Source organism: Pristis pectinata, chromosome 9 (assembly GCF_009764475.1).
Source record: "Pristis pectinata isolate sPriPec2 chromosome 9, sPriPec2.1.pri, whole genome shotgun sequence".
Classification (NCBI taxonomy): Eukaryota; Metazoa; Chordata; class Chondrichthyes; order Rhinopristiformes; family Pristidae; genus Pristis; species Pristis pectinata.
The window spans coordinates 39771233-40059590 of record NC_067413.1 but is presented as its reverse complement, the minus strand read 5'-3'; the positions used below and the strand labels follow the sequence as shown (position 1 = coordinate 40059590).

The window sequence follows — 288358 nt, the reverse complement described above, 5'->3', positions numbered from 1 at the left end:
AACAGCATTAACACCTGGTTAGGTCCCACCTCTGGGCTCATCAGCTGTCAATTCTTTTCTTATTTAAATTGAAGGTCTTTCCCATTGACAAAGATTCCAAAGAAATCCAGTAATCATAAAAATACAGAAAGAATTAGAATTATTAAAACAAGTTTTTAAAAATTAAAACACTAAATAATTCTCACAGTCACTTAGAAAATAATCTATTTAAGCTGACTAAATTACATCAAATAAAATTGGTCATTACCCTGCAGCCATTTCTTTTTGTGGCTCTTAATGCTACTTCAGTTCTTATGCCAAGTCTAGGTTTTTCTGATGAAGTACTAGTAAAAGTTAATGAAGGGAATATAATAGAAGTCATCTGCATATATTTTCAGAAGGCATTGATAAAGTTCCACACAAGAGGTTGCTCAGCAAAATTGTGGCCCACGGAAGTGAAGAGTTTCTATTAATGTCAAATGTTGTCAATTTGATGCAGCACACAATAAAACACACTAGACAATGACTTTGCACAAATAACCATACTTCTTTATTAATCGTGATTTGTTCAAACAGCTCAAAGGTTCACTACATAGTTTCAAACAAAACTCTTCAGCTCATTAGTTACGCAACTCTTTGGTTAGTTTCACAACTTCAAGAATTCACAACTTGTATTTAGGTATTACCTGCTCCAGATGAACGTGACCAATTATACGGCTATAAGTCCAGTCCTTATTCACATGACTACTTCAACCCCTTCAAATTCTTGCTGGCGCTGTTCCATAATTACCTCAACCATCAGTTATTTAACTATAAAGGTGCCTGTTTGTGCTTTTGCAATTTATCAGACTGTCCCTTTTCAGGATGTCAGTTCCCAGAACATCCTTATCTGCTTGTTCAGTGCTCAGGGTCAGCTCACAGAGCTGCGTCGGTACAACTCTACTTTCTCACATTGATAGTGACCAGGTGTCAATCCCGTGACCTTCCTTCTTTGTGCTTCTTTGTTCTGTGGTTCCCAACATCTCTCTCTATCTCTCTAGCTAGCAGAGAGTCCTCCAGAGCCTGTGGGATACTTAACATCTCTCTGTCTGCTACACTATTGGCATAAGTTCCTACCTGAAATGCAATTTTGCATAAATTGTGGTGTCTGCACTGTAAGGTGTCAACCATAAGGGGCAAGATTGTCCTACCTGTTCTTGCCAGGATGTTCCCGGGACCTGTTATTTGTCCACCCAATCCCAGGCACCGGACTCACCTGTTTCTGCAGTAATCAAAGCCAATCACATCCTTTTGTTTTCTTTTCCAAAGGAAGTCTACTCAGTGATTACTGCATCACATCATTACAATACTACAGTATTCCACGATTCACAGTATTTACAGTCAATAGTTTCATATTATAACACGGTCATCTCTAGTCAAAGCGGACTTGAGCCCCTGTGGCATCCACCAGTCCCAGAAATCCCCCATTATACCCGTGGATACCTCATCTCCAGGGATAAATGGGCCCAGGAGCAAACCAACAAAGAGATGCCCCAACCGACCCACCTCCCCACCCTCCGCACTGGGTGACCAAAGATCAGGAGCGTGGGGCTGAAGTGCGGCCAAAACTTGAGGAGCAGCCCCTTCAGATATTCAAATAGAGGCTGCAACTTCTCACACTCCATATATCCATGATACGCCAACTGCGCCCGGCCACAGAAATGACAGGCAGCTGGGGAGTCCGTCAACCTACTTTAAGAATCTGTTACACGGTACTGCTTTGTGCAACACTTTCCACCCCAGGTCCCCCTTATAAAAGGGGAGGACTCCTGCATACTTTTCTTCAGATTTGGTCCACAACCCAGTTCATTTTGGTTGGGGCCTGAATCATGCATAGGAAAATAACTTAAAAGCAGAAGTCAGAGGGTAATGGTAAGTGATTGTTTTTCAGGCTGGAGGATGGTTGTCAATAGTACCTCTGGGCATCAGTGCTGGGACACATGCTATTTTTGATACATATTAGTGACCCAGATATGGATATGCAGGGTTAAATTCCCCAACTTGCAAGGGGGACAGTGCTTTGAAGTTGGTGAAGCCTGAGAAAGATAGTGATAGGCTGTACAAAGACATGGATAGACTGGGCAGAGAAGTGGCAGGTGAAATTTAATACATAGAGGTGTGATATGATATACTTTAGAACATAGAAGAGTACAGCACAGGAACAGGCCCTTCGATCCACAACGTCTGTACCAGACACGATGCCAAATTAAACTAAATCTCTTCTGCCTGCACATGATCCATATCCCTCTGTTCCCTGAATATTCACGTGTCTATCTAACAGCTTCTTAAATGCCACTATTGTATCTGCTTCCACCACTACCCTCAGCAGCCTGTTCCAGGCACCTACCACTCTCTGTGCAAAAAACTTGCCCCGTACAGCTCTTTTAAACTTTCACCTTAAACGCATGTTCTCTAGTCTTTGACACTTCTACTCTGGGAAAAAGATTTTGACCATCTACCCTATCTATGCCTCTCATAACTTTGGCAGAATGAATATGGAGAGACAGTATAAACTACAAGGTGCAGGCCTGAGGGGTATGCAGCACCAGAGGGTCACAGTGTCATACAGCATGAAACAGGTCCTTTAGCCCACTGAGTCCTCTCTGACCATCAAGCACCCATTTATACTCATCCTATTTTTTATTTTTCCCAAATTCCCATCAACTCCCCACAGATTCTACCTCTCACCTACACACTATGGTCAATTTATAGTGGTCAATCAAGCTATCCATGGGATATGGGAAGAAACTGGAGCACCTGGAGGAAACCCATACAGACACAGGGAGAACATGCAGAGTCCACATAGACAGCACCAGAGGTCAGGATTGAACTGTGAGGCAACATTCCTACTAGCTGTGCCACTGTGCCACCCCACAGCTATACATGTGTTATTCCTTGGAAATAGATGGGCATGTTATGAGAGTGTTTAGCAAAGCAGGTGGAATTCATAAATAGATGCACAGAGTATCTAAAGAGGGAGGTTATGTCGAGCCTGTACAAAACACTGCTCAGGACACATCTGCAGCATTGATTAAAATGATTCCAGGGATAAGGGACTGCAGTTATAAGGTTAAAATAGAATTTGGAAGCTCAGAACTCCTGAACACAGGTCGGAGTGAAGAAAGTTGGAAGAAGATTTAGTAGAGGTAGGAAAGGTCATGACTGATTTAAATGGGGAAGATAGAGAGAAGCTGTTCCCTTTAGTAGATGATCCAAGGAGCAAGGAGCTTTAATTTTTTTAACCAAAAGATAAAAGGAGTTGTGAGGAAAAACATTTTAACTCAGAAGGTACAATAAAACTCCAATAATCCTGTACATACAGGACACGTGGTGACAGGCTAGCTGATTTTCTGGACTATTGGATGTTATTTCTGTGAAAACTGCAACACTCTTTTAAATGATTTTTTTAGATGTTACATGATATTATAATAAATTTTCCCGGTGAATCAGGAAGGTTAAAGGAGCTCAGGAAACAGGGCTGCAGTCAATGGAAGGAGCACAACATTATCAGGTGAGCCAGATGCCAAACCATTGGGATTTTTGAACTGTTGGATGGTGGAGATTTATTTAGTTGGATAAATGTATTACTGGAGGTTTACTGTGGGTGGAATCTGGAATGAACTGATATTAGGGGTGGTAGAAACCTTCACAGGAGAATTGGATTGAGAGCTGAGAGAATAACTTACAGGGCTATGAGAGAAGAGTGGGGGAATGGGACTGATGAGCTTTCTCTGCTGGCATCCACATGGATTCGATGGGCTGAATTAACTCCTTTTAAGCAACTCTCTGATTCTTTGATAGGTTCAGAGGACACATTTCCCAGTCTGGCAGCTGGAAAATCTGAGGATATTTGTATCATCTTTTTGGATTCCATGAGGAATGCTCCGGTGCAGAGCAGGAGGCTGGGGCTGGCATCTACAAGGAGTAGAAGGCTGCACTTCAACCTGGGCTTCAGAAGCTTGAGCTACTTCCAGTTAAATGTTTAAAAGCTGGTAATCCATGTGGATCTTTTGACTTTTTAGCACAAGATCTGTCCCTTTATTTTCCTGAAGCCTTTACACACAAGCCTTCCTGAGCTATTTTCCACCGTTATACTCTCTTAAGAACAAAAGATTAACTAGCCAACTAATTGAGGACTTTAAGATGATTTGAGGCACATAAAAAGATTGGTAGTGAGTAGCTATTTCCTCAGATGGGGGAGAACAAAACAAGTGGACAAGACCCTAAAATTTCAGGTAGGCCAATTAGGGGTTGTCATTAACCATTTTTTTCAACTAGAGTGAAAATATAGAATTCTCTTCCCCCATAATGCTGTTGTGGCTGAGTCGGTTGAAAAATTTCAAAAGGGAGATTGATAGATTTCTGTTAGGCAAGCAGATTAAAGGTTACAAAATCAAGGCAGGGTGATGCAGTTAAGATTGCAGATCATTCACAGTCAAACTCTATGGTACAGGGGACTGAATGGCTTTGTGTTGGTCCCATGTTGCCTATTCTTGTTGCCTGTTGATGAATTGACAGTTTTATTACAATTAGATTGGCTAAAGTTACCTGTGATGTTGCATGCTGATGTTGCCTGGTGGTGTTTCCAAGAGATGTTACCTGTTGATGTTGCCTGATGGTATTCCCCTGTCATGTTGTTTGTTGGTATTGCTGATGATGTTACCTGTTGATTTTGCCTGTTGATGTTGCTTGTTGGTGTTGCCTTGTGATGTTGTTTGTTACTGCTGCCTAGTGATTTTGCCTGTTGATGCTGCGGGACGGTGTTGCCCAGTGATATCACCTGTTGATGTTGCGTGCTGGTGTTGCCTAGTGAAGTTGCTTCGTGACGTTCCCTTGTGACATTGCTGACAGTGGCTACTGATGTTGCCTAGTGACAGTGCCTTGTGACATTGCCCAGTGATGTTGCCTAGTGAGGTGACTTTGTGTTGCCTCCTAATGACATCACCTCATGATGTTGCATTCTGATGTTGGCTAGTGATGTTGCTGCTGCCATTACATGCCAATGTTCCTTAATGATGTTGCCTGATGTTGCTTGCTGATGTTACCTGCCAGTGTTGTCTGCTGATGACTGCTAGGCTGTTTCAGGCATGTGAAAGGTAAGTCATAGAAGAGCAGCACATTTTCACTTCAAGTGCTCCCTCAAATGACCTGTGACTAAAAACGTTTTCCACCCATGGGAATTAAAAAGTCTTCACAATGAATCCAACTATTTTCACCAGCAAATCCCAAGGGTCGAATACTCAAAAAATGGGAGGCAACTTGGCAAAATGCAAAACAGACTACTGATCAAGTCCCTGTAGGGCATGTTCAGATAAATTCAATTCCCACACCATCATAGCTAGATATTTTTTAAACTGTGTAGGCATTAAGGAGATTTTTAAGAAAGATTTTTCTTAACTAGTCAATGGTTGCAAGAGTCAAATGATCAACCTGCGCGAAAAGTCATTCTTCAACATACTTCATCTTTTGGGTGCTTTCTTGGAATCTCAAAAATTGTCGGAACTGGCAGCATTTAAAAATAATCCTGGTCAATGGCAATTTAAAAATAGTCCCTAGTGCAATTATTTTTAAATATGATTGTATGATGTGGCAAGGTTTCTCATCTCAAAGAAGAAGTAGTTGTGTAAGGTGAATTTCTTTGATACTTTTGCAATGCTGTTTATGTAATCCAGAATACTGCAACAATATGTGGCATCCTTCAAATGTTGGGTAACTGTGTCCATGTACAGCAGATGAGTGTTGCCCAACATCCCTCCATCCTGAAAAACAAGCTGACGGTTGCATCATCAGGCCTCTTGACTATACAATCATTGCAACAACTGGTGTATTTGTACTTAACATCTATTGATTTCATAGTCCACTCATTTCTTTTCTGTTAATTTCTAACTGCCTTTACAAGTCACATGTCCTCACACTCAATTTGCACATTCTAGGAGGAGAAAGAATAATAATTGATAGAATGAAATTAAACCTGTGCAGCATTTTCAGTCACCACACTTTGTAAGGGCTCTGGAGATGAGATTCCATAAATTTGATCATAGATCCCATAAAAATATGCCAGCTAAGGCAAGATATGATCCATTGAGGCAATGACATCAGCAAGACCTGTCAAAGAATGTCAGAGTGAAATACAAACATGATATCTGAATGGATCTTTATTATTAGTTAGCGTGGCTACTTGACATTATTGTCATTGCTCACTTAGGAGGTAGTGGTCTCACGTCAGGTCTTTCTCAGAGCTAACGGTTCAGTATAGTTCTGAAGGAATGCTGCAACATTGGAGATGCTGTTTCTCATTAACTTGCTATGGAGGCTGAATCATGTTTTCACTCTGATCTTCTGAACTGGATCTTGCTGTTTTCATTGCCTAGAGGTAAATTTATTAGAACTCAATGACTACCTCAGTACTTGGTGAGAGAATGCCTTCTCTTCAGTTGCACTTCAAAAGGATGTGCAGGTTGCAGAAGAAATGAAGTGCAGAATCATTACAACGTTACCACTGCACCATAGGTTGGATAATGAAAGTAAGGACATAAGAAGTAGGAGCAGGAGTTGGTTACTCAGCCCCTCAAATCTGCTCCACCATCTAACAAGATCATGGCTGACCATTTTCTTGCCCTACCCCTTGATTCTTCTTATTACCACACATCTATTGCCCTCTGTTTTGATTGCAATCAATGACCGAGTTTCCAAAGCCTGATTAGCTAGAACATTCCAAAGATTCACCATGCTTTGAGTGAAGAAGTTTCTCCTCATTTTAGTCCTTAATGGCCTACCTCTTATTTTAAGACTGTAAATTTTAATTCTGGAATCTAGAGTGGGGTTAATTGAGTAGAATAGAGTCCTATTCTACTCAATCTCTCCTCATATGACAGACCCACCATCCGAGGAACCAGTCTAGTGAATCTTCACTGCACTCCCTCTATCAAGCATAACCTTCATTAGGTAAGGAGACCAAAACTATGTAATACACGAGGGGATGTCTCATTAAGACCCCATATAACTATAGTAAGGCAACACTAGTCTTGTACTCAATGGTAAACATACCATTTGCTTTTCTAATTGTTTGATGCACTTGCATGTTAGTTTTCTGGTGTACAATGTTAGCCAGCTGCCTTTGATCATTAATCTTTCCCTATTTCTCACCATTGAAGAAATACTCAGCATCTCTGTTTCTCCTACCGAAGTGGATAAGCTCACATTTTTCAGCATCGCTGCAGGTTGCTCTCCACTCACTCAACTTGTCTCTATCTTCTTGACGCCTTTTTCCATCCATGCCACTGCTCACATTTTCCCTTTGCCTCGTGTCCACAGCAAACCTGGAAATGTTACATTTGTTTTCCTCATCCAAATTGCTGCTATAAATTATGAATAGTTTGGGCTCAATCACTGATCCCCACTCATCTGAGAAAGGAACATCTATTTGTTTTCTATCTATTAAACAACACTCAATCCAGGTTAACATATTGCCCCCAATTCCATCTGCTCACCAGTCTCCTGTGTCAGACAATGTCAAAAAAATTCTGAAAATCCAAACATACCAAATCCACTGGTTTCCACACCAACCCCATCTACCCGATAAGATACATCCTCAAAAATTTCTGGCAGATTTGTCAGACGTGATTTCCATTTCATAGACCATATTGACTCTGCTTATTCATGTTATTTTCGAAGTGTTTTGATATCATATCCTTTATTAGAGATTCCAGCATTTCCCTTACTATTGAAGTCAGACTAACAGGTCAGTAGTTTTCTGTTTTCTCTCTCCCTCCTTTCTTACACAGTGGGGCCATATTTACTCCTCTCAAATCTGCAGGAACCTTTCTAGAATCCATATAATCCAGATGATAACTATAGCCATCATGTTCTCCGTAGACACCTCTTTCTAAGCTCTAGGACATAGCAGGTCAGCACAATGGCACAGCTAGTAGAGGTACTACCTTATAGATTCTGTGACCATGGTTGTTGACCATGTGGAGTTCTCCCTGTGAGTGCATGTGTTTCCTTCAGGTGCTCTGTTTCCATCCACATTCCAAAGACATGTGAATTGGTGGGTTAAATGGCCACTGTAAATGGCCCCTTGTGCAGTTAGTGATAAAATTGATGTGAATGTGGAGAAATTGGGTTAGAGGGAAAAGTGGTAGGGGAATGGGATTGTCCTGTGAGCCAGCATAGACTCAATGAGCCAAATAGACTCCTTCAACGTCATAGGGAAACGTGGATCATCAGTTCCTGTCATTTAAGCTTTCAGGCTCATTAACTTCTCCAGTGACATTTTTTATAAATATGTTTTAATTTGCTCATTTATACTGGATCTTGTTTCTCCAGTCTGTCTGAGAATTTTTTGTGTCTTCTTCCATGGACAAACACGAAGTATGTATTAATTCCTCTTACCTTTCTTTGTTCCCTGTAAATTCTCATCTCTGTGAAAGACAAACAGTAGCCCTTGTTTATGTTTCCTTCTTATATTCCTGGAGAAGCTCTCACTAATTTATTAGAGTCATAGAGTAATAGAGTCATACAGCACGGAAACAGGCTCTTCGGCCCAACACGTCCACAGTGACTGTGTTGCCCAGTGAGCTAGTTCCATCTATCCATGTATGGCCCATAGCCCTCTAAACTTGTCCTATCCATGTACGTACTTATCTAGATGGCTTTCAAATTTGGCTAATGTCCCCACTTCAACCACTATTTCTGGCAGCTCATTCCAAATACGCACCACCCTTTCTGTAAAGAAGCTGCCCTGGTGTCCCTTTTCAATCTCTCACCACTGATCTTAAACCTATGCCCTTTTGTGTTTAGCATCCTCATCCTGGGAAAAAGACTATGTGCTTTCACCCTGTCTATGCTCCACATGATCTTATATACCTCTATCAGGTCACCCCTCAATCTCTCACATTCAAGGGAATAAAGTCCTGGTCTGCGCAACCTCTCCTTATAACTCAGTCTAAGCAACATCTAGGTAAATCTTTTCTGCACTCTTTCTAGTTTAATAATATCTTTCCTATAACAGAATTGTACACAGTACTCCAAGTGTGGCCTCACCAACGTCTAATATAACTGCATTATAACTTCCCAACACAATGCCCTAACTGATGAAGGCCAGTGTGCCAAACGCCTTTTTCACCACCCTATCTACATGTGACACTGCTTTCAGCGAACTATGCACTTGCATGCCTAGGTCCCTCTGTTCCGTATCATTCCCCAGGGCCCTACCATTCCCTGTACAAGTCCTACCCTGGTTTGATCTCCCAAAATGCAATACCTCACATTTCTCTGGATTGAAAACTATTTGCCAATCCTCAACCCACATACCCAGCTCATCAAGATTCCTCTGTAATTTGTCATAATCTTCTATGCTATCTACAACACCACCTATTTTATTTTCATACTATATTTTCTGATTCTTTATCAATTTGCAAAATACTAAACACTCCTAATCCTCAATATTCTGCTTTTTTCTGGTAACTTTATAAGCCTTTTTCTTAGATTTAATACTAACTTTACTATTTCTTGTAGTTCATAACTGAGCCACTTTGTCTTTAAATTGTCGTTCACTGTCATACACAGTGTTGTTTCCTAACCTACCACAACCGACCCACTCTTGCCTTCATAATTTCGTTTGTTTAGATTGAAAAATCTGATGTCAGATTGAATTAAATCTAATTACAACTAATTCTATCATGTTATGTTCACTCTTTCATAGAAGACACTTTACAGTAAGATTATTAATTATCCTTTCTTGTTATAGAACACGAGATTTAAAATAGTCCTTTCCCTCATCAGTCCCTCAAAATGCTGATCGAAAAATCCATCTCATATACATTCCATGAATTAATCCTTAACATTGACAATACATTTGCTCCCAATCTATATGTAAATTAAAGTCCCCCATGATTACTGCATTATCTATTTTACATGCATTCCTAATGCATCATTTATACCATGCCCTATATTGCAATTATTATTAAAAGACCAATAAACAAGTCCCATCAGTGTGAAGACACAAGAGACTACAGATGCTGGAATCTGGAGCAACACATAAAAAGCTGGAGGAATTCAGCAATTCAGGCAGCATCGATGGAGGGAAATAGACAGTTGATGTTTCAGATCGAGACCCCTTATGGGGACTGGAAGATAGAGGGGAGATAGCCAGTATAAAAAAGTTGGGGGAAGGGGTAGAGCAAGAGCTGGTAGCTGATAGATGGATTCAGGTCAGGGCTTGATAGGCAGATAGGGGAGGGGAGATCGGGTGTAGCACCAGAAGCTGGGAGATGATAGGTGGAAGTGACAAAGGGCTGATGTTGATGGAATCTGAGAGGTGGAGCATGGAATAAAGGGAGGGAAGTGGGGAGGGATCCTCTCCAATCAGATTCCAAATGAAGGGTCTTGACATGAAACACTGACTGTCCATTTCCCTCCATAGATGGTGCCTAACCTGCTGAGTTCCTCCAGCTTTTTGTGTATTATCCCATCAGTGTGAGTACCTTTTACAACATGATAAAATTATCACCAAAACTCCCCTGCCCAGCAAGTAAACAACTATACAAGTGACATCTTACTTTTGCAAGTGGTAAATTGTTTTAGATTTAAATATATCAATGTTTAATTTAAAAACATGCTTACTTTTCCTTTTGTTTTCTCTCTCTTTCTCCTTCTACAATCTTTATTTATGTCTTTTTATTTTTCTTTCCAAAGTCGATTTGGCATCGAATTCAGCCATTCTAAACTGCTCTCCTTTTTCATCCTCCATTCATTTTCCAATCCTTTGACCTTACTAACTAAGTTGTTTATCTATGTCCCATATTCCTTTTTGCCCTCACTGATCTTTATTGGCTCGTACATTCAACTACTTCAAGGTTAAAACATTTTTAAAATTTAAACAGAAAAACAATGAGCAGACCGCAAGATATAAAATTCAGGACAATAAATATGTGCCAGTGGTTTCAATAGAACACTACTTCATTTCAAGTTACTTGGTAATCACCATGTCTCAATGTCCCAGATCACAGAAGGTGTCAACTTTGTGTCCCAAAAATAAGCTAAGGATAAAGATGTGAAGGTAGAGGAAGAGGAGTAGGCTCTTCATAGAGCTTAGAAGAACAAACACATCTGAAGGGATTAAAACAAGTCTGACAGAAATGAAAGGCTGACATCTCATTTTTTTGTATCTTCACAAAACCAGGTCTTATAAGGAAGAAAGGAGTTTTCATTCCAAGACAATACAACAAATACTGGAAATCAAGCAAAATGTGTGGAGAGAGGACCAGAGATCATGTTTCAGATCAATGGCTTTGCATCAGAACATGAATGGCCTGAAACATTAATTCTGTTTCTCTCCCCACAGATGTTGCCTGACCTGCTGAGTATCCACATCATCTCTTGTTTTGTTTCAGATTTCCAACAACTGCAATAGTTTAGCTTTTGGAGTCTTTTATTCCAACTGCAAAAAATCCTCCCAGCCATTTTAGCACAGTTAAGGTGAGACTTCAATTAACAATATACTTATGAATATTTCACAGGAAAATCACACCGTGTCTGTCCATTCAACAATGACTGAGTACAGATAGGCAATCTAATAGACAGTCTACTTCATCGGGTACACATTGCATTTGTTAGCCAGCCATGTTCATTGCTGGAGGGACTCCCAAGTGTTGCTCTAACTAGTTTGCTGCTCTTCTTGGAAACTGCCACTGAGGTAGATCTGTCAACTGATTCTCTACATTAGAACAATAGGTACACTTCATCAAATCTATTTCAGTGGTTGGAATGTATTTTGGAATGTGAAATGTGCTATACACCATTCATATTTACATAATACTCAGGGAATATAAACCTGTTTCATAACACTAATGATAGACAAGTTTTACTAGCAGAGTCTGGAAATTCATTTGAGCCTGAAAAGGTAGGCCCAAAGAGCAGTCTAAATTGGAAATTAAGCCTCAGCTTAACAAGCTATGGATACCCACTGTGAATCAAGAAATATCTTGTGTCTTCCTGTCGTGTGGTGCTAATGTGACTGAGAACTCACTGTATGGACACCACCTAAAAGCAAGTCCATTCTCCTTTGCATCACAGCCTCGTATCTGGTTGCACCACCGCCTGGTATGGAGGCTCCAATGCACAGGATTGCAAGAGGCTGCAGAAGGTTATAGACTTAGCTAGCTCCACCACGGGCAAAACCCTCCCCACCATTGAGGACATCTTCAAGAGGCAGTGCCTCAGGAAGGCAGGCACGGTAGTGTAGCAGTTAGTGTAACGCTATTACAGCGCCACCGACTTGTGTTCAATTCCAGCCACTGTCTGTAAGGAGTTTGTACGATCTCCCCACGTCTGCATGGGTTTCCTCCAGGTGCTCCGGTTTCCTCCCACATTCCAAAGACGTACGGGTTAGGAAGTCGTAGGCCTGCTATGTTGGCATCAGAAGCATGGTGACACTTGTGGGCTACCCCCAGAACTTTCTACCCAAAGATGTATTTCTTTGTGTGTTTCGATGTATATGTGACTAAGAAAGAAATCTTATCTTATCTATCACTAAGGACCCTCACCATCCAGGATATGCCCGCTTCTCATTACTACCATTGAGGAGGTGGTACAGGAGCCTGAAGACCAACACTCAATGATTCAAAAACAGCTTCTTCCCGTCCGCTATCAGATTTCTGAATGGTCCATGAACCCATGAACACTACCTTGTTGTTCCCTTTTTTGCATTATTTATTTATTTTGTGATTTATAGTAATTTTGTATCTTTGTTGTATATAGTATCTTTGTACTGTACTGCTGCTGCAAAACAATTTCACGTCATATAATAATGATGTCATATTATAATCAGATTTATTATCACGTCACAGTGATAATAAATCTGATTCTGATTCTTTGTCACAGAGCTCTTGCTGTAGGATTAGCTATAGGTGTTCTCCTGTGTGCGATTTATTAGTCCACGCCACATAATAAGAGCAAGAGAAAAAGGAATAAGCAAAGCATAATAATTGTACATGAAAGTAGAAAGCCAACAACCCTTCCACGAGAGACCAAGCCACTCTGTCCACAATGTCTCAGTGGAAACCTGGTTAAGGAACCAATGCTTGCATAAGAAAGCAGGTAAGGTTTAACTTCATTGTTAATTGGGGTTCAAACATCCCTCTGACATAAACCACAAACGACTTGCTTTGTACAATAGTTATTTTCACTTTGCACATGCACACTTAAAACAGGTACTTCTTCCCACTTTGCTTTTCCTTCCAGCTAGTGCACAGCCAAAGAGGAAGATCAGAATTCCAGTGAAACTGAGTGCACAGATGGTAGGTTAGTTGGCCACTGATGCTGTGAGCCCTTTGCAAGCAAGAGATTCATAGGGTTTCTGAGATTCTGGGGACTCTTTAGTAGGTGCGTGGGAAGCCCAGTCCTTAATGCTAACAACACTGGTATAGATTCAAACTGGGCAGCCCTGTAGTGGGGACATCACAAAGGAGATGGACTCTGAATGCACAGGGTTTTGGATCTGTGTGTCCACTGATCACTGGGACAGCAGGTCTCATGAAGGAAAATGGAAGGGGGAGAGGTTCTGAAAGGAACACTCTGAGATCCAGTAAGCTGAATGTTCTTCTTCTATGTTGTAAGAAAATACGAGAAAGATCACATACTTTAATAATATATAGTTTGTTATTGCCCTTCTTAATATGGTACAGTTTACTGTCATAGAGTTTAGTGTAAAATTTAACATCATAAAGTTTAACATCATGTAGTTTAATTTTGGATAATTTATTAAAATAACATTTAACATTGCACGTTCTATGATTGCACAATTTAATATAATTTAATATTATACTGTTTAAAAGTGTATAGTTCAATAGTTCACAGTTTTAAACTGTACAGTACAATGTTGTACAATGTAATGTTGAACAATTCAATATTACACATTTAAACCAGGCCTATAACACAATGTAGACATATTGCACAGATTTCACTTATGGTGCAACATGTACAAGATTGCACAGTTGAAACAGCAGCTAAATTGCGCACTGTATTGCAGCTTAAACTGACACAAGACAAACAACCTCCTACAACAGCAGCAGCTAAAAGGCAACAGCCGATCATTTTCCATTCACTTGACCTGATCACCATCCTCCTGGCATGGTTTGTTTGGCAGTGTTATGCACCCGCAATATTGTATCATGGCAACAATGGTTTCCAAGGGCAAAATACATGTGGCACCTACTTTTATAATTTTATAAACATAGGTTGTCTCCTCTGCCCTTGAGGTTTCAGAACAGGAGAGGGATGAACAACAAGTTAATGACACACTGATTAACCAGAAGAAAATACTATTTCAGAAGCAGCAATTTTATACAAGTTATGTTATTTTTGTCAATCTTTTATAGAAAATGAAATTAAATCTGGGTACCTCCTTTTCACTCTGTCATTTGTTCAATAATTACACATCAATGTGCCAAAGTGTTCATACTTGTATGTTGTTTACTGCTCTTGCATTTGAGTGCATTTGAGTTTGGAACAAATCAATGGGCTGCCCTGTAAAAAGAATGGATCAATGAATCCCCGGAAAGGCTTGCTAAGTTCTTTTACGCTGCAACCTCCACCACAAGTAGCTGCCTTAGCACCCCCTGAAATCGGTCCTCACTTATATCACTCAAGCAAGCTGCTGTAGTCAGTCTCTCCTCCAAGGTAGCTCTCCATTTCAATGTCCGCCAAGTTACATAGGCTGATTTACGGCTTGAAGCCATGAGTTGAGGAATTGGGTGGATCGTAGTCTGGCAGCAGCTCCCTTGTGGCATTGAGTAGCCAAGCAGTACATTCCTGCTTCTTCCAGCTCCACTTTAGGGCAACTTCAAAAGAAAGAATTAACTTTCTTGTTGCAGCTACTCTAGGGCCAAGTTATAGCCACAATAATATTACACAATACATTCCAATAAATCAAAGCACCTCGAAGAAGGGGTCAAATGCAACCCCACTATTTAAGAAAAGAGGGAGAAAATAGTGATCTACAGACTAGTTAGCTTGATATCCATAGGGAAGGGAAAATGCTGGAATCTATTACTAAGGAAGAGGTAGCAGAGCACTTGAAAAAGAATAATGGAATTGTGCGGAGTCAGCAGGGATTTATGGAAATTGTCTTTGATAAATCTGTTTTTTTGCAGTGGTAACCAGCAGAAAAGAGAAGGGCAAACCAGCTGATGTGAAGTATTCAGACTTTCAGAAGGCCTTTGATAAAGTTCCACACAAAAAATTATTAAGCAAAAAAGCACAGTATGAAGACTAATATATAGAGTGCATTGATTTCATTTTTATTATATTTTTAGATTTCCTTTTTTAGGAGGCCATTCAACCCATTCGGGTCTATGCTGGCTCTTAGAGTATTCCCATCAGTCCCAATCCAAAACTTATCATCCCCACATGTCCATCAACTCCCTCCCAATTCTCCACCCTCCCCCTATCCTCGGGGCAATTTTATATAAGCCAATTAATGTACAAGCGCAGCTTTGGGATGCGAGAGGAAACAGAGAACCTGGAAAAACCCATGTGGTCACACGAACAACATGCAAACTCCACACAGAGAGCACCCGAGGTCAGGATCGAACATGGGATACTAGAGTTGTGGAGCAGCAGCAGCACTAATTGCTGTGCCACCCGGGAATGGTGCTGTGGTCCCAGTTTTATCAATGACTTGGAAGAGGATAGAGATATTTCTTCACACAGAGGTTAATCAGTCTTTGGAATTCTTAAAACAAGATTACTGTAGAGGCTCAGTTGCTGCGTATATTCTCAGGCAGAGGTTGATAGATTTTTAAGTGTTAAGGGGATCAAGAAATTTTGGGTTAGTTCAAGAAAGTGGTGCTGAGGTAAAATATCAGCCATGAACTGTTTGAATGGCAGAGCAAGTACAGGGGACTAGATGACCTACTGCTGCTTCTATTTCTTATGTTTTCCATTTGGTCTGCATTTGTATAAGTAAAGCCAATTTTTGGATTGCAAGGAATGTGAAGCCTGTCGGTACAGGAAAGTACCCAGTGCAGAAACCTAACAGCAGTGGATGTTAACAAAGCATTTCAGCCTAGATATTGCTCTCCTTAGTCACCACAGAGAGGAAAAGGGATTCAAGTACGGTTCTGTTAGATGTTGTGCCACATCTTCCCACAACCCTTCCATTGCCCTGGTTTCCTGATGTGAACCTAAACCGGGTAAGGAGGTAGTGCTGCGGAGATAAAAAGATGGGAAGAATGTGTTCCTCTGCTTTATTTTGTAGTTACCCAGATAACTCCTTTAGTTTGGAGTTGCCAGTGGGTTGCAGATGGGAGCTGCTCAGCTGGAGGAATGGTGTTGGAGGAGGAAGGGAGAACAGCAAGGTGATTTCTTCAGTTTATGGTCACTGGTGGTTCTCCAGGCCAAGGCTCTTCCATGTGTGATTCTCCAGCAGTACCTAGTGAGCCCAAAGGGTGCCAACAACAGAGCCCCAAAGACATTACCTGGTAAGCTCCAAGGATGTCATCAAGAGAGCCCGAAAGACATCACAAAGAGACCCCTAAGAACATCCCAAAATACATCACCAAGAGAACCCAAAGGACATCACCTTAGTGAACCCCAAGGATGTCACCAAGAGATCTTCAAGGATGTCACCAAGAAAGCTCCAAGGACGTCACCAAGAGATCCCCAAGAACGTCATGGAGACCACTTCTGTTTCCAAGCATGTTCTTATTGGGATGGACCATGGCCTTTCTATGCCATTGACCTGATCAACTAATTTGAACCCTCTAAGGCCTGACAAGGTTGCTTGGACTTAAGTGCACTCCCCTGTCCAAAACTAAGTCAATGAAAGCAAAGATCTGCATTTATATACCACCTTCCATGTTTGTTGCAGGATAACAAACAATGGTTTGCAGCCACCGAAATACTTTTTAAATGTGGTCACTGCTATAATCTATGCACAACAAGCTTCCACATTAGCACTGTGATAATTACCAGATAATCTGTTTTAAGTGATCTTGAGGCAAGGGGATAGTTCCTTGGGGATCTTTTACATCAGCCTGCGGACAGATGAGGCTCTGGTTAAATATTTCATCTGGGAGACTGCACAGACTTTCTTCAGCACAAAATGCCCAGCTAGATTTTTGTGCTCAGATCTCTGGAGAAGTTCTGGAACCCACAGAGGAAAAAATGCCACCATTTGAGCCACAGACAACACTGTAAACCAAGGACTAAGTCTTGAAATGCATACTTAAATTACTTAACCCTTTCTGGGCAACATTCATTCCTTTGTGACTTGCTGTCAAGGAGGATAGAAGGTGAAAGAGCCAGGTGACTATAAAATCTCATAGTTTTAAAGGTTTTGGCTTTACAAGTTGCCATTTGATTTGGCCTAACGTGCAGCAGCTCAGATTCCTGGTCTCAGGAAAGAAGTCTCCAGGAACTGAGGGCTACCCTCACTACAAGCAAAGCTGGGGAAGAATTCATCGGGGCAGTGAAAAAAACTTGTTGGTTAGTTGTAGAAACACTGGTGATGGAAAAAATGCAGTTTGACAAAGCATTGACAAAGTTTAAAAGCACCTTCCAAATCACCACAGAAAGTTGGTGCAGTATGAAAATAGCCATGTCAAGTGACCAACGAAAGGAATGTAGTTAGTTGGAGGCGGATGAAACCTGCAGGAGTACATCAGCCCAAAGCAGCAACCCAACACAGTTATAGTTACTGGAATAGAAATTTGACCGTGGTCCCCAGCACTGGCTTGGAATTTGAGCTTTGGCTTTGCTGTGCATGTCCCTTAACCTCAGTAGAGCCAAAGGTTAAACAAGGAGTGCTTTGTGAGGCAAATTCTGTTTCTCATTGAGCAGCAGTGAGCAATGTTGAAGTCTGACTCTACTGAAGCAAATTTAACAGACTTTAGAACTACTTCATCAAAGTGAGATATCATAAATATGAAATAAAAACAGGAAGTGCTGAAAATACACAGAGGTCAGGTGGCATCAATGAAGAGAGCAAAAGAGGTAATATTTCAAATAATTAACCCTTCTTCATTAGAAAAGTCATAGAGCTGAAGCATTAACTCTGATTGTCTCTCCACAGATGCTGGCTGACCTCTTGAGTATCTGTTTTTATTTTCCAGCATCTGTTTCTGCTTTTCAATCTCATAACTATGTTTAGTTATAAAATATCACTTTCTTTCCGAGATCACCATTAATGATTCAGGACCAAGGAAGATCCTGGGTTTGCCTCATTTTTTCCTTTTGATCCTAAAAGCCAAATTGAGATTTGGTGAAAAATTGTGTAAGTTTCCTCATTTGACAGAATTGACGTCAGACTTCACGTAGGACGTGGACTCAAAATGGAGAGATGAACATAATGAGACTAGGCTATTTCCTGGAATGAGAGGATTATCCTATCACAAGCGGCTAAAAAAAATTAAATTTGTATTCTTTGAAGTTTAGAAGGTGAATCCTTGTTGAAAAAATCAGATTCTTAGGGACATGACTGGGTAGATGTCTAAATATTTACACAATGGGAGAATCTCAAATGAGGGCACATAGTGGTGTTCAATTAAAAGTAGGTGCATATGAACTTCTTGTAGACGATAGTGAATCTCTGAAATTCCCTGACCTGGAGGGTCATGGAGGGTAGATTGAAGAATCATAGAGTCATAGAGTTCTACAGCACGGAAACAGACCCTTCGGCCCAACTCGTCCATGCTGACCAAGTAGCCTATCTGTTAGTTGCATTTGCCTGTGTTTGATTCACACCTCTTTAAACCTCTCCTATCCACATACATGTCTAAACGTCTTTTAAACATTGTAACTGTACCCAGCTCTACCACTTCCTTTGGCAGTTTGTTCCATATACCCACCACCATCTGTGTGTAAAAGTTTCTCCTCAGGTCCCCTTTAAATCTTTCCCCTCTCACCTTAAACCTATGCCCTCTAGTTTTGGACTCTCCAAATCTGGGAAAAAGACTGTGACCATTCACTTTATCTCTGCCCCTCATTATTTTATATTCATCTATAGATCATCCCTCAGCCTCCTACGCTCCAGGGGAATAAAGCCCCTGCTTAGCCAGTCTCTCCTTATAACTCAATCCAAGGAGACTGTACCCACAGGCCCTCCAGTCCCGGCAATATCCTTGTGAATCTTTTCTGCACCCTTTCCAGCTTAATGACATACTTCCTATAGCTATGCAACCAGAACTGCCCATAATACTCCATCATCTTGTACAGCTGTAACATTACACCCCAACTCTTGTATTCAGTTCCCTGGCCAATGAAGGTAAGCGTGCCAAATACCTTCTTCACCACCCTAGCTACCTGTGTCACCACTTTCAGGGAACAACGTACTTGTGCCCCTTGGCCTCTCTGTTCCACAACATTCTCCAGGGCCCTGCCATTTACTGTGCAAGTCCTGCCCTGATTTAACATCCCAAAATGCAACACTTTGTGCTTGTCTGAGGTAAATTCCATCTGCCATTCCTTGTCCCGCTTTCCCATTTGATCAAGATCCTCTTGTAATCTTAGATAACCATCTTCACTGTCCAGTATATTTCCAATTTTGGTGTCATCCACAAGCTTACTAACCATGCCAACCACATTTTCATCCCAATCATTAACAAGGATAATTATAATATTTCATTGAGGGTATTTTAAGAGGAAGTCAATAAATTTTTGAAAGATCATAGAATTGAGGGCTGTGGGGAACTGACACAGGAGTTGAGGACTGAGGCAGATCAGCCATGGTCATTTTGAATGGCAGGGTAGGCTTGAGGGGCCAGATGGCCTACTCCTGCTCCTATTTTCTTATATTCTTATGTTCTTATGAGACTGATAATTGATAATACTTGGCCCTCAAGCTTTTTATTTGCACGGTGCATTTTAAACATGATTTCCAGCATTTTGTGATGTTATTTATACGTGATACATGAGTGTCACTGGTAAGACTAGCACTAACTGCTCCTCCTTAATAAAGATTATTATTGGTTTAAGGCCCAAATAATATCACCTGCCCACAACTTCTGAATATTTACATCCTCACATGCTTCTGTTGCCAGTTAAATGCCAGATATGATAAAACATACAAGACAATGGCTTTGCCTGACAACTATACTTCTTTATTAATCACGAATAATTTAAACAACTCAGAGATTCACTACATAGTATCAAACAAGACTTTATTAACTCTTTAGTTTCACAACTCTTTTAGTTACACAACTCTTTAAGTTACTTTCACAATTTCCAAAACTCACTACATATATTCAGATATTACCTACATTGACGAACCTGGCCGGGGTTCGATCTTAGTGAGTTCTTTTCTGAGTGCCTCACTCAAGGTCTTCTTCTTCAGTGGTTTGTCTCCAGAGTCACTGCTGCTGGTCATCTCATAAGGCACCTTTTTATACATTTCTTCGCATACCTTCCAAACTTGGCTTAGTCCTTTATTGCCATTTACACAGCTGTAATTTCAATCCTTGTCCATACGAGTACGTGTTTCTTTAACTTCTTCGAATTCCTGCTGGTGCCATCCCACCGTTACTTCAGCAATTTGGTTCCTTAATTATCTGAATATTTGTTTGTACTTCTTGTAACTTATCAAATTGCGTTTTTCGACAATTACTTCAATCATTTGCTTGTTCTGTCCTCCGAATAGCTTACAGTGAGATGTTTACAATAGGATAGTTCACAGGGCTGTAAAGCTGCCTCAGCTATACTGACCAAGTGTCGATTATGTGACCTTCCCTCACTGTGTTTCTTTGCTCTGTGGTTCCCAGTGTTTCTTCCTAGCTGTCACAGTGTCCTTCTAGAGGCTGATGGGATACTTGACATTGTTCTGGCTGCTAAACATCCCCCCAAAACCCTGGGAGGGAGTCACAAGAGGGGAGTTGCCCCTACTTTAATTCCCATTCATGTTATCTGCTGAATGGCTAAAATTAGGATGAACAATAATGGTGAAGCAACTCCTTAATTCCTTTGTGAGAAAACATATTGCAACAGAAGGATGATCCAGCCCCTAAGCTAGGAACAGTCTCAGAGAATTCTGTCAGAGATTATCTTGAAAAATATTCAAGGCACCTGCACCTTGATAAATTATCTATTTTGCAATTTGTATGTGGACAGGAAGATTGCATGTGTGCATTACTCATGCTATCAAGTGTTGAAACCAATTCTGTTCCAATACAAACTGCCTTAGTTGCAGCTGCCAGATCCCTACCATTCAACTAATTACCAGCTATAGCCTGCCTGCTGTTGGAAGTACCCACTTAGGTCATAAACTGCAAATATTGCTGGTTTTATGGGTCTAATCATTTGTGTTGATCACTACATTTAATAAGGCCCCATGGCCTGGAGGTTTCAGTGAAAGCGAGGGCAAGGCTTTCATTGTTCATGGTTATTGGGAGTAAATCAGACTGTGCTCCATCTTTCTTTCATTTCTTTCCTTAGAGGTTCGAATCACACCACAAGCCAAATGTCCTCCTATATTTCCAGTATCCACAAATGTGTAGTCAAAATATAGAAACAGAAGGGTGCTCTTCAAGCTGCCCTGCTCCTTCACCAGCTTCACTATCTCACTACTTCTTCAAAGACTTGGCACAAAGGACAGGTAATTATGTTTCACACTCAATAAACATGCCAGAAAAATAATAAAAAAAGAGATTTTCTTCTGGGCTATCATTCTTCTGCAGGTTATACTTTTGCTGAGATCTCCAGGCATATCAGTGTTGAGAAAATGGTGACATAAGAGGCTGCAGATGCTGGAATCTGGAGCAACATACAAGATGCTGGAGAAACTCAGCAGGTCAGGCAGCATCAGTGGAGGGAAATATTAAAGATATTATTAAACTGGAAAGAGTGCAGAAAAGATTTACAAAGATGTTGCCAGGACTTGAGGGACTGAGTTAAAGGGAGAGATTGGACAGGCTCGGATGTTTTTCCCTTGGAGTGTAGGTGATGATATAGAGGTGTATAAAATTATGAGGGACATAGATAGGATGAATGCACTATCTTTTTCCCAGGGTTGGGGAATCATAACTAGAGGGCATAGGTTTAAGGTGAGAGGGGAAAGATTTAATAGGAACTTGAGGGACAACTTCTTTACACAGAGGGTGGTACGTATATGGAATGAGCTGCCAGAGGAAGTAGTTGAGGCAGGTACAATAACAACTTCTAAGACAGCTGTACAGATACATGGATAGGAAAGCTTTAGAAGGTTATAGACCAAATGCAGGCAAATGGGACCAGCTTGGATGGGCATCTTGGTTGGCATGGACCAGATGGGCCAAAGGGCCTGTTTCCATGCTCTAGGACTCTACGACTCTATGAAATGGACAATCGACATTTCAGGTCGAACTCCTTCATCTCGACCTAAAGCATCGACTGTCTATTTCCCTCCACAGATGCTGCCTAACCCACTGAGTTCCTCCCGCATCTTGTTTGTTGAGAAAATAGTATATTGGCAAGACTATGGAGATATATGGTTCTGATACTTATCTCATAAGAGTTGAGTAATTCAGAAAGGTTCAGAGAGGGAATGTCTGTGGTGACCAAATTCCTCCACTCTATCCCCTCCATTCTCTCCAAGCCTCATCCCTCTGTAACTTAACACTTTTGTTTTTCTCACTTTTCAATTCCGACAAAGAGCCAGAATTGCAATTTGTATGTGGACAGGAAGATTGCATGTGTGCATTACTCATGCTATCAAGTGTTGAAACCAACCTAAAACATCAGCTTTGTTTCTCTTTCCACTAATGCTGCCTGACCTGCTGAGTGCTTCCAGCATTTTCTATTTTTATTTTTAATTTCCAATAACTGCAGGTTTTTTGCTCCAATTAAAGACAAATGAATCACTTAAACATAAAATTTTAGATGCTGTTGAACTAGTTTCACTGTCCTTTTGTTTTAAAGGGAGAAGCAGTGTTGTGTATCTCAGTAAGTGTGACGACAAGAGTGACGTATTAGATCATGTATGCTTTGCTTTTCACAAATATGCAAACCAAAAAGAACCTTGAATCAACCAGACACACCTTTAAGAGCACTCTGTGGTCCCATTATTCTGTTTCCCACATATTACTCTGCACACTTTTCAACTTACTACACTCAAAGCCCATACTTTACCAAATCCAGCAGCAATTATTACAAGGAGACATGGTTAGCGGTATCAAGTTTTATGTTGGGATTACCCAGTATGAGGGGGGACTTGGGGAGTGGAAGATGTATATTTATACTTGCCCTGCGAGGTTTGGAGGAACTGGAGTGATCCTTAAGAGAAGCTAAGGGTTCCAATCTCAATAACTCCCCAGTAAAACTTAGGATGGTAAAGCAAGAAGTTTTCCCACTTACTGGCATGGAACATTGGAGGAATGGGTGTCTTCGGAGTAATGACAGGAAGGAGGACCAGGTAGATGGAGGTATGAGGTCGTGTGACATAACCACATATCAATGCATCTCACCAGAGGTGACAACTCCACTGGCCACACCAAGCCAACAGGCAAGGAACTGGGCTGTAGCTGGGTAGAGGAAGTACACTATTACATTAACAATCAGAACTGCTGTGACCCTTGATCACAGTACAACTGGTAATATGCTATAGGGCAACATCTTCCCCAACCAGTTATTGATGTTGAACTTTGACTTCACTATTGGGTCATGTGTGAAGGAGCCCAGGGGAAGATGGCATAACCAATATACGGCTGGGGAGGCAATGGTACCTGTACAAGGACAAGAGCAAACTACCTCCATCATCATGCATGCACCACATGATCCACAGACCTTCGTTAGATGTCATACTTGAGCAAAATTCACTCACAGACTGGGTCAAGGCTCAGGCCTTAGCTTAGTGCCACTTAGATCACAAATGCCAGCAGGCTTCTTTCAGACTTGCTGCTGGCTGCATAACATCCCTCGCAACAACAAAATAGGTTTCTACCAAAATGATATCTCCAATGTAACTTGTCCATTGACATTTATAGCACACCTCAGCAGAGCAGCTTGTCAGAGCACCAACATACAGAGCAAGAGACTACTCTGTCATAATGCCACTTAAGTCAGTCAGTAGCTGTGTAACGAAAGGTGAATAGAATCTGCCTTTTGCACTCATGCTTGTGTTATTATGTGTTGTTATGTAGTTATAATAAAGAACTACAGTTCCCAGCAGGAAATGCAAGGGGTCACATGGGGGAAACAGGGTGTGACTGGAAAGAGCGGGAAAAGCCAGCCAGCCTGTCTGTTGTAAGTCTGTGCAGTCTGTTGTTGTTGTTTTAATAAATGTTCAGATGTTCAACCCACGCCAAGTTTGTCTTGTGATGAAGAACAAACATAACATGGTGTCAGAAGTTGGTGTGAGATCTGAACAAGGAAAGTAAGTGAATACTGTGTGCAATTGAGAAAGAGACTCAGTGAGTACGAAAGAAAAACTATAAAAAGACGGAGAAAAAGCCGGCCGACGTGATGAAGGAGCACATTGTTCCTGAAGTTCAGCAGTCACTGGATTTGCCAAGAGAGATTCAGGTGAGAGGCCGAGAGTTCCCATTATGGATAAGCTAAGTCTTCCCAAGCCTATGCAGTTTACTGGCAATCTAGCCGATAATTGGAAACGCTTCAAACAGCGATTCAACATATATGCTAGTGGAGTGGGAAGGAATGATGAAAAATTGAAAGCGTCTGTTTTTCTGCTCGTGATTGGCGAAGATGCTTTGGACATCTATAACAGCTTTCAAATTGATGAGACAGCTTTTGAGTTGGGCACCTTGATGGAAAAATTTGAGGAGTATTTTACCCCAAGTAAAAACATCACACTTGAGAGAGAGAAATTCTTTTCTTGTGACCAGAAACAAGGTGTTAGCTTTGACCAATCCTTAGCTGAGCTTCACACACTGAGTAAGTCTTGTGAAATTGGAGATTTGAGAAACTCACCAGTTAAAGACAGAATAGTTTGTGGAATTCCAGATAATGGACTCAGAGAAAGACTGTTGCGTGAAAAAGATTTGACCCTGGAAAAGGCGGTGAATATGTGTAGATCAGCAGAAACCACACAAGCACAAGCTAAGGAGCTGTACAGAGCAGACACAACAGTACATGCTGTAAAAACAGAGAAGCAGCTCCCAAGGCGTTTCCGAAAGCAACAGCAAATCAAAGAGGAAGGCTCAAACAGCAAATGCAGCAGATATGGAGGTTCCATCAGTACATCAATGGGCAAGCTATTGAAGTGGAGACAGACCATAAACCATTGGTCTCAATTATGTCCAAACCACTGAATGACTGTCCCATGAGGATACAGCGCATGTTGATAAGGCTGCAGAAGTATGATGTGAAGATGATGTACATACTGGGAAAATATATGTTTGCTGCTGATGCGCTGTCTCGAGCAGTCGACAAGACAGAAAAAAGTGACCAACAGGTTAATGCAGATATACAGGCCTATGTTGACATGATTGTCACCTCTCTTCCAGTATCTCTGGATAGAACAGAGCAGATTAGGAAAGCAGCAGAGGCAGATGAAACAATGAAAGTACTCAAGGATACAATATGGGAAGGATGGCCAGCAGCAAAGGATGACTGTCCAATGTGTATTCGGGATTATTGGGCATGCAGAGCTGAACTGTCAGTAGTGAAAGATATGGTCTTCAAAGGGAACAGGTTTGTGATTCCAGTGTCACTACGCAAGGAGATGCTCCAGAAGATACACAAAGGGCATCTTGGGGAGGAAAAATGTAAACGTAGAGCACATGAAGTGATGTACTGGCCAAGAATGAACCAAGACATCCGCCGAGCTACTGCTTCATGTGAAATATGCCTTACCTACAGATCAAAGCAGCAAGCAGAACCACTTACACCACACCCTGTACCAGACAGGCCGTATTTCAAAGTTGGAGTGGATTTGTTTGACTGTAATAGGAAGAGCCATATTGTTGTAACAGACTACTTTTCCAATTACTCAGAGGTTGGCACACTGCAATCAACATCCAGCAAAGCAGTTATCACGTTCCTGAAAGCTGTGTTTGCAAGGCATGGGGTTCCATGCGAAGTAGTATCAGACAATGGTCCACAATTTTCGAGCAGTGAATTTGAATCCTTTGCCAATGTTTGGGGGTTTCGACATATAACCTCAAGCCCACATCACCCAAAATCTAATGGCCTAGCAGAGAGTTCAGTTAAGGTGGTGAAGGGCCTCATGAAGAAAGCACAAGATGGACGAGAGGATTTCCATAGAAGTCTAATGATCTACAGAAGTGCGCCACTGCAGAACAGCCTTTCACCAGCCCAAATGCTGATGAGTTGACACATACGCACTAACCTTCCAATACATGAAAACCTGTTGACACCTGAAGGAGCACACAAGGTCAAACAGGCTAAAGAGGAAGGGAAAGAAAAACAGAAATGGAATCACAACAAGACAGCGAAAAGCCTACCAGTCTTGAAACCTGGGGATCAAATGCGAATCTGAGATCATGATTCTGGCACATGGTCCATGCAAGGAGTTGTGCAAGAGGAAGTAAATCCACATTCATACCAGATCCAGACAGAGCGAGGGACACCTGTGAGGAGGAACCGCGTGGATCTACGACCACAAGCTCCAACCCATGGCTGTGACCCGTCTCCTGTCAGTACACCAAAGGGACCAGCATATGGAAAAAATGAACATGTGGACCAGAGTTCCCAGGAAAACACCAATGCAGCAAATGAAAGCAACACACCTGCAGAAAAAAGTACCAGACCAAAAAGGACCATAAAACCACCTCAGAGACTGATTGAAAGCTGCTGAGTGGACAAGGGTTCTTGGCAGGTTTATAAAGACAAAGTATTGTGTTTGTTTTTTTTAAAGGGGGAAGATGTGTTATTATGTGTTGTTATGTAGTTATAATAAAGAACTACAGTTCCCAGCAGGCAATGCAAGGGGTCACATGGGGGAAACAGGGTGTGGCTGGAAAGAGCAGGAAAAGCAAGCCAGCCTGTCTGTTGTAAGTCTGTGCAGTCTGTTGTTGTTGTTTTAATAAATGTTCAGGTGTTAAACCCACACCAAGTTTGTCTCGTGATGAAGAACAAACATAACAGTGCTACTTCAAGCTCAGAAGTAACTATTAAAACTTGAACTCCACATTTTTCCTTTCACCGATCAGAGGGGCCTTCCTGTTGTTGGTCTGGGAGTAGTGTGAGAAAGAACTCATTTCCTGATGGGGTTAAGGGGGCCAAGAATTTCTGGAATGGCTTCTTGTGGTTTCTACCACATGAGGAATTAGTTTCCCTGTATCTTGCACTAATTCCTTTATTATTTTAAGCAACTTGAAGCTCAACAATCTTTGATCTGGAAGATAAAATCATTCAATGTTTGACAACTGTGCAAGTATTTTAACCTAATGACGTCAAGCTCACACACCTTCAACATTTTTTTCAGATGTTTTCTATCTAATGGTAAACAGGTTTGTTGAATTCTAATAATGAGAGGTTCAGCAGTCACATCCCAGAGCATCTTAGTTCCCCAAATGAAGGGAGAGAAAAGAAGATAGAGATACACACTGAACTTTGAAGTTCATAGAAAAATTATGACAAACATTTCCCAAGATTACATGAACAGGGCGAACTAATGGCCGGATAGGTCAGAAGTGGTCAAGGAAGATACAGAACTCCTTGACAAACATCTCTTATTCAGCCTCTACTTTCAGACATCCTTAGAAGACTCAGGCATGGAGAGAAACTCACAAATTAAAAGATGATGTATAGAGTCAGCTCGCTCCTAAGGCCAAGGGTTGTATTTATTACAACTGGTTTGTTTACCTCCTTTTCACCTGATTGATAAAGTGGTGACTCACTGAGGGTTATTCACACATACTCCTCCCAAGCAACACTCGTGGACAGCAACAACCTTTGTGTTGACTTTCATTCCTATTGTAACTAATAGAATTGACCTCCACCATAAACCTTATCGGTCCATAAAAACATAAGATTATATGACTAAATTATTCCTGTCTGTGAAATTAAGAATGCAACTAGAACAGTACTGAAATAAAAGCAGATTTAATCAAGTTTATTGTGTAAACAGAAGATACTGGAAATATTCAGCAGATCAGGCAGCATCAGTGGAGAGATAAAACATTAAGTCGATGCCCTGTTATCAAAACAGGACCTAAAATGTAAACCCAATTTCTCTATCACACCCTTATCTGCTGACTATTTTTATAAACCAAAGAGTCACAGAAATTTCTGACACAAAAGGAGACCATTGAGCCCATCATGTCCCTGCTGACCGCAAGTGCTATTGATACTAGTCCCACTTTCCAGCCTTCAGCTCCAACAATGTCAAGCTTTATTTCAGATTTCCAGCAGTACTACCTTTTGTTTTAGCCAACGTTTGCTTTGTGCTGCGCTAATACAGAACGGCTCAGACCCTTGTTATGAATGCACAGCTCCGCTGCCTATTGAAAGTTCAAGTGTTTATGCAAAGATAAATGTGAGGCAAACCTTTTCTTGTCTGTTTCCAAGCAACTGGGAGAATGATGTAAATTATACAGAAATGCATCATCACTTCACGCATACAAGTTCCATTGTAGCAAAACGTGAGCCTTCTTCCATGCAGAACAGGTTTTTTTGAGACTCCTTTTTGTTAAGACATGAAAGGCATTTTCTTTCTAGTAAAGGCATAGAGAGAGTTTAAATCATGGGCCAGGCTAATGAGATCACAATTTTCAACTGAGAATTAATGTTCTCCTTGCTAAAAATAGGAATCCCAATGAGTTTTAGACTGATTCTAAAATAGTTAAGGACTTGGAGTTAGCATTTTCATAGTGCAAATGTCAAAGGAAGTACATCCATTTTGGAAATATATTATGCATTTTTAATAATGATGGGATGTAAACCACTGGAACTTTCATTCTACATACATTGATGCTGAAAGGATGGCCTAATGCTACAATTTAATGATGCTGCTGTTATTAATTTGAACACATTTCAAGATGAACTAGTTGTCATTAGGGCATTGCAGCATTGAAGTGATGCAGTTCGAAAGATTAGCAGCTGGACAGAATCTAAAATGACGAAAGTGCAGAAGGAACAAGGACTTATCCTGATAGGAGCTGATATAGAAAATAAGAAAACTGCAGATGCTGGAAATCTGAAATAAGAACAGAAAATGTTGGAAACACCCAGAATAGAACACAGAACAGTATAGCACAGGAACAACCCTGCGGCCCACAATATCTGTGCCAACTATGATGGCATTTAAACTAATCCCATTTGTCTACACATGGTCTATACCCCTCCATTCCCTGCCTGTTCATGTGCCTGTCTAAATGCTTCTTAAACATTACTATCTTATCTGCTTCCACCACCTCGCCTGGGAGTCCGTTCCAGGCACCTACACTCTGTGTAAAAATACTTGCCTCGTAAATCTCTTTTAAACTTTCTCCCTCTCGCCTTAAAGCTATGCCCCCTAGTATTTGACATTTCCACCCTGGGAAAAAGACTCTGACTATCTACCCTATCTATGGGTCTCAAAATTTTATACACTTCTATCAGGTCACCTCTCAGCCTCAAATGCTTCAGAGAAAACTATCCAAGTTTGCCCAACCTCTCCTTATAGCTAATGCCATAACTAATAGATAAAGCAGATCAGGCATCATCTGTAGAAAGAGAAAGAGTTAACATTTCAGATCCGAGACCCTTCATCAGAAGTGTTCCAAATATAGAAGTGTTGTCGGAACAAATCAGAGAAGCAAAAGTTGCCAAAGTAATTTTTGCTGCATGTGACCACTAATCCACGTGAATACACGTGAATGGGACGTGAAAAACCCTGAAGAGCTCTTTGCAGTATCACAATACCTTTTCATCTGACTGTGACAATGGATGTTATTATTCCAAAGACACTATTTCCCAAGATCTATCTGTCAAAGGAGAATTACTTTCACAGAAGGGCATGAGATTACTTGCGGGAACCTTTCATCGTACTTTGATTCTTACTGCAACTATTACAAATATTCACAGTTACACTGAGGAAGCCTTTCATTATACTTCATTACCTTTGAAAAGCACTCCGCTTTAAGATATTGACTGAGCTCAAAACCAAGGCTTTCCAATGGGAATCCCACCTCTTCTGATCATATGGACACAATGCATCCAACAACTTTGCTTCTGGAACAAGAGATTATGATGCTGTCTTATCCTCCAAAGCTGAGTACTTGGTTGCAGTGATAGGGAAAAGCCATGTCCTTTGGTGTTCTGCCCTACCATCCATTTGAGAATGTCTTATCTTTGTAAACCTGGTGAGATTATTCAACTTGTTCTTACACTGCAGTGAGTTTTTCATGTTTTTTGAATCCCATTCATGGTCCTTGCAACCTCCATCCTTATGGCTTGTGAGACTACATGCACCAACCTTTGCAGTGAAAGCTTTCTATACTCTAATTTGTGCCAATGATATTTCGATATTAGCCTCTGCAGGAACCATTCCTTGTTCCTTCGGCCAAATGCATGGAATAAGGAAATTGTGCTCTTAGCTTCATGCATTTTGCCAATGAGCCTAGAATATACCAACAGGAATATTTTTCTTCACCCATTCGGAGGACATGATAAGGCCAGAATTTATCGCCCATCCCAAATTGTCCCCTAGGTAGAGTGGCTTACTGGGCCCATGAGGTGAGAGTCAACCACATTGTATTGCAGTATATCTGGAGTCACATAAATGCCACATTGCATAAGGATAGCAGGATTCATTGTCTGAAGCACCACTGCAATTTTATAGTTTCAATGATATTTGCCTGTAGAGTATTAGAGTTGTTGGCCTGAAGAAATTAAAAGCCTGCAAAACAACTAGCTGGAACAAGTCAAGGACAGTGGACAAGTAGACAAAATAAATGTCCTTGTTTTTGCCACTTGGGGAACAAGTGGGGGCTGTCATTTTGTGAGACTGTTCTTGTGACCACCATTTTGTGAACTGGTTTTCTGAACTAACTCTTGCTGGATTAAGGTAATCGAAAGTGGACAGGACGAAGGCCCTACTGATAACCTGCTTAATCCGAGATCATTTCCAAACAAGAAGTTATTTGTGGGATGCTCTTTGATAAGGTAGAAGAATCAATGCAGGCTTATAAGAAAAATAGTCCGGGTCTGTGAACTGAAATAACCTGAGCCCAGTGTCTGACTTGAACTGGATGTAACTGGTTTGAAATGGCCTGATTCAGAAAATAAACAAAGGAATGACATCAGAAGCATATCCTTATTTGGGAGAAGAGCAATGAGGTAATGCTACCTGTAGTCTTGGGCCAGAGCCGGTGGAAAGTGGACGCAGGCTGGCCCAATAAATCAGAACCAACAGAATCCTAGTATAATGGTGCAAAGCTGATAAGGAAAAAGAATAATAATGAAAGATTTCAGATTTGTAGGGAGCGAGAACTCAGGAGACTTACGAGCGAGAACTATCACAAGGAAGACACCCGTGCCTGGAGCAGGGAGAAGAATGATCAATTGTTTGGCCAATGGCAGATCTCCTGTTTCGGTGTTACAAGTTGGAGAAGTTGGAGTGAGGGTCTGGATGAGTATTGGTACAGAAGGAACAATAGCATTCAGGAACCTCAGTCATTGACCTGGGGTCAACATAACTTATGTGGATATTTGACTGGTGCAATAAAGTTGACATGATAAAGTTGCGAGTTTGAATTAATTAGGATTTGGGTGGTCATATACCTAACCTTAGTTAGTTGACCGAGGTAAGAGTCAACAAAGACATACAGCACAGAAGCAGACCCTACAGCCTGCCATGTCATGCTGACCTTCAAGTACCCACTTATACTAATCCCATTTAACAATATTTGGTCTGTAGCCTTCTATGCCTGCACCTAAATGCTTCCTAAATGCTGTGAGTATCTCTGCCTCCACCACCCTCCAAGGCAATGCATTCCAAACTTAAACCACCCTCTGGGTAAAAAAATTCTTTTTTATATCCCCTCTAAATGTTATACTCTTTACTTTAAATCTACACTCTCTGGCTATAAACGGCTCTGCTATGCGGAACAGTTTGCTACTTACCCTATTCATGCCCCTACACCTCTCTCAGTCTTCTCTACTCCAAGGAAAACAAACCCAGCCTATCTAGTCTCTGAGTCACTGAGACACTTCATCCCAGACAATGTCCTGGTGAATCTCCCCTGCATCCTCTCCAGACCAATCACATCCTTTCTACACTGTGGTAACCAAAAGTGCACACAGTGTTCCAGATATGGTCTCACCAATGTTTTATAAAGTTGTACCATACCTTCCCTGGTCTTATATTCTATGCCCTAGGTAAAGAAGGCAAGCATCCTGTATGTCTTCTTTAAACACCACCCCCCCCCATCTACCTGTTCTATACTCCATATCAATTTGATTGTTTGAACTTAAAATTCCACAGTGCAGTGGTACAATTCAGACTCATACCTCACTAGGTTTTTGGAACCTACCCTAGTCACTTAACAACTCTGCCACTGCTGGTCATGACTCTTACTCTACCACCATTGGGTTCTGACCCCAGGAATTTTCAGGATGCTGTCTATTTCTAAGACTTTAATATAAAAATAATATGCCCAGCATTTCCATTGCAATTTCTTTTTGCCTTCATTACTCACAACAGAATCCATGATATCAGTTATAATATCATCGCCCCCTCCCCTTCAACAGATTACGGAAACTGGCATACAATTCAAGCATTAAAAACTAAGCATTTCCATGAGCGCAATCAATGTAAAAATAGCAAGGAAAACATTCTATAGTATTTTTGCCATAAAATACAGATAAGGGAATAAATATTAATCTCCACAGGAAGGGAACAATGCCTAGTGGGAGGTTTTATACAGAAAACATTCTGGCACGTGATAGAGACCTGTATTATATCATTTAAAATGCATCTGGGTGCTTTTCAAACCACACTATATGATCCACAATATTTCTTCCTGTTCACTTCTCTTGAGTTGAATGTTACAGACGGCAGAAGTAGAAGTGGGAATGCTTCACTAGAAGCTGAGCATCGCTTCCCTGTGCTAATGTCAGATGGAAAACTTGAGTTTGGTGAGTTGCCCAATCAGCTGCCATTTGAAGATCTCTGGCCAGAACTCTTCACTGGATTCAAGTCAAGCAATGGCTTGATTGTAAAATTCCCATCCTTTTTATTCAAACCTCTCAATGGTCCCATATTTCTCTGTCTTTGCAATCTTCTCCAGTTCTATAATCCTCTTGAGACATCCACGCTTCTCAAATTCTGCCCACTTATTCACCCAGGACTGAATCAGTCATTCTGTTCCTTTCCAAAACCTCTCTACTTCTTTATTTCTCCTCCTCTACAATTCTGCTTGAAACTTACTTTGTTGACCAAAACTATTGTCCATCTGCCCTAGGTAAACCAGTTTTTCACTGATAAAGCTTTTTTGCAACTGCATTGGTCTGGAGTCACTAATCCCGTGACTGATAAATAGATTTCTTGGGAGTTTTTAATCAGAGGCGGCCCATTATATGTGCAGAAAGGGTTAGGATAAGGGCCCACCTTTTGTTACGATACAGCAGTCTTAAAATTTTGGCCTGCCAACCTTAATTATAGGGCCCTGAAGGACAAAGGAAGTGGGGATATTGGAAGGGGGTGGGGTAATGTTCACCCATCTGCATGTCCCTCACTGGCAGGCAAAAACTTTGCAAAAACTTGGCATGTGTCAGCAACTCCCAACCTAAGCATGCTCAAAACATAACACATTGTTACCATGTCAGTAAGAACATCATCCTTTTAAATGTGCTTCTCCTGATCTCTGTGCTTAATTATTCACCTGTGTCCAAATACCCATACAAAACCAGGCACACTTGCTCTGGGGAGTGCTTGTCAAGAGTCCAAAAAACACATTTCATTTGAGGATCGCATGTAATGCAAACTAATGAGGAACAATATGCAATGGGATGCTGTGAATAATTTGCTCTCACAAATGGGTTCCCACTGTCAGTCGAGATGATGGAAACATGGGAACTGGCATTGGAACACTCAGGGGAATAATAATTGTGGGATATTCAAGGAGGTGGCTCATTTAAGTTTCATTATCATCACTGAAGCTTGAACTGAATGACCAAAAGCACTAAAATTAACTTCCAATGAATGTCTTATTTTGGTTTTTATGTATCCCCATTTTTGTTGTTTTTTTTTAAAAATAACTTTGTTTTAAAAATAACTCAATTTAAAATATTGTCTTCCTTGTCCAAGATGCACACCAGCCCCAGAAGACATCCAGTGAACCATGAATGGTGATTCCCGATTGTTATTCTAATAGGCCATCTGTGCCTAGAAAAAGGATTTCACCTATGTTTTGGTGCACTAAATCATTGCTGGAGCTCATTTTGGCTCCACCACAAAGAAACGTGAAGTTGGTCAAAAGGATGCATAAGTGGCATCAGGGTGACTTGTACATAGAAAGAGGCAGTAAAATGGGACCTGTGCAGTTGTCAATGGGACTGCGCTCAATCCAGTTCAGCTCTTGATAGTGACTCAGCCCAATACATCATGGGCACATCCCTCCCCAGTATTGGTAGTATCTACAAGAGGCATTGACTCAAGAAGGCAATATCTATCATCAAAGATTCCACCCGCCCCCTCCCCCCCCCCCACCCCTGATCTGGGCCATGCTATCTTCTCGCAGCTACCATCAGGCAAGAAGTACAGAAGCCTGAAGTTTCACACCACCAGGTTTAAGAACAGCTACTTCCCTTCAACCATTTGCTTCTTGAACCAGCCTGCACAACCCTAATGACTACCTCAGTATAGCAACACCATGACCACTTTGACCACTTTGTACTACAATGGAATTTGGTTTTTTTTGTCCTAATTGTGTTCTTTCTTGTAAAAATTGTGTATAATTTATGTTTAATTTCCATTTTTCTTGTGAATGTTGTGTACCTAATGCTATGTGCCTGTGTTGCGGCTACAAGTAGGTTTTCATTGCACCTGTGCATTCATGTACTTGTGCATACGACAATAAACTTGACTTTGACTTTGATATGTTGCTGCACAGCAATTGCAGAAGGGCATCAGCCCTTGAAGGCACACCCCTCATAGTGGTATGGCAGGGAGATCCTGTGTACCCAGGCAGGTGAAGGGAAGAGAATGGGGCCAGGTCACCATCAGAAGAGACTGCCAAGACATGGTTATAGCTGTCTCCTTTAGAGATGGGAATCATAGAGCAATGTGGAATGAAATTTCATGATCTTGCAAGTATGTCAAGGTGAGGTGCTCACTAAAACAAAACCGTGCTCTTCTATGCACACACTTGCACCTCAAATTCACGCAAAACTGCTGCACCACCCACACCTCCCAAACACCTCCATCCTTGCTACGGCACTCCCTGATATTCTACCCCCTCCAGCCCCTCTCATAAACCAAGCATCCAAATTTAGGATAAGAACATCATTCAATGCCATTGACCTCCTCCATTAAGGCTAAGACACAAAGGACAGGAGGGAGTCACAGAGTCATTCAGCACAGAAACAGACCCCTTGGCCCAACATATCTATAGCAACTGTAAAGGAAGATTTGTGGCTTTCCATAAAGGACATTTGTAAATGACACCAACATTGGACAGTGAAGAAGGTTGTCCAAGGTTATAACAGGATATCAATCAACTAGGAAAGTGGGCAAAAGAACAGCAGATGGAATTTAACTCAGACCAGTTAATGGCAGGCCCCTGGGAGTGTTGTTGATCAGAGAGAGCTAGGGGTACAAGTACATAGTTCCCTGAAAGTGGCAACACAGGTAGACAGGATGATGAAGAAGGTGATGGCATTCATTGGCCAAGACACTGAGTACAAGAGTTGGGAAGCCATGTTACAGATGTACAAAACATTGGTTAGACCATACTTGGAGTATTGTGTACAGTTCTGGCACTATACAATAGGAAGGATGTGATTAAATTGGAGAGGGTACAGAAAAGGTTCACAAGGATGTTGCCAGGATGGAGGGCTTGAGTTAGGGAGAAATTGGATAGGCTGGGACTGTTTTCCCTGGAGCAAAGGAGGCTGAGGAGTGACCTTATGGAGGTTTATAAAATTATGAGAGGCATAGATAGGGTGGATCATCATAACCTTTTCCTCAGGAAAGGGGAGGGTAAAACTAGAGGGCATAGGTTTAAGGTGAGAGGGGAAAGATTTAGAAGGTATCTGAGGGGCAAGTTTTTCACACAGAAGGTGGCGGGTAGATGGAACAAGTTGCAAGAAGTGGTGGAGGCAGATTCAATTACATGTTTACAAGACATTTGCACAGGTACATGGATAGGAAAGGTGTAGAGGGACGGGTCAAACGCAGGCAAATGGGATTAGCTTGGATAGGCATCTTGGTTGACAGGGACCTGTTCTATGCTGTACAGCTCTATGAATGTAGGAGTCTATGGGTGGAAGAGCAGTCTCCATGAGTTCAGTGCTTCAGAAAGATGGGGAGGCCATACTGCTCCTTATGGGCAGAAAGGCAACAGAGGCACACACCACTACCCAAGCTAAGGAATAAAACAGGGATCCTCATGAGAATTGTTTTCACTGTGACTACTACAAGCCCTTTGATTTGATGACCCTCATCGCTGCCTTTTTTTCCTATGTCACCATGGAAGTGTCTTAGGCACAACTGACAAATGCATATCTATGAGGAGAGGCCCGCTGAACCCTTTCCTCTTGATGGTGCCTGGGGAGCACATCCGACCCTTCTCAAGGAGTCCACACTGACACCCATTTCAGTGCCTTGCGGTGACTGGATGGATGAATTTTGGGGAACTAGGGCTTTCTACTTTTATGCTGTCTTTCCCAGGCCCAGTTAAAGATCTGCTCTCTGTCTGGGAGCAATTTGAAACTGCAACAACAATGGCATGTCACCAGGGAGAGCTTGATATCCTCATTGAGTGAAGAGATACCATTTGTGACAAGAAATTTGCTCTTAATGGACACAAGTGTGCAGCCCATAAGCTACAAAGAGTTCTTAATGAAGAGAGAGATGTGAGTAGATGCTCTCCCACATGAGATGCCAGATGCGTGCAGATCACTCTCCTGCAGAAACAAAAGTTTGGAACCTGGGGGCAGTCTCTCTTCTGCAGATGAAGTAACATATCCCTTCCACTCATGCACTTCTTCATAGTGAGCAGAGTTCTGCTCCACTTGCACAGAGCTGACTCTGAGGAAATGAGTGCAGACATCTATGATTCAGGGATTCTTTTGTTGCGGCAACTCCAGATCTGGAAATTGAATCACAGAAACCCACGCCCCAAGGGCACTTAACCCAGACTGCTCCTTCAATTGACTTGTCAGCAGCCTGAAGCTGGTCCTTTTTGAGCAGGTGCTTCTCATGAGTTACCAAGGACATGTATGAAGTCTTAAAGTGAAAGGGGGACAGCCTTCCATATACGGACTGCAGCCACATAGAGGACACTTCAGGTTCACACCAGGCCATTGATATCCACTGACAAGGTTGTCAAAAGGGAAAAATGACTAGGGTGTGAAACTTTAGATACAAATACAGGTCATCCCCAGATTAAGAACACCCAATTTATGGGCACTCATACATATGAATGGGCTCCCCTAATATTAAATTCAAAGTCTGACTTACTTATGTTAATTCCTGCAAATGACAGAACTAGTAGTATCTGAAGGGGCTGCTCCTCAAGTGTTGGCTGCACTTCAGCCCCATGCTCCTGATCTTCGGTCACCCATTGTGGGGGGTGGGTCAGTCGGGGGATCTCCTGGTTGGTTTGCTTCTGGGCCTGACCAAGGTGGCCATTCATAGGTCTAGGCAGCGGGCAGTCAAGGGTTCTGCCTGAGCCGATTGCCTGCCCCTCTTCCCAGGTTACATCTGTGCCTCTGCGTCCCTGGAGAAGGAGCACACGGTGTTCATGGGTATAATGGGGGATTTCTGGGACCAGTGGCCACCACAAGGGGCTCAAGTGTGTTCTGGATAGTGATGACTGTGTTATAATTTGAAACTGTAAATAGTTGTATCATGAAGTACTGTAATATTGTATGAATGTGAACCTGTAATCACTGAATAAACCACCTTAGGAAAAGGAAAAAAATGACAGACCTAGTAGTATCTGAAGGGGTTGCTCCTCAAGTGTTGGCTGCACTTCAGCCCCACGCTCCTAATCTTTGGTCACCTGGTACAGAGGGGGTGGGTCAGTCGGGGATCTCCTGGCTGGTTTGCTCCTAAGCCTGGCTAAGGTGGCCATTCTCGGGTCCAGGCGGTGAGCGGTCAAGGGTTCTTCCCGATCCGATTGCCTGCCCCTCTTCTGGAGTTATGCCCATCCCCGAGTGTTCCCGGAGAAGGAGCATGCGGTATCCACAGGTATATTAGGGGCCCTCTGGGATCAGTGTGTGCCTCAGGGGGTCAAGTGCGTTCTGGAGAGGGATGACTGTTTTGTAATTTAAAGCTTTTAACTGTAAATAGTGTGATTAATGGAATATTGTAGTATTGTAATAATGTGATGCTGTAATCACTGAATAAACATCCTTTGAAAAAGGACAAAAAAACAACAGAGCTAGTTCCCCTCTCTCTCCACATCAGTCTTATGTGCTTTTGATTCCATTCATTACAATACTGTGAGGGTATAGTTACCATAATGAGTGATTTCTGCGTTTTTTCCGACCTATGGACAAAATCATCTTAAGGACTTCTGTGAAAACAGAACCCATTTGTTACCCGGAGATGGCCTGAATCATGGTTTTTAATACAGGTCCTCACACCTTACGAATGCTCAACTTATGTACGGCCCATGCATATGAACAAGTATTTGGGAGACCGGCGGGATGGATTTGCCGACTACAGCAGGGCTGAGGGCATCCTCTGCTGCCTGCGAACTCAGTTTGTGTCCACATTTCTGACTTGTGAACTGTTTGGCTTACAAACAGTTCACCAGAATAAATCCCTGCCGTAACCTGGGGAATATCTGTAATTTATTTTTGCTGTCACTTTATTATAAAAGGTTCTCAAGACACTGTAGAAGTGCAACAACATTTGGGGTTAATAACATCAATCACATAGGTGTGACAGTTGTTGGCATTAGTACATACCCTGCCATACCTCACTAGAAAGGTTGCATGAATTTCATTTCAACCTGCTTAACTAATACCTTCATTGCCTTTGGATACTGAGTGATTCTTTACCCTTAAAAAATAACAGGCTCAATGCAGCAGCAACATGATTGTGAAATAGTTTGACTGATGTTATAGCTGTCACGTTAGTCTGTCCCTGATTGCATATGACCTCCAGTGCAAAGTTCATTACTATCTCACAGTTCTTATTCCCTTGCTCTACTCTCCTAGTACATGGCATGGGCATCTCTAAGGGATAGACCCCCACATGAAGCAGGGAAATATGAGGGAGGCTATGCACTGAAGTGAGACATATGCTCTATGATTTGCCTTCTCTGGAGACTCCTTTCTTATATAGGGCATTGAAAGCAACAAAGGAAGTTGAGAGAGAGTTAGTTAAAAGTGATTGCTTGTGCAGGAAACGTGACAACACAATTATCAGTTCCAATTGTCAAAGTGGCATAACCAGCAGAGCTATTGCCTCACAGCTCCAGTGACCAGGGTTCAAACCTGATCTCGGGCACTGTCCGCATGGAGTTTGCACATTCTCCCTGTACCACATGGACTTCCCCCGGGTGCTCCAATTTCCTTCCACATCCCAAAGATGTGCGGAAATTGGTAGGTAAATTGGCCACTGTAAATTGTCCTTTACGTGGAGGTGAGTTTGGGGAAGTTGATGGGAATGTGGGGAAAAATAAAAGGATTGGTGTAAGTGGGTTCTTGATGAGTGGCATAGATGCAGTGGAGTAATGGACCTGTTTGCATGCTATATAACTCTGAGTGAAACAAGCTGCTTCTGCTACTGATCATTAGTTGTTCTTCAGTATATACTTTGAAATAGTCACTTTGGTGCAATGCCTTAAAAATTAACATCATTAGAATTGCATCAGAGATTTCTTATTGCTGAACGACTGTGGACTTCATTGCTTTGACATGTTCGCCCCTCAATGAATCTCCCTATCCACCAATCTATACAAGATGTTATGTATATTTCTCTCAGCTACTGAAACTACAATACTGATCAGCCAGTATTGATGCTGAGCTGCAGTTCAAGGGGTTTAGGATTCTGAGCTGTATTCAGCGTAGCTGTACTAAAGACAGTGAGTCTTATGCAGGAGTTAGAAGTCTTTGAATTGGGTGCCAGTCATCAGGAAACACAAAGGTTTTGGACTGAAGTTCTAAGATCACGTTTATTTATGTGTTAGATTCAGTGCAGGTGAGAAGGAAGTTTATAGAATCATAGCATGGTTACAGCACAGAAGGAGGACATTCAGTCGATGATGTATATGCTGCCCCCATACCTCCAACTCACCAGGTTCACCAGTTCCCCAGTTGCTGGTAACAATTGGAGTGTGGAAGGGTGCCTGAGCAACCTGAAGTGAGTTCAGGTCTCCTGACATCAACAAAGTGTACTTTTAAATAATGAGAAAAACATTGGTCACATCTAGAACCTGGGACTACAGTTTTAGAATAAGAAGGTCACACATTTCAGAAGGGATGAGGAGGAATTATTTTTTCTCTCAGAGAATCGCAAATCTCTGGAGAACTGTGAAGGCAGAGACATTGAATATATTTTAGGTGAAGGTTGACAGATATTCAAACTACAACTGAATTAAAGGGTAAGGACAAAGAGGGGGAAAGTGGTGCTGAGGCCAAGATTGGATGTCTTGCTGAGTCGCAGAACAGAGTCCATTGGCCAACGTCTGTTCCTGGACTTATTTCTAATGTTCTTATGTTCTAAACTAGCATAATGTGCTGCTAGTTCTACTGAGTCTGTTCCACTACAGTCATGGTGTGGAGCTTTGAGCGCAAAGGAAATGGCCATTAAACATATGTTGACATCATTAGGTGTGCATCTGGCACCATGAAAATATTGGGCACACAAACATGTATCACACAGGTAAACACCTGGTCCAATTTCACAAGTGGAGCAAATTCACCCTGAAATAATCTCTAATGTGACCCACTCTGGGAAAATGAAATTTTGTGCAAGTAGTAGCTAAAATATCAGTGCTGCACATTCCAGTTTCTAGTCTTTGGTCTCTTTATCCAGTTCTAGTTACTTGTCAGATTTTATTGCCTACACACCCTAAGCACTTTGAAACAATGCCATTGGAACTAAAATTCAGTGGGATCATGCCAGCTTTTCATGTAGTTAACACTCAATACAGGTAGATTAATAACTGGTGTATTGGTTGAGGGGAAAGAGAGGCATCCACAACCACACCAGGAATTTGCATCTGCAGAAATGAGGCTATTGCCTGTTGACTATACTCTTGAGTGAATTTGTGTTGCCCCAAATCTAACTAGTTCCTGGTTCCACAAAAAACTGCTGTTCATTTTCAATTTCTAGTTATAAACCTGCCAACGTCACAACACACCCAACTGTAGTGACTGTGACTAGAGCTGTAGATGTGAAAGGTCTTTATTCAGCATAACAAGCAGACATTCTGGGAGAGACCTGGTGGAAGACTCTTTGCTGGAAGAAACTCGGTGAAAACTCTCCAAACTCAAAGTACTTCACATCTTTATATTCTTGAGAACAAAAATAGCAGCAAATGTTTGAATACAATTTTAATTGCTACAATGACATGGTTTACTTCAATATTTTGGGTGAAAACAAATGGTTCCATTGAATTACATATTTACAATGACAGCACATCTGAACTGACAGGATACCTCAGAACATTCAAACACCTCTGCTGGGACCAAGTAATCCACATGGATGGTCTGAAAGCTACCGAGACTCCAGACACCTAAATTTAATGGTGTGAGGGCTGACTCTCTGCGAACAGAAATATCCCAATTATTCATAGACAGAACATATGTCTGTGACCATGTTTGATGTGCTATGTGATAAAATAAGTCCGGTCTGGTACTTTCCTTGATCTCTGTCACAATGATGTAAATTAACTTAGCTGATGATGTCTGATGCCTGGTTTGATGTAGGATAATTAATATACCCTCATTGGCTGATGCATCAAGAATATCTCATGGGCAAGTTAGTTTACAAACCATATCTCTTGAGTGTTCTCCTGCCATGGGCCGGTATCCTGGTTTGCAAAGCTGTCCTTTTCATTTCTAATCCGATTACTGCTTGTAGCTTACATTTGAACAACGAACAATCTTCTGGAGGAACTCAGCAGGTCGAGCCGTATCTGTGGGGGGAAAGGAATTATTGACGTTTCGGGTCAAAACCCTGTGTCAGGACTGAGACTGAGAGGCCAGATGGCCAGTATATAGAGGAGAAGGAGAGTGGTTATACGAGTCTGATGTGATTGTAAGATGACAGGAAGGTTGTCACAGGTAGGGGAGGGGGCAAGGGTGGAGTAAGGGAGGAATTCCTATCCTCCCACAGATGCTACTTGACCTGCTGAGTTTCTCCAGCAGATTGTTTGTTGCTCCAGATTCCAGCATCTGCAGTCTCTTGTGTCTACATTTGAACAAGTTTTTTGTTGATGACTGGTTCTCACTTGCATTAGTGCCTGCTATCCACCTACTTCCTAAAGGATGGGCTATGTCTAACAATCCCCAACATCAATCAGCTTTCCTGACCTAACTGGCTCCAACCAATTAGGAGCCAACAAATTTCAGCCAATCCCACTCCAATGTGTTCATTTGCTTGCTGCAGTCAAGTGAGGCCTAAACTTGAAACCCACCCAGTCTCCTTGACATAGTATTGGGTGGATGGGGAGCACTCTATCAAAGAGTTTGGGGTAAGTCTGAAATTCTTCCCCCTTTGTTGTTGTGCCTTCTCCATCCAGGTTCTCCTCCATTGTGTATCAGCAAGATTTATGAATGTGGTTAAAAACCTGACACCAATGAAGGTGCAACGTATCAGATTTTATTTTTATGTATAAGATAATGGTAGTCAAATGGACGTGTTGTTTGAACGTTCTTTTCCAAAAATAATTAGAGATTTCTTTTTCCATTACATTCCAGCAAACTGGAATTGAATGTAGGTTTTGTAAAAGGAATTCAATAAGATGAATGAGGGACAGTGTTCCATTGGCTGTCACAGATAGGATATACAAGGGTGAGTCAGAGACAGTGCCCCGAAGATGAAGAGGAGGTCATGGGAATCTTTCCATGTGCAGAAAACAGATGTTTCACCACAGGATTTAACTGTGAGTGTCTGAAAACTGATTAGAGCATACAACATAGAGCATAGAACAACTACAGCACAATTCAGGCCCTTCGGCCCACAAAGCTGTGCCGAACATGCCCCTACCCTAGAAATGACTAGGCTTACCCATAGCCCTCTATTTTACCCAGCTCCATGTACCTATCTAACAGTCTCTTGAAAGACCCTATCGTATCCACCTCCACCACCGTTTCCGGCAGCCCATTCCACGCACTCACCACTCTCTGAGTAAAAAAGTTACCCCTGACATCTCCTCTACTCCCCAGCACCTTAAACCTATGTCCTCTTGTGGCCACCATTTCAGCCCTGGGGAAAAGCCTCTGACTATCTACCCTATCAATACCTCTCATCATCTTATACACCTCTATCAGGTCCCCCCTCATCCTCCGTCTCTCCAAGGAGAAAAGGCCGAGTTCCCTCAACCTGCTTTCATAAGGCATGCTCCGCATCCCAGGCAGCATCCTTGTAGATCTCCTCTGCACCATCTCTATGGCTTCCACATCTTTCCTGTAGTGAGGCAACCAGAACTGAGCACAGTTCTCCAAGTGGGGTCTGACCAGGGACCTATATAGCTGCAACAATACCAAATTTCAAATTAGCGAGTAAATCTAAGTGAGGAGCATAAACTAGAATCACCACGTCCTGATCTCACACATCTGGGGTGTTTACTGAGTTTCACAGAGAGGATTCAACTCTTTCTGTACATTTAGAAATAGATCCAACGCGTTCCTCTGCATTTCCATTATAAATAGTGTCCAGGCAGACTCCCAGCTGTGGAGGGATTTAGTAAAATGTTCCATGAAACTTGTATCTCAGAGAGAACGATCCAGATATAGCCCAAAAAATACAACCAATTTAGACAGTGAAGATCAGAAGTTAGTCAAAGGAGTCATTGTACCTGGGGATTGTACTAGTTGGAGGAAGGGATGGGAACATTGAATAAAAACAATGGACTGGAAATTCCAAATCTCCCATCATTGTTCTGACAGGAAATCAGGAAAGTATCTGGAATTTTAGGACCAATGAAAATCACCATCCAACAAGTGAGTGTGTGATTCTTGGTCAGGGCCACACATTTCAAGGTATTTAGGCAAATGCAAGGCAAACTCCACATGAGCTGTTGAATTAGCAACGTGTATTTGGGGCAGCACAGTAACGTAGCAGTTAGCGCAATGCTATTACAGCACCAGCGATTGGGGTTCGATTCCCATCGCTGTCTGTAAGGAGTTTGTACATTCTCCCATGTCTGCGTGAGTTTCCTCCAGGTGCTCCAGTTTCCTCCCACATTGAAAAGACGTATGGGTAGGTTAATTTGGGTTTAAAGTGGGCGGCACGGACTCGTTGGGCCAGAAGGGCATGTTACCACGCTGTAAATAAAATTTAAATTAAAAAAAAATTTAAATATTTATTTACATAGCACCTTTAATACAAAGACCCAAGGGTTCTGCAGGAATATTATCAAACAAAATTAGATACCAGAGCACATTAGGAGTTATTACAGCAAATAATCAAAAGCATGAACAGAAGCAGCTTTTAATGAGCTTATTTAAAGAGGAATGAGAGGTCAAGAGGTGGAGGGATTTAGGAAGGAACTCTAGTGGATTGTATCATTGAGGTAACATTGTTGGGATCATCAAATTTGGAAATAAGAAAGAGGCCAGAATTAGAGGAGCTCCGATATCACAGGAGGACACAGGGCCAGAAGAAGATTGCAGGAACAGAGAAGGTCCAGAGATGGATTTGAAAAGAAGGTTGAGAATTTGAGAATTTTAGAATTAAGGTATTGCATAACAGCAGGTCAGTGTAATAACCAAGCACAGCTGTGGTGGATGAAAACCTTTGAGTGGGAGTTGACATACGAGCAGCAGAGTTTTAAATGATCCCAGGCTTATGGAGGATCAAACATTGGAGCAGCCCAGAAAAGCCTTGGAATAGTTAGGTCCTTCCAAAATTAACAAGATCTGAAGAGGAATTCTGCATGAGATGAGCTGAATCAGGATTGGAACGGGCAATGCTATAGAGGCAGGAAAAGGTACTCTTAGAGATCATTCAAAGATGGATTTTGTGTTTCCAATAACTGGAAGAAATCAATTGTCATCCAGTGGGAGACATTGGACAATCAATCTCATAAATTAGAGACAGCTGAAAGGTTAAAGATACTGGTGAGATCGAACTAAGTGTCATTGGCATACATGTGAAAAGTAATGTTGTACCTTCGGGTATTATAGGGGGGACCATGAGAGGATAAGGTATAAGAAGCCCCAGGGGTGAAGAGAGGTCACGTGGTTCAGGAGTAAATACCAGACAGACCCATCACAATGGCAGGTCTAGGAGTCAGAATCTGTCAAATTACAGGGTGGAAGGTGATCACTTACCCTAACCCCTCCATGCCAGTGCAAACATCTGAGCCAAACATGAGTCAGAGGAAGATTTTCACTGGCCAGAGCAAGCCCACTTTGATTCCATCCCATTTTCCTGCCTCAGATTCATTACCATGAACTAGAGCAGACTCTTGTAGAGGCTTAGTTTGGCCACTGAAGCAAAAGGAGGTGGCAGTCATTTGGCACAGAAGATGGGTGGGGGGGGGGGGGGTGAGGGTGAAGCCAATGAATATAGTCGAAGCAAGTAACCTTGTCAGCCTGTGACAGTCCTACAATTCCCCACAGAGGATTCCACTGTTGAGCAGCACAGTGTGAAATAACCTCAGGTTAAGGTAAGAAGAGGTTCACATGACCATGTTTTGTAATAATACAAGTTACTTTAACCCAGACAGGAATCCCACGGAATGAGATGGAACACAATTTGCCCATTACACTCAATGTTACTCTGCACTGATTTCCAGGAAAAACATAATCTAGCAGGGTATAAAACCAGTTGACTCAAATTTCCTGATATGTAAGTTAGGTTAAAATTACCCCAATTCAGCAAAAGAAGCAAATTTCAAGTCCATTGCCACCTTCCCCCATGCATCTTATGCTACAGGCTAGGCTACAATTCACCAGAAATGCACTCAAGGTATTGAAGGAACCATTGCCTCACCCCACACACAATTTACACCTTATAAATGTGTCTTCACTTAGCTGTCATGAAGTCAAACCTTCACTAGCCATGCATATGCTTATATCCTGCACAAGTAATCAACTATATGTACTTATATCTGGGTTACCATCCACAGAGCAAATCTGTACAACATTTATTTTTAGTGGCATCTTCATCTCCTAAAGAGGTGGCTCTAGAACCTAATTGGGCAAGCAATTTGGACGGGAAGTGTGAGCTGTAATGTAACCTTAAGATTCATCTTCATCTGTCCGTCTAGCTCCATGCAGAACAGGTTTGAGGGGATAAATGTCCTCCTATCAATTCTCGTCAGAATGCACTCCTACTGAGCACTTTCACGCCCAACCCTCCTCCAATCTAAACTTCCCCTAAACCCTACCTCACTTATGTGAACTTCCTTGTGTAAAGGGAGTGTGGTTATCTCATTGACAGGATCTTCATGGTGCCCAGGACTATGATCATGGCTCTGGTGTCCTTTGGCACTTGAACAGATCAAGGCAACAAGAGGCCGGCAGTTCAACCCATACCTAACTATGACATGGAGAATTCAGAAGCTCCCCATATTAGAATTCTCCACCCTTGTCAATAACCGTAAGCAATAAAAAATCCCCACTTTCAAGCATGTTCATGTCGCAAAACTATTTTCCCACCTTTCCACTCTCACCTGCGTTACAATGGAAACTCCCACAATAGGCAGTGGATTTATTTTTAGCTTTGTTAGAAATTGTTTAATCAGTGAATCACATAGGCTAAAAAACAGGTAGGCATAACAGCAATCGGTGGGAGTTTCAGTTTATGTAATCAGTTTATGCAATGCCACTGTGTCAACGAGGCTGAATAGCAGGTATTTTCTGAAGGAACTTCCTATCACTTTTACTTGATTTAGTCAATTTCCGTGGGTTAGAGCAAGGTAAAAATTTCAGGCATGAGAAAACAGGTTTCAGGATATTAACTTATAATCTTAGGTGGGGGAGGATGTTTGCTGAAATTTACCCTAGTCTAAATCTGGTCACATTAAGCAATCTTGGCTTTTTGCATGCAACGTTCTTTGGCAAGCACCCAACATTGTCTGTAATGCTCCACTGGCAGTGTTTCTCCTTAATCTTTTATTGATCCAATGATTTCGCAAGACACATATCAGAGTCAACACCAAACACAACAAAAGCTCAATTAAAGAATACTGCTGAACTCAACATCAGCCAATCTGTTTTAACCTGTTATTTTTATTGTGTTTCCAAATGTTAACATTGTTTATTATCTTCAGAATTGGAAAAGGATGCAACGCTGGCCTCCAAAGTTCATGAGTTGTGGTCATGGAGACAAGGGGTCAGAGGAAGACAACCTAAATGACACAGGGTTGTTCACTGAAGGCACGACTCATGTTCCTTCCTGTTCCCATCTACAGGAAATCCAGGTCGCTGTTTCCACTTCCAGGGAAGGAACTAGCTGCTCAAACCCACAAGCCCACCATCCCTGCAACATTCAAGATCAGTCTTATCTGGCCCAATTTTTAAAGATGCTCATTAAACAGATCCAGCAAATAATTACTCTCTCTTTTACATGGTTTCTTTGGCCTGGATGCCTCATTTGCTTCCCTGCTTGAATCAGGCAGTGCACCCCTTCTCACTTGATGTACAGCTCCCAAAATCACACAGGCACTGAAGATACAAGAGCTCCCGGCATGGGCGTCCTCTCCATAAGATGGAGATAGGCTGGAAGGTCAAGCCAGGACCTGGCATGTTCATACCCCGAATTATTTACCTGCTTTTCCACCATCCTTCTGCCTGGGTTGTGGTCACAATGCACAAGGAGGCCAAGTGAACGCAACCCAGTCCATCACACAAACCAACCTCCCCTCCATTGACTCCATCCACACTTCCCACTGTCTTGGGAAAGAGACAACGTAATCAAGGACCCATCCCACCCACTCATTCTCTCTTCTCCCACCTCCTGTCAGGCAGGAGATACAAAAGCTTGAGAGCACGTACCACCAGACTCAAGGACAGCTTCTTTCCCACTATTATCAGACTCTTGAATAGACCTCTCATACACTAAAAGATGAACTCTTGAACTCATAATCTCCCAATCTACCTCATCATGGCCTTTGCACTTTATCTGTCTACCTGCACTGCACTTTCTCTGTAACTGCAATACTATATTCTGCATTCTGTTTTCTTTTTACTCCCTCGATATAATTATGTATGACATGTTCTGTCTGGATGGCATGCAAAACAAAAGCTTTTCACTGTATCTCAGTACATGTGGCAACAATAATAAACCAATACTATTGTGAATTGCCAAATTTTACAACTTCTCCAACCCTCTCATCCTCTCTCTTTCTGCAAGTATTACTCTTAACAGGCCATTGCTTCACAGTGTGCAAAATCATTTAACTGTCTACTTCTCAGACACTGAATGTTGGCAGGACCATGGAAGGCATTGCAAATGAACCAAGCAATGATGAACATTTTCTAGCAGAAGTCATTTGAATATGATCCCTTTTTTATACCTCTCGCTGTAGCATGAGTGCTTTGTTTTATTTAACTTTTTGAGATTTTAGAGTTGTAAACAGGCCAGAAATGCTAAAATGACCCTTAAGAAAGTGGTAATGTGTCAGCCCCTCAAACTTCTAAAGAGCTTCTTTGGAAGATACTCCCACAACACTATTGAACAATGAAATTCAGGATTTAGACCTGTCGATAATGAAGGAACAGTAATATATTTCCAAGCCAGGATGATATCCCACTAGAAAGAGAAGCTGCAGCTAATGGAGACACAAGAGATTGCAGGTGCGGAATCTGGAGCAACACACAAAACACCAGAGGAACTCAGCAGCTCAGGCAACATCTATGGAGGGAAATGGACAGTCAACATTTTGGGTCAAGACCCTTCATTTGGACTGATAAAAGGTTTTGACCCAAAACGTCAACTGTCCATTCCCCTCCATACATGCTGCCTGACATGCTGAGTTCCTCCAGCATTTTGTGTGAAGCTGCAGGTGATGGTACTCCATGGCAACTGAAACCCTTGCCCTTCTGGTTGAAAGATTTGGGGGATGCAGTCAGACTAGCCTAGCTGAGGAACAGCAGTACATTTTAAATTGGTAAGTTGGTTTATTATTGTCACATGTACTGAGGTACATTGAAAAACTCGTCTTCCATACCATTCATTCAAATCAATTCATTACACAGTGCATTGAGGTAGTACAGGGTAAAACAATACAGAATGCAGAATAAAATGTTACAGTTTCAGAGAAAGTGCAGCGTAAGTAGACAATAAGGTGCAGGGTAATAACGAGGTAAATTGTGAGGTCAGGAGTCCATCTTATCGTACTAGGGAACATTCAGTGGGATAGAAGCTGTCCTTGAACCTGGTGGTACATGCTTTCAGGCCTTTGTATCTTCTGTCTGATGGGAGAGGGGAGAAGTGAGAATGTCTGGGTTGGGTCGGGTCTTTGATTACATTGGCTGCTTTACCGAGGCAATGAGAAGTGTAGACAGAGTCCATGGAGGGGAGGCTGGGTTCTGTGATATGCTGGGCTGTGCCCACAACTCTCTATAGTTTCTTGCGATCACAGGCAAAGTAGTTGCCGTACCAAGCTGTGATGCATCTGGATAGGATGCTTTCTATGGTGCATCAATAAAAATGGTGAGGGTCAAAGGGGAGATGCCAAATTTCTTTAGTCTCCTGAGGAATTAGAGGCACTGGTGAGCTTTCTTGGCCATGGCATCTACATGGTTGGACCAGGACAGGCTATTGGTGATGTTCACTCCTAGGAACTTGAAGCTCTCAACCCTCTCGACCTCAGCACTGTTGATGTAAACAGGAGCATGTGCACTGCCCCCCTTCCTGAAATCAAGGACCAGCTCTTTTGTTTTGCTGACATTGAGGGAAAGGTTGTTGTCATGACACCATGTCACTAAGCTCTCTATCTCCTTCCTGTACTCCAACTCATCATTATTTGAGATATGGCCACTACGGTGGTATCATCTGCGAACCTGTAGATGGAGTTAGAGCAGATTCTGGCCACACAGTCATGAATGTATAGGGAGTTGAGTAGGGGGCTGAGGACATAGCCTTGTGGGGCACCAGTGTTGAGAATAATCATGCTGGAGGTGCTGCTGCCTATCCTCACTGATCGTGGTATGTTGGTCAGGAAGTCAAGGATCCAGTTGCAAAGGGAGGTTTTGAGTCCCAGGTCTCGGAATTTGGAGATGAGTTTACTTGGAATTATAGTATTGAAGGTGGTGCTGTAGTCAATAAACAATGGTCTAACATCGGTGTCTTTACTGTCCAGATGCTCCAGAGATGAGTGTAGGGCCAGGGAGATGGCATCCACTGTAGATCTGTTTCGGCGGTAGGCAAATTGCAGTGGGTCGAGGTTGTCTGGGAGACTGGAGTTAATACATGCCATGGTCAGCCTCTCAAAGCACTTCATGAGGGTGGATGTCAGAGCCACCGGGCGGTAGTCATTAAGGCATATTACCTTGCTTTTCTTAGCTACTGATGATAGTGGCCTTCTTAAAGCAGCTGGAAATCTCGTATTGTAAAAGGGAGAGGCTAAAAATGTCTGCAAATTTTGAAGAGTATAATAACATAAAAAGTAGAAGCAGGATTAAACCATTTGGCTCCTCTCCTATTCAGTAAGATTATGGCTGATCTTTTTTCTCATTACCATTTTCCTCAACTAACCCCACATCCTTGTTTTCCCTCATACCTAGAAATCTATCACCCTCAATCTTGAACATACCGAGAGACAGAGCCACCACAGCCCACTTGAGTAAAGAATTCCGAAGATTCACCACTCTCTGGGCAAAGATATTTCTTGTCATCTCAATCCTGAATGGCCAAGCCCTCACTTTGGTTTTGGATATCCCAGGCAGGGGAAACATTAACTCTGTCAAGCCCCATAACAGTTTTGCTTGGTTCAATGAGATCACTTCTCATTCTTCTAAACTCAAGAGACTACAGGACCAAAATGCATAATCACCCCTCATGCAACAACCTGCCATTGAAGGAATCAAGCTAGTGAGCCTTCACTACACTCCCTCTATCACATTTATCCTCCTTTATGCAGGGAGACTACATCTATTTATATTACTCCAGGTGCTGTCTCACTAGAACTCTCCTTGATTGGAGCAATACTTCTCTACTCTTGTACTCAAATCCTCTTTCAGTAAAGGCCAACATTCTCTTGGAATTCCCAATTACTTGCTGGACCTGTACATTAACTTGCAGTGATTTTTGAACAAAGACCATTTAGTAAATACCTCATATTTTAATTTTTTTCTACTAAAGTGAATGACTTCACATTTTGACCTCTCTAGATCCCCTGAAGATGTTCTGAATCCTCTTCACAGCACACACACTGTTGCATCAGCAGCAAACTTGAACAAATTGCATAATCCCCTTATTCAAATTATCAATATGAGTTGTGAATAGCTGGGTCCCAGCACCAACCCCTACTTCAATGGTCACAACCACTCCACTACCATATGACCCATATTTTCCCCAAACTTTCCTGCCCTCTCAACCATGCTAGTATATTACCCTCAATTCCATATGCTCTTTTTTTTAACAATTACATGTGTGGCACCCTATCAAAGGCTTTCTGCAAGTCCAAATACATTGTATCCACTGGTTCATCTTTATTTTTTTCTGCTAGTCCCAACCTCAAAAAAATCCTGCATATTTACCAAACATGATTCCTCTTTCACAAATGCATGTTGACCCTCCCCAATCCTCTATTTATTTTCTAAGTGTCCTGTTATCAGTTTTTCAGCAATAGATTCCAGTTATGCTGATATCCTCCTGATGTCAGGTTAACTTCTCTCTCCTTCCTTTCTGAACTAGAGAGGTTATATTTGCTACTTTCCAATCTGTGGAAACCATTCCAGAAATTTTGAAGATCAGATCCTGGAAATTTATCAAGTTTCTGTCCCTTTAATTATTCTAATACAATTTTTAACATGCTGATTTCTTTGACCTCCTTATTAACATAGGCCTATAGTTCTCCATCAGCTTTGGGACGTTTTCTGTTTCTTCCATTAAGACAGAAATAAAAATATTTAATATCTTTGCCTTTCCCTTATTCCCCAATATAATCTTTCCTGTCTTACTCTTCAAGGAACCTACATTAACGTTAGCTAACATTTTCCTTTATGCATCTCTATAGAAAGTTTACAGTCTGTTCTCATGTTCGTCATGAGGAACCTTTCTCATATTCTACTATCCCTTTCCTTATCAATGCCTTGATTCTCCGTTGCTGAATTCTGAAAATTTTGGAATCCTCAGGCTTAGAGCTATTTTTGGCAATATTATATGGCTTTTTCTTTTGATCTAATACTAACAATTTATCTTTAATAGTCATGCCAGGTGCACTTTTCCTGTTTTCATTTTGCCTTGAAGAGATACATTGTACTTGCAAACTATGTATTAATTCTTCAGATTTTAGCCATTGCCTTTTTACTGCCATACTTTTTTACATACTTTCCAAATCTACAAAGCTAACTCAATGCTCACACCTTCATTGTTTCAAGATCCTGGATTTGGATTGGTCAGCACAGTGGTGCAGTTAGTAGAGCTGCTTCATCACAGCTCTAGAGAACCAGGATCAATTCTGGCCATTGATGCTGTCTGTGTGGAGTTTGCATGTTCTCGCCGTGACTGTGTGGGTTTCCATGCAGGTTGGTCGATTCATTAGCCACAGTAATTTGCCCACAATGTGTAAATGAATGTTAGAATCTGGTGAGAGTTGAGGGGAGAATAAAGTGGGATTGGTGTAAATGGTACTTAGTCAATGCGGACTTGGTGGGCCAAAGGGCCTGTTTGTGTGCTGTATAACTCGATGACTAAATCAGTTTTTAAATTAAATTCTATCATGTTATGATCACTGTTCCCAAAAGGACCTTTATCTACCATCATCAATTAACACCTAATCATTCCAAAATGCAATCATTTGAAATAGCCTAATCATTTAAAATAGCCTGTTCCCTCATTGGTTACTCAACTGATACAGAAAGCCATTGCTGATACACTTCGTGATTTGTGCTCCACACTATTACAGGTAATTTGGTTTGTCTAGTTTATATGGAGGCAGAAGCTCCCATAACTATTGTATTACCTTTGTAAAATGCACCTCTCATTTCTTGATTTATACAGTACCATGTATATATTGCAGGTGTGGTGAGTGGGTGGTTGGGAGAAACCCTGGTGAATCCCAAACTATGAGCATGATATTAGAGTGCAAATGTTGTTTAGTAACATAGAATCATAGAGCCACACAGCACAGAAACAGGACCTTCGGCCCAACTGGTCCATGCCTACCAAGACACTCCATCCAAGCTATTTGCCATTGTTTGGCCCTAACCTTCTAAATCTTTCCAATCCATATACCTGTCCAACTGTCTTTTAAAAGTTGTTATTGCATCTGCTTCACACCATTTCTCCTGCAGCTGATTCCACATACCTACCACCCTTTGTGTAAAAAAGTTGCCCCTCAAGTTCCTCTTAAATATGTCCCCTCTCACCTTAAACCCATGCCCTCTAGTTATTCATACCCCAGCTCTGGGGAAAAGACTGAGTGCATTCACCCTATCTATGCCCTCATGATTTTACATGCCTCTATAAGATCACTTGTCAGTTTCCTACGGTCTAAGGAACAAAGTCCTGGCCTGTCCAACCTTTCCCTATAACTCTGTCCCTCAAGTCCTGGCAGCATCCTTGTAAATCTTTTCTGCTCTCCTTCCAGTTTAGTAACATCATTCCTATAGCAGGGTGAACATAACTGAGCACAATACTCCAACTGCGGCCTCACTAGCATCCTGTACAACCACACCATGACCTCCCAACTTTTATACTCAATGTCCTGACCTATGAAGGCCAGCGTGCCAAAAGCCTTCTTCACCAGCCTGTCTACCCGTGATTCCACTTTCAGTGAACCATGTACTTGTACTCCTGGGTCCCTCTGTTCTACAACACTCCCCAAGGCCCTACCATTCACTGTGAAAGTCCTACCTGGATTTGACTTTCCAAAATGCAACACCTCACACTTATCCCAATTAAACTCCATTTGCCATTCCTGAGCCCACTTACTCAGCTGATGAAGATCCCCCTGTAATTTTTGATAACCTTCTTCATTGTCCACTATACCACCTATTTTAGTGTCATCTGCAAACTTACTAACCATGCCTTGTACATTCTTATCCAAATCATTGATATAGATGACAAACAACAATGCATCCACCCCTCAGGCACATGGGCCTCCAGTCTAAGAAACAACCTTCCACCATCACCCTCTGCCTTCTACCGTCAAGCCAATTGTGCATCCAATTAGGCAGCTCTCCCTGGATTCCATGCGATCCAACCTTCCAGAGCAGCCTACCATGTGAAAACCTTATCAAAGGTCTTACTGGAGTCCATATAAGCCATGTCTACTGTCCTGCCCTCATCATCTTTCTTTGTCACCTCATCAAGAAACTCAATCAAGTTTTTAAGACATGATCTCCCATGCACAAAGCCATGCTAATTATCTCTAACCAACCCCTGTCTTTCCAGATGTACATATATATTATCCCTCAGCGTGCTCTCCAGTAACTTATCAATCACAGATGTTAGACTTACTAGCCTATAGTTCCCAAGTTTTTCTTTGATGCCCTTCTTAAATAAAGGCACAACATTTGCTACCCTCCAATCTACTGTCACCTCACCTCTGGCTAACGATGATGCAAATATCTCAGCCAGAGCTCCCGCAATTTCTTCTCTAGCTTCCCACAGTGTTCTTGGATAAACCTGGTATGGCCCTGGAAATTTGTCTACCTTCATACCTTTTAAGACATCCAGCACCTCCTCTACTGTAATGCAGACCATCCCCAAGACCTCGCTATTTACTTTTCCTAGTTCTGAAGTCTTCATATCTTTCTCCACAGTGCAAACAGAGGTGAAATATTCATTAAGGACCTTGCCCATCTCCTGTGGCTCCATACAAAGGTGTCCCCTTACTAGAACTATGGTCAATGGTTCCAAAGTGCTCCCCCACTGTCACAATGTCACGCAGTCAGTTGCCCCATCCTATTACCCAAGAGTAGGTCGAGCTTTGCCATCTCCCTATTAGGTCAACAACCTTTTCTATCACTGAAAGTCTATAATTGTAAACCTTCAACCTCAGATCAACAATCAAACCAGAGTCTTTCTGGGCTGGTGCTCCAACTGATCATGACTTTAGCCAACAGACCATTGGCAAACTAATAAACATTATTTTCTTATCAGTGAGGAACATTGCTGCAGTGAGAGCTAATTGAGCTGGCCCGTATGGTTACCGTTACTGTGCAATTGTAATCAATTACAGTATGTCACCACTGATCCAACACCAGTGATAATTATAGTGGTTCTGCATTCTCCACATAAACTTAAACGCAGGTCTAATAGAATAGACAATTATAAGCAATTATTGGAGGGTGGACCCTGTATAAAGGAGCCAACAATTTATTGGTTTATTTTTATGGGAAGAACATAAAACTTTCTTGTCTAAGGTAAATTAAGAATACTGTTTAATACCACTTAATGCTTTGCATGGAGTTCTGCTCTGCAAATATCCATTTGTAAAGAGACAGACAATGACGATTCTCTTTATTCTTACTGCTAACACAACATCTGATGCAAGGCGATTATTGGAATCAAATAAGGATTAGTGAGAGATTGTGATATAGATTTAAAAGGACACTAACTTACTTGTATGATATTACTTTACACGCCATGTAACATTCTATCATAAGGTTCTACACAGCAGTCCCAAGCAAAAGAATTCAATGGAGGTAAGGAGGGAAGTGTTTGATGGAGTAGAGGGCAAGAGGGGACAAGTGGTGATCAAGGAAGGCTGCAGCAGAGAAAGGGAAGATGTGCAGAGAAGGAATGGGAGAAGACGTACTAGGGAGGGCAAGAGAGGCTGGAGAGGGGAAGAAGCAGAGGGGAGGGTTGTCAAGGAGGTAGAAGGATACACATATTGATCTGGTGGTTTGAAGAGAGAAAGTTTCCTTTGTTCTCTGAACAACTTCTCCTCACTTTCTCTACCTCTCATGACCCCTATTCTTCTCCTTCCACTGTTCCCTACTCTCTTCTCCTCTCTTCATCCTCACCTTGCAATCTATATTAAAGTGTGTACATAGCTTAAAGAACTATGTGGTATGACTTTGAATGCATTGCTGTATCAGGCACAGCTGCACGTTTGGTGATGTTCAACATCAATGAAGGTTGTTTGGCTGGAAGCTTGAGACTGTTCCCTTGTAACACTAAACAGCCATACCAAGAGGAACACTGCATTCAAATATAGAACATAGAACACTACAGCACAGTACAGGCCCTTCAGCCCACAATGTTGTGCCGACATTTTATCCTGCTCTAAGATCTAACTAACCCTTCCCTCCCACATAGACCCCTATTTTTCTATCATTCATGTGTCTATCTAAGAGTCTCTTAAATGTCCCTAATGTATCTGCCTCCACAACCTCTGCCAGCAGTGCATTCCAAGCACCCACCACTCTCTGTGTTAAAAATTTACCCCTGACATCCCCCTTATACCTTCCTCCAATCACCTTAAAATTATGACCCATTGTGTTAGCCATTGTCACCCCAGGAAAAAGTCTCTGACTGTCCACTTGATCTATGCCTCTTATCATCTTATACACCTCTATCAAGTCACCTCTCATCCTCCTTCTCTCCAAAGAGAAAAGCCCTAGCTCGCTCAACCTATCCTCATAAGACATGGTCTCCAATCCAGGCAACATCCTGGTAATCTCCTCTGCGCCCTCTCTAAAGCTTCCACATCCTTTCTATAATGAGGTGACCAGAATAGAACACAATACTCCAAGTGTGGTCTGACCAGTGTTATATAGAGCTGCAACATCACCTCGCAGCTCTTGAACTCAATAGCCCGACTAATGAAGGCCAATACTCCATACACCTTCTTAACAACCCTATCGACCTGCGTGGCAACCTTGAGGGATCTATGGACGTGGACCCCAAGATACCTCTGTTCCTCCACACTACTAAGAGTCTTGCCATTAACCTTGAATTCTGCCTTCGAATTCAATCTTCCGAAGGGTATCACTTCACACTTATCCAGGTTGAACTCCATCTGCCACTTCTCAGCCCAGCTCTGCATTCTATCAATATCCTGTTGTAATCCACAGCAACCTTCTACACTATCCACAACACCACCAACCTTTGTATCATCAGCAAACTTACTAACCCACCCTTCCACATCCTCATCCAAGTCATTTATAAAAATCACAAAGAGCAGGGGTCCCAGAACGGATCCCTGCGGAACACCACTGGTCACCGACCTCCAGGCAGAATACGCTCCATCTACCACCACCCTCTGTCTTCTATGGGAGAACCAATTCTGAATCCACACCCAAGTTTCTTCCCATTCCTTCCCTCCCTTCTCCTCACTTCCCTTCCACTCACCATTCTCTTGCTTCATTTTGTCCCTTTCTCTCCCTCTTTCTCTCCCTCACTCTCCCATGCCCTTCCTGTCCTCTTCCCTCCATCCTGGGATGAGTGTATGAAGCTGTTTGGGTCACAGGAGCTAGAGTTGGAGGAGGGGGATGACGTGGCATGAACAAATCTACTTTTCAACTTGCAGTGCCTAGCTCTCAGTTGCAAAGTCTGAAGGATCACTGGCTTGGTAGAGCAGGTGCCTGGGTTGTTCAGGTGGTTCTGTACTCCTTATAAGTCTGTCTATATACACAAAGTCAGAGTGTGTAACACAACTCACTGACTGAGGTTGGAATGAGCTTGGTTCTGGGATGGACACAACAGAGGATGAACAATCTCTCATGCACCCTGTAGTTTAGTGTAGCATGGTTCAGGATTAGTATAGATAGATAATTGATGGTCAGCATGGACATGGATTCTGTACTGTATGACTGTGCTGCACTCCATCTACAAGGTCCTTGGAAGTAGGGAACAATATTACAGCAACAAAGATTAAGAAAAGGGCTGGAACAATGACAAAACATTGCTAGACCCCCTGTGGGCACAGGGATCAGGTCAGTAGTGAACCCATTGGTTGGAATCACACATCATGTAGCAGGAATGGAATGGAGGTGAAGTTCCGAGGACGGTCAAACTTGAGACGATCCATTTCAGTGGATGGAGTCAAAGGCTTTTGTGAGGTTAAAAAAGACCATGTATAATGATTGATGCTGCTCCCTGCGCTTTTCCTGAAATTGCCATGTGGTATTGATTCTGTCTATTGTGTCTCTTGATGGACAGCTCTTCACCCACGGGGAGGCGATGGTTGAGGCGGACTTGAGATGACTGTCATTGTAACAGAAAACCAGGGAGACTCCTCTGTAATCATGCCAATTGGATTTGTGTCATTTCTTGAAGTGGTTATGGTTACAGCATTTCTCTGGTCTCCTGATGAGAGAATTTAGGCTGTGTGTTTGTAACTGAAGAACCTCACCACCACATTTGGAATTGGAATTGATTTAGTATTACCATGTACTAAGATACAGTGAAAAGCTTTTGTTTGCGTGCCATCCAGACAGATCACTCCGTACATAAGTGCATCAAGGTACTAAAAAGGAAAAACAAAATGCAGGATATAGTGTTACAGTTACGGAGAAAGTGCAGTGCAAGTAGACAAATAAAGTGCAAGGGCTACAATGAGAGACTGGGAGATCAAAAGTTCATCTAATTTTTAGAACTTTATGAAGCCTTGATAGTTTTTAGTTGCCAATGGTCTTTTCAACCTCTAGTCAGTCCAGGGCACTGGCAAGGTTACTCTGCATGTGGGATGGCTTGAAGGACACTCATGTCAAAGACACAGTATCGTTTAAGGAATCCTTTGAAGTATTTCTTCCAGCAGGTGTGACTGCCTCTCTTTCCTTGATAAGCTCACCTCCATTCTTGGCTCTCAGCAGATTACCAGCCTCAACTATTCAGGAATTTATCTCTATTTTATGATGATGCTCTTGTAGGAAATCTGAATTTTAAGCCAAGCCACCTTTTGTTAAATCCAATTTTTACATTAACATGGTTGAAGAGGTTCCCAACTCTTTTCATGACTAAAGAGACAAAAAGACTTGCACTTATAGAAAGTATTTTATGATCTCAAAACATCCCAAATAATTTTATGGCTAGTTAGATTTCTTCCAAAGTGTAGCCATTACTATAGGAAACATGGTAATCTTATTGAGGGAGAAATAAATGTTGATCCAAAAACATTGAGGACAACTCCCTCAGCTTTCTTGAAAGAGTGTCACAGGACTTTTTTTTGTGTCTACCTGAGATAGCAGACCGGTCCCTCAATTTAACATCTCATTCAAGACAATGAAGTAGAGTGCCTCCCTCAGACAATAACAATAGGTAAAATAAAAAAAGAAATTATAAGGTACAATCGACTGAACAGGATCAGGCTTGAGGGGCTGAATGACATTCTTGTGCTTTCTGTGTTGGTATTTCTGTGCCCTGATGAGGGTATGCAACACTTAAGCATTCAAATTCAAGTTTATTGTCATAAACATACATACCCAGGTATAAATCCATGAAAATTAGCTTTTTACAGCAGCAGTACAAACATAACTAACATACATTACAAACAGTGTTAGGCTTTCTCAGGCCAGTTCAAGAACCTGATGGCAGTGGGGAAGAAGCTGTTGAACCTTGAGGTATGGGTCTTCAGGCTCCTGTACCTCTTGCCTGATGGCAGCAACGAGAAGAGGGCATGGCCTGGATGGTGGGGTTGGTGGTGATGGATGGTAGTTGACTAAACATTGAATCATGTTTATCTGAGATATGGCTGCAGCAAAGCTTTTCATACTTAACATGGCTCTGCTATTAAATGAACCCATTCTTAAAATGGAGTTGTTTAAATTATCAATGCACGATGGTATATCCGAGAATGAATCAAGACACAGAGGCTTTGTTTGGAAACTATTTAATTATTCAAAGTCACTGCATTCTTATGTGTGTAAGAGCTTGGTGATGTGTGAGAACTTGTTCAGGACTATGATATGAAGCATTCCCTGCTACTGTATCATTAACCTAGATCGATTGACATTATGAGGGAAGATACTGCAGAATGAGTCAGAGGAATGGTTTAATAGGTTTCAGTTCTCATTGTAGGTCTGATGGATAAAGTCATAGAGGACAGCACAGAAACAGGCCCTTCAGCCATCGAGTCCACTCCAACCCATCAACATTACTCCTAACATTAATCTCTTTTTATTATTTTCTCCACATTTCTATCAAACTACCCCCCCCCCCCCCAACATACACACACAGTTTCTACCACTCACCTACACACTGGGGCCAAGTTACAGTGGCAGTACAACAAACATCCCAATCCATGTGTCTATGGGATGTGGAAGGAAACTGGAGCACCCAGAGAAAATCCACGTGGTCACAGGGAGAACGTGCAAACTCCACACAGAGAGCACCCAGGGTCAGGACTGAACCCACGTCTCTGGCACTGTGAGGCAATAGCTCTGCTAGCTGCAGCACTGTGCCTCATAAAATGCCTGAAAGCCAGGACTGAACCAGGGACCCTCAGATCTTCAATCTGATGTTCTCCCAACTGAGCTACTTCAACCCTGATACATTACACATCCACCTCATTAAATCTTTGTTATCAACTGTGACTCAATGTGTGACACTGATCTCTGAGTCATACTTTACTCCCGAGACTTCAGCATGGCAATCTGAGCTGCACACTAGTGCAGTGCAGAGGGTGTGCTGCAGCTTTTAAGGTGCTGTCTTTCAGATGCAATGTTAAACTGAGATTCCATCTACCCCCTTAGATAGATATGAAAGCACCAATGGTATTTAGTGAGCAATGAAAAGGTTAATCATTCCCAATATCTTGGCCAACATCTGACCCAACTCAATGTCAATAAAACAGTGATTAGCTGACTATTATCAGAGAGCTGCCTGTGGGATCTCACTGTGCACAAATTGAGTAGTGTGCTTCCTACATTATATCAATATAGATTTCAATGGGCTTCATTAGTTGTACAGGATTCTGGGACATCCTGAAGTTGTGGAAGGTGTTGAATTCACCCACATCTATGAAAACACATCCAGTCAGAATTATTTGGCCCATCATACCAGAAAGAGATGTCAAATCCATCCATGTACAAGTCATCATTCCTCTTTATTGTATTGTATTATGCTGAGATGCCAGGTGTAGCACTGAGGGAGCAATAGGGCAGACAACATTACACATCCTCTGCCTCCAAATCACAAGCCCAGAATATTGAGCAATTCCCAAACTGTACAGGATTAGGCCAATGGACTGGACATTCTCAAAGTGCCTCCCATAAATTATTGTAGGTATAGATCAAAGATTCTTGATCTGAAGTTTCTGAAAATTCAACAATGAAGTTGGTTTTGAATTGGAATCAAATGCACCTGATGGGAGTAGCCGCAAGTACTGTATAATGCTTCTGTCGTGACTATGGTTTGGGGAGCTGGAGGGGTGGGGAACAGAAAGTTGTGGCTCCTTTTCTGGCTCTGTCTGAAAAACCTGTTCATTTCCCAATATCAGCAACTTCTCATTCCAACACTTCACTTTCCCACAGAATTTAGTCCATAACACTTCTGACTCATTGCCTTCAAAATTCAAGACAATGAGTGTATTAGTTAATGTAATGATGCATCTCCAATGGCATCTGCAGCTCCATTGAATTTTGTTGACATTGCATGTTTCATAGAACTACTCTATAAAGCCTGTGGCTCTCTGTGGAAGACCTACTATGGATTTCTGAAAGTGTTATGATTTTAATCTTGCTAAGGGCAATTTATCAACCGTAATAAAAACTAAAACATTGCAGATGCTGGAAACCTGAAATAAAAATAGAAACAGCTGAGAACACTCAGCAGGTGAGGCAGCATCTGTGGAAAGAGAAACAGAGTTTACAGTCTTGGGTTTGTAATTGTCAGGTCATAACACTGTATTCCTGCTATAAAATCCAACATGTTGGTACATTCAGCCCTTAGGTCAGTGCTGCCCCTGTGCTTTTGAGAATAGTGAATCAGAGCTCCTGGTGCTTCCAAAACTAAATTAACAATACTTATCAAAGGGTTTCTTTCTCAGTTGTTTCGGAGGATCCATGAACATCAGCATTTTCATTTAAGAGTAAAGCTCATAAAGGGAAGATTGTTCTAAAAAGAGTTGAGTTTAGTTCGACCGTCTTGGTGACGCTGTTGAGATTAGCCACCTAGGTTCGAAAGGTGCTTGCCAGGAGTCTGACCAATCAAACTTGGCACAACCACATCAGGGGATACTAGATTGGATGAGCAAGAGTTTTAGAGAGGGAATTCCAGAGATTAAGACCTTGCTTCCAAGGACAGCATTGCTATTGGAGGAGCAATTAAAATCAAAGTTGCTCCAAAGGCTGGAATTAGAGGGGTTTCGCGTGCTCAGAGGTTTTGGGGCTGGAAAAGGACTAAGGAGATTTAAAAACCTGAGAAGTTTAAAATCAAGGTATGGCTTAATGGAGAGACCATATACAGTATGTCAGTGAGCACAGGGGAAACAGTACATGTTAGGACACAGGCCAGTGTAGTTTCAGTAACGTTGGTGAAAGAGAACCGAGACAGCTGTGACCACATTAGTTTCAGTGAAACCCTTGGACTACCCTTATTCTTCACAGCCCCAGAAAAAGAGCCATTTCTGCCTTGCCATCAGGTACAATTGGACGGTCTGGGTTATTACATTGGTATCCCATACTTCTTGTTGCTCGTCACTTGTTCTCAAGTAAGACCACAGCATCTAGTCTATAGTGGTGCGATGTGTACGGAGAAAGCTGATTGGACCAATCTGGGCTTGAAAGTTCCTTTCACACAGGTGACAGAGGTGTAGGGATGCTGGGGCATCAATGGTTCTTGATTTTCGAGATTCTCTTTTCCTCTTTGCTTCCTCCATTCCAGCTTCCTCATATAAGCAAGCACCACTTTTTATAAAGGTACATCAACCAGGATGATCCAGTGCTTGTTGTGGCCAGTGGTGTGTGTCATTGTTGAAGCTCTTCAGGGATGCTCCAATAGAGTCTTTGAATCTATTCAAAGACTCTACTGGATCTCTTTTGCAGCCCCCCACATGCTCGTTTGCCCTCAGCCCGTTCTCCTTAAGTACTCTGTCATCAGACATTCTTCTGACACGTCCTGCTCACCGGATCTGTGATTCTTTCAGCAATGTGTCGATGCTGGGGAGGTTTGTTTGGGACAGAATCTGTGTGTCTGGAATCTTTGCCTTGCCACTTGATGTTGAAGTATTCTGCAGACAGATCATGTGGAAGTGGAGAAGCAAAGAGAAACAAAGGTAAGTTACCTTCCCTGGACCTATTCATAGCCAACTGTCAGCACAATATCAGCTGTCTTGACTTTTCAGTCCCCCTTATCTACTCCAACCTTACCCCTTCTGAATGCTCTGCTCTCCACACCCTCCTCACCAACCCTGATATTGTCATCAAACTAGCCGATAAAGGTGGTGCCGTGTTAGTCTGGTGGACTGACCTCTTGCAGAGGCCAGACGCCAACTCTCGGACACTTCCTCCTACCTACCCCTGAACCATGACCCCACCAAGGACCACCAGGACATTATCCCCTGCACCATGTCTGACCTCATCGGCTCAGGAGATCTCCCCCACCCCGCCCACAGCTACCAACATGATAGTCCCGCAACCTAGGACTGCCCGCTTCTATCTCCTCCCCAAAATCCACAAGATAGACTGTCCCGGCAGACCTATTGTCTCCCCATGCTCTTGCCCCACAGAGTTTCTATCCTCATACCTGAACACTATCCTGCTCTCCCTGGTCCAATCCCTTCCCACCCATGTCCATGACACATCACACGTTCTCCAACTCTTCCATAGCTTTAAGTTCTCCAGCATGTACAACCTCATCTTCACCATGGACGTCCAGTCCCTATATACCTCCATTCCCCATCATGACGGCCTCACTGCCCTCTGCTTCTTTCTTGACCAGAGACAGAACCAGTCCCCTTCCCCTGACACTCTTCCCTGCCTGGCTGAACTTGTCCTCACCCTAAACAACTTCACTTTCATTTCCTCTCACTTTTTACAAACCAAGGGTGTAGCCATGGGCACTCACATAGTCCCCAGTTATGCCTGCCTCTTCTTTGGCTACGTTAAACAGTATCTGTTCCAAGCCTACTCTGGCCCCATTCCTCAACTCTTTCTCCGCTATGTCAATAACTGCTTGGTGCCACCTCCTGTACCCATGCGGACTCAATAGTTTCATAAATTTCACCACAAATTTTCACCCTGTCCTCTAATTCACTTGGACTATCTCTGACACTTCTCTCTCCCTCCTCGATCTTTCCATCTCCATCTCAGGAGATACCTTATCCACCAACATCTTCTACAAACCCACTGGCGCCCACAGCTACTTCGATTACAGCTCCTCCATCCCATCTCTTGCAAGGACACTATCCCTTTTTCTCAATTTGTCTGCCTCCACTGCGTCTGCTCCCATGATGAGGCTTTCCATTCCAGGACATCTGAGATGTCCAACTTCTTTACTTACTGTGGCTTCCCTCCTGTGGTCGAGAGAGCTTGCACCCGCATCTCTGCCATTTCCCACACCTCTGCTCTCACCCCCACCCCACCCAGACCCAACAGGGATAAGGTCCCCTTTGTCCTTGCATTTCATCCCACCAGCCTACGTATCCAACACATCATTCTCCGCCACTTCTGCCATCTCCAAAGGGACCCCACTACCAAGCATATCTTCCCCTCCCCACCCCTTTCTGCCTTTTGCAGGGACCGCGCTCTCCACAACTCCCTAGTTCACTTCCCCCCACCCACCCATCCCACTCCTACCCTGGGAACTTTCCACTGCCCCCGCCATAGGTGCAACACCTGCCCCTACACCACATCCATCACCTCCATCCAGACACCCAAACAGTCCTTTCAGGTGAGACAGAGATTCACCTGCACCTCCCCTATCATCATCTACTGCATTCGGTGCTCGAAGTGTGGCCTCCTCTACATTGGTGAAACCAAACACAGACTAGGTGACCATTTCGCAGAACACCTGAACTCCATCCGTAACCACGATCCACATCTCCCCGTTGCCAGTCACTTCAACTCCCCCCCCCCCACCACACCATCAGTCCTTGGCCTCCCCCACTGCCAGGAGAATTCCAAGCACAAACTGAAGGAACAGCACCTCATTTTCCATCTTGGAACCTTGCAGCCTAGTGGCATGAACATTGAATTCTCCCGCTTTAAGTAATCCCCACACCCCTTCCCCACAATGCCCCCCCTCACCAACCATGCTTCTTCTTTTCTTGCCTTTCCTAGCCTATCTCTCTTTTTTCTACTGCTCGTTTTTTTCTCTCCTTACCCTTGACCCATCCCCCCAGTGGATCTGCTCTCCCCTCCTCCTCCGCACCTGCCTATCACTACCTCTTACCTGCATCTACCTATCACCACCTTGTGCCCACCCCGTCTCCCCTCTTTTGTCCACCTATCACTGCTCTGCTTTTCCTTCTTATATATTGGGCTTCCCCTTTTCCTATCCTCAGTCCTGAAGCAGGGTCCTGACCTGAAACATTGACCGCCTGCTTTTCTCCACGGATTCTGCCTGGCCTGCTGAGATCCTCCAGCATCATTGTGTTTTTCATCATGTGGAAGTGGCTCAGCTGTCTGGCACGTCAGCTGTACACTGTCCACGTCTCACAAGTATAAAGTGGCTATGACAACAGCACGATACATCTTCAACTTGGTCTTTAGGCTGATTCCTCTTTGTTCCCACACTTAGTTTTCCAAAAGCTGAGCTGGTTTTTGCTATCCTGCTGTTGACTTCGTCATCAATGTTGACTGATCTTGAGAGAGTCCTGTCAAGGTATGTGAAATTGTCCACTATTGAAAGCCTCTGACAATTCACAAGAATGTTTGGTTCTGTGTATGGGGTGTTTGGAACAGGTTGGTGCATAATTTCTGCTTCCTTTGTGCTAACTTGGAGGCCAAAATTGCCACAGGGACCGGCAAATTTGTCCAAATTTTCCTGCACATCAGCTTCTGAGCTTGCATTGAGTGCACACTCATCAGCAAAGAGGAGGTCCCATAAGGTGGTTTCTCGTACTTTGGTTTTGACTGAGAGTCTCCTTAGGTTAAAAAGAGCACCATCAGTCCTGTAGCTAAGGCTGATTCCATCTTCTTTATCAGGGTAGGCATCAAATATTATTTCAGAGAACATCATACCAAACAGTGTGGGGGCAAGCACACAGCCTTGTTTCATACCATTGGTTACTGGGAATTAATCTGAAGACCCTCCATCATCCATTTCTCTGGCCATCATGTTGCCGTGGAGCTGTCAGGCAATTGTGATGAACTTTGCAGGGCAACCAAACTTTGCCATGGCCTCCCATTGGCCCTCACAGTGTTGAAAGCTTTAGTGTGATTGACAAAGATGGTGAACAAGCTGGATTTTTGTTCTTGGCACTTCTCCCGGAGTTGTCTTGCTGCAAAGACCATATCTACTGTTCTACACCCTTCACAGAAACCACATTGGCTTTCTGGATGTAGGCCTCCCTCAAGGTCTGACGTCTGTTTAACAGGACTTGAATGAGCATTTTGCCAGCAGTCAAGAGTAAAGAGATACCTCTGTGATTATCACAGACTTGACATTTCCCCTTACGCTTGTATAGAGGTGTAACTGAGGCATCCTTGAAGTCCTCGGGTGCGTTTTCCTTGTTCTGTAGCACCTGAAGTAGCTCTGTCAGTTTCATAATCAACAGTGGGCCCCCTTCTTTGAAGACTTCTGCTGGTCTACCATCTCCTCCTGGAGTTTTTCCACATAATAATTGTGCACCTGACATTTGAATTTCTGCCAGGTCTGGGGGTTCAGCAAGAGCAAGGTTTATTAGAGGTTGTGGTATGCGATCTATTGCTTCATCACTAATTGTAGGTGGTCTATTTAGGACGGAGTTGAAATGTCTCTAAGATCTGTTCCTTTTGATGTATCAGTCCACCTACACTTAGTAGAGGTGAACCACCAAATGGCTGAGGACCATATACAGATTTTAGAGCAGTATTTTAGAGTCTTTTCGATCAGCATCACTCTGTATTTCATCTGCCTTATTACTGAGTCACAGATCCTCCATCTTACGCAACAGTTTTTGAACACTTCTGTGAATGTTGGGAAAAGCATCCATTTTAGAATTCGATGTGGGATCACTCAGTGAAGTTTGTGTTTCTTGTCAAACAGAGACTTGATTTCCTCTTCACTTTCATCAAATCAGTCTGGTTGTTTCCATGTCTTTGGTCCAAGCTTTCCACAGGCAGTTCTGTATACAGTGTCTCTGAGTACAGTCCAATCATCCTCTGCATCATCTGGTTTCCCCTTTGGTTCAGACAGGGAGCTGAAAATCCCAGTAAAGGTAATAGGCTGTTAAACAATGTGCAGTAATTTTAATAACAACAGCGTCACCAAAGTGCTTGAACTAAGCTCAACCATTTTATAATGGTCTTCCATTTGAATAAATGACTTGTAAGCTTTATTCTTTTAATTTAATTTTCTGGAGATTACACCTCTATTACTGCATCAAGTTGCCCCTTTTGCTATTACGTTTTCATCCTGTGTTTTTTTTTCAATTAAACCAGTGGTGCTAAAATAACAAATGGACAAAAAATATATTTACAGACATCACATATTCTATTTAACTGGATTATAACAACTCCTAAATTAATTAAGGACTATGCTTAACTTAACAATAAATTTACAAGATTTAAAGTTGTATTATAGAAAAATAATGATTCGCAGCATTAAATGAATTTATTTTGAATTTATGTTGGAATTCTAAAAAATCAGCATCATATTCTTAGCTTGCATTTCTATCCTCCATTCTGCAGTGGTCTCATACAATTTCTATTAAGCAGAGAGTCTTGAATTGTGAAGTTCACGTTTTCAAAAAATTGATCTTATTGACAAGGCAGATCAAGGGAACACATCGCAACAGTCATTAACACTCAATGTCAGGCTCAAGGTAACACAGTTAAAAATAACTTATCTCCTTTGTACACATCAGTTTGGAGTTTGAGGAAATAACTTCAAGGTGACCCCTGATTATGTTGAAAGTAACAACTGCAATAAAATAACAGCAACAACAATGAAAAAAGGAATTAAAAAGAATGAAAAATAAAACATGGAATTAATGTAGGATTGATGTAAATAGTTAGTTGATGGTTGGCATGGACTCAATGGGCTGAAGGGCCTGTTTCTGTGCTGTATCTCTATGACTTGTATTTTATATAGCACCTTTAACATAGTAAAATATCCCAAGGTGCTTTACAGGAGTATTAAGAAATGAAATTTGTTGCATAAGATATTAGGGTTGATGATCCTAAGCTTGGTCAAAGGGATGGGTTTTATGAATCATCATAAAGTGAGGAGAGAGTCAGAGAGATTTAGGGAGGGAAATGCTGAACTTACAGTTTTGGCTCAGCTGCTGATAGTGAAGATTGCAGCAAGCATTTATAACTGGAGGAGAAAAGACATCTTGGAGGGGTACAGCATAGAGACAGGGAAGAACAAGTCTTACATGGGTTACTTACTTACTTATTATGACTGAGATGGAGGCTAATCAGATCATCAGATCCATGCTGGTTCCCAGCAAATCAATCCCACCAGTTCCATTTCTCCCTTAGCCTTGTAAATTATTCTTCCCTTCATTCCCCCTTGGTTCTTTTGTCAATTATCTGGACCAAGGGGTAACTTACAGTGGCCAATTAAGCTACCAACACATCTTTGGGATGTGGGAGGAAACCGGAGCATCCAGTGGAAACCAACAAGGAAAATGTGCAAACTCCACACAAGACCTGAGGTCAAGATTGAACCCAGGTCACTGGAACTCTGAGACAGCAGCACTAACTGCTGCATCCCAGTCCCGCCACCATAGCATTCCCTTTGTCCTCTCCACCCTTTCCTCTCTCTGCAGCTCAGAACATGATCATTTTCTTACATTTCTGGGACTGATGAAGAGTCATTGACTTGAAGAGTTTACTCTGTTTCTCTCTCCACAGCCACTGCCTGACCTGTTGAGTATCCCCTGTGTTTTCTGTTTTTATTACAGATTTACAGTATTTGCAATTTGTGGCTTCTCATTTAGGGCTGGTTAAGGCATGGGTGAGAACTTCAGCAACAGAGGACATTCCAGATGAACAAATATTATACACCTACAAGCAGAAATTTGTGCTCATTCATTTGTACTAAATGCTCTTAGATAGCAGCAGCTGCATGTTACACTCTGCTACTGAAATGGAGCCAAAGTTCAGACCGCAGAGTGGTGGAGCTCCTGTCTCACCTTTCTAGTGACTTAGGTTCAGTCCTGACCTCTGGTTCAGTCTGTATGGAGTTTGCATGTTCTCCTGTGACTTCCACATTCCAAAAGCTTGCTGGTTGGCTTCTCCTAATTTCTCCAAGTGTGTAAGTGAGTGGTTGACCTGGCAAAGTTACAACACAGGGCAACATGAGCACCAAGAAACAAAGGCACATGCAATAGACTGCTAAGTGATCTCACAAAAATAAAAAGACACAAGCAGATGCTGGAAGCTGGAACAAAAAATAAACCACTGGAAGAACTCAGTAGGGCAAGCAGCGTCTGTGGAGGCAAAGGGATGGTGGACATTTCCGGTACAGAGCCTGCATTAGGTCAAATGCTGCTTGATCAGCAGTTATAAATATAAAAATATATTTTTATAAATATATTTTATAAATATAAAAATGAGGAAGAATTTATCTTTTGATTTGGGTTGACCGAGGCTAAAATCCACAAACATTGTTCAAATCCTATAATGGGACTTGGGATTTTACTGAATTAAATAAACTCATTTTTGATGACAAGATCACAAGACAAGGGAGCAGAAGTAGGCCATTCGGCCCATCAAGTCTGCTCCAAAGAAAAGGGAAAAAAGAAAAAGAAATGAGAAATTGGGGGGGGCAAAAAAACTATTCTAACCCCAATTTCCACCCTTATCCCCATATCCCTTGATACCCCGACTAATTAGGTATCTATCCATCTCTTCCTTAAATGCCTCCAATGATCTGGCCTCCACTGCTGTACGTGGCAAGGAATTCCACAAATTCACCACCCTCTGGCTAAAGAAATTTCTCCTCATCTCTGTTTTAAACCTGTACCTTCCAATTCTAAGGTTGTGCCCTCTGGTCCTGGACTCACCCACCAGGGGAAACATCTTGGCCACATCTACTCTGTCCAGTCCTTTCAACATTTTAAATGTTTCTATGAGGTCCCCTCTCATTCTTCTGTACTCCAGTGAGTACAGTCCAAGAGCTGACAAATGCTCATCATATGTAAGCCCTTTCATTCTGGGAATCATCCTCGTAAATCTCCTCTGAACCCTGACCATGAAACTAACAAATTTTGGTAAAAATTCAGGTGGTTGACTGACGTCCTTAAGAGAAGGAAACCTGCTGTCCTTCCCCTGTCTGGTATTCATGTGTTTGCAGACCCACAGCAATGTTGTTAATTATTAATTGCTCTCTCAAATGGCTTACCACATCATTCAGAGAGTCATAGAGTCATACAGCATGGAAACAGGCCCTTCAGCCCACCGAGTCAGTACTGATCTTCAAGCAGCCTTTCACACTATTCCCACACTCTTTACTCCCATCAGCTCCCCTCTGATTTTAGCACTCACATACACACTGGAGGTAGGTTAAGTTGCCCAATTAACCTACCAACCTGCTTACCCTGGGGATGTAGGAAAAAAACGGAGCTCCCAGAGAAATCCCATTGATCGTGGAGAGAACATACAAACTCCACTTGGATCGGACCTGAGGTCAGGATTGAACCTGGGTTACTGGAGCTGTGAGGTAGTCACTCTACTAATTGCACCAGAGTGCAATCCCAAAGTGTGGGGCTTTGATACATTTACTTGCATCACTGTCACAAAGTAGAAACACGGTAAGAATTAAACCAGATAGACCACTTGACATTGACCTAGGTCCAAAATTCAGTCATTGCAAAATTGCTCCCAGCTCAGTTGCCCTTGCAAAGTCCATTTCACTGAGTACTCCCTACAGTCTATTAGCTTTATGATCACTATTACTGGGAAGTGGTATCTAAATTAGGAGAGTTGTCCTACAGACTAAGTTGTCTCTAAGTCATCCTCACAGAATCAGACCTTATGGACAACGTACGTTTTGCACACAGAGGGTGGTGGATATCTGGAATGAGATGCCAGAGGAGGTGGTGGAGGCAGACACAATTACAATGCGTGAAAGGCACTTGGACCAGTACTTGGATAGAAAAACTGCAGAGGGATATGGGTTTGATGCAGGCATATGGGATTAGCATAGATAGGCATCACGGTTAACATGGACAAAGTGAGCCTGCAGGGCCTGTTTCTGTGCGATACAATTCTATGATTCTATGAATGTGTCCCACTCTTCCATTACAAGCCTTTAGTATATCCTGGTCCATCAATATCTGAGGCCCACTGAAGGAGGCTACCAAGTGACATAAAGACTGCGAGTAGCTCTGGGTGTCTTCAAAACTGACTTCAGATCCCATCAGGTCAAACATGAATCAGAAACATCCTCCTGATTACCATCTACCATCCCACCCCAACTGACGACCTCCAAGCTGAACAGCACTTGGAAGAAATACTGAGAATAGCAAGGGTATAAAATGGGTGAGAGTACAGAGTGGCTTGGTAGTAACACAAAAGACAGCTGGCTGAGTCCTGAGGAACAAAGATGTTAGACTGGGTCTGCATTAAGAAGTGAGTGAACAAACATAAGAGATAAACTTACTTGACCTTGTCCTCACCAGCTTACCTGTCGTAGATGCATCTGTCCATTATAGCATTTATAGGAATGACCTCTGCACAGTCCTTGTGGAGACAAAGTTCAGTCCTTATACAGAGACCACCATCCATCATGTTGTGCGGTACCACAATCATGTTAAGTGTGATAGAACTGAGCTGGCAGCTCAGAACTGGGCACTCATGAGGATGTGTGGACCAACAGCATCTGGGGAAATGTCCACCACCAAAATCAGTAAACTAACAGCTAGGCAAATCCCTCACTCCACCATGACAATCAAACCAATGGATCGACCCTGATTCAAAGAGGAGTGCAGAAGAACGTGCCAGGATATCTAAAAAAATAAGTGCAACCTGGTAAAGTTACAACACAGGGCAACATGAGCAACAAGCAACAAAGCAGCATGCAATAGACTGCTAAGTGATCTCACAACAAACAGATCAGATCAAAGCTCTGAAATCCTTCTACATTTAGTTGCAAAAGGTAGAGGAGAGTTAAATAGCTACCAGGAGGAAGGAGGTCCTAGAACATCTCCATTTTCAAGGATGCCCTGGTAAGTTTGTGAGTGTCAGAGAATTGGCTGATACATCTTCAGCCATGTTCACCCAGAAATGTTGAGTGGATGGCCCATCTTACCTTCCTCCTATGGTCCCTGCCATCACAAGAGATAATCTTCAACCAATTATTTTTCATAAACAGTTGGAGACACAAAATCTATGAGACCATACAACATTCTACCTGTGCTCCAAAATGAATTGTGCCTCTAGCCAACCTGCTCCAGTACAGATACAGCACTGGCATCTGCCCTACAACATGGAAACTAGTGCACGTATGTGCTGCCCACAAAATTCAGAACAAATTCAGTCCAGCTAATAACTGTCCACCTATCCACACACAACCATCGGCAAGCTGATGGAGAGTACTGTCAAGCATCACTCCTCCCCAATAATGTGCTCAATGATGCTCTCTGTGAGATTCACCAGGACCACTTGTCTCCAGACTTCTTCACAGCCTTGGTCCAAACCTGGACCTCAGTTACAGAGTGGCTGTTCTTGATATCAGTCTAGCAATTGTGTGGCATCAAGACGACTTAGTAAAACTGGAGTCAAAGAGCATCAATACAAAACACTAAAGCAATATCTCAGCTCAAACGAGTAAAAACTAAAAATGCTGGGAACACTCAGCAGGTCAGGCAGCATCTGCAGAAAGAGAAGCAGAGTTAATATTTCAGATGAAAAACTCTGTTTCTCTTTCCACAGATTCTGAGTGTTTCCAGCATTTTCTGATTTGGTTCCAGATTCTCTGGTTTTCACTTGCACAAAGGAAGATAGTTGTGGTTGTTGGAGATTAATCATCCCAGGCCATCTCTGTGGGAGTTCCTCAGGGCAGTGTCCCCAGCCCAGCCACCTTCACCAGTTTCATCAATGAACTTCCTTCTATCACGAGGTTAGAAGCAGAATGATCACCAACCAGATCTGTTCTGTCACATTTAGCATTACCAATTCCACTCATACACTTTGGAAAATGTGGCAATCATGAAGAAGGCCTAGACAACATTCAGACTTGAACTGATAAATGGCAAGTAATATTCATGTCACACAAATGTTGGACAATGACCATTTCCAACCACTGGGAATCTAACCAGTCACCCTTGACATACCATGGGATTACCATTGCTCCGACCCTACCCACGGGGTTATCACTGACCACAAATTCAACTGAGCCAGAACTAAATGCCAGCCTTACCAGCAATCACCACATTTTTTCAAAGATTTGCCTCAGGGGAATGCAACCTAATTGAATAGGCAAGAAATCTTCTCTCACTATGTACCTTTTTGCCCCTGGTGATTTTTTTTCTGGGAACGCAGCAGAAAACAAGTGCTGACAGAGTTGGAAATCAAAAGATTGAGATTTGATATATCCTGATTGCCAGACATAATTTACTAGGTGGGAAACACAATTTCCTTTCAGGATAAACATTATTGTTGATCACTCATGCCTTATATTTAGTGTGTGGTTGTACACTGTGCCACACCAAAATATTACTCAAAGTACATATTGTGTGGCTCCGACCTCAACTCCACCAATGTCCTTTGATGTTGCCAGACAACAAGCCTAACTTCCTCCCCCATTGCTCATCCGTTCCTGAGAAAGTGTGCTTGATCTCAGGAATATTTATCACCCTTTTCTTGCTGAAATCCTACCCTATGTCCAAACTACCTCAAGACTGGAACTCTGCAAAGTGCTCCATGCTATCCATACCACTCTTGGGTAAAAAATCCTGTCTTGAATTTTTTTGTTGTTGGATTTATTAGACATTACCTTCAGGGCCAGATGTGGTATACTTGCACTTGAATCAGTACCTTGAGTTTGGTTCCATGTTGCAGCCCCGTAGTCAGAGGTGCTATGTTTTGGCTGAGGTGTTACATTGAGGTCCCTCAGAGATAGAAATAAAATATCCCTTTGTACTGTTATGAAGGGCACCAGCAATATTATCTCTATTGTCCAGGCAAATATTCATCACTCAGTCTACAGAACAATTGTAAGATGTCAGCACATTGCAGTGCCTGGAATCATGCTGCACTTATAATGACTATTGCATTTCCTACTTTACAACAGTAACTACATTTTATTTGCTGTAAAGCATTTTGAGATATCCAAAGGATGTACATGATGTTACATAAATGCAGGTTTTTGTTTTATTTAACCCCTTAATCTTTGATATTTATTCCATCAGTCTGAGCCAGGTTCAAACCCAATAGGAAAAGGAGTGTTGCTGAATTACTGCTTGACCCAGTACTTTAGCACTTCATTGCCCTTTCACCCCAAGATCTAAAAATTATTGCTGGAAATAACCAAAATCTAAATTATTGTTTTTAGTTCAATACTTTAAGCTCTTATGATTAATGAGAGGATACAGGAAGCAAAAAATAAATCACAGAGATATAGTCAGCTGTTTGCTAATGATTCAAAGTCAATGTTCCCACAAAGATTCTGTGCGACTGTCTAATCACTATGACTCTCAATGTACAAGAAAAAGCAGTCTTACACAAGAAGCCACATATGATCCTTTCCAGTACTTTGCCAGTTTGCGTTTGGCTGTTTTCTTTGGAAGAGGAAATATAACCACTCTCGTTTAAAGCTGAGAGAGTTCTTGCTGGAATTCAGCAGAATGTTGGGATTGAACTGATGGCTAGATTTTTTAGATGTTAAGCAAATCAAGGGATATGTGGTTAGTGCAGGAAAGTGGTGCTGAGGTAAAAGATCAGCCGTCATCTTATAGAACGGCAGAAAAGGTCCCAGGAATTGAATGGCTTCTTCCTGCTTCTATTTATTACATTCCTTTAAATTGTGACAAACTTTAATTGTAAATTGTCTGAGGTGCTGACCATTACCTCAGGCTTTCTAAGTCAAATCAGAGTGATGAACTGGTTTAAAGAACTCATGGTGTTAAGATTTAGTTGATTGGCTATGGAAGGTCCATTTGCACTGGGTTTCAAGAATTGTGTCTCTACTCCAATCATCACACCGACCTTGATCGTAACCAACTGCAAGCCGGAGAAACCAACTGATCCAATGAAAATCTCTGCTGGACATCTCGGAGTTAATTTCACAAAATGTAATGAAGTGTATGGAAACTCATCAATAAATGGTATCGTCCTCTTTCACAGGATGTGAGTATTGCTGGCAAGGGCAGCAAACCCTGTGGGAGGGAATGGTTAGGTAGATCTTAGAGCAGGATAAAATTGTCCGCACAACATTGTGGGCTAAAGGGCCTGTACTGTGCTGTAATGCTCTATGTTCTATGTACTATATCCTATTTCCTAAAGGGCTGCAGATATCATGTAGTCATAATCATGGAGTCAAACAGCACAGAAACAAGCCCTTTGGTCCACCAAGTTTGTGCTGACATAAAGGGCAACTTACAGTGGCCAATTAATCACCAATCCGCACATCTTTGCAATGGCCAATTATTCCCACCAATCAACATATCTATCGGATGTGCAAGGATGGCAGAGTACAGAGGAAACCCATGCAGTCGCAAGAAGAACATGCAAGCTCCACACAGACAGCACCGGAAGTCAGGACTGAGCCCAAGTCGCTGGAACTGTGGGGCAGCAGCTCTACTGCTGGGCCATTTTGACACCTTCAGTCACTTTGACTACTTTCAAAGCTGAGATATAGAGGTCAACAGGGAAGGTATGACTGAGGTGTAGGATCAGCTATGACCTTGTAGAGCAGGATGAAAAGTGCTGACTCCAGTTTCTTTTATGCTGAAGACAGACTATAATGTTCTTCTGGGCCTTCTGCATAGATTATTGTACTGAAATAGGCTTTAAGGGCAAATATATTGAGACAACATATTAGTTGACTTCATTAGGGCTTTCTGTTGTTCTTGCATGTGAACAGTTATAAGAGAGGGATTATAAACTTGCTGGATAGGCATTCTGTTACCAGAACCCGGAATTTCAATACAAAGGTCACCTTTCATGTGTAAATGATGACTGAACAGTATCAACAAACACATCTACATCAGCTTGTGTCATGCTTGGATCTGCAAGTGAAGCATTGTTGAAGTTCCAATAGAAATTGCCACAAGCTTCGAAGTGTATGCTGTATCACAGTACATGGTTTTACACTGACAGTTGCAAAACCTGCCCTAACAATAAGTTAAAAAGTGGCATCACTCAAATTGTTATGACCCATGTTGGAAAAAAACACCATACTCTTGGAATTTTGCCAAAACCCTTGGAAAATGCTATCTTGACCTGGTGAGGTCAAGAAACAAACAGAAAAAGTTTCATGTGCTCTGGCCTCCTTCAGGTCAACATCAATCAACAAACCAAATGTGCACTAAATGTACGGCAGTTTGCCCTTCCAACAGCTCAGTGAATTTTTCCAGAGAACAGTGAAGTCATAAGGAGCACAGAGGGTTTCATAGTTGATCCTTGGACTGTGTCAGGGGGTCAGGATCAAAATTGTATAATTAGCCTTAGTGCCCTGGGTTAGAAAGTGAAAACGAGTCAAGGTTTCCGCTACTCAAGTCTATCCAGTGAGTCCCTTAACTGCATCAGCAACAATATAAATTAAAATATGTGTTTTTGTAGTCAAGTGGTCTGTCTACACAAATGAATTTAGCAGGGAACGGGAGAATGAAAAGCCCTTAGAACCACACCAGAGAACATAAATAAGTGAAGAATATTATTTTGAAATAAAATGTGCACCAACTCCCACATTTACAATATACGTATTTAACACAATACAGTATATTTAACACTATCTTAGCACTTTGCAGGAAACAGAAAGAACCATGAAGGGGTTTCTGATCCTCTGGAGTTCAGCATCATAACAAGAAGTGTTAGTTTCAGGAGCTGAGAGTTGGTGTTGAAGTGACGCAGACCAGAACGCCAGTGCATTGTGTGAATGTCTCTGGCACCCCTTCGCTGAAGTCTGTTCAGAAAACAAGAATGTTTGCTCCCTCTTTTGACAGGTTAATCATCAGGTAAAAGCAACACTTCACTTACCACAGTGATTCAGAGCATAATTGCAAGCACATAAACTCAAAGATGGTGCTCTCTCGTTTGTTATTGTGAATGTAAACAGGGCATAATTTACCAAACTTATCCCAATACCTCCGCACCAAGTAAACAGTGAGAATGTCGGACAAGCAATTGACTGCAGGAAAGCTTGATATACCATTCTTATTTCACTCAACTCCCCAACAGGCTTGAGGGGCTGCAGACACAAGAGACTGTGTATGCTGGAATCTGGAGCAAAAAAGCAAACTTCTGGAGGAACTCAGCAGGTCAAGCAGTATCTGTGGAGGCAGAAGGATGGTTGACATTCTGGGTCAAGACCCTGTATCAGGACTGGGACTGTGGAGGGAAGATAGCCGGTATAAAGAGGTGGGAGGGAGGGGTAAGACAGTTTGGTAGGTGATAGGCAGAACTAGGTGAGGTGGGAGATGATGGGCAAATGGAGCCAGGAGGGGTACTGAGGGGATGAGTGGCTTGTTCCTGTTTAACCCTCACTTCATCTCTGAAAGCTTCACATCAAACAGCACCAGCTTGACACCATCAATGAAATTCAAGTCTGAATCGTTGATAAGCAGTTATTTCTTTCCCAATACAGACAATTGGAAGACTGCATTGAATACTATGCAGGTATGGGACCGAACCCAACATGTCTGTATTCATTACCATAGGAAGACAAAAGAGCTGAATGTTAAAAGGCACAATCTACCATCTATACTCTCATTGGACTCCCATTAACATAGCACACAAGAAAGACTAAGATTTATTCAGGTATTTTTGACTTTATTGACAGTTCATTGACAGTTGTACATATTTACATATTTACATTTCTAAAATAGTGTTTAGTATTCTTCAGCAGGACACTGCTGCCAGTATTGTTTCATATTCGCCAGTAGCATTATTTTTAAAAGCTGTATCACAGATACCATAAGCTGAGCAACCATGAGAACATCAGAGCAACAGAAATATTTCAATGTCCGTTAAACCCCTAACCTCATGATTATTATCTGACGAGTATTGCTTGCAAGGATTCACATTGATACTGTTCTTTTACACAACATCAGCACAATATTTTCTGACAATACAGAACAGGAATGACAAGACATAGATTACATGGACACTGTACATGAGGTATAAACAGAATATACACAGCAGTTAATGAAAAATGCAAAATCCAACTCTAGCATGATTTTCCCACTGTTATCTTTGGTTTCACCCCTGCAGTTGGTGACCTCATTTCAAGAGCTAATCAATGAGCTCTTTAACGGATGCATGTCTAAGAAAAAAAAATTCTTCATAATTACTCTACAAACACAACAAAAGGGACAAAGCAAAAATTGATAATGGTCATCTTTCAACTGCCGATCAAGTGTGAGAGTGTATGTGTATCTGTGTAACATTTTAAAGTTCAACACAAGTATCTTTGGTGATGTTTCACAATGATAAAAACTAAAAGTTGAGATATGTTTACAGTTTGTCTAAGGTCTCGAGAGGCTGTCAAGTAATGAGTGCAGAAATAACATCAGTGCTTTTTAATGTAAATGTTCTAATATATATGGTTTTGTAAATGTATTAACATATGTACCTTTCCACAAACTTGCTTTTAAAGGTGCACTTTGAAGTTCTGCAGGGAAAATAGGGTTAAGGTAAAATCTGGGAAAAACTTTACAATTTTATATATATTCTCATGGCTACTGAATCACGTTTTGAAAAGGTCATTATCAAAGGGCCTAATGACAATGAAGTATTTTGACTGTTTTCAAAAATATTTGCTTCATTCACTTTAAAATTAACATTTACACTTGATGAATGGTACAGACCCCTTTCACTCATACTTTTTTAAGACTGGCTGTATCTTAAAATGGCACCATTATATAACTCAAAGGCTGAAAGCAGGTCATGTAATCAAAAAGGGCCAGTACAGTTGAAGATTTTTCCTATCTACCTCTTGCAAGTTTTCACATTCTGGAGCAATCCTACTTTTAACAAGAAAATAACTGAAAACTTGGAGTGTGTTACATGGTTATGCCACACTTGTTCAAGAACTCCAAGCCCTTTGGTATGTTATTCACTTGAGTACATCACCTTGAAAGTTTGAACACATTTTACATGTACACAGCTGCAATCATTTATTCCCATTGGTAAATATTACCATCTGAGATTTACCAGTTGTCAATTATTCCAAAATCATCTTGAGCAGCAAGATTGTTTGTGGTACATGATGGGAAGGAGGGCTTATAGGATTATGCCATTATCCTGAGCTGATAAGGAAGAGTTCTCTACTAAAAATAGAGACCGTTCTTTCACTGGGTTATAACAATCTTATACATAACATGATGGTTAACTGAGAAGTTGTAGAATAACGAGAGCCATATGACTACATAAAACCAGAAAGGAAAGCACAAGTACTGTGAGATTCTATCAACAGTTCTTGGCTCAATTTGCCTCAGACCACCACACATGTTCAGCCAAAGGCAGAAGCCCACAACAAGCAGGAGGTCAGACACCAGCACATCTGACCTCACACTTCCTATTAGAGACACCGTTGAGCTCAGTGGCTGACGTGCTGGAGAGAGATTCTAGATGTGTTTTGCAGTAAAGTATTAATGTTCATAATTACTTATTAGTATTTTAAGATGTTTTTAATTAAATATGTTTAGTAATTTTTAGTTTTGTGAATTTATTTCTATCACTTTTAAATGCCTGCCAGACGCCAGTGGTACAATACCAGCAGACTACTTGATGCTTGGAGCCCTTTCCAACTCACGGGCATTTCCCAGGAAGGTCAACTCATCCAGTCCTCGGCATCCGGAACAGCTAAGCCAGTGTTCGAAAATTTCTTGCTTCATGGGAGGCCAATCAGCTCATGGCCTCTATGCCAGTTCCCCCATCAATCCCTTATCTCCCCGTAATCTATTCTCTCTCATATGCTCATCAGCTCCTGATTTTCCTACCACCCATATACACCAGAGGTAATTTACAGTCACCGATTAACCTGCTAATCAATCTGAGCAGCTGTCCCAGTTCAGCACGACCTACCCAAAAATAATCAGCTGATCCCCGTTTTTTTAGGACATCGAAGTCACTTACTTCCATTTATTAGAAGGTCCACACAATATCAAATTGGTCACTGGACAGTGCATAGCCTAAGAGCACCCTGCAGGTACCACTTCACATTGCCAAGCTTTAATACCCTCAGTGGCTTGACACATGAGGTGTTTCCAGATGGTCCAGGGTCTGAACAGTAAGGTGAGCATTACATTCTGGTTTGCTGCTCCACCTGTTTTAGCACTCTCACTGGGAAAGTCCTGTCACTAGGACAGAATGGCCCATGAAGGTTAGAAAATGGCACAGCTCTGAATTGTTATGAAATCCCCTCAACAGCCTGACCACATAGGAAGGCTCTTAGAAAACAGCCACAAATGAATCTGCTCGCCTTCTCAAACAGAAGGCCTGCCTGCAAAGAGGAAACGACATTTCCAAAAAAAAATTATATAGAAATTAGCAAAATTCACAGCCTTTTCAATGTTACACAGGTAATAAGTTAAAATGGCTGCACTGGTTGCCTTTTAAATAAAGCTTTAAATGAATAAATAGTTTCAGCATTGACGTGAGGATATGATGAACTTCAAGTGCACCACAAACCAAGGATTCCAAGAGCTCTATCAAAAGTCATCGAGTTGAAAGGGTAACTCGGTTTCTTTCTCTACAGATGCTGCCTGGTCTGCTGAGTGTTTTCTGATTTGACTCTAATCTACACTGGCCTTAAATTGGGATTCAACCGAATAACTGGAGTTGTGGAAAATTCTACTATATGGTTGCACGCTGAGGGAGTTAAATGCCCATTTCAGATCATGTGTGCTCTACGTGTTAAGTGTATGCAAGGATATTTAATAATAAAGGATTGGGATGGGCAACTTTGATTCCTGTCTCTCTTCCTGTCAATAGCCTGTTACAAAAGTTCCTCACTTCGGTGTCAACAGATAAGGAAATTGCCTTCCTGCTGGTCGTTCTCAGGCTCAGGGACGGTCTGGTCAGAGGTGGGACTGTCTTGATCAGCAGGGGCCTGCTGAGAGGCAGCCTGGAACCAGGGATGTAGAAGGATCTCACTGGCTGTCAGTCGCTCCGGGGGATCGCGCCTCAGCAGGCTACGGATCAGACACTTGGCTTTAGGCGAGACGCTGTCCGGGATGCAGAAATGCCCGCGCCGGATCTTACTGAAGAGGGCACTGGGGTCGGAATCGTGGAAAGGATAGCGTCCCACTAGGAGGGTGTAAAGCATGACGCCTAGACTCCAGATGTCCGCTGCTTTCCCAGAATAACATCCACTCGTGTTCAGTATCTCTGGGCTCACGTAAGCCGGACATCCATGCTTATCAGACAGGGAGTCATCCTTTCCTTTCAGGATATGAGCATCCTCCAAGCTTTCCAGCCTCAGCCTGCTCCTGTGGGAATGGCAGATAAATAATCAGGCACTGTGAGTGACTACAATGCTGAAATGGAAGTGGAGAACTGCTGCTCCTTAGTAAATTAAAGCTGCCCCCTTCCCCATACACACACTGCTGCTTATTGAATGACCAAAATAATTCATACCCTTGCATTCACTCAGTGAATGCTCAGGGCAGAATCTCTTGTGGTCACTTTTCTGAGTTCTGCACTCAGTTATTTTTCTTTTTAAACTGAAAAGCAGCTGAAAGCGTTTACACTGTTTGATTAATATTAATGATAATCCAACTAAAGCAGCCTTTTAAGTTTGAATGTTTGAAGCACTTAAATGCAGCATTTCACACGCTGTTTAGTGCAATGAAAGATATGTATTTTTAATTGAGTGAAAGCTTACTTTGGAGCTAAAAGCCATATATTTATAATAAGTACAATTAGCTTGATCCTATGTTTAGCATTTGGAGCTATTCAGTGTTGTGCTTTGAAGAGACCAGATCAATTCAGTGATTGGAGGGATGTGTCCTACAACTGAACCCTGCATCTGTGTAAAGGGCAGAACCTTCAGCTCTTCTGTTTTGTAAATGGAAAACATGACTCATGCAGCCTGCTGCGTGTGTGTATTATGGTCCCTTACGACACTGAATCAATCAACACCTGCTTTGACAACGAGAGTACCTTACATTGCAACACCGCCCTGTGTTGCCAAATCTGTGGCACATGATGAAGGGGAAAAAAAATAGCATGTACAATACCGACTGCAGAAATTGGCACTAGCAAGCACCACTCAAATTCACATCTTTCTAACTAATGTGCTATATAAATACTGTTACTGCCTCAACACCTGTTGGACATGGATTCTCATTTGTGAATTAAATAGAACCAACAGCACTGAAACAGTCCAAGCAGGCATTGCTGGGAGAGTCACGAATAAGGGGTCATAGCTACAAAATAAGGGGCCAGTCATTTAAAACTGTGATGCGCAGAAATTTCTTCTCGTAGTGAATCTCTGGAATCCTCTGTTTCTGAGGGTGGTGGAGGAAAGCTCATTAGAAAAATTTAAGGTGGAGATAGATAAATATTTGAAGGAGGGTTACAGGGAACTGGCACAGAAGAGGAGTTGAGGCCGGCATAGATTGGCCATGATCATATTGAATGGACGGGCAGGCTTAAGGGGCCTGGTGACCTAATCCTGCTCCTGTTTCCTTCTGTTGTCTTCTTATGCTCCACATGAGCCTTCTCCTGCCCTACTTCATCAAAATCTACCACTAAACCCTCATGTCCTTATTCAGCTTCCTCTAAAATGCACTGTGCAATTCACCTCAACTCCTCCATGCGGTGCCATGTTACATATTCTAACCATGACTGTGAAATAAACACACTAAAATAGAATTGGAACTCACTTATCTCATTCTGCAATAATTATATCTCAGGCCAAATCGCTTTGTTAGTCACATAAGGAAGGGTATTTTTGCTTCAGAAAATACTGCAGTTTATATCTGAGCTGAACAAGACCTTTACTGCAGTTCAAGTAACAATGCTTTTATTCTTAAATGCTGAGGGAAGGTGAAAGACCATAAGAACTGAAATGGAAACTAGCAATCAAAGCCTTAATCATCATAGCTACTGGAAATGGTCCTCTTAAGAATTTTGCTGCAATCCTATGCTTAAACAGCTATCAAAACTGCATGCGTCATTAGCCAAAATTTTAAAAGTTTATTATTTCTATTAATAATTTACTCATTTAAAAAGACTGTAGATAATAGCATTTCAGTAAACCTGCACTTGCCCAACTCTAGTCTATAAATGTTTGATAACCTTGTGCAATATGTTTTATTCATCTGTAATAAACAATAGTTTTGAAACATTTACAGACCCATTACTTGAATGACATTTTGCCTCTATTGTTGCAAGTATGTAGAGTGCAATTATCATTCACTAAAAAGCATTTTTAAATGAATAAATCTATAGGAAAATCATTGCAAGATGATACTATTTTATGGCTTACTGTCTGAGGACACCAGAGTAACATTAGGGAAGTAAAAATCTATCCTCATGTTCTCTTTTGAATATTTAGGTGAGTTGCACTATTTAACTTTACCCTAACAGGGACACAAACACATTGTCTAAACAACTGGAGATTCACTGAAGCGTTTGCAGATTTACTTAATGGCTGCTAATTACTATTCTGGAATCGCATTTCTTTTATTGAACAGGTGATTCATTCCATAATCATCTTCTGACTGTGCTTATTAACTAACTCTCATATATTACCGTGCTGTATAAATAAAGTTTTAAAGTTTTATTTGAAAATATTCTTAAATAGTCAATTATTTTGTCAGTCAAGTCTAAAATTTATACAAACGTGCCATTAAAATTATAAAAGGGAGTCACTCACCTACTCCATGTAAACATTTGGGTTGCGATACGGATATAGCACAGTGATTAAAAGAAACCACATTCAGCTTACTTAAGCATTCACTATAAATGCAATCTGAGAATCAATTCATGTTTTTTCATTGTATGTATAAGATTACCTTTGCTTGCAAGGGATTTTAAATTAATTTATTCACAGAATGTGTATGACTCTGGGAACACCAGCATGTATTGCCCATCCCTCATTGCCCTTGGTTTGCTAGACCACTTCAGAGGGCAGTTAATCACATATAGACCAGATCAGAGAAGGATAACAGACTTCCTGCTCTGAAGGATTTTGGATTTTTTGGTACAATCTGGTACTTTCATGGCATCATTACCGATAGCTTTTTTTTAAAGGGTCCAGTTTTTTTTTTACTTTAATACTCGATATTTAATATTATTTAATAATAAGTGAACTTTAATACTCAGGAGAATATAAACAAATCTTGTTGGATTACTACTCCAGCAATACAAGCAGTCCTGCACAAAGGGATTAAGGTGAATGCAATCACTTTTTCTGTGTTGGATGGAAAGTTTACTGCACCCGTTTTCAACGCACCTCTGCTCATCAGCAAAGACGAATTTCCTGAGTTTGAGGTCCCGCAGGACGATGCCCGATTCATGACAATGAGCCACTGCCGAGACAATCTGGTGAAAGAGCCGCGCCGCTTCCTCCTCTCCCAGGCGCTTGCGGTTCCGCATGTATAAGTGCATGTCGCCGTGGCCCTTCTCCAGGAACACATAGCACCTCCGCTCTCCGAGGATTATCTCCTCGATAGCGGTGATGTTGTCGTGGAGTGGGATCCGCAGATATGGTCCGATCTCATCCCGGTAATGCTTGATGTCAAAAACCTGTGGGTGCGAAACAAAGTCTTATTTTCAAATACACTCCACACTTCTGTTATTTATGAACACTGAGAGTTTTTTTGTATTTTAACCAGTAAATTGCCGAATCCCGAGTTTAGGCAGATTAATACCGAAACACAAAAGCAAAATAGTGCAGATTCTGCTAATCTGAAATAAGAACTGAAAAATGTAGATGGCATCTGTGCAGAATTTTGATCCGATCCGAAAAGTCACCTCTGTGTCAGCGTCCACACAGATGTTGCCTATCTGCTGAATATTTCCAGCATTTTGTGTTATTCATTCAGAACAGGCGGCGAAAATGAAGAGGGGAACTGCTTTGACTGAAGTAGCAACATTTGCAAAGGGAAACTGAGCAGTGGTGCAACACAAAATACGCTGGCAACGTTTAAGGGGCATTTAGACAGGCACATGAACTGGCGCGGGATGGAGGGATGTAGACCATGTGCAGGCAGGTGGGATTAGTTTAGATTGGCATCATGGTTGGCATGGGCATAGTGGGCCGAGGGACCGGTTCCTGTGCTGTACCGTTCGGTGTAAAATGCCTTCTAATATCCCGAACGCGCTAGTTATTTGGGAAATCTCATTCATGCTAACATTGCTGCCCTCCAGATGGCAGTACCAACTTGCACTGCTTAACTCGACCAGGAATAAACTGAACTGCATCCGTCAGATATTAAAACGCCGCAAATTGGATGCAAACTCCCAGCTAATTTTACGCGGCGCCCGGGGAGTCAAACACACACGGCAGGCGTACGAGGAGAAGTTATTGAAACTGTGCTTTGAAAAGTGCATCCTCTCCCCACTTAAATATAAAATAGTTGTGATTTGCAGCAATGCTTTTTTTTTGGTATGTGTTTTTTCCGTACCTTGCACACGAATTCTTTCCCGGTGTGGCACCCGATTGCCTTGAAGACGTTGTCCCTCTCCAGGTTTTGTAGCAGGAGGTAGTTCCCTATCCGAGCCCACGCCTGGGCGCTGCACGGGCTGCTAGGAGTCGGGTTGGGGGATCCCGGGGCGGAGAAGTAAGCGGTGTCCGGGGGAGAGTCGCTCAGCCGCGGGCACTTAGGAGCCGGCTCGTCGGCCTCCAGTCGCTTCGGTCTCCATCTGCCGTTGCGGAGGATCGGGATGGGGCTCGCCCTGTGCACGTTTAAACTCATCAAAGGCAGCTCGGGGTCCAAAGCAAGGCAGCTAAAGGGTTCTCCTCCAAAGCCGGGGAGAGCGGATGGAAGTTTTATTTTCCTGGAGTTCGGGGCAAGATTGTACTCCGTGATGTGCAGGGAGGGCGGTGGGCGCAACTTGCAGTGATGCCTCTTTCATTCCTCGGTGGCGAACCCTTCCTCTTGGGTGGGGGTGGCAGCAAGGAGTGATCCCAAGAGTCCGATCCTTCAAACAGTTTGCACGCCGCTTCTGCAAACAAAAATTTAAAAATGCACGAAATGCACCCTTCCCGGTATGAAATGTCTCGTTCGTTTCTCCTGCAGCAGCGGTGCTAGTTTCCAAAGCAAGGTTGCGGGTGCTTCGAGCAACAACAAAAACCCCAACTTGTGTGCAGGTGGTTCACGGGCGTATTGCTTCAAGGTAACCGATCAGGGCGAAGGGGAGCATTGCAAACTTTAACTGGTCTCCGTGCTTGCAGTCGGCTGTAGGGTGCAACTTGAATCACAGCTGCCCTGTTCAGCAAAAGTTACAGTAATTGGGAGTGGGGGGGGGGGAGAGAGAGAGAGCGAGTATGTCTCAGTGGAATGCAGGCTGGCTCACAGTGTGTCTGAATATAACAGTCTGCGAGATTGCAACATCGCCTCCTGGATAAGAGTCACCCTGCAAGAGAGCGGCAAGAACACAGTAGTTTCGATGCTTTTACCTGTTTTACGCAGTCTGGCACCGCCCTCGGCAGATTCCTTGTGAAAGCAGATTGTTCCAGCGACGTATCGATTTCTTTGTTACGCGTCCCTCCACACACGAAAAACAAATTTCGAAATAAAACAAAAAGAGTTGCAGTATTTTCTGTTACCTAAACTGAAAAGAAAACTTTTCTGTTAATTTCACGATCCAACATGTTTATTGTTGAGTTGACTGTACAAAATACAGGATTTATTCTGAGGTCATGAGTCGTATGAAACAAAGTGATTTGTAAGTTTGCACTTTATTAATTCTGAGAGCAAACTTAACCTTACATATATTACGGTAAATTAATTCGATCCTTTCCCAACACAATTCATGACCATCACATGGGCTGTCTTGAATGACGCAAGGTTCCAGTCTAGGCAACTCTCCTGACGTAGAGAGGCACGTTAAATGACAGTCCATCAGCACCTACACCAGGTCATTTCAGCGGGCAAATGTATTTTCTTGAGACGTTGAGCAATTGCATTTCAAGGCAACCAGGTCATATTTTACCCAGGAGAAAACAAAGTAGGCTAGTGCAAAACCTGACGTTTGAATTCACATTTGAAGTAATTTAAACCCCTTAAATTTTGCGCAGCTATTTTAATCACCATGCATTGATCATCAAACAAAATGTGACACCGAACCAGATAAGGAGATATCAGGATAGGTGATCAAAAGCACAGCCAAAGATAATTTAGGGAGCATCTAAAAGGAGTAGCGAGGTTTAGAGATTACAGGTCAGGACGTATGAAACACATGCTGTTTATAGTTTTTTTTAAAAAATCACAGCATTTCTGAGCAGTGTGTACAAAAACTTTTAAATAGGATTCTAAGTAAAATTAAATGCAGACATTCAAGCTCAAATTATTTAAAAATCACTTGAAATTTTAAATAAATGCAAAGTTTGAAGTTAATTTGTAAAACAGGACATCTGAATAATTATCTCTTAATGTTATCGCCCAGATTGCATCATTAAACAAGACAGTCACTGAAAGAAGTTTCTGAGAGAGAACCCCAGTTTATGTCAGCCCTTCCTAGAGGACGTGAACATTTTGGAGAAGATGTTTAATTTTTTGGCTATTACAGTATTTAGTTTGCAGGATGTATTGCAGATGCCCTTCCCGTCGGTTGGGTATGATTTAATACATCCCACAATTACCTCAGCAAGTTATTTCTTGACGAGTTATTCCTGCTCTTGTAAGACAGATGTCTAGGTATAACCATGTTCTTTGTTCTGTCAAGTGATTCAAATCTTTAAAAACATTTATGAAGCAGAACCAATGCTCCATTTATCTTGTGAAAGGCACGTAGTAACAGGATGCTGTGCTTCTGAGCTATGTGGAACGTAAGTATATTTGGTGAGAATGCACATTAGGTCATAAACACTACTGACAGCTGAATGATAGCTAAGGCTACTGATTAGAGCTTTCCACCAGGCAAGGGGAAGGCCAAATCCCTCACGTCCCAAAATATAATAGCTTGTAATTTTCATGGGATCTTGAACCTCTGTAGAAATAGAACAAATAAGGGAAAATGTCGCTAACAAGTTTTCACTCCTACTGCTCCAAGAATGGTCTGATAATGTTGTGTCATGGCAGGGGTATGAGCAGTAATGTAAATTAGGCTGTTTTTGGAAGAGGAGTTTATATGGGTGCATACACACCGTGTGCTTAATGATGACGAGGTCGGGGGAGACAATCATGCCCTGCTGCCCACTCCCTGCGCACATTCCAGTGCTTTCCAATTCACCATCACCTGCACCCCACAAGGTTCAATCTTTGGCTCTCTATATCCAACATGTTGTCCCAAGTGACACTAGCCCCGAGCAGCAGATCAGCCTCAGAAGATAGGCTGACAATATCGAGTTTTACTTTTCCATCTTCCTCTGACCTTATAGCACCATTTTGTTGTGCGACCGTATGTCAAGCCGTGGATGAGTCAACATTAGCTCTAACCTAACACCAACGTGAACAAAACCATACCTTCTGGTCTTGTCACCTTCATACCTCTCACCATCCACGCTTTCCCCCACCCCCATGTTCCATCTCCTTTTCAGTTTGTCATTCAGACTGAATATAACGCTACACAAATCTTGGTGTTTCGTTTGATCAGTTCTATACACACAATCTCACATTATCCATCAGTGGATCAGTTAATTTCGACCCTGCCTTTCCGTCATTCTCCATGTGTTTGAAATCTCATGCACTTATTGATTACTCACAATCAAATTCTCCAATGTTTTTCTCACCAGCAATACTTTACCAAAGTTCCAACCATTGAAATTCCAAGGACCATCTGAATTTCCACCATCTGAAAGCTCACTTGCTTCAAGTTCTTTGTGCCTATGATCTCCTTCTTGCTAAAGAGCAGGATGCCTGAAAAAAAGGCAGAATACTAAAAAACAGAGAGAAAAGGAAGTAAATAAAAAGGAGAGAGCCCAAATAATGGAGAAAGACATTAGGAGAAAGTAAGTTTTCAGGCAGTGTGAGTTAAAGGACATGAAGTTTCCTCTGACCTTGGTATATGAGATATATGAGATATACCAAGGGAGCTCTCAAAGTTGTAAATAATTTAACTAGAAAACAAATAAATGAATCGAACTATGGGCATAAACTGTCAGTGTCTTGCAATATACACTGCATAAAGAGAAGCAGTCCTTATGACTGGAGGAGCTTTTTTAATCATAATATTATGTGGGTGGCTGTTGAGGTCAAAATTCTGTGCTCATTTTCTTGCTGTGTTTATAGGGGAATAAAACAGAATCAATACAAAACTGTGGTAGTCAGTGTGAACAGCGTCTATCATTTCAAACTAATATGATTTTCATGAGAAAAACACATAATCTCTGGCTCAGCATCATCTCAGGGAAAAATGATTAACATTAAATACAGAATATTCTGATGATAAGGTGCTTAACACAGGGACTATCATGGGTCATTAAAAATCCACAATAAAGACGTATCTGAAAATACATGATCACACAAAAAGTGGAATGAATTTACTTTTCAAGCATAATACATACAGCTATGTAACTACATATTATGTCATTCATGTCACACATTACAAATTTACAAACAGCATGCTATTTCTGGGATTTCTGACTAAAATCAAATGTTACTTGAAACAACTGAGCAGTAGAGGGGTCTACAACTGATGCGGCTCCTAGACAAATGAAGATGAAATGAATTGCAGTCCATTAAGCCTTACTCAAATTTACACGTGCACAGTTGTGGCATGAGATCAGCATTGGGTGCAATACCATTTGTGAGAAAATATCTCACAGTGCAGGCTCATGTGTGCAGAATGGTACTTGGGTGAGATACCAGCATAAGGCAGTAAGAGAAAGGGTCAAAGTGTGGAAGCAGGGTAAAGATAGGGACAATAATGATATGGAACACAGTCATGCATGACTTAACTATAATATGAAATTCAGAACACTGCTTAAAATTTCTTAATAAACAGTGTTCAATCAACATGAGGGAAAAGATGTGATACTCAGGAGTTATATACGATGCAGAAATGGACCGACATCAAAAGAGACAAGAGAAATAATCCCTTGTATGTTTATTTTTAGGAACATGTCCCAGTCTCTGTTCACTCCACTGGTATGTGGAAGACTTCAGAATGAAGAATTATCCTAAATACTGGTTGATCTACATTCATAACGCAGAAGAGGTTTACTCTTAATGCAAAGCTTTGATGATTAACAGGTTTGTCTCAAATAGTTCCAATGATGAGTCATTCTGACTGTAGCGTCACCTTTCCCACTGCACTCTAATCCAGTTAATAATTTTGCTTGGGGTTTACTAGAAATTATATAACAAAGATATTAAAGATCCATTTATTTAAAGAGGTACTATTTAATTTTCCCTATAGGTCCATGGGCAAATGTACTATCAAATGTGGCATTAAGTCACAGAAAGAATTGAGGTTGCATTCCCAATCCGTGTTGGATTACCCTATTTAAGGCTCAGGTGTTCCAGATTACTATCCTCAGCACCCCAGGGTTTGGAGGGTTGAAAGAAGAATCTGGTCAGTATCCTGCAGAAAGGTTTTTGCAATGTATAGAAGGTAAGGAAAGGTGAAAATTACTATTTGCTTTAAAACCTTTATTACTATTTGCTTTAAAACCTTCATCACCATATTGCTGGTATTCAAAGAGGTCATACTTCAAGTACATCATTAACATTTAATGTCCTTAAATTTATAGATCACCAAAATTAATCCCTTCAAGGGAAACAAAATTAGGGCAAAGGAAAAATTAAGGTATAATTTCATTATCAGCTGTCCCGTGAAAGAATGTTGAAAGCCAGATTTTTAGCACCATGTAATGCTAATAATGTGCATCTTTCAGGTGAGATATTTGAATAAGTCTCCATCAGCAATCTTATGTGAATTCAGCATGACATTATTTCAAGGAAGGGCAGGGGTAATTACCCTACACCTGCCAAGGCCACAATTTATCCCTAAATAACCATCACTGGAAAATCCAAATTACCTAGTTATTATAGATTAAGGCACAGAGGAGCAGGGAGTGTAAAGAACTATTTATGCCACATTGCAGGAAAGATGTGATAGCACTAGAGAGGATTAGAGAAGAGATTTATAATGATGCTGCCAGCAAGAACTTTAATTACAAGGAAAGATAGATTTGGGTAGAATTGTTCATCTAGAATGGAATTGAGTGGTACAGGAATATGAGATGCTTAGATAAGGCAAACATAAAGGAAATATTTCCTTTATCAGAGAGCTTGATTCGCAGGAGCAAAGATTTAAGGTATTTGAAAGAAGAATTAGTTGAAGAAAAATTTCTTCACCCAAAGAGCAGAAGTTTGGTAGTCATTGCTGATAGGATGGTGGAAGAGTAAAACCTCATCATATTGGAAAAAAATGTCTGGATGTGCAGAGGTAGGAAGTAGGATCAATCTCAAAACATCTTTTGCCTACTATGGAGACAATGAGATAAATGGCCGGCAAATGCGCTGGTAATTCCCAATTCTATTTTTTGTGATCATATTAATATTTGTGGGACTTGCTGTGCACAATCTGTCTGTTGTGTTTCCCACAAGACAACCAAGAATACACCTGGAAAAGTACTTCATTAGCTGGGTTGGTGAAAGAGGTACAAAATAAAGGCTTTATTTTCAGATGAACAAAATCTATTTTAGAAGTATCTTAATGCTGAATTAAATATTGCAATTCTAATGACTTATGTTGTAGTATGCCTGAAATGAATTTTTCATCACTATATCTACAAACTGTACACTTAATTGAATTAAAGCTCTATTATCCAAAAATGGTGATTTATAACGGAAAGACAGCTTTTGCCATAATTTAGAAGAAACACAACCCTATAGAAGTAGCTATAACAGTTCAAGACCACATTGCCAACTTTGTAATCTTGATTTATAGCAGCTGTCCTAATTAGCAGAAATCAAATAAATTTCCATATTTTGATTTGTTAGGTTATTTTCTTTTTCTTATGATGCAAGTTAAAGCCACCCACATACGTGTTGCTTAGAAACTCAATGAATAGTTGGAAGTATGACCTAACGAATTAAGGATTTTAAAAATAATTTTTTTTTTTACAAATTATTTTCCACCTGACTAAATGTACAGATCTGAATTATATGGTGAGAATGGAAAGGGTGATATGAAAGTAAGCCTTTTGATTGTGATATTGAGAAATGTCAACAAATAGTTCCTTGTTTGGGGTAGTTTGCAATGATTATTACATTATGAACATTGCTTGTCCTTCTGACAATTTTCAGAATACATTCCAAACTGAAGAGAAATATGTGCATTGCGAGTTGAGAAGACAAAGCTTCCCTCGTCACTTCATCAGTGAAATGGTATTGCAAAACATAGCAGTATGACTGGAAGAGCAGGTTGCCAATTGTTTGGAAATGATTCACAAAGACTGGAATATGATGACAGGATTGAACTGTGAATAGGTAGGCATGCACTTCAAATTGATTAGCCTGCCACTCACATCATTGGGTGTGAAAACACAAGTTACACAAGGTACAGTTAAAGACGGAAGAGGATGAGGGAATTTAATATAGGCATTGGAAAAAAGTATTTTACACTTATCACCATAAGAATATTGTATCTTTCAAAAAAAAACCTACGGACTGACAAAAGTAGCTAGCAGCTTAGCTGAAGATCTGCCAGTAAATTGGATCAAAACTTAACATTGGAGGAAAGGCAAGAATATGTAAAAGCCCAAAAGGGATTATAATAATGGATGAGTCAAGTTTTCAACGGAATCCTGTGGAAACTGCTAATACTTGGTTCAATCCACTTCCAGCATTTTGAAATATTGAGCAATCATGAATATTGGATGGCTTTTAATCTAAACAAGGAAAATTCTATGACTTTTGTGTTAGAAGGCTGGAGCTGGTGCAGGCTGCACATGTGCACATCCTCCCCCAGGGAACAAAGCATTCTGGCCTTCATGGGGAGTGCAAAGCTTTGGCCATGGCTATTGGCAATGCTGGAGGAGAGCTTCTTTGTACCATGTTCACTTATTTCCTGCTGTCTCAGACTGTACTCCTCACATGATAAACTGCAGATGAAACCAGCCAGGTTCTCTCATCCCAAAGACGTCTGTAAATTGCCCCTAGTTTGTAGGTCAGTGGTAGAATTTGGACAGAGTTGAAGAGGAATGTGGGGGAATAACAAAATGGGATTAATATAAGACTCGAGTAAATGGGTGATTGATGGAGAACTGAAGAGCCCGGTTTCTGTGCTGTATCTCTCTATGACTCTCCTTTTAGAGTAAAAACCAACCCCAATTCCACCCTTCCATTTCCAGTGCTGAAAATATGGGTATACCTCTGCCATTTTGTGAAACAGCTAGCCTTCCTGAAAGTAATCCCAGTAACCACTAGTTTATATAAATGCACCAAATGAATTTCACAGGGGAGGCTTGAGAATTGGTTTTCATGTGATGCATCACCAAAGCACAAAAATGCAGCAGCTAGAGCTGAACTATTGGTTGCCACAGGTGACAGGAGGAGAGTTTGCATATCAGCTCTACTACAGATGAAAATGAGGGCCCAGGTGAACCAATAAGGGTTGGTTGACATATACCTGGAAACACATAATGCTTTGGACAAGCTGTCAGGGAGCTATTGTACAATGTCACAGAGCATAGAGCTACCAAGTTTCAACTTTGCTCAAGGAATCTTGACAGCACAGAAACAAAATCAACAAATGGGATGGAGACATAGCTGACCGCTTTGTAGATGGCCATCGTCCTGGTTTGGCGGGGGGGGGGGGGGGGGGGTAGGTTCAATGCTGACAAGTGTCATTTCATTGCAGTGTGTTCTTGTGCAAAGCTTTATGGGTCGGGATTTTCCTAAGAGTGTGACCTTGGTTTCATAAGAGAGGCACTTGCTTTTCCCCTTCCTCAAACCATATTTACATAATAAGTGACTCAGCCAGCTGAGTATCGTGGGCAAGAATTCCATGGGTCAAAATCACCCAAGGCGACAAGACTTAGAAAGAGTGGCGCTGAGAGGGGTCCTGCAATTGTAGGGATTGCATGGGATCTTCAAAATTATTCACATTAAATGTAGATGCTGACCCCTGCTCAATGTCCTCCTTGTATCAGGTATAAGCCCTAGTTAGACCATATTTGGATGACGACTCAGTTCTAGATCCACATCTCAGAAACCCACATTAGATGGAGTAGACCTTTACTAAAATAATACTCAAGTTCCAAGATAATTTATGAAGAGAGGTTGGACAAACTGGGGGTATATTTCCTAGAACTTAGATGCTAAAGACATAATACTATCAGCTTTCAGGATGTTGAGGGCAAGCAGAACCTATTTTCACTGGCTGGTGCATCCAGGACTAGGGACATAGCATAGACAAAAATTAGAGCTATGTCCTTCAGAAACAAAGTTATGAAACACATTTGCTTATAAAGGCTGCTCAATGTTTGAAACTCTTTTTCATAAAAGGCAGTTAACCTTGGGTCAATTCTTCATTTCAAGCCTGACGTCATAGATTTCTGTTTACTAAAGGTATTAAGGGATAACAGGAAAAGTCTAACTTATGGAGCTCATTCACAGATCACTCACGATATCACTAGATGTCAGCAGAACAGACTCAAGGGGCTTGATGGCCTATTCTTGTTGCTAGGGCTGTTTCTAAGATACGTAAAAATATCAGAGCGACTGCTTTCCTGTGAGAAGTGCTTGCCCTTTTGTTAACTGTCTAAGTTAGTAGGAAGATTGAAATGGGAAATATACTGTCTAGGATTGGCGACCAGCAATGCCCCCTACACCAGAGCTGGATTTATAGTATATCTTCCCTTTGAATTAGGCTTCCTTTCAGCTAATAAAGATTCATTCAGATTTCTAAAGTTAAATCAAATTATTCCCCGTTCCCCCCAAAATAAGAATTTCAGAATTAAAAAGCAGAAAAAGAGCTAGGAGTATCACTCAGCCATTTTACAGTTCTGGTGTGACAGAGGCAGCTGTTTTCCTGTTTGGCACAGAGAGAATTTAATCTTTTCTCTTGCCCTGCGGGTGATGCGGACATAGTGCACCTTCAGTGGCCTGCATTATGTAGAGACAGCTGAACAAAGTTGTGGGGAGAGATGATATGGCAGCTGATTATTTACATCAGCACCTTTTTATATTATTTTGAAAGGAGCTGTAGTTATTTATTGCTTATCTGATGTGTTTGAAAACTGTCATGCTTAGAATGACTGAATATTAGCTCCAATTTTCAGTTTAACTTAATTATACCTGCAAATCTTTTGACTGCTAATATATTTTGCATCATTTTTGTTTTTGATATTATCATATTTACTATGTGTTTGCAGCTGATTTGAAATTCCTATGATCTTAATTCAGGAAAATGTAAAATCTGAAAATCAAAATGCCCAGGACTTAGCCATGCACTCCTACTGTAGTGGATAAAAAGATATGGAATCACTAGTTTTACTTAATATTGGCTTAACTTACATTTAAGACTGAAAAAGGGAGTATTGCTTAATGTTGCTGAGCTGATTAATTTCTTTGCAATAAAATTGTGTGCAAAGATCCTATAGGTAAATTCTTATAATCCAATATAATCTTAGAGCTTCAAATTCAAAATATGTAATATATCCACATTAATTAGATAGGGTGTTGTTTAAAGACATTGCTAAGATTAAAAAAGCTGACATGCAGAATATATAAATATCTGGAACTAAATTACAATGGCAATAATCCAAGACTCAAAATGACTCTTGCAAACCACAAGAGTGATGTCATTTGAACTACTAAGGTTGGATTACTGTTGTGTAAATAGATTTATTCATTATCTTCTTTGATTTTCTTTATTGCAAGTCCTACCACCCAAATATTTCTGTAATACACTTGTAACATGATCTCACGCCTGCATGTCACAATGTACTTCATTATGCCCATCTTGGATTCACCTTATGAACGGCAAGAGTCATACAGTTTTACTAATGTACATACTTTGATGCTCAACTTCCAAACTAAAGGTATGTACATTCAAATATTTTAAACAACCAACTGCAATTTGCTAGGAGTTTAAATTTTGGTGTGTGTATGTTGTGTTTGATTTTCTGTTTGTTAAATCTAAAGCATGCATTCCCTCTTCAGCCCTTATGAACTAATGCAACTTAAAACACAAAACTGGGCTGAAAATTACAAGAGCATTAGAAGTCACATTCAGAAAAACCACAATGTTAATGAGCATGAAAAAAAATACTACTTGAGGGAAGAAAATCTTTTGCATTCATAGAACTAGTGAGGATAACATAGAAGTTTCTGAACTACTGTCAATTCAAGACCTAGAAATATTTCATAGGATCATTAACTATCAGATTGAGTGTGAAGAAACAGCATCCTCCATTGAAACAGGAATCTGCACAGTAATAAATAATACTTATTCACAGTTTAATTTCAGGATTAATGCACACATGTAATTTAAATTGCTCCATGCATGATAATCAGTACTTTTCTGACCCAACAAGGGATGTGATTCTGACGAATGATGTGGGCCAAGTTACCGTATCAGTAGAATTCTTAGAAAGCATTGTTCATCAAATTGTAAGTTTTAGATTGATAATGGAAAGCTACAAACAGGACTTCTAGACTGGATGTGGACTAATATAGTGAGAAGGAACTTGGCCGGGATAATGTGGAACCAAATATTGGAAAGTAAATCTGAATAGAACAATGGGTGATCTTCAAGGATTAAGCTACATTTCACAAAGTCAGAACTCCCTGGAATGAAAGGAAAAAGGAAGATGTATGGCACTTGCTGAATGAATAATACCAATGAGAACCAATGTGGCTGAATACAGTAAATTGAGAAGGGGAAGTAACAAAAAAATAGGAAGAGTAAAGAGCAAGCATACATTGAGAATAATAGTCAACAGAAAAGGGAATCTTCTTTAGTGATGCAAATAGTAGATAGGTAGCAAATGGAGCCAATAAAAGGCAGAAGGCATGCTTGGAATATTAAATGAGTTCTTTACACTGGCTTTTACTGAGGATAGGGAATGCTGCTAAAATTCAATAGACGAGGAGATGGTAGAGGTAAAGAATGAAGTGAAAATTGATGAGGAGATACTAGAAAGGTTAGCTATACTTCATATAAACTAGCCATCTGGTCCAGGTGGAGTGACAGGGAGGTAGGATTGGAGGCTGCGGGATGGATTCCATAATTTTCTGATCATTGCTGGACGTAGGGGAGGTACCACAAGATTGGTATATGACAAATGCAGCAACCCTGTTCAAGAAGGAGTGCAAGAGCATGCTAGACAACTGCAGATCAGCCATTTTAATTACAGTTGTAGGGCAACTTTTACAAATAATAATCTGATAAAACATCAATAGGCATTTGTAAAAGTTTGAGTCGATAAAGCAGAGTCAGCAGGAATTTGTGAAAGCAAATCACTTATGACTGAATATTTTTCATGAGGTAATAGAGGTTAGTGAAGAGAATGCAGTAATTGTTATCTATGTGGATTTTCAAAAAGCTTTTGATAAAATCCAATACAAAAGACTGGTTTGAAGAAGTGGGGCCCATGAAATTAAAGAGTCACTTGGAGCATGAAAATTGGCGTAAAGGCAGAAAGCAAAGAGCAGTGGTAAATGGTTGTTAAGGATGGTAGGACAATGGCATTCCTCAGGGGACACTGCTTTTTTGAGATTGATTTAAACATGGGCATGCAGGGAAAATTTTCCAAATTTGCAGATTAACACAGTGTTTGGAACTACAGTGAACAATCAGGAGAATAGTGATTGACTACAAGAGGATAGATAGGCTGAGTCAATTGGCAGAAGAGTGGTAAAATATGAGGCATTCGAAGTACAAGTGCATAAATCCTTAGGAGTAAAAAGGAAAGTTGAGAGAATAATTAATAAAGCATATATGACCCAAGGATCCTTTAATGGAATTCAAAAGCAGGTAAGTAATGTTGAACACATACAAAATACTGGTTAGACCACAACTGGAATATTGCATCCAATTCTGGTCAACACACTTTAGAAGAATGTGAAGGCCCTAGAGAGAGAGCAGAGTAGATTTACTAGCATGACTTCAGAGATGAGGGATTTCAGCAACAAGAATAGTTGATGGTTGAGGGGGTGTTCTCCTTGAGACAAAGAAGGTTGAGAAGGGATCTAATAAAGGTGTACAAAATCATAAAAGATTTAGATAGACTAAATAGAGGGAAACTATTCCCATTAGTAGACGGTTCATGGACCACAGGTCACAGGTTATCACTTTTAGGCAATAGATTGAAGGAGCAAGTGAGGTAAAACTTCATTTTTACTCAAAATAGTTAGTATTTGGAATTCACTGGCTGCAAGGGCCATGGAAACAGAATCCATCAATGTCTTCAAAAATGAACTGGAAAGGTACCACAGAGAGGTTGTTAATTTGCAGGGAAATGGAACTGATGGATTTGCTGCACAGTGACTGTCGTTGATGATGGGCTGAATGGCCTCCTTCTGTGCTTTGACGATTCTGTGATTCTCTAATCATAGACAATTTGATGTTTTATGCAGCTAAGAAAAGTCATTTATAATACAGCTAAATTTATTTGTAGAGCGTAAACATTATTATATTTATTCAAAATGGTAAAAATAATCATCACATTTCTGATAGCCCTGGGGCTGGGTATACGAGGAATAATCTCAAGAACTGTGCAGATAACACAAACTTGGAAATTTAGTAAACAATACAGATGAAAGCAAAGGACTTCAGGAGGATATGACTGAATGAAGTTGGGCAATGCATGGCATATGGTCTAATGCAGAGGAATGTGAAGCGATGCATTTTGAAAGCAAGAACGAGTGGCGGAAATATAAACTAAATGCACAGTTTTGAAGAGGGTGCGTTAACAGATCCATTGGTTCATATACACAGAACTGTAAGGGCAATGGTATAATGCTGTTAAAAGAAACATAAAGGAGCATGAGCTTTATATATAAAATCCTTTGAAGACAAAAGTTATGTTAAGCCATTATAAATCTTTGGTAAGGCCCCAGCTAAAGCATGTGTTTAATTTTGGCCACCAGAAAAAATTATCAAGGCCTTGGAGAGGGTGTAAAGGACATATAGTGGCATGCAAAAGTTTGGGCACCCCGGTCAAAATTTCTGTTACTGTGAATAGCTAAGCGAGTAAAAGATGACCTGATTTCCAAAAGGCATAAGGTTAAAGATGACACATTTCTTTAATATTTTAAGCAAGATTACTTTTTTATTTCCATCTTTTAAGGTTTCAAAATAACAAAATAGGAAAAGGGCCCGAAGCAAAAGTTTGGGCACCCTGCATGGTCAGACTTAGTAACACCCTCTTTGGCAAGTATCACAGCTTGTAAATGCTTTCTGTAGCCAGCTGAGTCTTTCAAATCCTGTTTGGGGGATTTTTGCCCATTCTTCCTTGCAAAAGGCTTCTAGTTCTGTGAGATTCTTGGGCTGTCTTGCATGCACTGCTCTTTTGAGGTTTATCCACAGATTTTCGATGATGTTTGGGTCAGGGGACTGTGAGGGCCGTGGCAAAACCTTCAGCTTATGCCTCTTGAGGTAGTCCATTGTGGATTTTGAGGTGTTTTTAGGATTGTTATCCTGTTGTAGAAGCGATCCTCTTTTCATCTTCGGCTTTTGTAATGTTTGCTTCCAGAATTTGCTGGTATTTAATTGAATTCATTCTTCCCTCTACCAGTGAAATGCTCCCCCTGCCACTGGCTGCAACACAAGCCCAAAGCATGATTGATCTACCCCCGTGCTTAACACTTGGAGAGGTGTTCTTTTCATGAAACTCTGCACCCTTTTTTCTCCAAACATACCTTTGCTCATTGCGGCCAAAAAGTTCTATTTTAACTTCATCAGCCCACAGGACTTGTTTCCAAAATGCATCAGGCTTGTTTAGATGTTCCTTTGCAAACTTCTGACGCTGAATTTTGTGGTGAGGACACAGGAAAGTTTGGAGGAAAAAGGGTGCAGAATTTCATGAAAAGAACACCTCTCCAACTGTTAAGCACAGGGGTGGATCGATCATGCTTTGGGCTTGTGTTGCAGCCAGTGGCACGGGGAACATTTCACTGGTAGAGGGAAGAATGAGTTCAATTAAATACCAGCAAATTCTGGAAGCAAACATCACACTGTCTGTAAAAAAGCCGAAGATGAAAAGAGGATCACTTCTACAACAGGATAATGATCCTAAACGCACCTCAAAATCCACAATGGACTAACTCAATGAGGCACAGGCTGAAGGTTTTGCCCTGACCTAAACATCATCGAAGATCTGTGGATAGACCTCAAAAGAGCAATGCATGCAAGGCAGCCGAAGAATCTCACAGAACTAGAAGCCTTTTGCAAGGAAGAATGGGCGAAAATCCCCCAAACAAGAATTGAAAGACTCTTAGCTGGCTACAGAAAGCATTTACAAGCTGGGATACTTGCCAAAGGAGATGTTACTAAGTACTGACCATGCAGGGTGCCCAAACTTTTGCTTCTTGCCCTTTTCCTTATTTGTTGTTTTGAAACTGTAAAAGATGGAAATAAAAAAATTATCTTACTAAAAATATTAAAGAAATGTGTCACCTTTAACTTTATGCCTTTTGGAAATCAGGTCATCTTTTACTCGCTTAGCTATTCACAGTAAAAGAAATTTTGACTGGGGTGCCCAAAACTTTTGCATGCCACTGTATACTGGAACAGTATCAAGGAATACACACTGCAGTTGTATGGAGAGATGAGAGAAGCTGGGATTAATTTTGCAAAGGCATTTGAAATGAAGGGTTCAGATAAAATAGGTAAGGAGAAATTATTTTCATTGGCAAAAGTTGATAGCTAGAAGATACTAATTTACAAAAACTGGCTCAAGAAGTAGGCGTAATGTGGAGAGATGTTTCTGTCGCAACAATGCACTTAATTCAAAGACCAAATGCACGCAGATTTAGAAGTAATCTTGAAAGAAAATTTAATTGGGTGTTTGTTGAGGCAGAAACATATTGCAGATTTATAGGTAAAGAGCAGATGAGGGGGACGAATTGGATAATTCTTTCAAAGAGTCAGCACTGAAATTATGAAATGCAAAGTCTCTTTTATGTTGGATGATTCTATGACTTCATTCAAAACAGGAAGCACAGAAAGCTTGGTAATAAATTAACACATTTTGTTTCTTTATCCTTTAACCACAGGACTTCAATTCACTAAGCAACCCACATCTACTATGAAAAAAATCAGGTAGATACAAAGTAGATGCACGTCATTTTTGGCAGAAGCTTAGCTTTAAATTCTTCTTGAATATTTACATTATTTACCATGGTGACAAACCTAAATAGAAATGACATTTAAAACAATTACAGTATTACTGTATCTTGTAAAGCTAATACAAACGGATATAAAGTATTATTCTTCCTGCTGAAAGCATGGCTGAACAAATGCAACAACCCAGAACCTATTTGCTTTATGCAATTAAAACACTCGTGGGCAGAAATATTAGAAATGCATGAAAAAATTTCATGCTTCTTTCAAAAATATTTGCATTTCTCTCCCACAGTTAACAGTGTAAACATAAAACATATAGATCAGAAAAGTCCCCAAATTCTTGTATATTGCCAACTTCAGCCAAAATGGTTGGTGTTCTGTAACAGACTAGTAACCAGTTCTGCAACTTAATATGCAAAAGGTAGACTGAAGAGGACCAGAATCAGCTGTGACACATAGCATTGGAATAGCCAGCAAACTATTCACACATGTCCAGACATATGGTTGAAGAGTGGGGAAGGGTTTGAAAAAAGCTGGAACCATGACAAGTGAGTGTACTCAAAATATTTTCAGACTACTGGGAAATGAAAGGATAGTGGAACTAATTAGCCAGAGAAGGAAAAATGGAGTGAATGGCTGTTTTCTATGTCAGATCATACGATGTTTCTAAGTGAAAAGTAAAAAAACTTATTTCCAACATTCGATTTCACATCTCCAGTGACTGCTCTGCATCTCTCAGTTCCTGCATTGTTATTTTTTTCTTCTAACTGCTCTCTTCTATTTACATTTCTCCAGACAGATCCCTCCTTTAGATGGCATCTAAAGCAAATGTGTCATCTGAACACCCTATCACAGACATTGCCTTTGTTCTGTCCACCTCTCCCCCTCTGAACAACTTAAAACATGATTGTTTTCTCACTGTTCCAGTTCTGATGAAGGGTCATTGACCTCAACTGACAATTCAGTTTCTGTCTCCACAGATGCTGCCTAACCTGGGGATATTTTCAGCAGTTCATTTTGATTTATGGTTTTAAATTACCACTTTATGAAGAGTGTAGAGCAGTGGACTGACACAAATTTGTGAGGAATGGATTTTTAAAATGGATTTAATTTCAGAAAATTAACAGCTGCCAGCTCCTTATGGACACATTGCTAGTTTGGAGTTAGTTGTCTCTGTAGGTACCATTTTCATCTCCAATTCAAAAAACTGAAACTCACACCCTCACTCCATTTGCTGAAATATGCAACTGAAACTGAGATTTCAATGTCAATCCCTTCCTATCTGATCTAGTGTTCAGAGAGTCATTAAATATCCATGAGATTTTTCTCAAGCAATTCAAGTAACCAAAAATTATGTGGAATATGTTTACGAGATTAATGCAAATCTTCTTCCCACCCAGTTACTGATGTCCTGCTCGCTCTTCTTCACTGTCCAACATTCAGCATTTTCGACATTATGTGTTGTGATAGTAACTACTTCCATTTTTGCTCATTTGTACCATGTTATGATATTTTCTGACGGCAGCCTATCAATTATTGCATGTAATTTAACCAGTAAAAAGCCAACTTTATTCCAGATACATAAAACATAAAAAATAATCAATGGCAAATCCCAAAACAGCAGTGTTGATAAATGGTATTGCAATCTATTCAGAGAACATTGTGCGGCACAAAAAATAACATTGAGACATTTTCCAGGCATCAGAGGGAACTACAAGGAAATTATAAATTTTAAACGTTCTAAATTTTGGAAAGAAATTACTTGTTAAACAGAAGTGCTTGCAGTTCAATGCCTTTACCTTACAAGGATATACAGTTAATTCAGAAAATACTATCCTCAATTTCCCTAGCTCTCTATCTTTGCTGCAAACATATATTTAAGTCTGCAAAAGCTACATTTTATAAACACTGCTGTGGCCTGGATTTTTGTTTGCACCTGAAGTCTAGTTTTCTACTTAAATCGCTTTATATCTGTGCACTGTGCTTTAAATGAAACACATATAAATCAAGTAGAATGTGGCATAAATTTTGGTCAAATTGTCTGTGCTTGATCAGAATTTTTTTCATCCCACAGCGTAACCTTCTAAGTAGATCTGACAGAATCTCCTTCATTACAATTGCCTGCTGTATCTGTCACAGGTAATCATCGTTTTTGATGCCTTCTGTGAATTTCAATAGCTCTCCTCAGGGTAGTGTCCATTGAAAGGTCAGACTGGTTCACATCTCCATTATCACATCCAACAACTGGGCATCTATTCCAGAAACAAAGTGCATCAAATCAAAAAAAAAATGAATTCAATGCAGATTTGCAATTCTTGAGAAAATATTTCTCCACTAATAAACTACAGTACACAAATAATCAGTGGCATTTTTAAAGCACTTAGTAAATCCGAGTCTAAGATAATTTTCATGCCTGTTGAAAACAATTTTACACTTTATTCTTAAACAACATACTGCAGATGCTGGAAATCTGAAATAATGAAACAGAAAATACTTGAAATATTCAGCAGGTCAAGCAGCACATGAAAGAGAAACAGAGTTAACATTTCAAGTTAGTGATCTTTCATTAGAACTTACAGAAGTTAAAAATAAACCAAGCTTTAAGTTGAAGATCCCATCTGGTCTCCATCCCAAAAAAGATATTCCCTTTAATTCTCTCTGTACCTCCCAGCTTCCTCTGCAAATTAAAACTTCATTCATTTCTAACTTTTCCCAGTTCTGATGAAAATTCAACAACCTGTGAAACATTACAGATGCTGCCTGACTTGCAGAGTATTTCTAGCACTTTCTTTTAATTATTTACATTTTCTGCCTTCCTTTGATAAAATGCACGTTACACTTCCTTTTAATGGCTATGCCTGTATTTGTTATTATTACACTTTAGGTAAACTTCCTTATGACATTGTAGCCTACATACTCGATCATAAAATGCTGCTTCTTTCAGCATTGGGCAACTGAAAATTAACTTTACCCTGACTAAACCCCAAAATAACTATGAGTGGATCATTTTATCCGACTCCAGAAATCTGACTGGGTATTTCCTGGGTCGATTTAGTCTTCTGTGCGTCAGCCACAATTGTGATGATATCACTGCTTGTGCAATGGTTGTTTTGGAGCATATGAGAGAACGTAGACCATGTTGTTCAGAGAGAAGCCTGTTGATGGTCACTCCTGGGACAACAAGGATATAGCATTTGTAGTGGAGACACAAGAGACTGCAGATGCTGGAATCTGGAGCGACAAACAATCTGCTGGAGGAACTCAGCGGATCGAGGAGCATTTGTGGGAGGATAGGAATTGTTGATGTTTCAGGTCGAAACCCTGCATCAGGACTGAGAGTGGAGAGGCGAGATGGCCAGTATAGAGAGGGGAAGGGGAGTGGTAAGACAGGAGTCCGGGGTGATTGGTGGACTGAGGAGGGGTGTAAGATGACAGGCAGGTTGTGCCAGGTAGGGGAGGGGAGCAGTGGTAGAGTTGGGAGACAGTGGCAGGTGAATGACAGATGGAGGCAGACAGAGAGAGGGAAAAAAATTAGCTCCAGCAGCTGTCTCTAATCTTCACACTCCCCTCTCCCCACCTTGCTCCATCTGCCTCTCCATTTATTTTTTCCCCTCTCTGTCTGCCTCCATCTATCATTCACCTGTCACTGTCTCCCAACTCCACCCTGCTCCCCTCCACTACCTGACACAATCTACCTGTCATCTTACACCCCTCCTCAGTCCACCAATCACCTCAGACTCCAGTCTTACCACTCCTCTTTATACTGGCCATCTTGCCTCTCCATTCTCAGTCCTGATGCGAAACATCGACAATTCTGATACCCGAACCATCGACAATTCCTCCCCCCCCCCCCCCCCCCCACAACAAACGCTGCTCGACCTGCTGAGTTCATCCAGCAGATTGTTCAATGCTCTATTACATTGTAGTGCTGGATTAACACTTCTGTAAAGTAAGTTCCATACTTACTTCTATTCCTTTAGGCCCACCCTACCCGGCATTTAACCCTCACCAGCCTGCCCTCCCCCATGGCAGAAGCTCCAACCCTACAGCTCCTTGATGTTTCCAATCCTCCAACGCCCACACCCCTAAGCCGAGGCTCCAATCATATACCACTTACTTGGCTACTGCCCCTGATCACACTACTCTACCAGGCCTGATGGTTAGAAATCCCTTCCCTTCCATACCCAATCCTACCCCAATCTTTGAACCAGACTTCATCCATCAATGGCACCCACCCCAACCCTGCTCCCACCACAGCCTTAGGTGTCAAGTGATACTGAAATTTGTGGGCCCACAACTAAAATCATTGCTAGTACAGCAGTCCCACGACCATCCAGCATATCTGTTTGGGTTTGCTATTTCTGGGCAAGCACTGTAATCATTAAGATACGTTCCTTTACCCGATCATTCAAATAATACATAACTTTACTATTTCTTACAGACTTTTGACGCTCTATGATTGCTTAGAATCAGGAATTACATGTAAAGAGACTGATAATGAAAGTCAGTGAAGCACTATTCCATTAAATGGTGTGGTCAATCCAGTTGCTAGAAATGTTAAACATGTTGAAAGTCAGACTGTTTTGGTTGAAATGAACATTCTGATGTATTTGTCATAAGGATAAAGAGCTTAACCTTGTTTCCAATTTCAACAATTCATTAATTTAGTGGTGGGAAGAGAAAGATCACCCAATTTAAAAAAAAACTTTTTCCATCTGCTAACATCATTTTATGTGGGATTTTTAGCATACTAATCAAATGTTGTTTTACATCTGACCTTTATAATATTTTATTGGCACATCAAGGAAAACTCCATTAAATGGCAAAAAAATTAGTTTAAAAATGCTGGTAATGCTAAAACTATAATGATCTAACATCCATTTTTCCATAGAGTCAAAGAGAGATACAGCACAAGAAAACAGCCCCTTTGGCCCACCAATTCCACGCTGACCATCATTTTTATACTAATCTTACTCTAATCGATTTTATTCCCACATTCCCAACAACTCCTCCCAATGTTCTACTGCTTATCTACACACTACGGCAGTTTACAGTAGGCAATTAGCCAACCGATCTGCCTGTGGGACGAAACCCAAGCAGTCACAGGGAGAATGTGTAACTTCCACTCAGAGAGCACCCGAGGTCAGGATTGAACCTGGTATGCTGGAGCTGTAAGGCAGCAGCTCCATCAGCTGCACCACCTGGTTGAATTAATCCTGAAAATCATTTATGTGCAAGTGCTAATTTATTGTTACTAACTATTATTAATAGGCAGGAATATGAAGATGGCAGTGTTCACTTAAACCTGGAGATGGTGTTTCAGTGAAATGTGATGGTACTTGTGATATCTCTAATAAGGATGCAGTTGAGACATATTCCACTCCTAACTCACCGAGCCTTCTTCCTTTGTTTGTGCTTGGTTTGGATTATTTTTATTATGGCTTCTTCTTCATAGCTATGACCACAAACTTTATTCTTCACAGGACATTCCATTTCTCTCTGCAAAGACACAAATTTAAAAACTAATAAATAACTCCTTCTTTCCTTTACATAACAGATTGGCAGGATTTTGTACAACATTTTATACCGATGTAGATTACCAGGCCAACAAAGATTAAGTGCTTTTCTTAAAGAGTATAGAATAAAATTACAATTCGAGTTCCATATTCAGCACCTGCATTTTTATACCTCGAATACATCAATATACTTCTCCCTGTGGGCATTGTGTCTATAACTGTTTGCCAAGATATGTGGATCTGGGTTTTTCTTCTTCAGAATGCAGTACCTCTGTCTAATTATCTGTAGGCACATTTGACTGACCAGTTTTCCTGGGGTGCTAATCACTGTAAATCCACGGTAAGCTCCTGGTTTCCTGCCATCAAGTGAAAGCCTGCCATTGCTGGCCAGGAAACACGTCCAGTGAAACGGCAGACAAAGATCTACCAAGATTTTTAATGGTACAGAATGGATTGAAGCCTGCAATGAAGTCTCCGATTGAGAATGATACCTTTAGTGGGTAGGAACCTTTGGATTCAGTAAGAACCTCTACCACAGCTTCTGGAATGACCAGCACCTTGTACTTGCACTGTTCCTTTAATATTGCAAATGTGCCAAGACATTTTCTAGGAGGTTATCAAACAAAAATAAAAAACACAAAATACTGGAAATACCAGAAGAGAATCATAGTTAATGTTTCAGGTCAAAGACAAAGGATTCTGATGAAGGGTTTCTGACCTGAAACATTAACTGTTTCTCTTTCCATCTATGCTGCCTGACCTGCTGAGTGTTTCCAGCATTTTCTATTTTTATTTCAGATTTCAGTATCAGCAGTTTGATTTTATTTTCATTTATCAAACAAAATTTGAACAGATCCATTTTAGAAAATTTTAGAGCAGATGATCCATAGCTTGTTTAGAGGTAAATGGCATTAGGTCACAGACTTAACTCGATCGTACTAAATGGTGGAATGTGCTCCATAGGCCAAACAACCTCTTCCTGGTTCTATTCTACATTGTTGAACTGTTCAAGATTTTAAGGGGTGTCTTAAAAGAAGAAAGTAATAGACATGTTCAGGGAGGGAATTCCAGAATTTAAGGCCTTGGCAAATGAAACCATAACCACCAACTGTGGGGACTGGTTAAACAGAAGGTTGTGGAGAGGGCAGTCCTCGAGGTCTGAAATGGAAGAGCGCAGCTATCCCAGAATACTATAGGTTATAAAGATAGAAAGGGGCAAAACCTGGAGGTATTTGAAAACGAGAATTTTAAAATTAAAGCACCACTTAACTAGGAGCTAGGTAGGTCAGAAAGGGCAACAGTGATGAACAAATGGGCTGTGGTAAGATTTTGGACATTAAAACTCAATTATAGAGCCAGTAGCATGTTGAAATAGGATTGAAGCAAAGGCATATATTAGAATTTGAAAGAGAGGTTGAAGAAGGAGAGAAATCAAGTGATGTTACAGCAGCAGTGGTATTCTGTCCTTCCTTCATTTATTCCATTATTATTTATTCATTTATCCCTCATCTTGGAATCCAATATGAAACCAGGATTCCAAACAGTCTGACATATCCCAATGAGAGGAACGGTGTCAGTGGCCAGGGCACAGTTTCTGAAAGAAACCAAAGACAATAGCTTTGGCCTTCACAATATTCATGGAGGAAATCAAATACACTGGAAGGGGTAGTAGTGTGACATTGTGGTTGAAGCCTGGATGAGGGACCCACAGACCCCTTTTGTTACTTGGGAAGCTATAATTAGCATGTCAAGGAACTGGAAAATACATCAAAGTTACATGCCTTGTCTCCATTTATACATGTAGGGCTGGGAGGACCAAGGAGTGGTGGCCACACGGAAGGAGGAGAAAAAATACACTTGTAAACATTACTACAGGGAAGGCACTATATTTGACATGGATTTCAGGCAAAAATAAAGCTGAAAATTGCCTTCTGTCACTCTAAAAGCTGGCAGAAATTTTAGTTGCTTTAACATAAAGAATGCAAATACTGCCTTACCCCTTCTTAAAATATTTGGAAACAACCCACATCTGGATTATTTTCAAAGTGAACCGAAATAACAGCATTATTAAAATAAAATGTTGTCTGATATTTTAATTCTGCACTTACTAGTGTATCTAAAATGTTAATGACAAGCCAGTTTCAGTTTACTTTCCTCATCAGTCACTCTCATGAAAGCTATCTATTTTTGCAGAAGCAAGGTATCTCAAATAGGATGAAGAACCACATAAGTTGTTTGGCTGTAGATTTTAAGATGTATCCTATAAGTGGCCTATAGAAAAATTCTACAACAGAAGTTCTACAGATGGAATAAAGATTATGTTTAAGACAAAAGCACATAACTAAGATCTGTATTCATTCCTTTACTTTTACATCTAAAGAATGTAAGAACAATGACATCAAGCCACAATGAAAACTGGTGGTTGGAATCTGGAATGGACTGCCCTAGGGCATGGTGAGAGCAGGTACTCTCATAATATTTAAAATGTACCTGAACAAGCATTTGAATTGCCAAAACATAGAAGGCCATGGACCAAGTGCTGGGGTGGGGGGGGGGGGGGGGGGGGGGGGAGTACAGATGGGCCCACTTCTGTGCCATTTGACTCTGACACTAGGCAATAGCTGGAAAGCTCTTCAGTAGAATAGCGAAAAAAAGAACCAAAAATTGGTAAATTATCAGCATTATTGGACTAAATTTAAAAAGGAATGCTGTGGCAGCTTTGCTCCAGTGATTCCACACTCACTGACATTCTAATCATCCATGTCATCATAAAGTTATGGCAGATAGAGACACTTTTCTCATCCACAAAGAGAGCTGGAAAAAATAGATGATAATCACTCTCCGCCTTACGGATCCTTTTGTTTATAAGCAAAGAGCAGGACCACAAGATAATTTCTCTATAGTGCTATAATCTTGTGACATTTCAAAACTCAGTCCTCAGTTTGCAGCATCAATTCAGTTTCAAATTAAAGGCACAGCTTGCAAGTTAATTTAAATGCACAGAAGCAATTCAAAATACATTCAATTGCTAACAATGATGGTTAACTGCAAAGAAAAATGTACTAGGACACTCAGTTCTCAGGATATGCTGTTCTGTACCTGTGTAATGGGGCAAATGAAATTCCTTTGGCTCTGGGTCACTGCAATGTCTTCATCAATCTCATTGGCTGAAGTGTTCTCATTCTGTGACTCTGCACCAACTGGAAATCCAAGAGGAACAGTTTAATAAGCCATATTTCCCAATTATACACACCTTAGTTCAAATATTTGTTTCTTGATCAAAGAGTTCTCATTCCAACAATAAAACAACATACTGTGGCTACGGTCAGTTCCACTATTATGAATGCAAATGTTATGAATAATCTATTTATCTACAAGGCTCTGCTTGACCAAAACTAAAAAAAACTGCAGATACTTAATTCATCTAGCCAACAATCATCTCGAATTTGAGTAAAGCATAATGGTGTATAACAAATCAAAGCATGTGAATTTTTTAAAATATGAAACAACTGTGGGTTTTAATTCAGCTACAGAGTGCAAGATTTTTAATGGGATATTTCAAGCATATGCAAAAGAAAACAAAGGTAAGAAAAATCACATTCAATAGTTGGCTTAATTATCATCAGATGAATTTAATTTATTAAAATGGTAATTTTTTAAAAAATTAGTATTAAGCCAAAAGATATAATCTGGGAAGGTGGGGAAAAGGAAACAAAGCAAAATGTGTGGAAGTAGAAAATAGTATATTTTCAGATTTTAAAGTCAGAACAGCAAAATAAAAGATAAAAGCCTAGTGTAAACCAAACTTCACATTTCACAAATAGACTATCATCTCAAGAGCATTGTTCACCTAAGTTTTTACTATTCTTCATCCATTGCTGAATGACTCATATTGGTTACATATCACTGAACTTTTGCAAAAGCAATACATCTTTTTACTACAGAAGAATGAATTTGATTTTAATAGCACCACATGATGCACTTTGAAAAATGGTCATGTTTCACATACAATAGACCATTTTGAAATAGCTATTTTGCAGACAATGAAAACAACATAAAGCTAATAAACAATAAGATGAACAACCCATATATAGTAAGCCTGATGTAACAATTATGTGCAGCACTAAAAACTCAGGTAGATACATGATGATAGCAACACATCCATGTCCCAGTTGGAACCTATGTTGCCTTGTTGATGAGCCCATTGTTTACTTTGAGTTATAGATGAAGGTAACAGGTTGCATGTTATGTATTACACTAATTTCTGTCAGTATGACACAAGAAAAATATCAGCTGCAATAAGGTGAACTGCGCCAGGGAGTGCCCAACCCAAAATTCCCAATGGGTGGGATTTCCACTAAAAAATAGGGACTATCATGTTAAAACATGTACTAAATGACTTTTATGAAGATTTGCTTAAAAAAAAGGTAAAAATGAATCCAATTCCTACGCTAATGTACCATTGTCAGAATGACAGCCAGTTAGGCTATTCATTGTTGTTGCTGACATAGTAGTCTGACTGGATAAGCAGTGCTCTGGAAAAGACAAGAAATGATCTCAGCAAAAGAAACTAAATTTGCAAGGATGGTTTGTAAGGTTTAGTTTTTGGGGGAGGAGGGTTGGTGGGAGAGAATTGTATTTTGAAATAACACTCTATAGGTGAAAATCAGAGATTTTTTTTGCAATTCAGTGGACAAAATGCAAAAAACCGTTGAGGCAAGGTCATAAGTAATAGCAAACGATTTTTAATATAGGTTTTAAAATGGGTGGAACCAACACAGTTAAGTCGATTAGCCATGATCCAATTGAATGATCTACACCTGTGCTATTTCCCAATGCCTCAGGTGAACATTTTGGGAGATTAGTGTGAAAGCCGTATGGGCCACTTTGCACATGAGAATGGGGAATTGATTCATACCCACCACTTTCTGTCTTTTCACTTTTGTCAGGGAGTCTGAAAACCGTCACCCCCAAATCACATTACCTCTACCCTTCCTCATTCTACCCAGATTTTTGTAAGACTAGAATATACATTTGGTTCATTTTGTTTTACATAGATATTGTGCAGAATTAATTGCACTTCCAAGTGTACATGGTATAAGGCTTGATTAGAGGAATGGTCAATAAAAATATCTAGTTTATGAACCCAAAAAAAGGGCCAATTTTAATGACATATTTATGAAACAACCAATCATATAAATTATGCATCCCACACCATGACAGAAAACCTGATTATTTTTTGTTCTTGTAATGTAGGAGACTATATAAAATCACTTTTTTCTTTTTCCATCCCTAATTGCCCTAAGACATTGAGGCAAGCTCTTTGCTTGGATATTGAAAATAACCCTGTGATGGTAATATGGAAGTCCAGATGTTTCACCCAGCAGCTTCAGTAGAACACCAGTCAATTGGAAAATAGTGGCACTTCATGATACTGTCCTTCTCTGCAAGTCACAGAGCGAGGAAATGGTATCAAAGTAGATTGGTGGGTTATCGCAATGTATTCTGTATCTATTGCTTAATGCAGATACAGTGCAAAACTGATCAAAGTATAGTGGCAAGAGTCACAATCAAAGTAAGTGCCTTGGACTGTGCCAACTTAGATGTTGTAGCTTTTGCTTTTTAGACAAATAGTAGATATTTTATCAGACCTCTGAGTTTAAGGTCTGTTGGAAATAGTTTGGCTTTTCCATGTTTAACATTACCTGACAGCTAGCTAGCATAAAAGTGCAACTAGTCATATAGCTTGGGATATTTTTGCTACTCTCAAGGGGCTCTGTAAATGGATCCACATTTGGCTTTAATAGAATTAAAATGGAGGAACTCTCAGTTTAATCCCCAAAAGACCAGTAAACCATATAAAAAGAAAATGGAATTTTGCTTATTACCAGCACCTCCTGAAATGATAGAGAAAATAAACCTCTGTGTGCCAGAGTCCTTCCAAGCCAGAGCAGGAGATATTTGCAACATTCCACAGTTTACTAGATAGTGATATGGATGATTCATATGGTTTTCAAAGCAAAAAGATCTAGCATCTCATTTTCTCTTGTCAGACCAGCAGGTGAAGATGGCAAACATTTTGGTCAGGAAATGCTGACTTCACTAGCATGGTATCAACTGCATGCATACTGCTTTGCTAATTAATCACTCTTTTACATTCTTCTGTGTTCAAGTGCTCCTATGCAATAAGCCCCTTTACAACATTCTGAGCTTCCACAGCACCCAGAGGTACCCACTTATAATTTCTCTCGCTTGTAAATAGGAAGAAAGCAGAGAGGTGCAGAGGGAAAGGAAAGGTGAAGGGGCAAAAGAGAGATGAAAGGGAGCACAGTGAATAAGGGGTAATAGGCTGATAGAGGGTAAGTCAAGGGGAGGGAAGTGAGATTGAAGGGTAGAGGAAATCGAGGGAGAGCCACTGTGGGAGGATATTAGGGGAGGTGGAACTCTGGGGAAGAGGTTTAGGTGCAGGCTGAACAGAAAGGGTTACTGGAAGGGGGAGCCCGAAGGATTGAGAAGATTAGTGAAGAGATAGTGAGGGATGTGGGCAACAGTATGCATGTGTCCATGGGGGTGTGCATGTGTATGGTCAGAGTATATATGCTTAGAGTGTGTGTTGGCATCTCTGTGTGAGCACATGCACAGGTGGATTCAAATACATCCAGAAGAGCCTGGTCTCCAATTAGTTTGGACCTGCATCATCAAACCCATGTGTTGCTCCATCACGAACATGTGACAATTCTTGTGCAACTGCCAGTCCATGTTAAAAGAAATCATACACGCTTCTTTCGTTACTCAGAACCAGGGTGGAAGTCAATCAGCTTAGGCCCCAGGGGATTGCCTAAGAAGAGGACTGAAATAAGCAAGTAGCAGTAAATTGGCTTAATGCCTGTAATCCTATCAACAAACATAGGCTAATCTTACATTACAATCCCCTTGCGCATTTTTAAGGCCTATCAAAATTAGCCCACACAAATCTTTGGAGCTCAGTTGAACACAAATTTTCTTCTTTGAAGAATGCAGGATATCAGTCTGATCAAAGTAAAATCAAATGCTTGTGGGTTTAAGGATGGAAATAAAATGAAAAACTATCCAAATACATACCGTATATATTTGTGTTTAACTTTGTAAATTATATTTTGTAACAACAAAGACAATAAAATAACAATGTTATCTTAATATTAGAGCATACACATTCAAAATATACCCAAGCATTTACCAAGTTTTATTCCTTTGAGTAATTAAGCTCAGAAAGAGTCTGCCACATTATACAGTCTCTTAAATAAACTGAAACTATATCTGTGATCTAACCATTCTCATTTTCTAATGCTGAAAAATTGTTAGTGGAGTGATATCCACCCTATTTTCTGCCTTTAATTATTTGAATAAAGAGTTTTGATAATACTGCTACGGAAAGTCCCCAAATAACCATATTCCACACCCAACCAGAAACCTGGTATGCTTCTGTATTAAACATGGATTATTTGATAGAAATTGAAGGCTATCTTCAATAGTATGAATGTGCCGAGACCTGTTCCTCTGCCCATTTAGCAATCTTTATGAAATTTCAAAACAGCAAATGAATGTAGATTGTCATTTGAAAGGAATGTTGTGTTACAAATTCTATTCACTGGTACTTCATAATATTTTTGTTTTTATACTGCAAGTGGTTACGGAGCAAATTCAATGAGAAAGGACAGTTATTTGAAAAGAACATTGACTCCTCAATATAGATTTCTTTGATCCATGGATGATTATTGGGAATATCATTCACAACTGCAGCCATATTAAATGGTCAGTTACCATAATGAGCCAAAACTATTACAACAGTCTTGCATCTTTAATTATGTTATTCATTTTATCCACTTAAAAGCTCTCTGTATACTCATAATTCTGGCCAGATGACAACCCATGGGAAACAAGTGAAACATGATGTTACTTCATGGCTGCCCTGACCAGTATATGTCCAGCTCTCACATACATTAGTGGATTTTTTTGTTGAAGGATTTTGAACAAAACTCTCCATATCCATTGACCTGAAAAAGAAATTGAGGAATACAAAAACAAAAAGAGGGGAAAGGCTCTTGTTATATTGTTCATGCAACAATCATACAAAATGCACAACGTACAGTGAAAGCACATTGTTGACTTGCAGTTTCCATCTTGTGTTAGAAGTATAAGGAAATGTGATAAAATGTAATAATCAGAAAATTGAACGAGAATTCATCCCATAAAACTCTGACCTCATGAAGGCTAAGATCTCTTACAAACAAAATTTCTCACATGCATTTAGCAATTCACCCATCTGAAAAGTGCACAATTTTGTAAAGAACTTTGAAAGAAACCATTTTTCTAAAAAAAAGGTCTAGGATCAAAACACTGGAGATGCTGCAAACCTGAAATAAAACAAAAAATTTTGGAAATTCTCAGCAGATCTTTGGAGAGCAAAACAGAGTTATCATTCTAGATTGGTGGTCTTTCATGACTTTAATATATCAGGTCTGATGCGTTAACTGTTTCTCTCACCGGAGAGGCTGCCTGACCTGCTGGTTATTTACAGATTTTGAAAGCAACTGTTTGTTATTTAAGTATCACCTAGGTTCCATTTTCAGAACTTGTTTTTGAATTGTTTGTTAATGGGTTTGTGCCACAGTCTAGACAATTTTGTGCAGAAATGAAAGAGTTACTATCTTTCAGCTGAGTCCTTAAACTGACACATTATTCTCTGCCCCCTAATTTTAGTATTTTGAACATCCTCCACTCATTTTATCCCACCATGAATTTAGCAGTTTTGTTCTCAAACCCTGGAATTTCCTGTCTGAATTCCTTCAGCTTCCTCTCCTCCATTGAGACACCCTTAAAATTCACCTCTTTAAGCATCCTGATACCTTTTAACTCAATATCAATTTTTGAACGCAGTTGTGTAAACTACTTTGGTATCTTTTTGACATCAATACAGGTTGTAACTCTCTGGTCTGGCAACTCCCATGGTCCAGCATGTTTTGAACATGGAGTACAAATTTGTACTAATTAATTCTAAGATCTAATATTAACTAAGATCTGTACTAATCTGTAGCTAATTAACCTACAGCACAATATTTGCAATCTCAGACGGCAGCGTTTCCAACTTAGGGAAACCTCAGGTTACGGACAGTTCCTGGAACCCTTACATAACCCAGGACATGTCTAAAAGAACAGTTTTAAAAATAACAGTTCTCCTGCTCATATGAAGATGATCATGGGGCAGTTTCTGTGGTCCAGCACTGGTCAAGTCCCAAGGATGCCAGACTAGAGATTTTCAACCTACATAAACAGAAGGTAATGATGTCACTTAAATGGATATACAAGATCCAGGTCACAATTTTCTTCAACCATCTTTAGCAAACCTGATTATATCTTTTTGTTCTTTCATTTGATGTTGTGAAATCCTGCTTTGTGCAAATTGGATGTCATATGAGCACATGAATTAGGAACAGGAGTGGACCCTTTGGTTTCTCATTTGTGCTCCATTATTCAATTAGATCATGGCTAATCTTACTGTAACCTCAAGTCCACATTCCCATCTGTCCACAGTAACTTTTCAAAAAGTACCTACATATCTCTGCCTTACAAATAATCAGATTCTGCTTCCACTGCCCTTTAACATAGTGTACCAAAAAGAAATGTGGTCTTTTAAGAGAAATAATTTTGCCTCACCACCATATTAAGTGGGCATCCTCTTATTTTTAAACAGTGACCCAACAGAGAGTATACTTCAATAGTAATAAACTGACTGAAAAATAATTCTGGAATGTGTAAGATACTGCATAAAAGAAATGTGCTTCTCTTAAAGGTAAGTTATATAAAATGTGAGACAAAGATGCATCATTGTTTATCTACATCAAAGCGTTGTTCGACAGAATGAAAACACAAAATCATTAAATATTTTGTGTGATTCACTGTATTTCAAAATAGATGTAATAACTTCCTTTCAAAGACAAAATTATAGGTAGCTTTCTTTCATGTCTTTTGAGAACATTTGACTACTCCAAAATTAGCTGAAATTAAATTAAAGAATGACTCATATTCTTAACAGCCACTAAGCAGGCTAATAAGGCACAGAGAATATATTACTGCATCCTGCTACAAAAATGAACCATAGCCTTTGTTGGCCTGCTGTAGTAATTACCAAAATGATTCTACACACTCTCAAAATAGAAAACATTAGAGAAAATTTAATTTTCCAAGCTTGTATAGGTAATCTTTTCAGATTTCATGTTAACCATGCTATTGTATCTGACTAAAAGCCCAACTAATACTTCTGCTTCTCAAGAGATAGCAAACCAATCTCACTTCCTCCATGCCCCGTAAACTGAGAATATGAATCATTCTATTCTCTCCAAAATTTACTCTTTTGACCTTTCTGCCTCACTTACTGCCTGAAGTCTTTGATCCTCCAAAGCCGTTCTGAGCTGGCTGTTGGAAATGTGAAAACAACCTGGGCATGACACTTATTATTATTTTTCTTATAATTTTTTTATTCTGCCCTAATTCTTTGTGTAATAAAAGAGAATAATACAAGAGAATATTGCACCATCTAGGACGTGTGGCGTAAAGTGATGCATTTGCTTTTGTTTTCATAAACGAGGACTTCAAGATGATGGAACTATGTACAAAAAGAAATGAAGAATAGTAATAATATGCAGAAAGTTGCTCAGAGCTATTATACAGAGCCATGCAATCATGTGAGACCATATCATATTGACCATGAGTAATTAATCATCCCTGCACATGGTACTACTATGTGCAAGGACCATGATTTCCTTCAGCTTCTTTTACTGATGACTGTTTATTGAGCAATTAACTTGATGTTACTGCCAACCTTTTAATTGGTATGTGAAGCAGAATCACTTCAATCCAATTGCTAAATAATTCTTATTGCTATTTTGTTCTTCACTTTAGTTCATACATTTAAATTTCAGTGAGCAAATGCTTTATCTTTCAATTAGTCTTACTATTCCTTTATAAAAGTCAAGACACAGTCCAACTTTTCAGAAGTCTACAATGGTACAGATGGGTTACTATTACAGTGATTATGTTCTGAAGGTAGTGCTCTTTAAAGTTGAGATGTGGTTTTGATAGCTTTGATGCAGTTGGCTACAGAAATATGAGAGTCCATGGTTGCATGGACTACAAATCATAAACAGCTAGGTCATTGTCCAGGATGGAGACCACTGTTTGCTTATTCCTTTTCTGAAACAATTTATGGCGGGCAGCAGTGTGACTTTGTGGTGTGCTTCTATTCACAGTTATTGTCCAAGGAAACAGAACTTACATAAACTGTTGTACTGTGCATGTAGGTATTGATGACCAAGCCTATTCTAAGGAGCTTTTGTTATACCTCCTTAATTTGGGAAGATCACATCACCAATCTCTCTACCAGCTCAAAACATCATACTTAACATGAAGATGGTGAGAGCATACAGATTGGTCAAGTAGCGGATTTAGTATTCTCAGGCAGGAAGGGGATCAACTAGAATTTTTGTTAAATGAAAGTGTTGGATTCTAAAGTTCATATCATATTTATTGTTCAGAAAAGGCCATTCAGCCCTTCCAGGTTCATCTAGTCAGAATGTCAAAATCTCCCATCTGCATTATACATACCTTTTATTGATCTATTCAAGAGCTCATGGATCATCTTACGTTCAACACTTGATGAGAAATTTGAACTTGATATAAGTACTAAATATGCCTCTTGCTAGCTTAAGTATCCTGGATGTATATTTCAGGTTAATAAGTAATTACCTGGAATTATTTTGTTTTTCATAATTTAAATTAAAATATTTCTCTTCCTTTGAAGTATGAAGAATGTGTGTTCCAGGAGCCTTTTGTCATTCATTTAGTTCTGAGAGACAACCTCTTAGTACTGTTCCCAAACCTTGAAAGTCTATTTCCTGGTGTGATAACCAGACATGCTATTCAAAGTGAGGTTTTGTCAAACCATTGAGAGAGGAGAATATTATTCACTGTTCTATTTCTAGATAGCTATTCAGCAGTACCTTTTGGAAAGAGGATTTGGTTTGGCTATGACGTCTATGACTCTGACTACTGATACTTGTGGGCAAGATAAGCAAGAAACACATAGCATGTAGCAAGAATAAAATTACACCCTACAGGAGAAGTGAAGGAGGTGGGGGATGGAAGGAAACAAATCGGCAAAAGAGTTTAAACAGAAAAAAAACTCATCCCTAATTACATTTGTAAAGCCCTTATAAAAAAAAACAGGGAAACATCCTTGTCATCCTGATCATTTATTTCCAAATAGGTTTATGACAAAAACTTTGCTAAATTTTGTCAGTAGTAACGTTTTAGTGTTATCAACATTTAGGAGGAGTTAAAATCATATCTAAGCACTTAATATTTGAAGCATTATACATGTAATTCTATATGTGAAAACAATTACATCAGTGTTACTTATATTTAATGCTGAGAATTAGTAATTCAAAAGTAAAATAATGTAGATAATAGAAGCCCATAAAAATATTAAAATTATGTATATATTCAACAAGTCAAACAGCATCTTTGGTGAGGGAAACAGAATTAACATTGACCTGAAACATAAGCTCTGTCCCCCTCTGAGTAAAGAAGCTACCTGTATTGAGTATTTCCAACACTTTCTGCTTTTATTACTGAAAGCTCAGTAATTTGTGGGGTGGAATTAACATGAATTTCTGATCTAATTTTGTTAAAACTGATTGTTGGGATTTACTTATTAATATATGCAGCACCCAGTGTAATAAGGTTTTTGCCAAATGAACACAAATCATTTGTTGAATCAGTATAGTTTTTAGGGGATGGGGAGGAAAGTAGAAATCAACCTTAGCAGCAGACTAACAGTTATCACCCAATAGGCATCTTCTCTGCCTGATTTTTCTTTCCCTTTGAAGTCAATGGAAAGGAAAATAATGCAAAGTGGATAATGGACAAACAATTCACTACCACTGGTTAGGTGCCTCTGTTTTGTATAGAATTACCTTCTGTCTCTAAATCTAAAAATATACATTTTTAGAAAAGTATTTTTAGAAAACATACATTTTTAGTGGAATATGCAGGTATCCACATTCACTGCTCCTGTGGCATAGACAAGTAATCATACATCAGCAGATGTTCTTTATTTGCTTATGATAGCTCAAATCTTGCAGGCATTTGATAGTTGAAGTGAGTATTCAGGGATTTGTTTCCCATAACACTAACTGAATCTCTCATGGGCTCCAATTATGTATTAAAATAATGGCAAAATGGCAGGTTTCATAAAATGATGGAAATTATGGCAACTACCAGAGCACACACTTGCAATTAAATACAAAAATGCAGAAGTTGTTGACAATGGTTTCCTGCTTTGCCATAGCATTTGCTGCTTTTCAACCTTCTCCAATGATTTGACAAGAAATGCAGGCATTTCTGGACTATGTTCATTATGAAATCCCTTGAAAATCTTAGACTTTGTTGTACCCATTACGAGATTTTAAATGTCATGGACTCATAATTGCACTCTATTTTTTTTTGTGGATTTTCACTCCCTCGGGTAATTATTTCAAAATTGTGTGTTTTAAGATAATTTAATTTTTGTTCTATTTAAAATATATTTGCCATATTTCATGATCTACTTTAATTCTACGTAGGTTCCAATCTGTGATGCACTGGTGGGAGCTTTCAAGGAGAACATCAAGAGGTTCTTCACTGTCAAAGGTGTTCAGAAAGTTCCTTCTTCAATCAATAAGGGCAGATAGTGAAGAGGAGCTCCAAGCAGGAATGAGCTAGCACACGTCACTCTTTTCCTCCAAGATCCCCAAATCATTTTTGATCCAGAGTCCATTCAGTGAAGCAGAATAATTTGCACTTCTTCCAAAAGGTTCTCAGAGAGAGCTCTGGGATTAGCAGCCTTAAAAAAGAGGTTGATTCAGAAAAATATTCGCAGCCGAACTAGTTATGATATGAAGACCACAGACAGCATAGACTTCCAGGAATTCTTGTCCTCTCTCCTTGGATGAGCTGGCAAGACCTTTCCATTCCTTTGAAGTAAAACACCTGGAAGCAGGCCTTGCCAGTTGAGTTGTACCCAAGCCAATGGGACAGATTGGCCGGAACTGTGTGAGAGTGCAGCACAATGATTCCAGCATGTCAGAATCCATAAAGGACACAATCACCTCCACTTACAAGCAAAATAGATCAGAAAATGGCAACCCATGTCACTGCTTAATGTGTACTACATGATGTAAAATGTAAACAAAAATTAAAAATGAAAGAAACAATTAAACTCAATTAATTTAAAAAATATGAATTAACCAATACTTCCTCTTCTCGGACACAGCTGTTCTTTGAAATGAATGAGCTTGCTGTTCCTGCACCAGTTCCAACTTGGCACAGGTTCAACAGGCAAATTTCCCAGTTTAACTGCTGAAGAACTGTAGCAAGATCACATCCTGCTGCTGAACTACATAAGACTCATGCTGACTCAGTGCAGAGCAGCCTGTGAATCTGGACCTTTAACATTCGTGCAGGAATCCTGAAAAGTCAGTGTTAACAGGGGAGGGGGAGGGAAGGGAAAGAAAGTATTGCTTATTATGTTTCAAAAACAGAACTGATAGAAGTATATAAAATTGTGACAGGCATAGATAGGGTGGATAGTCAAAGAGTTTTTCCAAGGGTGGAAATGTGAAATACTGGGTGGTATAGGTTTAAGGTAAGAGAGGGAAAATTTAAAGGAGATATATGAGGCAAGTTTTTTTTAAAACACAGAGTGTTAGGTGCCTGGAATGTGCTGTCGGGAAAGTGGTGAAAGCAGATACAATAGCAACATTTAAGAAACATTTAGACATATATAAACAGGCGGGGAATGGAGGGACATAGACTGTGCAGGCAGATGTGCAGTTTAAACTGGTATCATGGTCAGCACAGACATCATAGGCTGACGGGCCTGTTTCTATGCTGTACTGTTCTATGTTCCATGATTTATGATCATTTTGGTTCTAATAACCAAATGGAAAGTAATGGATTCAAGTCCTGCTCCATTATTTCTTCTTAGTCTAGGTTGTTCAATGCTGTATTATTTGGGCAGTCTATAAATTTGAGATTGTGCCTGTTTTTTCAGGTTCATTTAAAGTATCTTAAGGCATTTCTGCTTGGATATTTTGATGCAACATTGTTTATTGAGCAAATGTGTGGCAATGCTGGACAGCAGGTAGAAGCCTTCCTTACTTTTATTGGTCATTGTCATTATCAGACACCTTTAGGATGGGTGTTACAGACACAGCAGTCAGGCAAAAGATCTGAGGAGTATACATATGAGTGTTCAAAACACAGTTCATCACCATTTTCTTGACTAAAAACAGAAAATATTGATAGCACTTGGTAGGTCATGTAGCACCTTGGGAGGGAGAAAACAGTTCATGAACTTGTATTAGACTGGCAAAGTGATAGAGATACAAAAATGAACAAAATGCACTGAAGAATAAATGACAAAATAACTTTGCACAGAATGGAGGATGGTGATGTGTCAGAATACCTCACTCTGAAAACCTGAAATACCATTATCAAATAATCGTGTGTTTTTAAAAAAAATGCTTCAACACAGCTACCAGCATGAAATAGGGAAACCAGTCAAGTCAGATAGTCATCATGAAAAAGCAGCTGTTGCTTCGTAATTTGAGGTATTTAATCTGGTAACCAAAACAAAAGAACTCTTTTAAAGATATGCATAACATAATGCCAATTATCAACCTGCTGCATTTTATTCATTTTAAGGTATCACAAACTCTGTTTCGATCAAACTTATTATATCGTGAAAAATGTGGAAAAAAAACTCAACGTTCAAAAGCTCCATACAATAAATGATTAAACTACCCATTGTCTGAAAGTAATGCAACAGCAAGGGACCAACAGTTTACGCATCTCAAAATCACATCTTCCCTCCCACAAGTTAACAAATGTACAACTAATGCCGTGGGAATGTCATTGGTGGACATCTGCTCAATGTATCCACAGGATTCAACATGTAGGTAATCGTTCTGATATGACTTTAGAATAGTTACACAATTCATCCACTAACCTGTGTAGTCTTAGAAGCATTATGTGATAAGTTCTAATTTGGGGATACTTTGTCAAGATCCGCCGTTTTTGCAGAGGTGTGGCTTATTACACCTGAACAACTGTTTTCAGTGGTCTCGATAAAGGTCCCACAGGCAATCAATTGGGTCAGTAGGCAATGATAAATATTACCCCAGCCTGGGTGTTCCCCTCCCTGTCAAATTCTTCATGTATAATTGGAGTCTCTGTGATGCCATACACTACCCTCTGGGCAGCTGTACTGGAGAGAATCTTCTATCTACTTCTGGAACTTGCACTTGCCAAGGAAGACTGGAAAGAAATGCAATGGTTTATGTTCAGATCCATCCTGAACAGCTGTGTAACACAAGGCTCAGTGCTCTACAGGTTACTCTCAGTAACACCCAACAACGAACACTGACTACTGCTGGAAGATTATCAGATCAGGGAAAGACACCCACTGCTCTGCCTAAATTTTGCTGGTCTTGGTGCAAGGAGCTGTCCACAACAGAATATTGCAGACTGGCTCATTCCATGGCTCAGGACTACATGCTGAAGGACACCTTGGGCTTGTGCAGCCAGCCAGTTTAAGGCCTTCTCACTATGGCAGACCGAAGGGATGGAAGGTGTGTTAAAAATAACTCTTGGTCTGTTTGCTGAAGGAATGTAGGTAATGGGAAACTGATGTAATGTAAATGGAATGATATGGCTTGAAGTGAAAATGCTAACATGTGAATGTACTACATTACATCCTGGCAAATTTTATGAATAAAATAATATTTTTGAAATAAAATAAGGAGTCTTTTATCCTCTATTCTCTGAAATTTGATGAACCTGTATTCAATACTAAAATTAGTTGGATTACTCACTTGTTGAGTTGCAAGTAAAAAAAAATTTGCATATCCCAGATCTCAGAACTACAACTTTACAGATTCAAACCTTAGACACGGGTTAATCCATCTTCTCCTTCTTCAGCAGTCCTTTGGGACCAAGGATGATCTGCTTCCACTCTGGCTTTCTAGGTTCTAGATGGCTGATGAAACCAATGTGGAACTGCAGTCTCTTTCACAGAGGGGGCAAGAGGTGCTTGATGGGGCAGACAGTGGACAGTTTGTGAGGTGGTGCACCACCTACACAAGGCTTCAGTGTGTTCCCAATGTACATACTCTAGGTTCTCAATACAATCCCAATGTTCCTTTTACACTCATGGGCTAGAGATTCCATGAGTCGGTGGGTTGTTGTATTTCAAGGAGGTTTTCAGCAGATCCTTGAACTTTTTGTCTTCCGTCTGTCTGGCAATCTCTTCTCCTGACAGTGCTTACAAGGCATTTAATGCGCAAAGTGTGAATAATCAATATTCTCTCAAAGCTTCCTGTTATGTGAACAACACAAAAGCTAAGATTCAATACAATTTATATTTCTATCTCTCTAAACACAGCTAACAGAATAAGTAACAGCAACATGTTTTTTTTAAAAGAAAACTGTGCACTTTAACTTCTTTGCAAAATTACTTCTGTTTAAGCATGGGTTATACAAGAGTAAACAATTAAAGCAACACCTTTTAAAATAATTATGAACATCAAGTAATCCAGTGATTATGGCCTCTTGAGCTTGTGCATTGATGTGTTCAGTACTCATTAACAAAACAAAAAATATAAATAAAATTCAGGTTTGCTTTCTCAAGCATTCCAATGATAAAATTCGTAAGTTTTCAGTCGCAAATCTTTTTATGGGGAAGTTTACCTTTCATTATTTTCCTACACCAAAGAAAGTATGACCAGCAATCTGATTACATTGTCTCTCTTTTGTAAATTACATTGGAATTATAAAGAATTTACAGTAGAGAAAAAAGCTGTAGTGATATTAATGTTCTGCATGAGCTTCCTCTTGCCCTATTTACTTCACCTCAGTCTTTCACATTAATCAACTACCCCTTTATCCCTTCCACTATTTAACTTTCTCTTGACACAAATGCATGCTGATTAAAATATTTTTTTGGATTATGGTTTAACTGCTTAGTAATGAAAATGGGTTAAACAAAAAGTTGAATGCCTTTTTCTTTAAACTATCAGCTGACAAACTTTAGGAGTCATGCGGAAGTCTGCCTGCAGCAAATGACCCAAAAATGTACAGGAAATTAGTTACATTTAAGGGATCTGAACAAAATGCCGCATATGTATAGGTTTACACTCAATTAATCTCACTTTAATTCATTGTGCATTTTAGGACGCAAATTCAAAATCACTATTAATTACAAATTTTCAAGGATGCAAACTCAGTTCTACATTAAAAAACTCAGTTCCAATATCCTTCTGTTTCTTACAGAATAAAAAGTGCATTTTGGTAGGAAGAATGAGGAGGGGCAATATAGAATATAAGATGTACAGAAGCAGAGGGACCTGGGAGTAAGTCAAGAATGCACAAATCATTGAAAGTGGCAGGGCAGGTTGAGAAAGCAATTAATAAGGCATATGCAATTAATAAGGCATACACAATTCTAGGTTTTATCAACAGAAACATGGAGTATAAAGACAGGGAATGTTGAACCTTAATAAAGCACTGGTCCAGTCTCATTTGGAGTATTGTGTTCACTTCTGGCCACTGCATTCCAATGATATATTTTTTGTTTTGTTAATGAGTACTGAACACATCAATGCAAAGGATGTGAAGGCTTTAGAGAGGGTTTGGAAAAGGTTTATTAGAATGGTTCCTGGGATGAGGGACCAATGACGCAAAGACAAATTAGAAAGGTGGGATTGATTTCTTTAAAGAAGGCTGAGGGTAGATTTGATAGTGGTGTATAAAATGATGAGGGTTCTGGATAGTGAAGAGTGGGAGACTATTCCTTTTGGTGGAGAGGTCAAGATCCAGAGACCACAAGTATAAAAGGGAAGAGAATTAAGAATACACGAGGAAAAACTTTTTTTCAAATGCAGCATGTGGTTGGAATCTGGAATGCACTGCCTGCAGATGTGGTGGAGATAGTTCCACTGTGGCCTTCAAAAGAGAACTGGATAAATATATAGTGAAGAAAAATTGTCAGGCTACAAAGGGCAAGTGATGGAACTATTGAGTGGCTCTGGTAGAGAACTGGTGCAGACACGATGGGTTAAAAGGCTTCCTTCTGTGCTGCAACCATTGTGTCATGCTATGAAAACAAGAAAAAAATTCAAAATGTAAAATGATTTTGATATTGAAAGGCATTCAAAGATGCATCACAGAGACAAAAGGAGAAAGATTCATATCACATCAATGAAAGGGTTAGTAAAATAGAAACTGGAGATAGATGGGCTGAGGAAGGGGATTCCAGAACAAATAGTAGGAAAGGCAGGGGTTTGTACCAGGATGCCAGCACAGCAGTGAAAAGCAAAGCAATGGGAAGGATGGGTTAAGTCATGTTCCTAGCACAGTAGTGAAGAGGGCTGGGGTCTGCACCGCTTCCTATCAAAGCAGCATGCATTAGCTGGAATGGAAGGAGTTCCCACCAGGTTCCTAGCCCAGCAGTGCTGTTAGCAATGCATCCCTCTATATATGACGCTGTAATTGATCTTTTCTAGCATTGATTCCTTTAGTGCTCTTGTTCCTAGGAATGCATCCTGAGAGCTATGTTAGGTACCAGCATATTTGATATCCCTATGGAGTAGCCGACAGATGAGGAAGGCATCCAGGGAAAGAACTGTAGAGGATTCCCAAGTTGGCAGAGTTGCATAGCAAGTTATATTTAAATAATCTGATAAATAACAGTGAGTTGTACTATTTTCAAAGTACACGGCAACAGGAACAACACTGAATGATGTAACCTAATGTCAGAAACACCGCTAATATCATTAACTTGTTAGCCAGCTCAAGGTGCAATCCTTCAGCAACTGCAGCATAGTAGACTCTAATATATTGATACCCAACCCAATTCATGTTTGCGTACTATGCAGCATCAGCAGCCTGCCATACGAAATACCCCTTCTTTTAATTAACATGAATAGCAGATGACCGTGAGAAATCTGAAATAATGCAAGCCAATATTCATTTTAGCTTTTGTTAACAGCGTAAATTATCAGTATCTACAGTACATCGTTAGTACCTGGACCATTATCTACATTTGTGTATCCATTATTTTCCATTAAAAAGAACGTATATCCAACTTTAATCCTTACTTCTGATTTTTTTCTCTCTGATTACACAACAATCTTTCCCTGTTTGCCATTTTTCATCTTTCAGTGTACAATTTATCCAACCATGGGCTAATACTTCCAAGCTCCCTTAACATTTATTCATACGTTCGGCATTAAGTATAAAACCAAAGGAGAATTTGATCATATATGGCTTGATAAATATTTTCCTATTATTCTTTTGCCAATTAGTCCACTATCTGGAAATTATTACTCAGTGATTTAAAGTGTTGGTTTGTGGATCTCCACTGATAACTTGCATAGATACTGCATATCTTTGGCAGAGAGGACACAGAGAAAAAAAAATCTAGCTCATTATCGTGTGCATATCGCACTTCTAAAGATTATTTATTGGTTATCTTTGTAAAGCTCACTACTTTACACTTAGGAAGATAAACAATGCATGGAGAGATGATTGGAAGTGGAGCATCACAGTTAGGCCCATTCCTATTCTCACCTCAGTAAAATACTATAAGATTACGGGAGCACAATCCTCAGTAGTTGAGACCTAAGCCCTTTGCAGTACTTCAAACGATTTCAACAAAATCAGAACATTCTAGCCATGAATCTGTATGTCAATGTACCAATAGCACATAAGCACATACTGTGGAGGACATGGAAGCTCATGAATTCAGGGGAAGGAACAGAGATATCCTGGAGCACATCAACATTACAAAGGAGGTGGTGTTGAAGGTCTTGAAACAAAGGTGGATAAATCCTGGATCCTGACCAGGTGTATTCGAGGATGTTATGGGAAGCAATAGAAGAGACCGCTGGTGTCGCAGCAGAGATTTTTGTATCTTTATTAGCCACATGTGATGTACCAGAATATTGAAAGAGTCATAGGGACAAAGAGTTAGACAGCGTCAACACAGGCCTTTCGTCCCAACTTGCCCATGCCGACCAAGTTGTGTACTTGAGCTGGTACCATTTCCCTACATTTGGCCCATATCCCTCTAAACCTTTCCTATCCGTGTCTAAATGTCTATATAAATGTTGTAATTGTACCTGCTTCTACCATTTCCTCTGGCATCTCGTTCCATATACCCTTCACCCTTTGTGTGAAAAAAATTGTTGTTCATATCCCTTTTAAATCTTCCCCCTCTCACCTTAAAGCTGTGCCCCCTATTTTTAGACTCCTCTACCCTGGGAAAAGGACTGTGACCATTCACCTTATCTATGCCCCTCATGATTTTATATCACCCCTCAGCCTCCTACGCTCCAGGGAAATAAGTCCCAGCCTATCCAGTCTCTCCTTATAGCTCAAGCCCTCCAGTCCTTGTAACATCCTGGTAGAATGCACCCTTTCCAGCTTAATGATATCCTTCCTTTACCCAGGTGACCAGAACTGTACATAGTATTCGAAGTGCAGTCTCAACAATGTCTTGTACAGCTGTAACATGATGCCCTAACTCCATACTCAATGCCCTGACTGATGAAGGGAAACATGCCAAATGCCTTCTTCACCACCTTGTTTACTCATGTCTCCAGTTTCAGGGAACATTGTACCTGCACCCCTAGGTCCTTCTGTTCTACAACACTTTCCAGATCTCTACCATTTACTAGGCAAGCCCTGCCCTGATTTAACTTACCAAAGTGCAAAACCTCGCACTTGTCTGAGTTAAATTGCATTTGACATTCTCTGGCCCACTTCTCAAGTTTGTCTAGATCCCCTTGTAAACTTAGATAACCCTCTTCCCTGTCCACTAAACCACTAATTTTGGTGTCGTCCACAAACTCACTAACCATGTCAACAACATTGTCATCCAAATTGTTCGTATAAATAACAAACAACAGTGGACTTAGAACCAATCCCCGCAGCACACTGGTTACAGGCCTCCAATCTGAACAAAACCCTCCACTACCACCCTCTGCCTCCTTTCAACACGCCAATTTTGCATCCAATTGGCTAGTTCACCTTGGATTCCATGTGATCCAACCTTCCAGACCAGCCTGCCATGCCGGACCTCATCAAAGCCTTGGTAAAGTCCATGTACACCACATCTACTGCCCTGCCCCCATCAATCCTCTTGGTCACCTCTTCAAAAAATCAATTGTACCAAGAAAAATACAATTAGTTTATCTTTTCACAGAAAGTCTGCATTGTGAAAAAGACAGAATGCAAATTCAAGAAAGGCGTAAGTTTCGCAAAAATTTCAGTTCTTAAAAATATAACAACAGGAGTAAACCAATCGGTTTGAGCCTGCTTTGCCATTTAATAAGATCAAGGCTGGTCCAAGCTCAGCCTCAAAACCACTTTCCTACTCTTTCCACATATCCATCAACTCCATTGTAGTTTAAAGATCTGTCAATCTCTGTCTTGAATATATTCAATGACTCTGCTTTCACAGCTCTCTAGGGTATTGAATTCCAAGATTCATGACCTCTGAAATGAGCAATCCCTTTTTCTGAAAATATGTCCACTTGTTCTAGATACACCTACCAGAAGAAACATCTTCTCAGCATCAACCCTATCAGAATCTTATGTTTTAATATGATTATCTCTCATTCTTGCAAGCTCCATTGAGTATAGGCTTAACCTGCAAAACTTCTCTTCATATGCCAACCATCTCAGGAATCAGTCTAATGAACTTAATTAACCTAATGCACTCCCCCTAATGCAAGTATACCTTTCCATAAATGTAGGGCCCTAGATTTGGTTCCGACTAGCAATCTGTAAAGTTGATCTAAATTATCCAGTTTTATACTCCACAACCGTTGCAATAAATAACAATATTCCATTAGCCTTCCTAATCACTTGCTGTGTTTGCATGCCAGCCCTTTGTGTTTCATTACTAGCAACTACAGATCCTTGGATACCACATTTGTAGCCTTATTCTATTTAAATAATAATTTGCTATATCATTCTCACTTCCAAAGTGGATAACCTCACATTTTTTGTGCATTACACTTCATCTGCCAACATTTTGCCTACTCACTTAACCTAAAATGCCTTTGCAGGCTCCTTGTGTCCTCACAGTTTGTTAACTGATCTAGCTTTGTATTATCAGCAAGTCTGGCCACAGTACAACCTTTAGAATGGTCACTGAAAAGGGAAATGCTATTTTACAAGTCAAACAGATAGATATATGACACACAGTACCTAGTAATAAGATCTATAAACATAACTGATAAGCAAAGTGCACTCCAGGAATTTCACTTGAGCAAAATGAATCTCACATGTCAAATTTGGCACTGTAAACACGTCGTAAATACCCTTAAGTTCTAGAATCAGCAACGTTTCATGATGGAGCATTTTCAGGACAGAGTTGCTTCATCACAAATCCTAAAATAAACTCTTCCATGAACAAACTTGAAAATTCACCATGAATGTTTTCTCTTTGCCCTCTATAAATTCTATGTTGCTTGTCTATCAACTTCTGTAATGTTATTGTTGGTTTAGGTTCCAATCATTCCTAAAAGCATTTTGGTCAAAATAATTGAAGATGCACCTTCAACAACCCCTTTAGCTAATACATCAACAATGGTTTTGTGAGATATTCTTCGAAAGTTCTCCTTACATGTAATTGTGTTTGCTCTCATGAATCAATTTTTCCCCAATTGTATTCTTCTGCTGAAATTCGAGTTCCATTGTCTTTATTTTCATCAACTACTCCACTGCTTTAAGAATTATCAACTTCAAAACAATCTTTGTATGACACAGGTATGTACAAAATCTACATATCCATCCATAACAAGACAATAAGTGCTCTGGGAATTTCCATACAGTCAAACAATCCCAGGATTTCTCTGCAGTTATGCAAATGTGCCACATGATGATGTAACCGATTCATAGAATTTGCTGCCAGTGATGAGACAGGTAAACCCAAATGTCATTCAAAGCAGAATGCAGAATCTTCTAACTTTGGTGCATTTAAACCAAATACAGACACCAACAGCTCTCAAATCTTACTAATAGCTGTCTATAGAAGTTATTCCCTCTCTGATACTTCGGTTTAGGTTAAAATTGTACCAAACGTGCTGGAAAATTAAAAAATGGCATTGATATTCAAACTGGCCAGAAGTCAGACTTCAAGTTAGACTGAATTGCCATAGCCTATTGGTCTATTTAAACCTCTCTGCCATTTTCCATGCAGAAAAAGCAGCCATTGTTAAGAACTTGCTGCAGCTGTAAATTAAACTGGAATTAAGACCCCTACAGAATAATACAGCTGATACTAAACAATGTAAGTACCCGACTAACAACATGATAAAGGGTTATACGATGCAAATCAACCTTTCCAGCCCAGAAAACTTTTTTTTAACTGTTCAGACTCAGTCCAGCAAGTAACAAAATTCTTAAAGATTTAAAATATAAAATTATCTTTACTTTTGCTGCCTTTACTTTCACTCTTTCTTAAGCTAGTATTTCCTTTCCCTCCATTTATTTCAGCATTTGATATGATTCTCATTCACGATTTTTCTCAAAAGTTCCTGTTTCTTTTTCATTCTGGAATCTCATTGGTTCAGGAGGCAGCATTGTAGTTCATTGAGGTTGCTGTTGCACCATTTGGATACTTAACAACTCACATTTCTAGAAATTTACAGGGAAGTGATCTTCACGCTGAAGGAAGCAGACACAAAAACTAATGTGTCACATATTATCATATATATTTCCTCAGCAACATTCAGGCCATTATAACAATGGTCTTTTTGTAAACCAGGGCACAATTATTGTTGAAATGTAGTGATGTTAAGCAAGTGCTCTCCCTGGACCAGGAATTTCATGTATCTAGGTCAGCAAAAAATTTTTGAAAAGGAACAAGTTGGTTTATGGAAGCTTGTAGTAAATGGCAAATATGTAGTAAATGGCTTAAACAGCCACTGGATCTTTGCATCCTTGAACAATGCAATATACCTATTGATTCTTGGGAATCAATGGCCCATTGCCGTTCATATGGAGTAATAGTTTTTTGCAAATCTCCATGCATCCTGAGGACTCAGACACCCTACATAAACTGCAGAAGGAGCATACCACCTCACAAGCCACCCAGCCACCTGCTCCATCAGGTGCCCTCTGTCCTGTTTGTGGAAGAGACTGCAGTTCCCACCTAGCCATCTTAGCACCCACAAGTGAAAGCAAGTCATCCTTGATCCGGAGGGACTGTTTAAGAAAGAAGAAAGCAAACATCCAAGAGCATTAATCACTTTGTTAAGAGTAAGGTGAAGAGCAGAGTCAGAGTAAGCAGGGATACGATAATCATCACTCAATCAACCACTCAGAATTCTGAGCTATACTGAATACAAAATTCACATCATCAACTATCTCAGTTCAATCCCAAAACCAACAGCCAAACTGAAAATAGGGGGGCAAGGTGGTCTACATCAATGGTGCTGAGTCGTGAGGTTAAGAGCTTCAAGTTCCTGGGAGTGAACATCACCAATAGCCCATCCTGGTCCAACCACGTAGATGCCACAACCAAGAAAGCTCAACAGCACCTCTACTTCCTCAGGAGGCTAAAGAAATTTGGCACATCCCCTTTGACCCTCACTAATTTTTATCTATGCACCATAGAAAGCATCCTATCCAGATGCATTACGGCTTGGTATGGCAACTGCTCTGTCCGTGACCGCAAGAAACTGCAGAGAGTTGTGGACACAGCTCAGCACATCATGGAAACCACCCTCCCCTCCATGGACTCTGTCTATACTTCTCACTGCCTTGGTAAAGCAGACAACATAATCAAAGATCCCACCCATCCTGGACATTCTCTCTTCTCCCCTCTCCCATCCGGCAGAAGATACAAAAGCCTGAAAGCACATACCACCAGGCTCAAGGATAACTTCTATCCCGCTGCTATAAGACCATTGAATGGTTCCCTAGTACTATAAGATGGACTCTTGACCTCACAATCTACCTTGTTATGGCCTTGCACCTTATTGTCTACCTGCACTGCACTTTCTCTGTAACACTTTTTTCTGCATTCTGTTTTGTTTTACCTTGTACTACCTCAATGCACTGTTGTAATGAATTGAATGGTATGCAAGACAAATTTTTCACTGTACCTCAGTACACGTGACAATAATAAACCAATTGACCAAGCATAGCAACTCTTGACTTTTATGCTATTCCCTTATCCCTTAAGCCTATATTACAATCAATGTTTGATTATAAATGGAAGAATATTAGTCATTCATACTTCACAATTTCTAACTAAAACATCTTTATCGAAGGTAAGCAGCTGGCCCACATATGTGGTAAACAGCTGCAACGGGAGAGAAAGGATTTCATGAAATACTTCAAACGTGGGGTCATGATACAGAGCTACATCCAAATGGTAGCTTTTCTTTTGTCTTTACAAATATTGCCTCATCTAATATGTATTTGAGGATTTATTTTGGCAAAAAAAAATTAGATCCTGGAAGGAAGAGAAATAAATCTGGTTAATAGTGAGCAAACGTTACCACCCTGATGTCACCTGTAAGCCAGAGAGGCCAGTCTGTGTTACTCAACATTGAGCTTCAGTCCTGCTTAGCTCAATCAAGCAGCTGAACCGTGAAAGGAGAGACAGGTAGTGTGCTTCAGTAACTATTTCTTTTGAATGATCAACCTAAAATTACTGCTGAAAGTCAAGATCCCTGGTGGATAGATCCATTTTTTTGCCTGGTGAAATATAATTTTCAAGTATCTGGACAAATATGTTACTTAGACTTCATGAACACTCAATTTCGGTAGCAGTTTGTCATGCACATAGATCATTATCACCATCCTTGGTCTTTTTTTTACATTTACATACAGATGCAACCCCATTGTTAGGAGACCAGCATAACTTGTTGTGACCTAACAGAAGAAATTAACTATAAGAAACAGGAGGCTGAGAAGTGAACTTATGCAGAGGTAAAAAATCATGAGGAGCATAAATAAGGTGGATGGTCACAGCTTTTTCTTCAAGGTAGGGGAATCTAGAACTAGAAGACATAGATTTAAGGTGAGAGGGGAAAAATTTAAAAGGAACTTGAGGGGGCGACATTTTCACACAGAGGTTGGTGGATATATGGAACGAGCTTCCAGAGTAAGCTGTAGAGCCGGTACAATTACAATATTTAAAAGACATTTGGACAGGTACATTGATAGAAAAGGTTTAGAGAGATACGGGCCAAATGCAGGAAAATAGATGTAGCTCAGATAGACATCTTGGTTGGCATGGACAAGTTGGGCTGAAGGGCCTGTTTCCGTGCTATATAACTCTATGAATCTAATGGAGCAAAAAGGAATGTGATAGTGCTGGAGAGGATGCAAAGAATGTTGCTTGGGATGGAATGGTTCAGTTATGAGCAGAGAGTGGAGAGACTAGGGTTGTTTTCCCTAGAGCGGAGGAGATTAGGAGGGGACATGATTGGGGTATATAAAATTATGAGGGTTATAGATAGGGTAGCCTGCAGGAAATATTTCTCCACATCAGATGTAGATAAAACTGTGCAAGTATTTAGAGGTCTGAGGTGGGCCTTTTTCACGCAGAGTGGTGAGCACCTGGAACACACCACCTGAGAGAGTGGTGAAAGCACAGTCACTGACAGCACTTAAATGTCTAGATGAGCATGGAAGGCTATGGGATGAGTGCTGGAAGACGAGATTAATATGGATGGGTGCCCACTGGTTAGTGGAGACATGGTGAGCCAAGTGGCCTATTTCCATGCTGTGTGACTCTATGACTTTACATTAAAGCCATTATACAAATATATTTTTGTTGTTGTCAGAATGGCTATCACACACAGAGTAAAGTTAATTAGTGGAGAACCTGACTGAAAAATTGTGGGAAGTGAATATCCCATTCATTTCACTAGAGTGGTGGTTGAGACCAACAGCAGAGGTATTCAACAAGACTTGAGTTGTTGTATTCAAGACCATAATTCTCAACAGCATATGAATTTCAGCCAAGGTAAAATAGTTAAAGATGCAATGCATAAAATTCTGGCTTCAGCTAACAATACAAAGACAAGCTGAACCTGAGCTCCCAATCACCAGTCACTAATTCTCCATCTCACTCCACCTCTGACCTCTCCAACTTCAGCCTACTCTATCATTCCAACAATATCCAATGTACGCTCAAGGAACAGAAACTCATCTTCTACTTAGACACTTTGCAACCTTCAGGAGTGAATGGTGAATCTAACGTTTTCAGGTAACCACTCATGTCATACCTTTTATTTTCAATTTGGTTTTTCTTCTCTTCTGTTTCTAATTCCAGGTTTTTAAATTAAATTGTTAGTTACCTTGACACTTTTGGTCTGTGCCGTCACAGATATTCCCTTCATTTTTTCCATCCTTCCTTCTCTCTGCAATAAGCACACCTGTTTTCTCATTTTTCCTCAGTTCTAATGAACGGTCCCTGACCTGAAACAGCAATGAGTTTCTCTGGCCACAGACAATGCTTGACTTGCTGAGTGCTTCCAGCACATTATGCTTTTGTTTCTGACTTCCAGCACTTGCAGCTTGTTGCTCCAATTATAAAGTTTTGGCTTCTAATGACACTTGACAAACTGCTAGCCTGAAAGCCACCAACCTCTCAGCTTAGGTTATCAAGGCAACCTTAATTCCAACAATGCTAACAGTGCTGCCAATTATTTGTATACTAATGTTAAATTGCCTGGCTACCTGTACGTCAGTTATCAAAGGTATCATTTCCATAAATCTCTCCACACATGCTCCAAGGACTTGTAGGACATGATATTTAAGGTGTATTATTAGTTTACCACTCCAGTACATTATGCACATTAATGCTGCTATAACAATACTGTAGCAACATCTCAGAACATAATTTGACAACTATTAACCATGACTGGAATGAAGATCCTAGATGGTGGGCCCTTAAGGGAAGCAGGTTTCTTGCCTTAGGTTGATATTTTTATAAATTATTGAGTAAAAAAGAATTAATGTGTCCAGATTTTTCCAATTACTTTTCGTGAGTTTTAGGGCATTTTTTTCTTTAGTGGGAAAGCACCAGGAGCAGTAACAGATGCTGAGCGTCCCCTGCATGAAGGCTGCATTAAAATTAAATGTTATTGACAAATATTGTTCATTCAAGTTATCCACCATCAGTAATTCTGAACAATACTAATGATCAGAAATGGTGTTGCATGCCCAGCATTGACCACCACCCAAAAGGGAATAAATGGCTAAAGGGATGTTATAGCCAAATGAACTCAGAGGCACAAAGAAAACCAAGGCAATGTAATAATAATTTAAAACTTTAAACTGCAATCATTCCAAACTCCACAGTAATTTCACCTCTCTTATTCAGTGCAACACAATATACTGGCAGAACACTAACTTAGCAACAGTAATTTGCCTGGCTCCAGGCATCATCCATGAGATTCACTGATTGTTGAGGCCATAGGAGCTTGAAAGAGCAAAAGCATTCTGGAGTTAAAGAAAAACATAAGAAACAATAATAGGAATAGGCCATATGGCCCTTATGAGCCTGCTGTACCACTTAACCTTTCTGATCACTGGTCTCAGCTCCACTTTCTTGCCTGATTTCTCCAACACTCAATTCCTCGATTGTCCAAAAATCTCTCGCAGCCTTGAAGGTACTTAATGACCTATCAGCCACATCTCTCTGAGGTAGAGAATTCCAAAGATTCACAACCACCTGAAAGAAAAAAAATCCTTCTCATCTCAGTTTAAATGGCAACTCTTTAAGCTGAGATCATGCCTCCTGGTTACAGATGCCCCACCAGAGGAAACTCCTAGCTTAATCCGCTTTGCAAAAGCCCTCTCAGAATCTTTTATCTTTCAATTAGATCACCTCTTATAATTACAGATAGTATACGTCTAATCGACGTTCTTTTCTCATAAGATGATTTCTTTCTGCAAGAAATCAACCAAGCGAACTTATTGCTATTGCACTCTCCCCAAGGCAACTTTATACACTCTAAATACAGAGACCAAAACTGTGCACAGTACCCCAGGTGTGGTCTCAATAAAACCTGTACATTTGCCCATTAAAAGTTCTCTAATTCTATTTGTCTTCCTAATTTTGCTGTACCTACATGCTAACACATCCTGTGCTTCTTGTACAAGAACACCCAGATGGCTCTGATTACCAGTAGATTTGCACCATTCTAATAATACTACCTATTCCTGTTACCAAAGTAGTTCACTTCACACTTCCCTACATTATACTGCACCTGCCATCTTTTTGCCCACTCACATCTCGTCCTCACCTTATTGCAGACTTTTTATGTTCCACTCAGAACTTAGTTTCCCGTCCATCTTTGCATCGTCAGCAAATTTGGATACGAGCAAATCTATTATATAAATTGTAACCAGCTGAGGTCCCAGCAATGACCCCACAGCATGTAACCAGTCACAGCCAACATAACTTTTCCTCCCTGTTCCACGTCAATATATTACCCATCCACACTAATATATACTTACATGAAACTTTACTTCTGGAGTAACATTTTATGTGGCACCTTATTGAATGCCTGTTAGAAATTCAAGTACATTATACCCACAGATTCTACCTCATCCGCCCTGCTAGTTATATCCTTAAAAAGACTTCAATAATAATGATTTCCCTTTCATACAACTATACCAACTACCCTCCAGACACTACTTACTTAATAATAGATTCAGTATCCTTTGGAAGACAGATGTTAAGGCCAACAGTTCACTGCTTTCTCTCTTTGAATGAAGGCATTACATTTGCAGTTTTCCAATCTGCTGAGACCTTTCCAGAATCTAAATTAGCTGCTATCATGGAGGTACAGACCATTTAAAATTATACTTGAGGTTAAGTCAGTGTTGTTGTACTATGGTGTGCAATTGCTTGCACAAAATGGAAGGTGTTTGATAGGGTGAATATGTATGCAAGAGTCACTAACCTCCTGTAGTTGAAATCAAGATTTCTGAGTAAGACACAATTACAAACACGCTCTCATTTGGTCAGCTGACTTGGAAGGGTGTGGTTTTAGACCAACATGCAAGCACAGCAAATTCACAAAGGCAGCAAAAGTCCTGGTCAGATCCGTCCTACACAGCCAGAGTCGCAATCTCTTATGCACGCTGCCCTTGAGGTGGCTACAGTGCCGATGCAATGGTCATCTTCCTCCTTGTGGACTGTGTGTTTGCCAAGAAGTCTCGAAAGGGATGTATAGTAACCGTCTTTGTAAAGGTTTGTTCAGAACTGAGTAAGATATGACTCTCTGCTCTACAGGCTGTTCCCAGGGATCCATTTTGAGACAAATGCTGCTGGAAGATCATTGACTCAGTGAAAGATTCATTTTAATCTGTCCAAAACCTGTTTGGTCTTCCAGTGCAAGGGGATGTCAACAACTGATGGACAATGACTGGCAGATTCCAGGGCATAGGGACACACTGAAGCTTGGTGCAGCTGCTGCCAAGGCTGTGTGGGGAAGGACTAGTCTTGGGTCCTGCTGCCATTGGACACCAAGGGGCAGATGCTTACATAGGAAATATAGGAACTAGGAGCAGGAGTAGGCCAACTGGCCCGTCGAGCCGGCTCTGCCATTCATTAAGATCATGGTTGATCTGGCCATGAACTCAGCACCATCTACCTGCCTTTGTCTCATAACCCTTAATACCCCCACTATGCAAAAATCTATCTGTGTCTTAAATATATTTAATGAGGTAGCCTCCACTGCTTCCCTGGGCAGAGAATTCCACAGATTCACTACTCTTTGGGAAAAGTAGTTCCTCTTCACCTCCATCTTAAATCTATTCCCCTGAATCTTGAGGCTATGTCCCCTAGCTCTAGTCTCACCTACCAGTGGAAACAACTTTCCTGCCTCTATCTTATCTATCCCTTTCATAATTTTATATGTTTCTATAAGATCCTCTCTCATTCTTCTGAATTCCAGCGAGTATAGTCCCAGGTGACCCAATCTCTCCTCATCAGCTACCTTCCTCATCCCTGAAATCCACCCGGTGAACCTCCTCTGCACCGCCTCCAAAGCCAGAATATCATTTCTCAAGTAAGGAGACCAGAACAGCATGCAGTACTCCAGTTGTGGTCTCACCAGTACCCTGTACAGTTGCAGTATAACCTCCCTGCTCTTAATGGATGTAGTGTTTAAAGATGAAACATAAGTGACATTGACATATTGTGAATGAATGTATTGATTTGCTTGGCCCAGTGAATAAATAAAATGACACATCCCAATTGTATTTCTGTATATATTATGAATAAAGTTTATTTTAGGAAAAAATAGATCCAAAGCTGATAGTCCAGTGCAGTAATGAAGAGATACTTCACTGCCAGAAGTGCTGGCTGAGATCTAATTTGCTCCATCAGGTGGAGGTGGAGGGGGAGGGGGAGGGGGAGGGGGAGGGAGGAGGGGGGGGGGGAGGGGGGGGGGAGGAGGGGGGGGGGGAGGGGGGGGGGAGGGGGGGGGGGAGGAGGGGGGGGGGAGGGGGGGGGAGGGGGGGGGGGGAGAGAGAGAGAGAGAGAGAGAGAGAGAGAGAGAGAGAGAGAGATATGAAGTGGCACTATTTTGAAGTGGAGCAGCTAAGTAATCCCCAGCACCTTGACTAATAGTTATTCTTCAGTCAATATCTCTAACAAGAAATTTGGTCCATTATCAACATGATTTTTGGGAGAGCTGCTGTGCACACTTCAGGAGTGCTTAACTGAAGTACTTTGGGACTCTAGGTCAAGAAAGACAATATATTACTGCGAGTATTTCTGCATTACTATATCACCAATGTACATTTTAGGAAGATGCAATATATCTTTACAGTTGTATGAATTGCATTTTTAATTAATACAGATATTAATGGCAATAAGCCAGTCAGAGTTTCAAAGCATGGTACAAAATGGAGAAATAACTTGCAGTAATAATGTGACTCACAACAAATTCCACATAGCACACTTCAGAATGGTTCATGAGTCATGTAGACCTCCCTGTTTCTGTCATCAGTCTGATCTATGTTGGCAACGCAGATGTTGGATCATTTTAGTACAGTTCTAATTAACGGTTTGTAGATCACATCCTTGATTTAAAGGAATGCATCTGCTCAAACTTGTTACACATAAGCTAGGCTCAAATTGGGAAAAAGCAACTTATGCAAGAGCTACAAAACACATCACCGCATAGTCAGCTATTTCTGTTTGACTTAATAATGAAGCATTAACCCATGTTGGAAATATGTGTTTCAGGCTTACATTAAACCTCACACTGAAGAAATTACCTTGCACTAAATATACTTTCCGTTGCCTCAGGGATAACACATAATCCTGTGTCTGCTATCAATAATTGTTTTACTTCTTCAATGAATTCATTTATAAAATAACAAATAAAGCAGGAAGATCATCAAACTTAAACATAAACTGTGTTTCTCTCACCATAGATGCTGCTGACTTGCAGGGTATTTCCAACATTTTGTGCATTTATTGCAGATTTACAGTATCTACAGTTTTTTTTGCTTTTCAACATATTTTGGTAGATATTGTTATTTTACATCTCTGCTGCAAGACTTCAACATCTCTTTCTAAAGGCATTAAAAATGAGATAATGAACAATTTCCTTCCGTAGTATTATATAGTTAACCTTATTTAGTGATTTGGTTCAAAGTCATTAAAAACAAAATCATGTTTTATATTTACTCCTGATAAATGTAATACATTCAATTAGAAATAAAATTGGGATAGCAAGGATTTAAGGCACAGATTCCAAACAGGTGCTATTTTTTCACTGAAGCAGAGTCAAAAACTGAATCCCCTTACCCAACAGCACTGTATCTTCAATGTACTGATTGCAACAAAAGGCAGCTCACTACCACCTTCTCAAGAACAACTAGAGTTGGGCAATAAATCCTGGGCATGCAAATCCAAATCCTGAAGAATATAAATAAACACTATAGCATCTGGATAGTAAAATCTGTTATTTTGAAAAAAAAATTCTAATTTTAAGAATACTTGCACTTCTTAAAACATGGCATACAAGCCAGGTAACCTGGATTCATGAATTGAGTGTCACTTTAATCTCAGAGTCAGAGGATACTACCACACACATTTACACAAAAGGGTAACTACATCATTGAAGAATCTCCTATTACCTACCCCACATTGCTACTTAAGGCAACACCACCAAAGGTACATTGCATTAACTAGTTATTCATCTCTAATGCTACTTGTGGTCTATTGGTACATTGGCTGACAGTCTATGCAAAAATGAGAAGAATTCAGAAATAACAGAATTCAAAGTAAAGGTTGACAAATATGAGACCTAAATTTCTGTTTCAACTGACTAATTATTCTGATGTGTAGTCACTTTGGTTAAGAATTAATGTAGCATTTAGAGATATTGGTTCAGAGGAGTGTTGGCTAAACAGAGCATATTGGCTATTGGTGCCAGGGAACTTCATGCACCTCTTCAAAATCTTGCATGTGCTCATTAACATCCAGAGGTACATGGGTTTCATATTTCTTCTGCAAAATCTCGGCATTCTTTACTTCCACCTGGAGAGGTCAACATTTTGTATACATAATTTCTGGATTATACTTAATTTCTTGAACCTGCAAACTTCATCATCAGGGTTAGAGCTGAGCAAATTATTACCTGAGCCAATCTGACAACCATTTGTGTAAAAAAAGCTATTTTGACTGGGTTTGACAAATTTGAGAGAGAACCCTGATTCTTATAAATTAATTAACCTCCAGGTTTAAATCACAAAGGGGCAAATGAGATACTTAGGAACAAGAGGCAAACTTAATGTATGTAATATGACTGAGAGCTAAGAAAGAATAAATTAAAACAGTAAATATAAAGAGCAGTCTTTAGAGATCCTGGAAAGAGAGGCTATGCTATTGCACTAATTCAGTTGACAGGATAAATGTAATTAACATGATATCCTCAAATTTTCGCAAAGCAATTTTTAAAGTTTTAAAGATTAATGAATTACTGAAAGCAAAGAGTTCCCAAACAGGAGGTAACATGTGGCATGAGGCAAAACTGGTTTGTAAATTAGAATCTTTCAGGCCAGGAAGTGGTTATGAGCAACACAACCTTGAGTCAGTCTTAAGATTATTTGTAAGTGCAATATAAATACATACAGTAAAACAGAGATAAGGCTATATAAGCACAATAGTCATATTTGCAGATGATGTACTGTGAGCCAAGAAAAATAATGGAGGGTATTGCAAACAGATTTAAAAGAATTTAGATCTTCCATGCAACTGAAACCTATGGATGCAATTTAAATTTAGAGAAATACGACATATTTAATAAGGGATCAAAATAAGTATTTAACAAGGGAACAAAAATAAGGATTGTCAAGTGAAGTGATGACATACACAAGTTGAAGTTGTACTGTTGCTATAAAGTTTCTGTCAGATCCTATCTATAATAAGATATGATGTTCTGGACAGTAATTATAGGAACATCATTAATCCTCTCGAGAAGATAGATGCAATATGAATGATGAATATCAGTTATTTAATAAAGTGAGGTTAGGAAAACTGCTTTACTGGAGGGAGGGATGATCTCAAAAAGAGAGAAGGACTTAAATATACTGATTTTGTTTGTAACAAAATATATTTAAATATTTGAAGTACAGTTATATAGGCTTAATTTAGGCTAAATTGCAAGCAAGATGTGGGGTGGCGAGGGAGAAATCAACCATCTTAAAAGACACACAGTTTGCCAAACCCTGAAGCAAATCTTTCCATTATTGGATTGAGTGACACCTGGCACACAGAACATCCCTCAGTTTAACAGTCCCACCTGTTCAACTGAGAAAACGGAAACATATAAAAATTAATTGCCTTCTCTGTGACAAACCCCAGAAAAATATCACACCTGGCTTCATATGATATCAGTTCCATTTTTGGTGAAACTGCTGGTTCTCCTTCTCGGCTAGAATCTGTTCCTCTCTGTACCGAGTTTACAATTTTGCTGGTATGGCTCATGAAGGGTGCCAAATGTAATGTTAAAGAAAACATTAGAAAAAGGACAAAGATCCCGTGTAAATTATTACTGATAGGTGTGGAAGGGGATCTGCTAATATCCATGTAGAAAGCCATGCATCATTTATCTAAGTTTTATATTTACACCTTCGGAGAATATTCCTAAAAAATCCCCATAAACTTTGGCAGCATTATAATCTGTAGGAAAACTTTCATTCAGCCACAAAGAAATGCTTTGACTTCTTTCAACTAAAATGCTTTATGAGTATGCCAGGAACTAAAGAACATCTGGTGCAGCTTACAGTAGCCTTTTGCTTCCAAATCACCACAGCAGTTCATTTTTGACTTTACAATTAAAGCCATTTACTCTCTGAACCACAATGCAGTAGAAAACATTTTTTTTAATTCTAGAGACTTAAATTCTTGCATGTTCTCTGTTGCACCAAAGAAAAATCACCAAAATCCATAGTAATAAAACAAATGCGACTCTGGTGGAATTATACACCACTAGGCCATGAGTTTCAATCCCCCAAATTGGCATGCTGAAGTCTTCTGCTGTTGAAATTCATCCAGCAAGGCAGATAAAATGAAACAACACATGTCAGTCCTTTATTCTACTCCCTCAACTGAGATCAGTGCTAAATCACATTAATAACATATTCTTAGCTGTAATGAGACATCTTGTAACAACAGCTGTGGAATGGGCTGTGTTAAAGATAGCCCAATCAGAGATTACTTTCACTCATCAGTGTAGCCAAATTAATGGAATCTTTGGAAAAAGAGCAGGGAAATTAATTAAGATGACTTCAATTTAACAACCATGACTAGGAAGGTACAATAAATTAAATGTCCATTCTCTGCACTTGAATTTCAGTAACACTGGCCTCAGCCTACAACACTGCAAGGGAACAAAAGAATTTCTGGCCTCTCAGGATGGAATGCTTCAATGAGTATTTCAGACCTGGAATTCCCCAAGTTTTAAGTGAGGTAACTAATTACACTAGCATTATAATTAGTTAACACGAGGATAAAAATTGATCTGTGTTCATTCTTCAAAGAATCATAGTCCAACTGGAAATGCACATGTGAAATTTAAAAGAAAGGAGTTGATCAAGTTTCATGCCACTGCTGTTAAACAATAAACTAACATTTAAAGAATCAGCAAGGTACCAGAAGTACCCAGCATCTGGAAAACCAGACACCAGGAAAGATAAATATCTTCGGGTGGGGGGGGGGGGGGGGGGGGGGGAGGAAAAGAATGGAAGAGGGGAAAAAAAACATTTAATCTAGCAAATTTATGGGGGTGAATCTTGCTGGGCTGAGGTCACCAGTTTGCAGTGGAGAAGTGAAGTCCACCTTACTGAGATTTCCCGACATTACCCAAGGGAAAAACAAACAATTTGCTGGAGGAACTCAGCAGGTCGAACACCATTTATGGGGGGAAAGGAACTGTCAACGATTCTAGTCAAAACCCTGCATCAAGACCCAAGGGAATCTCCTCTTCAGCCTCACACCAGATTGGATCTGGCATAGATTAGAGACCTTATTCATTTCAATGAAAATTCCAGGCCTGAGAATTGGGAGGTAAAGGGGAAGGTAAACATATAAATATATATATTTTTTAATTATTCTATATTATTTTAATGTTTTAATAATTTGTACATTTCTGTGTGTCTTAATTAAACATTTTACCAAAAAATAGAATTTTTAAAAAATTCCTTTACTTCAATTGCAAGTTTTAAAAATCCATAATTATCCTCAAATTGATAAATTGAACCATTTTCTTGCATCACTGCAGTCCTTTTGTTGAAGTTACTCACACAATATTGTTGGGTAAGAAATTCCAGGCAGAAATTTGTGATAATTAAAGAGTGCAGCACTGTTAGAGATGTGCCTTATTTCATTACTCTTAGTGAAACTCACTGTGCACCAACTGGATGCTGCATTTCATACTACCGAATATTTTAACGCCTCGATGGCGTGGACGTGGAGAGGATGTTTCCAGTACTGGGAGAGTCTAGTACCAGAGGCCACAGCCTCAGAATAAAAGGATGTCGCTTTAGAACTAAGATGAGGAGGAATTTCTTTAGCCAGAGGGTGGTGAATCTGAGGAATTTATTGATACGGATGGCTGTGGAAGCCAAGTCATTGGGTATATTTAAAGTAAAGGTTGATAGGTTCCTGATTAGTAAGGGCATCAAAGTTTATGGGGAGAAGACAGGAGAATGGGGTTGAGAGGGAATAACAAATCAGCCATGATCGAATGGCAGAGCAGATTTGACAGGCTGAATGGCCTAATTCTGCTCTTATGTCTTATACCTTACAAGAGGCTCTACACTTCAAAGTTTCTTCACTGAACGAGAATGCTTGAGTAAGAAGAATGAAGAAGTTCGGTAGGGTAGTTGTTGCCTTAAAGGTTATAATTATTAGAAGTGTGAAGTCAAAAGTAATTTAAGATAAAAGATTATAAATTAGAGGCATTAGGCAGTCAACAAAAATGGTTTTGACAAGCAATGAAGGATACGATATAGCTATTATTTAATATTCATCTCTCTCTTCTAAACCTCATTCAGGGCTGCTGTTCAAAGATGGGAGACAAATATCACAAGTGACTAGTGTGCAATTACAGTCTCAATTGTGAGGAGGTTTGCTAAGCATCCACTTTACACTTTCTCAGTTACAATATTTAAATGAGGAAGTTGCATTCCAGACAATCATAGGTGAAACTCATGCCCAATCAACCCACAGTATCGCATATTGGAGCATTAATTCAATAATTCTTTCCTGACTTATAAGAAAGAAAATCTCTATTTCAAGTTTGTGGTATTGTACCTCAAGGGTACTTAAGACCAGAAGAATGGAAAGAGGCCCTAGAGCCTCTAAAGGTGTTCAATACACAGGTGGCTGAACCTCTATCTCAACTCCGCTTTCCTGCCAACCCAAATCATTTGATTTCCTTACAACTCAAAGATCTATTAATCTCAGTCTCAAATCTTCCCATTGACTTACTCTCTTTGGTCACTGGGTTAAAGATTTCCAAACGTTGACAACTCTTAAAGTGAAAAAATGTCCCCTCATTTCAGTGTTAAATGGCTGACTCTTTATTTGAGTCTAATCACAACCAAGTTCTAGCTTCCTTGACCAAGAAAAACAAGTTCTCAATAGCTACACTGTAAAATCTTTTTTTGAATTGTAATACACAAAAAGGACCCACATAATGTAAAGCAAAACAGTGGTTGCTGATGGTAATACCCTAAATCTCCCCTGACGGAAATCAGCATTACCAGGAACTGAACCTGTTCTGCTTCACTCTCTACACTCAACCGTGTTTTTGTCCATTAAGCAATCAGAAAAGCCATTTCCTTTGGTTCCAATAAATTAGAAGGGTAATAAACACTTTTAAATTGGGTAAGACTGACTGGTTAAATTTTAATCCAGATTTGAATTAGTCAATATTTTCAAAGAAAACTACCGTGCAGTTGGAGGTTGATTGAAGTTCATGTTCATTGGCGATACAGGGGTTGCACAATTTCTGTTTGTGGAATCAAATTAGCTTGGTCTGCTGTTTTTTTAAGCCAGCAATGCGGAGCTTGAATTGGATTTTGCAACATATTTAAAAACTCATTTAGCCACAATATGAAAATCAGCTTAAACAACCAAATCTGGCAAGAGAACATAAATCATAGCTCTCTTGATTTTACAAAGGAAAAGGAAGGCTTATGTTGCAACATGTACTCACTAAAGCATGTGTTGGCAAATGTCTGAATTGAATTCCAACAGTGCTCCTTTCATTTCTCCAAGGGACTTTCTGACAAAACCTAATTACACAAGAGTTCAGTTGTTCAAAGAATACTTCATCTGAAACTGTGAACTCGCTTAAGTAATATTTAACTTTCAACTGTTGTTTTTGAGAACTAACCATTAGCAAAGAAAATGTTACTTCCAAAATTAACTGCAAAAGCACTTAGAACAGCTACTTCATCTAGTTTTAATAAATGAGCAACTCTCCCAAACAATACATATCTAGAACACCCAACTGTATTCCAGACAGTTACAAGATTCAAATCCTTTATGGGAAACCAAGGAGTTTTATTGAGCTTCCCCTTTTCCTATCTTCAGTCCTGAAGAAGGGTCCCGACCCAAAACGTTGACCACCTTCTTTTCTCCATGGATGCTGCCTGGCCTGCTGAGTTCCTCCAGCATCAGAGTGTTTTTCAGACAGATATTAAAATGGTTACCTTGTAAGAATCTAGTTTGTCTGCTGCCCTGCAGTGGACAGAGAATCAAGAATAATGAGCTGGATCACATTGGCAGATCCTGTACCTCACCATCACCACCAGCAATAGCCACATGCAGCTCACAACACTGCCAAAGCTGTCCAGCTCATGCTGTCAGATGATCAGAGAATTTGGAAACAGTCGAATAAGATAACAAAAAAATGCAAAAATAACAGATAATTTAAAAGCACATGAAGCATATTAAAAACATAAATATACATGTTTTAAAAATTCTCTCTTAAATGAGAGTTGGTGACATCGATCCAATGAATGGTGCTGTGCCAGATGCGCCAGCAGTGGCTGGCATAAAGTTGAGGTGACAAATATAAAGTTTTATCAGCTCCTCAGCGAAGCGACTTACAGAAAAGACCCTGGACTAAATGGCGAGTCCAGCAGCAGAGCAAGAGGTTAGATTATTCTTCAACTGACCTCCAGTTGGATTCTGACTTATGCACCACAGTTTTCAGTTGTGCAAATCTGGAACGAGCGTCCATGCAGACTGCAACTAGCCAACAGTTCACAATGGACCACCAGCTGCTCAGCAGCACCTTATGGCTCACTGTAGTCTTTAAGTAATGCAAAGCTGGGGAGAGGGAGACAAGTGCAGGGCATAATTGGGTCAAAATATGAATTACTCCAGTCACTGTTTTAAAGTCATGCCTATGGATTGCACAGTTTGTGAAACAGAAAGTTGGTTGGAACATTGGAGGTGGGGAGGTGGGAGGTTGAGGGAGAGGTGGAGATGCAGGAAGTTAAGGGAGGGGTAGGGAGGTGGGAGATAGAAGTCGAAAGCAGGAGAGTAAAGATAGGAGGCGGAATATTGAGGGAGGAAATAATCTCAAAATTTAATATCCTCTCAAGTTGCAAATCCCCATAACTGATCCGTATTAGTTCTACACTCTCTAAGAATCATTCAATTACTGCTTCGTCTCATGTGCATTGTAGCTGATGTATCATGCAAAATAAAGTGAGAATAATTTGCAAAATAAAACTGAAGTTGTAAATTGCATCCTTTGCAAATCAATTTCATGAGATGGAAAAGCAGCATTTTATTTCTTTCTAATGCAGAAAGTGATATTAATCTTTGATAAAATTATGAATACAATTTCCACCTTTCCAATTCCAACTGGATCACAGTCATTTCATCAGGGTAGGGGAGTCTAACACTAGAGGACACAGATTTTAGGTGAGAAAGGAAAGATTTAAAAAGGGACCCAAGAGGAATTTTTTTTTGACACAGAGGGTGGTGGGTACATTGAACGAGCTGCTGGAGGAAACTATAGAGGTGGGTACAATTACAGTGTTTAAATGACAGGTACATAGAGAGAAAAGGTTTTGAGAGATATGGGCCAAATACAGGCAATTGGGACTAGCTTGGATAGTCATCTTGGTTGGCATGGACGAGTTGGGCTGAAGGGCCTGTTTCCATGCTGTACAACTCTATGGGTGTTTTCCTAACAAACTCTGTTTCGTGGACAGTTGTATAATAGTCTAAACTTTATCTAACCATAAACACTGAAAAGTTCAGCCCTTTTTCCACAGAAGTGGTGACTGAAGGCTTTCTTTCCACTGCAAGACACACAGGGTGAGAGATTTGTTTACACAACTCCAAATGCAAACGGTGCTGTGCTGTTGAAAATCTGGGAAACCCAAAACAGAGCAATTTGGTGCACATTTCTGGGTATCTTGGTTCCTATCTGTAATTTTGTCTCCTCATCGTTTGGCAAGATTATCTTTCCCCTTAGCACTTTCATCTAGCATAATACACCTTAAAATGACATCAACAATAATGCAAAAGGCAAAATTCATCTCGAGTGCAATTGTTAATTTCACTGCTCTGAAAAACAGTAAATCTTGTTTATTCCCAGCACAACCAGCTTTATTAATCCTATTGTAGCTGCCATTAAAGAGGGTAACAGTCATCTCTGATCTCTATGACCACACATATGCCTCAAGCATCTTGCCCGGTGAAGTCAGAGTCACAGTTACTCTCAGTTTCAGGACCATTCTGAGCTTCTGCTGCTTATCTGTGCCACATCTCAGTTTGCTGCTCATTGCTAATTAGGGAGGTCATCAAAACCTCCTACACAAAGAAAGAAGACTTCAACTATATTTCCTTCAGCCAGGGGCACAAGGAAACCAGGCAAGAGCATTTTTCTCCACTACAGGCTTTTTCAAAGTGCAGGCATTCACAGATATGCCCTTATAGAGTCCTCCCTGTGGCACTGGTGAAATTCCATGGCCCCCAGGCACAAAGAACGTGCTTCTACGAGCACTGTTCTTCAGCAGCCTGCCCATGTCCATCTGACTTCCTTGAAGCAGTCATCCAGACCCCTCCTACCACACTAAAATCCATTCGTTCATTAGCAATATTCTCCTGGAGCTGGAAGACTACAGTTTGTACAGTGGTATGCCCCTTTAAGAGCTGGCTGCAAAGAGCGCACCTGTTGTGGTAAATTTTACAACTGTGAGAACTTTGCAACACGTCAATAGGGAACACTGAGGCTGAAACCGATAATAGCGGAAAGATCAGACAACTCTATTCTGCGAACCTCATATTTGAAGTTTACTCTGTGTACAACTTGCACAAAAATTAGGACGAGGACAATGCTGTATTAACACAAAAAAATCATACAGGGCAATCTCTATGTCTTGGTCTTAGCATTACCACTTATTTGTTGTTTGAAAAGTTATACTTCACGTAAAAGGAAATGATCCAACACAAATACTAGTACAGAGAACAATGAAAAACTCATTTCTGGAAAAGAAATATCAGAGTTTCCTCTTGGGCATTGCAGTACAGGGCAGAGAAGATCCCCATTTTTATGTATTTGCCTATTGAATGGAAGTAAGCTAACTTAGTGCTCCTAATCATGATGTTTGCAATACACCAAAACTAAAATTTCAGCCAGGAATGAATGCAAATATAAATTATGGTTTGACTGGAAATTGTTGCCTGGTTGAATCACTTTGCTAAGATGGATGTAACAAAAGAAGAAAAAACCTTACAAAGGTTTGTGGAGATGGCTCACACTGAAGCAAGGAAAAGTGTACTTTTAGCTAGGACTAGACGAAGACACAGCACAAAAGGATCCAGGATAGGTCAACTTGTGCACATATGTAAATGCACAATAGCCATTAAAAATGGTTGGAGAGTTGCAGGCAAAATTAGCCAAGTAGGATTATGGTGTTGTGGCAATAGTGTGGCACTGTTGAAAGTATCCTGAGTGTTTGCATCACAGCCCAGTATAGCGATTCCAACACACAGGAACGCAAGAGGCTACAGAGAGTTGTCGACACAGCCCAGTCCATCACAGGCACAGCCCTCCCCACCACTGACAGCATCTAAAGGAAGTGCTGCCTCAAGGTAGCAGCATCTATGATCAAGGATCCTCACCATCCAGATCATGACCTCTTCTTGCTGCTACCATCAGGCAGGAACTGCGGAAGCCTGAAGTCCCACACCACCAGTTTCAGGAACAGCTACTTTCCTACAACCTTAGGATAGATAAGTTCCCGGGGCCAGATGCGATATACCCCAGGTTACTATGGGAAGTGAAAGAAGAGATTGCTGGGGCATTGATGATGATCTTTGCATCCTCCCTGACCGCAGGAGTGGTACAGAGGATTGGAGGATGGCAAATGTTGTTCCATCGTTCAAGAAAGATAATAGGGATAATCCTGGGAATTATAAACCAGTGAGTCTTATGTCAGTGGTGGGTAAACTATTGCAGAGGATTCTTAGGGACAGGACTTACGAGCATTTGGAGAAGCATAGTCTTATTAGGGATAGTCAAAATAGCTTTGTGAGGGGCAGGTCGTGCCTCATGAGCCTAATTGAGATTTTTAAGGAGGTGACAAAACAAATTGATGAAGATAGAGCTGTGGACGTGGTGTATATGGATTTTAGTAAGGCCTTTGACAAGGCTCCCCATGGTAGGCTCATCCAGAAACTCATGAGGCATGGGATTCATGGAGACTTGGGTTGTGTGGATTCGGAATTGGCTTGCCCACAGAAGGCAGTAGTAGATGGAGAGTATTCTGCCCGGAGGTCGGTGACTAGCGATGTTCCACAGGGATCTGTTCTGGGACCCCTGCTCTTTGTGCGTTTTATAAACGACTTGGATGAGGGAGAAGTAGGTTAGTAAGTTGCAGATGACACAAAGGTTGGAGGTGTTGTGGATAGTGTAGAAAGTTGTCATAGGTTACAACAGGATACAGACAGGATGCAGAGTTGGACAGTGAAGTGGCAGATGAAGTTCAATCTGGAAAAGTATGAAGTGATACACTTTGACGATTGAACTTGAAAGCAGAGTACAAGGTTAATGGCAGTGTGGAGGAACAGAGAGATCTTGGGGTCCAAGTCCATAGATCCCTCAAAGTTGCTGCGCAAGATGATAGGGTGGTTAAGAAGACACATGGTGTGATGCCCTTCATTAGTCGGGGGATTGAGTTCAAGAGCCACAAGGTAATGTTGCAGCTCTATAAAACTCTGGTTAGAGCACACTTGGAGTATTGTGTTCCGTTCTGGTCACCTCATTAGAGAAAGGATGTGGAAGCTTTAGAGAGGGTGCAGAGGAGATTTACCAGGATGCTGCCTGAATTAGAGAACATGCCTTAAGAGAAATGGTTGAGCAAGCTAGGGCTTTCCTCTTTGGACGGAAGATGAGAGGCAACTTGATAGAGGTGTATAAGAGTATGAGAGGCATAGATAGAGTGGACACCTTTTCCCAGGGTGGCAATGGCCAATACCAGAAGACATCCATTTAAGGTGAACAGAGGAAAGTTTAGGGGAGATGTCAGTGGTAGATTTTATTTTTACACAGAGTGTGGTGGGTGCCTGGAATGCACTGCGGGGGATGGTGGTAGAGGCTGATACAATAAGAACATTTAAAAGGCTCTTAGATAGGCACATGGATCTAAGAAAAATGGAAGGTTATGGGCTGTATGGGGGGGGGAGGGTTAGACTGATCATGGAGTAGGTTTATATAGGTCAGCACAACATCGTGGGCTGAAGGGCCTGTACTGTGCTGTACTGTTCTATGTTCTAACTATCAGGTTCTTGAACCTACCTGCACAACCATAACCCTACCTCAACAATGGAACACTATGGACCACCTCTTGCACTACCATGGACTTTTCTTCAATTGTGTCTTTGTTTTTGTTTTGCACTAAGGTCTTGCTTTTGCACAGTTTTTTCCACTGTATGATATGATTTTCTGAGTAATTAATATTCTATGTGACTGTGATACTGCTGCAAGCGAGTTTTTCAAGGTACGGTACCTTACAACAAACTTGACTTGACTTGAGATGTGGCTAAAAAAAGGGACAAGTCAGGATCCTAAATATTCTTGGACACAAGGAGAGATTTTATGTCTTGGAGCAGCCAAGGACAGAATCTATTTCATCAGAGTTTAGTAAGTACAGAGGGGCCATTACACTAATGGGAGCATTTTACAGGGTGTCAATTAGTGAGAGAGAGATTGAGTTCTAAATCTGCAGGAAAATTACAGTGATGTGCAAAAGCCATAGATAATGGGAGACTTCAACTATCCCAATGTAGACTGGAATGGATAACAATTTAAGCGGTAAAGAAGGAGGAGGATTTTTTTGATTAAGAGAACTTTCTTAACCAGGAGGCAATGCTGGACTTGGTTCTGGGAAAGAGACAACCAACTTGAACAAGGATCAGTGGGGGGCAATTTAGGAAGAAGTGATCATACCATCATATGGTTTAGAAAAGCTAGGGAAAAGGATAGGAACTATTAAGGTAAAACAAAACAGACCATTAGACAAACGCCGATTTCAAAGGGATAAGAACAGATCTGGGCTGATTTAAACGGAATCAAAAACTGTTCAGTTAGCTTTTCCGTTAACTGTTCAGTTGTCTGTCAATAGGAGACCTTTCACATATACTGTAGACTGGATGTGAAAGGAAACAGAGACAGTAGTAAAATATTGTTTCTCAGCAGAAAGGGAAATTTACAATGGTACTCCCCAGGGGTTGGTAATACGACTGCTTGTCTTAATATATATATTAATTATTTGAACTCAATGGACACAAATCTGCAGATGACTCAAAACAGAAAAGTTCAATGGACTGTGAGGTTGACGGTTAAAGATTCTGAGAGGGTACAGACGAGCTGGTGGAATGGGTGAAAACATGTCAGGTGAAATCTAATGTTATGAAATATGAAATGTTACAATTTATTATGAAGAACACAAGACAATATAAACTAATGGCCACAATTCTAAAAGAGGTACAAGAACAGAAGAGTTTGGGGCATAAATGTACAAATTGTTCAAAGTGACATCTCAGGTTGATAAAGCAAGTATTCTAGGCTTTATACAAAGAGAAAGAGAGCAGAAGTGAGAAAATCATGATAAACCAAAATGCCAGTTTCACCACAACTAGAGCACTGTGGCCAGTTCCGAATACTACATTTTAAGAAAGGTATGAAGACCATAGAAAAGATTTACTAGAATGACTTTAGTTACATGGATAGACTGGAGAAGCTGTGGTTATTCTCTTTGCAATGGAGAAATTAGGAGGGGACCTGATAAAGGCCATTAAACCCATGAAGGGTCTAAATAAAGTGGACAGAGGAAAACTGTTCCTACTGGTGGAAGAAACAAGACAAGAGGACAAGAAGGAGATTTGCAAAGAACCAAAGGTAATGAGGAATCCAGCACTGATAAGATTCTGGCAAGCACAAGGAGGGATCATAGTCAAAGCTGGTTCAATCATGGTGATTAAACAGGAAATGGGTAGTACTCAAAAGGAAAAATATTTGCAAGACCATTGGGAGAGGGCCTACCTTGGTTGCTCTTGCATAGAGCCACCAAAACCGATGGGCTCCTTGCATGGTGTGACCTACTTTTGATTTTTAAAGAATATATTGAGATATTCTAAAAAAGTTACCTTGAAATGCAGCAGTTGAGGGGAGAAATCATGAAATTTCACATAAAGGGAATTTTATTTAACTAGTAAAGAAAACATTATGACACATCAAGCAATACAATGGTTATCAGGCCCAACTGTTCTGGTAACCATAGTTACTATACTGTGTTGTTCATAACAAAAATTTTATCATCTCAATAAATCCCGGTGATGCAACTCAGAGCCTGCTGGTGCATGGCAATAATCTATTTTTGCAGATACTTGAGAGTTCTGGTAATCAATGCCTTTGATAATTAGTGTTCAAGCTCTTCAACTGGGATTGGTAACCAATTGAAAAGAGTGATTATATTTATGGTATTACTCATGAAACTCCCATGACACTGCACACAGTGAGAAACTGTGCCCACTCTAGCAGTTCCTCCTGATTTGAAGTTTCCTCTCTTTTCTCTCTTGGTTCTCCACTCTAATTTTTTTTTGCTTCTCTCTCTATCCTCTATGATGGATAAACAATTAGAGAAAGTCACAGGGCCAAAGGCAAACAGATCGCCGGGACCTGATGGCTTGCACAAAAGAATTTTAAAGGACGTGGCTACAAAGGTACTGGACCTGTTGGCTGAATTTTTTTCATAACTCTCTAAAGTCAGGGAAGGTACCAGAAGATTGGAAAACAGCCAATGTGAATCCCTTGTTCAAAAAGGGAAAGACAGAAGGCAGGGAACTATAAGCCAGTTAGCTTAATATCTATTTTTAGCAAGATGCTAAGTCAATAAACAAAGAGGAAATAACTAATCATTTAGGAAAGCTGAATACAATCAAACCTAGTCAACATGGTTTATGAAAGGCAAATCACATTTGACAAATTTACTAAAATTCTTTGAAGATACGGCACCGAGAGGGGAACATGTTGATGTAGTGTATTTAGATATCCAAAAGGCATTTGACAAAGTGCCACTTAAGAGGCTGGTGTATAAATTAAAAGCCCAAATTATTGGAGGAAGTATGTTAGCATGGACCAAAAACTGGCTGTCACATTCACAAGTGGAGTACCCCAGGGATCCTTCTTGGCCCTCAGTTGTTTATATTTACATTTATGACCTGGAAGGATGAATGAAATGTAAAATTTTCAAGTTTGCCGACGATACAAAAATAGGTAGAAGGGCATATTGTGATGAAGGCGTTGTGACTCTGTAATGGGAAATCGAAAGATTGAGTAATTAGGCAAAAACCTGGGAAATGGAGTTTAATGTGGGAAAGTGTGACATCAGGTACTTCAGTAAGAGGAATCAAATGGTAAGTTATTATCTAAATGGAGAAAAACTACAAATGAGTGAAGTTCAGAGGGATGTAAGTGTTCCATTTCATGAATCACAAAATGTTAGCAGGCAGTTCCAACAAGAAGTTAAGAAGGCAAATGGTATATTGGCATTTATTGCAAAGGGGTTGGAGTTTAAGAACAGGGAAGTTTTGTTACTGTTGTATAGGGTGTTGGTGAGGCCACACCTGGAATACTGCAGAGTTTTGGTCCCCGTACCTTAATAAAAAGGACATAGTAGCATTGGAGGCAATTCAAAGGAGATTCATTATGCTAATTCCTGGGATAAGACGGTTGTCTTATCAAGAGAAGCTAGACAGTTTGGGTTTGAAGAATGAGCAGTGACCTGATTCAAACATATAATATCCTAAGGGTGCTTGACAGCCCTGGCTGTTGAGATGTTTTCACTACTGGGAGAGTTACAAACAAGGGGACATGGCTACAAAATAAGGGGACGATCATATAAAACTCAGGTACAAAAACATGTCTTCTCCGGGAGGGTAGTGAATCTCTGGAATTCTCTGTCCTTGGAGGTGGTAGAGGCTAGATCATTAGACATATTTAAGGTGGAGATGGACAAATATTTGAAAAATTGAGGAACTGTGGCTTATGGGGAACTGGCAGAGGAGTTGATGTCAGTGTAGATCAGCCATGATCATATTGAATGGTGGGGCAGGCTTGAGGGGCCAAATAGCCTACTTCTGCTTCTGTTTTTTTTGTTTACTTATGTCCTTAACTTTTTTTCTTTGCTTTCACTTTGGAGATTACAGATGGTGTGCCATAGGAATGGAACTACTGTGGTTGAGGTAGAGGTTGAAAAGAAACATGGCCAGCAGCATTTCCATTTCCAGTTTTTTTTTTATCCATTCTCACTCTTATCATAAGCCTCATCTCCTCATTTTTTGCTGCTCATTCCTTTTGCTTCCACATTAAACCTCACTAAAATTGAAACAAACAGGGAGCCAGTGCAAGAGAGTGACCACATGAATGATGGGTGAACAGGATTTGTCTGTTAGGCAGCAACATTTTTGAGGATCTCAACTGAAGGATGGAACATGGAAAACAGGCCAGGAGACCATTAGACTGGTTAAGTCTGGAGATAACTATAGGAATTGATCATAAGATATCTTTATTAATCACATGTACATTGAAACACACAGTGAAATGCATCTTTTTGCATAGAGTTTTCTGGGGGCAGCCCGCAAGTGTCACCACGCTTCTGGCACCAACATAGCATGCCCACAACTTCCCATACATCTTTGGAATGTGGGAGGAAACCGGAGCACCCGGAGGAAACCTATGCAGACACGGGGAGAATGTACAAACTCCTTACAGACAGTGGCCGGAATTGAACCCAGGTCACTGGTGCTGTAAAGCGTTACGCTAACCACTACACTACCATGCAGTACTGAAATCTTAATAGACAGTAAAGAAATTATTCTTGCATAATATACAACTTATTCTAACCAAAGCATTGCATTAACAGCTGTTGGCATCACATTACTGTGCATCATACAAATTTTGCAACACACCCTTTTTTGCTATTGTCATTGAAGTCATTAAGAAGCACATTCATTTCAATCATATGTAACAGGCTACTTTTTAAACAAGTCATTCAGAACACCAATCCAACTTACTGTAATGTTTTACTCATTGGGTGTGCCAACCCAACAGCAAGAATGATCTTCAAATCATTTCAAGTAATTTTCAATGTAGTTTGCAGCATTATAAAAAATTGCACATTATATAAAAATCTGTGCATGGAAAAACAAGTAAATCTAACCCTACTTTACATAAATGTCATTGCACGGGGCTCTTCGTTCTACACTTTGGAATCACTTGGTTAATCTCCAGTAATGATTAATTTCCTTTACATTACTAAACACATTTCTGAAGTTATGAATTTTAAATTAACCCCTGGATATAAAGGAGTTTCGAACATTCTGATGACAGGAGATGATCTTTAAAGATCAGTAATGCAAACATCTATTTCTCATGAGTACATAAGGAAAGGCAAGTCAGTCTGCCAAATGCAAGGGCAAAATCATTAAAACTAACTCTAAATATGACAAATTCGAGCTTCTTAGCTTCAATATCTTTGGCAATTTCCTGTGGGCACCCACCTCAGCCTCCATTCCAGAAGGGTAATGCTGCAGTGTAAAGGGGGATTTGTGTGAAAACATAACAACACAATGTCCAGTTTAAAATATCCATTCTCATGGTGTGAGCATTGCCACATGCTGCTCTGTACAGGTAATTTAATCTTTGTGCAAGCATATAATAATAATGTTAGTCCAACAAAAACAGGCGGCATGTGCACCGAGAGAAGCAGCCTTTCAAGTTGCTGACATGTCACAAAAGATTGGCTCCTCCAATTTTTACTTTGGACTTCCAGCATCTGCTGTATTTTGATTTTACGTTAATTCAGCTAATTGATCTGTGTGTAAATTAATGGGTACTTGACGCAGAGATCTATTACCATGTTAATGAAAGTGTTATAACAGCATTGCCCTCATATAAGCTGCATCCTAAACGTTTAAAGATTAGGCTCATCTCATTACGAATCAATAACCTGAGTACTAAATTGTAACAGGACATCCTGTGGGATAATGTACACTTTTTTTTCTGTTTAAACAGAGGGTAGTAATAACAATGTTATAAGACTTGATATGGCTGGAAATCAATCACCATGAGCCTGTTTCCAAAATATTTTTACACAACCAGCAAATACTGCCCCCTGCTGAAACAACTGGATGAGCCACTGTGTTGGGAACAGAGACAGATGTTGGCTTGGATATTGGATCCCTTCATGTTGTTTCTTTCAGGTCCCCCTGGATCAAATATGGATCGGAGAGACAAAATAACTGCTGCAAATTTTTTGTTACACCTTTCCGCTAATCATGTGATCACCTTATTTTTGACGACATAATTTTAGGTGCAATACTCTTTTTTAAATTTGCCATAAAATTGACCATTGGTCAACAGTCAGTGAATATTTCCAGACCAATCACATTTTATTAATACCAGGCTGGAAGGATTGAAAGGTAAGCATCACTACTTACATTTTTACTGGGCACATAGTTGCACTGAACCAGCCAACCATCTCCATTCCCGTTACCTACTCCCAAACACTTCCCAATCATGAATCTCCAAACACCCATCCTCGGAGAGTTAAAAGCCCTCCCAATCCCAATCAAGATATCTTTATTAATCATATGTACATCGAAACACACAGTGAAATACACCTTTTGCATAGAGTGTTCTGGGGGCAGCCCGCAAGTGTCGCCATGCTTCCAGTGCCAACATAACATGCCCACAACTTGCTAACCCATACATCATTGGAATGTGGGAGGAAATCGGAGCAGACACTAGGAGAACATACAAACGCCTTACAGACAGTGATCGGAATTATACACAGGTCGCTGGCACTATAATAGTGTTACGCTAACCGCTACACTACCATGCCCTACTATCTCCCCTCACCCCCAATCACAGTCCTTGGATTCCAAAGACTAATCATTCAACCCAACCCCACTAGCACTCACTTATTGCAATAATCCATCCCCACCTCTCTTCTGGGCCTTTCATCAACCTTCCTAACCCAAGCCAGCTGCCATTTACCTTGATACCAATGCCAAATGGACCCAGTACACCAGCATTTCCCTACAGATCGTAGGAGGCAGCAACTTTTCAAATGCAAAAAGGTGCAATACCTCCTGGGTCATGCCGAAGTCCTGAGGCCTTTCGCGTCGCTCAATATTACAACATGTCTATGGTCTACAATCATAGGTTTATAGCGATACTGTTTGTACTCCAATATCTAAGCCATTGCTTTCCATGTTCAGTATGTGCCTGCTCCATGTATGCAGTCCCTCCTTTAAAACAATAATACAATCAGAAAAATGGAGCGAATACATGTGCCTCTTCTTTGGCTTTACAGGTTTGTAAACATAAATTACATTTGAATGAGAAGAAAATTTTAATTTTATATCAACTGGAAATGCTGCTCCATTGAAAAAAATGAAGTGAGATGGACTGGTACATGACAACAAAAGCAATCTATAACATAACATGAAGCAGTTGCGATGGAACACCTGGTAAGAACAGACTTCTACACAGCTACATCCCTGCCCCTCATTTCTCAGAACAACTGCCTCCTAGTTTTGCTTATGTTTACTTTCTCATTCTAAGGGCTGTTTTAATGTCCTGGATACAGGATATACAAAAATAGAATCAAATCTTGTGGGCTTCATGGATCAATGCCCAGTCAAAAGTACCGTGGGAAAGTTGTTACTCTGAGAAAAACTTTAATTAAAAAACAAGGCTCAGTACACCTTTTCCACATGATTTTCTTTCTTGTTTTGGGAATAATTTCCTCAACATAGTATGTTCTCTTTTTTTCCATTGTTCTCCTTCAAAACGTTGATATTGCTGCTTAATGTTCTTGCAACAAACATTTTCGATCATTCCTTGTTGCATGCCAACACCAAACTGCGTTTCTAAAGCATCTTCAACAAAGTAAAACATTGCTGCTAAGTGCTTCACAGAAACAAAATTTGACACCGAGCAGCATAGGGTACTGGAACAGGCAAGAAAGGAAATTAAGGAGCATCTTACAGATGTGTGGATTGTTAAGATAATTAGCCACTGTAAATGGTCCCTTGTATACAGATGAGTAGTAAAATCTGGGGGAAGTTGATGGGAACATTGGGAAAATAAAATCGGTTAAAATAGGATTGGTACAAATGGGTGCTTGGTGGTCAGCACAGAATCAGTGGGCCGAAGGGCTGCTTTCTGAGCTATATTTCTCTATGACTCTATAGGAGGAAAGAGTGGTGGAAAGGCAAAGTTCTGGAAATTCTAGAACTTTATATTCTTGAATGCTGAAACCATAGCTACCACAAGTGCAGCGATTACAACTGGTGACTGAAGAGATAAGAATTGGAGGAATACCGATACCTCAGAAGATTATAGAGAGCTGGATGTGATGAGATTGAGGATGACTGATGTTATGAAATTAACTGAAAACTAAAATAAGAAATTTTAAAAAGAAGTGTTGCCTATCCAGGTACCAAAACAGGTACAAATGATAACCTGGAGTTGGTGAGAGTTAGGAGAACAGCAGTTGAGTTGGGAGAACAGCAGAGATTTGGATGTTATCATGTTCCTGGGGTGTAGAACAAGGGAGTGGATTGCAATAAAAATTCTGCAGATGACCAAAATTTTGGATGAGGGTTTCAGCCAGGAGCATGATCAGGCACTGTTACAAAAGTGGAAATAAACAGATTTAGTGATGGCACAGAAATGTGGTCTGAAACTCAACTTGGGATCAAGTACAAGTTGGAATCAGTGGATAAGAAACTAAATATCTGAAACAACCAAGAACAAAGACTTTGGTTTCCTCTACAATTAGTTGGAGAAAAATTCTGCTTATTCACTACTGCATGTTAGGCAATCAATTTAACAACATCAAGACAGAGGAAAAGTCAAGTAGGCTAATGAAATGGTGGAACCAAGCACCATCTGAATACAAGGAAACTGATGGTATGTTTACAGATAGTGCAGCCGAGGGCCAGCACAAAGATTAGAAATAGGAAGGGGTCAAGAATAAATCCTTGGAAACATCAGAGATAATGTTACAGAAGCAGAATTAGAAGCCAATTTGGTAATTCTATGGCTACAGGTACAACTGGAATCCCATCTCTCTGGACAACAATGGAGAGGTGTTTGAGAATGTTGGAACAGGTAACGAAGTCAAAGGATCCAGATAGGTTTACAAGGACATGGTTGATTAGTTTACCACTAATACTGCCATAGAGCATGTAAACTCTGACTTTGAAATGAGCTGGTTATTACTATGACTTGGGCAGAAATCTGATTAGAGGGATTTATACCTGAAATTCCAGAAAAAGCAATATAGATTTGTATAGAGGACATAAAAGGACTTTAAACAGGAAGTTGGAGATGGAACGTTAGTTTGTAAGGATGGAGGAGGCAATGATTCCTTTGGGGAAAAAAAAGGTTTCAAAAATAAGGGAGAAAAAGTACCTGATGGGTGTGTGTGTGATATGTATAAAATATATGAGTGAGAGAGAGAAAGCAAAGTACAGTGCACCCTTGTGTTACAGAGGGGATGCATTTCAAGAAAACCATCTGTATTGTGATTTTCTATGACACAAACCCTTCTTTGTCCCCCCTCTGAATCCCATGTTATAAGCAGAGATGCGTTCCAGGGGAAGTTTTTCTCTTAACAGTCATGCCCCTCTGCAGATGCGCAGTCTATAGGGAATTCTGATTGCAAGCAGAAGAGAAAGTGTTGTTGTTTTAATTAACTAGAATTGGATGTTGCATTGTTTGAAAAAGTATCATTGAACAAGTATCAATAGAAGAGATGACCTCGTCAGTTTCCAAAGCAGATCTCTTAAGTGGCCTCCCATTGTGAACCAGCAACATGCAATCATTATCCTTGGTAAAGTACTTCAATTCTCTGTATATATTTTGTCTTTATTTTTTTCACGTAAATCCCATGAGCGAATTTTATTCTGTACCTTAAATTTTTTCGTAGTGATTTGGGAGGGTATGATTGAAGACATCAGCAACTACAGAAATGTTGAGGAATCGAGGGCCAAAAAAAAAGTACAGTTATAAGTGAAATGGGGGAGATTTAGTTTCCACCCCCGGCACCCACCCCACCCACAACCAGGTTGACACTCTAAAATATAATTCGGAAGGGATAAGAGAGTATGGCTAGACAGAAATACAAGTGAATGATCAGAAATGGCCTCATCTGTAATCAAGGACAATGGTGCAGTACAGACACAAAAGATGTCAAGGTCAAGGGTTGTCTGTGACTATGGGGTGATGATTTATTATCAAGGGAGAAGTTAAGCACTGTAACAAATATATTGGGTTCTACCTTTAGGTTGCTGCAAATTTTGAACCACATGAATTATGCACTTGCCACTGTCAATTGCTTTGCTCAAACTCCACGTATTTGACATCCATGTTTGATCAGGTATCTTTATTAGTCACATGTACATCAAAACACACAGTAAAATGCAGCTTTGCACAGACTGTTCTGGGGGCAGCCCACAAGTGTCGCCACACTTCCGGTACCAACACAGCATGCCCACAACTTCCTAACCCATATGTCATCGGAATATGAGAGGAAACCGGAGCACTCGGAGGAAACCCATGCAGTCAGAGGTAGAACATACAAACTCCTTACAGACAGCAGCCAGAATTGAACCCGGGTCACTGGCGCTGTAATAGCGTTACGCTAACCGCTGCTACTGTGCCTGCCCAAGAGGAAGAGGAAGAGAAACAGAAAATTGACAGAATGGTCAGACAGTGCAGAAGACAGATGGTAACTGACTACCAGAATCTAAAATTCTTTCCACTTGTACAAATACCTCACGTGGAGAAAGAGACAAGGAAATCAAACTTTGTAAGGGAACCACAACTGTTTTTCAAAAACAAACCTTTTTCATCAAATATATGTATATATATATATATATATATATATACAGGAAATACAATATACAGGAAATACAATACAATCAGTACTTGTCTTTAGTTACATTCATTATGTCATCAAGTTAATATATATTTACAAGGCACCAATGCCACTCATGTGGCTTCTTTGAACAATACACCCAGTGTTTAAGAGGCTGTTACATTGGATTCAGCCCAGTGCAACAGATTGCAGTCCTTCCCCACAATGCAGATAAGCTGGCCACATACTCTAATTTCACCTGCAAAACCACTGCTAATGCATGCATTGCAATACCTTGCCTGTCAGACGCACTTTTACACCCAATGTGCACCGAGGAGCTGAGTTTCATCCTTTTTTTTGGAATAACAATAAATTACCTGGAAGCTCATTTGTGACTTTCTGCAACATAATGTTAATATCTCTATGAAGTGAGTAACAGTATTAGTTACCCCCAAACAGTAAGAAATTCAGGCTAATTCTTAGAAGATCAAGGTTACTTTGCACAGCCTTGGTTAATGGCATCAGCTTCGGACGCCAAAAGAATACTATTTCAACAAGGTTGATTCTGCCACCCCAAGGGTTCTCAGCAAGTCTACTGAAGTTATCACTGAGGAATCTGAATTAGTCTGGAAGGATTCTTGGCTTAATACACAGTTCAAGGCACCATAACTTTGCTTTGCAAAGAGACCTCCTCGTAAAGGACAGCGAAAGAGACAAAGTAGAAAAGGCATTCAGCAACTGCAGTAGTAAAAGGCCAAAACAATACCAGCTATCAAGGACAGTCAGAAATTCTTCTAATGTAGAAGACAGTTTTATAAACAGATCAGTTCAATGCTTTGACAGCTCTGTCTCAATTTTCTCAATTCTCATTCCAAAAAATTCATCAAGCCCTGAATCCTCAGTACACACAACACCACTCCTATTCACACTACAAACTTAAAAAAGACATCGTCAACAGCAAGAACTTTGTTTAATCTTGAAATGGACCATAATTGAGTTTCAATTTCACATGAGAGTTTTATTTAACTTTTCAAGTATGCTATTAACTTCTGCCAGTGTTACCCATGATACAGCAGCGCTAGAGGTATCTGGATGATTTCTTTAGCCTATTTATAGAGGGCTCAGGATGATGGAAAAACTACATTCCTGACATTTGAGGCAAATTTTCTCCTTGAACAGGAACTTAATTCCATTGTCCTCACAATGTGCCGATCCTATCAACAAATTATTGTGTCTCCTAATTTAATACTGACTAAAAATTTGACATTCAAAGCAGTACAATAATTAGTGATGTAGAGGAGGCAGGGAAGAGACATTGAAAGGGCTGTTAGTAAAGCAGTTAACTGCATGGTTGGTAACAGAAAGATTAATGAGGAAAAAAGGGGTGTAGTGGGTAGGGTTTATTCTTTTTTTTTAAATTTTATTTACAGTGTGGTAACAGGCCCTTCCGGCCCAACGAGTCTGCGCCGCCCATTTTAAACCCTCAAATTAACCTACCCGTACGTCTTTAGAATGTGGGAGGAAACCGGAGCACCCGGAGGAAACCCACGCAGACACGGGAGAATGCACAAACTCCTTACAGACAGTGATGGGAATCGAACCCCGATCGCTGGCACTGTAATAGCATTGCGCTAAATAGTTGAGAATAATCTTGTTGAAGAATGGGTGCTAATTCTATGCTTCCTTTCTTCTGAATACAAACTTGTTCTATTACATTTTTTGGTATCAATATTGGAAGAGGGCACAGCAAAGTAAATTGCATGCAAAAGTGCAGCAGAGGCCAGTGCGCTAGCTCTTAATATCACTGTAACTATGCAGGACATGTTACTTCCAGGAAAAAAACTGTAAATACCAAATGCAGATTAGAAATACTACATGTTTGATAACAGATTAAAAATAGAATAAACTGGAAATATTCAGATTGTGTAACAAGTGTAGCAAGAGAAAAATTGTTCACCAGGTGAAAGAACATCATCCCAAAATAATAGGCCAGAACCTGTTGAGAAATCCCTCCAGTTCTGCACGTAGCTCCTGTATTTACCCGTGTTAACTTCCTGTAAATTTAGGACACCTGTAAAAATGCAGAACTCTAGAATTTACTAGTCAAGTTCCACTGATGATTTCCCAGTGATACTGCTGCTGGAGTTTACATGGAGGCCACCAACATGACAGCAATAATGACGCAAGGCTCCACCACTGCACAAGGCCTTGTTGCTTTGGATTTGGACTTAACTTTCTGCAAGTTCAGCTCTCCAAATATATATTAAACAAGTATGTACCTAACGTATACTTCAACGGCAGGTTTGGGTACATTCTCTCAGGTGTAGATTCTCAGTTTCTCTCATCACAGATTGACGTGCTGAGTATTTCTCTGTTTTTATTAATTGTGACTGCAGAACTGCCATTGGGGTCCCATGTGTCCACCACTACTGCCAAGAGCTCTCCACGATATCAGAAGACAGATTTGGCTCAAACAGCAGTTTGATTTCAACCTCACAGAACAAAAATATACCTTATTGCTTCTGAAAGTGTTGCAGAATTGTGTGAGTATTTTGCACTTGGTGACAGAAGCATCTGAACCTTATTGTGTGCAGAATGACTCATGTTTACCTATATACCAACAATGATGAATTTAGACGTAAATTATTAATTGTAAAGTGATTTGGGACATCTGGAGGATGTGAGAGGATTTATATAAACACCAGTTCTTTAAGAATGTGACATAACCAATTTCTTTTAAACATTTTTTACAACATATTAAAAAAATCCAAGCAAATTGTCACATTGAACTATAATGTTGATGCAAAGCATTAGAAAAAGAATGGAAGTTTCAGTGAAAATGTGAAATGCAAAATGTTTAGTCTGTGTGAATGCTCTGTAACAATTAACCCAAGATGTTTCTCAACTACAATCCATTGAAAGATAACGTAACCAATTGCTGTTTTAATAATTTTAAAATTTAGGAAGCTTTGAACAGTTCAACACCATAATACCTAAAAAGCTCACCTGTAAACTCTTGGACCTTGGCCCTGGGGGGTTCCATCTGCAACTGGCTTCTAGACTTTCTGACTGACAGACGTCACTTGGTTAGAATTGATTATAACAACTCATCTGCCCTGACTTTTAACACTGGTGCTCCCCAGGGTTGCATGCTCAATCCCCCTCTCTACTCCCTGTAATACTCATGACTGCATGATCAGATACAGCACCAACTCGATCTTTAAGTTCACCAATGACACCACTGTTAAAGGCCAGATCAACAATGATGATGATGAGACGGAGTACAGGAAAGGGATCACGAACCTTGTGTCATGGATGTCAGAACAACAACCCAGCCCTTAATGTCAGCAAGGCGAAAGACCTGATTGTTGACCAAAGGAAAAGGGGGTTGGGGGGGTGGGGGGGGGGGGGGTGAACACAGCCCTGTCCTCATCAACAAAGCTGCTGTATAGAGATGGTCAACAGCTTCAAGTTCCTAGGCATCCATATCATGAGCAACCTCTCCTGATCCCTCCATACTGATGCGGTGATCAAGAAAGCACATCAGCGTATGTACTTTCTCAGGCATCTGAAAAGATCTGATTGCCCAGGAGGATTCTCTGAAACTTCTTCAGATGTGCCATGAAAAGTAACCTGACGGGCTGCACCTTAGCCTGGTATGGCAACTTCTCGGCTCTGGACCGAAGGAACCTTCAGAGAGTGGTAAACACTGCCCAGTCCATCACAGGCTCATCACTTTCTTCCATTCAGTCCACCTTCACGCTGCATTGCTTCAGGAAGGCTAATAGTATTGTCAAGGATGCCTGCCACCCTGGCCATTCCTTCTGGGAGAAGATACAGGAGCTTGAAAGCCTAGATGACCAGACTCAAGAACAGCTTCTTCCTCAATGCTATCAGACTTCTGAACCAATCACCACTTTCACATCACCTTCCCAGTGGTGCTGCCACGTTCTTGGGCTCTTCTACCTCTCTCGGTTATTCTGTTATTGTCACTTTAGTATCTTTTCTTGCACTACTATCTTTGCATCATTCTGTTGCTTTGAGCCCATCACTGTATTTATTGTTGTACTTATTATTACCATGTATACTGGTTACTCCGTGAGCTTCACATGAGCAACAAATTTCATTCCACCCTGAGTATGTGTGAGTAAACTAAATTAACAATTCTCATAAATGTTGCTGATACTCAGAGAAGGTCATTAACCAAATTAATTAGATTTCTTAATTGTACATTTAAGAACTATTACTTTGCACTGGTAACTTTGACAACTGTCAAAGCTGATGTCGGGGGTTCCTCACTGCACAGCTAGATGCCCATCATTGTCAAATCATGGCAGAAGAGTCTAGACTGAAGCCTAGACCTTCAAACATCAGACCGTGTACGGACAGTTATGGGGAGACAGCAGGCAGCGATTCCAACCCTGAGATCCTAACCAGCAAGACCTGGCTCATTGGTATTATTCAGTGCCGGTAAAAAAAAGAATTCAGTTTAAATGGTACAAGGGAGGATATTCCAACTTGTGCATTTACATCAGTGCCAGGCTTTACCCACAGACTGAACTCTTGCCTCTGAGCCAGAGAGTTGTGCCTTGGAGTTCCACTCAAGAGATTTAAGCACATAAACTTGGCTAATACCCAGGAAGTACTACATCTCTGGAGGTACAGTCTTTTGGATGGCTGTTAATGCAGTCTGTTCCTTCGGGTGTCTATCTGAACTGAAGCAGGGGACTTCCGCCCAATGTCCTAACTAATATCTATTCCTTAACCAACATTGATGAAACAGAATATCTGGCTATTATTTCAATACCACTTAATGGATTCTTGCAGTGAACAAAATGGCATATTTTCTATATTATGAGTGTGATTACACTTCAAAATACTTAGTTGGGTGGAAAGTATTCTGAGACATTGCAAGGTCCAGGCACTATTCAATTAGAAATCTTAAAATGAGAAAATATCCCAATAATAGTTATCATCAATAATGAATTCCCGTTTTTCTGTCCTTTTAATTCCACTATTCATACAACTCGTGAGCAGACATGATCCAAATAGGCACATTTGGAAGGTTATAGGCTGATTTTTGAGCAAATTTAGCACCGATTTGCAAATATTTTAGTTGTCCTTGAGCAGATCCAGATTACTGCATGCACAAAAGTCAGCTGGAAGTAGATGTCTTTCTTTCCCTTTCTTGTACTCTTTCAAAGTTTAAAATATGGTTCTCATGAGCAGCTAATGTGGACTAATTTAAGACCTCTTTACATAAACAAGTGACTCGAATAGTATTGTTAATGATTAAAATAAAACATCTTAAAAGGGAGGAACAAAATATACTGAGAATTCTACTTTTGCAATAAAATAGAAATAAAGAAATAAAGCACTGGAAGCAAGAATAATACCAAGTGATTGTGCATGTCTCAGAATCAGCAATGCATGATGATACTTGAATAGAAGAGAGAGCCTTCTGTCTTAGTTCTCAGGACACAGCCCTTGCTAGCATGGCCTTTGTTTATTATCCAGTCCTTGTAAGCTCTAAACGTGAAACTTCTGCAATTCACCAAGTGAAGGAATTTATGGAGTATAGTTGGGAAGAGAATCGAGTACAGGATTTTGCACTGGAGACAATAAAGGGGACGTGTCCCCATCAGGCCGAAGGGTGGCTTGGAAGGAAACATGGAGATGCTGCACTTGGTGACAGAGAATGTAGGCCTTGGACAGTTGTAATACTCTTGAGAAAAGCTGCCAGCACAAGACAAGTTCCTGAAGACCAATCAACAAATTCGTTGGTTAAAAAAGTGTCTTAAGCTCACAGTTATTTTATATAATTATCATTATAATTTTAATTTCTTCTGTTTATGTAATGTGCCCCTTTGACCACCTCCAATAAATTTCATTCAATGATTGTGCTATCTACAGAATTTAGTTAGCAACAATGTTTAAATGCAATGTTACCTACGATACAGAAAGCTGATAGAAATCCATGACTTCTGTTTTGATACCACAGCACAAAAAAACTGGCATAATTTATTTTGTCTATAATGTTAAGCTATGCACTGACAGCTGCTAGGCGTTTTGCAGAGTCATGCATGAAAAATTGCAAGTCAATGGATTCAATAGAACTTCACGTTTAGTCTGTAATAGCCATATTGAATTCCGTTCAATATAATGAAAACGACCTGTTCAATTTCTGCCAGGTTCGTTCCAAACTTATTAAACACTACCCGTTATGATTGGCAGTGGCGACGCCAGTAGTGTTGCTGCCTCACTGTTCCAGTGACCCAACTTCAATCGTGACTTCCAGTGCTGCCTCTGTAGAGTATGCATGTTCTGCCTGTGACTATCTGGTTTATTCCAGATGCTTCAGTTTCCTCCCACATCCCAAACACACCTGGGTTGTTAGGTTAAATGGCCACTCTAAATTCCACCAAATGTGCAGGTGAGTGGTAGAATCTTGGGGAAGTCTTTGGGAGTGTGGGGAGAACAGGTTGCAGGAAAAGTTAATGGGGCAATGGGATTGCTTGTTGAACCAGCATCAAGTAGATGGACTGAAATGGCCCCCTTCTAAGGAAACGGAGGAATATGAAGAACCTAAGAGTATGTGCAAATACAACTTTATTTTTGTTTTAGGTATTAAATTAAAATCTTATTTTGCTCAATATTTTCCATGAATTCAATTCCATAATGATTTGGCTTAATAGAGATTAAAGTGCTTTTTTTTGTTTTTAATTTCCAATTTCACAGTTTACTCCTAACTTTCAATCACTGCTGCTCCTCATTAGCCTCATTTTCTTTCTGCAATTCATTTTTTTTTACTGCTGTTATGTAATGAAGGAAGAACAATCCAGGAGCATCCAGAAGTTACTGCAGTTAAGGCTGCATCATTATTCATATATTTTGGAGTATTTCTGTCCTGAACAGACACACTTTATGTGCCATTTTGCTACAGCAGTTACAGGGCAGCCTGACTCTTAGAGATAGCGAGCAGGCAGCAGCTGGAGATTGGGGAGCAAAGGAAGAGGAGTAAAATCTGTGAGAATCAAGTGGGGAAGGAAGAGGGAATGGGCTAAGCAAGAACTGAGAGAGACAGGGACCAAGGGACTGGGAACACTGAGGAAGGCAGTTGGGGAAAAGGACTCAAAAAGCAGATCAAGCTGTGGGCAGGGTGGGGGAGGGAGATTGAGGAAAACTGTGTTCAAAATTATGTGTCTGCATTCCTGATGAGTTAATGGTTCAGACTTGTGCATAACTGTATGCGCTTAGGGTATCTACTTGTGTCCATGTGGCAAGTTTGTGTAGCAGAGCCTGGTCTTCAATTGTCTTGGACCTCCTTGCCACTGGATCAAGATCTTGTTCTATCAAGACCATGTGGTAGCTGTTCTGCAAAACTTATTCCAGGTTAAAAAAGAAACCACACAAAGGCACCTTCCCCTCCTTAGTGGAAGCAAGTCACTCTCAATCCAGAGGGACTGCCTCAGAAGCAGCAGCAAAAATCAGATACTGTAATCATTGAAGGAGCAGAACTAGGAGCAGCATCAGACAATCCTTCAACCAGGTGATGCACTGCATTTCAGAAATGTAATGTATTTCTTCAGTAGCTATAAGACTAGAAAGTGATTTAAAGATGCAGACTGACTTTGCAGCAGATTAACTCTATTTTGATACTATAGAAACAGCAGTAACAAAATATATGCAAAACCAAAGCATTAAACATTATGCCAGCACCACATTGAAAATTCCCTCAAGCACCCCAATTAATAACAAACACCATGAATATTATGCCAATATTTCAGAATAAGTAGGGGGAATCTTAAAGATCTTTGAACAACATCCATTTACATCATATACTTCTGATATGTACAATAACTCAATGTGCAAAATATTCCTTCTTCCTTATAAATTAATGGGATTAAACCAGTTTGTACATAGCTGCTGTGAAAATTTCCCTGACCCTTTCATCCCTTAGCTTTATTACAAAACAGCAAAGCCCCTTAGAGGTCACTGGAGTTACACCAGTCCTCAAACAGTAAAGCTTTACATTTTCAGTCATAATCTATCACATTACAGCTTTAATTCCAAATTTATAATGTGATTTCCCATCCAAAAGCAGTTTACGATCAGGTTTACAAATTTGCTTGTGACATCTATAATGGCAAACAAGAACCACTGATGTGGTGACTCATCTCCCATTTTCTGCCACAATACTTTCATTCCTAATTCAATTGCAAAGAAGTCATTTACAAAATCACAATCCTCCTGGACTTGGAAATTAGTTTGAAATCACTGAAGGAAATGCAACTTCAGATAATTAATAAAATACAGATAACTGAAGAGCTTTGCTGTGAAGGGTTTAGAAAGCTGGTTAAGATAGGCTTTCAGCTCTGATAATCCTATAGTCAACTAATTCTCAGTCCTATTCTTACAAGGACTCCTTCATATTTGGCCTCCTGCACTATTCTAATGAAGTTCCAAAGCTTGAGAAAGAGTGCCTTGCATTTTGAATAGATATTTGACTGGTTATTTTAATTACACTTTCCTCTGGACCCATGTTTTCTTTATTTCTCTTGTTATCATCTCCTTTTGCGTTTTCATTTTCATCTCCAATGTCATTTAATCTAGCCTTCTTTCCAATATACCCCCTTGTCTTTTTATTTGCACCTTGAAACTTGTTTTATCTTTCACTTCTTCCAGTTCTTACCACAGAACTTCAAACTGAAACACCAGCTCTGCTCCCCTTTCCACAGATGCTGCCTGAACGGCTGACTATTTCCAGCATTTCGAATTTCTAGTTACTATGGTACTTTGCTTTTGCAGTAATCACATCCGTTTGGTGGATGAAACAAATTCTTGTTTGAAAAATCAGTTTCCTCAAACAATAATATGCTGAGTGACGTGAAGAAGGTATGAATGGATAAATCATTCTTAAACAGTTGACTGTAAAAAAAACTGCAAAATGTTAATGGTAATAAAATAAATTAAAGGATTCTACCATCAACACAAAGAGCAAAACAACACTAAGTTAAACAATAAAAGCCAAGTAAAGGTCTTATCCCACCAGTCTCAAGGACAGCTTCTATCCTGCTGTCATCAGACTCTTGAACAGACCTCTCGTACACTAAAAGATGAACTCTTGATCTTCCAATCTACCTCGTCATGGACCTTGCACTTTATTTGTCTCCCTGCACTGCACTTTCACTGCAAATGTAACACTATTCTGCATTCCATTTTCTTTTTTCCTACCTTGATGTACTTATGTATGGAATGATCTGTCTGGATGGCACTCAAACAAAGGCTTTTAACTGCATCTCAGTACAAGTGATAATAATAAATCAATTACCAATACCAGATGCCCTGGACATTTCCCTTCACTCAGCTGTGCTGGCTCCTCTTTGCCCAAATACAATGATCTATTAACCTGCACTCTATCTTGTCCTACATGCCAGATTTTGCAGATTTAACACTCTCTTCCATTCCAGATGTGACCCTCTCTCCTGTTCTCTCTGCCAAATCTTCGCCAAATGTGCCATGATAGAAGTGAGATAACAGACTGCTATAACAGTCAAGCAATTAATAAAACAACACCTTCTACATTTTCCCATGATGCAAATTTCAAAATGAAATGCTGCTGAGATATTGAAAGGCCAAATGCCTATCTATTGTGAACCGTGTGATTCACTTTCAATCTGGAGCTTAAGCAATGAATTAAACTGCTTTCCACATAACTTCCCCCCCCTCCCCTCCCCATACTCCAGAAGCCATGGTAAAACACCATAGCCTCAATAGTGTAAACAAGCATTGGGTTTGAACAAAGAAGCAGGAGGTTTATAAAGTTTGTTCAGGACAAGTAAAACACTAAGTAATTTAATATTGGTAGTATTTTAAGAGTACTCTATATTACTAGAGGTGTGACAGGGCACCTCAGACCCATGCAACACATATTCTACACCATGCCTCCTGTGTCCTGAGCTAGCAGTTGCAGGAAGTTACATCAATTTGAGCTCTGGGTTCTGCAGTTTGAGCAATGTCTGGCATCACTTCAATCAATCTATGAGGAAGAATGTTCATGGATAGCATGCTTCAGGAAATGGTCACTCCACAACTCATGAGAGCGCAGGCAGAGAGGAGATGAGTGAGCAGCAGGTCAAAAAAAAATTTTTAAAACCCTCAAGGCATCTTGTGCTGTAAGGAGTATTCAACTGCCAGTACTGAGATTTCCCCTTGGAACACCATAGCACCATGGGTGGCTCAACCGTACTGGAAAAGAGGGGAAAAGCCAAATAGCAAGAGTTATAGGGAAATCTACAGTAAAGAGAACAGAGAAGCATTTCTGTGTCACAGATGCAATTCCAGGATGGCAAGTTGCCTCCCTGGTACCCAGATTAAAGATATCACAGAGTAGCTGCAGAAAATGATGGAGCAGGAGGTTACATTTTCAGAGCTTGTGTCTTTATGGTATCAATGGCAAAGGTAGAAAAAGGGCTTGGGGTCCTGCAGACAAATTTTAAGGAATTAGGAAAGAGGTTAAAAAACAGGATAAAGCAATAATTTCCACCTTACTCCTGGTGCCGAGCACCAGTCAGTATAGAAATAAAAGAATACCACATATAATCAGTGGCTGAGGAGATGGTGATGAGGGAGGACTTTTGACTCCTGGGACACTGAGATCAGCACTGAGGGAAATGGGATGTGTACAGGCTGGACAGATTGCATTAAACAAAGGTGGGACCAAATCCTTGTTTGGAAGGTTGGCTAGTATTGTGGGGGGACGTTTAAACTGATTTTGCAATGGTATAATACAGGAAGGCAGCATTAAAAAAGTGAAAAAGGGTACAAAAAGGAGTGCAGAAAGGTAAGTAGCACCAGAACGAGATTGTTTTGTAGACTAAATGAAAATCCAATATGCTTTTATATACATGCATTGTGAATCTAGGAAGCAAATTAAGCAAGGTTTGCACGCTGTAGATGCACATCGCCATACCAGTAATAGACACCAGATTAAGAAAAAAGAAAAGCAAGAATGGGTTCTAAATGTTCTGAATACAAGGTGGTCAGGGAATACAAGGTGGTCAGGAAATGCAGGACACGGAAAAAAATAGAGGAGGGAGCTGTGTTGATTAAAGTGAATGCTGCAATGTTGGAGAGGGAGGATGCCCTGGAATGACCACAGACCAAACCTGAATTGAGTTAAGAAACATCAGAGGAGTGAATCCACCATTAGGACTATTCTCTAGTCTGACAGCTAATAAGAAGAAAACTGAAGAGCAAGTTCCGATGAACTTCAACTATCCACAAAAAGACAGCAATAACATATGGGGCAAAGAGAGAGCATAGTAACTTGTGTGTGTTCAGGGCAACTTTCATGATCAGTCTGTTTCTGGCCCAAAGAAGAAGATGGCATTGCTAGACTTCTTGGAAATGAGCCAAGCCAAATTGAGCAAAATCAGTGAAGGGACACCTAGGAAACAGTGATCATAATATCACATGATTTAGTGTATAGATCACTCAAAGGTAAAATTAATCATTTGGAGAAGGGTGAACTTCAACAGGATAAAGAACAAATCTGGCCAGGTAAATAAGAAACAAAACTTGCCAGGCAAAACAGTACTTGAACAATGCGAGGCCTTTAAGCTTGAGGTGTTTCAGCTGCAGACTAGGAATATTCTCATAAGGGGAAAAGGTAGGAAAATTAAAGCCAGAGCTCCAAGGGTGACTGAAAAGACAGAGAGAGAAAAATAAAGAGCATTTGGCAGATGCCAAATTGTTAGCAGAAGGGAGAACCAGACTAATTACAGAGTTCATAGGGGAACTAAAAAAAGAGAAAAAGAGACAGGGTTGGTAGTACTTCCTTGATTGCTCTGACAGGGTTGATATGGACTCGATATGCCAAAATATTTTCTTCCATTCTGTGATTCAGTGCCAACATGATAAATTAAAAATAAAACAATTTGCAACTTGAGCCTCAGAAAAAGTGTGAAAATTATTTATGAGAATGATAAGAGAATCAACAGTTAACAAATACTGAAATGACAGGTGAGAAAAAAGAGACATAGAAAGGTGATGAAAGAAACAGGACAAGAGGAGAGACAGATGCAGAGAGGGCAAAGAGATAGAGAAGTGGGGGCAAGGTACCAAGAAAGGGCACAAAGGGGCTGGAGGTGGGGCAGGGGTGGGGAAGGGAGGCTGAGATGGCACAGGGACAAAAGAGGGAAGGGGTGTAAGAGGGGCTCAATACAGTGCACAAGAAGGTAAACTGTTGCTGCAATTGCTGGCTTCCATTTTTGCGTTAAATTAAAAAGAAATACCAAGCTGGACTTCTGAATGATTCAATACATCTATTATTGAAACTTATTTACTCCAGTTTTCATATGGTTCCAAGTATTGCACACATCCAAGGGTGACAGCAACTGCACATTGATCAATCCCTTAATGTCCAACTAAATTATCATTTGTACTTCCTTGAAGCTGATGATCACTTACTGATTTGTAAATAGTCTTACATTACCTTTAGTCACTGATAAAAATTCAGTAGGAATAAACAAGGAGCTGCAAGTTTTATTCATCAAAGTGCAGAACTGACTCTGAAGTACCTAGCCTTATTTCAGTCAATCACTTGGGGTCAAGGATGGCTTGCTTCAGGAGAGTAGAAGGTACCCGAAAGCGAAGTATTTTTACAGAGGGGTGACCATTACACACAAGATACCACATGGCCTTGGCAGAACGAGGTCTTGGTCCAAGGAGGTCCAAGATGACTGGACACTGTGTTCTACTTCGTGGACTTAACAATCTCACACACAATCACATTCTCTCTCGCTCACACCCTCTTTCTTCCACAGTCCCTTCCCTGCCCATCTCCCATCATTTTGACCCTCTTCAATACCCTTCCACCAACTTCCTCCCACCACTCCCACCTCCTCCTAGTTCCCTCCACCCCCTCCCCCTCTTTTGCTGTTCTCTTTTTACTTACTGATCTCCCCTTCCCTGGCCAATCAATGTGCCAACATAACTTCTCCATGAAAATTACTGGATGCAAGCGTGTGATAGCTATTACTAAGCAATCTACTGCTGTATTCTGTGCCAGTTTTAAATATGATTCAACGTGTAATCAAAAACTGAATGCACAGCTTCATTTTTAACTAATTTTGTTACAATGGAGGATTTAGAACTAAATGTAGTCATAAGTTCCTAGAAAAATATCTACAGCACAGTAAACAGAATGCCTGCCAAATTAGTCAACGTGTACAACTTCAGAATAACTTGAAACAAGTGACTCATAGTGAGTCATATTGCTTTTTTTTGGCATTTATATCACTTCCAGGGATCCAAGTTAATATTCAACTCACTGTAAATTCGGCAATTTGTGAAAACACTGGTTTCCATGACACATTCTAAAGTTTAAGCAGACTGTTTACATTAAACACCTGCAGCTATAAGCCAGTTTTACTTAGTGCAACATTCTTATTCAGCAGTGGACAGATGCCAGAGCAGCTCAAGGTTAATGGCTTTCAAAACTATCATATTGCCAACACATCATGGAAAAATATACCAAACCTTGCCAAGGTACACAAAGACACTAATAACTGAAGTTCATTACTATTTCATCTTCCCGTGTCACCCAGAACACAGTAGGTCAGCATGAGGGTTGCAACGAGAACATGGCTGTTGGCACAGCACACAAAAAAAAATGCAGAACAAATAGATTTGGACAACCTCAATAGAATGAGGTAATTTTAATTAAAGAATAAGCATCATCAATGCATACTGACATAGTGGTGCCAGAACTAATGCTCCTCATGCAATGATTCCATGTATCAGGAGGAGCCAATGAAGAGCTGCCAGCATAAAATAATCCATCCAGGAACCTTATTGTTTTAAACATTCAGTGGCTCTGACATGAGTCTATATATAATAGGAAGCAAGGTCAACACACATGTGCAACTCTAAGGGAACCACATGACAGACGAAAGAGTTGCTGGTCAATAAAAACAAAGGCACGAGGCACAACAAACTGTGACTGCTGTAGAAGTAAGTCTTATTGGAAATACATTGCAGGAATGATAATCACAGAATTCTCATTTGTTCTCTGTAAGTTGATCCATTACATGCAGTACTTATGTTGGTATTGTGGAAACTTCCCTTTGTATGGAAAATGACATCATAAAAGTGGAAGCTTAAAAAGTGGTGAGAATTACTTCTCTGATTTGGGTTGCAATGGTTTGGGAGCAGCCAGGTGGAGGCCTAAGACCTTTCCACAGGAAGGTGGGGATAGAAGAAATGAAGTAATGTGAATCAGAGATCCTCCTTCATGGGAAGGAACCTAGGGCCAGATCACCCAATAAATAGTGATTGTTATGGAGAGATAGACAAGGGAATGTGAAGAGAACACCACTGAAATCAGTCAAAAATCTCAAAATAGAAACATCACTATTCCATAAACTGGACTGCTTTTGACTTTAAAAAATGAATATACTGTTTCAGCTGCCAATCTTGATAACATTTTATTGCAAACTACAGTATTGCTCACTATATACAAATTCAGTTATTACTTGAAAAACAAAGGATAATTGCCCATACTGTGCACCCAGTTTGGACATTTGCATCTCCTCGCAGTTCACTGAAGAATGAAATAGAATTAAACTTGGAGAATAATACTTTAGATATGTTTGCTACGAGAAGACACAAAAAATATGAAAAAAAGCACAAAGTGACCAAAATAGAGGGCCTATATCTTGATTACTATAATAGATTCCAGTATAGCACCATATGATCCAATAATATATTTTTTCTATTTTCTTTTCACTGTCTCAAACTAAATTTAGTTGGATCAACATTACATGACTACACCACAAATCCTGCTGTCAGTGGAAGTGATAAATTACACAATCACGCCTTTTTTTCCACAGAACTTTGGTTCATGTAATATCTGCAGTTTCCCAGTGACTGGTAAATTATCTCAATGGCCAGCTGTCTAAACACACTCTTACCAGGAGTGGACCCACAGGTACAAACGTCCCCAGGTAAGCCAAATCTGGGAGCTGCTCAGCAAAACCCTGGCAATGCAGCTAGCATCATGTGGGAAAGAGGGATGATAAAAACCTGTGCAACAAATTGCACTGACAACCAGTTAAGCCATGTCCCAAGACTTATCAAAGGTAAAAACTGGCAGAGATTGAACTTTTTTTTGAAATCTCCAACATAAAACAATTAAATAAATTTAATTAATTCAAACAAAAAAACATTTAAGTACCTCTTACTCAATCTCTTCCGTGTAGCAGCCATTTATTCCCATTCAAATCAATGGGCTTATTGCTTTTTTACTAATTGAGTGCTGGGAAATCTGCTGAACTTCACTGACCCCCACTGGAACGTTTAAGGAATGCAAAGGCAAGGAACAGTGGTCCTGTCAGCAGTAATAAGCTGAATGGAAGATCTGACTTGCACCTTCACCTGGAAATTCAACCGACTGCAAAATATATAGGTTAACAATTGACAGGTCCATGTGAATTGGTTGATTCTTCTATACTTGGATGCATATCTTTGAAAGATTCACAAATCTAAATTGTTGAAACCACTGAATATCAAGGAATTTCCTTTTTTTAAATAGTCAAACATTTTTGCTATTCTCGAAAGGAAATCAGGACCAAGTTTAATTTTCAGATAAGGACAAATTGAAAGTCAAAGGATAAACTGGGCCAAGCAATGAAGACAAAGTTCAGTTCCCAGTTTAAATTCATATATTCTACAGTTGTTTGTATTATAATGTTCTGTTTTATATGATACTGTTTTGGACTATTCATCTCTAAAATGGCAATTTGGGATGGAAAAAATAGAGTTGCTTGGTGCAATAGAGTTTTACTTTGCAGTGACAACACAACGTAACATTTTGCAAACAAGAACTATGCCCTGATTCATGATTTTTAATTTTAATATGTTTCTGATACTTTCGACATTTTAGGCCATCTACTGGCAGGAAAAGCAACATTTCTGACTTTCATGACTGAATAAAATTTTTGGTTGAACACTTTTATGTAATACATTTTAAATTATATTGTTAATTAACAGATCAGTTGCAAATGGTCTTGTACCACGATCTTCACCCCAGTGTCAATTAAAAACTGCAATATAGCTGAGGAATGAAGTGTCAAATTGATGGTACATTGCATTTTAGCAAGCAATATGATGAGGTAGTCTCCCACCACTTTACTTTTGTCATATTTCCAGGATCTCGACAACTGATTTCATACAAACTTTCACAAATTAAATTTTAAATGCTTCATTGTTAATAAAAAAATTATCATGCCAGTTAGACTTTTGCTAAGATTCAAGAGTTATTCACATTTGCATGCTGTTTGACTGGGTTCTGCATTAGTACAATGGCAATGTGCAACACTGAATGAAGCATGTGCAGTAATGCATCAGTCTACAACATCTCCCGTCTCAAATTGGCACCTGCTGAAATATGGAACAGAAAACAAGCTGCTGGAAGAACTCAGTGGGTCATGCAGTACTTGCAGAGGGAAATGGTTGACGTCTTGGGTCGAGACCCTTGATCTGTCCGTTTCCCTCCACAGATGCTACCTGAACAGCTGAGTTCCTCCAGTAGCTCTCTTTTTTTGATCTAGATTCCAGCATCTGCAGTCTTGTATCTCTAGCCTGCTGTAATAGGACAACTCAATAGCAGAAAATTACAACTGAAACCCTGAACCATTTTCAAATTAACTACTGCTATAATCATGTTTATTCATTATGCAAATCCAAACTGCAGATCAAATTGCTATTTGGAACAAAACCATGAAACTTGCATTTAAGTAGTAGCTTTGATCTCTAAAAATGTTTTGCAGAGTGGGGCGTGGTTGTCTACAAATCAATGACTCTGCATGACAGGGCACCCAGCTGTAATCTTTGGACTTTCTTTGATCACCTCATCCCTGCCATCTATTAATGATGGGGAGGTAATTTCCCAAATCTCTGGAACTTTTATGGAACCCAATTTGCTTCTGCATCCATTGACTCCCTCTCCTCATCCCTTAAGCTTTACTCTTCAGTACCCTCCTCTTCTTGCTGACAGAAGAGACTGCAGATGCTGGAATCTAGAGCAACAGTCTGCTGGAGGAACTCAGCAAGTCAGGCGGCATCTGTGGGGCTGGGGGGGGGGGGGGGGGAAGGAATTGTTAATATTTCAGGCTGAAACACCGCATCAGTCCTCTCTTCTTCTTGCTGCCTGACCTCACTACCTTTCAGCATCTCTCACATTTCATGTCTCGTGGCAATTTTGGAATTTTCTTTCTCCAAATCATGCCACCTTCTCTTCCAAAAAGATCCCCCTCAGAATATGTTCTTTAAGCAAGCTCTCATTTTCAGCTCATTTCACTTCTGTGAAAAGCTCTGGAATGTTTTCCACATTTACTATGTTGCATAAATGGAAGTTGTAGAAGATACTAAGCTATTGGAAAAGTAGTAAGGAATCTAACCAGAGGCCAGATTAAAGAGATAGGCATTTGTGAAGTGAAGAGTAAGGCAGTTTTGGAAGAGTTCCAATTTGTGATCTCCACCATCAATGGCATCGTGAAGTAAGGAGAGTTTGTACAACACACTGCGGCCAAGGGAATGGTGCAGCTAGTAGAGCCGCCGCCTCACAATGCCTGAGAGATCCAGGTTGAATTCTGACCTCAGGTTCTGTCCACATGGAGTTTGCACATTCTGTGACCGTGTGGATTTCTTCCAGGTTTCCTCCTCTATCCCAAAGATATGTAGGTTGGTAGGTTAATTGGCCACTGTAAATTGCCCTCAGTGTGTAGGTGAGTAGTAGAATCTCGGGGAGCTGATGAGAGGGTGGGGAGAATAAAACAAAATGGAGATTGGTGTGTAGGATTAGTGTAATGGATCTTTGATGTCAGTGTGGACTCAATGGGCCAAAGAGCTTGTTTCCACACTGCATCTGTATGACATGTTTCAATCATAACTACACAGTTCCATATTTTATATGTGTCCTCAGTTCTTTGCCTTATTTCTTCTTGCATTGAAGTACTTATTGTTAGCATTGCCAAGCTTTTGTTGTCTCTATCTTCCAAATTTACTAAAACCCTGGCTAGAGAAACAAGGACTACAGATGCTGGAATCTAGATGAAAAACACTCTGATGCTGGAGGAACTCAGCAGGCCAGGCAGCATCCGTGGAGAAAAGGAGGTGGTCAAAGTTTCAGGTCAGGACCCTTCTTCAGGACTGAAAATAGGAAAAGGGGGAAGCCCAGTATATATGAGGGAAAAGCAGAGCAGTGATAGGTGGACAAAAGAGGGGAGGCAGAGTGGGCACAGGGTGGTGATAGGTAGATGCAGGTAACAGATAGTGATAGGCAGGTGTGGGGGAGGAGAGTAGAGCAGACCCACTGGGGGATGGGTAAAAGGTAAGAGGAGAGAGGAAAAAAGGGCTAGGAAAGGTATGAGAAGAAGATGGTTGGTGGGGGTTTGGGGAATTACTTAAAAGTGGGAGAATTCAATATTCATGCTGTTAGGCTGCAAGGTTCCAAGACGGAAAATGAAACCCTGGCTTCCATATTCAGTGTTGACTCTCTGCCTTCTAAAACTCAAATTCTCAACCTCGATCAAAATTCAAATGCAGTAGCAGACTTCACCTTGAGAAAACTGGTTATGCTCCTTATTGAAATTATATTTATATTTGTAAAATATTAGGAGCCAAAGGTGTAACAATGGCATCCTCCCGTGACATGAACCAGACTTTTTTTAAATCACTTTCACACAAGTCTTCTTTAATCTCTCAGTCTAAAGCAAACAGCTGGACAGAAAGAGCTTGGTATGAAACGTTATGGTGACTTATTTCTCACACAGTGCAACCTTACTTTTTGGCCATCTCTTTCAACCCTTTGTAAACTTCATGGCAAAATTATCTTCTCTGCTCTGAAGCACTGTGGGGCATTTTAAGGCACTATGCAAAAACAGAGATACAAGAGACTGCAAGTGCTGGAATATGGAGTTCAAAAACAAATTGCTGGAGGAACTCAGCAGGTCAGGCAGCATCAGTAGAGGGAAAAGAACAGTTGACATTTTGGGTGTTTTGTTCCAGTCCAGATGAAGGTAACAAGCAATGGATAAGGATTTCACTAGGAAAGGGAGCCAAGCAAAAGAAGTGAACAAAACTTCAGAAGATAGATATCCTTGGTTTTAGAATGGTTGTGCAATTTAATCCACAACTTCCACATTAAAACACAAAGTCTGCACATCTACAGGTTCAACCTGAACAAGTGCCGCAAAGGATTTGAGGGAGAGGGTTAAGTGTGTGGTGCAATGCTTTTTTTGGAATAGGAGGACATCTGAAAATTTACGGTAGGGAATGGCGCACAGAATTAAGAACGGTGGAAAGAAGTAGAGTGGGCCAGTTTTCCCTTGGGAGAAGACGTCATTCCTAAATATATCTTTGTGAAGAGGAAGCATGTAGCATAACATGGTACAGCATCTAGAGTAAAGTAAGCTATCCATGGTCATATATTTTATTAACTCATTAAGATAGTAAAGAACCACTCTTTAACTTGTCATTATAATGTACATTCCGAAAGAGATCCAAAGACAATGTTATGGAAAGTTCTTTTTGAATAATGATCACCATTGCATATCTTGTTATGTTTCATTACAATTGTAATTTCCTTAGGTAAAAGAGGACCCCAAGGAACATTTTGCTAAGATGTCTAAACAATTCTGCTTGCCCCATAATATGGACTTTAAGAAACTACCAAAAACAAAGCAGTACCAAAAACTCATTACTTCAAAGTGGCATTCAGAGATTACAATATGTCCTTGAAAACTTCAGAGGAAGAGAAAAAATATAAATAAAAAAAAATTGAGATTTTGTTCTACTATGCTTTGAAACTGTAAACTGAAAAATTAGAATATTCCATGAGAAATTAAACTGTAAGCAAATCTTCTGCTTTTTGGACAGTTTTGATCATCTTCCCTTTGAAATCATGAACTAAAAACCACCATACCATTTTCTCTTATCAAATAGCAGTCATTGATCTTAACTCCAGAAAAACATTCTAAGTACAAAAAAAGTTATTTAAAATTAAAGTTTTACTGTTTTAAACTGATAACTTGCAATATCTACAATTTGCATCAACTAGACTCGCTCACTGAAATTCTAACAGCACCATTAATAAACAGTGCTTGCAATAAACATTTCTAACCATACAATGTTGCATTTGTTCACAAAGTCAGTGCTAGCTAATTTTGCGTTTCCTCAGCACTTAGTTATTTGTTCTTCCCAAATGTCTATTTTCAAATTGTTTTATTTGCACATTTACCAAAATCTCTCCACCAAATTCCCTTAAATACGACTATGACAGTTCATATATGCTTAAAAATAAAAGCACATTGGAGAAAAGAAATTGCACAATTTCCCATCCATCAACCGTCATTAAAAATTCCCCTTTACCAGCAACATATTAACCTCTTCCAGGAGACTCTGAAAACTATAGAATTCATCTGCTCAACAGTTTGAAAATCTGGTTCTGACAAAATCAGTCAGAATAGATGAAGACACATTGCCAAAGCATGCAATCCCCAAATGTGGCCATATCCTTAGCTTTTGCAGGTCTGGAATTTGTACTCTATCCCTCTGGCTATACAGCTTTCCTTACTAGTGCTATGCATTGTATTGCCTATTTCTAGCACCTTTCCACCAAAAGCACCAGATTCTTCTACTGAGAGCCATTTTGCATATTCCCTCTGCATGCCTTTCACATCCTTCATTACGGAGAAAATGCAAGGTAGTTTTCCACATCATCCCACCCTCCCAATTTAACCACGTTACTTTATATTTGAATTGCCCCATTTTTCAAAATAGACCCCTTCCTCATCTGACATCTTTGATTCCATCTCCAGCCCAAGTCATTTATACACCTCCCCTCCCTTGGTCTCTATCTTCTTAGCTGCCTTGAATACCAGCGTGAATTCAAATCTGCAATCACGGCAAAATCTAACCGATAGAAGATGGTCTTGACAATCTTTAAAAGCTCACCTGTAACTCGTAAGGAGAGAAAGATTTCATAATGTCAATGTTATTTCTCTATTTAACATCACAGGCTAAAATTCCTATAAAGTATATTTTGTTATCAAATAGTCACTTCAAGCAATCCTGCTGCACACAATGTAAAAGGTTTTTATGATAACAAATTAATCAAAACAAGTTGTCCAGTAACATTTCAGGTGCTATGTGCTACAAAGACCACTTGAAGGATCTTTAATAAAATCAACAGCTAGTCTGCTTTTTACTCATTGATAAATCATTTTTTTAGATCTCATTTTCAACTGAACTTTCATTAAGAAGAAAAGATGCTATTCTTCCTACTCCATTAAAATAAAAACTCAGTGGAAATTCTGTCTAGTGACAATAAAAATATGACATACTCCATCCACCTTCTCACCCAATTTGCTATTTTTCTTAAATTATGATGACCCACGAGTTAATGCAATTAAAGACCAAAATTGGACTTTTTATATGACTTCAACAAAATAATTATCTCCTGTATTTCATGAATATGGGAGTTATAGTGACTTTTTTTTGTAAACTGCAGTCTTTCAGAGAAGTGAATGGAATTGGAAATCATTAACTGATGCACTCAAAAGGAGCCCAAGACAAATAAAAGGAATGAAACAGTGGGTGCAAGTCCAGTGAGTGAAGTATAAGTCTAGCTTTAGGGAACAATGTGCCGGTCAGAATATCCAAAATATTTAGTAATTCATGGAAGTAAAATGGAAAAACAAGGCACAATGTTGCTGCAAGCGACTATATCTTCTCCTCAAGGCTATCTACATTATGGATTAGCAAGCATCAATAGCCATGTTAGAGAGTCACAGTCATACAATATTATGGACAACAAGATCGTTGAAACAAGCTCCACCAGAATAATAGAAAACCATTTAGATGGATCACAGTTTTTTTTTATTTGACAATTATTATGTTCCTATATTTCCTGAATTGCTATGTACAGGCATCCCTGGGTAATGAACAGGTTCCATTTTTACATACATCCACAAGTCAATTTTGTCCGCAAGTCGGAGAATACACAAAAATCACTCGATATGGTAACCATACCTCCACAGTATTGCAATGAATGGCATCGAAAGCACATCAGACTGATAAGAAAGAACAATTACTAAAAGTGGAGAGAGAGAGAGAGAGAGAGGAAACTAGCTCTGCTGTCCATAGGAACGAATGTATGTACATCGGACTTTTGAATTCAATAACATTACGGGAGCTCATTCATTTGTAGGAGTGTCCATAAGTCAGGTGTTTGTAACCCAGGGATGGCCTGAATTAATTTTCATTATGATAATGCAGTGCCTTCAAAAGCTATTAGGCAATGTCAATTTCCACCATGGAGTTAGTTATAAACACTATACAATGATACAGATATTTGAAATAACCATAGCACTTACCTTGCTTTTTCATCTCATTCAGCTGACTTTTAAAATGCAAATATTTATCAGTTTTGAGTAAATCTTCATCTTTGTTCAGATTTTTCAGTTCATTAAACCTTTTATCCACTAATGATTTCAAATCAGGCAATTGTTCTGGTCGTTCTTGCTTTACCTGGAAAAGGATTTAATCATTAATAATAAATGCGATAGGTTCTTAAAATGTAGTCATGGGAATTAATGCAGCTTATAATTAACACCAACACCTAACTATAGGCAGTTGCACATGTTGCAGCCTCTCAGTGTCTCAAAAGGTAGGAAGAGTTTTCTAACCAAGGCAGGGATCGACCATAATTTGCAAATAAAATGTTGCATTGAGAATATCATTTATATGTTGCACAAAGCCTACATATATAAATGTGGTGTGTGGAAAAGGAACTATCAAGAAAGAATGTCATTCTTTGGAATTCAGGAGTCTTAAGTGGCAGATTTTGTAAATTTGAAAAACATCTACATTCAACTAAAAGAAATGGTCAAAGTCTGCTGATCTTTTGGTTTATGTCTCATTGCAGCTAATTGCTCCTAGCACAAATTATTTGCTTTGTGAAATGTTTCTCATCATGAATGCTTTGATCCATTTGACTGAAGACCGCAAGAAGCTGCAGAGAGTTGTGGACACAGCCCAGCGCATGATGGACACCAGCCTCCCCTCCTTGGACTCTCATTGTCTTGGTGTAGCGGCCAGCATAATCAAAGACCCCACCCACCCAGGACATTCTCTCTTCTCTCCTCTTCCATCGGTTAGAAGATACAGGAGCCTAAGGGCACGTACCACCAGACTTAAGGACAGCTTCTACCCCACTGTGATAAGACTATTGAACGGTTCCCTTATACAATGAGATGGACTATGACCTTGTACCTTATTGCACTGCACTTTCTCTGTAGCTGTGACACTTTACTCTGTACTGTTATTGTTTTTACCTGTACTACATCAATGCACTCTGTACTAACTCAATGTAACTGCTCTGTGTAATGAATTGACCTGTAGGATCGGTTTATAAGACAAGCTTTTCACTGTACCTCGGTACAAGTGACAATAATAAACCAATACCAATACCAATGATATAGAAAGTACCCAGTCACAACATTTTGTTTTGTCCTTTAACTCCAGGGCTACCCAAGTTTGTTTTTAAGTTTCACACCCCCACTTTAATGTCATATATGAGAGCTTGAAAGAAAAACGTGAATCTGTAATGGTGAAAATATCTTTAGCAGAGAAGATTTATTTTTAATTTGAGATAAGCTCTAGATTTTCTTTACAATTTATAATGGAGCACAAGAAATGTCAGACTGTGGATATTTTTAAATGCCTGCTCTCCACTGTCCTCAACCCACCTTTCACTTTACAGAGATTACAGCTGGCTCCTGGAACAGCTGGTCATACATTTAGCTCTCTGACCATTTAATATTAGAATCTGGATTATATTACCAGGGAACAGAATGTGTTCCAAATATACGACCAAATGTTAGTGTAACCAGCTGGAAAATCCATTCACCGTTAAGTAGGTTGAGAGAAAGAAAATGTTATGTTTACCATGAGAATTCAACTTCCATAGTATAGCATAATACTTCAGTTATCAAATAATTTAAGTTCTGACAGTTTAAGAAACATCAAAGAGATTTGAAAAATGTTTTAAAGAAGTTGAATTGAGCCAGCATCCACCTCTCACACTTTATAGCAGACATTTTATTTTAAAAGTTCAAGAAATCTAGGTATTGGCCCGATACCTAAAACTTACAAGCAGTAACAACTGCGTTGCACAGCTACCATTACCAAATTTAGCAATTTTGTGAAATGATCTCAAGAGGTTCAGGCTAGGTTAGCAGCTAAACATCAGAAATGTGCTGCGGACTAGAGCATATCTATAAATAGGAAAAATTAAACATGCGTAATACAGCTGCAAAATATCACTGAAATGCTAGTGGATGTAATAATTAACAAATAGTGTATGCTTTCAAAATCAGAAGCCAGTAAACAGCTACAACATTTTGTTCCCTATTAAACTGAATGTTTGTAATACTTTTTCAAAAACAAACTTTAATAGTTAAGTACATTTATATAACAGAATTATCCAGAATGCTTCCAACATATTCTGCTGATGGACCACATGCTCCAGGTCCAACATTTAAATCTACAACTCACTTTTACCTTTTTTCATATAATTGATTGTGATATTGGATTTTGCCAAAGCTTGATGTTTGGGAGACTCGCCCATCTGTCCCACATACATCTGAAGAACGAAATTACTACTGGGTGAACCACTCACCCTCCTGATGTAATCAATTCAAGAAAAATAAGGCTAGTTGACCTCCTTTGACACTGCACATGGAAGTCAAAACAAGTACAGTGTCCAGGTTGAACTTGTATTGCAGACTGGTAAGTCTCCACTAATCACTCTCATACTATTCAGAAATCCCAATGGTTTGGCAGCTGACTGACCAAGTGATCTTTGCCATGTTTCTTATCAACTCACTGGATCACCATCCCCACGTTGCTTTTCAACTGACCATGGCTCTGTCCTCACTCCCCGTCAACTCACCGGGCCCCTTGTTCCCATGCTCTCTTTGCTCTGGCTCCTGCACTCACTTTAAACTTACTTGGTTCACTGTAAAATTTATTACAATGCTGTGTATCATCTTAAAACAAAAGGTGAATTAAAAGCATGTTAGGGTATTAATAGGAATATCATCCAATTGTCTGGAAAATCTGCCAATCTGGCACTAAAGTCCTTAATGTTTTACTGCAATTGCACCAGAGGCAAGCACTTGCTGATTCATCTAATACTAGTATTTAGAGGAATGAAAAGTCAAAGTCGAGTTTATTATCATATGCACAAGTACATGTACATACAGGTGAAATGAAAAATTTACTTGCAGCATCACAGGCACATAGCATTAGAGACACAACATTCACAAGAAAAACATAAATAAAATTATACAAGAAAGAACACAATCAGAACAAAAAAAATCAGTATGCAAAGTGGTCATACTACTGCTATACTGAGGTAGTGATTAGGGTTGTGCAGATTGATTCAAGAACTGAATGGTTGAAAGGAAGTACTTGTTCTTGAACCTGGTGGTGTGGGACTTCTGGCTTCTGTATCTCCTGACATACAGTATCTATCAAAGGTCAACGGCACAAAATGTTACGTACATATGAAAAAATACAGAGACACACACACACAGCTGGTCAGAATTCAGGACCAAAATGTTCTTGTGAGGAAGAAAGACAAGGATGGCACGATTCAGAAACCTTGCATGACAAGAAATGTTGCAAATTTAGTCAAAAAAAGGAAGCACGTGCAAAGTTTATGAAGCTGAAATTGGACAGGGCTCTTGAAGAATATAAAGGAAGTAGAAAAGAATTCGAACAGGGCATTAGGAGGACTAAAAGGGACCATGCAATGTACTTGGCAAGTAGGATAAAGGAAAATCCCAAGGCATTTTTTTAAACATACATTAAAAACAAGAAGGTAGCTAGGGAGAGGGTAAGACCACTCAAGGACAAAGAAGAGAACCTATGCCTGGAGTCAAGAGGAAGCAGGCGAGGTACTGAGTACTTCACACCAAGGATAGCAGGATGGCGAGATCAGGGAGGAGCATGCGATATTCTAGGGTATACTGATATCAAGAAGGAAAAAGCATTGGTTCTCTTGAAGAACATTAAGGTGAACAAGTCCCCAGGACTTGATGGGATCTATCTCAAGTTATTGAGAGAGGCAAGAGAAGACATTGCTGGGGCCTTGACAGAGATCTTTTATCCTCTTTAGCCACAGGCAAGTTCCCAGAAGATTGGAAAATAGCCAATGTTGTTCCTTTGTTTAAGGGGAATAGGGATAATCCAGAAAATTATAAACCAGTGAGGTTTACATCAGTAGTAGGGAAATTATTGGAGAAGATTCTTAAAGATAGGATTTACTCACATCTCGAAAAGCATGGTCTAATTATGGATGGCTTTGTGCGGGGGAGGTCACGTCTTATAAACATGATTGAGTTTTTTTGAGGAAGCGACAAAGATGATTGATGGTGGTACTGCGGTGGATGTCGTATACATGGACTTTAGCAAAGTATTCGGCAAAGCCCCTCATGGTAGACTGTTCCCCAATTCCCTTTGCAAAGATAAACTATTCTTCTACTGACACTCTGTAGAATTTTCCCTCACAGCAGTATAACCTCTGTAAAAAATGGCACAGAAGATTTACTGCAGTGATCCTTAACATATTTTGCCATAATGAGCCACTCTTGAAGTTCTCATTGGCCCAAATTTCACCAGCATAGCACATCACCCACAACTGCTGCTGTCCTAAACCCACCTAATCTGGCTGCAGGTATTAGTACGGGTAACGATAAACAGGCTGTAAGAGAAGAGATAGGCAGTACAAGTCTAAGACCGACTCTACAGGGAAGGCAAGAAGTTACAAAAATATTATACGGTCAAAACTAAAGGCTCTGTATCTGGTATTCGAAACAAAACAGATGAATTGAAAGCATAAATAGAAACAATTAAGTATGATCTGATGGCCAAGACAGGGACTTGGCTGCCAGTTGACACAGTTTGGGACCCAAATACTAAAGGGTATTTGACATCTAGGGAAGACTGGAAGCTAAGAAACAGTAACATTGTAATTCTGTTCCTTCATGATGGTCTTAGAAGAGAGAGGAATGACCCAAATCAGGAAACCAAGATGTAGAAGTGGCTTGGGTGGAGACAAGAAATAATAAAGGCAAGAAGTTACATGTGGGAGTGATATTCAGGTCCCCTAACAGAAAGGTGGACAGAGTATAAAGAAAGAAATAATGGGAGTTTCTCAGAAAGATAGGTGATAATCATGGGTGATTGGTATATTATTGTCACTTGTACCGAGGTACAGTGAAAAACTTGTCTTGCAAACTGATCGTACAGGTCAATTCATTACACAGTGCAGTTACATTGAGTTAGTACAGAGTGCATAGATGTAGTACAGGTAAAAACAGTTACAGTCCAGAGTAAAGTGTAAATAATTTAAATATAGAATGAAAAATCAGATGGGCCAAGGAAGTCTAATTGAGGAGTTCATAGTGTTTTTGGGTCAGTTTCATAGAACAGCACCTTCTGAAGCCAACCAGAGAGTAAGATCAGGAAATGTGCAACAAGACAGGATTAGTTAATGATCCCACAGTGAAGCCACCCATAGATAGCAGTAATCATAATATAATTGAATTTTACATTCAATTTGAGGCAGAGAAGAATGGTATTTTGAACTTAAATAAGGGCCATTACGAGGGCATGAAAAGAAAGTTAGCTAAAGTGAAATGGCAAGATAAATTGAGGGATAAGTTAACTGACATACTGCAGCAGACATTTAAGGGGATCTTTTAAAATACAAAATAGATACATTCCATCAAGAAATACACATTTCATGTGTAAGACACACCATTTGTGGTTAACTTAAAAAAAATCTAAAAGAAAAAGTAAATAATTGCACAAAAATGGCTGACAGGTCTTAAGACTGGAAAGAATATAAAAAGACCAAAGAATGACTAAAAGGTGAATAAGAAAGATAAAATTAGAATAAAAGATAAATCCAATCAGAAATGTAAAACCTGATAGTATGAGTTTCTATAGACATTTTAAAAAGGTGGTACATTGGTCCTCTAGATAGCGAGTCGGGGAATCAATAATGCAGAATAGGGAAACTGTGAATAAATTAAACAGATAGTTTGCAGAAGCCTTCACTACACAGAACACAAGTAACACCCCAGAAATAGCTATAAATCATGAGTTGGAGGGGAGGGAGGAATTCAGAAAAATTACAATCATCAGGATAGCGTTATTGGAGCTGCAGGCTGACGAGTTTCCAGATCCTAATGGTCTTCATCCTGGGGTCTTAAAAGTAGTGGGTGGTAATAGCTTATAAGGTAAAAGGTAGCATATTGGTGTGGACAGAATATTTTCTGGTTAAAAGGAAACAGAGTAGACAAAACTAGGTCTTATTTCTGTTTAGTAAGATGTAATGAATGGTGGGTCAGGGCATCAGACCTTTGATGTAGGAATGTACAATTTGTCAACAGTTTAGGATTGCTATTGCTATAAGCAGCACAAGCAACAGTTTGAATACCTTTTCTACTGCAAATTTCTGTTTTTATTTAATCCGGATTATAAGGGTTAGTGATCAGAAACAAAATTGCAATTGACAATGATATTTGCACCCTCTCTGGCCACAGCAGTGGTACCAGAGGATTGGAGGATGGGAAATGTTGTTCAAGAAATGTAATAGGGATAATCCTGTGAATTACAGACCAGTGAGTCTCACGTCAGTGGTGGGCAAGCTATTGGACAGGATTCATAGGGACAGAATTTACAAGCATTTAGAGAAGCACCGTCTTATTAGGGATAGTCAGCATGGCTTTGTGAGGGGCAGATCATGCTTCACAAGCCTAATTGAGTTTAACGAGGAGGTGACAAAACAAATAGATGAAGGTAGAGCGGTAGATGTGGTGTATATGGACTTTAGTAAGGCATTTGACCATGTTCCTCATAGTAGGCTCATCCAGAAGATCATGAGGCATGGGATCCATGGAGACTTGGCTGCGTGGATTCAGAATTGGCTTGCCCACAGAAGGCAGAGGGTGATTGTAGAGGGCGAGTATTCTGCCTGGATGTCAGTGACCAGTGGTGTTCCACAGGGATCTGTTCTGAGACCCCTGTTCTTTGTGATTTTTAAAAATGACTTGGATGAAGAAGTAGAGGATGGGTTAGTAAGTTTGCAGATAACACAAAAGTTGGAGGTGTTGTGGATAGTGTAGAAGGCTTTTGTAGGTTACAACAGGACATAGAGCTGGGTGGAGAAGTGACAAATAGAGTTCAATACGGCAAAGTGTGAAGTGATACACTTTGGAAGAACAAACTTGAAGGTGGAGTGCAAGGTTAATGGCAGGATTCTTAGCAATGTGGAGGAACAGAGGGATCTTGGGGTCCAAGTCCATGGGTCCCTCAAAGCTGCCGTGTAAGTTGATAGGGTAGTTATGAAGGCGCATGAGGTGCTGGCCTTCATTAGTCGGGAAACTGAGTTCAAGAGCCACAAGGTAATGTTGCAGCTCTGTAAAATTCTGGTTAGACCACACATGGAGTATTGTATTCAGTTCTGGTCACCTCATTATAAGGAGGATGTGGAAGCTTCAGAGGGGTGCAGAGGAGATTTACCAGGATGCTACCTGGGTTAGAGAACATGTCTTATGAGGAAAGGTTAAAGCAAGCTAGGGCTTTTCTCTTCAGAATGACGCAAAATGAGAAGCGACTTGGTAGAGGTGTATAAGATTATGAGGGGCATAGATAGAGTGCGCAGCCAGCACCTTTTCCCCAGGGCAGCAATGGCCAGTACCAGAGGACATCAGTTTAAGGTCAGAGGAGGAAAGTTTAGGGGAGATACCTTTAGGGGAGATATCAGAGGTAGGTGTTTTTTTTTTACACAGAGAGTGGTGGGGGCCTGGAATGCACTGTCAGGGGTGGTGGTAGAGGCTGATACAAAAGGGACATTTAAAAGAATCCTAGGTAGGTAGATGGAAGTAAGTAAAATGGAGGGTTGTGAGCTGTGTAGGAGGGAAGGGTTAGATTGATCGTGGAGAGGGTGTTTATATAGGTCGGCTCAACATCATGTGCCAAAGGGCCCATACTGTGCTGTACTGTTCTATGTTCCGATTAAATATGCAAATGCATAGCATAGAAACCAACATGTTTTTGCACCACAGCAATTAAAAGCTGTATTTGACCTACTTGGTCAATATAAACCTATGGCCCTATTATCTAAAATATGTAAGTACCACAAAGAACAGTGATGTATTATCATTTTCTCACTCGCCTTTGATCACCACATATAGCAAGAAATACCTTCACCGTAGTTGCCATTTTATTATGCTGAATTTTTCCGATGATACAAAGCTTAAATTCAAACGAGAAGTGGCAAACATCAGTAAAACATGCCATCTTTCATTGAACTTTCTTCTACAAAAGTGACTTAAATAAAGCTGTCAGTGTTGAACACAGAATAGCTTGAGATAACATATCACTTAGAAATCTTTTACAATCACAAATTTTAGTGCCATTGTCTAGATATTAACCAGAGTGGACTATTCAATTATAAATGTTCCTGGTAATGTTGAATGAAGATTTTAGACATGTCTAATTTTAAGTACATTAATTGCTCACATTGAGCAACAGTCCCAGCATAAAGGCAAGACTCAATGTAACAAACGCATCTTACCGATGTTCAAAAGTATATGCCATCAACAGTCATTGAAGTAGGATTTCAATTAATGCATAGAGTAGCTTTCTTCATTGTAAAGTAATCAAAATCAATGATTATCAGGATTGGCACAGCAGTTACTTCAAGGGAAAAACAACTTGTTAAAAAGCACATTAACAGAAAAATTCTACACTTGCAGCTGATGTGTGTGCATGTGCACACATAACTCTTTCTCTTTCCAAAGGTGCTGCCTGACCTGCTGAGCATTTCCAGCATTTTCTGTTGAGGTTGAGGTCAAGGTCATGGTCGTAATGACTCACAACATCCTAGCTTCAAGATCAGTACCTACAAAAATGAATTGGATAGGCATGAGGGAAAAAAATGGGGAAAGAGCAAGGGTCTAACAGAGTTGCTCAGCTCAGAGCCAGCAATAGATACAATGAGCTGAACAGCCTTCATCTAAAGCAATAACAATTTTATACTTCTAGAATCGTTACTGGTTGCAGCTGCTATCCTCTGTTCTGTATTAGGGAGATGATCCAAACTCCACACATAAGGAGCAGACACACACGTGACTGCATTACAGGCTTTCCTATCGTACAGGCATTCACAGACCACCCACATGTCCTCATAGAGATCTCCCTGACAACCTCTTGCCAGGAAGGGTTCTGTGCACCCCATTCCATACACAAAGAACATGCCACCTGCAGGCACTGTTCTTCACTAGCCTGTCCAGGTCCTTCTGACCCCCTTGGGTGCACTCTCCCACCCTCGTTTCAACCACTGTAACATCGATTCATTCATCAGCTGAAAGTGTGCCGCTTGAATTGCGTTATGTCCCTTTAACAGCTGTCTGTAGACATCACACCTGCTGGGATAAATGCTGGCAACTGCAGGAGCTGGCAGAGCCAAAAGTGAAAGAGTGGCATTCCACAGATAAACCCAACAATCATGTTCTGTTAACCTTACCACTGAAGATCCCGAACTACATATTGTCCCTAGGTAACAAACAGGTTCCATTTTTACTGACCAGTTTTGTCTGTAAGTCAGAAAATACATACAAATCATTTGACATGGTAACCATACCTCCACAGTATTATAACAATTACTAGAATGGGAGAGAGAACAAATGTATGCATGCATGTTGGCCTTTTGAATTTAATAGTATTCATTCATATGCAAGAGTGCTCATTCATATGCAAGCATGTCCATAAGTCAGGTGTTCGCAACCTGGGGACAGCCTGTATATGACTTTTGCAATGTTATGATGATTTACAAGGGTACTTTAATACCACAGAAGGTAGCAAGTTCTAGGGGAGGGAGTGGCAAAGCTGTGGAAGAATTTCACGAGGAGATGAAGATTTTTCATGCTAAAGGATGATCGAAATTGTAATTCTCCAGGATATGATGAGGTACAGAGCTGTTAGTGGTTTTAACTTTACATGGGGCAGAGGGTGAGATTTGAAAAAGGATAGCACAAGAAGTCAGAAGGTGACAAAAATTTGGATGATAGTGACTAATTACTGCACCTTCCTCTCAAATTTCCCTTCCTACCTAAAGGATGCTGACCACAATGCTGCAGTTATAGTTAAACTGTGGTTTCATGAAGTATGAACATAAAATTTCTGTTCTACATTCTACGCCTCTATTTACTAAGTCTAGGATCCCATATGCTTTACCAACAGCTTTCACATGCCCTGCCACTTTCAAAGATTTGCATACAAACACAGAAAGCTCTGTGTGCCTGCACACCCTTTTGAACTGTGACATTTAATCTACATTATTTCTCCTCAATCTCTCAGCCAAAACATATCACTTTACATTTTTCTCACCTGCCACTTTTTTGCACTCTGCCAACTCATTGTCTTCTTGCAATCAGCTTTCTCCTTGCCACTCTTCTAGTTTCATATCATATACAAATGTAAACTTTTTCCCTGTACATCCATCTCCAAGTCAGCTACATACATCAAAAATAAACAGAGGTCTTAGCCTTGACCTCTACCGAACATCACTATCTACCACATTCCAGTTTGAAAAATTATAATTTATTGTGACTCTCTGCTTCCTATCTTTAAGCCAATAACTTTATCTAATGATCCTGTTATTCCATGGATTTCAATTTACTAAGCTGCTTTTTATCCAAAACGTTGTTAAATGTCTTCTGAAAATCCATTTAGATGATGTTTACTCATTCATCAAGCTCACCTCATTAAGAAATTCAAGCAGTTCAGCCAAACACCTTCAATACATCTGTGTTGGCTCTCCAAATGCTTATTAACTTTTTTTTCACTAATTATGGTTTATAAAAAATTTTCCATCACCAAAGTTGAACAGACTCAGCCTACAGATGACGTGCATGCCCTTACATTCTTGTTTTGAATATATTTGCTATTTTCTAGTCTCCTGACAGCTGCTCCATATCTAGAGAGAATTTGAAGATTATGGCAAACCACCTTGCTGTCTCCACCCACTTTCCTTGGCAACCTAGGATGTATTTAGATGAGATGACTTTAAGCAGATTTTCTCATACTTTCTCATCAGTTTTCACCCCATTCATTAACTCTACTATATCCCTTTCTACACAGATATTGATATTGATTGATATTTATTAGTCACATGTACATCAAAACACAGTGAAATGCGTCTTTTTGCGTTACTAAGAACGTGCTGGGGGCAGCCCGTAAGTGTCGCCACTCTTCTGGCACCAACATAGCATGCCCACAACTCCTAACCTGTACATCTTTGGAATGTGGGAGGAAACCCACGCAGACATGGGGAGAACATACAACTGAATGTTGTTGGTAATACACTCATTGAGGCAAGTTGAAGCTATTCCATGACACTCCTGACTTGCATTCTAAATGGTGGAAAGGCTTGTACAGAGTAAGGAAGTGAGTCAGTACATAGGGGAGCAGCTTGGCAAGAGGAGTTGCTTATTCTGGAGCTCATCTTCAGCACCAAAGTTGGGATTCCTCATGCCCCATAGCCTTATAGAATACAGAACACTCCACTCAGCCCACAATGTTGTGCCAACATTTTATCCCGCTCTAAGATCTATCTAACCCTTCTCTTCCACAAAGACCCCTACTTTTCTATCATTCAGGTGTCCATCTAAGAGTCTCTTAAATTTCCCTAAATGCATCTGCCCTTACAACCTCTGACGGCAGTGCGTTCCACGCACCCACCGTTCTCTGTGTAAAAAAACTTAACCCTGACATCCCCCTTATACCTTCCTCCAATCACCTTAAAATTATGTCACCTCGTGTTAGCCATTGTCACCCTGGGAAAAAGTCTCTGACTGTCCACTTGATCTATGCCTCCTATCATCTTGCACACCTCTATCAAGTCACCTCTCATCCTCATCCTCTCCAAAGAGAAGAGCCCTAGCTCACTCAACCTACCCTCATAAGACATGCTCTCCAATCCAGGCAACATCCTGGTAAATCTCCTCTGCACCCTCTCTAAAGCTTCCACATCCTTCCTATAATGAGGCGACCAGAACGGAACACAATACTCCAAGTGTGGTCTAACCAGAGTTCTATAGAGCTACAACATCACCTCGCAGCTCTAATTCAGCAAACTTTAAGTTTAAATAGGAGTTAGATGATTAGTACTTAAAGAGCATTTTCTTCAAACAAATGTTCAATAAAAAATTGTACCAGTGACTGGGATTATTTCTGGATTACTCAAAAAAGTGTGTTCACAATGTCAACCTTATATACATAAATTGGCTTAATAAATCATCAGTTGGAAAGGCACTCGGACAGCACAGAAATGACACCTAATCTTGGATTTTGTCTATAAGTTCACTGTAATAAAATAATAAAATTAAAAGCTTGAATCTAAATTTGAATATTAAATGGAAAGCTTTTTGATGCATGAATTATAATTTGGGCCAACAACATTGTGAAATGAATACCATGCAAACTGTGAGGGTCTGTAAGGATCTGTAATAGAAAAATGTAATAGAAAAATGGCAGAGACAACATTCTTGAATAAAACACAAGGATTGCAATGTGTGAAGAAACATAGCTGATGAAACTCTGAAGCTTTGCAGGGATTGTGCCATCCAGATCTTGCCCAAACCTTCCCACACGTTAGGTCTCAAATTTAGAATCAATTGTTGCTAACATTAGCAATTTTTAACATGTGCAGGTGGCATTCCTCTATCTGTTATTTTAGTGAAAGCTTAGTCCAGTTTTGCTTAATCTCTCATTTGGCGAGTCAGGAATGGGAATCTGTTGGTATGAGTTACTAGTAAAAGTTTTGCACCTCTAATTCTATAGTCCATTATAGCAAGGTAAAACTGAAAGCAAAGCAAGTAATCAGGACCTCAATAATATAGAAAATATGTAAATATTTAAAGGTACAACTCAAATTAAAGAACACCTTGTCACATCCCCTAACCACTTCACATTTATTCATTTTTGAAAGGTACCCTTATCTTGCAGGCAACATGGCAGGCAATTTACATAACAAAGGATTCTATAAACTACAATGAGATGAATAACCATTTATTTGGTGTGCGTGATAGCTCCTTGGGTGACTCCAAAGGGTAACGGTGTTGGAGCAAGCATAGCCACTGCTAGTGATTTTCTGGCTAAGTTGGATAAATAAGGATGGAATCAGAAAAAGATCTTCCCACCTAGCTGGACAAATGAAAATAGGATAGATTCTACAACACCCAGGAATCCATGTAGCAAAGCCACTTGCAAAGGTAGAGCAATGCAATAGTATCATCGAAGCAGTCTTAATAATTCTACCTGATTTGTGACATCTTCTACAGCTTGTATAAATTGCTCAAGTTCTCGGTCCATAGATACATAGTCCAGCATCAAGTTTTCCATTTTGCTTACTTCTTCCTCACTGCCTAGAAAACAAAATACAACAACAAATTATGATTCCACTGGCTCCTAGTCAACACACCAAGCAACATGCCAGAAATGCGAGAGAGTCAGGGAGTGTGGTCCCTATTACTAAGGAGAAGGTGCTTGGGAAGCTGAAAGGTCTGAAGGTAGATAAGTCACCTGGACCGGATGGACTACACCTCAGGATTCTGAAAGAGGTAGCAGAAGAGATTGTGGAGGCATTAGTAGTGATCTTTGAAGAATCACTAGATTCAGGAATTGTTCTGGAGAACTGGAAAATCACAAATGTCATTCCACTCTTTAAGAAGGGAGGGAGGCAAAAGACAGGAAGACAGGAGGCAAAAGTTAGGCCAGTCAGCCTGACTTCAGTGGTTGGTAAGATATTGGAGTTCATTATTAAGGATGAGGTTTCAGGGTACTTGGAAGCACATGGTAAAATAGACTGAAGTCAGCATGGCTTCCTTAAGGGGAAACCTTGCCTGACAAATCTATTGGAATTCTTTGAGGAAGTAACAGACAGGATAGATAAAGGAGAGTCAGTGGATATTGTTTACTTGGATTTTCAGAAGGCCTTTGCCAAGGTGTCACACGAGGCTCCTAAACAAGATAGAAGCCCATGGTATTACAGGAAAGGTACTAGCATAGATAGAAGATTGGTTGACTGGCAGAAGGCAGAGAGTGGGAATAAAGGGGGCCTTTTCTGGTTGGCTGCCGGTGACTGGTGGTGTTCCGCATGGGTCGGTGTCGAGTCCGCTACTTTTCATGTTATATGTTAATGATCTGGATGATGGAATTGATGGTTTTGTGGCCAAGTCTGCGGATGATACAAAGATAGGTGGTGACAGGTAATGTTGAGGAAGCAGGGAGTCTGCAGAAGGACTTGGACAGGTTAGGAGAATGGGCAAAGGAGTGGCAGATGGAATACAATGTAAGGAAGTGTACAGTCATGTACTTTGGTGGAAGGAATAAAGGCATAGACGATTTTCTAAACGGGGACCGAATTCAGAAATCGGAGATGCAAAGGGACTTGGGAGTCCTGCTGCAGGGTTCCCTGAAGGTTAACTTGCAGGTTGAGTCAGTAGTAAGGAAGACAACTGCAATGTTAACATTCATTTTGAGAGGACTAGAATATAAAAGCAAGGATGTAATGTTGAGGCTTTATAAGGCATTGGTCAGATCACATTTGGAGTATTGAGAGATGTTTTGGGCCCCATATCTAAGGAAGGATGTGCTGGCATTGGAGGGGGTCCAGAGGTTTACAAGAATGATCCCAGGAATGAAAGGGTTACCATATGAGGATCATTTGATGGCTCTGGGCCTGCACTCGCTGGAGTTTAGATGGATGAGGGGGGACCTTATTGAAACCTACCAAATATTGAAAGGCCTGGATAGAGTGGATGTGAAGAGGATGTTTCCAGTACTGAGAGAGTCTAGGACCAGAGGGCACAGCCTCAGAATAGAAGGACATCCCTTTAGAACAGAGATGAGGAGGAATTTCTTTAGCCAGAGGGTGGTGAATCTGTAGAATTCATTGCCACAGAGGGCTGTGGAGGCCAAGTCATTGGGTATATTTAAAGCAGAGGTTAATAGGTTCTTGATTAGTAAGGGTGTTAAAGGTTATGGGGAGAAGGCAGAAGAAAGGGGTTGAGGGGGAAAAAATAAAATCAGCCATGATCAAATGGCAGAACAGACTCAATGGCCCAATTCTGCTCTTATCTCTTATGGTCTTAATCCAACCGTTCTGACTATTGAGCTTCAATTGCACTGAAGTTGATAATTTAAAAGGCAGCAAAGCCAATTTTGCCAACTGTCAAAACCATCAAGACTTTTCCATGCCTCCTTCACATTCAGAAGCTATTAAAAATGAAATAAACAATTAGAAAATATTAAAATTACTGGAAAAAAAACAATAACCACTTTTCCCAGATCACAGCCAAGAAATCAGCCACAGAGCTCAGCCTACAAGATCAGGAATTTAATATTCACACTGGAGTCCTTAACATGCCAGCAGTTACAAGAGTAAAATCAAGAAGTTCCATGTGGAACTGCCGAGTTTCCTATTGTCCCAGCTCATATTTATCCTATATTTTTTGGGAGGAGGGGGGCATAAAATTCTGATTTCAGAAACTGTCAAGATTATTATATAAAAATAACTTTTTCATGGTCTGAGCATTCTTTATATATAAAAAATAATTAATGCTTCCCTTAACCAATGCACCTTGGGACACATATCTAACAATTGCCCTGAAATTTAAATGTGAAATTTAAAAAGAAAGGTGAAGAGTGACAGTGTGCATTTGTAACTTTGCATTCATTTCTGCAATGAGTAAATAGTTCTTGTGAAATTTTAACTTGAACATTTCTGACTGCTTTGTCCAGCTTGAATTCACATTGATTGAAAAGTAAATGAAAACACATCTATACAGAAAAGAAATGATTTAATTTTTCCCAATGAGAAAATGATGAAAGGTTCTGCAACATACAAATTAGGAGCAGGCGTAGGCCATTCTGTAAGTCAAGCTTGTGCTATCCAATAATAAGATCATGGCTGATGCAACTGTAACCTCAACTCAATATTCCCATCTATCCATTGTAATCTTTCATCCCCTTGCTTATCACAAACCTAACTCTGCCTTAAAAATATTCAAAGCTCTATTTTCACCACCTTTTAAAGAGAGTTTTAAAGACTCATGATCTTCAGAGAAGAAAAAAAATCATCTCATTAATACTAAATGGGCAGCTCCTTATTCTTAAACAGTAAATCCCAGTTCTACATTCTCCCACAATAAGAAATATCCTTTCCACATCCACCCTGATAAAACCCCTGAGAATCTTATGTTTCAAATGAATACAACCAATATTAAATCACCATATATCAATGATTGCAATGGTATTTTGCACATTGTATAGCGGTATATTGCACATTATATAGTCACAAAATTCACATGCACTTCAATGAACAATGCCTCAGGTGATCTAGTTTAGATACTTCCCGTGCTTCACATTTTCACTTAAAATTTTCTTTGTGACACGAAACATTTATAAGAACAAAGCCAATTATCTGCAATCTACAGAAAAATTCAAGAGCAACATTATGTACTAGAAAGTGAAAACAAAACTGGATTCTGATCATCATTCGAAATTATAATTAGTCTTTGAACTAATTTAGAAGGGTGATCAAATTCTTATTTGCTTTGTTAGTTTACTCAACAATTTAAAAATTGTTAACAGGGTTAATGTACAATATGTCATGAGTAATGTCACAGAGATTTGCTAGTAGACATAAAAAATGGAACCCATCGAACTTCAATATGTCTGTTCCTTCCAGCATTTAAATAAGTATTAAAATAAAAATCTTATTTACAGCTTTTTAAGTACTTTCCAGAAATTGGAAAGTGCTTCATTCACAGAAGCAGAAAGTCTAATCATTTGACATTAACCACACTTAAAAAGGCCAAGAAAGCCAATCTCATTGCTATACCCTTCTGTTTCAAAGCTAGAAACTTAAATCGCTTTTCCTGATTAGCACTATTGGCTCATATAAAAATTAATGTGATTTGTCTTATAACTAATTATTTTATTTTATAGTTTTAGAAGGACACAACTCCACCCTTGCACCAGAATGAATTACAAAAAGATAATTGCATAGAAAGTATAACAATGAAACTGGCTGCCAGCCCAACTTGTCCATATTATCGTTTAACCCTCATGTAAACACAATCCTAATCCCATATCCTGGCCCAGTTCCCACATCTTTTCATTCCATTTTCCTTCAACTACCTGTGTAAATTTTAATTGAACTATCTCATTGCTTCAATCATTAACACCTGCAGTATAATATTCACCCTCAAAGCAACCACCACCACTGACAATTTACTTCCCACCTCACCCTGCCACAACCATGTAAAGTTTCTTCAGCTAAATCCAAACCTCTCACATTTAACCACATACCTTTGTGACAAAGGAGTCATTGTATACACAGCAAGATGATGGAAAAAAATTAAAAAGTCACACATGAATTTGGATTGCGTGCATAAAGTACAGCTCAAAAGGAGAAAAACAGTTTCAATTGACAGATAAACACAACAAAAATAATCACTTTTCACAAGATCACAAGATAAGGGAGCAGAAGCAGGCCATTCGGCCCATCGAGTCTGCTCCAAGGAAAAGGGAAAAAGAAATGGGGTGGGAAAAAAAGAGAGAGAAAAAAAAACTATTCTAATCCCATTTGCCAGCCTTATCCCCATATCCCTTGATACCCTGACTATTTAGATATCTGTCTATCTCCTCCTTGAATACCCCCACTGATCTGGCCTCCACTGCTGTGCGTGGCAAGGAGTTCCACAATTTCACCACCCTCTGGGTAAAGAAACTTCTCCTCATCTCTGTCTTGAAACTGTACCCTCTAATTCTAAGATTGTGCCCTCTGGTCCTGGACACGCCCACCAAGGGAAACAGCCTAGCCACATCTACTCTATCCTTACCTGTCAACATTTTAAATGTCGCTACGAGGTCCCCTCTCATCCTTCTGTACTCCAGCGAGTACAGTCCAAGAGCCGACAAACGCTCATCATACTTAAGCCCTTTCATTCCTGGAATCATTCTCGTAAATCTCCTCTGAACCCTCTCCAACGTCAGCACATCCTTCCTAAGATGCGGGGCCCAAAACTGCGCACAGTATTCCAAATGAGGCCTCACTAGCGCCCCGTAGAGCCTCATCAACACTTCCTTACTTTTATACACTATACCTCTCGAGATGAATGCCAACATAGCATTCGCTTTCTTAACCACCGATCCAACCTGGTGGTTAACTTTTAAGGTATCTTGTATAAGTACCCCCAAGTCCCTTTGTACTACCGCACTATCAATCTTCTCTCCTTCTAGATAATAATCTACCCGCTTATTTCTACTTCCAAAGTGTACAACTGCACATTTCTCAACATTGAATCTCATCTGCCATTTCCTTGCCCATTCTCCTAAACTGTCTAGGTCCCTCTGCATTCTTTCTATTTCCTCTATGCTCCCTACTCCTCCACTTATCTTGGTGTCATCCGCAAACTTAGCCACACAACCATTTATTCCATCATCCAAATCATTGATGTACAAGGTAAAAAGGAGAGGCCCCAACACCGACCCTTGCGGCACACCACTAGTAACCGGTAACCAACCAGAACGAGATCCTTTTATTTCCACCCTTTGCTTCCTGCCAACCAGCCAATTCTCCACCCATTTTGCTACCCTGCCCATAATTCCATGACCTCTCATCTTATTAATCAGTCTCTTGTGAGGCACCTTATCGAAGGCCTTTTGAAAGTCTAAATACACAACATCTACCGCCTCTCCCTTATCCACCCTACCTGTGATTTCTTCAAAAAACTCCAATAGGTTGGTCAGACAGGACCTCCCCTTCACAAAACCATGTTGACTAGGTCCTATCTTGCCTTGCGCCTCTAGGTATTCGGTAACCTCCTCCTTGAGGATAGACTCCAATAATTTTCCCACCACTGACGTCAGACTAATAGGTCTGTAATTGCCTTTTTGCTGCCTCCCACCTTTCTTATACAACGGAACTACATTCGCTACCCTCCAGTCCTCCGGAACCATGCCAGAATCTATCGATTCCTGAAAAATAATCGCCAACGCCTCCGCTATCTCCACAGCCACCTCCTTCAGAACCCGGGGATGCACCTCATCCGGTCCGGGAGACTTATCAGCCTTAAGCCCCTTTAGTTTTCCAAGCACCTTCTCCCTATTAATCTCAATTGAACTCAGCTCCAATTCGTGAGACTCCTGACTAATGGGCACATTGCTTATGTCCTCCACGGTGAAGACCGATGCAAAATATTCATTCAATTCCCTTGCCATCTCACTATCATCCATTATAATACCTCCTGCACCGTTATCAATTGGTCCTATGTCAACCCGTGTCTCTCTTTTATTCCTTATGTATTTAAAAAAACTCTTAGAATCCTTCCGAATGTTGTCCGCCAGCTTCCTTTCGTAACTCATCTTTGCTTTCCTAATGACCTTCTTAGTTTCTCTCTGCAGATTTTTAAAATCGTTCCAATCTTCTGTTTTCCCACTAATTTTTGCTACTTTGTACACCGCCCCTTTTGCTTTTATTTTATCCTTCACCTCCCTCGTTATCCACATCTGTGCCTTTTTTCCATTCAAAACCTTCTTTTTTCTTGGAATATATCTGTCCTGCATTGTCCTTATTTCCTGTAGAAATTTCTTCCATTTTTCCTCTGCCGTCCCTCCAGCTAACTTACTCCTCCAATCAATTTGGGCCAACTCATCTCTCATACCTTTGTAATTTCCCTTATTCCACTGAAATATCGATACACCAGTTATCAGCTTCTCCTTCTCAAACTTGAAACTAAACTCAATCATATTGTGATCACTTGTTCCCAGTGGTTCCTTTACCTTTAGTTCCCTAATCACCTCGGGTTCACTACACAGCACCCAATCCAAAACAGCCGATCCCCTGGTGGGCTCCTCAATAAGTTGCTCCAGAAAAACATCCCTTAGACATTCCACAAACTCACTCTCCTGAGTACTACCGCCTTGCTGCATTTCCCAGTCCACCTTCATGTTAAAATCCCCCATAATTATCTTCACATTGTCACTCTGACATGCTTTTTCTATCTCAATCTGCAACTTATGGTCCACTTCCTGACTGCTGTTCGGGGGCCTATATATGACTGCTATTATTGTTATTTTACCCTTGCTATTTCTCAGCTCCACCCATAAGGATTCCACCTCCTCTGACCCAATGTCCTTCCTTTCTATTGATTTTATATCGCTACTAACCATCATGGCCACACCTCCCCCTCTGCCTACCCTCCTATCCTTCCTATATACTGTATACCCCTTGACATTCAGTTCCCAATCACATCCATCATGAAGCCACGACTCAGTGATTGCAACGATGTCATATTTATTAACCTGTAGTTGTGCCACTAGGTCATCTACTTTATTAACCTGTAGTTGTGCCACTAGGTCATCTACTTTATTCCTGATGCTACGTGCATTTAAATATAGTATGTTTAGACTGGTATCTGCTATTGATTTTATTGTACCTCTATTGATCAGCAGATTATCCTGACTTTCTACCTGTCCATCCTTCTTACTATCTTCGCTACCTACTATCTTAGACATGTTTAACAGTCTTTAACATGTTTAACAATATCTTTAACAGTGGATATTGCAGTACTAGGTTTGCTTAACAGGAGTGCCCTCTCATGGAATTTAGCACGTTAGTCTTTGATATCCAACCCATGAAGGGATTCCATTTTCACTTGACACAGCAACTGAACCACTCAAGTGTGCATATTATTTGCTTTTTGCTAAGAGTGGGAACTTCAAAGCATATGGATGAATGACCAAATAAGTATACATATTTTATTAATGGACTGTTTTATTTTAAAATACAGTCCATTGATGATCAACTGCAACAGTGATCAAGACACAAGGGAAAATGTAATTGGGTCACTGGTATTAATTCCATGATATTTCCTCCATTTACATAGAAACCTATTCTGAACACCAAAACACTCTATTCATTTATTTTGTACAAAAAAGTCTTTCTTTAATATCTTCAGAAAATAAGGAAAAGTGATAACATAAAAATCTCACATCTCAGAAAAAATATAATCTTAAAAATTAAATTACACTAAATGCTACAATTAAATAGCACACATTTAAAATAATTGATTTTAAATATGCTTCCTTCCTGTCAAAAATCATCTGCTGAGTAGACACAGTTGATCTGAAATTAAAAATAACAAGTAATGAATCCAGAACAAGACGATATTGGGGATAGTATCTATAAGATCCCACCTTCTGAGACAGTTCGTGATAAATTAAATATTGTGCCCGATACACAAGACAATCAGCACACTGCAACTCAAAAATGCCAGCTCCAAGCTAAAAATTGAGTGCCTTGTGAGTCAAAAGGTACAAACTTCTGGCACCTAGCAAAAGAGGGATGTCAGAACATTTATGACTTCAAACTGTCATGGCAGCTTTTCAAAGCCCATTACATCTTAATGCTTCAATACTGCCAACCATGATGCATAGATATGGACTTTATTCCAAATACTACAACAATTTTTATGAAGTTTCTCTAAATGGTGAAGAGAGTAAAGGCTTGGATTAAATTTAAACACCAGTTCAATGTGACTGGCAACTTTTAATAAAAGGCTAAGTACAGTGAGTGACTCAATTACTACATTTTCCCTCATCTCTCATTTGGACACATTTTATAAAAGGTCTGAGTGGGAACAGAAATGTGGGATTCAGTTGGCTTTTTCAACTTGAAAATCTAAAACTGCACTTGTCGGGAATCTGAAATAAAACAGAAAATGCTGGAAATACTCAGCAGGTCAGCATCTGTGGAAAGAGATACAGAGTTAGTGCTTCAGAAGGGCCTATTTTGACAGTCCATAGCTTTTTGACTTTCTATTTTTCTACACATTGATAATGGAAATATGACCAGAAATAGAGACAGAATGAAATTCCATGTAAAACCATAATAACCTGCTTCAGAGACACATTTCTTTCTTAATTAAGGAAGGTTGCTATTTTAGTATGGATTGTTTCAATTTGTGTGGAAAGGAAAGGCAAATAACTTCAGCCACAGTGGTATCACAAAGATTTTACAACAATGAAGTTAATATGGAGGAAGACCTTAGCAAGTCAGAATCCCAATAAAAGTATATAGACAGAAAAGAATTTGTTTTTCTTGGACATTCTTTTTTCTCAAACCTGTTCACTTGAAGCTTGAGATTGTCAGTCCATACTGAACTGTATGTTTTCCAGTGTTTTTTTAAATTGACAGCGATGTAATTGAAAATGTCCAATTTTAACAAACAGTTTTTCAATGAACAGATGAATTCCATTTGAGTCTTAATGCCGATTCTGCTAGTTTTCCTGCTGCTACTGTTTGCTTAAATAAATACAGCTACTCTATATTTCTTTATTTTCTACTCTATTGTTTCTAAATAATGTCTTTAGTACTTAACTTTCAGCTTTGAATTTTTTTCTGTAGCCATGTCTCAACAACTCCAAATGCAGCTGGTTCATTGTATCATTACTTCTAGTGCATCAATATATGGGCATCAATATATACAATCTCTAAACCAAACTCCTGCTTAATAGCAGTTCCCTTCATTTTATTTTGAACCATATTTTTATACTCCGATTCTACAATTCCATATATTCCCTAAGACTATTTCCATCCTCCATTAGTTTACTCTATAATATTTCTACATTATAAGTTTCCTATTGTTAATAATGAAACCAGTTGGTTGAAAGCTTAAGCAAAGTATCTGTTCTCACAGGTGGACCTGAAGTCTGTTCTCCCAGGTGCACCTGGCTGCTCAGTTAGGAACTTTCAGAGGTTTTCTCAGCAGGTCTGCCCAATATTTATCCCTCAATCAATACCATTGTACAAATTGCTTACTGCATATTCTGCAACACAATATGATACAAAAGTAATTCATTGTATGAAAAATACTGAGACAACCAGATAACATTGAATGCACTATTTAATCTTGTCTTATTTTTCCCATGAGGAAGCTGTCCATTCTGGTTTGGGTGGGGCTGGTTCCATCATTAAGACCTGGACAGAAAGTAGTCTTACTGCCAATGCTTCATGAAAGGGAACACCATTTGTCCATAATATTTCTTTATCCATGTGGAATCAAGGGAGTGATTGAAGGGGGCAAGGGGTGGGAAGGTGATCACAAACATGATAGTGAAGTCTGAAGTCCAAGCTAACGATATGGCAGATCCCCAATACACAGTCCACAAGACTCATTAAGCATAGACCACAGGTTAAAAACTATTGACAGTAGTCATCAAAACACCTGCTTTTCATCTGTACTTTCATAATGTGATATTTCAGCATCCCCCACTTCTAATAAGATCACCAGCTTTGTTGGTCTACATATCAAGCATACCATTCATGAGAACATGTCCTATCAATTTATTGTGCCTCAAGAAAACAGGAGACTATTTTACAGTGCTATTGGAGTGGAAAAGTGGAGAACACAATCCCATTTAATACAAGTTGTTTTACTATTGCCTTGTGAAAGTTTGGAGGCTGTAACAGTCCACACTGAATAAAACATCACAAGTGAGCAATCTTCAAAAACAATTTAAAAGAAATAGAAGCACATTTATTCTTTGCTTTTTCTTTGACCTGGCAAGAGTGCCTGAATACTAAGAAGACAACCAAGTTGCAGGGTGGTGCAGTTGGAAAAAACTGCTGACTCACAACCAAGGATCAATCCTGACTTATGATGCTGTCTGTATGGAGTTTTCACATTCTCCGTGACCATTTGGGCTTCCGTCAGAAGTTCCAGTTTCCTCCCACAGACCTGCTAGTTGGAAGATTAACTGACCACTGTAAACTAGTCCTAGTGGGTAAGTGAGTAGCAGAATGAGGGAAGTCGATGGGAATTTGAGAATAAAGTCGGATGAAAGTGAATGGGTGCTGGATGATCAGTGCAGACTTGGTGGACCGAAGGGCCTGTATCAGGGCTTAATAACTCTATGACTATATTTAAGCAACCAATCTGGCAGAATCTCCAGCAATAGAAATAATCTCCAATTATCCCCAGAAGCTGGTGGAACATTTATCTCAAACAAGGAAAAATTAAGTATTTTTAAGCAAACATGACAACTACGTAAACCTCAGGGTGCCAACAAGTCACACCATAAGATACTATATAAAAGCCCAACATTAACAGAAACAAGCTGATGGCCCCGCTATTATGTTACACATAGCAATGAGATAATAAACATTACAGGCCATCCCCGGGTTAAGAACGCTTGACTTACAGACATCCCCTACATATGAATGAGCTCCCATAATATTATTAAATTCAAAAGTCCAACATACACAGGTTCATTCCTACGAATGGCAGAACTAGTTTCCTCTCTCCCTCTCTCTATTTTTAGTAATTACCATAGAACCATAAAACAATATAGCACAATACAGGCCCGTCAGCCCACCATGTTGTGCCGACCTTTAAACCATGCCTAAGACTATCTAACCCCTTTCTCCCACATATCCCCCACTTTAAATTCCTCCATATGCTTATCTAACAATTTCTTGAACTTGACCAACGTATCAGCCTCCACCACCACCCCAGGCAATGCATTCCGTGCACCAACCACTCTCTGGGTGTAAAACCTCCCTCTGATATCTCCCTTGAACTTCCCACCCATTACCTTAAAGCCATGCTCTCTTGTATTGAGCATCAGTGCCCTGGGAAGGAGGCGCTGGCTGTCCACTCTATCTATTCCTTTTAATATTTTGTATACCTCTATCATGTCTCCCCAACGAGTAGAGCCCCAGCTCACTTAGTCTCTCCTCATAATCCATACTCTCCAATCCAGGCAGCATCCTGGTAAATCTCCTCTGCACCCTCTCCAACACTTCCACATCCTTCGTATAATGAGGTGACCAGAACTGGACACAGTACTCTAAGTGTGGCCTAACCTGTTATCTGCTTTTTATGCCATTAATTACAATACTGAAGAGGTATGGTTACCAAATCATGTAATTTTCGTATATCTTCCTATTAATGGGCAGAATTGACTTATGGATGTCTGTAGAAGTAGAACCTGTTCATTACCGAGGGAGGGTCTGTAATTGAAGTAAACCGGACAACAGCTTCTGGAATACACACATGCACAGTTAAATGAAGAAACCCAAAGTTGCTGTGTTATTTGCCACATTGCTTCTTAATCTGTTCACTGACAGTGCCCCACCAATACACAAACAAGTATCTAAAATTGTCTATCTTACCCATTAAACATGCCAGGAATCCTAGGCCTTCTTCAAAATTATTATCAATTAAGAATTCTGTTTTGAAATGTTTTCAGTTGAAGAGGACATATTCATCTTTAACACAAGGTACCTCAGATAAAGCATAGTGAGACGCACATTGTTTGATCAGCACCCTTAACTGAAACAGGCCAAAACTTGGGAATCAAGTATGAAGCTTAACTATGTTTTCCATTAATCTGCATACATCTCAAGCTGCTAATTGCAACCCATAAAATCTCATAGCACAGGAAGAGGTTATTTAGCCCATCATAGATCTTTAAAGGACCTGTTCCAATTGGCCATCTCCCCTGTTCCTTTCCTATTGGCTTGCAATATTCATGCTTTCAATCATATATCCAACTCTCTGAAATATTACTATTTAATCTCCTTCCACAACAGCTCAGAGCATAAAAGGAAATCTCCTCACTTCTGACTCTTCAGTCATTAGCTTACACATCACCCGCCAGCTGCCAATCCTCCCACCAATGGAAAGCATTTTCCTTTATTTACTCCATCAAAACACTTCATAATTTGTACCCTTCCATTAAATACCCTTTTATCCTTCCTGCTTTAAAATGAACACTTTTCATCAGAAACAACTAGTTCAGAAAGGCAGGTTATCTGAAACTGTCAAATTCAATGTTAAAATCTGAGGGCTGTAATGTGCAAATATAAGCACATACAAATCCAAGGATCTTCAGCTTCAATTTGTCACTGCTCAAGAGCTGTATGTGGCCCACAGGCTACAGTTTAGAAATCCTCACTAATGCACCACTATAGGCTGCAGTTTAGAAAGCCTCAGTAATGGACCAAAGTACATTTTTCACATTATATCAATTCCCACTATCCTTATTCACTTTCAGGAGCCTGAGGGTGCTTTCATTCCATTAGTGAATGTCTCATTCTCTTCCCTCATCCACTCCAACTACTCAGTTTAAGAAACAGGTCCAGCTCCTTATATTGTGATAAAAGAACTGGTAATAGATTCTACTTGTATAAAATGGATTCTATTTAAATTTGGTTTCATTTTATATTATGCATACAAAAACTCATACAATTTTCTAATGGGTTCAGGTTCTTTCAGTTTGTTTGGATGGGAGTGATGGCTGCAGGGTGGATGAGGTAACTGACCATTATGCCATGATAAAGGAAGACACAAATTCAATAGTAACTTCTGAAATGGGAGTTTGAATGTAGTTGAAGGGTGTGGGGGGTGAAAAGGGAGTGTGAAAAACTTTCAAACCTAACAAAAGACACATGGTACTGAATTACCTCTGTCTTGCACAATCTCAATGCAACATCCCCACTGTTGCATTTTCTCAAAGTGGCTTTGAGCACATCCTCATATATTTTCCTCTGTCCACTTTGTACCTCTCCTCATGACTGAGCTCAGAACAGAGGGTCTATTTCAGAAGTTAAGAGTCTGGTAATGCAAATACTCTGGCCTGCTGAGTGTAACTAGGGCTTCAGAGGATTTCAGTCTGGGAAAGGACATTGACGTTAGTTTCCTACAGTGAATTTGAAGGATTTTGTTTGGACAGTATTGGTATTTTTCCAGTGCCTAGAGGTGCCTGCTGTGGGTAGTCCAAGTCTCAGAAGCAGATAGGAGGGCAGGGATCAAGGCTGCCTAGTAGACCATGAATTCTATGCCAGGTCTGAGGTCTAGATCTTCAAACACTCTTTTCCTCAAGTGACCAAAGACTGCCCTGGAGCAATGAAGGTGTTGGTGAATTTATAAGATATCTTTATTAGTCACATGTACATAGAAACACACAGTGAAATGCATCTTTGCATAGTGTGTTCTGGGGGGCAGCCCACAAGTGTCGCCACGCTTCTGGCACCAACATAGCATGCCCACAACTTCCCAACCCATACATCTTTGGAATGTGGGAGGAAACCAGAGCACCCGGAGGAAAGCCACGCAGTCACGGGGAGAATCTCACCATTGAATTCTGCCTTCACCAAGAGATGGTTCTGGGGTACAGTAAGTGATCCACATATTCCAAGGTCTCGCTGTTAGGGATTCAGGAGTTATGGAATTATGTTAATATAGAAGATATTAATTCAAACAAGAATCAGTCTTCAGTTCTTAAGGTAAATTGCAAGCAGTAAACAGGTTGAATTTAAAAGGACAGCTTTGCAAACAAACAGTACTGTCTACAGAGCACAGGCTGCTGGCCCACAGCAGGGGGCTGGCCGCTCAAGAGATGTGGCTTGTAAAATGAAGTGATCATGAGACACTCTTGTATGCATCAGCCAAACGTAAAACAATGGAGTTATGTTAATTGGCCTACATCAAACCAGGCAACTATGGCTAAGTTATTTTGCACTACTGTGTCGGAGCTCAAGGAAGCTTGCGGATCAGACGGATACTGTCACTTAGCACATCAAACATGGTCACAGGCATATTTGGTCTATCAATAGTTGGGATATTTGTGTACTCAGTGAGTCAGCCCTCCAGCATCAATTTTGGGTGTCTGGGTTCTCTGTCCTGAGAAGTTTTAGACCATCCATGTGAATTACTTTGTCCAACCAAAGGTGTTTGAACCTTCAGAGGTGTCTTGTCAGTTACAATATGCTCCCATTGTAAATATATACTTCAATGGAACCACTTGTCATACACAAAATATTGAAGTAAACGATTATTGAAATTGTATTGAATCACCTGCTGTTATCTTAAGGGTATAAAAATGTGATGTACTTGGAGTTTGGAAGACCCTTCCAAGAGGGTCTCCAGGTGAATGTCTGCTTGTCGTGATGAATAAAGACTTCTATAATCACCAGCTTCATTGTCACTCTGGTGACTCAGATCACAGTCACAACATCGCCATGAACCTTAGTCGGAGGCAAGTGTGGTACAGCGAGGAAAGGTTGCTTGAGGACCTTAGTTGAGTGCAAGGCCCATCCTCTTATATGCTTCTGTCAATGATGGTTAGGGGTTTGGCCTTGAGTGTGTACAAACATAAGCTTCGTCTTCATACTGCAGCTCAACTGCTGAGTACCGGTGTGAGCTGGTTTCTGGAGAGCAGTGCGGTTGAACAGTTTTTCCCATTAGATTTAAAGATTAGCTCCCCTCCTGCATGATGTTTGTTGGAGGTGAAGTGCAATACTACAATGAGAAAGACTGAGAAAAGTGTGGGGCAATGAATGAGCCTTATTTGACTTCACTGAGATTGGCTTTCTTGTACATCTATTGGTTACTATTGTGAGTTGCGTGCTGTCATAAAGCAAACACAAGATGGCGATGATTTTCTGTGGGCAGCCAAACGATGAGTGTTTCATAGTTTCTCCTGGCTGATAAGAGTCAAGAGGTTAAGTGAGATTAAAAAAAGAACACTTACAAAGGTTGGTGCTCCTCCCTGCACTTTTCTGGGAGCTGTTGCACATCATGTCTACTCTGGCTCTAAATGGATAAAATCCACAATGCAATCGAGGAAGTGGCACTTCAGCTAAAGGGAGGAGGCAGTTCAGAAGAAGCTTAGTGATGATGTTCACATGACAGCAGGAAAGAAGGTCACTGAAGAAGAAGGAGCTGAAGATGGTCAGGCCTAGAACACTGCCCCGAGGAACCCCTGCAGTGATGTTCATGTGGCCAGGATGAATGACCTCCAGCAACCACAATAATTTTCCTTTGTGCAAATTATGACTCCAGCCACTGTAGTGTTTTCTGTGCTGCTCATTGACTTCAATGTCAGGGTGCCTTGGTGCCACACTCACGCAAATGTCACCTTGATATCAAGGGCAGCGACTCTCACCTCACCTCTGGAAATCAGCTCTTTGGTCCAGGCTCAGACCAAAGCTGTGATGAGGTCTGGTGCTAAATGGTCCTGGTGAAACTCAAACTTGGCCTCGGTGAGTTGGTTACCAGTAAGTAACTGCTGCTTGAAAACACTGTCAAAGAAAGCTTCCATCAATTTACTGATGATTGGGAGTAAACTGATTGGGCAGTAATCAGCCAGATGGATAGGCCCTGCTTTCTGTAAACAGGGCAAACCCATGTAATTTTGAGGTACATTGTCAGATAATGTGATATCTGTACTGGAACAGCTTGGCTAGAGGTACAGCTAGTTCTGGACAGTCGGCCTTCAGTATTAGAGCTGGAATGTAGTCTGGCCCCACAACCTTTGCAATGTAAAGCACTCTCAGCCATTTTTTGATATCCTGTGGACTTAAATGAATTGGTTGCAGGGTGCCATCTTAGATGGTGGGGATCTCCAAAGAGAGCAAAATAGATAATCTATTTAGCACTGATGGCTAAAATGGGATTCAGGATGAAAAAGCAAAAAAAAATCAAATTGTTTATCTGTTGGCCACACTGTTATCTGTATCAGGGAAGTGTTTACGTTTTTCAATTCTGTACAGGAGGTCAACACTAGTATTCCAGAGAAATTGAACTCTTTCCACTGTGAGGCACTTTAGGACTTGTGCAAAGAAATGCTGGCGAGTCTGACTAGTAGCACTGGCTTCTAGATCAATAAACATTACTGCCAGAAATTAAGGTTGCTTTTTTAAAAAAATTCATTGTAACATTAGAATTAAGTTTTGTGAATGCAAAACATTTATGGTACTTACATCATTGTCAATACTGCCCTCTGCTGAAAGATGCTGAAAATACATCTCAGAGTCAGAGAGATACAGCAGGGAAACAGGCCCTTCAGCCCACTGAGTCCACACCTATCATCAACCATCTATTAACACTAATCTACGTTAATCCCCTTTTTATTTTATTCTCCCCACATTCTCATCAGCTCCCTCAGATTCTACCATTTACCTACACACTTGAGGCAATTTACAGCAGCCAATTAACCTACCAACCTGCACATCTTTGGGATGTGGAGAAAATCAGAGCACCCGGAGGAAACCTGCACAGTTCACAGGGTGAACATACAAACTCTGTACAGACAGCACCCCAGGTCAGGATTGAACCTGGATCTCTGGCGCTGTGAGGCAGTGGCTGAACTAGTACAGTCCAAGTTAAAATATAACAGATTCACTTAATGTTACTGGCTAGTTCATTCAGGCTTAACATACAATTTTCAAAAGAGAACTCACAATCAAAACTACTATATTTATTAGTTCTTCAGACTGCCTTGTAAAAATGCACAAAATTTGTTCCATTTACTAAACACAAAAGGTTTATGCCACCAATGAAATAAGCCATAAACTCACTGGTGAGAAATCCCAACTACCTGAAAGTCCAAAGAAAGAAAATTCTGGAAATTGTATCTTAAAAGGTAACCATCTTGACATTTCTATCATTTCAGATCTGTGATGTACAACAAGCATACTGTGCACACTGGTATTGGTGATACCTAATTATTTACAAAGTTCCTAGGTGAGTAAATTGAGCTCAGTACAATTTGGGAATATAACAGTAGAACATGCAGAGAACCCAAAATACCTTTGCTACGTAAGTAATTAAGCACGTGAGAAGACAAAAGAATGGGGCTGATTAGGGATCAACAATATAATCAATACACATACAACGGATGAGGCAAAAAAAATAAGGTGCAGATATAAAAAAGGCTGGCTATACTGAAAGAAAATAAGTCATTATGTATGGATAGGATTTATTGTTGGCTGTTGAAATTATTTCAACATTTCCAATGTAAGGATGATGCAAATAGTAAAACCAACAGAATAATGTTTTATTTACATGTGAGCTAAACATTAACTGCTTCCACAAGAGCATTAACTAGAATAGGAGAAAGCCACATGCCTGCTAATCAGTAAGATCATGGCTGAGACTGTGCCTCCTGCACCTTCTGTATATTCTCAATTCACTAGTGTCCATAAAAATATCTACCTCAGCCTTGAATACACTTAACGATTAAAAACTCTTCTGAAGTACAGAATTCCAAATTTTTTACAACCTTTTGCATAAAGAAATTTCTCTTTAATCTTTAATTCTCATCTATTATCCCAAGATTATGCCCTCTGGTCTGGACTCACCTGTTGGAGGAAGCAGTTTCACAGCATCTACCCATTCAATCCCTTTCAGAATCTTGTATCTAAATGACATCACCTCTCATTCTTCTAAGCTCTGGTGAACATAAGCCAAACTTGTTCAATCTCTTCTCTTCCCAGGCATCCAGCTAATGAATCTATGCTGCACAGATTCCAGGACGAAAATAGAGTCATACAGCACAGAAACGTGCCCTTCAGCGTAGTTCTTTCATGCCAAACAAATTGCCTACCTGAGCTAATCCTATTTGCGTGTGTTTGACCCATATCCTTCTAAACCTTTCCTATCCATTGTACCCGTCCAAATGTCTTTTAAGCATTGTAATTGCAACCACCTCTACCACTTCCTCTGGCAGCTCATCCCACATACCCACCATCTGGCCCTCGGGTCCCCTTTAAATCCTTCCCCTTTCACCTTAAATCTATGCCCTCCAGTTTTAGATTCCCCTACCCTAGGAAGGTGACCAATCACCTTATCTATGCCCCTATGTCTTTCTTTAGGCACTAAGACAAAAAAAACTGCACAGAGTTCTTCAAATAAAATCTCACAACAGCCATATATAGCCTGAGCACAACTTGTTTACATACACCAACCTCCTATAAAATGGGCAACATACAATTTGCTTTCCTAATTGATCCCTGTATCCGCATTCTGTGTTATGAACCAGCGTACCAGGATCCCCATTAGCACCACTATTTACTCGTTTCTCACCATTTAAAAACAATTGTTTTTCTATTTTTCCTACTGAAGTGCATAACTGCACATTTTCCCACATTCCATGCCATCTCACATCTATCTTCTTGTCCACTTACTTAACCTGTCTAAGTTCCTCTGCATCACCTCAGCTTAGTTTTGAAACATCAGCAAACTTGCGTGTTACATGCCAACTTTTCAATCATCAATGCAAGTTAATAGCAGACACCCCAGAGCTGATCTCCAAGACACCACAGTTCATTTATAACAAAATCTGTCTCCTTCACACTTGCCTTCATGTTCTGTAAGGGCTAGCGCGACATCAGTTGTAACCTCAATTCCAGTATTGATTGACACGTGACAAGTTTTCAGTGAAGACAATGCTGAATCCACAGAGCTTAAGGAAATCACAGGCATGATGGTCGACCGTCCAGGCATCTTATTATAGCGTCAACCTGTGCACAGCAATAGTAGACAATTAAGCAGTGGATTTAGCTGAAATCTACAATTCACGTTGTTCTCTTTAATGCAAAGACTCTCTTCCACAGTTGCTATCAGAAGATACATCCAAAGAAGTACATGCAGAAGAATGCCCAAAGTTCCCCTTTACGTTGCATACCTTTCTGACTTGGACAGAAGCCATTGTTTCAATATCAAAGGAACTCCCTGCTCACCAAGCACCATGGAAGTACCTGCACTGGTTCAAGGCAGCAGCTCACCACCACTTCTCAAGAACAACTAAGGTTGGGCAATAAATGCTAGCCTTACCAATGTCACCCACATCCCATTAATGAATAAAGATAAATAATTTTCTTGACGCTATGTATTACAGTCACTGTTAAAAATTCTAAGCTCTAACAAGCAAAGTAAATGTGCTCAGTCTCAGTGGTTCCCTTAGAATAACTTCCTAGATGACTGATCGTGCGAATTTCAGTTTCGGTTTATTATTGTCACATGTACCGAGATAGTGAAAAGATTTAGTTTGTGTATCATCCAGACACATCATTCCATACATAAGTACATCAAGGAAATAAAAAGAAAAACAGAATTCAGAATATAGTGTTACAGTTACAGAGAAGGTGCTGTGCAGATAAACAAATAAAGTGCAAGGGCCACGATGAGTTAGACTGGGAGATCAACAGTTCATTATTTAGCATACTAGAGGTCCGTTCAAGAATCTGATAACAGCAGGATAGAAGCTGTTCTGGTGGTACGTGCTCTCAAGCTTTTGTATCTTCTACCCGAAGGAAGAGGAGAAAAGAGAGAATGACCAGGGTAGGAGGGGTCTTTAATTATGTTGGTTGCTTTCCCAAGGCAGTGGAAAGTGTAGACAGAGTCAGTGGTGGGGAAGCTGGTTTGCATGATGGTCTGGGCTGTGTTCACAACTCTGCAATTTCTTGTGGTCTTGGGCAGAGCAGTTGGCATACCAAGCTGTGATGCATCCGGATAGGATGCTTTCTATGGTGCATCTGTGCAAATTGATAAGAGTCATCAGTGGCATGCTGAATTTCCTTACAAACTTGCAGCACTCGGTTTGTGGACAGTACCTTGCTCCAGAATATCAGCAAATTGCAATTAGTCCAGAGGGAACCTTTCACCACCTTGGTGGCTTTCTGCCTACAGTTGATATTTGTTTTAGTGTGCGTGTCTGGGAACAGCTCATACAGGACAGGGTTCTGTATTATACAGCAGTTTAGCATGGCCCTCGACAATCACCTGGGCTTCTCTTCCCAAACCGCCAAGGTAAAGACACTGAGCTGGGCAATGATCTCACTTTTGTTTGCAGCTGTAACAAGGCTGCATGTGATGCAACCAATATGCCAAACAGGTCAGCTCACTCATGGCACACTTACACAGCACCTGGTAACTTCAGTGCCATCCGTGAGTATTTAATACCTGATCCAGGTATTTAATACCTGATCCAGGAATTTAATACCGTGATTAACTTGTCAACATTTCAGGTCGAGACCTGCATCAGGATGCAGGGTCTCAACCCAAAATGTCATCAAGTCCTTCCCCACACCCCCCCTCCCACCCACCCACAGATGCTGCTCGACCTGCTAAATTCTTCCAGCAGATTGTTTGTTGATCAAAAGTGACCCATTTCCGTGCTGTAATACAATAACCAGACACAATACAAAATATTTCTGTCCTACATTGCTTCTTCAATGTGGTTATTGGAGCAGTTAAAAGTTACATGCCAAGGTTTTAAACCCACATAATGGCTTTATTTGTGGCGTGTCGAATGATGCAATGCTGCAGCGAAAAGAATTTATCGGACAGAAATTCATGGAATGACCTAAAGACATTAGCAAGGATGAAAGTCACAGCTAGGGACTTGTACACAAGTGGAAGTGTGAAAATACGTACATTCTCCTCTTCTCAAATAGTCCAAGGTGAACCAGACTTTCCAAAGAAGGTTTTCAAAATACTTAATTTTTAAAATAGTTAGGTCCAGTAACAAAGCACATTTTGTGACATCAGCAGTTGAGCCATTGAGTAGATGGCTCATCTTATTTACAAAGAATACTGATACTGTTCCAGAGATTTCAGCCTTTTGTTTCAAACATCTAAGATGTTCTGTTATTGGAAGTGGCATACTTGACTCAGTTGATTGTACTCCAAGTAAAATGCGTTCTCAACAGACATCAGAAAGTCCATGATATGAGAATGTGAGTCATAATAACTGGGTTGATTGCAGCATTCCCAACATTATTTACTAGACTGTCCTGACCTGAACATTTATTGCCTATCTCCAACCACGTACATTCTTACTTGGAACTAGAGCTTCCAAGACTAGGGCATCAGTGCACACAAAGAGAACTGGACTTAGTGGATGGGGCATCATTGTTATTGAAGAGGGATGGTTTCTGAACAGAATCCTCCATGCAGCCAACTAAATATTTCTGCAACACAAACATAAATCTGTCAATTGCTGATCTTTGAGTTGGTCAGCTGTAATGTATTCTTGGAACAGTTGGGAATGCTGATCTGATCCTCAAGCTACTAGGTTTAGAACCTGCCAAGTTATCTCTGGGCAATCACTTCCTAGCAGCTAAGTGCCAGCACAGAGCCCATCACTACTCCTCCATTAGTTAAATCAAAGAAACATCACTTGTGAAAAAAAGCAGTGGTTCAGGATGCTGCCTGGATTAGAGCGTATGGAATATGAGGAGAGGCTTAAGGTGCTAGGGCTTTATTCACTGGAAAGGAGGAGGATGAGAGGAGACATGATAGAGGTATATAAAATATTGAGAGGAATAGATAGAGTAGACAGTCAGCGCCTCCTTCCCAGGGCACCAATGCTCAAGACAAGAGGGCATGGCTTTAAGGTTACGGGTGGGAGGTTCAGGGGAGATGTCAGGGGGAGGTTTTTCACCCAGAGAGTGGTTGGTGCATGGAATGCACTGCCTGGGGTGGTGGTGGAGGCAGATACATTGGACAGGTTCAAGAGTTTGTTGGATAGGCATATGGAGGAATGTGAGATAAAGGGATATGCGGGAGTAAAGGGTTAGATAGTGTGAGGGTTGTTTGATGGAAGGCACAACATGGTGGGCCGAAGGACCTGTTTTGTGCTGTATGGTTCTATGGTAAACTAAGAACATCCCTGAAGGCTGACCAACATCAGACTACCTATGGCTCAGTTTAAATAATACACGGAATATGGGCCACATCGAGTCAACAACTAAACCCAGGAGATTTATCGGGTTGGTGGCAAATAATTTGAATTCCTGCAGAACCTCAGCGCTCAAGGGAAAAGATTAACATAACTATTCACAAGCACCCATAAAACTGGCATTATCCCAAACTCATTCAAGAATGTAGTGTCACGGAATTTAGAGAGCCACTTAGCAAGTTCCCAAAGAACAATCCTTTGAAAATACAATCCCTGTGAAACTATCATGTGTTGATAAACCAGCTGATCAATTAAAAACAAACAAACCTTGCACTAAACCAGGGTCACTATTGTTTGTTTCCTTCCCCCAGTGCCTGCTGCTGCCTTCATCTCAGTCAACAGCCTGCGTGCGTGTTTGTAAACTACGACCCAGGCCCTCACTAAAACCCTTCCACACAACAAGCCCCACTTTTCATTGAGATTAGCACATGAAATCACGCAAACCTCACTCACCCCACACCTTAGGGTCCCAAACAAAAACTCGGCCTCACTCTTTCGCCGCCTCACTGTTCAAATGGCCGCCGGACTCTCTAGCCGCCGAGCATCCTGGGACTTGTAGTTTAGTTCCTTCCGCTTCCCTGTTCTTTACTTCCGGAACTCCCTTAGCCAAACTACAAATCCCAAGAAGCAGTGCGTTTCAGTTTCCCGAAGGGCAGGCGGTTCCCTGTAATCAGGTGTAAGGTGTTATGATTGACCAAGGGAAGGAATTGCATTTATATAGCACCTCTCATGGTTTTAGGACATCTCAAAGACTTTTCTAGTTAAAAAAAACTGCTTTTGAAGTGTGGGCGCTATTGTAGATGAAGAAAGATCAGAACTAATATGCACATCGTACAAAACCTTGGAAGCATGTAGCACCAGACTCAAGAACAGTTTTTATCCCGCTGTTATCAGACACTTGAACGGACCTCTTGTATGCTAAAGATGAATTCTTGATCTCCTTATCTACCTCGTCACAGCCCTTGCACTTTATTTGCCTAACTGCATTGCACTTTCGCTATAGCTGCAACATTATATTCTGCATTCTGTTTTCTTTTTACTACCCCAATGTACTTATGCATGGCATGATATGCCTGGATGCATACAAACAAAGTTTTTCACGATATTTCGGTACACTGAATAATAAATCAATACCAGAAACCCATACCATACCTGGCAGGCAACAATTTGATTTTGAAAATGGAAAGAACTGCAGATGCTGGGAATTCTGAAATAAAACAGAAAATGCTGGAAACACCCCTTTGGGTCAAGCAGATCTGTGGAAGAGAAGATGGTGTTGATGTTTCAGGTCCAAGACACCGTGTTAGAACTGAATGGCAAGTGGGAGGCTTTTAAGAGTGAGATATAAAGAGCCCAGGGGCAGCATGTTCCTGTCAGGGTGAAAGGTAAACCTGACAAATTTAGGAAACCCTGGCTGATGAGAGATATTGAAGCTCTAGTCAAGAAAAAGAAGGAAGCATACATTTGGTTTAGGAGGTCAGGGAGGAGTGAATCCCTTCATGACTATAAAAAGATTAAGAATACACTTAAGAGAGAAATCAGGAGCGCAAAGAGAGGGTATGAGATGGAACAGCATAATCAAAGACCCCACCCACCCGGGTCATTCTCTCTTCTCTCCTCTCCCATCAGGCAGATGATACAGGAGCCTGAGGGCACATACCACCAGGCTCAAGGACATCTTCTATCCCACTGTGATAAGACTATACGATCAGATGGACTCTTGACTTCACAATCTACCTTGTTATGACATTGCACCTTATTGGCTACCTGCAATGCACTTCGCTGTAGCTGTGACACTTTACTCTGTACTCTGTTATTGTTTTTACCTGTACTACCTCAATGCACTCTGTACTAACTCAATGTATCTGCACTGTGTAATGAATTGATCTGTACAAACAGTATGCAGACAAGTTGTTCACTGTACCTCAGTACAAGTGACAATAATAAACCAATACCAATACCAACTAGCAGGTAAGGTTAAGGAAAAGCCCAAGAGGTTCTATAGATATATTAAGAGTAAAAGGGTGGTTAGGGAGAGAGTAGGTGCCCTTAGAGATCAGCAGGACCACCTATGTCTCCAGCCACAGAAGATGGGTGGGATTTTTAACAAATATTTCTCTTCGGTGTTTACTGAGGAGAAAATCATGGTTGCTCAGGAGATAAGGGAAACTAGTGGGGATATTTTGGAGAACATTTATATTACCAGGGAGGAGTTATTTGCAGCCTTTCAGTGCATTAAGGTGGATAAATCCCCAGGGCCTGACTGAGTGCATCCTCAGACTTTGTGGGATGCTAGGGAAGAAATTGCAAAGACACTTGTGGGGATATTTCCTTCATCATTAACCACTGGTGAAGTTCCAGAAGACTGGAAAGTGGATAATGTCATTCCATTGTTTAAGAAGGTAGCAAGGAAAAGCCAGGAAACTACAGGCCAGTCAGCCTGACATCAGGTTGGGGAAGTTACTGGTGGGAATTCTGAGGGACAGGATCTACCAGCATTTTGATAGACTGAATTTGATTAGGAGGAGTCAGCATAGCTTTGTGCATGGAAAATTGTGTTTGACAAATCTTTAAGAGTTCTTTGAAGAGGTAACCAAAAGGGTAGATGAGGGTAGGGCAGTGGATGTTGTCTATTTGGACTTTAGCAGGGCCTTTGGCAAGGTCCTACATGGCAGGCTGGTCTGGAAGGTCAGGTCCCATGGAATCCAGGGAGAGCTAATGTTGCAGGTATTCATCCTCAACAACAATTGATTAGGCACAGATAGAATCTATATTAACTGGCAAATACCTTTATTGGTTCAGTTAACAACAAACATGCAAGAGACATAAATAGCTGTGCACACACCCACTAGGTTTCTCTGACTCTCCCTGAACAGTCAAAGAATAGAAAAAGTAATACCCGGGAATAGGAGCTTACACTGGCTGGGTGTTCCTCTTGATTCTGACGTAATCTCCACATTTCTGATGTGGGGTCATCCACTTTCCCGAAGGTTGGTCTCCAGAGTTTACGCTGCTTCTACACCCAAAACCCTCCATTCTTATCTGGTCGAACTGTTGTTTTTCACTGTTGGCTCAGGCTCATCTGACTAGCCTGTGTCAGCTTCCCATTGGATCTGGCCCAAGGCTACAAGCAGTATTACTTTATTGCTCTTTCACCAGATAAGTGTCTCATGTGTCCCCCTACCCTTTTATTCTGTCTTCTGCCCTCTTCCTTTCCAGTCCTGATGAAGGGTTTCAACCGAAATCTCAACTGTTCATTTCCCTCCATAGGTGCTGCCTGACCTCCTCAGTTCCTCCAGCATTTTGTGTTCATTGTGCCTCATGTAACTTTCTTTATTATTTCTGAATCAGACTAGTTCAATCCAGTTTAGTCAGGTCAGCCAAACACTGAGCTCAGGTTACTTCAGGCCACAGGCTGTCCTTTCCACAATCCTGCCATTTCTACTTAACCAAATAAACAGCTTCTTATTTGGAAATGATCTCAAGTTTAGCAGATCATCAGCAGGGACCTCAATGCGTCCACTTTCAATTGCTCTGATCAAGCCATCCCTGAGCAAGAACCAATTCACAAAGCAGTTCACTAAATGATGGCCACAAGAACAGAGTCACAAAATGGCAGCCTCCATTCCTTTGACCTCATGGCAGGAATAAAGACATTTGGTTTGTCTGCTTCCACTGTCCTTGGTTCATTCCACTTAGATGTTTTGCAGATTTTAATTCTTACTTACCAACACTAGTTAGATGGATTCAAAACTAGCATGGAGGTAGGAAGCAGAGGGTGGTGGCTGAAAGTTATTTCTCAGAATGGAGATTGGTGACTAGTGGTGTGCTGGAGGGGGTCAGTGTTGGGACCCTTGTTATTCATTATTTATATAAATGATTTGGATGTGAATGCACAAGGCTTGATCAGCAAGTTTGCAGATGACACAAAATTAGGAAGTGTTGTGGATAGTGAAGAAGGTCATCATAGATTACAGTGGTATCTTGATCAGTTGGGGAAGTGGGCCGAGGAGTGGCAAGTGGATTTAAATACAGATAAGTGTGAGGTGATGCATTTTAGAAAGTCAAGCCAGTGTAGGACTTATACTATGAATGGTAGGGTACTAGTGAGTGTAATGGAACAGAGGGACCTTGAGTAGAAGTGAGTAGTTCGTTGAAATTATTGAGGCCACCAAAAATTCAAATTACACAATGTAGATCATCTCTAAATGGGTAGAATTAAAAAACAGGAGTTATGTTAACACTGCTCTAGATCTTGTTTTAACCACAGTTGGAGTAATGTTCACAGCTTTTATTTGAAAAAAAAACTACTGGTGAGGATGTAAACATTTCAAATCCAGAAATGAGAGGATACATTATAAAAGCCTGATAAAAGTTGTGTTTACTTGAGCAAAAAATTGCTTAGGAGTGATTTGATGGAAAATTCTATGATTATAAAATAATTTGATGGGTCAGAAGTGAATCCAAGCCAGAAACCTTGAATACAAGATAGAGATTTGTAAATCCAATAGAATGATAAAAATGTGGAATATGCTGCTGACATTAATATAATTTAGTTCACATATTTTCTAAAGATCTTTGCATTTTAATCTTATTAAAAGGTCACCCTCACTTGCTGAATAATTCAAGTTCCTGCTACTCTTAACTGGTTCAAAATGTTGCATATTGCAATTCATTTGGCCAATTATGTGTCCATTCTGTAATGTTATGAATATCTTTATGCATCTTGTCATATCCTTCCATGACATTATTCCCATCCCCGATTGAGAATCATCTGCAAATTTTGGACAGAAAGTGGAAGCACGATTCCAAGTTACTGATGTAAATTGTGAACAACAGTGACCTCCACACCGACACTGCGGAACCCCAATTTTTATCTCCCCCCCCCCCCCCCCCCCCCCCCCATCTGAGTATTTATCTTTTTCTCTTTTGGAGCCAATATCCTCCCCCCTTCTGTTTGCCCAACTTAATTTCAGGAACTGGTTTAATATGCAGAGATCTATTCAAAAACTTTTGCAAATCCGTATCAGTGAATCTTTACTGCTCTGGTCTTTTTTTTAATGTAATCAAAAGCACGTTCACTTTTGAAATCCATGACAACTATTATTTTCAGCATTTGGGAATTTTTCTAATTATATTTTCAAATAAATATTCAATACAGGTAAAAATACTATGATGCTGGAGGAAATCAGCAGGCCAGGCAGCATCCGTGGAGAAAAGCAGGCAGTCAATGTTTCGGGTCAGGATTACAGATTCCAGCTTCTGCAGTCCTTTGTTTCTTCAATATAGGTAATTCTGCGATAATTATGTTCCTAAGAAATGCCACTTTATAGAAGGTCACGTTGCAGCAGAACATGCTGTGGCTGCCTTCAAAGCACAGATTTAAAACATTTTCCCAATTCCGCTACAACCAATGTAGCCTGCATAATGCAAATAGTGTTCCCTAATCCATCAATCACATCATAACCAATTTGCCTCATAGAAATGCATGTTAAAGCACAACTACCTGCATCTTATCTACCGCCTACAGTAACTAGTCTATTGTTTTACTCCTTTTCAAATGGAGAAATCACATCAGCTATGTTAATCTTCATTCATCATTTAATTTACAATGAGTTTTTACATTTTCCTTAACTTTTAACATGCACAGATCCAATCCAAATATATTTTCCCTTTGTTATTTAAATTTAAATTTTACTTACAGCATGGTAACAGGCCCTTCCGGCCCAACGAGTCCGCGCCGCCCATTTAACCTACCCGTACGTCTTTGCAATGTGGGAGGAAACCGGAGCACCCGGAGGAAACCCACGCAGACACGGGAGAATGTACAAACTCCTTACAGACAGCGACGGGAATCGAACCCCGATCGCTGGCGCTGTAATAGCATCACGCTAACCACTACGCTACCGTGCCGCCCAACTGCCATCATCCTCTCCATCCCGGCTTTTTAATTTAAATATTGTTGGATCATTTCTGATCTCCTCTTATCTCATGCTCATCATATTATTCACACTGGTAATTACAGAGATACAATAGCTAATCAATAATTTTACTATTATATCCAGTTAGAAAATCTGGTAGATGCACAAGATAAACTTCGATCAGTGGTTTCTGCAGAATACAATTTTTTAATACATTATTTCAGTTGCTCTTTTAATTCTCAAACTAATTTTTTGACTTTTCTTTCTATCATCCTCTCCTTTAATGCTTTTTTCTTTAGTTTTAGTGCTGACTTCGCTCTTTTATCCATCCACCATGTTTCCTTGCTACACTAGTACAGACTCAGGGGTGAGGAGATGGGGAAAAAATAAAGCCAAACAGATGAAAAATCAACAGTTCTTGACTACAAAGACCAACTTCAACCTCAGTCCAGTGGTTGATCTACAAAAGGCCTTTATTCGCAGCAAATAAACATGTTTAAAGTCCCATCGTTAATACTTTGAACTCATTGCATCTTTTGTGAAGTTTCCACCAGCAAGTCTCTACCCAGGATTCAATCTGATATTTGAAATACAATTTTTGCTCCTACAATAACTGAACAGCTTTTTCCCACTTTTCAAATGCATAGAGTGTCCTCTGCACTAATGTTTTTTTTGCACATTATGCTAACTTGTTGTTAATGATATCCCTTTGTAACCTACACTAACAAATGTTAATGCAGGAGCAAAACAACTTTCTGAATAGCAACAGATCAGTCATGGATTAAACTTAAAAGTCATGTTCAGTTCTATTTGACCCTCGTTTAAATTCAAGGCCTTTGTCTAAATTACAAGTGAACATATCAAATCAAAAAGAAAAAGAAATCTCTTCAAGCAAAATTCCCTTTAGAAGAGTTTTGTTTGTGGGACAGTTCATTAACTTATGCCACAAAAATTCTTGGAAAACCACTGAATGTTTCAACACCATAGCATAATCAGAAAGAACAGAGAAAGTGGTAGCTGATGCCAGAGGTACAGGCAAGTGGTTCTAGCTCGGGTAGGCATTACTTTATGACTAACATCTAATGACTAATATGTACTGTCAAAAATCACCTACATTCCTAGTGCAAAATTGTTTTGTGTAAAAGTGAGGTCAACTTTTTCCCTTTTTCAACAAGGTAATCTCATTCAAATTTGTTGAAGTTCCAGTCTTTAATTGAATACAAATAGTAATATTTCAAACAAATTTTGATAATTTACAATTCACTAGAATGCAATACATTAACAGCATTACATTTTTGTTAATACTTCAAGTAAACTTTTTTTTACATGTTATTAGAAACAAAACTTAGGTTATGCAAGTTTTATAGCTGCACCTTTCTACCTAGAGGATTCAGCAGATAATGTTACCTAGTCATTACATGTACAAAAATGAATTTTATATTCACAAACTTTTTTTTAATTAAAATTCTCTATGGGAAGAATTTCACTCTTATAGTGCTTTAGTACTGGCCAAGGCAGGATTATTAGCAAAAGTTTCCAGCATTTCATATATGTTAGTATATACTCTGCTTCACTTCCTTGCAGAGCAATATCTTCATCTCAGACAACATTATAGAATCGTCCTGAACTCATCAAAGATGAAACTAGGGACATGTGCTTCCACAACCTAGCAAGGAAAAAGTAACAATGTTAGTCAATTCATTTTCTTAAATTCATTACATCAGCACCAGAGTAATAAAGCAAAGACAATTTGTCAGCATGTTTAAATATTTTGCTGCATCCAAAACACAGGTTTGATCACCGCTGATGTGTGGTCCTGTTCTGGGAATCATACTTTAGGAAAGATGTGAAGACCTCAGGAGGAGTGCAGAAAAGTTTTACTAGAATGTTTCCAGAGATCAATTTTTGGCTTGCAGGCAGAGTGGAGAAATTGGGGTTGTATTCCTTGGAGCAGAGGAGGAGAGAGAGGATCTCAGGAGGTATTTAAGAATTATCCAGAGAGTGCTTGGTGATAAAGTTTCTGGACTGCCTGCTAGTGGGAACAGAGGACACTCAATGATGGTAATTGGTAAAACAAGCGAATGTGACACAAGGAAAAACTTTACGTGTGGTTAAAATCTGAAATGTATTTGGAAGGCTAACAGTGGGCTGATTCATTCATGGCATTCAAAAGGGAACTGGATAAATACTTGAAAGGAAACAAGATTTCAGTGTCCTGGGGGAAGGATCAAGCTGAATGGCTTTTGTACGGGGCTGCTTGGGCCAAGTGGCCTCTTTCTGTGCTATAACCCATTATTCTGTGATCTCTCAAAATTTGTGTTGGTACTGAAAATTATAACTTATTCTGCATTAAATCACCAGAACCCAGACAGAATAAGAAAGGCAATAGCAGTCTTTAAAGTCCATAATTCAAGGCTTATTATCTTAATTGTAAGGTAATTATTTCCTGCTGCATTGCACCATTAATGCAAATGAGTGTTTCACTACCTTTCTGGGTAGTTTAGTATAATAAACATAATTCTCCAAGAACATCAAGGCAGCTACGGCATCTGCAGGCATTTCAGGGATCTTCTGACTAAATGAACAAAAGAGAAAGATGGATAGATTAAGGACATACAATTTAGTTACAGAGACTATATATATCATACATACAGTATATTGTAAACACCACATCTATTAAAGAGCACAAATGCCAGCCTCAGTTCTACAAATTCTTTTTGTTTATGGTATTTGAATGCAGCAATTCTAATAGGGGATAAAAACCCACAAATGTGTTTTATTAAGCCATTCAGGAAGTCAAGTGTTTTCAGAACGTCTCTTCCACAACGCCAAAGATATTACAATGATTCTTACCTTGTGGTACACTGTTCCACTATAGAACGAACAAACTGGCCTATCAAGGCCAGAAAATGCTCAGTGTAACGCGAATGGAACTGCTTCAGAAGAGTGACAAGTCCAACGACCAGTGGAGGCCAGTCTATCGGATCTGTGGATTTCTTACACACCATTCCTGCAAAGAGAACAGAAAGATCGGATTAACCTAAAGCACCACATACTTCAAAACTGGAAAAAACTGTTTTCTTCTCGCACACAAGAAATTATTTTCTGCAATATTCTAACAATAATTGCAGACAATGTATTTTGTTCACAACTTTGGCTCAATACCTGCTGAATGAGCATTACTTAATTAATATTATACCTACATCATGTTCAACAGCCTTTAAGTTCATCACATGTATTTCTCAGCCTGATATTGATATATTAACATACTAGGACAGAAGATAAGAGATGAACAGCAGGATGTGGCTATTCAGCCCTTCAGGCCTGCTCTGCCATTGAATAAGATGCCAGATTCTCTACCTTGACTCCACCATCGTGTATTATCTCAAATCCCTTAATGACCAATAATTTGTTGAATGCCAGCTTGAACACACTCAACAACTGAGCATCTATTCCTGTCCAATTCCAAAGATTCAAAGCCCTTTGAGTTAAGTAGTGTCCCCTCATATAGCATAAGCACTCCATCCCTCATCTTGAAGTAGAGACTCTTGATTCCAAATTCCCAAGCCAGGTGAATTTTAGTATCTATAATATCAAGCACTTTTCGAATGTTATGCTTCAATGAAATCACCACTTTTTTCCTGAACTCTAGGAAGTAAGTCTTCGTCTACTCAATCTCACCCCATCTTGTCTGAAATCAGTCTATTAAACTTGCATTACACTCTAAGGCAAGCATATTTCTATATGTGAGGGGAAACCGTACATAGTACACTTGATGTAGTCTCATCAAGATCCTACACAATTACAGTAAGATTTTAGTCCTAGTCCCACACACACACACAAACACAGGCATTTACTTTTCTAACTTATTTGTGACCTGCAGGTTTACTCTGGGTCCCTCCATATGTCAGTATTTCCCTCTCTTATTTTTTATTAAATATCTGTTTGCTGACCAAATTGGATAAGGCACTTCTGCACACTGTACTCAGTCATGCTCTTGTTCATATCACTTAGCAGCCTGCAAATCCACCTCACAGCTTTGTTTCCTACTTGAATTGTATGATCAGCTAACTTCGACAGATTGTATTAGGACCTCTCTTCGAGTCCATTGACATGGATTATAAATACTTGAGTGGGAATAACAGAGTATTTAAATATCATCCCCTTATCCAACACAGTCGATTATGTGCACCGGGAAATAGTGCTTTACTAGGAATAAGATTCCCACTACCTGCATGACAAGTTAATCCTATTGTTTATCTGCACAAGCAAAAACATGGATAAATGCAGAAAAAAGACACTCTTTTCACTTTTGTGCAGCTTTATGTTGGTTCATTTCTCAAGTTCCAAACTCAGATGTCAGTTCAACAGAAGAGTTAAAAGTGAAACAAGGTTCAAGCTGTCATTGTCTTAAAAAGTTAGTGAAACTGTACTGAAAGGGAAATAAGAATCTCGGTTCAAACAGGAGCATGCAAAATTGCTTCTACAACAATTTATCTGCAGATAAGACCTTGTCTTGTTCAAGGACTCAGGTCTGCTGAGATTTCATTAGAACTTTTAGATCCATGGGCATAAATCTTTTTTAGCATCATTGCCACATATAATAAAGTGCTAACATTATTGCAAAGCTAATTAAATATTTACATTTGGAGGAATAAAGGCAGGTCTTTTTCTCTCTAAGTGAGACCATTCATCAAAATAAGAGTTTAACATTAACTCAGTTACTATCTTTCCACATATGCTGCCCGAGTAATATTCCTGACATTTTTTTTAAATTCCTAGCTTCCAGTTGGGTTTTGTCAAATTGTGAGAGTCAAGTCTTCTGCTTTCATGCTCATTTCAACTCTAAACTGAGAAGTTTTGTTTTAAAAAGAGCACTCATTTCATGCATTGTATTTTACTGCAACTATTCAACTAGGTCACCCAGCAGTTGGCAAAATCTGGGGATGGACAGGGTGCACTCTATTTAACATTTCAAAAGGTAACACCTGAGAGAGAGAGAATGGTTCTCTATTTCTTGGATATTATTTTAATTTTAAATTCCTGCCCTGTTTGGTTTTCCTATTGTTACAGGGGAATTTGCAGCTACTATGCAAAATTGTTTCTGTTTTGGAACCAAAAAGTTAGGGAGGGACTTGCCAAAGGTTGATTCTTGCCTCCAGTTTTGCTCTCAGTGGGCATCTAATTTCACTTCACAATTTCTTTTAAGCACAACTGGAAGCTCATATGTTTTCCTTAGAAGCAAAGCACTGAAGAACAAGGGCATCAAGCAGAAGAACTAACACTGGATAGCACGTGTGAGTTGAAACAGTGGCACAGATTTAATGCAGCAGACTACCACTTTCTGTGGTTGACATTCTGATTCGATGAAATTACCCCCAAATTCTGTCTGCTAGCTGTACTCACACAAGAAAGCCAAGAATTCTCAGCAAGCCAATGGGTGGAATACTGGAGATCATCCTCAGATAATTAAAACTTGAACACAAAAGGCTTATCTAGAAAATGCACAGCACTAACATGATGGAATAAATTAGAAAAAGTAAATTAGAAAGAAGAGAATTGACCAACAGTTAAAATTCTGTAATCATAAGCATCCAGTTCTGGTTTCTCCTCAGAGCTCAAATCCCAGGTTTCTTTAAAAGGAGTTCAAAACCTAGATTACAAATGTACTTTGTGCATTATATGCAACATGCAGTAACTTCACACAGTGTATTACCTTGGTTCTTAACATACTGCACTTTTGGTAACTGAGAAATTAGAAACAGGAGGTTCACCACTGGGAAATATGGCAGTCTCTTTGTGGTAATGTAAATCTGGAAGCAAAAGAATACAGTTCAAGTTAAACATGAGAGTCAGATCTGTGTGACAGCTTACTTCACTGAAGGCACGATGGCACAGACTGGTGGAGTCACAATCTAATTTCAAGTGGGTGTGGACCTGCAGCTGGAAACTGTTTCCAATCTGTCAAAAAGAGTCAGCCCCAGTTTGATCACCTGAAGAAGTTACAAGGACAACTGATGTGGTAACAAAATATATTACACAGAAGACTTACAGATGCATTTGGTACCTTAAGCTTGAACAAAGTGAGAGTTGTTCTACTTCTAACCTGTGCTGGACCAGATCATATGTTCCTTGATGCAGAAATTAAATGGGGGGAGGGAGGGAGGGAGCAGCGAAGTAAGGTAACAGAACTGCAAGAGGTGTAAACATTTTACTGCAATAGACCACATACGGTAAAATCAATTGCTGGCAACTTTGTAACAAAACCAGAAGTTTTTAAACAGTTACATATGATTGAGCTTACCCCAGAAACAAAATATACAGTATAATGCGGAACTGGGTGACCCAATTTGAACTGACCCAATTTAAAGAGCCAAATGTTGAGGCTATTTACTGACTCAATAAATTATTTCTCCTCCAAAACATACCTTACTAAGAGGGTTGTGAATGCCTGCAGCCTCCATGTAAGCTGTGATTTCATACAACAGTGTGTTATCATCTTTAGGATATGGTAATGTTGGGTCCTGATAGTGTGCTTCAACATCAGCCAACAGCGCTCTATACAGAAAACAAACTCCATGTCACAGAAAGATTTTAATAATATGCTATTTGACATACCTGTTTAATGTTTTTTCCCCTCCTGAAAGAAGTTTGAATCAAAGCCCTTTCTACATGATCATTTGGATGTAAATAATTCAATGGCACCATTCAAACCAACTCAGGAAATTTTCTCAATAACCTACTCAACATTCATCCCTCAAGCAAGCCACCAAAATGGATTAGTTGGTTATCTATTGCATTTTTGTTTGCAGAACTCTGTGAGCACCCAAGTTGCAACTGCCTTTCAAAATGGCAGCAAATACACTTCAAGAGCAGTATGCCGAATCCAAAGTGTCCAGAGACATGATTCTAGGACTTATTGAAGATAACAAACTAAACATTCAATTACTGATTTTAATGCCTGCAAATAACTCAGTGGTAACATGACAATTACCATTATCAATAATATATTTTTATATATCCCAGAGCTACTGATGGCTTTCATATACCAATAACACATTGTTTGTTGAGGACTGAAGTCTGGTGATCCATAAACTTTTTTTTAACATCCAAGATGATAAGTGCTCTTACTGGTTGAGATTTTCCAGTGCTGCTGCAAGGTGCTTAGAGTCAAACTTGCATGAGTAACTCAGTTCATTTGCGATCTGTTGTCTCAATATCTGCATCTGGCCCACCTACACATCAAAATAGGGCAAAATTACTTAGATCAATCCCATAAATTTACAACGCAACAGATTAAAGCAGCATTTGTCTAATGAACAAGTATTCACGGGTGTGAATTAGATTAACTTATCAGAAAAGGCACACAAATTCATCAAAACAAGTGATAGCCAAGAATTTCCATCGTCTTGAATCAGAATTCCATTGTTTTACTTTATTGTCAATTCCATTAGTAAATTGGTCATCTTATACATAAAACAGACTATGATATTTTACACTTTATGTACAAGCTGCATATACTAAGTTGGATACACACATACATCAAGACATTGGGGTGAATTTTGTGCTGCAGTGATACACCATGGATTGCCAGAGTCACATTGTATAACTGGACACTAAAAATTCAAGTCATTTTAACTCCATTTTTATTTACTTCCCTTTAGATAAATTGGACTGAAAGTCTGCAGCCTGGTACATCTGGCATATACCCTAACAATCTCAGGAATGAAGTGCAGTTACTCACGGGTGATGCTGGAAATACCCAGCAAATCAGATTGCAACTGCACAGTGACCTTCTTGAAACCAACTTGAAACAGTAAACGTTTTTCTTGCCACAGGCACTGCCTTACATGCTGTTTCCAGAATTTTCCAGTTTTCTTTCGACCTTCCAATCTAGAATATTTTGCATTTGATTCAAAAATATTGATCCTGCCACAGAGCATCTTGAGACATTCAAAGGTTGTGAAAATGTGTTGGAAACTGATGGTCTGTGTGGCAATTCGCTCAGCGTTCCACCAAACTAGCTTCAACTATACCCTCTCTCATCCCTTCCTGTGTGAGTTCTGCAGTGGAGCTCCACTGCAGAACACACACAGGAAGGGATTTTCTGAAAGTAATCCTTAATTTCAAACACCCTGCAAGTGGTAGAAAATGTCTACAGTGATGCTTCATTCCATTCATTCTCTCCTCAGGAGTCTATAGTAAACTCAAATCATCAATGGTAATGAATGCATTAGCACATCAGTAAAACCTATTAGCTTTCTATGCCATTTGAGGAATGGCTATTCTCATAAATTATTAAGATGATTTCCAAGACTGCAAAGATTTCTTGGTCAGAATCCTTCCTTACAAACAAAATGGTCAAATGACCTGTATTGTGATCTCTACATGGACATTTTGGATGTCTAACAAGTACAATGAGCAGCTGGACAACACGACTGCTATTTTCATCTGCTCCTGGTGAGAAGTATTTTGTCTTCATTTGCTTTCTTCAAGTCAGAATAACGGGAGGTCACTTTGTAGGGAACTGCTACATCATTGAGTCAATGGGTCTAAGCACAACGTTGCTGAGAATCTCAATGTGTCTGACAAAACAAGGACACAGTCCTGCAGTATTTACTGTAAAGCAAGATCTGGAAAATAAAAGTGAAGTAGAAATCCCAATATAATAATAATCATGCAAATACAAACCTTCAGTATGGAATCCAAATAAGATGCCCAAATCTTCTGGGTTTTTGCCACAGCAGCAGAGTACACTTTGCTGGAATTTGCTAAAAGTTGATGGAATGAAAAAATAGCCCATGGTAAGGCATCTATAAACAAAAGGTTTATAACCTTACCCCCACACCGCCCCCAACCCTATTCCTTTTCCTGCATATTCAGTATCTTTAATTTTTTTCCTGACCAGATTGAATCTTTTGTTTTCTCTGAAGCAGCAAGTAAACTGACTCACAAGACCAGATTATGCTGGCATGGGTCAGCGGGCCAAGTCAGAATGTTACACATTCAGAAAGGCAAAAAAGATTAAAAATAAAATAATGTTAGAGATTAAAATGATTTACAAGTTAATTATAATAGCAAAAAATTTCTTAAAAGCACATAATTAAAATATTAAACAAATTTCTTTATTTAAAAAAAAAGTGCCCTATCATTCCCTTCTTCCCTACAGCCTCACAATCCCTATTGGAATCAATAGGGTCACGAATCCTGCAGCAGATCCAACCTGCCAGTGTCAATGAGCTGATTTCCCAGCGTAAATGAAGGGAATCTCAGCAATACTGAAGAGTGCAGTGGCATTGCATAACAAAACATACCTCACTCAGATCTGTTCAGTAAGTTTGGGACTTCCATGCTTCACTGAGCAGGCATCATGAGAACACAAGACAATAGGAGCAGGAGTAAGCCATCAGGCCTCTCAAGCCTTCCCCACCATTCAATACAATCATAGCCGGTCCAGTCTCAATTCTTCTGTGCCAGATCCCTATAACCCTCAATTGCTCAATCTTTCAAATATTTATCTATCTCCACCTTAAATATATCTAATGATCTGGTGTCCACTACCCTCTAGGGCAAAGAATTCCAGTGATTCACTACCATCCATGAAGAAATTTCTTTGCACCTCAGATTTAAATGATCAGCCCCTTATTTTGTAACTACGTTGCCTTGCTCGTGGCTCTCCCACGAGTGCAAACATCTCAATATCCTGTCCTGGACTTGCTGGCAATTAAATGGCTAAGTACTGACAGTTCCAGTCATAATCTCTGGTGTTCACCATCTAAATCAGGATCCTCCCTGGAGGAACACTGCTGATTCCTTCAGGTAACCTGCCAAGAAGCAGGATTGTACGTTCTGCTTACTCACTTTCCTAGATGGAAGTGCTTTATTCCTTCAAAGTTTCGACATAAAGATCCAGCAAAGCACCAGAAGTTTTATTCATTCATAGGATGACAGTGAGGACATTTACCATCAATCCCTAAACGCCCTGGAACTGGAGGGGATAGTCAAGAGTCAACTCAATTGATAGGTCTGGAGTCACATGCAGGCAAGACCAGGAACGTGGCAAGTATCCTTCAATGAAGAATATGAATGAACTAATGGTTTTTTAAACAACAATCCTGTAGTTTCATGGTTATTGTTAATGAGATCAAATGCCCAGACATACTTAATTTAATCCCCTGGCTGTCGTGGTGGGATTTGAACTCGTGTTTCTGAATCAATGATCCAGAACTCTGGCTACTTAGACCAGTAACGTAATCAGCAGGCTACTGCAAAATACATAAAAGGCCAGGCAGTATTACAATTTAGTGCTCTCTCAAAACTCTGTACTTAAGCTCACAGTAAGAGGCAGCTTCCATAAACAGTCCCATATTTAATTATCCAAAATTTATAGCGTAATGAAATAGAATGTGGCAAATTGGGCATCTAATCTACCTTTTAGCAATGGTATGGCATGCCCTATAAGAAATACAAGCAGAATCCATCACAGCTTTTAAATAGGGAAGTGGATAACTAATGGCTTCTTTCAATGTATCTGGCTTTCTTCAGTCACAAGATTTACACCACAGAGACACAGTAGATCTCTGCCTGTAGCTATGCACCACCCATGCCTCCTTCTACCTTATTCTCTCCCATCATTTCAACAAATTCTTCTATTCCTTAGAATCAAGGAATTACAAAACACAAGGATGCCATTCAACTCATTGTGTCCGTGCCACCCAAAAACGATCAGGATAATTACATTCCCTGCATTGGATTGTAAATCTGCAGGTTATTGTGCAAGTCCAGATACTTTTTAAAATGTACCGAGGGCTTCTTCTACAAGTTTCAGATCCTCACTATTGCTGAGCGAAATTATTTTTTCTCTCATAACTTCTTCCAATTAACTTAAGTTGCTGTAGCTTGGTAACTGACCTCTCAACCGAAGGAAATCGAATCTTTTGTGTACCTTATCTAGATCTCCCAATTTTATACACCTCAACTAAATCTCTTCTGGCCCAAAGAAACAACCCAGCCTAATGAGTTTTGAAGCAGCTGTAATATTCCACCCGGCCAAAATCCTCGTAAATCTCCTATGTACCCTCACTTGCAGTATCACATCCTGTGGCAACTAAAATGCAGCTCTCCGGCTGTGACCTAACAACTGATTATAGACTTTTAACATGACATCCCTTCTCTTGTATCCTGACCCTCAGCCAACATCAAGCATCTCTTTTTCCCTCATCCAGCTTTCTTCTAAATGCAAGTTACTTCATGTGGTGGCGAGTTCCACATGTTCACCATTCACTGAATGGAAAACAGCACTAATACAACACAGAAACAGGCCCTTCAACTCACTGAGTCTGTTCTGGCCAACAAACACCCATTTATACGATTCCATTTTATTCTCCCCATATTCCCATCCACTCCCCCCAGATTCTTCACTCACCTACACATCAAGGGCAAATTACAAAGGCCAATTAACCTACTATCCCACATATTTTTGGGATGGGAGAGAGAACTGGAAAACCCAGGGGAAACCCATGAGGTCACAGGGAGAACATGCAAACTCTACAAAGGCAGCACTGGAGGTCAGGACTGAACCAGGATCGTTGGAACTGTGAGGCAGAAGTTCTACTAACAAAGGCACTGAACCACCCTCAGCTTCTCTTACATTTATGGCCTTGATTTTGAACTCCTCCATGAACAGAAACCTCTTATCCTTGTCCACACTTTTCATAAGATCAATCCTCAGAGGAGAAATCTGAATAAACTAGCCTGGTTGGATCTTAAACATTGCATCAAAAAGTTTGCAAATTCAATGTGGCAAGTCATTGAGAGATTTGCTTTTATGGCATTTTCCATAAGTGCCCAGCTATATTCACACGTTACCCCAGTTTAAACTATCAATGGGACATTTGACCCAAATGACCTCAAGTAGCCGCCAATGCTAATATATCATAGCCTAAGCAGCCTCAGGAAAGAGAACAGTATTTAAAGACAATTCAGGGAGACAATGAACATCAGGATTTATGTAACTGGAATAATCAGATTAATTTTTGTAACTGTTCTAAACATGTGGTCCAACTGAAGGTCAAGGTACCTCATATGCATCTTCCAAGCCAGCCTCAAATTTCCCAAATAGGCAAGACAGAGCTATTATTTTAACATTCAAAATCATTCAAATGTTAAAGTTACAATAAATAAAAAGAAAACACAATGCCACAGTGTCATCATTTTAACAAGATGAAGCTTAGTTTCATAGCCTTAAAATTTTGTTTAGACAGTCTTCTTTAGAGGATGTAATTGATTTAATTGTTTTTATTTTTACTTGCCTTTTCTTGGTTGATGAAGTAGCTCAACTCCTTGGAGGAGCTGTGCTCTTGAAATGTGGGAGGTTTCCCAGTCACACCCTTCACAAATGGCCACAATGCAGAGTGGGAAGCTGGGAAGTCTGCATACAAATCCAGCACTCACTTGTGCAGGCCTTGCCATTCTTCACAATGAAAACATGCACATCTTGGGGCACAATGCAAGAAATAACTAACCTGAGGCACTGGAATTTGGGGCTCAAAAAAGCAGGTAAAATGGTAGCATTTGCATTGTGGCAGAAAATAAATAAGTCAAGAGTGGCTTGTTGCCAAGTAACATTGATGAAAACTAAAATCTTTTTTAAAGCCTTCACACAGTCTTACTTACTGTATATCCCTATGCCCTCGACACCACAGTCAGTCATTGAGAATTAATATGTTGGGGTAGAAATTTGCCCTCCGTCACTTGTACTGAACATGTAATATGGTAGCAGCTGCATACTGTATTCCATATCAATAAACTGGGCTGAACTGGTCAAAATTAACCAAATTTGGAAGCAGGGTACAAGTTGTTGCGATATATCCTCCGAATGCCCTTTCTAAATGACTCACCCACAATTCCTTTAATTGGATTCAGCTGATTCTGGAAGGGCTTAATTGTGTCCATCACAGCCTTGTCCCTCAGCACATTTCTATGAAGCATGTCCAAAAAAGTCTACAAAACAAAATATTTGCATTTAGACAGCTGAAAACTTTCCTTGGGCTCAGTCATTTGGGCTGAATCATTCAAAAGCTTAAATGCAAAACTCTGTTCATAATTTATACCAAATCATAAACATGAGCATTAAAAATTATACAATTTTGTAAGAACAAACAGAAGAAAAGCATTTCAGAAAGTATTGGTATTGATAATTCTTCTTCAATCTAGAAAAATATGAGGAAAGAAAAAGAAGAACATTTAGGTGTCCAGTAGACCACACAGCACAAATGTACCATCCCGTCACACAACCTCCCAGAGCAGCAGCTTGGGTCAATTTAGCTGGGGAGGAAGAACAAAGCTCTGTAAGACTCTAGGCACGTTAATGACTAGTTACTGCTAATACATGCATCAGACATGTTCCACTTTTGGGAATTTGTCATGCATTCTAATGTACTGTGGCAAATCCATCTTGTCTCCACACCCTGGCAATCTATTCCAGGGATTCAAGAGATACTGCAGATGCTGGAATCTGGAGCAACACACACACAAAATGCTGGAGGAACTCAGCAGGGCAGGCAGCATCTACAGAGGGAAATATACAGTCGACATTTCAGGTTGAGACCCTTCAACAGAACTGGAAAGGAAGAGGGCAGAAGCCGGAATAAGAAAGTTGGGGGGAGGGGGTGGAGCACATGCAGGCAGGTGATAGGTGAGTTCAGGTGATGGGGGAAGGTAGGAGGGTGGGGGCAGGGGAGGGAGGAAAAGTAAGAAGTTGAGAGGTGATAGGTAGAAGGGCAAAGGGCTGAAGGAAGAGGAATCCGGTAGGAGAGGGCAGTGGACTATGGAATAAAGGGAATGAGATGGGGAATAGATAGGCACGTCATGAGGGCGGGGGAAGGGAAAAGAGAAGGGGGAGTGGTACCACAGGAAAGAGGGAAGACAAAGGAGAAAATAAAAGAGGAGAGGTGGGAAGAAGTGGGGTGGGGTTACTGGAAGTTAGAGAAATCAATGTTGAGGCCGTCAGGTTGGAGACTACCAAGTCGAAATATGAGGTGTTGTTCCTCCAACCTGTGCCTGGCCTCAACGTGGCAGTAGAGGAGGCCATGGATAGACATGTCATAATGGGAGTGGGATGTGGAATTGAAGTGGGTGGCCACTGGGAGATCCTGGCTTTTGTGGCGGATAGAGCGAAGGTGCTTGATGAAGCAGTCACCCAATCTGCATCGGGGCTCACAATGTCAAGGAGGCCACACTGGAAACACCAGATGCAATAAATGATTCACAGCTGAAGCGCTGCCTCACCTGGAAGGACCATCTGGGACCCTGAATGGTGGTGAAGGAGGAAGTATATGGACAGGTGTAGCATTTTGCAGGGTTGCAGGGATAAGTGCCTGGAGGTACGAGTGGACAAGGGAGTTGCAGAGAGCGCGATCGCTATGGAAGTGGGGGGAGGGGGGGAAGGGGAAGATGTGCCTCGTGGTGGGATCCCCTTGGAGGTGGTGGAAGTTGTGCAGAATGATGTGTTGGATGCGGAGGCTCATGGGGTGGTAGGTGAGGACAAGGGGAACCCTGTCCCTGTTACGTCGGGGGGGGGGGGGGGGGGGGGGTGAGGGCAGACATGCGGGAAATGGAGGAGATGCAGGTGAGGGCAGTATTGATGGTGGTGGAAGGGAAACCCTGGTTACTGAAAAAGGAGGATGATATCTCAGATGTCCTGGAATGGAAAGCCTCATCATGGGAATAGATGTGATAGAGGTGGAGGAACTAGGAGAAGGGGATGGCATCCTTGCAAATGACTGGGTGGGAAGAGGTGTAGTCAAAAGGTAACTGTGGGAGTCAGTGGGTTTGAAGAAGAAGTCTGTGGTTAATCTGTCTCCGGAGATGGAGACAGATCCAGAAAGGGGAGAGAGGTGTCGGAGATGAACCAAGTAAATTTGAGGGCGGGGTGCAAGCTGGAGGCAAAGTTGATGAAATTGAGCTCAGCATGGGTGCAGGAAGCAGCCCCAATGCAATGCAGTCATCAATATAGCGAAGAGTTGGGGAGAGTTTCCTGTTTAGGCTTGGAACATGGACTGTTCCACATAGCCAGTGAAAAGGCAGGCATGGCTGGGGCACATGCCAGTGCTCTTCCAGAGATTGACAGTTTGCTGGCAAAAGTAGCAGCTTTACATCACCTAAGCCAAGCCTACAGTGTCTTTTTGTTTTAAAACTCAGACAGAAATTGGGAAAGGTAGCAATAATTGGCAAAGTAGAGGCATCAACAAATGGCTAAACAAAATCTGAAGGAACCCAGGGCATCGAGCAGCATCTGTGAGGGGAAAGGAACGGACAACGTTTCAGGTCAAACCCCTGCATCAGGACATCAGCAATTCTACCCCCCCCCCACAACCCCCCCACCACACCCCCAGATGCTGCTTGACCCATTGAGTTCCTCCAGCAGATTGTGGTTGCTCCAGATTCTAGCATCTGCAGTCTCGTGTCTCCTATTCAGTGTTTAACCTTGGCCTTTTGCTGAGGTATAGCTTCCCTTCCTACTTGCGTATCTATCCACCAGTTGTTGTAATAGCTCTGTTGTTGATTTCCCTTCAGTGCCATTGTACTACACAGTTCTATAATTTCAACATCAATCAAGAGGACTCAGCAATTTTAACTGCTGGATGTCTCAGGTTAATTACATGCCCATGTGCCCCAGGAAGTGGCAGCAGAACACCACTGGAGCCTGACTGACACATTTACAAAGAGATCCCATTGCACTCAAGAGGAAGGTTCACTGTCATTTGCCCAAAAGAGCAGGTTGAAATGAGGCATTCTAAAGGAAACAGGACTTCGTCCAATAAGGTTCCTGGTAATTTTACCAGTCTGTTTCCACTAGGCTAGTAAGTTACATCACCCCTTTTGTTGCAAGAGGTGAATTTCAAGCTTTTTCTCCCAAATAATCAGTCCTCCCAAACAGAGGGTGCACATTTATGCTTCATTGCTAAATGCTTCGTAGATTATCATGTCTGTCCTAACTTGGATCTTATGTTATAAAGTGCCAGAACAGAAACTATTCATTATTACTCATTAGCAGAAAAATTATAAAAAATTCTTAAGATACAGGAGTTATGATAGCAGTTAATATTCGGCTCCATAGAGGCAGACAGTAGAAAAGCAAAGAGGTTTATGTTGAACTATTATAAAACATTGATTAGGCCATAATTGGATTATTGTGCTCATTTATGTTCACTTCACTTTAGAAAGGATGTGAAAACCCAAGAGAGATCTCCGAAGAGAGTTACCAGCATGGTTCCAGGAGTGAGAATTTTGGCTATGAGAATTGTCCAGAAAAGATGTCCTTCAAGTAGAGAAAGCTGAGGGGAGATTTGGCAGAGGTGGACAAAATCAGGACCAGTTCAAAGAGGGTAGATAGAGATAAGCTGTTCATATTAACAGAAGGGTGAAGGGTGAGAGAACATAGATTTAAAGTGACTGACAAAAGATCCAAGGATGATATTTTACACACTGAGCAATTACGGTCTGGAATGCAACAGTTGTTGGTTCAATTGTGGCTTTCAAAAGGAAACTGAATCAATATCAGAAAGCAAGGAACTAAAAACTAGAGGGCATAGGTTTAAGGTGAGATGCAAAAGATTTAAAAGGGACCCGAGGGGCAACTTCTTCATGCTGAGGGTAGTGGGTAGGTGAAACAATATGCCAGAGGAAGTGGCTGAGGCACGTACAATAACAACATTTAAAAGACATTTGGATAAGTACATGGATCAGAGGGGTTTAGATGGATATGAGCCAAACATGGGTAAATGGGACTAGCTTGGTGGGCACCATGGTGGGCATGAACGAGTTGGGCTGAAGGACCTGTTTCCTTGCTGTATTACTCCATATCCTGCAGAGCATCGAAGAAAGAGCAGGGATATGGGACTGACTAGCTTTGCATGGACTTGAATTACCTCCTTCTGTTCTCTAACATTTTAATAATTCAGCAACATACCTGGAGCTCTTTGACTATCATGAAACAGAGCAATCTGTCCAGCCCATTTAGCCCAAATGTGCCCAAGGAATTTTGGATTTCTGAGAAGAGCTGTTTGTTGGTCACTTCCTGGTGAGTCTTCAGGTCATACCAAGTGTTTATCTGGTCAATGTAGCAAGTCATTCTGAGCAAAAAGAAATGCAGTAGAAGGATCAGTCCAAGTAGAACCTACGACTTGACATGCTTTCAGGCAAGGTCTCAACACCTGCTGGAGAGGAAAAAACTAAGGAACTGCAAAAGATTGAGGAACATAAAATTCATGTGACTTGTGCCCACCAAGGCTCGAACTTTGACCTTTCTCAGCAGTTCCAAAAGTCAATTTGGCCACAGCATTCCCCACACCCCAGGTTATATTGATTGTGCCCAAATTCATAGGTACTGAGGTACTAGTGGTCAAATTGACCCATCATTAGTGACCTCTCATTCCACTCACCTTAATCCAACCGAGGCCCCACTCAGGTCCATTTCAAAGTTGCAAAAATTTAATAAGAAACTTGAAAATTACAATAAACACTCAAACCCAGTCAACTGATCTGCTCTTGGGTCATTGGAGCTACAACCAGCAATCCACTACGTCTTCTCAACATCTGTATCTGCAGCTGCCACAATTACTTGAACAATTTTCTGTACAAATTTATTTAATTCACTGAAGTTGTTGAACCTATTGTCCATGCTTCAGTCATTACAATATGATCCATAGCACTGCTCAGATTCATGCAAGAGTTCAAATGTGTAGCCATTATCTAAATCAATAAGCACAATTTCCAATGTAATATTGGATCTACCCCAGCATATTACTTATTCTGAAAATTCAGGAGGAGGACCAGAGTTGAAAAACACTTGGGAGATGAAGAACAGAGCACAAGAGATTCTGCAGATGCTGGAATCTGGAGCAACACACATAAAATGCTGGAGGAACTCAGCAGGTCAGGCAGCATCTATGGAGAAAAATAAACAGTCGACGTTTCGGGTCGCGACCCTTCATCAGGACTGGAAAGGAAGAGGGCAGAAGCCGGAATAAGAAGGTCGGGGGAGGGGGAGGAGCACATGCAGGCGGGGGATAGGTGTCAGGGGAAGAAGTGGTGTTTGTAAAGTTGATGGGCCAGGCCTGTCATAGAGTCAGAGTAATACAGCACGGATACAAGCCCACAGCCCAACGAGTCCATGCCGACCATGGTGCCCACCCAGCTAGTCCCAATTTCCTGCGATCAGCCCATATCCCTCTAAGGCCCACCCCTGCATGTACCTATCCAAGTGCTTCTTAATGTATCTGCCTCAACCACTTCCTCTGGCAACTCATTCCACATACTCATCACCCTCTGCGTGAAAAAGTTGCCCCTCAGGTCCCTTTGAAATCTTTCCCCTCTCACCCTAAATCTATGCCCCCTTGTTTTGGACTCCACTACCTTCAGGAAAAGGCTTATCATCCACCCCATCTATGCCTCTCATAATTTGTGCATCCAATTTTGAAGAATGCTTTAGGGCCAGAACATCACATGGCTTAGAGAGGAAGGGGCAGGAGGAGAGGGGAGGTGGAAAGGAGTAAATTGGAGGGTGGGAGAATTGACAGGCTGTTAAAAACCATAAAGTGCCTTGCACCTTCCAACTAGCACTCACTTAGCACAATCCACAAATTAAAAAGAGACCTCAATGACAATCAAGGTAATGCAACAGAATTACAAAAAAACTCACTTGGGATCAGTAATTCTCAGAATTTCTCCACAAAGACGACCAATGAATGTCGATTCATCAGCCTGTTGGAATTTGGGAATGGGGATGTGGGTGGATTGGTACATGCTCTGCCAGTCTAGGATCTACAAGGAAACAACAGCATCCGTTAATCACATCTGGAAAACCTCAGAATCCAAACCCTTCCCTTCATCTGCGTTTTCAAATAGGATTCATTTATCACTGAAAGAGGCATTTCAAGAATAATTTAATTTAATATACAATCTATAATTTGGATCCAATCTATAATTCAACCAAAATTCAAAGCAGAATATTTGCAAAAGAAAAAGTTAAAAGCAAAAAAACTCCAAGCACATTTTGGAAAAGTGTCTTATGATTAACAACTGTTCCCATTGTTATTAATATAGAAATAATCCTCACAAATTATTTATTTAATGTTAATAGTAGTCTATCATCTCATTTAAAAGACAGTCAGACCTGCTGTGAGAGTCCAGCATTCTCCATCAGAGTACATTTAACCACAAATTCTATCCAAAATAATTTTTTTTAATGAAATCCAATTTGCAATTAGTTTTGAAAATTTTATTTAGCATTGTACAATAAATATTACAATTGAGTAAGTAGCAATTCAAAGCAAAGAAGTAGATGTCTTGGCTTGCAGAGCAAATATTTATACAGAAAAAGTACTGTTTCAGATTGTTTTATTAAATATTTCCTTACAACACAGGGGGCCACTTCTTCCCATCAAGTCTATGCTGGCTCACAGAGCAATCTCACCCCCACTACTTTCTCCTGTAACATTTCCATTAACTACGCCCCCCCTTCCCCAGATTCCACCATTCATCTAAACACCAGGGGCAAGTTCCAGTGGTCAATTAACGTACTGATCCTCAGGTCTCTGGGATGCTGGAGGAAATCAGAGCACCCAGAGGAAACCCATATGGTCACAGGGAGAACATGCAAATTCCACACGGACAGCATCAGAAGTCAGGATTGAACCCAGGCTGCAAGTCTACCAGATGTGCCACTGTGTTACCGCAAGAATCAAAACTGATGTATGATCTCCATGTTTTCAAATCATGCAGGTTAAAATGTGCAAGTCTGAAACAAAAATAAGTCCCACCAGCTGTACGACTGAGATCAATGAGGAACCCATACTGAAATTTGTACTACCATCTGGAAAATGCAGGGCGAGGAGCAGTTGTTAGAAGAATGGAAAGGATTGACACACCTAACAATTCATATTCAGGTGGGTTTACTGGCAACAACCCACCTTGAAACATTACACCAGTTGCACAACTGGGATGGAAGGCAGAGATATCAGTGTGAAGCCATCAAAGTACTGTCAAAGCAGAAAATATATACATGTAGTCATGCTAACCAAAACATTCTCCAAGAGTCACCTTTGTCCTCAGGAAATTATTGCACTCTTGCTCCACGTTGTAGTTGATAATGCGAGACACCTCTTCTTGCCATATCTTCAGCCCATAAATGCTAACATAATCTTGTATGTATTCAAAAGAACGGTAGAACCCATCCATTGTGGCAGCCATCTCTTTCAGCTTGGGCATCAGTTCACTAGTCTGTGTTAAATGGAACAGTGTGTTTGAAGTTATAAAAAGTGCCACTTCACCAGAAGTAAATTAGGAGGGTCTCAACTAGATTATCAGTAATTTCCTGCATACTGTACATGAAAACTAAATAATCATTTTGAACAAGTTTATTTTCAAGCCCATACACACAAACAATAGGTTCCACTAAATATGGAAAGCATTCAGAAATAAAAGGCTCTCTCACAAACATTATGAAATGGCACAATAGTAATTGCTTAGAAGTCCCATAACCCAACTTCCTTTCACCTGCAACATAACTGGGAGCATGAACAGGTCATCTGGACGCTTGAGACTCCTCCACCATTCAACAGGATTATGGTTGGTCTTTTACCTCAACACCATTTTCCTGCCCTATCCCCATACCCTTACATTCATCCAACATCCACAAAGCTATTGATCTCCTTTGTAAATAAACTCAACCAATGTCCTCCAGAGTAGCAAATTCCAACAATTCAATACCCACCAAGTGAATACATTAATCAACTTTTCATTCCAAAATGGTCCCCCTTATCTTGAGATTGTGACCCCTAATTCTGGACTCCTTAGCTGGGGAAACATCCTCCACTGTTACCCTGTAAGAATTTTCTACGTTGCAGTGAGGTCACCTCTCATTCTTCTAAACTTCAGAGAATACAGGTCCAGCCTCTTCAATCTCTCTTCATACAATGGTCTGCCATACCAGGAATAAATCTGATGAATCTTCACTGGACCTTCTCCATTCAAAATGTAGTTTTTATTTTAGGCAAGGAGACCAAATTGTGCACAATGCTTAGGAGTGTTCTCACCTTGGCCCCTTATAAAGGTATTATTCTTGCACCTTTTATTCTTGCACTCAAAATCTCTTACAACAAAAGCTAACATATTACATACCTTCCTAATATCCTGATGCTCCTACAGGTTAGCTTTTAGTGATTTCTGTGCAAGGACCTTATCAAAAACTACCTAAAAATTAAAAAAACACCACTTTCACTGGTTCCCTCTCTCACCTATCCCATGAGATAAGTCCTCAAAGAACTCCAATACATTAGTCAAGCATGATGTTCATATCACAAATCTTCTGCTTGATGTTATTACCTTCTAAGTGCCTTAACATCACACCTTAGATTATAAATTCCAACATTTTCCCAACTACTGATGCCTGGTTAACAGTTGGAATAACTGGCACATCCTCTCACCTTGGCTTTAGGGTTAAACGTAAGCCCTCTGTGAAGAGCAAGTGCAACCTTTCTGACCAATTCCTTCCGAATCCCATCTTCTAACAGTTGCTTAGGATCCACCTAATAAAGCATGAAAGGTATTTTTAATTTTATATAATGCCTCTTTTAGGCCAAAATCTTTGATAGCAAAATGAAAACTAAACTTTCCAAAGAAATTGCCTTTCTCTCAACATCACATTTAAAAGTAAAACCAAGAAGAAAATCTGTTTAAACATTTTATTAAGTTCTTAAAAAATGCAGAAACAATAATGTTGCCAAGTTGGAGAAGAAACAGCAAGTTACTCAGTCAAGGAAGCTGTGTTGATGTGTGCCTTGTAGAGTTAGCCCTCTCAAGCAAGGTATGAAACAGCTGCCTCACCTGGCACAGCAGGCAGGTTTGATTAAAAAAAAATCAGTCCTGATACCAAGGAGCTGAGTAAATGAAGTACCATCTCCCCAAAATCTCTGCATGTTTAACTAGAATTCACACATTGGACAAGTACACAATATAACCTCACAGCTTTGGAACCCAAAACTTTTCTGTGTTTAATAATAAAGTTCTGTCCAATTATTTGCATGGTCTACTGTTTGCCTCCAAGGATAAGCAAGCTTCTGCAAAATTTCTATCACTCAATATTTAAACTCACTTATATAATACTTCAGAGAGATGACAATCAATCACTCCACATGCTTTCATAATAACAAGCTAAAAGCAGATTTATGCAAAGAACTGTGTCATTTACATAACTTTCACAACATTAAATATTTAAGTAGTATTTCTACAAGTATTCCCACAAATCAGTTGAATTCTTTTGCTTTGCAGATCTTACCAGAAATATGAGACTAACCCCTCCCATGAGTGATCAAGTATACACAAATGACTACGTTCTTATTCAGAGCTAGAGTTTGGACAATGCATCTGTCTGTTAGAGCAAGGTAAACTGCAAATAAATGATCAATCAAAAACATCCAAATCCTACTCTACAGGTATCCTTTGGAAAAATAATGTTGTCTTTCAGAAGCCAATGTGTAATATCAAGGCAATTCTCCTCCTCAGTCCATGTGATCAGTTTAGATGATAAACACAATGACGCTCAAGGAACTCAGCAGGCCAGGCAGCATCCCTGGAGAAAAGCAGGCGGTCGACGTTTTGGATCAGGACCCTTCTTCAGGACTGAAGATAGGAAAAGGGGAAGCTCAATATATAGGAGGGAAAAGCAGAGCAGTGATAGGTGCTCAAAAGGGGGGAGGCGGGGTGGGCACAAGGTGGTGATAGGTAACCAAGTCTGAGTGAACATATTGTCGAAGAGCCGGAGAGCAGAAAGAGATCACAGAGTTGGAGCAGTGAGAGAGGAGCTCACGAAGTTTCCGGAAGAAGAAAACTTCTTCAAAGTAGGCATCCTTGAAGGGACTTCGCAGTGGAGCAGTAATACCAGAGAAATAAAGGACTGCAGATGCTGGAATCTAGGTGAAAAACACGATAATGCTGGAGGAACTCAGCAGGCCAGGCAGCATCCGTGGAGAAAAGCAGGTGGTCAACGTTTCAGGTCGGGATCCTTCTTCAGGACTGAAGATAGGAAAAGGGGAAGCCCATATATAGGAGGATAAAGCAGAGCAGTAATAGGTGGACAAAAGAGGGGAGGCGGGGTGGGCACTAGGTAACCAGTTTCACAGAGATGGAGCAGTGAGAGAGGGACTCACGAATTTTTCCTGATTGGTTTAGATATCTGCATTCCTTTAATTCTGACCTCTTGACCATCCCCAAATTTAACCATTTCACCACTGGCAGCAGTATCTTCATTTGTATTTCACCTAGATTCTGGAGTTTCCTCCCAAAATATCTCCCCATCTCTATCCTCCATTAAATATCACTTCTGAAAACATACTTCATTCCCTACCCCAATAGATGTGGCTCAGTGAACCACTGATTGACAACACAGGGCTGGACTGTGCTGCTGGCTAGCCAACGGTTAGCTGAAGGGCAAGTACTATGGATGTCCAAGGTTGACGACTACAGCATTGAGGCATCTGATCTCTTGCTCCAACTTTCGACTCAGCACAAAGTCCAAGGGCAGTTCCTGACCATACTGAGCTGAGTGGCTGTACATACTTCATTATCTAACCCTTGGGTCTAACCCTTGGCACATCCAGCATCCCCATTCATTTGGTTGCCAAACTTCATTAATAAGTTAACGGAAGCTGTGCTGCCCCAATTTATTTTAATTCACGCTTATAATTAATTTACATAGCTTGAAGACATCTTTATTTATTTCAGAATAATTTTCAAATTGTTTAATTATTTAAATGCACTTCAATTGTTTCTGAACACCTCTGATCATCAGGAAAGGTTTGGACACAATGAAATAGGCCTTCTGTCAGCACAATATTAGAAGGACATCAGGGCAGTTGGGATAGGGCCTCAGGTTTCACCTCCTGAGGCGTAGTAGTTGCTCATGGACTGCAGCACTTTTCCAATGGTTGAGGCAGTGATATCTTAAAGACATTGGAAGGTGCTGAGTCTTCAAAGGCAAGTGCAGCTGTAGGACTAATCTTCCTGTAGTAATCAGGCTATTGCTGTGAAATGCTTTGGAATGTTCTGCCAAGCTAAAGGTGGAATATAAACACGGTACTTCTTCAATGCACAGCCAATTCCTTTGTACATGCAACAAGGTATGCAAATGGATTCCTGGGGTGGCTGATTAAATTACAGTATCACTTCATAACAATAAATAAAGTGGTCATTTCATAGCAGCTGAGTGACCATTGGCAATTGCTCATCAGCCTCACGTTGCTTAACATTAGTCAGAGAGTTGTACAGCATGGAAAAAGGACTTTCGGACCATATGCAGCCATGCCAAGGAAATCCCATTTAAGCCAATTCAAGCTAATCCCAGCTCCCAGCACTTGGCCCATATCCCTCTAAATTCATCTCATCCATATACTTCTTCAATATATCTAATGTACCTACCTCAACAACTTCCTCCTCTGGCAGCTGGTTCCATACATTTACCACCCACGGTGTAAAAAAAAACTTGCCCCTCAAGTTCTTATTAAACCTTACACCTCTAATCTCAAAACTATCTCCTCTAGTTTTTGATTCCCCAACCCTGGAAAAAAGACCACTCACCCTATCTATGCCTCTCATGATTTTATATACCTCTATGAGATCACCCTTCAAAGTCTCCTACTTCTGAATAATAAAGGGACATTCAAACTGTAGGCAGAAGTGATCCATTTGTAATATTTCAAGATCTGAAACACATCTGAAGAGTGCATATCAGCCCCAGCTACAAAGTGAATCTTGAAAGTACATTAACAACAAGATGCATTCAGATGTAGCAATCAAATGGAAAAAAACATGAGAATTTAATATCCTGTTTCCCATCTCCAATCATAAAGAGGACAGGTGACCCAGCTATGGAACTCGGGTGCAATACCTAATCAAAACATATTCTTGCATGAGTGGGAGGGTGGTGGTTATGTGGGGGGAGGGTCAAGCAAAAGCCAAGGGAAAAATAAACTGTCACAAATTCACATTTCACACCTTCTCGAAGCTGGTTTTAATCACATGCACATAAATGACTGCATGTTGACTTCCCCTGCCCATTTACTCAATTCTAGGAAACATCAGATGAAAATATTTAAAGCACCTCAACTTCCCCCACTCAAGAAAAGCAACCAGACTGACAGAAGGCATGTGGAAATATGAGACTATACCATCAACTATTTTCCAAATCAATTCAGAATTTCAAGTCATGAATAGTTTCAGAAGAAAACATATACAACAGAAAATTCTAAGTAGTAAATTATGATTGCAGAAAAAGTGACAGAGAGAGTAGAAATTAATCAACAATGAAACTGATTAAAAAACTTTCTTGATGACTGTAAATGAAAATCAGAGTTTGCAATTGGTCAGTTTAGTGACTACATTAGGAATGCAAAAAAAACGCATCCACCTACTGAATTAATGGCTGATATTATGTTTGAGAAAGCCAAATGTAAAATAACTTCACTCTCCGCTGGGACAAACATAACACTACTTGCCTTGATAATGCCAACAAGGGTCGTCTTCATCATGAGAATGCCTTCAGTGAAAATTGATATTGCATGAGTAAGCTTGGCGACCTTTAGAGAGAAAAGGATACAAAAGAAAACATCAGTAAAGATAAAAATATAATAAACAATTACTTTTCTTTTGGTCTTTAGACATGCTTGCTGGTAGCAAAATCACAAGTGGTTTCAAATTCCACTCCAGGGTTCCGACTGTAAACTAGATCAACTGCATAGTGAAGCTGTGTGGAGCTTTGTCAAACAAGACATTAAACATGCAGGTAGACATGGAGAGCATACACTAAAGGGACATGGTATTCAATGAAAAGCCAGCAGGAATTCCTTTATTTGGCGTTGGGCGGAAGCAGATAAAGCAGCAAGATACCTGCAAATAGTGTGACATGTCAGTACACTACATTATGTTGGTCAGCCACAATGGGTACTTTATGAAAATTGTACTCCCATAATAATTCATCTTTTATTATTGGTTTACTATTGGCACATGTACTGAGATAGAGTGGAAAGCTTTCGTTTTGCGTGCCATCCATACGGATCATGCCATACATAATTACATTGAGGTAACAGAAAGAAAACAGAATGCTGAATATAATGTTACAGAGTGCAAGGGCCACGAAGATGTAGATTGGGAGATCAAGAGTTCATCCTTTAGAATATGAGAGTTCTGTTCCAAGAATCTAATAACAGTGGGATAGAAGCGGTCCTCAAGTCTGGTGGTTCATGCTCTCAGACTTTTGTATCTTCTGCCCGATGGAAGAGGGGAGAAGTGAAAATGACTGGGGTGAGAGGGCTCCTTGAATATGTTGGCTGCTTTTCTGAGGCAGCGGGAAGTGTAGACGGAGTCAATGGAGGGGAGGTTGGTTTGCGTGATGGACTGGGCTGCATTCACAACTCTCTGCAATTTCTTGCAGTCTTGGGCAGAGCAGTTGCCATACCAAGCTGTGATGCATCCAGACACAATGCTTAAAAATCCAATAGCTGAATTTTTAAAATGGCATTTTCAGCTCTCCCCTTAACCTCTTGACTCTCCTGTCTCCACAATCTCGCCTTTCCCCACCAGTGACCACACCAACAGAGCAATTACCTGCACTGTGGTTGGCATTCATGCAAGTCCATTCACTATTGCACTTCCTGACATGATGCCCTCATACCTCATATCTGGCATCAAGCTGGGCATAATCCTTCAGCTTGTCTTTATCCAGTCGAGTTGGCACTTCCATTATGTTGTGTGTTTGGAGTTTGATAATCTTTGCCAAGGATCGAAACATGCTCTCTGGAATAATCTGCAATACCTACATCACAGAACAAGAATGTTTTATTTTTAAAAACTAACAATACCAGTGATAGCATCTCAATCAGTTAAAAACAGCAGGCCATTTGTATGAGGTAATGCCAACAGATTTCACTTTGTATTGTGCAATCACTATTCAATGCAGACAGTTGTTAATTGGTAATTCCAGATAAATAGAAACATCATGAACTTCATGAGATGAAACACATCAAGCTGTTTTGCACTGTGTCCATGGAGCCATCATAAAGTACCACAAGTTTGAATTGACATAGTTCTTTTAACAGAAGAAATGTCTCAAGATGTGCAAGACATCCAGGAGTCTGCAGGCAGAAGCAAAAACAGGAAATGTTAGGAGCACAGTGTGTAGATGGAGGGCGTCGGACCAGAAGCTCCAGAATCCATTGAGATGCAGACGTTGCAGAGCATGGTTTGGCACGAGGAAGGAGAGGATGTGTCAAGGGTGCAGAGTTCCTACCAGGAAACTTTCGAGAGGAGCATCCACAAGAACACAAGAAAATAGCAGCAGGAGTAGGCCACTCGGCCCCTCAAGCCTGCCCCACCATACAATATGATCATGGCTGATCTATCCCAGACCTGAACACCTCCTCCAGATCCCCATAGCCCTCAATTCCCAATCTTTCAAAAAGTTATCTTCCTCCACTTGAAATACTTCTAATGAGCTAGCCTCCACAACTCTCTTGGGTAGAAAATTCCAGGGATTCACTATGCTGTGAGAAGAAATTATTTTTTTTTATTTGTTTTTTTAAGTACCTCAGTTCTAAATGATCAACCCTAATCTTAATATCATGTCCCCTTGTTTGAGACTCTCCCACTATTAAAAGCATCTTGACTTCTACCTTGTCAAGCCCCCTCAGGATCTTAGATGCTTCAATAAGATCACCCCTCATTCTTAAACTCCAATGAATACATATCCAACCTGTTTACCATCTCTTGATACAACAGGAGAGGGAAAATGCGAGAGGAGATAGAACCATTGCATGGGGAATAAGATGGGAAGTTGAGAAGCAAGGACTTCAGATGAAAGCAGCAGCAGACATACCTCAAGATATTAGTGAGATCAGGGGAAGTGGTACAATGATGGGACAACAGAGCCCAAGGCAGAGTGTCAACCTAGGGCATGGGGGAAGCGTTTGACTTTGTATACAAGGGGAATGGAGGATGTGGGGATAGGGTAGGGTGAAAACATTAGGTAAGGAAGCAGAAGAGGAGTTGGACCAATGGCTGATGAGTGACAGAGGAAATCCAAGAGCTATTTGCTGGTGGTGTTAGAGGAAAAAGTTGCAAGAACTAAAGGAAGTTATGAGAAGTCAAATGACCCCATAATAAGCTTGGGCAACCATACACAGCAGCTACAGCAGAAGCAAGCAGAAACTGATGTGGCTGAGCCATACCAAAGGACAGATGGTCAAAACAATTATGTTCACCTTCATGGCCCTAGCATTCGATTGCAACAATGAAACCATACTGGGTATAACGACACTGAAGGTGGAGCTGAAAGGAAATCACTACGACAGCAGAAATACTACGACAACGGGGGGACAGATATGCAAGTAGGAAGGGAAACTGCACCACAGCAAAAGCTAATGGTTGAACACTGAATAGGAGTTGGTTATTGATTGAAGCCACAGACTCGGCCACAGGGAATGGTGAGACTGATGACGAATGTGGGTTAGCAAATTTCTATGGTGGGAAAATCTAAAGGGAAATAGAAACCTGCAGCTGTGTATTCAAACTGCATAGTCAATACACAAGTTAATACAGTTAATTACAAATTTATTCTATTCACCTTTCTAACGTAGGCAACTAGTTCTCCAGAATAATACTGGGACACACTCAGAAGGTCAGGACTGTTGGCCTGATTTATGCGCATCAAAGGAAGATCAAGAGCTGATGCCAACTGAAACAGAAAAAAGTAAACACAATATGAAACAGTATGTCATTAAACCTCAGCCTATTGACAATATTTAGAACAAAACTACATTCCACTTTCAAAAGTTTATTTCAGATTAATTTGCGAGATGTGAGCAAGGCCAACGTTTATTGCCCATCCTTTGATGTTCTAGTGGGTCTTACAGAATGGAATTGAACATGACGTGTGTCAGGGGTTTCTGCCACGAGCAAGTTAGCAGCACACCAAGAAGTGCAGATTGAAAATAGATGTTGTGATGGGAAATTGATGGATAGAACTATGGCAGATGGAACCTTAGTGTTGAGAAGTGTGAGATCATCTACTCTGGGCCCAACAAAGATAGAGTATTTTCTAAATGCTGAAGAACAGGGAATGCAGAGGAGCAAATAGATTTAAGGGTCCAAGGACATAAAGCCAGTAGATAGTTATTCCGACATTGTCCTTTATCTAAAGAGAGTCTGAGCATGAGGGAATGTTCAACAGTTACACAAAACTCTGGTTAGACCCTATTGGATGCCACTAGGACTGGAAGAGGTGAATTGCAGGATTAATGGAATGACACTGTGGCCAAAAGAGCAAATACAAATCAGGACCACATCCAAGTATAATAATTAAAGCATATAGGTTTTCAAGGATGGCAGTGTGTTGGGAACATCAATGATCTATTCAACACAAAGTCAGAGATGATTCACCATACAAGGAGAAGCTAGCCTCAATTGATCTGACAGCACAGGGCATGTTACGGACATAGTGTGCTCAGCCAGAGAATCTGAGCACATTGTCTCCCTTTACTGAGTGAGTAAACTGCAGCGACATCAGGTCAAGGCCCAGGTGTTTTGCTCATCTCCCCAGCTGGTATAAAATGCTGCACAATCAAAAATAAAATTAGAGAAATGGGTCATTGTGGGCTCAGCTTACAGTTAAATCAAATGAAATTATGGTCAGTATAACACTGTTGGCACCAGAGCAAGACTGCTGTTACACTTACAGAAACTTGGTGACATTTTCAGAACAAGTTCACTCTCAAATAGAAACAGTGCATGAGTGAATAGATTTCTATCAAATCAATACTCCTATCCAGTCCTGGAAACCAATGCTTTCTCATTTCTTTCCACTCACCTTTAAAAATGTTGCTTTAAGCTTGGTTACCATGGAAGGACTAGCTCGGATACCTTCTTGCATGATAGATGTGTAACTGCAAATAAATAGAATATTACCCATTGTCTGAGCACACAGGTTAACTGCTGCGATGCATATTACAACAGGCAGAAAGGTAGATCAGAATAAGAATTCCTGAAAAAAACAAGGTCTTCACTTTTTGGGTTTTTCTAAAAGAGCCAAAAAACAGAGAAATATGTTCTTTAATTTTCACATTCGTTTATACTTCACTGAGCTTTATTCAAGGCAATGAGATCGTAAAGCACGTCATAGTACATTATTAATGGAAGTAAAGGTGGTTTCAAAACTTGAATTGACTTCATTTTTAGCCCAAAGCTTTCATGGAATATGCTCCGTATAGTCTAAACAGCAAAAAATGTTTTCCTGTAATTCAAGTGACCTATAAACCTGTGCAGATATGCACCAGTTTTTAATGGTAATTTCACTTAAAAATCTGGACTCAATGTGAATTCTCCAACTTTAGATAACTCACTGTTTCTTTCCATTTGTATCAGGACTGGACCATTTTGCCCATCATCCCTTTTCTCCCTTTTATTTTGTTTCCATATTCTGGCATATGGAGCAAGGAATTTCATTGCACACTGGTGTATGTGACAATAAACTAATCTGAACTGAGACTTTACAACATTAGCAACACATTTCACAAACAAAGGAGCTCTACTGCCCCTTAATGGCCACATTATTTCACCCTTTCAGAGAAATTCCCATGGCAACCCCCATCATCTCTGCTACTAATTGCTTTTTCAGTTCTGATGGGGTCCCACACCTGAAACGTTAACTATTTCCCTTTCCACAGATGCTGCCTGACTGGCTAAGTTTTTAACCCAATCCTATTCTGCTACTGAGAACATCTCAGGTTTCCTAAATTTAACAGGAGATTAAAGTTTCACTTTGTATAACTAAATCCCATTATAATTAAATATCAGATTTCAAGATCTATATCCAGATCCTAGAATACACCTACCTGTCAATAAGCTGCCAGGCATATGACAAGTCCCCAATGATCTGCATGGTGATGAGGACCTCTTCCTTAATGTTGATGGTGCGAATCATCTGATGGAGAAACTTGCGAGTATCAGCCAGGAACTGGCAGATCTGCAAATTAGTTTCCAGTTGGTGGAACTCTTGAACCTATTTTAAGAAATAGCAGATTCTCAATATGACCAAAATAGAGATGAGATATATCTACCAGTTACATTATTCTGTACTTTAACCCTTAACAATGCCAATATCTCCAACATCTTCCCTTGCCCCAAGATATCCAATGCATGACTCCAAGCTCTCACGGCTATTCTCAGGGGTGTTTATAAATGATAATGGATGACATGCTATCATGTAATTGGAATAACATGATTTATGATGAAAATGCTGATTTGGATGTTTTGTATAACATACATTTGATTTTTTTATGAATAGATTTTTGAAGAAAAAAATCCAATGTTAGTTTTCAGGAAATTTTCTAAAAATTATTAGTTGATTGCGCCCATCAACTCATGGCATGTGTATGCGTACGCACATATTAAAGATTTTTTAAATTTTACTCTCAAATAAGCCATATTATTTTAATGCTGTTGAGACACAAGAGACTGTAGATGCTAGAATCTGGAGCAAAAAAACAAACTGCTGGAGGAACTCAGCAAATCAAGCAGCACATGTGGGGGTGGGGGGGGGAGGAATTGTTGACGCTTTGGGTCGAGACGGTGCCATTTTAATGCTGTAATGGCACTTGTCATTGCCACTTTACTGTCAGTGTTTATACTCTAGTCACATCCCCTTTCTCCAATTTTAGAGAGGTTGCAAGGAATCCAGTTACATGTGTTCCAAGGACACACTGAAGTTTGGGGCAGCCAACACAAAGACAATGGACAAAAAACATCCAGAGATTAAGGCCTTCACATTGCATACTGAGGCACTGGAACCTGTAGTTAAAAAAATAAAAGCACACCATTTACCCAAGAAATATAGCTGAAAGAAAACTGATGTCATGCAGATGTAAATGGAGTGACATAACTTTCACTGAAAATGGTGGCAGATGCATATTCTGATTTTATTCGCAAATTTTAATGAGAACAGCAATTGCTAAAATGAAATCAAACTTCAGATCTCTCCTGCCCACGAGGTGCTTGATATTTGTTGCCCTGTACATATACTTTACCAACTTAAGTGCAGGGAAAACACTGTGAAGTGATTCACTGCTGGAACCCTGTCACTCATCCAGTACCACAGGCAGACTCTAATAATGAAATCATTTACAAGCTCTAATTACCATAAGCCCAGAAATCTACTATCCTTCTGTGACATGACACGAAAGGATAGTAGATCCTTAAATTCCAATAGTAGATTGGAAGATCTGGTCTAGATGAAGGATCTCAAACCGAAACGTCAATGGCCCATTTCTCTCCATAGATGCTGCCTGACCCACTGAGTTCCTCCAGCGCTTTGTGTGTTGTTCCAGATTCCAGCATCTTCAGTCTCATGTCTCCATCCTTTTGTGACATTCTCAGAGCCTGTCTGAATTTGTAAATATACCTCAAACCTCCAATTTAACTTGCAGACCAATTCTGTTCAAAGCTCCAAATTATCTCACCTCCTCCAAAGCTTGGATTAGCTGCACAGTCTTCCTCCCAGCTGCTGTTGAGTCCTCATAATTCAAGGAAGAAATCTGCTTCGAGATCTCTCGAAACCAAGCCTGCAGATTTTCTGATGGCAAAAAAAAAGGGAATAGTTAATAACCTGCTTGAATCACCATAAAATATATGTTATAATGGATAGATCTTGCTGACATCAGCCTTCTGCCATGGTTTCCTGACCCACGTGGTCAGAATGCAGAGGGCTGATGTCACGGAAACTGCAACAATAAATAACAAGGCATCAAATGGTGTAGTACAAATGCCCTGCCCCCAGACCACTTCTGACAAGAAGCAAAGCTCAGATTGGAGATTCATCTTCTATCAAAGCTGACAAGCATTTTAAGACTTTTTTTTTAAAAAATCAATAAAATTAACTAAAAACACAAAATATTGTAAAAAAAATAACTCAAGTAAAATCTTTTTTTTAAGAAAGCTGTATTTAGCTGCCTCTTCTCCTCACCCACAGGCCTGGAACCCCCATTGAAATTGGACTCTAACTACATCAGGTCCAACTCCACCCCAAGTCTATCAGTGGAGTGCAGTGATGGATGCACCACCATGCAATTGGACCCAATAACTCAACAATAGCAAGACTCACCTCAATGTGGCTGGAAAACAATGTCATTTTACACCCCCTGCATCAGATTTTGTGCGTGTGTGGGAGAGAGGGAGAGAGGGGGAGAGGGGGAGAGGGGGAGAGGGGGAGAGGGGGAGAGGGGGAGAGGGGGAGAGGGGGAGAGGGGGAGAGGGGAGAGGGGGAGAGGGGGAGAGGGGGGGAGGGGGGGAGGGGGGGAGGGGGGGAGAGGGGGAGAGGGGGGGGAGAGGGGGGGGAGAGGGGGGGGAGAGGGGGAGAGGGGGGGAGAGAGGGGGAGAGAGGGGGAGAGGGGGAGAGGGGGAGAGAGGGAGGGGGAGAGAGGGAGAGGGAGGGAGGGAGAGGGAGAGAGGGGGAGAGAGGGAGGGGGAGAGAGGGAGGGGGAGAGAGGGAGAGGGAGGGAGGGAGAGGGAGAGAGGGGGAGAGAGGGAGAGGGAGGGAGAGGGAGAGGGAGAGAGGGGGAGAGAGGGAGAGGGAGGGAGAGGGAGAAGACTATCTCCCAGATCCTGGGAAATGCAAGAGTTTTGGGGGTGGGGTGAAGGAGGTTGTTAAATCAACAGCAGACAATTTCTCTCTTCATCAAAGACAAAAAAGGAAATATTCAGCCACATCCATGCTGATCTTTTTGCCCATCTACACTAATCCCATTTACCCGCATTAGGTCCACATCCTTCTAAGCCTTGCCTATTCAAGTGCCTGTCTAAATGCCTCTTAAACGTAGTGATTGCATCCAATTGTGCCACCTCCTCTGGCAGCACGTTCCCGATATCAACCACTCTCCGCGTAAAACAAACTTGCTCCCCGAACCCCTTTAAAACTCCTTCCTCTCACCTTAAATCTATGCCCTCTAGTTTTTGATACCCCTACCACGGAAAAGAGATTCTATCTACCCTATCTATGCCTCTGATAATTTTATTTACCTCTATCAGGTCACTTTCAGCCTCCTTCATCCGGGGAAAACAAGCCCAGCCTATCTGATCTCTCCCCATAACTAAAGTCCTCCAATCCAGGCAACATCCTGGCGAATCTCCTCTGCACTGTCTCGAGTGCAATCACAACCTTCCTATAAGTGTGGTGACCAGAAGTGCACACAGTACTCCAAGTGCAGTCTAACCAGTTGTTTTGTAAAGTTGCAACAGAACTCCCCAACTTTTATATTCTATGCTCTGATCAATGAAGGCAAGTATGCCATATACCACCTTCACCACCGTTATCTACTTTTGTTGCGACTTTCAGGGAACTATGCGCTTGAATCCCAAGTTTCCTCTGTTCATTAACATACCTTAGCGCACTACCATTTACTTTATGTCCTACTCCCAAATTCAATATCATGGACTTAAAGTAGAGGGGGAGAAAGGGATTTGGTGCCAATTTGTTCTTGTACACAATCCCCCCAGAACCTCCAGGAGCTGGCACAAGTAAAAGGAGAAAGAATGAAAAACAAATCAAACTCTGTGAACCTTTTTGCTGAAGTATAGCCACTCACAAAGAACTAGCAAGGTAGTTACGGCAAGTTCTTGTGAACATCTTCTGAGTTGCCATATGGAATAGATGGGACCCAAGAGAAAGGTTATTTATTCTCTCTTGTAAAAGCTGTGTATAATTTATGTTTAATTTGTTTTTCTTATGAATGCTGCTTATATGATGCTATGTGCCTGTGATACTGCTGCAAACAAGTTTTTCATTGCACCTGTACATACAGGTACACGTACTTGTGGACATAACAATAAATTTGACTTTGACAATTAGTCATCACTAGTATTCAGCTAAAACATTCAAGCAGCAATGCAAAATTACATGCCAACAGCAAATGTTCAAGGTGCAGTAAGTCACACACATTCTTTGAAGAAATACTGCACAATGCATTGTCAATAGGAAATTGCGCACACATTTGTTCAACACAGATAAGTTACAGATTAGATTCTGGATGGATGCAGACACCATGCAGGCCATTTCAACAAAGCCCCAAAGTACAGAGCACTTTAGTTTGAGCAAACAATCTGTGGCTGGGATGGCTAACCCATGTGTACTTTACGTGTGCATCACCTTCATTCTTTTTTGCTTTAGATGGAGCCACAATTAGAACATCCATTAATATAAACCTGACGTGTAGAACTTCCAGTTCACTAGCAGAACCTGAACTGCACTCTAAAATGGAGTAAAGGGCAATCTTCTAACAATTTTGGGGTTCAAGAAAAATTTTGGTGACATAAATGCTTGCATCACCATCTCTCAGAGTCAGAACTGACATTATGTTAGCTAGTACTTGCTATTCTTCCCCCCCACCCCACATTCCCATCACGTTGAAACCCAAGCATGGGAACATTTCCTGGGCTTATTCATTCCGTCCCTCATCTTCATAACCACTAGCTTCTCTTGATTTTCCTTCTTTTCTCTGATCTGTTTTTTTTAAAAAAAAGCTTAGTATCAAAATATCATTAACTCCTGACCTACTTCACATGCCCCCAACCTCCCCCTCCCCCCCCCCCCCCCATCATGGGATGTGAGGGTGTTGTTGGGTATGGACAGGGATGTGAGCAAGTGAGTGGGAAAAGTGGAGTGACAGGGGAAGAGAGAGGTCCACTGTGCCCCTACAGCTTAGTGGTGAATCGTTGAAGGCTAACTATCGTCTCTGCTTAACCAAGATTTGCACTTAATTTCTCGGCCAAAACAAAAGCAGACATTAAGGCTCGCCGTCACAGTCTGAATATTTTAGCTGAGCCTCCACTAAAATTAGTTTTAAAACCATAAACTAATGGAATGTGGCTTTATATTTAAAGTATGCATAGAGCACTACGAGGATAAATCTCATACCATTTTTCTCCACTCTGGTGAGAGGCTTCACTCCAGAGAACACCTCTGCTAGCTCAGTCATTCTCTCAGAGCCCTCCTTCTGATAGCTTTCCCACTTCGCTTGCTTTTCTGACAGCATTTGCTTGAACATCTAAATAATAAACGAAGTAAATGTCATTAAATAAAAGTCAACCAGTTTTTGTTGCTGCAAGATTAAAATAGACTGAAGTGACCATACGGAAAAACGTTCCAGTTTGGAGTGGTGCAGTATTATTGTGCATTAAACCTGAGATTTTGAATTGCAGTGATAAAGTGCATTATGCACCAGAGCCTGACCTTACTAATCTCTGCCATTCTACATGGGAAAGTAATTTTGGGAAATGGGGAGGAAAAGGTCAGAAAAAGGCAGCAGCACAGGTCACACAATAATTAAGTTTGCCAAGAAAACCACCCACTCTCTTTCACACTATTAATAATGTAGACAACGTGCTAAATTATGTAACAAGAGAATGACAAATCATTAACATCAATTGTGAGAAAAGTTATTGAATCTATCTTCAGGAACAGAGGAACCGAATGAGGTGATCAAGAACAGCTGGTATGGATTTACAATGGTCAGATCATGTCTAAAGTTGAACTTTCTTTGTGAAAGCCACATGCCTGCTGATAAAAATGTGTACAGATGTTATCTATTTGGATTACCAGAAGGCAATTGATAAAAGTTCTGCAAACAAGACTCAATACAGATAGAAGTGTAGATAGTGGAACAATGTTGTAAAACGGATGGGAGATAGGAGACAACATGATAAAGGAACAGAAATGCTTTCTGTTGTGACCTGGTATCCTGCAAGAATCTAAACTGACACAGCCTTTAACCATATACACTAACAATTTGGACAAAAAAGACATTTGTGCATCCAAATCTGCAGATGAGGCACAGCGAGGTACGTGGGTGGCAGCAAGGTTTAAAAAAAATAAATGAATGGGCAAAACCAAGGCAGACAAAGTTCAAAATACAGAGGCGAGAGATCATCAAATCTGGCTCTGGAAAGATGCCAGGTAGCATCATGAGGAACAAAATGGCTCAAGTGTCCAAGTGGACACGTCACCAAGGTCTGCTGCACAGGCACAGAAAGTAGTCAAAAAGGTTTATGTATGTTTGCTTTTATCAGAGGATGTGCTGCTTTAGTTGCAAAAGGTTTTGTCTGATCCACCCGTATACAGTTTTGGGCACCCCACCTTGGTAAGGTTACAACACAGAATAACTAGGAGTAAACAAGAGCAGGAAGGGCATCAAATTATAAGAAACTGCACAAAATTGATGAGTATTCCCTCAAATTAAGACATTGAGTGGTGAAAGTTATGTCTTGGATGATAGGGGGATTTAATAGGGTTGGCTCAGCAGCTCTTATTTCCTCTGCTAGGACAATTCTGAACAAGAGTGTATAATCTAAGAGCTTGGCTATTTAGGAGTTGGAAAGGAAAGCAGTTTTCGTTTCCACAGGTTGATTGAGAGAGATCTAGAACTGACTTCCGCTGAAGGCTATGTACATCACATCTTCTGACCCAAGTGTTAGAAGAATTCAACAGACAAGTCAATAGATATATTTGGATGAGTGGGGTTGAAAGATCAGCCATCAAATGGTGGAAGAGATTCAAATGGCCCACTCCTGTTTGCGTATAATGATAGAAAGTGAGAAACGAAGACAACGAACAGATAGTTGCTGGTGAAAGTTATAGAGTGGATTACACATTGAACGGCAGTAATGAATTGATAACAGGTTATTTCGAACCATAAAGCATGAATGTGTGAATTCAGAGCATTGACGGAAGAGATACAGTTTTAAATACATCAGATGCAAAAAGTCTTTTACACACATCACACTGCTCATATCTCAAAGGGCTTCACAAGTAATACTACATTTTTGGGGCATTTGAACTGACCCACTAGTTACGAGATTGCTTGGCTGTTACCATTGGTTGATATGTGGCACTCAGTCCTTTGTTGCAGCTCATTTTTAGACACACCTTGTGCTGCTCCCAGTATACTCTTCTGCATTATTATTATGTAGGCCAATGTGACAACTAAATCCATGCAAGAGTGATTAGCTCCATTACCCACTGGGGAGGTTGGCAAGGATACTGAGATTTGTCCTGAGGACTTAATACTGACGCGAGCCATAAAATACATGCAATTAGTGGGATTTCAGGTTAACATCTCAACACCAGGATGATACCTCCAGTAATGGAGTACTCCTATAATGGTGAGATTATGCACTTAAGTTTTGGATAGGAACTTGCATAATCTTCCAATTCAGAGGCGAAATTCCAACAAGCTAAACTAAGTTTTTCTTTCAAAGAAACTATTTCATTATTTGGGATCTAAGTGTCACTGGCAAGGGCAGCATTAATTGTCCATCCTGAAATCCCCTTAGGAAGGTGGTGGTGAGCCAGCTTTTCAAACCGTTGCAGTACTTCTGGTGAAGGTGTTCCACACTGTTGTTGGGAAGTGAGTTCCAGGACCCAAATTTGATGACGAAGGAACGACGACATATTTCCAAGCCAGGATGGCGTTCAACTTGGAGGGGAACCTGCAGGTGGTGGTATTCCATAGGCCTGAAATCCTTACCCTTTTTGGTGGTAGAAGTCACAGGTATGAGAGGTGCTGTCAAAAGTAGCCTAGGCGAGTAACTGCAGTGCATTTTGTAGATGGTACACCACAGCCATGGCATGTAAATGATGGAATGAATGGTTTATGGTTGTGGGTGAGGTTCCAATCAAGCCAGCTGCTTTGTCCTGGATGGTATCAAGCTTCAACTGTTGTTGGAGCTGCACTTATCCAGACAAGTGAAGAGTATTCCATCACAATACTCAGTTGTGCCTTGCAGATGACAGGAAGGCCTTGCAGTGTCAGAATATGATGCCCCACAGGATATGATGCCCTGACTTGCCCTTGTAGGCGTGGTATTTACAGGCTGATCCAGGCAAGTTTTGGTCAATGGTGACTCCCAGGACGTTGATGGTAGGGGACTTGGCAATGGCAATGCCAATGAATTTCAAGGGCAGGTAGTTTGACTCTCTCTTGTTGCAGATGGTCATTGGCTGGAACTTTTGGGGCATGCTTACCACTTACCAGCCCATGCCCAAATGCAAGCAGGCATTAATGTTAACTCTCCATGGAGTTGTGCATAGACCGAATATCATGCAATCATCAGCAAACATCTCCACTTCTGGCGTCAATGAAGCAGCTAAAGATGGTCAGACCTAGAACACTAGCCTGAGGAACTCCTGCAGTCATGCCCCAAGGTTGGGATGAATGATCTCTTGTAATGGGTATGACTCCAACTAATGGAGTGTTTTTTCCCCTCATTGTTTATTGCCTTACGTTTTATCAGGGCTTCTCGATGCTACACTCATCAAATGCTGCCTTAATGTTAAGGACAGTCATTCCCACCTCACCTCTGGCATTCTATTTTTGGACCAAATCCGTGATGAGGTTTGGAGCTGAATAATCCTGTTGAAACCGAGACTGGGCATAGGTGAGCAGGTTATTTGTGAGTACATGTCATACAATTTGACTGTTGGCAACACCTTCCTTCACTTAGCTGATGATTGAGGGTAAACAGATTGGATGCCTTGTTTTTGTGTCTACAGGGCATTCCTGAGCAATTTTCTATATCATCAGGTATTCATGGAACAGTTTGGCTAGTGACCTGACTAGTCTTGCAATGCTGATCTTCAGTACTACAGCCAGGATGTTGTCTGGTCCCATAGTCTTTGCTGTATCTAGTACTCTTTGCCATCTATTGATATCACACAGAGAGAATTGAACTAGCTGGACATAGGTTACTATGATGGTGGAAATCTCAAGAGGAAGCCAAAATGGATCATCCACATGTAACCTCTGGCTAAACGTAGTGGCCAATGCTTTCCCTTAGCACTCATGTTCATAGAGCCGCCTCCTGTTTGCTAGTAAGTTATCCTCTATCACTCACAGCTAGATGTGGCAGGACCATAAAGCTTTGATCTGATCCATTTGTTGCTTAGCTCTGTCCATTGCATGATATCAGATAAACGAGGTCTTTTGTTGCAGCCTCACCTCATTTTCAGCTCATGATTAAGCAAATTTAGGGCTGCTCCCAGTATACTCTTCTGCAGCCCTCACTGAACTATTGATGATCCCTTTGCTGGACTGCAATGGTTGAGTGAGAGACAAGTTAGGCAACGAGGTCACAGAAGGTGGCAGTGTACATTTCTGCTGCTGCTGATGATCCACAGCGTCTCATGAATACCCAGTTTTGAGCAGCCAGTTCTGTTTAGTCTCATTTGCAGATTTAGCCATTTTCAACTATTTTAATAAAATTCCTGCTGATCTTAAAAGGGAATTTTAAAAAATTGGACGATGACAAGATTGAAATCTGTTCACACATAATGCCTGCAATTCGATTTACTGGGCAATAAGCTTATTAGTGCAAGGGTGGGAGGGGACATTTCTTAAAGGAGAACAGCAAAGTGAAAATTACTTAAAAGACTGAAGTGCTGAGCATAACCCTCAAAACACAGTAGCTTTTAAAGTTAAGATTGCACATTGCTGAAGTAGATCTTTGAGCTGCATGAATACAGAGGGAACTATTTCATGTAAAAAAAAGTACAGTCAAGATAAAGGATTTTGCTTTCTGCCTCGACCACCGTGATGAAAATGGGATTACCACTACATTTCCCATGTAGTTATGGAAACAATGCCAAGATACCCATCTATGAAATCTTGGGATAACATTCCCAACCCCAGCATCCCACCATCTACCCACTCACAACTGGGCAGCATTTTCAGATGGTCATTTTTGCATGTTTAATTTGTTCTGGTATTCTATGTTTTCTTTATTGTTTACAGAAAGCACGACCACAGAGTCCAAGGGTACTATACCTCTTTCAAAACAAACTCAAACTGAGCGCTGTCCAGCAAAAGTTGGAAAAGGGTCTTTGGACTGTATTTCGAGTCAGTTAAAACTTGATCCTTAATCTGTCGCAAACGCTTGTTGTTTGGATCATACACTGTAAAATAAGAAAAAAAGGATTGAATCATTAAAAAGAGAGACTTGCATTTGTAGAGTACCTTTAATTGCCCCCTCAGGAAGCCACAAAGTGCTTCGCAGCTACTTGGTAATTGGTAAATAAATGTTTTCCATCAATGGGAATGCAAGAAGATTGGTTCAAGTCCGGCTTAGATCAATGGAATAAAAGGTCTTGTCTCCACTTATATATAACATTTTTATCAATTCCAACCAAAGCTTTATATATACACGAGTCATCCACTTACTCAGGTGGCTCTCACATTGTTGCATATCAAACATCAAGTTGCCACATTTCTTAGAATGGTAACAGAGGGATTGCTTTCTCAACTACCCTGGCATTAGGGTTGGACCAATAAGCTGCAGAGATCCTTGACGATAGAATAACACACACTTGCGTGGGGCCAAGTCTACACACACATGCAGGGTGGTCCTGCGAGGACAGGATAATTAGTTCTCTCACTACACCTAGGCTGCACCAACAAAGTGGCTCATGTTCCCAGTGGTTGCTCAGACCTCCAAGACTAGGAGGAACTACAGTGGAGAGCCAATGTAGGAAATCAGATTGTCCAATGAACCCTGCATCCCCTTACACCCCACCAGCAGCTGTGAATACACCACAATATCAAGAACTAGCACCTTTTACAGAAGTAACTTGTGTTATTTGCTTTTTGGGAGAGAATAAAAATCAGTCCAAGGATCTCAGCACAAGAATTATATGGTATTTTAAAATCAGATTCAACTTCTATGATAGTCACAATTTCCTCTGAACACCTCAATAAACAACCTTAAGCCATTCATTTAATACAATTTCAACATAACTTTAGGGAGAGAGGAAGATTTCTGCAATTGGCAATTGCAAAATGCAGAAATCTTTCTGCAATTCAGTCCTTACTTGTCTAGCACTAATTAGGGACTTAACTGCTACCAGAACATTAATTTACTGTTTCAAACACATTTTCCTTCACACTTACCCAAATCTGCAGTGTGAAGCATCAACCAGCGAATGGTCACGTTACAGTCCCTCAGGCAGTTGAGTAGTTTAGGAATGTGGTCCAGCACATACTCTTCTCTCAAGAAGCCTTCCTTTAGAAACTGCTGCACTTGCTGGCGCAGGCAGTCAACACTCATACCGTATCGACTGGCCTGGAAAAGAAACCCCATGTCAAAATAAGCATCAGCCACCAATGATGCATGCTGTAGCATTGGAGAAGCTGATGGGACTGACATTAATCATAAAGTCATACAGCACGGAAACACGCCCTTCAGCCAACCAAGTACACGCCAATCATAAAGCACCCACTTACATCAATCTTAAACTAATTCCCACATCCCCATCAACTCTCCCCAGATTCCACTACTCACCAAGGGCAAATTACAACAACTAATTAACCTACCAACCCACATGCCTTTGGGAGTACTGGGAAGTGGGAAGAAAAAGTGGAGAACCTTGATGAAACCCATGGAGTCACATGGAGAACGTGCAAACTCCACACAAACACCAGAAGGCAGGATTGAACCAGGGTCACTGCAGCCAAGAGGCAGGAGATCTACCAGCTGCATCTATCTATACAGAATGGATGATGGTGAATTGACAGCTCTTGTTTTACATCATGCTTGACTTTATTTTTTCACAAATCATACCTGTTCCCTGATGTTTGACTGCTCCAGTGTATAATGCAAAGCAGTCTTTGCAGCTTTGTATGGTTCCCAAGCTTCAATCAGATTAATAGTGATCCCCATGTAAATACTTATTACCTGATGAGAGAAACAGAAACCCAAACATTCAATTCTTGAGTAGATATCTTGCCTTAGCATCTTTCACACATCAAAAGCACCTGAGTAAATGTAAGACACTGAGGGACATCTTGAAGTCACATAAGGGATGTGTGCAAAACAAACTGCTAGATTAGTGTTGTCCATGTTTTAGAAGACCTGATTAAATTGCTGCTCATTTAAAAAACTTTGAAATGCACTAGATAGGCTCAAGCAGTCAGTTGCTCCATTAGATAATTTTAGGTTTTATTTCTTTGAATTCTGTCAACACAAGAGGCTTCTGTGGATTGCTTGATTGAAATGCTAACTTAATCTACAAGTGAATTGTTGCAAACTATACAGCTCATATTGCCTTACCCAGTTATCTGGAAAATATTTATCCACAATCTCTCTCATCTTAGCTTGTTGTGTATGAAGAGTGGATGGTTCAAAGTAGAGGATCACATAAAGCATAGCAGCTTGAGTAGCTAGAGCTGTGCTACGGTGTTCTGGCAGTGGGTACGCTGAAACCTAACAAATAAAAACACAAAAATCATGGAGGGGAAAACTTGGAAGTGAAGACTATCAGCTTAAAATATCAGGAATTGATTTGTTTACCACCAATACTGTTTTAGCAGCTGTTACACTTGTTTTTCTATTTCTTACTAGCATTACTGGTGATCTGCCATACATTACAGGAAGAGATTCTCTTCATAAGATATTTAATAAATCATGCACAGTCTTAAGGGGATGCATCTGGCAGAAGAATTTTACACTGGCTCCAAAATGACGACTTAATACAGTATGTATGCAGATAATGGGCTGGTTTTCACGGACACAAAGATGGCAGGTCTGTAAAGAGTTACCAACGAGCTGAAGTGCATTCCAAATTTTGCTTAAGAGAGGTTAAGAAAATATAAGCAGGAGATTAATAGCCACTTAAGGAGTGCTTCTCTAGGATTGATTAGTCACGGGATAAATGAGTCTGGCATGAGATAAAGGACAATAAGCTCAAAGTAACATTCTCTCATTTTCACTAAGCAATAGCCATTGAAGGGTTTGGACCCAAAACGTCAACTGTCCATTTCCCTCCATAGATGCTGCCTGACCTGCTGAGTTCCTCCAGCTTTTTGTGTGTTGTTTCATAAATAAAGTTAGCTTGTTTTACCAAAAATCAAGCTCTCAGAGGCCCAATTAATGGGGAAATGATCACTTGCTGGTGGTGAGATAAGAAACAAACATCCCAAATTCCAGAATGTGTTGTTTCACTAGATGCTGAAAAGGCGTTTGACAGAGTCGAATGGGAATATCTATTCACTACACTTCAAAAACTTAATTTTAGCCCTAAATTTATATCTGCTATTAAAATGATTTATTATACACCTATGGCTTCAATACTTACTAATAATCAAAGATCTCCTTTGTTTAGGCTTTCTCGAGGTACTAGACAAGGTTGCCCGTTAAGCCCTTTATTATTTGATATTGCTTTAGAACCCTTGGCTATTGCACTTCGGGACTCTTCAAATGTATGTGGCATTATTCGCGGACAGATGATTCATAAGATATCTCTCTATGCCGATAACCTGTTACTTTATATTTCTAATCCAGATGAATCTATCCCCGCAGTACTATCACTACTAGATCAGTTTAGTTTTTTTTCTGGCTATAGATTAAATCTTAATTAGAGTGAACATTATCCATTGAGTATGCAAACCCCAATTTATAGGCAATTACCTTTTAGATTGGTAACTGACTATTTTATGTATTTAGGTGTTAAAATTACGAAGAAACAAGGGCTTATTTAAAGCTAATCTATTGCCTTTAATTGACCATGTTAAACAATTATTTACTAAGTGGTCTCCACTGTCTTTATCACTGGTAGGCCCAATTAATGCGATTAAGATGAATATTTTACCAAAATTTTTATATTTATTTCAAGTGATTCCAACTTTTGTCCCGAAATCTTTTTTTGACACTATTGATTCTAAAATTCTTTCATATATTTGGCAGAATAAAAACCCAAGGTTAAGTAAGGAATATTTACAAAAATTAAAAAAGGATGGTGGTTTGGTCTTGCCCAACTTTAGATTATACTATTGGGCAATTAATATTAGATATTTAATATTTTGGATACAAGATTCTGATGTAATTCAATGCCCCAAATGGGTATGCCTTGAGCACCAATCAGTTCCTGACTTTTCATTAGTTTCTATTTTAGGTGCTTCTCTCCCTTTGGCACTTACCAAGTAAACATACGACTAACCCAATTGTTAAACATACAATACGAATATGGTTTCAATTTCGTAAATTTTTTGGATTGAATAAATTTATTTATCAAGTCCCATTCAATCTAATTTTTTCTTTCATCCATCTAGAGCTGACTCAACTTTTTTCTTATGGAAAAGAAAGGGAATAGTATGTTTTCGGGATCTATTCATTGATAACTGTTTTTCATCTTTTGAACAATTGTCTAATAAATATAATTTGCCTAGATCACACTTTTTTCGATATTTGCAGATTAGAAATTTTTTAAAAACTACTATACCCTCTTTTCCGACACCTTACAAAATTGAAACTATGGAAAAAATTTTAGGTCTTAATCCTTATCAGAAGAGCTTGATAGCGATAATTTATGACTTAATTATGAAAATATGTCTAGAATCATTAGACAAAATTAAGAATGAATGGGAAAGTGAACTCCAGACATCTATACCTATAGAGACTTGGAAGAAAATTCTTCATTTAGTCAATACATCTTCAATGTGTGCCAGACACTCAATACAGTTTAAGGTAGTCCACAGGACCCATATGTCCAAAGATAAGTTAGCTCGTTTTTATAACCATACAAATCCTATATGTGATAGATGTAAATCGAATGTGGCTTCTTTGACACATATGTTTTGGTCCTGTCCTCTTCTGGAAAAATATTGGAAAGACATTTTTAACATTATTTCAAACATATTGAAGATTGATTTACAACCTCACCCTATCACTGCAATTTTTGGATTACCAAGGATAGAGTCTGGCCATTTATCTGCTTCCGCTAACCGTATGATTGCTTTTGTTACATTAATGGCCAAACGATCCATTTTGCTTAAATGGAAGGATCCAATACCCCCTACTACTTTTCAATGGTTTTCTCAAACTATATCATGTTTAAACTTGGAAAAAATTAGGAGTGGTACTGTTGATCCTTCGCTTAAATTTGAAGATATTTGGAGTCCATTTATTCAATATTTTCACATGATGTAGATCCCTTTTCAATAACTTTCCAACTTGGAGGAATGGACTTGACGACATAATATTGCTCTGTTTCTACTGAGAAATTTTAGCCCAGTTTTTTTTTCTTTTTTTTGTTGATTGTTTTTCTTCTAAAAAGTTTTTTTTTGTTTAGTTTATATTGTTTATGAAATTTTTTTATTGATTTGTTTTTTTAAAAAATTTATATAATAAATCTTTTTCCTTTCTTTTATATTATATTCATTTACTAAGAGATCGTTGGATCTACAGTTTTTTTTATATTTTACTGTTCTTTATGATTATATAGGCTATGATTGTTATCCTGATCATATATAAATATTGATGCTATATATCAATCTGTATTAATTCGAAAACTAATAAAAAGATTGAAAAAGAAAGAAGAAACAATCGGTCCAATCTAAGATATCTCCATGTTCTTTATGATTATATAGGCTATGATTGTTATCAATCTGTATTAATTCGAAAACTAATAAAAAGATTGAAAAAGAAAGAAGAAACAATCGGTCCAATCTAAGATATCTCCATGTTCTTTATGATTATATAGGCTATGATTGTTATCCTGATACATATATAAATATTGATGCTATATATCAATCTGTATTAATTCGAAAACTAATAAAAAGATTGAAAAAGAAAGAAGAAACAATCGGTCCAATCTAAGATATCTCCAACGGCATCTAAGGCTTCAATGGCAGGCAGAAGGGCTGGTTGTTACTATGGTCATAAGAGATATCTGTAGCTAACTGGTTCAGTACCAATAACTAAGATGCTGCACAATTAAAGTGGAAAATGGAGGCAAAACTATAGTAACCAACAATGCAGCTGCAATGCCATGAAGATGGATGAAATGGATGGAGCTAAGTTGGAGAGAAGAGAAGGAAAATGAGGGAGACAAGACCTGGAAACAGGATTTAATTCCTCACGGAACCCTGGAATAGCATGAGAATCTAGGACCAACACTTGGAAAGGAGTAACAATGAATCTGGGATTCAGAGATATTTGGAAAGCACAAGTCTGAGACTGACCACCTCACGTCTTGAAGGATAGCACAGTCTGCAAGTTGTGAGAGCTTGTACTTTGTTTCTGCAATTATACCTTTCACCAGCTGTTAGTGGTATATCTCTAATAAGTATGATTTCAGCACAACAGGACAGATGGCATCTCCCTGCTCCTTTTTCTTGTGTTGTTATATGCTCTATATTATGCTGACAATACAGTAGAATACTCTTAATTGTAGTGCACAACTGGAGTTATGGTGCATACTGGGCATTTCAGAATCCTGCTACTGACCAAATAATTAAGCCTCACAGAAGCTACCAATCATCAAAAGGCAGAGGACACAGATTTTAGTAGAGGAAAAATATACCATGCAACAAACAGAAACAATTTTCAACCAACGGAACGCTGTCTTTTCAGATAAAAATTGAGGAATTAGCTGTTGGGAATAAATTGGTGTGGGAAGAGGACCGTGTTCGCAGCCAACATCCCCAAGATCCGATATATGAACAGGCCTAAAAACATGTCCACCAGTCAACAGATACATCTCCTCCTATCCAAGCCAAAAAGGCCCAGTAACTTTGGTAGATAGGTGGGGGTAGAGAAGAAATATTTAATCAAAGATCCTGGGGACCAGGTGTACACCAGATACTACCAAGCACATGAACACAACTTTACAAGGCCATATCTATCAATCATTAAGGCCTGCTGTTGGCCATACATGACCCACTCCAGGATCAGCTCCCTCTGCCCCACTGGATGTGAAATGTCAGCAGACTATTGGAGACAATCAGACAATTTCCAGCTTTTCCACCACTGAGAAGTTCCATCAGGAGAACCAAAGCAGTGACTCCAACTGAAGAGGATTCAGAACTGATGGCTCAGACAGGCAGCAGCAACTCTACCCACCGTACAACCATTCTGGGGGTAAATTTGACTCCACACCATGTATTGTTCAATTCTTAAAGTAGAGATGTTTCTCTGTTTACAAAAATAGGTATGAATTCAAATGGATTTTATGCAAATATCTGCTTAGGAATATAAAAAGATCAAAGGCACTCTAGATTTGTTGGAAAAACAGTTCAGCCGATAATATTTCAATTAGTTTCTTTTTATTATTATCTCTATTTACTTTGTCCAGTAACTTATCCAATTGTAACAAATTTCTTTAGCAGTTTGATTAACTTTTATATAAAATGAACCTGTAACAAGATTTTGAGAATTTTGAGTAAACCACCTGACATTTTGGTCTCCACAGGGATGTGAACATGTTTATAGGCAAAGAGGACAGGAAAGGAATCAGACTCAGATGCATGTGAAGGCGACTTTAGAGGTCATCTGCCAAAGGGGAATAAAAACAGGAAATGCAGTAAATACTCAGGTCAGTCAGTACTTGAGGACAGAGAAGCAGAGTCAATGTTTCAAATCTTTCCATGTAATTCAGTTGCAAAGTCACTGACAGGAAAGATTCACTCTGTTAACCAAGTTAACTGCTTCTCTCGATCCTGGGCATTTCTAGTATTTCCAGTTTTTACTCCAGATTTCCACTAACTGCAATACTTTGCTTTTATCCTGTCTGTCAAAGAGATATTGCCTAAAGAAATGGAACATTAACCTCACAGGTGGTTCAGGCTTGTGCTAGTTACCACGTACATCTTAACTGAACTGTCAATCAAAATCTTTTGTTCATGGATATGATTTGCAGATCAACTTGCAATCGCAAAACTGAAATTCTGATCCACAAATGAAGAACAGATAATGTTGAAACACAGAATTATTAAACAAAGAATTTTAAAATAATGAGATTGCAGGTTTCGAAGAGGCCCTGATCACTACAAGACATTGAACTTCAAATTATTAACATATGGAAGTTCTCCGGTGAATTTGCAAGGTTTTTCCTGAGGGTGCTGCAGTTAAACATCTGTTTAACTAGGGTCAAAGATAACCATATGTTTAATAAATCTGTGAATTTCCACCTGCAACAATAAGGAATTCTAGGATTTTGAGGAGCATAGGGAAAACACATGACAAATCCAGTACTACTTGTTCCACGTCAGCTTACCACTTGAAAAATAAGAGAGATAAAGTGCAATATTAGATCAAACGAACAGCAAATGCTTGCTAGATTTACTAATAAATACATATGTACATGCATACACACAGAAGAAAATCTCATGTTTTTTCATTTAGTTGGAAGATACTTTGCTTCAGAAGTGTATTGTCTGAAGTAACAATATATGGTCTTCTAAATCAGTGCCATGGGTCTTAAACCTTCGAAGTGTAATTGAATAATCAGTGGTCCAGGACAAAATGCAAAAGCAGTTTGTTCACAGAGGTTTGCATGTAGCAGTGTTTACCAGTGTGATGAAGTACAGTTCAAAAGCACTCTGTATCCTAGGGTTAATTTGCAACAAATAGAGAGTGACCACTGACTATGCACCTTTTTTGAAACATATGCTTGGATTTAAGAGAAGTATGTGTACTCACAGATAGCATGGTCAACTTAATATCAACAAACATATTCCAATGTGTGTGAATATTTACCTATTCCTAAGTAATCTCTAGAAATAAATAAAAACAGAAAATGCTGGAGATACTTAAATCAGCATCTTTGGGGTGAGGAAAACCAGGGCTAACAATTCAGGTCAAAGAACTTTCATCAGGATTTTAAAAAAAGTTACCAAACAAAATAAATTTTAAGATGCAAAACCAAAAAGCAGGATGGGAGAAAAGAAGATGGTGGGAGGCAGAGGGAGGTCAAATGTTTCACTCTCCACTGATGCTATTTGACCTGCTGAATATTTCCAGCATTTTGTTGTTCCCCCCCCCCCATCAAATTTTCAACACCCACAGCACATTACAGTTAAGTAATGAACTATAAAAGCAAAGATGAACAAGTTCTCCACTCTGCCTGCTTCTCAGTCGTGGTGAACTACCTGCACATGCTATTCTCTTAGTAAATATATCCTTCAGAATTCACCATTTTTAGTGATGAGTAATTGGAACCTGTGCATCACTAACCTGATTGTAAATGTCATCTGAGCGTAATCGCCCAACCACCATTGAGATGAACGTCTTGCTAATTGGCACTCTTTGGAAATAGCTCTCTGGGTAGTTTGGAGGCCTTTTTGAGCCTGGTAGGGAGGAATATCCAGTGCTACGCAGCAGCTTGCAAATATCATCCAAATTTGAATCAGAAGATGAACGTGCTGCACTGTAACAGACACAATACATTAATCATTTATGATCTGGGCTCAAAAGCATGGGCTGCAGGAAAGTGCAAACGAGAAACCCAAAATTATTTCATGCACCTCAATTTCACCAGTGGGAACAAATTTATAAATTAAAAGTGTGAAAATTATTAACATCCTTTCCTTTTGGTTTAAATTTATTAAAATAAAATCTTTAGTTAAAAATCAGGAATGTTGGTGATATCATGGTGCTTGAATATGCACTCTCAAGGTACAATCATAGCAAATCTCTTCTCAACTGGACCTCAAATGAAATCAAATTCCTTTAAGAGGTTGGAAAGATAATTAACAATGAATTACAAATGAGCAAGGTTCAGAATCAAAGTAAAATAATAAAGGGGTCAAGGGTAAGGGCTCCAAAAGTACCAGAGGCAGGATTGTTAATCACACCTGCTGACATAGGGTTAAACTCCGAAATCTCTTTCATAAGGCACAATCCCAAGGAAGCTCAAAACACTCAGTTGTTTTCCATTTAATACTTGGTAAAGTTATTGGTCAACTTTCACCCACTTTAGTACTCCAAATGTAGAGGTAGGAATTTCATTCAAGCTTTTGGTGATAATCTTAATTTCCTCATTTTTAATGATGTACAAACACCCAAATATCTTTGAAATTCTTCTGATCAAACTTTTCAACAAAAATTTATCTTTTTAAAAGGTCCAACGATGATGTTCATGTTACTATCTACATGGTCATCCATCTTCCACAGTTTTGCCCATAATTAAATTCTCTTAAAATTTTTCTCTTCCACCTTCACTGCTGACAATGCCATCTATCTTTCAGTTCTCTATCAAAGTTACTTAGAAAACAATGACTAACTGCAGCCCCATTACAGAACTTTACGAGACACTAGTCACATCCTGCCGATGCTGGTGCTTGCTTATTATCCCCATTGTCCGTTTCCCATCGCCTAGTGAATTTCCAACCTTGGAAGCAATTTGCCTTCAATTCCATGACCTTCACAGTCTCTCAGGAGGTGTTTCACAACATGCAAGATGGTAGTGGCCCAGTGGTTAGACTTGCTGACTCATAGTTCCAGTGACCTGGGTTCAATCCAGATCTTGGGTGTTGTATGGAGTTTGTATACTCTGTGTGATTGCATGCATTCCCTCTAGGTGCTCCAATTTCCCACAGATATCCAAATTAATAGGTTAATCGGCTATTGTAAATTTTGCCCATTGTAGGTGGGTGACAGGAAAATGGGGTGTAGTTAATGGGAATGCAAGAAGGAAAACAAAGCACTGAGCTTTCCTCCGTGCATATTGCCATTTTGATGATACCTTGCAACACAGCAGTGTCAAAAAGTCACATTATGTGCAATTAAAACATGAAATGACAAGACCTTGTGCATACTTGCCTTTGTTTAGTGTACAGTACCTGTATCTGTAGTAGGAAACTAGCATCCTTTCTCTCACCTCTCCTTCAATTTTGTGGTCAATCACAAGCAGCATGACTCCATACAAATACAAGGCTTCACACTGAACAATGACAACAGGAAATAGTCAGCCAAGAATAATAAAACAAGTCAAATAAATGTGGGTTTTGTTATAGTACATTAGGTTTACTGGTAGGTTCAGAGAATAAGAAAGACATTCTTCCAAGCTTTTAATCAAGAAATTCAAACTTACTGCATAGGGATGAAGAACATGGAGGCACTGAGCTAAAAAGGTTTAGATTAACAATTCCCCAACACATTTCCAATTCTTGGTGGAACATTAAGGAATGTGGGAAATGTAATGAAACATCATGAGATTACCTTCTAATGCATTTCCACAGCTTCTTGTTAAAATGGGGAGTGGGCAAAAAGTAACAATTGCAATTGTGATTTGATGGAGTTTCCTATTTACATCTTGCATGATATTACTTTGATACTTTTCCCAGCAACCAGACTGAGCTGTTAGTTGCACTTGCTATATAGTCTGGTAAAAAGGACAAGTAAAGTTGGATCAAGTCTTAGAAAAACAAAGGACTGCAGATGCTGGAATCTAGATGAAAAACACTACAATACTGGAGGAACTCAGCAGGCCAGGCAGCATCCTTGGAGAAAAGCAGGCAGTCAACGTTTTGGGTCAGGTCCCTTGACCGCCTGTTTTTCTCCACAGATGCTGCCTGGCCTGCTGATTTCCTCCAGTATCATAGTGTTTTTCATCTGGATCAAGCCCTAATTACTTTTCTTAAGCTTTCCTACTCTATTCTTTCTTTTATTGTTATAAATATGCCCAATTGTCACATTAAAATGAAAAAAAATTTAAAATTATATACAAAAAAATCCTTCTACTTTTCATCTTGCATCAATGTACCTTTTAAGTAATTCTTACTGCTCATCATTGAATAATTGCAGCTCGAGGAGCTCAGTTGGCCCATTGAGCCCAGGCTGGGTTTTATAATGGCAATGCAGCTCATCTCATTCCCCGACTTATTTGCTGCAGTCTTGCAAATTGTTTTATCTTCAAGTACACATCCAATTCCTCCTTGAAAGTCACCAGTGAACCTCCTTTCATTACAATTCCAGGTGGTTCATTCCATACCAAGGCAAGTCATTGTAAGCTCATGGAATGAAGTACTTTCCAACTCTTTGGTCAAAATTATCAAATATTCACCAGTCAACTACAAGTAGATCTGCTATAACATGTGTTTTCATGCATTTATAATGTCATTGAGGGATTAGGGAGGACTATTTGCATTATGCAGGCCACACACATAGTGCAATCATGATCAAGAAAACCTGTTTAAATCTATGCTTTTAAGGCAAGTACAGCCTGTTCTGCTATAACACGACTTTCTATAACACAAGGTTTCTTAGGAACATAACTATCATGTTATAACAGAACTACCTGTACAATAATCGTTGTACATTAAATGTTTTGCTGCAATTTCATAACCAGACCCTCAACTTTGGATCAACAGTGATTCAAATGCAAGCCCTTACAAACCCTCCTGGGGTCTCAGCTGCAGTAAGCCAGCAACTTGTTTATTCTCTTCACGAGCAGGTTCCAATTTCCTATAAGAGAATATCAAAAGCCTGCTCCTGCATTTAACATGGCCGATAGACGTGGGCTTCAACTCCCCTTTCCAAACTGTTCTCCATAACATTTCACTCCCTATAAGCTAAAAATCTGTCACGCTTCCATCTTGAAGATGTTCAATGACTCCATCCCCACAGGTCTCTGGGCAAAGAGTACCAACGATTCAAGACTCTATGAGACAAGAACTTCCTTCACATCATCATAACTGTCGCTTCACTATCTTAAAAGGGACAACCCTTCATTGTGAAACTGTGTTCCTTAGCTTGAGATTCACTCCTAAAACAAGCTTCCCTAAATCATTTCAAAATTTGACAAGATTACAATCAGAGGAGAACTACAAGCAAACTTGTTGCCAATTGATCTGTAGGGAGATGCACTATAACAGCAGCCACTTGCATTTATGCATTATCTTTAACATGACAGAATGGTGGCACAGGTAGTAGAACTGTGGTCTCACAGTCAACTGACCCTGATTCAATCCTGACCAGTGCTGACTATGTGGAGTTTGCACGTTTTGCCTGTGACGACGCGGGTTTCCTCCGTATGACTCCCACATCCTAAATGTGGGTCGGTAGGTTAATTTTCTGCTGCAAATAGCCCTACAGTGTAGGTGGGTGGTCGAATGCAGAGGGAGTTAATGGGAATGTGGGGAGAATAAAATAGAATCAGTGCAAGTGGGAGCTTGATGGTTGGTGCAGACTTGGTGGACCTTAGGTTCTGTTTCTGTGACCCCCAACACATACAATTTGTTTCATCCAGTTTGCTGCTTCTCCTCTCCATACACATTCTAATAGTTAGGAGTATTTTTGATATGTTGTAGCAGCTTACAAGAAGTTGCTTTCCATCTTCATTTAGTAGTACTGTTTCAAGGGTCTGCTGAATGTAGACACCTTCATTGAGATCCTCAAGAAATCTGAAATAATCCAGCAGAGAGGTGTAGTTCAACATTGGTTATGCTTCACTGTAACAAGTAAAACCGAGACAGACATTGAACAACTCATGCGATTAGTACTTCTTTGCAGATTCACACCTACAAGGCAGTTTGTTTTACATTGGAGCCACAGATTGTACATCTTTTAGTGTACATGATACAACTACCAACATAGATAAGACAAATAATTAAATATTACAGTTAAATTTCCAAACAAGAAACTAATCTTCCACCTATGCCATAAATCAATGCCAAGTAACCAACATTATTTCCCCAATTAAAATTCCATTTTGCAGATATTAATAGAACACACTTTTACCTGTTCAAATCAAATACATATTTGTGGACACTTTCAAAAGCAAGGTAGAATCTTGTCAGTATTTCAATATGATTTTCACGAAATTCTTCATCTAAGTCCTGAAGCTCTGGTTTAGAGTCCAACTTGCCTTCATAGTCCTCTGGACGCTTAAAACAAGTTTCATAGTATTGTTAAAAAGCAGTCATTCTTTTAACAAAAGATACATCATAAGTGGTCAACAGGAGTACTAATTCTAATTAAATTGTTTAATCAGTTGACAGGAATGCAACCAGGCTTTTCCCAATTACACCTGCATTTCAATTTTGCTATTGTTTTCTAAATGCCATTTCCAAGTTGGGGAACAGGGATCCAACTCTTAATGGTGAAGTAAGTCTCAACAGCAGTGCATGCTCAACTTTAATTATAAATAAACATGGGGAATGTCAGAGCCAAGTCACGTAGCAGAGTTCTTTTTGATAAACATGATGGCAATCCAGCTTAGAGACAGAAGAAGTGAAAGAACTTGGATTTATACACCACACTTTTATGATCTTTAAGTCGTCCCAAAAGTGGTCATTCAGATCATATGGCACTCATTAAAAAAATATTGGCTTTTAGCCAATATCCATCACTTACACAACTTCATTCAAACCAGTCATTGAGACATAATGGAATTTAATGGAACGAGCTGCCTGAGAAAGTAGTTTAGGCAGGTACAATAATGACATTCAAAAGATATTTGGATAAGTATATGGGTAGGAAAGGTTCAGAGGAATACAGGCCTAACGCCTGGTTTAGAGTCCAACTTGCTGTTGTTGAGACTTACTTTGTCAAGTAAGGGACCTCTGCTTTTTGTGATATGTATAAATGACCTGGATGAAAATATAGATGGGTGGGTTGTAAGTTCACAGATGATACAAAGATTGGTGTTGTGGATAGTGTAGAAGATTGTCAAAGGATACAGCAGGATATACATCAGTTGCAGATATGGGCGAAGAAATGGTAGATTGAGTTTAATCTGGCCAAATGCAAGGTGTTGCACTTTGGTAGATCAAATGTATAGGGACAGTACACTGTTAATGGCAAGACCCTTCACATTGTTAATATACAGAAGGATCTTAGGGTCCAAGTCCATAGCTCCCAGAGGGTGGCTGCATAGGTTGATAAGGTGGCAAAGAAGGCGTATGGCTTGCTTGCCTTTACTAGTCGAGGCACTGAGGTCAAGAGTCAGAAAGTTACATTGCAGCTTTACGCAACTCTAGTTAGGCCACATCTGGTGTATTGCATTCAGTTCTGGTCACCCCATTACAAGAATGTGGAGGCTTTGGAGAGGGTGCAAAAGTGGTTTACCAGGATGTTGCCCAGATTAGTGGGCATGTACCATAAGGAGAGGTTGGACAAACTTGATTTGTTTTCTCTGGAGCAGCAGAGGCTGAGGGGAGACTTGATTGAAGTTTATAAGATTATGGGAGGCATAGATAGAGTAGACAGCTGGTATCTTTTACCCAGGGTTAAAATGTCTAATACTAGACGGCATGCATTTAAGGTGAGGGGGGAAAGTTCAAAGGAGATGTGCAGGGCAAGTTTTGTTTTTACACAGAGAGTGGTGGGTGCCTGGAATGCACTGCCAAGGGTGGTAGTGGAGGCAAATACAATAGAGATGCTTAAGGGGTTCTTAGATAGGCACATGAATGTGCTGAGAATGGAGGGATATGGACATTGTGTAGGGAGAAGGTACTAATTTAGTTAGGCATTTAATTACTAGTTTAGTTCAACACAACATCGTGGGTTGAAGGGCTGTTGTACTGTTCTATGTTCTAACGTGGGCAAATGGGACTAGCTTAGATGGACACCTTGGTCGACATGGACAAGTGGGGCCAAAGGGCCTGTTTCTGTGCTGTATTACCCTATGACTCTATAATACCACTGTCTATAAGCACTTGATGAACACAAATTGTCTGCAGTGTTTCCTGCATTATAACAGAATTCACAAGCTAACAGTTCCAGGAAGTGCTTTAATATGTCCCGAGGCTGTAATAGGTGCTATGCAAATGTAAGTCTTCCCAGCACTCTTTAGGTCCATATGGCAACCATAGCCATCAGAGATTACTTATACTGAGAGAGTTGGCATACAAAACTGAATGGGAAATAATGATGTTGGAATCTTTATTGCCAAATATTTCATAAAATTACAACAGGAAGTAGTTTGTGGACAGGAAGTGCAACCTACAAGCTTTTTATGCACGTTCTTAATTATGCCGATAAACATTTCGGCTGCAAAACAAAAATTAAAAACACATTTAAATGGTGCAATATCAGCTTTTTACTGCTTGTATTCCCTCCCCTCCTTCCAGAATGGGCTAGCCTCAGAATCCATCATTTCTCTGGGTGGGGGATACAAACTAACAAAGAGACTCTTCTGCAAATATTGGGGAAAGTCAGTAAGGATTTGCCAAGGCTAAAATAAACACAAGACTATAATACAAACGTTCAACGATTTAAATGTTTAAAAAAAATTCTGTTGTATTAGTAAACCAGCAGCCTAATACAACAGGGAGAATGTTAGCGTGAACTTTAGTCTGGTTGTTTTTCAGTAGATCACTGTGAACAGATCGGAGCATACTCGGGTCCAGAAGCCCTCACCTTAAAGTAACTAAAGTCACAAATGACGTCTCCATACTTCTGCTGCTCGGCTTTGTCTCGGAGTCTGAAAACGCTCGGGATAAACTCGGACAGTCTCAAAAGTTCTGCAATGATGGCGTTACCCCGGGACACGATCCGCAGAACTGCCTGCCCACAGAGGTTGTTCTCCGCCAGGAAGTCCACCATGGCTGAGGAGGGGCAAATCCAAAAAAGGGACGGACACCAACAAACGACCACTTGAGACCCCTCAAAAAGCCTGCTCCTGCTGGATTTATTGCAGCCAGCCTGTGTTCATGCTGCAGTGCTCCTTCCTGCTCCGGCTAGTGTCCCAGAAACAAGGTCGCTCCGTCTGGGGTGAAATTACAGCGGAGAAATCCCACGGACGGCATCAATCGCTCGCCCTCACATCCTTGGCTTACGTTGCAGACGGGGAGAAATGGTGCGAGGCTTCCTTGTGCCTATTTAGCGGGGCTCGGTGCACAGAGCGCACACTAGTTCTTCCATGTTGATCATATGACTCCTTCCTGTCAACCCAGCATGTGACCAAGAGGCGCTCTTGGCTGATGCCGAATGAAGCAAGAGCTGCTTCTGCTTTGCCCATTCCAGATACGCCGACGCCTCATGTCATTGAAAGACAAACAACCTTCCAGATAAAATGAAGAAGGAAATCTGTCTTTGCAGAACGACTGGTTTGCTCTATTGGGTGCCTTAGTTTATTTTTTTAAAAGTTTATCTCGTTCAAAATATACCAAACTTGAGATATGGTTTTATTTAGAAGAATTTTGCTGGCGTGGGAACTGTCCTAGAAATTCGGTATTCAGCTTTGTTTTATTTTTACTGGAGATTCGCCGATTTGCATTTATTTGATCTGGGCTTTCTGGTAATTCACATAAATTAAAATAAGGCAAAGGGTCCTTTGAAATCCATTTACAACATGTCAACAGTGGGGGTCATGTCAAGACAATTGACCGCTCCAGAAGTCTGAGCAGGAACAGTCCAGCCTGCTGGGCTGAGTGCAGTAATGAGAGAGTGCTAAAAACAATCTGCTGGAGGAACTCAGCGGTTGAGCAACGTGTGTGTGGGGGGAGATGAATTGTCAACATTTTGGGTCGGAACTCTGCATCAGTAGTAAGGGTGGAAAGGTCTGCTCATCCTTCCCTCACCACTGTCCTGTGACCTCAACAGCCCTTCCAGGTGAGGCACAGATTCACCTGCACCTCCTCCAACCTCGTCTACTGCGTTCGGTGCTCCTGATGCAGCCTCCTCCGTATTGGTGAGACCAAGCTCAGACGAGGCGACCCATTCGTAGAGCACCTGCGCTCCGTCCGCATTGACCATCCTGAGCTTCCAGTTGCCTGCCATTTTAAGCCCTCTTCCCACTCCCATACCCACCTGCCCATGCTCGGTCTCCTCCACTGTCAGGGTGAGGCCAACGCAGTCCTGATACAGGGTTTTGACTCAAAACGTCAACAATTTCTTATTGCACAACTTAGTGTATACCTGCACTGCACTTCCTCTGTAGCTGTGACACTTTACTCTGTACTGTTATTCTTTTTACCTGTACTACCTCAATGCACTCTGTACTAACTCAATGTAATTGCACTGTATAATGAATTGATCTGTACGATCAGTATGCAAGTTTTTCACTGTACCTCAGTACAAGTGACAATAATAAACCAATACCAATACCTCTCCCCCACAGATACTGCTTGACCCACTGAGTTCCTCCAGCAGAATGTTTGATGCTCCATATTCCAGCATCTGCGGTCACTTGCGCCTCAGTGATGCTCCCTCAAAGACGCAGTGTTTTGGATAAGGTGTTAAATTGAGGTGCTTTTCTCTGAGGTGAATCTGAAATATCCAACAATTGTACTTAAAAGAAGTGGAAGGGAGTTAACCACTCTGTAACGGCCATTATTAATCCTTTGACCAACGTCTAGGGAAAGAGAAACAGAGTTATTGTTTTAAGTCAAATACCTATCAGAACTCACAAAGAGTTTTCAACCTGAGACATTAACTCTGTTTCTTTTTCTACAGATTCTGCCTGATCTGTTGAATGTTTCCGGCATGTTCTGTTTTTATCTTCAAATTTCCAGCATCTGTTTTGATTTTCATATTGTGTTGACGGAGCATCCTGTTAGCACATTGGCAGCCATGTTCTGGTGTAACAGGGACCACGATTCAAAAAGTACTTGTTGGCTGTAAAGGGTTAAAAGAATGAACAATGTGTAATATAGTCAAGACATCTTGTTAGCATTCCCTCAAACAGCCACTCTTTATTTCTCTCCTTGTTCTCCTGACTAAACAAGAGAGACCGCATTCTAACTTCAGGGGTTAAATTAGAAAATCCAAGGATATTTTATATGAACAATGTTCCAGGTTAGTATATTTTTCAGGTATTCATGCCAATATTGAAAAAAAAAACAATCAACAGCTGACCAACACCTTCATAAAAACTCACACAGGCACCAAAATGTTCTCTGTATCTTAGGGCAAAATACAGCAGATGTTGAAAACCTGAAATAAAAACAGAAAATCCAGGAGTATTATTGGTCACACAGCATCTACAGTACATTGAACTCTGAACATTCCAAGGCTCCCTTGTGTGTCTAATAATCCAGGCTGGTGAAACTATGACATTTTCTTGAAAGCTTGACAGGAAAATTCAGCTGTTAAAGGAATGAAACTGACTTTGGATTACTCTGGGTTTACCTTCTAGGAAATGTTTCTTGCTCATTTTTCTCCTGTTTTCTCTCGGGCATTGGAGGCTGAGAGGTGACCTGATAGAAATATATAAAATTATGAGAGGCATAGATAGGATAGATAGACAGAGTCTTTCTCACAGGGTGGAAATGTCAGATATGAGAAGGCATAGATTTAAGATGAGAGGGGGAAAGTTTAAAAGAGATTTATAAGACAAGTTTTTTTACACAGGGAGTGGTAAGTGCCAGGAATGCACTGCCAGGAGAAGTGATGAAAGCAATATGATGCAATGTTTAAGAGGCATTTAGACAAACACGTGAACAGGCAGGGAATGGAGAGATATAGACCATGTGCAGGGAGGTGGGATTAGTTTGGATTGGCATCATGGTTAGCACCAGGCATTGTGAGCCGAAGGGCCTGTTCTTGTGTTGTACTGTTCTATGTTCAATGCTATGTTCTGTATCATTCAGACCTGTGATCTCAGTATCATTACAGACAGTGCAACTACCCAATAAGTTGGGAAAGTTTATCAGACATTTTCCACTGAAATGGGTGGAAAGGATATTATTGCAAATCCTCTCCTTCTGTCCTTGTACAATCCTTCGTTGGCTCCTAAATGTATATTGCTCAAAGTGCTAAAAGTATGCAAATTGCAGCAGATGTAAGCACAATGACTCAGGGAACAATCACAATAGCACAACATTTGTTGTGTGTTTTCACTGTTTTCTTGATGAACTTTATTCCAAAATCCAGCTGGACTATGTTGTGAACTGGGTCAAAAGCTGAGGTTTACGACCCATAAGCCCTTAATAGCTAGCCTTGCCTTCATTTATCCCTTTCAATACCCCAAGCCTGTGTAACTGTCCAAGAATGGGGAATATCTTGACAGAGTTAGAGGGCAATACTACCATAGACAAGTTGGGCCAAAATGGGTTGTAGACTCAATGTAATGATGGAGCCCTCGGCATCATTTTAATGATAAAATCAACTGCATATTAAAAAATCTAAGTCCTTACAGCTAACAAGAATCAGCAGGTTGATTTTTGGCATTCTGTATTTTCAGTGTTATGGAAATCACCTTCTTATTGTTTGACAATCCCAGTAGCTATGTTGGTTGTTAAAACATGGCATTAGCACTGAATTCCCCCTGAAGACACCCTTTTGCTTTCT

At 40.2% G+C, this 288358-nt stretch overlaps 3 protein-coding genes across 3 annotated transcripts; all 3 read right to left on the bottom strand.

Moving 5' to 3' along the window:
* Window positions 1–78369: 78369 nt before the first annotated feature.
* Window positions 78370–87139, bottom strand: LOC127574580 (tribbles homolog 1-like). The gene is made up of 3 exons (XM_052023698.1): window positions 86199–87139; window positions 85025–85317; window positions 78370–82052 (listed from the first exon to the last, which is right to left on the bottom strand). The coding sequence occupies exons 1-3, from the start codon at window positions 86487–86489 to the stop codon at window positions 81584–81586; spliced, it is 1053 nt and encodes a 350-aa protein (XP_051879658.1). The 5' UTR covers window positions 86490–87139; the 3' UTR covers window positions 78370–81583.
* A 16386-nt stretch (window positions 87140–103525) lies between these two features.
* On the bottom strand, window positions 103526–221881 carry nsmce2 (NSE2 (MMS21) homolog, SMC5-SMC6 complex SUMO ligase). The gene is made up of 7 exons (XM_052023158.1): window positions 221796–221881; window positions 217956–218121; window positions 199062–199164; window positions 186038–186191; window positions 110595–110695; window positions 107372–107478; window positions 103526–104231 (listed from the first exon to the last, which is right to left on the bottom strand). The coding sequence occupies exons 2-7, from the start codon at window positions 218102–218104 to the stop codon at window positions 104123–104125; spliced, it is 723 nt and encodes a 240-aa protein (XP_051879118.1). The 5' UTR covers window positions 218105–218121; window positions 221796–221881; the 3' UTR covers window positions 103526–104122.
* Window positions 221882–228440: 6559 nt separating this feature from the next.
* On the bottom strand, window positions 228441–285053 carry washc5 (WASH complex subunit 5). Its single transcript, XM_052022905.1, has 28 exons — window positions 284486–285053; window positions 281864–282009; window positions 281442–281526; window positions 278965–279065; window positions 277358–277550; window positions 270458–270610; window positions 269969–270082; window positions 269299–269470; window positions 268180–268307; window positions 263277–263406; window positions 259828–259940; window positions 258205–258371; window positions 257181–257256; window positions 255939–256049; window positions 253992–254132; window positions 252817–252897; window positions 248752–248853; window positions 247367–247546; window positions 245967–246088; window positions 244236–244398; window positions 240163–240265; window positions 235955–236034; window positions 234395–234498; window positions 233692–233821; window positions 232980–233076; window positions 230117–230273; window positions 229751–229838; window positions 228441–228929 (listed from the first exon to the last, which is right to left on the bottom strand). Exons 1-28 carry the CDS (start codon window positions 284669–284671, stop codon window positions 228873–228875), a joined length of 3480 nt encoding a protein of 1159 aa, XP_051878865.1. The 5' UTR covers window positions 284672–285053; the 3' UTR covers window positions 228441–228872.
* Between the last annotated feature and the right edge of the window lie 3305 nt (window positions 285054–288358).

Bases quoted from the DNA above. Each gene is read 5' to 3' on its own strand.
- LOC127574580 (XM_052023698.1), bottom strand. From the start codon at position 86,489: ATGAGTTTAAACGTGCACAGGGCGAGCCCCATCCCGATCCTCCGCAAC. The intron at 85,318-86,198 runs GTACGGAAAAAA...TCGCACCCACAG, and splicing joins GGAAAGAATTCGTGTGCAAG to GTTTTTGACATCAAGCATTA. The intron at 82,053-85,024 runs GTGCGTTGAAAA...CCATTCCCACAG, and splicing joins GTCTTTGCTGATGAGCAGAG to GAGCAGGCTGAGGCTGGAAA.
- nsmce2 (XM_052023158.1), bottom strand. From the start codon at position 218,104: ATGCCTGGACGGTCGACCATCATGCCTGTGATTTCCTTAAGCTCTGTG. The intron at 199,165-217,955 runs GTGTGAAGGAGA...TTTTCTAGGCAG, and splicing joins CTTACAGAACATGAAGGCAA to TGAGGAAGAAGTAAGCAAAA. The intron at 110,696-186,037 runs GTAAGTGCTATG...TTGGATTTCCAG, and splicing joins GAATGAGATGAAAAAGCAAG to TTGGTGCAGAGTCACAGAAT.
- washc5 (XM_052022905.1), bottom strand. From the start codon at position 284,671: ATGGTGGACTTCCTGGCGGAGAACAACCTCTGTGGGCAGGCAGTTCTG. The intron at 268,308-269,298 runs GTAAGTGTGAAG...CTTATTTTACAG, and splicing joins GCTTCACACTGCAGATTTGG to TGTATGATCCAAACAACAAG. The intron at 263,407-268,179 runs GTATAGTACCCT...TTTATTATTTAG, and splicing joins TTGAGTTTGTTTTGAAAGAG to ATGTTCAAGCAAATGCTGTC.